Source organism: Dunckerocampus dactyliophorus, chromosome 2, assembly GCF_027744805.1.
Source record: "Dunckerocampus dactyliophorus isolate RoL2022-P2 chromosome 2, RoL_Ddac_1.1, whole genome shotgun sequence".
Classification (NCBI taxonomy): Eukaryota; Metazoa; Chordata; class Actinopteri; order Syngnathiformes; family Syngnathidae; genus Dunckerocampus; species Dunckerocampus dactyliophorus.
The window spans coordinates 28,905,492-29,187,500 of record NC_072820.1 but is presented as its reverse complement, the minus strand read 5'-3'; the positions used below and the strand labels follow the sequence as shown (position 1 = coordinate 29,187,500).

Here is a 282,009-nt window from a genome sequence, read left to right as displayed (position 1 = left end):
CCCAGCTGACTTCGGGCGACAGGCAGGGTACACCCTGGACTGGTCACTAGCCAATCACAGGGCACATATAGACAAACAACCATTCACACTCACATTCATACCTATGGCCAATTTAGAGTCTCCAATTAACCTCACATGCATGTTTTTGGAATGTGGGAGGAAGCCGGAGTACCCGGAGAAAACCCACGCGCACACGGGGAGAACATGCAAACTCCACACAGAAATGCCCAGGGGAGAATCGAACCCTGGTCTTCCCGATCTCCAGACTGTTACTATGTTGGCCAACGTGCTAACCACCAAAATGCAACACAAGGGTGCTAATTTGAAAACATCCATCAAGTGACGGGGAAATGATCCTTACAATAAAAGCCTAAGAATTTTTTGCGACCATGACGCTTAGATGCATTTTTTTCCTTGAATAGTGTTTTTTTTCTTTTTTTATAAAGGCAAAAGTGACCTGCAGATCTCATATTAGAAATGAAAAGAAGAAAAACACTTTTATGAAACAACCCTGGTCATTTTTGTGTACTTTCAGCTCCATTTCTCTGCCATTGCAATCGTTAGATGCTTCTCATCTGCACTTCATGGTCACAGAATTTTTGTATATTTTAATAATTTGCTGTGTGATGTGACTGCGTACACAAGAAGCACATCTTTTGCTACCTACAGTAGTTTCTTCTTCTGTGTGCAGGACTGGGGTCGGCCCGGCGATGTGTCAGCTTTGGGTCTGTGCTGGCACGTTCCGAGCCGAGAGGAGGAGAACTTTGTTTTCCAGCTGCTGTTCCGCCTCCTGCATCCCGAGCTGGAGCGAATCAAGGGCCACGTCTCTGGAGATCAGCCAATGAGCAGGTGTGCAGATATTTTTGCAACTATTATTGTGTTGTACAACTGCACTGGATGTGTAATGTCTAACCTCATTTGCAGGGAGGAGCTATGGCAGAGCCTTGCAATCGTACAGCACTGCCTTCTTGGGGCTGGCAGCATGTTGCCCCCTCTGGATGGGCCTCACGTTGCGGACCTGTGAGTCTTGCTGACACACACACACACACACACACCTATTAAAAAAAAAGCGCATACATATGTATTTTTCTTCAGAGTGCCCTCCATGGTGAACCTCGGGGAGGTCAAACTGTACAACGGCGTTGAGTATGGTAAGAAAGCACACCAAGAAGTGCAAGCGCCACCACTTATCACATTTGTCGCCACCACGCTCATTTGTCATCTTGTGCGCATACAGATGATTCACGGCAGAACTACAGAGAGTCCATCTGCCACACCATGAGGCTGCTGCTACGTGAGTAAACATTTCCACACTTAAACAACAGCCAGTGAAGCTGCATGCTAGTCTTACATGGTAATCTTCTCCGATCCAAACAGATCACATTCTGGAGCACACTGAGGATGACACCAAGTCACTGTTTGTCATCATTGAGGTGACCTTGCGATGTCTGTTAGTACCGCCACCGAGGCTGATATCTTATTATTGGCATGTGTTTGTTTCTCAATTAGTTAGTTAGGCACCTTCAAGTATATACTATTTAACTACAATTATAAATATTATTATTCCAAAAAAGATATCTAATGGGCTAACATTTAAATTTAAATAAATAAAGTTGCTTATTGTTGCTGCCCAGTTAGCCTGCCTGTCCTGGGATTTTTTTTTGTTCTCTGCAAAAATAAATCAACTTCAAAACTCACAATTGGGCAAAACGGTATCTCAATATCCGGTTTTGATCAAATAATACACACTCTAAATAAGTTATTATAACATCCAAATTATGTCCACTGGAATACATTGTAGTGGTCTACAACCATGCAGTTCTTTTCTTGCATTTTGTGCCATTGGATATGGATTCTGGATCAATCTTTTAGCTTCTTTTAGCCAGAATCTTATATTGTAACCGCTCTATTTATTCACTAGGTGTGCACGATAATTATCAGACCGATACAGATAAATCCAATAACATTAAAAATAGCTCAGATAACTCATAAGTTTAAAAAAAAACAAAAACAAAAAACTCTCCAATTAGGCAGTACAGTGTTGGTGAGCAAATCAAGCATCCTTTTTTTCTCCTGTCTGTGAAATTAACGACCTGTCCTAACTTCCCCTGAGCTCACTTGAAAACAAACATTCACTGTTCCAGAGACATTTCATGTGGTACTGGCACGAAATGCTCCACGATGAGGGGAAAAAAAACATTGAGCTTCAACACATCAAATCTTATCTGTCACCTGAAACGCTAGCATCTCTGCAATGCCCAGGGTCCGGGCTTGTTCCTACTATTGTGGCGTTTGAAAAGTGCAAAGGGTTTGCCTGTGACGACCCAAGGGTTAAAGTGATCTGTGGTTTCATCATGGATATTTTCCACCATTGAAGATACAGATTTTGTCTGCTAGTAAACCCCTTGGAGCCACGGTTTGTATTTCTGAGCCGCCACTATTTTTTGTTTTGTTAATAGTAGTGATGTCATGATATTTGATTAGGAAAAATCTACAGTCACAGTTTGTAAAATCCAACTTTTTTGAGTTGTTCTTAAAGGGATAGTTCGGATTTTTTGACATGAAATTGTACTACATCCCCATCAGCGGTGTAGTGCATCAACAATGACTTCTTCCCATGAGAAGAGTTCTGGTAGTTTTTTTGTGTTTAAGAAAGTAGTTCCGGATAGTTGGTGGAGTCACATAAGTAAAGCATTCTGTTTCTCAAAACAATATGCGTTCAAAAGAGTCTCTCTTGAAGTCCAGGTGTGCACAAACTACAGTTACATCCACATTTTTTAAAATAATAGATACAGTGTATTGTTAGTATTGTTAGTATTTACCTACTCAATGTTTAATGTGACATAAACCACAGCACACAACACTTTGCTTTTTGTGTGAACACCCGCACACATGGGCACACCCAATTTATTTTCTGCCACACGTGTAGACCATCAATTTGATTAGAGGTCACATGATCAGTGGTAGCCATGACTACATGAACACAAATTGTTGAGGCAAAATAAATAACCAAATGTGAGCACATCTCAACAGATATAAAAAGTTATCGATATCAGTATCGGTCTTGAGAAGCAGAGAGTTATTGGTAGTGTACCCTTGTTTATCGCGGGGGATAGGTTCCCAAAATAGCTCGCAATAAGTGAAATCCGCAAAGTAGCCAACTTAATTTTTTTTACAATTATTACCTATGTTTTAAGGCTGTAAAACCCCTTATACAGACTTTATACACTTTTCTCAGACGGGTATTAACATTTTCTCACATTTCTCTCTTGTTTAAACACTCTCAAAGTTCAAATTTGAATTTTAATGATCAACCTACAAGGTTGGACCCTAAATTTATTAAGTGACTCACATGTATTTCACTCATCTGACCGTCTGCCTTGTCGTCCTGGCGCCGCTCCACTGGAGCGTTTTTGTGGTGTCATATTTTCCTTGTTTTCCTCTTCGAACCGAAGAGTCATTTATTCCCTAATGGCGCCCTACAGCCGCGTAACTTCTACCTTTCTTCAGCAGATTCAGAAGTCCAACTTTTTTTGCGACTGTTGGCTTCCTCTGCGTTTTGGGTGCAGAATGTTTCGGGGAGAAACTTGCAAACAAAGACTGCAAGCTGTTTGCTAGCGATGAGGCAACCGGAGACACGGCAGAGCGGCACAAAGGAGATTGACAATGATCTACAGCCAATCAATCAGGACGCAAAAGACAATGGGCGGTGCAGACAGAAGAGAGAGATGCCGCCTGTGCTAGAGCACAGAACAACACTCCACTTCCCACAATGCAATTATTCTTAAAGGGCCAGGCTTGGCCTGAAACAGTGTTCCTACGCTGAAAAGTATATATATATATATATATATATATATATAATAAAAAATTGCACCAAAAAAAAATGCAAAAAGGTGAACCGCAATGGAGCAAGGGAACCCTATTGGTATTACTTGAAAAAAATAAATCATGCATCCCTATTATTCGCTTAAGGTTTTAAGCCTTGGTGGAGGTCTTCTGCTTCTGCTTTTCCTCTGCGGCAGCCCAGCAAAGTTCTGACCAAGGTTTTTTTTTTTTTTTTGCAGATCGTCAGCGACCTTATGTTTTTCCAAGGCATTCACAAGAAGGAGTTTGACTCGCGCTGGAAGAGCTTTACTCTTGTCAAGAAGTCCATGGAAAACCGGGTGAGCATGGTGGAACAATCATGTCACTTGACTTCAGTTTCAGATTAATGAAGACTTTGTCTCTAAAGCTTCACGGGAAGAAGCAGCACATCCGCGCGCTGCTCATTGACCGCGCCCTGCTGCAGCACGAGGTTGGTTTGTCACATAAAGATCAATAAATATTTCTAAAATGAACCCTTGTCGTTATTGAAAGATGAGGAAGCTAGTGGTCGAGGGCAGCGAATATAAAAAAGTCCACCAGGAGCTTCTGTGTGATCTACTGCTGCTGTCCACCAGCACCTACAGCCAGGTAGAATACACACATTAACATGATCAACCTGCTGAAATACACATTTACTGAGTGTGCGTGCATGTGTGTGTGTGCATGTGTTTTGAAGGTCCGGAGTAGGGCCCAGAATGTGCTGACCACCGCGCTGGTGACCTACAGCTTCTCTTGCAGAGATCTGATACCAAGAATTGTGAAACTGCTCTCACCGCAGCCCACAAATGGCACACAGCAACAGTTCAAGGTAGCCGCTATTAAGGAGATCATAAGGCATGTCACAATACTAGAATGTGGGTTACCCTCAGGGGGCCCTCTACTGCCTTCTGGCGGCACACAGTGTTTGTCTAGCAAGCGTAAGGGACTGGGACTGCGTTGGCATGGTGTGGCCCGCCCTTGTCCGCTGTGGACTCTCGCCTGCCATGACCCTGGAGGAGCACTCGGTTGGGCAGCTCCTGGACGACATCATCGACAGGGTCCATCGGCAGCACGACACCATCGGCATCTTTTTCACCGTGAGCAGCGACCCTCATCATATGATATGCGTCCTGATTTGAATTTAACCCCTAACCCTTTCCAGGTATCTGAGAGCTGCATAGAGGTAGCCACACAAATCGCACGGTTGCACAATCCTGCGCTTTCTTTGGAGCTGCCCACTGTAGAAGAGCTGAAGGAGGGGCTTCAACGCCAGCGAATCAGAAATATTGTCAATGCACGGTAGGAAGATAAACAATCCAGATCTAGAAATAGAAAACGCACTACTTACGTAAATGATTTGGCTTGTTTAGAAAGTATGAGAAGCTGGTGAATGACCTCTTGGACTGCCTTGAAGACAAAGAGCTGTAAGTATGCAATAGGGCATACTGTAAATGTTGTAATTATAGCCGATCATTTACAAGAAGTGCGGAGAGGTCATTGGATCATTGGAGAGAGGCTTTTGTTTTTCTAGTGTAAAAACTCATTGCATAACAAGTTCATTCTTTAACTTTAATAATGATTTGGATTGCATGTCTATTCACAACACGACAGCAACAGAACCAGTGTTGTAATTAGGTGTGTTCCAATACAACTTTTAAAATCCTGATCCAATACAGATATTGCAGCCTTGAATATCGGCCTATACCCATATCAAGTCGATATCAGCACGAATCATCCATACTTGTATTACTTATTTTGTCGTGTGGAATGTTAGAAAAGGCTTGATCAAGTGATATTACTCAAACAGAGAACAATAATCAACCACAGTAAATATGTGGAAAAACAGACCCATTTACTTCTTGAAGCATCTGGGGTATAGTTTTATCCACAGTGTAGTGGCGGCTAGGTATAATAAAGCGAGGTTTGAGGTGCTCAATTAAGTGTTTAAACTCGACTTCACCAACAGGGTCTGGTTATCTTTTCTCTTATAGCTAATGACTTCTTGTCGTCCCATGGGAGTTTCCTGTGTAACGCTCCTTCATTCTTGAAATGTCTTTTTCGGGCTTCTTTTTCACACAGCCGACATCACTCCTATTCCATGCTTAACATGTTAGCACACTCTGTTGTGGTCATCATGTGTGCTCTGGCTGGCCGCTACTGGATAAACGTGCCAGGGCGGAGTTTGGAACAGACTGCTTGTGTCGGAGTGTCAATATTGGGGATTTTAGGAGCAGGTCGATTTAATCCAATACTGTTTGTTTTGGTGGTATTGGCCCGATATACGATATCATTATCGGATCGGGACATTGCGGTAAGAAGCAAACTGCCCAACCAGCATTGATAGCGCTGATTAGATTGTTGAGGTAGATAAAGCTGCTGGTTACTGACCACCAACCAGCATACTGTATATTGTGTATTGTGTCTAAAATGAGTAACCAACTGCATTGTTCACATCCACAGAGCTAGCTGATGGGCAAAACTTTTAGAACACACAACTTAATCAATTGGGTGTTTAATAATTTTACTTTGACACCTTAGCCAGACAATTTGGACAGTTGCATGTTTCCAGTTTTATGGGAACACAATGGAAAAGGCCCCTTTTCTGTTCCCTGTATGCAAAGCAAGGTTCATAAAGGCCCAGTTAGAGGAGTTTGATATGCGGGGAAAAAAAAGCCATCAGAGCCAGAAGGCCCTCTCAGTTCACCTATGACCTCACAAATGCACATTTTCTTCCATTTGCACTTCCTGTCTTGCTTTTCAGGCCATGGAAGTTTGAGCACATGGCTACAGATTTGCTGTCTCTCCTGCTGAGGGATGATCACCCACTGCCGCCGGATGCTGTCCTCTACTTCACACAAGGCCTCATACATGACTCCATCAGCATACGCAAGGTTTGTGCTCATCTACATGTCATTTTCATGCCGCCGATTGTTGGGATAAGATGGGTGAGCCCCCATTTGTACTTATTTTCTCGCTTAGGTGGCAATATCTGCAATGGCTGGGATCCTGAAACAGCTCAAAAGGCCCAGAAAGAAAGTAGCAGTGAAGCCATCAGATATTAGTGAGTAGAAGCATACTCTCACTGGTCACCTCCACAACCTTCACAGAGATAATAACTTACTGTGTAATTAGTGTATACTGTAATAATGTGTGTTTCTTGTGTCTGCAGGCGGCGTGGCTGATCCAGAGGGCATGTGGGCCGGGGACCGCCAGGCCAATCGCTGGCTGCAGTACAATAGCAACAACCTGCCCCTCAGTGAAGAGCAGTGGGACTCTCAGCTGCACGTGGAGAAAACACACGTGGGCTACTACTCGTGGCCAAGGTGAGGAGGGAAATAGCCGCAAATGTGCCATCAAGTTAACCGTGCGTTGATTTGGGGCCTGTGTGTCTTGCGGGCACCTTTATGTCTTTTTAACTGCTGTGCGTAAACCCCATGTAGAAGTAACAGGGCGGAGCTGTTGCACGGGCTGGCCTAGATAAGCCTGTACCAGATGACTTACAGCCAGGCCCAGATTGGACAGGGGATGCATAAGTGGAGGGCAACACTTTGTGCCTCCATATCCTGGCAGCTTAATGGGCCCTTTTTTTTTAAGCCTTTCATTCATTTTCACTGCTTATTTGACGTCAGGATGCGTTGTCCGTGTCTGCTCTCTCTGTGCTCTGCAGTGGATATAAAAAGTCGACACCTTCCATTAAAACACCAGCTTTTTATGTAGAAATATAACAAGATGAGAAATAAAAAACGATTTTTTTTTTTTTTTTTTTTTTTTACAAAAAACCTGGAGAACTAGAATGGCATATTGATTGTACAAATAAATATTGTAGTACAATAATCCTTTGCTTTGCTATGCTTTGAATTTCTCTGCTTCATTCTGTCACAGTTTTTCAAATATATATTAATAAATGATCACAGTTTTGTGGTTGAATACAGCCTATTATAAGTCAAAAATATGCATTTTAAAGCAAATTGTACATATACACTAAGTCCCCAACTAACGAACACAATTGGTTCCAGACGACCGTTCTTAAGTCGAATTGTTCTTAAGTAGGGGAAAAGGTAATATTACCAATGATATAGGTACTACATGTACGCGTATACATATACAGTATACTGTATGTGTATGTATGTAAATATGACTTTGGATGCAGTAGTAATATTAAACGAGGATAATTAATGAAAAAAACAATAATAAAAGTGATATAATAATACGTAATGATAAATATTATTTACCTTTGAAGAGGAGTGGTCGAGCAAACGTCGTCGTGGAGGAGTAGGAGGAGTTATTGGAAAAAAGGACAAATTGTTGTCATCGTTAGACTCTTCTAAAAGAGGTAGTGTTCTGTGGGTTGTGTAGAATTAAGCAGGCCTATTAACTCTTCATAAACTTTAATCACACGCTCTGTCCGGGTTGTATTATACAGCCAACAATGTAGCTTTTTCTCTCCTCCCTTCCACCTCCTCTTGTTCTACCGCTGTTGGTCCCATTAGCAGTGTCACAGTGCCCTCAGCTGGTCAAGCATGTAGCAGTATAAATATGGACTTATAAGGCAAAACACATGAAAATATAGACTAGTTGGCTTTGTTCGTATCTCCGAAAGTTCGCATGTCAGATGTTCGTTAGTAGGGAACTTAGTGTACAAGTAATTCAGAAGACCCATTCAAAGACTTTTTCATACTATGTATTACTCTACACTGGTCACTGGGTGGCAGTAATGTTACATTGATGAGACGATAGCCATCTCAGGAAGTACTTTATACAAGTAGAATAGGAATTTAAAAAAAAAAGAACAAGGAACTCGCCCAATGCTAGTGTGGGAGTTTATATTATGTCTTATATATGTCTTATATGTTTTATTTTCTCATATGTGTACTATATTGGGTAATACATAAAGTAAGGGTGACTATAGGGTTGTTATTTCATGTATAGAGGGCTATTACGGAGGTTGTAAACAGGTTTTCTATGCTCTGCTATGAAAATATTCCATTGATATATCAGGAATCCTACTTTGCGGAAATGTACTTATCATGGTCTGGTCTGGAACCCGTTAACTGCGATAAACAAGAGAATACTGTATTTTCAGGACATTTTCTTTTATTTTTTAAAATTCTATTTATTAAAAACATATGCAGTGACCAAAAGAGGCAGAAATTTCACACATGGAGCCATTAAGTTAGAAAATGATTGCCACGTCTGTATAGTGATACACATTTATCCAAAAAAGGAAATTAAATGTGCTTAAAAATAAATTCAATTTCATTTTTAGGTTGCACTTTTTTGACTGAATTGGATCTTTTTTTTTTCTATTTTTAATTCAAATTCAGTGGGGGTTGTTTTTGTAATTACAGTTGTACCTCAGCGATTCGCAGTTTGAACATTGCACCCTCACCCTATCGCGTTTTTCAAAACTTAATAAATGATTGCTGTTTTGTGGTTGACTACGGCCTATTATTGGTTCAAAATTATGTATATTTAAGCAACTGACTGAATGAACTAAACTAAAACTGAGACTGAATGAACTAAAATACAAATATAGTTTAAGGCATTAAAAGACATTGATGAACTGTAACCTACACTGGCCACTAAGTGACACTAGTAACACACACACACCAGACTTGATCGTCGGAAAAACAGTCTTTTATTGCAGGTTTGAATTATCTCACCACAGACACAATAATAACATCATCATAATAACACGGGCTACTGTTGTGGCTGTACTCTAGCTAAAACTAGACTCTGAATGCCCGACGTCACTTCATGTCCACACATCTGGAAGACATTTATTCCAACACACAGGAGCATGAGTCTTATGTCTTAAATGTCTTATTTTCTCTGATTATATCTACTATATTGAGTAATTGAATATAAAGGTGGCTAAAGAGGTGTTATTTCATGTCTAGAAGGCTCTAATATTAAACACCATATGTAGAAGGTCGTAAACAGGTTTTCTATACTCTAACTACGAAAATATTTGATTTATAAATAGGGAATGTTACATAGCGGAAATTCACTTATCATGGTCAGGTCTGGAACCAGTTAATCGCGATAAACGAGGGATTACTCTATAGCTAATATTTATTTACATATTGAATGCCGTTTTAGCATCATCACAATCTTCATCACAATCACCCCTACTCTTTGTGTTCTTGCAGAGAAATGATGATCTATGCATCTTCGCAAAAGCTAAAAGATGACCTGCCATATGAGGAGATGAACGAAGTATGGCTATACACACACACATACACCTGTTATTCCAAAAGCAAAGCCTCACTGTTCCGTTTTTATTATTTAGGCAGAAAAGATCATCTCGGAATATTTCTCAGACCCAGAGTTCATTGAGCAGCTTATACAGTTTCTCTCTTTGGAGGACCGCAAAGGAAAAGACAGTTTCAACCCACGACGCTTTTTTCTCTTCAAGGTACTGTACGACGACTCTTAGCTCTTCATCATTTCATCATCAAGCCTGTCTTAACGCACTCATGCATTGATTGACAGGGGCTGTTTCGTAACTTTGGCAACGTCTTCCTGCCGCTACTGTGGCCTCACTTGGAGCAGCTCGCCACCGACCCTCACGAGAGCTCGCAGCGCTGTCTGTGCGAGATCACGGCCGGGCTCATCAGAGGCAGCAAACTGTGGAGTTTCAGCAAGGCACTGTACACACACACATGCACATTTGATAAGAAAAGTCTATATTAATAATAAAGTCTCCCTTATTATGTTTGGATTTTGGAGTGCAGGTCAATAGGTTATGGCATCTTTTGTGCCCGCTGATCAGGACGGCCTTGACCAATATCACCGTGGAAACCTACACTGACTGGGGCACCTGCATCGCCACTGCATGCGTGAGTCTGCTCACATACAGTACACTTGTATTCACAGGTCCCATATTACCTTATTTTCCAACAAGTCTCAGGGTCTCACAATAGTATTGGAAGGGAAGGGTGTTAGCCAAAACCTAGCCTGGTTGACACAATTTAGAGCGTTTCAAAGTGCTACTGGCAACAAGGCGTTTTGTCTGTCTGTAGCTGTAATGCTAATGAGCTGTGTTTGTGCATGGTCCCATGGATGGTGGCCCAATAGGAGGGTCGTGACCCCAGGAAGCTACACTGGCTCCTTGAGCTGCTCATGGAAAGCCCGCTCATTGGCGAGGGAAGCTCGTTCCGAGATGCCAGGTGTGTCGGTGTATCTGTTTATGCCATAGTAACCTGAGCCATTGCGTGTCTCGAAATGTAGCCCTAACACTACAACACCCACCCCACCACTCACCCACCCACCATCTCCCCATCTTTTGTCTTTCCTCTTGTCAGCCTGCTGTATGTTATTCAAGGGGGGCTGGCCCAGCATCAGTGGCGGGTGTCGGAACTGCTGCACAGGTTGCTGGCTTACCTGGAACCTAAACTCACGCAGGTGTACAAGAATGTGCGAGAGCGCATCGGCAGGTAAGATAAATTGCTGGTTGTTCTTAGCCCCGCCTCAAAGAGAGTAGGGGCAAACATGCGTATTTGTAACTGGAAGTCATGTAAAACTCATAGCAAAAATGCAGCATAGAGACGCCATTCTCCCATGTGGAAATCGTTCAAATACAGTGGTGTAAAAGTGGGGGAAAAAAAGTGAAAAACCCCTTTCTGATTTTTTATTGCATGCATGTTTGTCACACTTAAATGTTTCAGATCATCAAACAAATTTAAATATTAGTCATTAACAACACAACTGAACACAATACGCAGTTTTTAAATGAAACTTAATTATTAACTCATTCAGTCCCAGCCATTTTTTAAAAAGACAACCACTTCAGTACCAGCCATTTTAGACTATTCTGACTGATCTTCTGCACGCCATACTACTCCACGCTCTCTCACTTCTTCCCTACTGTCATGTGTGATTCTTCCATTAAAATGATCCCTGCTTAGCTCTTATCAAATGCACTTCTGGCACCTTGTGGCCATTTTCATGGCTTAAAAGTACTCTGAAATGTTCATGAATTAGTGCAGAGTTGCATCATCACCGCTTTGCCTGTCACGCAAAAAATCATAAAAGACATAAATCCGTTGTTGGGATCAGGTATTGAAAGAGTTAAGGGAGAGAAAAAAATCCAAACCTACCTGGACCTGTGTGAAAAAGTGATTGCCCTCTCTGTTAAAATATAACTGAGATTAATTGAGCTCTATCAGTCTGGAAAAGGTTATAAAGCCATTTCTAAATCTTTGGGACTCCAGCAAACCACAATGAGAGCCATGTTTCACAAATGGCCAAAACTTGGAACCAAAATTACCCCAAGAGCGCAGCAACAACTCATCCAAGAGGTCACAAAAGACCCCACAACAACATCCAAAGAACAGCAGGTCTCACGTGCCTCAGTTAAGGTCAGTGTTCATGACTCCACCATAAGAAAGACACTGGGCAAAAACGGCCTGCATGGTAGGGATGTCCCGATCCACATGTTTTGGCTTCCAAGCCGAGCCGAATTGTTTTATAGTCTTGCCGATCCAATCCAGTACCAATATTTTTTTGCAACCAAAGTATTGCTGAATTAACTTTTTTATTACGCAGCATGACCAACAATATTTTTTGGGTTTTGTAACAAACCTCTGTGAGTCAGGTCCCTAATCCAATAAAAGTCCATCCAATAAAAGATTACAATTGGGAAAAAAATGGGCGTGCAAAATGCTTTTAGGGCAGGACTAATCATTTGACATGGTTATAGATCAATTTGTGATGTGATTTAGAATATATGACTTTTTTTTTTAACACATCTCTATTAGGGCCCTATGAAATCATTTTTATTTTTTTCCAAACTCCTTTTTTTCCATTTTAATATTTTAGAATTAAATTTTTTACCTTTTCCACTTATTTTACCAGCATAGAGTGTGTTAGTGAATAAAATGCAAAAATCCTTACATTTATTGATGCAATACATCATTGGCCCATTGTGTCCAGTAAGTGAGAAATGGATGTAGCTTAGCTAACATTTCTAATGGGATGTCAGCCTCAGCACATATTGCTACTACATCTTCAACAAACTCTAATGCCCGTGCTTGTGATTAAGGAAGATGTAATCACACATGTAATTCCAATTGCGTTATTAATGTAGGATATTTTAATGACACCCTTATTTTGTTGACTCCAATGTGACCGAGCGCTCTTATTTTGAAGGCCGGAATGTGTTGTGTGTTTGGACCTGTTTAGTAGTGTTTGTGCGGTCTCTATTATAAGCGAGCAGTGGTTAGAGCAGCACTTCCTGTGCAAGCTCCCTACACCATCACGCAGCAGTCCGGGCACAGTGAGGGGGAACTACCGCTGTCGCTATGGAGCCGAATATCCAACGTCCAACATGAAGCTAACTTCACCACGGTACACCGTGGACATGTCTACATGGTGGTGTTGCGTTTTCTTCTTGTGGATGGCGTGAGTCGAGTGGCAACCAGCTTTGAGGCGCATAACTGCACCTAACATGTTGGAGTGTGGCTCAGAGTTACGAATGTGATACGGCAACTGGATTGGCCCGATCTCATGGCGGAAGCCGATATTATCCGATCTTTACAAATACAGCAAATCAGCGGGCGATCCCGATCCTGAAGATCAGGCCAGCTGTGAGACATAATCCCTCCGTGTCCTAGGTCTGCCCCGGGGCCTTCTCTCGGCTGGGCATACGGACTAGATGTCCGAGCCACCTCAACTGGCTCCTCTCGATGTGAAGGAGCAGCGGCTCTACTCCGAGCCCCTCCCAGTTGACTGAGCTCCTCACCCTATCTCTTAGGGTGAGTCCAGCTACCCTACGGAGGAAACTCATTTCAGTCGCTTGTATCCGCTATCTCTTCTTTCGGTCACAACCCAAAGCTCATGACCATAGGTGAGGGTGGGAACATAGATCGACCGGTAAATTGAGAGCTTTGCCTTCTGGCTCAGCTCTCTTTTCACCACGACGGTCCGGTACAGCGACCGCATTACTGCAGACACTGCGCCGATCCACCTATCGACCTCACGCTCCAACCTTCTCTAACTCATGAACAAGACCCCGAGATACTTGATGATTACTCTTATACACACAAAGTCATTTCAGTTTGCTTGAAAACATCAATGTTATGTGTGCCATTGCAAACATTAAATTATATCTCACAAGAGTTGTTCTTCAACTGTGCTTCTTTACTCGTCCTTCTCCACATGCAGTGTGTGTGTGTGTCCACTCACGTCGCTAAATAGTCCTAGTTTTCACTGGAACTCCTTCCAAGCATTGACAGACACAAGTGGCTTTCTTGCAAAAGGTTTATTTGAAGCTTGTTCTCCAAATCCAGCGTGAAAACTAAGTAGAATACATACAGTATGACAGTATTAGTCACCGTCCAGCCAAGAGACAAGCGACATTCATGCGTGTGAAAGTTTGTGCTTGTGTCGTTTGTTGCCTCCTGTGTGTGGCGCCCATAAGTCATCAAAGAGGCATGTTTAGCTTGTCACTGTCTCGTTTTCGTCAAGAAAAGCTTAGTCAATTAAATGATTCATAGGAGGCGACAAACGACCGCGATTGGCGTAATTCATCGCCACGAAACCATGCACACAGGAGACGACAAGCGATTGTGACCAGGTTCCATTGAAAATGAATGGAGTCAGGCGATGCGTGGCACCCATTAGTCATTGGCACCGTTGACAAAAAGAACACTATATCATAACGGGAAAAAAGTTCAGGAAACGCAGAGAAGCTACCTTTTTTGCCGTTTGCTAAACAGTTGTCGCTCTCGTCGATTGGAGCTAAGTGAACACACTCTAGTTTACAGTGAGCAACAAGAAGCACAATTTGTACTAAAATCAAACTTTAAATATTGTTGGAACTCAAATGTACTTATTACGTTATTATGCATTATTATTATTATGTATTGTTATTTATTAAGTATGTGTTATTGCACTACACATTTGATGTGATCTCTTCCGTGTATGTTTATTAATTCTTATTCTCTTTTCTTATTTTTCTTATCTCTCATGTCCTGCCTTGGTTGCTTTATTTTGTGATTAACTTAGTGACGATATTTTTGCAGAGCTGCTGGAAAGTGAATTTCTCTTGGAGATTAATAACGCATCTATCTATTTATTTATGTATGTGAAATGCAGCCACCTGGAAGAATGTCCAGCAATGCTCCGAGGAGGGCTTTGAAGTGAGGCTTGCTAACTAGCTTATAGCGGTCTCGAAATAGTGGATAAAATCCGTCTGAAAATTGATTATGGAGCTCAAACAGTGCAGTGAAAGAATGAAGGACATATACAAGAATGTTTTCATGCACATTGACTGGGTGTAAGAACAAGTATTATTTTCATTATGTGTGACACTGGGGTGAGCTTTCACTGCTTTCCGACTGTCTCGTTTTCAACTATTTTATCTTGGTCTTCATATATCACACCATGTACACTCACACAATTGGAGAAGATCATTTCAACGATATGCAATGTGTATTCGTTTTAATCTCCAAAAGTATGTATGTGGCTATGGTTTATGCTTGCCCCCTGTCTGCTCACCAGAACTGCCTCTAGGTCACGGGGTTGAAACCCAGCAATAGATGAGTTCTCTTCTACTGCACAAATTAATAAGTGTTACCTAGTATTATCATGTTATTGTCGGTCATTATCAGTATATTAGCATGATAATACTATTAATACAAATTAATTCTGTTGTATAATTATCAGCAAATACATATTTTGTAGGCAATAGTTAGTTTTGATTAAATATTTTATTAGATTTTCATTAGGATGCGTTAGCACTATCTATATTTCTTGAATGATTCATGATTAACCAATATGTATAATTGATAACTCAAATATTATTTGCAGTAGAGGATATTAGTTCATTATTCAGAAAATATTGGTACCGTATTTAATTATTCATGATTAACTGCTATTCATAATTGTGATTAAAGTATTAATATAATATAAAATATTGGAAAATATGTTTTATATGTATGAATAAATTGTTTTGAAATATAGTCGTAATGATTTTAACTTATAATTCAGGGTATCAGTGTGGTCTTAAAAGTCCTGAAATGTCTAAAATTCACTTAAAATATCATAAAATGTCTTAAATACAATTTTGGAAGGCCTTTAAACTGTATGAACGTTACTTTTGAAACAAATGCATAAACTTAAGTCTCACTTTTTAAATGTTTAGATTTTTAACTACCAAGCTAACTACAAAACGGTACCTTTCAGAATTGATCAAGCACAACCAGCAAGTGTACTTTGCTTCATGCATTTTGTTTTTTGACTGTATGGATGTGAAATGGATGTTAAATTGTATTCTTTATAGTGTCACACATGACTTGATGAAACCTGCAGAGACCCTGAAATAATAAGTAAAGGAGTTACTGTATATCATTATTTTTTCCATTTTTGCCAGTGCAGAGTGTAACATTAGAAAGAAAGGTTGCAGTTTATTTGTATGCACTGTCTATTTGCATCTGTCCCAAGTTTTGGATTTATTTATTTTTTCACGCTCTTTCCCGCCCCTCTTTCTATTATTTTTGTCTCTCCCTCTAGTGTGCTGACCTATATCTTCATGATCGACGTGGCCCTGCCCCACACGCAGCCCACCTCATCCCCCCACGTGGCAGAGTTTGTCACTCGGGTCCTGGAGCGGCTCAAGCCTCTCACATCCGAGGCGGAGATCCACAACCACGTGCATGAGGAGAACGCCCCGGAGACGGAGGACGAGTGTACCCAGGCTGTCAAGCTGCTCACAACCGGTCAGAATGCCGATGCAGTTCTTGCAAGCTGTGTAGCACAAATAATAATAGTAACAATGCAGTTTGCTTGAAAAAGAGTAGTCAGGTGTGCACCTCCCAGAAAGGAGTCATAGGCCATGTACATTTGGGAGAAAGTGGCTAATTTTAGCTGCTTCAAAATGCTGCAGTCTGCAGTAGACTTTATTAATCATGCTCACTATTAAAATAGGCCGCATTGCTTTGTATGCCTCCTTTTTGGACATTAACATTTAGCAGGGGTGTCAAGAGACACCTAACTCACAAGATGAGACGATGCACAAGACTGGGTCCACAAGGACTCAGCTGATGTCTTCATCTTTGTTGGTGGCTTGTGTTTAATTACCCAATAAATGCATGACGCAAGAATCACTTATATGCGCACCCTTACTCAGTAAACATAGCGAGGATTTCGCTAAATTGTCAACACAGATCTCTTCTATGTATAAGGTGTGTTATGGAATGGAACCGGTGATCGCCAGTACTTGAAAGCTGGCGCTGAGCCAAATGCAAAGAGTGTCAATAGAACCGATTGGTGATTAAGGGTGAAGCCAAGTCCGAACTTGACAAATTACTAGAATTAATACAGCTTCTGCTTGGACATCAACAAGTAGCAATCAGCTATTCAACACATATGGGGGGGAAAAAAGCCCCACGTCACTCGATGACTGAACACCAAGGTAGGTTGGATTGCATGTGCGCTTCCAATAATGCCTTACACACTGCCATCTACATATTACTGTATTATCATTCATAATAGCGATGCCCTCTTCTCACGATACAGCTTTTCTCCAAATGAGAAATCTCATCACATTTTAATCTCCCCCCTAACACTTAGAGTGGAGCATCTAGGATCCATGATTTACATTTAGGGTTCAATTCAAACTATTTGTTAAAATAATATTATGAAGACACGAGTAATAGTTACATACTAAGTAAAAACAAATACTTTTAATCATGTGCTGTTCAACCTGATCAGTTCGCAAATTCACCTCTCAGCAACTACTGTTTTTGCAGCAGAGAGCTGTCACACATGGAGGATCTTTGAATAGTGTTGTAGCTGGAGGTCCTTTAAAAAACAGCAGAGCGCTCCTGCCATGCAGAGGATCTTTGACGAAAAAGCGCTTTAAAGTACTTGAATTTGACCTTGAGAGAAAAGTGCATCGACCCTAATTATCTCAATTATGCCACAGTAAATGATGATAAATGTCATGCTGTTAGTGCCAAAGCTTCAGGTCACCATTGTCGTTTTTATATATTTGCGCAAACACAATAACTTTTAATTGGGTTGCCCTATTTATATGCACTTTTTTCTCCTTTTTTTTTTTTTTTTTTTTTGCAGTCTTAAAATGGTTGATGGCGAGCGCCGGGCGAACTTTTACCACTCCGGTTCAGCAGCAGCTTCAACTCCTGCCTCTGCTATTCAAAGTAACCACACATACACACAGTCCGAGTGCAGTATTATTAGCCTCTCCATCATACTCTGCCATTAAACTCCATTTCTCTCTTCATTTACTGAAAATGCTGCATAGCTGCTGTCATCCTACCTTTTCTTTCTTCACTTCTCTCTCGCTCTCCCTCTCCCTCTCCCTCTCCCTGCAGATTGCCCCGGTGGAGATTGATGAGAGTTATGATGAGATGAAGCAGGATGCTCGCACGTGCCTCTCTCTGATGTCCCAGGGCCTGCTCTATCCTCAGCACATCCCTCTTGTTTTGGCAGCTCTGGAAGAGGTCACACTTGCGCACACATTCTTTATTATTTTGTCTTTACACGCTGCTGCAGTAAATATTTTAAATAAAACGATCAAGATGAGATTGAAAGGCAGGCTGTCAGCTGTAATTGGAAGAGGTTTCGCAAAAATATGGCATTCTAATGGTTATAGTAATGGCATTTGAATACTGGCTATAGGTTGTATACATTCACAGTTGCTTAAACAAATTATAATCGCAACTTCTGTAGTTTATAAATGAAGGAGCTCAGTTTAGGAAGCAAAAAGTAGCACAGTTTGGTAGAAACGTACCTTCCTAAATTCAGACATTGATGTCTAACAATTGTTAGCTACGTATAAATACCGATACAAAGGAACGGTAATTTGGTCATTTGTTTTATTGGAAGGGAGAACATTGTTGTGGGTTTTAGTTTGCAAAGACAGCGATGGTAAATGATGCTATCTTGCTACTTTTGATACTTCAGTCAAAGTCAGAGGTAATGTACAGTATATCAACAGGAACACAATGGAAAGTAACTAAATGATCTTGCTTAAATGATTAAATGATATGCAGTTGGTGGGAACTACTTTTTCTTCCGCCTGGTTAAGTGCATAATGCGGCACACTGCTGTCAGTCTCAGTCTGTTTAACAGTGTGAATTACTTTTAATTGTTGTAGTAGTTATTAATAATTAATAATTGATATTGATGGTTTTATTTTTACATATTTTCTTTTTTATTGTTTAAATACCACATTCACATTTTATGATTTTTTTCCACAGTTTTTAGCTTGACTATATGGTAAATCATGCTGTTAGTCAATATACTTCATAGTTTAAAAGAAATGAATAAACTCTGATGTCTTGTATTATTCATGCTATGCTATGAGTATCAGTATCGCCTCCGTATGGCTGATACGAGCCTGAATTTCACTCGGTATTGGATTGAATAAGAAATCCATGATATCGCAATCACTACAGTGTACATGGATACACCCAAAAAAGCAATATCAGCTTTTCATCACCACCAAGACAATTATTGACCATATTATCAGTTTATTTCTCAAAAAGGTGTATTATGACCACTAGCTTTACCGTTGTTCCTGTGTTTTTGCATGAAACAATGCTTGCTTGCTACATATTTCGCATTTTCCTGTATGACAAAAATGAAACGATGACCAGATGTTTCCAAATGATAGTTTTATTTCTGAAAAAGTGTAGTTTATGACAGTGAGCTAGATGTTCTTGTATGTTTTTAAATTAAATAACACTACCTTGCCTCATGATTAACCACACAGATTGTGATATTTAGCATTCTCCTTTCATTCAAACAAGGGGATGATGACCGGATGTTTGCAAGAGGTAGTTTATTTCTCCTAGAAAGTATAGTTTGTTAAATTATTATATTATGTGTTTAGCCATTTTCTTACAATGTCACGCACATGGACATCTGTTCCTGCCTAGCAGATTATGTTTTTGATCATGTATGGTGTCAAACACATTGAAAATCAGTGTAGGTATTCCATCAGATAAGGCTGTGAATTATGCGTCATATAGCAGCTCTGGACAGCCCCATGTTTCATGCTAAAACATATTAACATGCCATGACCTTCAGAGGTGAACATACAGTATGAGCTCCATCAGATACTGTATATACAGTACATACAAACATGAATCAGGTATTTTTGATGTGTCATTACAGATGGCAGGCAGTAGGTCATGGCATGCACGCTACTCCGTGCTGACCTACCTGCAGATTATGGTCTTCTACAACTTATTTACGCTGCTCAGCGTGCCTGTGGAGGTGCAGCGCATTCATCAGTTGGTGATGCGTCTGCTGCTGGACGAGCAGCTCGAGGTAGTGCTTTTGTTTTTCCACTTTATGTTGTTCACCCTACCACCCGTCCTCGTCTTCTAATGTGGGTTTGTGTGTCCTTAAATGTTATTTTAAAAAATAAAAACCAAGCTACAGGCAGCAAAAGGGCCACGTGCCACACTTTGATTGTAAAGTGAACATCAGGAGAAAGTGTTAAGCTGTCACTCCACTTCATAATTTATGCAAAGTGATGCAGGAAGTGAGTGGATGTTCATCCCCCATGGCATGTCCCCAGCTTCCTCCTTGCGCTCTTTTTTTCAATAAATTGTTCATAGCTGGCCACTGCATCTTTTGCATCATTTGTAGCCTCTTTTTTTTTTTTTTTTTTTTGCCTCCCCATCTTAGGTGAGGGACATGGCAGGCACCACCCTGAGTGGTTTGCTGCAGTGCCAGTTCTTCCCTCTGGACTGCAGTCTGCAGACACAACTCCAGACGCTGAGTCAGACACGCCTCCCCAAGGCCAGAGGCGAGCTGGCTTCTACAGGTACACACAAATACATGCTAAGTGAGGACATCACATGACACATGCCCTACTTCACTGTATTTGAATCATTTACATCAGTGGTTCCCAAACTTTTTCCAGTGGTGTACCCCTTCAGACATTTCACCTGAAGCCACATACTGAACACTTAAAAAACACATCTTTTGATATTAATTAACTTGAAATATTGAACACAATTAATTGGTTTGGTTTGGTTTAATTTTATTTGAACATGCATGCAAGTTACAGTGGAATACATCTGATGAATCATTTCACAGTTCCACATGTCCAAAAGGAGTAGGAAGAAGCAAAGCTAATTTAATCCTACCCCCCATCCATTCCACATCTTCTACAGTATTATTCACTTCCTGCATTCAGTGTAATAATAAATAAATAAATAATAAAAAATAAAAACAAGCATGACAGAACAATCATTGTAATAATCAAGACTCTTCCTCCTTGTATTTAGCAAACATCAACTGCTTGTATTGTTTTTTTAATTTGCTCATCTCTGTACATTGTTTGAGTTCCTTACTCAATCCGTTCCATAATTTAATTGCACACACGGAAATGCTGAGGGTTTTCAGCGTTGTTCTCGCATATAAATGTTTTAGGTTTAATTTTCCTCAAGATCATATTTGCTTTGTTTAGGTTTATTTGAACAGGAAGATTACAATGGAATACATCTCATGAATCATTTCTCCTCTCTTATAGAGAAATACTGTATGACGTTTTTAGGTAACAAGTTATTGTTAACTTTATGCATTATTTTAGCTGTTTGAAAATTCACTAAATCAGCAAATTTTAGTATCTGTGATTTTAAAAATAAAGGGTTTGTATGTTCTCTAAATGCGGCATTATGAATTGGTATTAATTTTATAGTAATTTCAGGTCAAATTTGCGTATTTTGCATGGTTACATTTTGGATAACGTTTCACATGAGCACTAATAAATAAGTAATCATCCAACATATGTTTCACAAATATTCAACATAGTTCATTGGTTATTTAAATTTAAAGTAATTCTGGGTCAAAATGTGTATTGTGCATGGTTACATTTTGATAAAGTTGCACATGAGCACTGATAAATAGATAAGTAATCATCCTACAGTGCATATCTTTTATTCCAGTCTGATGTTGGCATTCTTCCGTTTGAATGACTTGAAATTGAGCATTGCTTTTTTTTTGTCCACTGATGATGGCTGTGGTTTAAATCTGCATAATAATTTATTATCAAATTGAGGGGAAAGTTTAACAATCACAATAAAGAAGTACAGTATCTGAAGTACAAAAATATATACAACCAATGATAAAGCCCCACTCACAGTGACAGTTTGTCACCTCTGCAATCCTCTGCGGGCATTGGAACACCAATATCAATAAAATCTTTGCGATTAAACACTATTAATGCACAAAATAATCATCAAATTTACCTATTTGTTCATATGATGCACACAGAGCAATGAACAACATTGTGTGCTCTCTCTCCTTCCTGCTTTCTGCTCCGTTATCCATTGCGCCGTGAGGCGTTCAGGCACACTTGAGTGTTAGGTGCTAATTGTTTTAAATTTTTATTCACACACTCCCTATTACAATTGGCGTACCCCACTTTGGGAAGCTAGGATTTACATTATCATTCCATTCCATTTTCTTCCACTTCTCCGGGGTCCAGGACACGGGGGAAGCAGTCTCAGTAGGGAAGTCCAGACTTTCCGTTCCCCAGCCACCTCTTCCACTTCCACCAGGAGGACACCAAGGCGTTCCCAGGCCAGCTTTGAGACATAATCCCTCCAGCATGTCCTTGGTCTGTCCTAGGCTCCCAAAGTGGACCCTCTCAACGCCTTGGCTGCGCCTAGAAAATCTGTCCATGAAAGTTATGAACAGAATCGGTGACATAGGGCAGCCTGAGCTGAGGCCAACGTTCACCGGAAACAGGCTCGACTTACTGCTGGCAATGCAAACAAGGCTCCTGCTTCGGTTGTACAAGGACCAAATGGCACGTAGTAGGGCGCCACCAATCCCAAAGGACTCCCCAAAGGACACCACGAGGGACACGGTCGATGGCCTTTTCCAAGTCTACAAAGCACATGGAGACCAGTTGGGGAAACTCCCATGTACCCTCGCAAGGGTGTGGAGCTGGTCCAGTGTTCCACAACCGGAATGAAAACCACATTGCATTTACATTACCAATTAAAACAAAAATAGTCAATTAAAAACTAAATTAAATGAAAAATAATCATCCATCCATCCATCCATCTTCTATGCTGCTTATCCTCACTAGGGTCGCTGATATGCTAGCACTTATCCCAGCTTACTTCAGGCGAGAGGCGGGGTACACCCTGGACTGGTCGTCAGCCAATGGCAGGGCACATATAGACAAACAACCATTCACACTCACATTCATACCTATGGACAATTTAGAGTCTCCAGTGAACCTAACATGCATGTTTTTGGAATGTGGGAGGAAACCGGAGTACCCGGAGAAAACCCACACACACACACGGGGAGAACATGCAAACTCCACACAGAAATGCCCAAGGGAGAATCGAACCCAATCTTCCCAATCTCCTGACTGTGTGGCCACCGTGGGGCCCATAATAATAATAATAAATAATTAAATAAAAATCAAGATTTTGTCACTTTACCATTCTACAAAAAATAATGTTCTAAATAAAAAAATATATATATTTGGTAGGTTATATATTTAGATTTTTATTTGTAGTGCATTAGCATTATTTTATAACTGATTTCACTAGTCTACACAATTTTTGCAACAAAAAAGAAACTATCTCCCCTTGGCGGCTTATTTTGGGTCACCAATTTTGAATCTGATGTCTGTTTTTTTCTTATCAGCCTTCATTTTTGGTAATGTTATGCTCAGTCCCCTAAAAATCTTAAAAATGGCATATATCATAAACTAAAAGCAAAGCAATTTCTGATCTGCCTTTTGTAGGCTAGATTTGCAGCTGTGGAAGCCAGATTCTTGCTGAAACTGCTCAGTTTGCATTGGTTCACTGGTTCATTTCACTAGAAGCAGGAGTGGTATTCTATCTTGTTGAGCTTCACTTCTCTTGGCAGCCTTAGTGCACTTGTCACTTGTCAAGGCAAGATTTCACCAAGACATAAAAGTGATAGAAAAAAGTATCAGGGAAGATGGATGACAGGATGATAGCAGACTACTGCTGGATGCTGAACACTCCCATCAATATAAAAGCAATGAAGCTGTTACCATAACATTATATTGTAAGTAACTTTATTTCTTCTTCTGTGCTTAAAGGGGACCTATTATACTAATTTTCCGGCCTTTGTATTGAGTTTTGGCAACGTTGGCATCGTTTAACACAAGAATACAACATTGTAGCAACATTTATAGATCAGAAAAGAGGAAAAGCATAATAGGTCCCCTTTAATTTATGCCATATGCATTACTTAGTACCTGCTTTTGTCTTCACAACTTCATATTAATTTATGCATTTCAGCATGCAACAGTTAAAAAAAAAAAAGATCAAATTTCCGAAAGAATTTGCCGCGTTACGACAAGGCCAAAGTCATTTTTTTTTTAATCAGTGCTAAAAGGCATGGTTTTCAATCTTGTTTCTGCAACTTTGTCAAATTTTGTAGACCTGTGTTATTTATGATGAAACAATATTTATAGTTGATAGAACACTAAAGTATTCATTATCATTTACAGTAGTGTATTATCAATATTTTATTATTCAGTACATAATGATATTTCATTGTTCATGATTAACTGATATTTCTATTTCTTAAGAATTATTAATAAAATATCAACTTTTGTGGCAGAGCTCCGGGGGTGGACGAGTTTCGCCCTGAATTTCTTAAGGCTCTGGATGTTGAGGGACTGTCTTGGCTGACATGTCTCTTCAACATTGCATGGAAGTTGGGAACAGTACCTCTGGATTGGCAGACTGGGGTGGTGGTCCCCCTTTTCAAGAAGGGTGACCGGAGGGTGCATTCCAACTACAGGGGGATCACACTCCTCAGCCTCCCTGGGAAAGTCTATTCCAGGGTGCTGGAGAGAAGGGTACGACCGTTAGTCGAACCTCGGCTACAGGAGGTGCAATGTGGTTTTTGTCCTGGTAGCGGAACACTGGACCAGCTCTACACCCTTGCAAGGGTACTGGAGGGTACTTGGGAGTTTGCCCAACCGGTCTACATGCTTTGTGGACCTGGAAAAGGCATTTGACCATGCCCCTCGCGGTGTCCTGTGGGGGATGCTCCGGGAGTATGGGATTGTTGGCGTGCTACTACGTGCCATTTGGTCCTTGTACAATCGGAGCAGGAGCCTGGTTTGCATTGCCAGCAGTAAGTCAAGCCTGTTTCTGGTGAACGTTGGCCTCCGCCAAGGCTGCCCTTTGTCACCGATTCTGTTCATAATTTTCATGGACAGAATTTCTAGGCGCAGCCAAGGTGTCGAGGGAGTCCAGTTCGGGGGCCTTAGGATCTTGTCTCTGCTATTTGCGGACGACGTGGTCCTGATGGCCTCATCGGACTGTGACCTGCAGCGTTTACTGGGACGGTTTGCATCTGAGTGTGAAGCTTCTGGGATGAGACTCAGCACCTCCAAATCTGAGGCCATGGTTCTCAGTCGGAAAAGGGTGGATTGCTCCCTCCGGGTTGGGAATGAGGTGCTGCCCCAGGTGGAGGAGTTAAAGTATCTCGGGGTCTTGTTCACGAGTGAAGGAAGGTTGGAGCGTGAGGTCGACAGGCGGATCGGCGCAGCGTCTGCAGTAATGCGGTCACTGTACCGGACCGTCGTGGTGAAGAGAGAGCTGAGCTGGAAGGCAAAGCTCTCAATTTACCGTTCGATCTATGTTCCCACCCTCACCTATGGTCATGAGCTTTGGGTCATGACCGAAAGAACGAATCGCGGATACAAGTGGCTGAAATGAGTTTTCTTCGTAGGGTAGCGGGACTCACCCTAAGAGATAGGGTGAGGAGCTCGGTCATCTGGGAGGAGCTCAGAGTAGAGCCGCTGCTCCTTCACATCAAGATGAGCCAGCTGAGGTGGCTTGGGCATCTAGTCCGGATGCCTCCCGGACGCCTCCCCAGTGAGGTGTTTCGGGCATGCCCAACCGGGAGAAGGCCCCAGGGATGACCTAGGACACGCTGGAGGGATTATGTCTCACAGCTGGCCTGGGAACGCCTTGGTGTCCTCCCGGTGAAGCTGGAGGAGGTAGTCGGGGACCGGGAAGTCTGGGCTTCCCTACTAAGACTGCTGCCCCCGCGACCCGGACCTGGATAAGCGGAAGAAAATAGAATGGAATGGAATCAACTTTTGATTAAGTTGTTTTTGTGGTTTGCTATTTGTATGTAAATAAAGAAAAAAACAATAATAATTTGAATTTATAATTGTTAAAGACATTTCATTATTCAAAATGATGAATCAATAAATGAAACTCAGTAGGTCTTCTACAGTTAGTCATTTAAACTAATAATTTTAATAAGTATTATTTTTCTCTGAAATTAAGTATTAATTTAAATCAAATATAACAATGTGTATGATTTACTGTTATTATTTACAGTATTAGTAAACAATACATATATTTACTGAACTGTCTCTTGGCAATATCCATCCAGCCATCTTCTATACCAGTGGTCCCCAACCCCTGGTGCGCGGCCCAATACCGGGCCGCACAGAAAGAAAAAATAATTGATTTCATTTTTTTATATTTTATTTTGAAAAGTGGCCGGATTCTCTCTGTTACATCCGTGTCACTTGATGCATGTCCATTGTGCGTGTGCTAACTTTATCTCATGCCGCACAGATAGACTACTACTGTATTTTTACCATTTTTCTTTCACCTCATATTTGGTGTCAAATGCTGATACTATGTAGGAATGCATAAAGGTAAGTTTTGATGACTTATTGAGTGCTAATGTGCACATTTGTCTCAAGTTAATTCATGCTAGCACACTGCCTTTTACTACACACGTCAAACAGCCATGTAATAATTTGAACTGGTGGTGGGTCGACATTCATTTTGTGCTTTTAATTTGATGTTATTCATGTCTTACTTTTACACAATACATAATAAATAAGATAAACTAGATCGCTATAATGTACGAATATTAAGGAGTTTGTGTGTTTTGTGCTGATGTAGATTTGGTGCGGCGTCATGCTGGAGTGCTGGGCCTGAGTGCGTGCATCTTATCCAGCCCTTACGACGTCCCGATCTGGATGCCACAGATACTCATGGACCTGAGCGACCACCTCAACGACCCACAGCCCATCGAGGTACTCGTCACAGCATAGCGCGAGAGACAGGGAGAGAATCATTTCATTGTGCGCTTGAGGAGAAAATAGTGCCTCAAGCAAACATACACAATGTGATCAATGAGTGTGAATAATAGATGAGCGCGGCGGGGAGCCAGAGGTGATCATTCACTGCTTGTTCAGCTGCAAAGTCAAAGATGAGAAAGGAAAACAAGACGATTGAGGAGATTTTAATTAACAAGTCCATTTAAAAAGGCGAGCTAATAAGAAAGCCTCCATGTTAAGCATCTGTCGTGAAGCTGCTCATTTAAAATGAATGTGGGCCATCCATAACTCATCACTACACCCTCTGTGATTGGGATCCTGCTTTTGTGTCCTCGGCTGCTTTCACGCCAGCCCCTTGCTCGCACTTTAAATAATTTGGGGGGGCTTGTATGTGGCCCTTTTTGTATCAATAAATTAGCAGTGTGCTTGTTAGGTTTTAATCAATGTGCACACGGACAGAAAGGCTTTGCTGAAAAGATTGCTCGAAAGACAACTGAGCTGTCAAAGTCATATTAACACTTTATATGGGAGAGAATACTTAGCTGTCAGTGCATCTGTACTCAACTGCAAATTACAACCACAACAATACACAGACGGCATGAGCATTATCTTTGTAGGCATAGTGCAGGTGTACCTAATGTTGAGGCTGGTGATTGTGTGTATAATGGATCCCCGCATATTCGTAGTACAGCAGTTGCGACTGCAAATTTGCAGATTTTTCGTCTAAAAATTAATACTTAGTTTGTTAATTATATCCATTTATAGATTGTATATATATATATTTTTTAATTTAAATGTAATGATAATATATTAATATATATCATGTAGGAAAATATGAATATACTTTTATATTTAAAAAAATGTAATAACAGTTTTTTAATTAAAAAAAAATCTGAAAATAGTCTCATTTACTGAAGTCGATAATAATTTGGTTGTAGCGCTAGTCTGATGACCAGACAAAAGGCTCGACTGTGCCTCTGATTCCATCTGTTCTAGCGATCATCTTACATTATCATTTATTAGTGGTGAGTACCTATACATTTTACAATTTCAAATGCATTTAAGACGTGTGTGAGGCCTATTTAGGGCTCAAGCCTGGATTGCGCTTTACACTGTAATTGGAATCTCAAGAGCTTTTAAATAAATTAAACAACATGTGTGTGTGTGTGTGTGTGTGTGTGTCTCCACTCACCAGTAGCCCCGCCTCCACATACTGGGACCAAGAGGCTGACAGGAGAGCTCACTCTTTCCATTCATTCCACTATAGAACCAAGGTGCACAGACACATGCAGAGTGAACCCTCGTGTTATCTAGCCTGTGTGGAACAGAGAGACGACGAAAACAAACACGCATCCATGCACGTCAATTTATCGAGGCCGGCAAAATAATCGACTTTGTTTTTGTTTTTTTTAATCGTTCAATTAATCGATTTGTGAATTATCGTGACAGGCCTATCACTTGGCATATTGTAAAATTAAATTAATTTATTGCTACTGAGATACAGTATATTATTATACTGCACTGATTGGCATATATTGACCCACATTGGATTGCTTTTAGCATTTTTAATGTACAAAATGTATCAAAGTGCCCCTCGAACATTCATTCTTTGTCTTAGCAAGAAATTTCCGACAATTTGTATGCGTTCCAACTTTGTGGAATCACTTTGGAGAAGGCAGGGGTGCTGCTTTTTCATGCCCCCCCAATTTGAAATACTATTGAGAACCTGATATTTATTTATGGATCTGTACTAACCGCGGTATGAGTTGCTGGCACTTGCATTGTACAAGCATGAATGACGACCCTGACAGACCTGTCAACCTCAACAAGAAATTTTATGTGTAGTCCCCTCTGCCTCTCGCGCCCCCCCAATATAAGAGAAGCATTGAGAAGCACTGCCTTAAAGGCATGCTTGGATGAATTTAGTGTGGAAGAGCACCATCAATAAAACACCTCTAGGACCGTCTGACCTCATAAATGGACACTTGTCAGAACATCACCCCTGGGGAGCTGCAAAAAGGGCGGAGGTGGACAACATTTTCTCCCATTCTGTCGCGGGAATGATGTCCCAAAACTTGTGTGTTTTGTCGTGCATGGATTCCTCCAATGTGAGAATGTGTGGTTTTGTTCTCCAAGATGACGGTGAAGAAGACCTTGTCGGAGTTCAGGCGCACTCACCATGACAACTGGCAGGAGCACCGCCAGCGCTTCACCGACGACCAGCTGCTAGTGCTCACAGACTTGCTGGTGTCGCCGTGCTACTACGCCTGAAGGGCCCAACTTACATTGGAACGCAGGGAACGGGCGGGTTTGTTTGCGCAATCTGCTGCAGTGAGATTTTGGTAACGTGACAGCGACCGGGAGCGTGGCTGTGAGAAGATGATGATTCAGCATTGGCCTTCTAGCCACGAGAAGAACAGCTTCCTGGGCAAACTGGTTTCACATGTGACGTACTTGGTTTAGATTGTCTTCATCAATAGAAAAAAACAAGTGTAGTTAATGTAGTTGTATCATATTTCTGACTGTGGTTGTAAATACAGTGTGTATACATAGAATATACAGGATGGTGCAATAGTATGAATAAACATGCATAGTTACTTTTGTTTTTATAAAAATGCATCATTATCTCTAACAATGTGATTTACATAGTTTGTGCTTTGGATCTTTTAATTACGTAATATGGATTATCTCATATATTATCCAATGTGTGACTGTATTGATGTGCAATCTATGTTTATCACATATTGGCTATTTATTATGATTATAAATGTTTTATAGTAAAAATGGCATACATGCTTTAGTGCAGGGGTCACCAACGTTTTTTCTTGTGAGAGCTACTTTTAGAAAATGAAAATGGCCACGAGCTACTCGTTTTTGTAGAAATGATTTTCATACCTTATTTCAACCCAAACAGATCAAATATGCTTGTTTTACTAAAACATTCATAAAATGTTGGTGTCCACAACTCACATTTTATATTTCAGAATACATTTTTTTCTAGTGTTCTCACATTATTAACTGAAAACATTAATGAAAAGCAGGCTTGCGGGCACCTCATGTGGTCGTGGGGGGCTACCTGGTGCCCGCGGGCACCACGTTGGTGACCCCTGCTTTAGTGCTACAGTGCTTTTTATCTTGTCATGTCATCCTTGACCCTAAAATGTAATAGCTCTTTTTTTGAGACCATCTGCATATTATGAACATAAAATTAATAGAGATGCAGTATTGATCATTTTCAAAGCTAAAATTGATGTTTTCGTGCGATAGCGTAGCATATATTGACATACATTGGATTGCTTTTGGGATTTTTAATGCACAAAATGAACTTTTTCCATATGCTGCCCTCTGTAGAAAAATGTTGGTCACACACAGAAAACGTTAATATTCTTTGCATTTAATTTTTATTAAACATGCTGAAACCAATCCAATGTGGGTGTGAATGGTTGTTTGTCTATATGTGCCCTGCCATTGGCTGGCCACCAGTCCAGGGTGCACCCCACCTGTCGCCCAAAGTCAGCTGGGATAGGCTCCAGCCTACCCCCGCGACCCTAATGAGGAGAAGCGGTATAGAAAATGGATGGATGGATAAGGTGAGAATGTGGAGATCATGTGTAATGTAAAGTTAAAGTATATAATATATAGTAAATATACACTGAAATATATACTGCATATATGTAAAGTTATCTAGTTCCTCTCAAGACACGGTTGTTTTGATTATGACATTCACCCTACGTTGTAATGCAACAATTACAAAACAAGCTCAGACTATAAGATGTAACGCACATTTTCCACAATGACTACATATGGCAATGTTCTAGACACTGTAATAAACACACAAAAAATACTTAAAGCATTCTACTTACGTACTTACAGATAGATAAATCCAGTCCAGTAAATCGAGGGGATGATGCTGTCTCAAAAATCTGGAGGTTGTGTGACTTCTTGACCTGAGGCGTGGGCCTTATATACAGATATATGACCCAATAGCATTCTGAGACTGAAAACGCGAAAGGGTCTTCCTGTTTTATTTTCCCCATATACTGTATGTGTGGATTTTCACCAGGTACTCCGGCTTCCTCCAACATCGCCAAAATATGCATGCTTGGTTCATTGGAAACTCTAAATTGTCCATAAATGTGAATGGTTGTTTATATGTGCCTTGTGATGTGTGACCGGTCCAGGGTGTACCCCACCCTCGCTGACACGTCAGCTGGCACCCAAATGAGAACATGCGGTCCTGTGTAGAAAATGGATGGAATTTAAGGCACTCCTAAAACTTTTGTTGCACTAAAATTTGTCTGACTAGGTTACAAGTAAAACGTTGTTGGACTATTTTATTTAAAAAGGTCGTTTTCACAGTTCTTTAACGCATGTGGTAGGGGAGGCACAGCAGCTTGAGAGATTTTCTTTTAATCTGTACTTTGTCACTTTAGATTTTTTATTTATTTGCAGTTTTGAGTCACAATGGAACCATTTGGAAAGTCTTACATCATCCACTGCGAACCAGGAAGTAGCCTGCTAGCTAAAAGTATCAAAAATGGCCTCTCTTGTGTTTTTAAATCAGGAAGTCAGTCTAGCTTTCTTGTTATATTTTCTGTAAACTTCTCTTCCTGTGTTAAGTCAGTTTACTTCCTGTGTCGGTTATGTTGTTCCATTTTTCAAAGGGGTACTTGTGTGTGTTAAGACACCATATTTCTTCCTTGTTGTCTTTTGCGCCTCGTTACCCTGTTTTATGTACAAAAGAGTTTGTGTTGCCTCCAATGTGAGCAAGGATGTGTTGTGTAGCACCATGCTGCTTCCTTCCAAAGAGAACAAGTGTCTATTGCTGTGTGGTTGAGAGACATTGAAAACCCTGAGATTGTGTATGACATCGTCACAATGGGGATTATTTTTCTTATTTAACGGTGCAACTGTCCTGCAGTCTCTTGCGTACAAGCTTCTCCAGAGCGAACAGATGCGCGTCTTTATCCTCGGGCAGGATGCTCCTCACGGCGTCGGCCAGCTGGAACAGATACTCCGTGTTCTGGCCGCTCGGCCCCGTGGAGCTGACGATCTGGTTGGCGATCTCCTCCAGAGGGGCGGGACCCAGGTAGTCGGGGTTGTCCCGCGAGCCAATGTAGAGCAGCGTCTGGCCTGGGGTGCGGTCGTCGTCTTGTCTGGGGTGAAAGGTCACGGCCATGACTCGGTAGCCACCCTTTTCCCGGTGGTCGAGGTGGCGCTTCACTTCCTGCTCGCGGCCCGTGGGGAGCTTGTAGGCCACGCCCCAAACACAGCCCTAAAAAAAAATATGAAAAAAGCCAGTGAAGACAGAAATATGAAAGCACGTGAACTGTAGTAGTGTTTATTCACTCAACTGCAGAGAATACTAGGCCTTGTACAAATGCTGGTTAATGGGTGGAGTGACACACGGCACTGTTGATTGGTTAACAGAGAATAGCTACTTATGCACAATGGCGTGTGCAACCTCACAGTAGCCATTTGTTTTTGTCTTTGGAGGGGGAATTAACCGTTTCCTCTTTTTTGTACAAGCCAGGGATGGGCAGAATAATTGATTTCATTGATTGTTAAGAACTTCGTCAATTGGGTGAAATTGTGTCTCAAGCAATGGTGTCTGGACTGCAGCCAGCAGAGGCGCTGTTGAGTCATTCCAGTTTGCTCGGACCTACGTACAGTATTGCTCTGTACAGTATGACACTGGCATGGAAACAGGAGTTCAGAACATTCAGAGATGGATTATCCCAAACCATTATAGATATTTTTGAAAAATTTGCACAAATCTCCCTTACAGTCACTACAGAAAATGTACATTCAGGTTAGCACTTGCTGCATGGCTGTGAGACCATGCTGATGTTTATTTGCAAATAGTTCTGTTTACCGTAGATAACATGTCCATCATATAAACCAAATCGTCATCTGATTCGAAGCCTTAATGGCTTTTAAGTAATTGTACCCTTCACGTCTTCCTTCCAGCAGTGCGCCGTAGTGTTAGCAGATATGCATCGCTTGCCTCTCAATGCATATTTCTTTATCACCTCTCTGACAACTGAGCGAAAAATTATCTGCCATCCAAGGTCGCCATATGAGGTGTCATCCTGGCTTTTGTTTCAGCTGAGGGAGATGCATATCTTTGTTTCGCGTGTGTTTGTGCACGCACGCTTTTGACCTTTGGATACAACTGTATATTCCTAGTTTCCTCTTGAGGCACTTTGAATTCCTTGGGATTGTCTTCCCTCCAAGCTTACTCTTAATTAGTACGGCCGACATGGTGACAGATGACAAGGTAGTAAAAACAATTATGATTGTCAGGCGGTAGTTTTATGGCTGCATAATGGGGCATTGTTTCAGTAATTTTTATGTTATTGCATTAAAGGTGAAGGGAAATAGGTGTCATAAAGGTCGCGCACACGCACATGTGGTTGTAAAGTCATTAGCTGTTAAAATATTGAGCCAAACGTGAGGATTCATGGCTTTTTTTTATTCTGCTTTTAGTACAATGTTGAATGTTAAATAGTTATTTCTCTACAGTAATCGAAGCGCTGCACAATGTGTCAAAACATTGCTACTGTGTTGCCAGATTGACTTCAGAGTGACTTGAAATTTCTCACACAACCCAATGCACTTTAGACACAAGCGCCAGACTTGATCGGCTGAACATGAATGATCTCACAACAGACACAATAATCCCTAACACTAGCTACTGCTGCGGCTGTAACCCACGGCAAGCTAAAACTCAACTCTGAACCCTCGACGTAACTTCCGGTCTGCCCCCCACTCAGCTCCCCTAGCACAGAACACATTTACTACATCTTTCATGAATGTACCTGTTACTACATGGTCACAGCATGTACATAAAACCATGTTGGAGGTGTTTTAATAGCGGACTTTGTAGGTGAAATAGGTGTGTCCCATTACATGGATGAATTAGCTGTCTCTTTTTAGCTGTTTTTTTATATTTAGAACGCGCAGAAAAGAGAAAGATACGTGTTCATGTTTCACATAAGGACTATGGATGATGGACAAAATTCCAAGAAAAGTGCAGTTTTCCTCTTGGGGTGAATATGGGGGTGATATTTCATAGCTATGGGACTCTAATAATGTTAAAAAACAAATTCAGAAGGTAAACGGGTATTCTATGCTCTAACTATGACAATCACCTACTATGGTCGAGTTAGTTTATTTGCCGACCTTTTCATCAATACTGAAAATAAGCGTCACATTAATTGATGGGGATTTCCAGAGCCAAATGAAGGTGGTGAGGGGCCCAGAGGCTCCCACCACCCTCAAAAATGTCCCTTCTCCATACAAATGGTGGCCTAGTGGTTAGCATGTCAGCCGTCACAGTCAGGAGAACCAGGTTTGTATCTAGTGAGGCCAAGCGGTATAGAAAATGGATGGATCTACTTTGATATCAGTGCACGGTAGTTTTTATTACCTCAGGATCCTCCACCAGTGTCACAACTCGGCCAGGCTGTAAAGAGAAAAAGTAAATTGTAAATTCTATATGGAACCACTTTGTAAACCTATATTGATAGAAAATACAATAAATGGTCCCAAAAAAGCCCTGTAATTTCCCAGCAACACTGAAGTATCTTCCATAACAACAACTGTACCACCATAAACATGGCTGATGACACAGAACAGAGTGTAGTTAGCCATGGAGCAGAAAGTCCGCCATGATGGTAAGCAAAAGAGGTGAGCGGGGCTAGGCAGACAATAGTGTGCAAGTATTCACTAGCTCTTAGCTGGTTATAAAATAGAGTAATATATATTAATGTGTAAAAATCCATTATACTGCAGAAATATGACCTACATGTCGATGCCAATAAAAACCTGAGCAGCGGTATGAAAGAAAATGTTTCCTTCATTTGACTTCCTTCCTTACAGTATTACCTGCGCTTACCAATCAACATACAAAATAATAATACTTATATGGATAATTAACCGGAAATATTGACACAATGCAACATTTATTTCAGTAATGGCATTGTTAATACATTTAATAGACTATAGCCTAAATCACCATCATCACTGACTTGTCATTAATTCAACTAATCACCCAGAGAAATAATTTGTTTAAACAAATTACCTTTTAACTATACTGACTTTGCGAGTCTTGTCCACTGTCCTGTTTATTTACAACAGTGTTATAAATCTACAACGTTTTTATGACACATACCTGCCTTTGTTTTTGGGTAACTTGAAAAATGACAATATGACAAATGTCTATTAGAGCAATTAATGGCTGAGCAGTGTGCCGAGTGTCATTATCAACATGTTTACAATGCTCACACACCATCATGGCGGCCAACCCCGCGCAGGGCATACTACGGAAGTGGATGTCGGGTTGACTTGCTTGTTTATTTAAGTGTAGTGTCCTTGACACGGACACGAACCGTGTCTGTTTGAACTGTGTGACGTTTACTGACCTGCACCCCCATACCAAAAGCACTCCCATTAGTTTAGTGGACTTACTTTTCCCGGTACTCCCCGGTGGTCGGTGCTTCCCTGCCAAAAACGACGACTGAAACCTTTAATGTAGCCAATTCTTTTTTCCTCATAAGAAAAATCCACCTTCCAAATGAGGGAGCCGTAACCGAAGACCCACATGGTGTTCACCTCGTTACCCGTCACAATAAATTTCAAGAGATTACCATTTTGATTTTGGTTACATTAGTAATAGACGGCATAAAAACACTAAGTAATAAAATGAATAATATCACGGTGGTTTAAGTACTGTCAAAGCGTAAATAAATTGTGACAGCGTAAATAAAGTGACAGTCGCGTTTCACAATAAAGCTGTAGTGGTCCAGTGTGAGCAGCGTGTTTATACTAAACATGTAGAACACAATGACAACGTTTACAAAAACATCAATAATTTGTCATTCATATTTCTAGACACATAACGTTCGTAGAATGTACATTTGAACGGTTTTAACGAAACCGTGTGGGCTTGTAGTTTGAAGGCAGCTCTGTCAGAACCGGATGTTTGTCCTTACGAGTGACTTGGCCGTAGCACCAATAACATGTTTCTTAACGCGTTAACCTTGTTTCCGTGTCTGTTTTCTCTAATTTATCATTTGGCCATGACGGGGTTTTGCGTCTTATTACACTAATTCGTGTTTACTCTGCGAGGGGCTATATTTGCTAACCGCGTCACAAGATAATGTTTGCCTTGTGACGCTCTCATGACGTCAGAGCTCTTGGCTTCCTGCTGCTGTTGTTTACTATTAAAATTGTTATATTTAAAATCAGTATTGTAACCTATGGATGTTAGAGTGGATTTTAGCATGGAAATCACTAGGTCTATTTCAGGGTGGCTTGAACACCCCCTAAAAAGTTGCTAAGCTCCCTGCCATTATCGATCGCCCTCCCATCTATCCATTTTCCTCCACTTATTTTGGTCCAGATGGTATTTTTTGTGTTAAAGACATTATTTCAGACATGCACTTAATGCAAACCAGCCATAGAATGAATCTATACTCCATAATATTTGATTGACCTCTTGTCTAGTTAAGTAGAATAAATTATGGAAACATTCACTTCCTTTTGAGTGCAAATTAAGGTTCCAAATAATAATAAATAAATAAATAATATCCGAAGAGCTTCGTCAGCGAACTGAAGCGAAACGTCCGACACCTTCTTCACAGAAGTACAGATGACGTCTCAAGAAGCCTTTCCCTCGTTGGACAACTCCTGTACGACTGAGAGCCTACACAGACGTGTTCCAAATAATAGGCATGGCAGTATGAACCTAGATTCTGCCACACAAGATGGAAACTATGTCATTGCTTCTCTTTTAAGCCATGGTAAATCTTCTGACGTCGTTAAGTGTTTTTTTTTTAATTAGATTTTGAAGACGAGGACTTCGTTAGGACCTTTTTTTTCCCCATATCAAATTGTAAGTCCATGTCGGTAACTGTTAATGTGGTGCTTACCGACATTTTATGTGTAATATGTGTAGAGCCAAATGTGACTGTGTATAACACACAGAGAGAAAACTATAAAATCACTGTGCATTAACAGTCATCATGAAGTCAGCACAAAGTGGCAGACAGAGAGAAAAACTGTGCCAAGTGTCAAGGTCAACGATACTCTGGTGCTTGGAGACGAGCAATATCTAACATAAAGTGAAACAGAATAGCTACTTCCAGCTATCCGAGTGCTACTGTCTCATCACAAAACGGATACCTGAGGAACTGGCAAAACACCAAGGGGTGAACCATCTGACTGTTCACGTGGGTGCAGTGGATGTCAGAAAGCAGCAGTCTGAAACCTTAAAAAAAGACTGTAAAGAACTATTTGAGAGTCTTGATAAAGTGGCAATACGATTGTTCATCAATGTTCATCTTCCAAGCATCGACAGGATGACCAAATTTAGCCGGCTGCTTCAGTTGAACACATAGCTGTCCAAAGTCTTTGAGTGCAGAGGACTGCACTTTATTGAGAATTTCAATCTCTTCTGGCAAAGAGAGGATCTGTTTAAAGGAAAGGGCCCGCTTCTGAACAGAGGTCGAGTGAGTCGACTGACGGATAACCTTCTCCACGCTTTGAGGCGTTACAATGGGCCTGGATCAGATCCTGTGCTGCCACCAGAGACGAGAAGAAGGGCGAGCGAACTCCTGCATCGCCACTCAAGGACCCAGCAAAGGATTTAGCCACAGCAGCCACAGCCGCACCTCCACCAAACAAAGCTCCCCCAGCTCGGCCCTCACCATCGGTGCCCGTAGCTGTTATTTCCAACAGCGTCAATGCTGTTGTCTAGGACCTAGGTTCCCAAAGTGCTGTACGCATACCCCCAGAGGTACACCAATTGTAATAGGAGGTACGTGAATAAAAATGAAAAACAATTGGCACCTAACACTCACGGTTATGAGTGCGACTGAGCGCTTCACGGCGCAAGGAGAACAGCAGAAAGGAGACGGAGCATGAAGTTGTTCATTGCTCTGTGTGCATCATATGAACAAATAAGTAAGTTTGATGATCATTATGTTCATTAAAAGTGTTTCATCTTGGAGATGTTGTTTATATTGGTGTTCCACTCACAGCACGGCACAGCGTTGAAAACCTGTCACTGTGAGTGGGGATTCCTCCCAAAAATTAGGCATTATTGTTGGTTGGTTGTATTTTTGTACTTGGGATGCTGCTTTTTCGTGATTGTTAAACTTTCCCCTTCAATTTGGTATTAAATTAATATGCAGACTTAAACCATAGCCATCATGAATGTTTATGCTGAAATTCTAGGCATTCAAACGCAAGAATGCGAACATCAGACTGGAATAAAATATATGTAGGATCATTACTTATCTATTTCACAAATCACAAATATTCAAATTATCTGATTTAGTACATTTTTAAACAGCTAAAATGATGCATAAAGCAAACAATAACCTGCTACCCAAAAATGTAAAATGGATGAGGGGTAGGATTAAATAAGCTTTGCTTCTTCCTACTCCTTTTGGACATGTGGAACTGTGAATTGTATTATGTGATGTATTCATTGTAACTTGTACGCATGTTCAAATAAAATTAAACCATTGCTATATTTATCAGTGCTCATGTAAAATTGTATCAAAATGTCACCATGCAAAATACACATTTTGGCTTGGAGTTACTGTAAAATTAACCAATTATTTCTGTTCAATATTTTAAGTGAATTAAGATTTTTTTTTTAATTGTTTTTTTAAGTGTGCAGGAGCAGGCGTTACATGGCTTCAGGTCAAATGTCTGAAGGGGTATGCCACGGTAAAAAGTTTGGGAACCACTGGTCCAGGACACTAAAGGCCTCTGCGTTGCTAAGCATCATATCAACCAGAGGCCCAGGGAGTGTTCTTGCCTAAAACAATAACTGCTGTCAAACCAAATACTGTACATTACGGTAGTTAAGAGACGGACACTGTCTAATCAAAGCAACCTAATCCACATCCCTTGCAAGAACACAGCGTCAAGTTCAACTCTTGCTAATCTTAAACATGCTGTACTCAATGCCAGATCTTTAAGAAACAAATCGTTTTTAATGAATCATTTTATTTCCTTTTACAATCGTGATTTTATGTTTTTAACTGAGACGTGGCTCAACAAAAACACAGCCAATACTGTCCTGATTGGGTCTAGTCCTCCTTTCAACTTTGTTTCTGAAACGCAACAAAACCAGAGAGGTTGTGGTGTTTGTGCCTTATTCAGGACAATATACTCACCCAAACATTTGACATTTGGGCTTTTTCCTTCTTTTGAGTATGTGTCATTCAAAATTATGTTAAAACAGACTTCCATACTTTATATTACCAATTACAAACCACCACAGATCTGTTTTATTGGTGATTTTACTGAATTATGAACGGAAATGGCGGAAGTCAAAGCTCCAGTTTCATTATGGGGTTTACAAAGAAAAGCTATGTGTTTTCAACCAAACCTCGCATAGAACAAGGGAGAGTTATTTTTTTATTTTTCACCACAGCACTGAGACAGCTCTGATCAAGGTGACAAATGATATCCGTCTGAACACAGATGCAGGCAAAGTCTCACATTTAGTTCTGCTATACCTGAGCGCTGCCTTTGACACAGTTGACCATGTGATCTTATTACAGAGGTTAGAAAACTGGGTTGGAAGCTCAGATACTGCTCTAAATTGGTTCAAGTCATCAGGTTTGAAATCTAGGGGTAATAATGGACTCAGATGTGAACTTTAACAGCCACATTAAATCAGTAACATCAGCAGCTTTTTAAAACCTAAAAAACATTGCCAAAATCAAGGGAATAGTGTCTAAGACAGATTTAGAGAGACTAATCCATGCCTTTGTCTCCACAAGCTAGACTACTGTAACGGCCTTCTCACTGGGCTCTCTAAACGAGCTGCAGTGCATCCAGAATGCTGCTGTTTGAGTGCTGACTAGAACCAGGAAATATGACCGTATTAGTCCAGTACTCAGGTCTCTGCACTGGCTTCCTGTCGCTCAGAGAATAGACTTTAAAACAGCTCTGCTTGTGTACAAGTCTTCATGGTCTTGCGCCAAAGTGCGCCATCTATGACATGTTCGAGCCACATAAACCATCTTGAGCTCTGAGAAGCTCAAGGGGTGGTCTCCTGCGGGTGCCCAGAGTCAGGACTAAACACGGTGAGGCTGCGGTTCAGTCTTACAAAAGACGTGCGATAATCTTCAACTTTTGTAATGTTTAAATCCAAGCTAAATACGCTTCTATTCAACTGTGCATATCACAACTGAAAGTATTTTATCTGCACTCTTCATTTTTTGTTTTGTTGTTTTATGGAATGATTTATGGAATTCTATATCATGATTTTGATTTTCCCCTTGTTTTCTGTAAAGCACTTTGACTTACCTTGTGTATGAATTGTGTTCTATAAATAAACTTGCCTTGTTTTGCCTAGTAAGGGAAGAAAAAACGATATTAAAGCTATCTACGTGTTTTGATAACTCATTTGTTGTTGTTTTCTTAAATAAAAAGAAGACTGTAATGGGAACGAAAAGAGAGTGACACAGTTAATAAGCCCTGATAAAGGCTGTTCAAGTAATCAGTTTATTTATGGCGCCTATGTTGTTGCCATGAAATACTGCTAGATGCACACCTTACGGGTGTCATTGAATCCTAGTGGTGTCCCTGCATTTCAGAGACCGTTTGAATGTGTGCCCGGTGGTCATTACATGATTCAGACACCAGGGGGCACAGGTTTTCTTTTCCCCGCGTGCTCTAGTTTGTGTGATTGAGGACCGGCATCCTCCATCCAGGTGTAGTTAGGAGTAGGAAAATGCTGAGTTTATTTACATTGTGTGCTTTTTTCCTGCTGTTTGGAGTTAATATTGTCAGTCAAAGCGAGTGAAAACGGCTATTATTAATGTGTACTATTGAGTCCAGCCTCATCATTTATTAAAGAGAGTGAGCGCTCACAGCCTTGGTAGAGGCCAAATGTAATCAAGAGAGCCCAACCGGCGTCCTACCAGCACAACAATCTACTGGATGAGTCATTATTTGCAAACCGGCGGTGCGTTATTCTCACATGCTTTCCTTCCCTTTCTGGCATTTCACTTCACATCATGCCTTCTGATGCTCCGTTTGAATCCTCCATGACTTTCCTGAGGCCAGACGGCGAAGTCTGCCGCCCTCGTTTTTGTCTTGTTTGTGTTTTGTGTCGCAGTCAGCAGCTCATCAATTCAGTGCTTGTTGTTGCTCACGGTGACAGAGCGCACCACCCTTTTCCCCCCCACTACTTTTTATTGAGCTTTTAAAAGAAACGGTTTTGCATCCTCACCTCCCGTATTTAATGGCAGTCCTGCAGCGATTGAAGTGAGGGGGAAAAGGCACGCAAAGGCCTCCTCCACATTGACCCCATCTCCTCCAAACACATCAAGAAAAAGCTCTTGATCCTGTGACTTTCCATCTTAGCAGCCATTGTGAGGGATTGGCCAAGCCCAGACATAAAAGTATACGTGGAGAGCCAAGTGGGGTCTCCATTTGATCCCTGAAAACGCTTGGGGATTTCTCTTTGGAATGCACTCACGTCCTTTTTCAGCTGCATTTTGTGATCCCGTAATGTTGTCGTGAAAGGAGCTGCATGATAAGAAAATCAATGCAGTCTGAGATAACTGCTAGCAAACTCATTTGGAATATTCTTGCGTTTGCTAATGCCGCCTTCCAGAAAACTGCTGGACGATTCTGACCTCCAACGAGGAAAAGTTCACTTCGTAAATGGGGAAAAAGTCAACTAAAGTGAAATAAAATATATGAAAACAAAGACTTAAAAGCCTAAGAGGGGCTGAAAGTATATTCACTCATGTGAGGTCAAAAAACGGTGGTCCTTGGGTTACGCTGTTCCCTGGTAGACGTTTCGTGGTTATGTACGTGCTCCCATAAATTCATGAAAAATTAATTTTTGTCCATAAACATGAGACATATATTATGCTGTCTCGTGATTGAATACGGCGTATTATTAGTAAAAAAAATATGCATATTGAAACAAATTGTATGTACTTTTTGGCAAAAGTAAGCATCTTCAAGCATAAACTTTGCTAAACGAATGAAGGCATTCAGAAGACGCATTCCAATTGTGAATGTAGTATTCTACATTGATCACTAGGTGTCAGTAATTGTTTGGTGAGACAAGCACAAGACTTGATCACCGGAACAACAACCTTTTATTGACGGTTTAAATGATCTCACAGCAGGCACAGTAAGAGTAATGAAAAATAATACCGGTAATAAAAATGATAATAACACAGGCTGCTGTTGCGTCTATAGCCCATGACGAGCTAAAACCTTTGAAAACTTGTGAAACTGAACCGCCGACATCACTTGTGTTCCGCCTCTCATTCTGCTCCTTGAGTAGCACCGATACACATTTACTTCAACACCACACGAGTGTAAGTCTTATGTCTTAAATGGCTTATTTTCTTTTATTATGTCTACTATATTGGGTAATACAAGTGTAAAGGTGCCTATATGGGTGTTGTTTCATGTCCAAAGGGCTCTAATAATGTTAAAAAACTGTATTCAGAAGGTCGAAAAACAGGTTTTCTATGTTCTAACTACAAAAATATTCAATTTATAAATAAGGAATCCTATTTGGCGGAAACTCACTAATCACGGTCAGGTCTGGAACCACTGAACCGCGATAAACAAGGGACGACTGTATAGTATAAGGCATTCAGAAGATGCATTCACAGACGCTGTGATGATACAGTATGTAGGATTCTACACTGGTCACTGGGTATCAGTCATGTTACTTTGATGACACAACAGCCGCCGCAGGAAGTACTGTACAGAAATTGCAAGTAAAAAAGGAAAAACAACAAGGAACTCTCCCAATGCTAACGTATGAGTCTAACTTATGTCTTATTTATGTCTTAGTTTCTCTTATTATGTCTACTATATTGGCTAATAAGGTGTAATCAGCTGTAAAGGTGACTATAGGAGTGTCTAGAAGGCATACAGGACAGGACTCAGTATCAAGGGCATACACAAAGATGCTAATGTCCAAAGCATGTAGTAGAAAATGTAGTCAAATATCCTTGCAATCAACTACAACATATCGCTAATGCTAAACAACACACTTATCGCAGCAGTCAGCCACGTTTGTTGGTTACTTTCCCAACAAGTGACATATTTCTTACCATTCCCAGCAGTCCGTCTTGAATGCGTCTGAATGTGTTTAGTAGTTTACGAGTGAGTACGTCTATTAAGAATGTGTTCATTTAGCAGAGACGCTGACAACAACAAATGGAAAGTATTTCTGAAATGGAGTTTTTTTCCCGCACCACTAAAAAGTAAGTGATGTCCACATTGAGGCATTTTTACAGCTAAATGAGATTACTGCTGATCTTAATTTGCTTGAGAATAATGAACCGCTGGCTAGACTCTCTCTTCACTGATATCAGATAGCAGAACCTCCGTCAGCAAGTTAGATGATTGATTTTTCTTCTTTGTCATTTCATTTTTAATGAGATACAACACAAAGCTAAATTGGGGTCATTGTAACCGTTAGGGATGCTTTTCTGATGTGTCTGATCACACAACGTTTTTTTTTTTTTAATAATTCTTGAGCTACAAACTTGCGTATTTCTCACTTGGAGATGACTTTGCTGGAGGGACAAATAAGGATAAATAAGTCCAAATGAATACTTTCAAGAGAAAGTCTAAAAGTTGGTTTCTTTTTCTGTAGCCCGTTAAATAGAGGTTTGCAGTCAAAAAATATGTATAAAGTAACAATAAACATGTGCAATATAGAGAATATTCAGTAATGCAAATGAGTATCAATTTAATATAACGTGTAATATATTTCATTCTAAGCTGCCCTGAATGGCAGGCCACGCTGATCTGTCTGTCGGCCTGCTACTGTACTCCTGTTGTTGTCCTTACTGTCATGGTGACTGGCTGCTGTTACTGTTGTGGTATGTGATGTGCTTTGTTGTCTTTGTAATGTTGTTACAGTCAGTGAAGACGACGTTCCCCTTGGGGACCAATAAATCTAATCTAATCTAATCTTATATTTTAATTACATGCAGTGAATATTATGTATTTTAACTATTTTAACATCAATTTTCAGTTCATATAATTTCTTAAAGTTCACAAATTTTTCAGCATTTTCTGTGCTGTTGTATAATCTGTTTACTCTCTAATTTACTATTTAAACTATATTTAGTAACATTTCAAGGTTTTTATTGGAAGTATTTTATGGTCCTCATTTATTGTCACTCATGATGCTTATGATCCATCCATCTATTTTCTATACCGCTTATCCTCATTCAGGTTGCGGGGGTATGATGGAGCCTATCCCAGCTGACTTCGGGCGAGAGGCGGGGTGCACCCTGGACTGGTGGCCAGCCAATGGCAGAGCACATATAGACAAACAAGCATTCACACTCACATTCATACCTATGGACAATTTAGAGTCTCCAATTAACCTAACATGCATGTTTTTGGAATGTGGGAGGAAACCACGCACGCACGGGGGGAACATGCAAATTCCACACAGAACTCCAAGCGGAGATTCGAACCCAGGTCTTCTCGATCTCCTGACTGTGTGGCGCATAACATTGTGTAATTTAACATTTTATTATTTTGAATACGATTCGTAAATGTCATTTTTAAATTAAAACTATAAAAAAATATTTTTAAATGTAATTGTAATGTTTAAATTTTTGTAATTAATTTTAATTTGATTAAATGTATTGCATTTTCTATTCCTTTCTGTATAATTCCATATAATCCATGATTCTCATTACATGCAGCATACGTATGACACTTAACTATAGCTTATGTTTTTACATTTAAAATGTTACCATATATTCTTATGTAATATTTCATGACTCATTGTCACGATCCACGAGTGAGCCTGCGTGACAGTTTGGTTTTATTTTCCCTTTTATGTCTTACTTCCTGTTTCATGCCTTTATTTTGCTATTACTTCCATTTCTGCTCCTTTTTGTGTTTCCCTGCTTTGCTTTTCTGTTCTCTCACACCTGCTGCTAACTGGTCAGAGCATTGTATGTGTTACTGCTCATCTTTTCGGACAGGACGGCGCCAACAGAGTTGGAGGCATCACAGGTCACGAGCGTGTGGCACTACAGATCAAGCGAGCACTGGGGAAGAGGTGAGTTGTGCCTTCAACTGGCGGACTGCAGCACAGTGTCCAGGTGTCCAGTTGCAGGGTGTATCCTGCTTGACAACAGCACGCAGCGGTGCGGTGGTCTCAGAGAAGCGGAGAAGGAATCGCAGGTTTAAGGCGGTCATCCCCAAGAGTGAGGAATGCTGTTCGGGGCAGGTGCGCTCAGGCAGGTGCAGGACAGCATCAACATTTGAGTGGAGCGGGCTCAGACCGGCTCAGATCGGCCAAACGGAACCCCACAAACTCGAAGACAGGCACAGCAAAGACTCACTTGTCACCATTCAAAGTAGGTTGTGGTGGACGAGGACTTCAAGCACCCTGGAACAGGTCATCGCTCAAGGCATGTGAAGCACTGTGACACAATGTTGTCCAGGTACACCACCACACCTGGGATGCCAGCAAGGATGGTGGACATCATTTTCTGGAAGCAGCTTGGGGCGGAGCTGAGTTCAAAGGGCATGTGGGTATATCGACAAAGGCAGTGAGGTTGCGGCTGTCTGGATTTAGGGGAACCTTCGGGTTGCCTTGGTGCAGGTCCAGCTTGGTGAAGACAGCAGAGCTGTGGAACTTATCAGACAGCTCCTCTGTGGTGATGTCATCACGCAAGGCGAGCGGCAGCCTGCGCAGAGGTTGAATGAAAGGGGACACAGCTGGGTCGATGAGCGGCGGGGGTTGAAGAGTGATGTGGCCCATCCCAGTGAAGAGCGACGGCCAGCGGTGTGGTCAGGGCATGGACACTCAATATGGTGAAGCCCGTGTTGTCCATAATGGAGAAGCCCAGCAGATTAGCACCGTGGCGAGACACTTGAAAGGTGAACCCTGGGAGGGCTCTGGAGCCATAGCGCACAGAGAAGGTGGCGGTGCCCACCATTCCAATTTGTATGTGTCCATAGCCATACAGCTCCTCAGCACCTGCTTTGATGGACTACCTCGGAAAGAGCTGCCTGACTGTGGACTCATTCAGCAGGGACCTGGGGGCAGCAGTGTTCAACAGCAGGGGGAAGCACACACCATCCAGCTCCACAGTGCACCAATTTAAAACAGCTTGGTGCAGGACCCCATCCCATGCAATCCACCACCACAGCTTCAAAAAATCCTCGGGGAAACGCTGGGGTTGGCTAACCACGATGCTAACTGAGCAGCAGACTCCAGCTGAAAGGCCATTTTTATCGCCATTGACAATGGCAGGTCGTCTGCCGACAAAAACAGCTTCTCCTGTAGCTTGGGAAGTGCTGTGTTCTCCGCCACTTATCGCGGTTCATTTCCTCCTTCAGACGACCGAACTTACAGAGACTCGCCAGGTGAGAGATGGGTGACGTAGTGCTGTCAGCGCTGGAGGAAGAGGATTTGGCGGACAATGACACTCTGTGGAGCAGCGAAATGTCCAGCCAGCATGGCAACACAGTCCGCGGATGTCTGTGCGGGTCCGAGGCTGTGGAAGATTCAAGATTCAAGATTCAAGAGTTTTATTGTCATGTGCATAGTAAAACAGGCAGTTATACTATGCAATGAAATTCTTATTCTGTTCATTCTCCCAAGAAAGAATAAGAACATCAGAAACACATATACCAATACATTAAGCAAGAACAACAGAAGAGACATTAATACAGATAAATAATACAAATAAATAAATAAAGTGCTATGAGTGTGTGCGTGTGTTGCGTGCAGCGTGTGTGAGTGCTTCGTTGAGAAGCCTGATGGCCTGTGGGTAAAAGCTGTTCGCCAGCCTTGTGGTCCTGGACTTCAAACTCCTGCATCGCTTGCATCAGTTAGTCCGATAGCAGCTGTAAAAGAATCAAATGAAGCATGCTAGTGGGACTAGGGGATCTCGCTAGGCAGAGCGAGGAATGATGGCAAAGGTGAGAAGGAAGCTCCATCCTCATCACCAATGTTATATTCAAGAAAGCACAAACTACAACCGTTTGCCAACACGACTTTATTATGCTCACGACTCCACAATCACATAGCATATGGCCATGCTACAATTAGCTCTCGCTAGCATTAGCATCACGCTAGCTGGTCACCGGGAAAGATTTTCCACACGCACATAACATACGTACATTATAGCAATCTGATTTATCTTATTTATTATGTATTGTGTAAAACTATGACAAATTAAAAACACTAAATGAATAGAGAGCCACCATCTTTTTAATACAACAATTTGCAAAATGAGTATCCCTTTACAAAAAAAGGATGTAGTTATTAACAAATGATTACATTTTAAATTTTGTTGTGTTTTTTTTTTATTTTAAGCATTGCACCTTTTTGAATCATATCTTAATTCATGTATCTTGATGCGTACGGAAGCGTTTCCCACAAAGAGATTTACATTACATCTGGAATTTCCCCTTGTGGGGCTAATAAAGGCATATCTTATCTTATCTTATCTTATCTTACATCCCTACTTATTTTAGATACAAGCTTCTTTCCATGTACAATTAATTGTGATTAATTATGAGTTAACTAAGGACAAAATGTGGTTAATCACGATGAAATATTTCAATCGATTGACAGCCCTAAAAATAATACAATATATAATATTTTAGTATATTGCATTAGTACATTTAATATTTTATTATATAAACAGTAAGTCATATTTTAAGCCGAAGTAATTTTTGTTATTTCCTGTATTTTTAAAATATGCTGTTTAATATTTTAATTATATTCATATTAGTAGTCATTTTTTTAACCTTTTACATTAATATGTAATATTATAATTTAATTGAATGAGTTTTACAATATTTTGTGTATTTTTAAAATATTTTTTAAGCTTTTCAAGTACTTTTTGTTCTTATCGTTTCCTTTGTTTTTAAAACATCCATCCATCCATCCATCTTCTACCACTTATCCGAGATCGGGTCGCGGGGGCAGCAGCCTAAGCAGGGAGGCCCAGATTTTTCTCTCCTCGGCCACTTCGTCCAGCTCCTCCCGGCAGGCCCCGAGGCGTTCCCAGGCCAGTTGGGAGACACAGTCTCTCCAACGTGTCCTGGGTCTTCCCCGAGGCCTTCTACCAGTCGGACTTGCCACATGCTGTTTAATATTTTACTTATGTTCATAATAGAGCCTGACCAATGTATGACATATCACCGATTAATCAATGTCGGCGAAAATACAGCTGATCTGCTTGCTCCCTGTACCTGGCCCCTCCCCCCCACACATAGAGCAGCGCTCTCCCTCTGTTGCTCTCTCTCACTCAGTCCGCTGTAGGAAGAGACACTTAAATGCAAAAAGAAACTGCATTTTTGTACAGCATGGTAATCTGGGACAATGTAACACCACTGTACACTTTAGTGCCATGCTGTCAGGGGCCGTCAAGGACAACATTCTAGTTTTCACGCAAGCTTTAGAGAGCGTATTACAGCACTTTAACATCATATAATTTGCCTTTAGTTCACATGTCCACCATTATCTAAGGCGGTACAGCAATTTAAAGTGAATTGCAGATATACACAGCGTCCCACTTCATACTTCCATGCAGGATTTCCAGGGGCTCATAAATTCCCAAGTTAATTTCGTCATTCGAATCATTTTGAAAATGTTCCAAGTGATGGATTTAGTTGTCATTTGACAGATTGCCTGTTTTGAAATCAGCTACGTTGTTACATCATTTTTTTTGTCCCTTGTATTTCTTATTTTGTTTGTAGTCAACTTTTTTCCCACTTTTTAATGTTGGCTTCAGCATTTGTTTTCAGCACCTGTTTACAAATACTCAGGTGCTGCAGATAGAACCTTTCAATATCTTTTGTGACTATCCATCCATCCATCCATTTTCTATGCGCTAAGCTTTTACAAACACATCATGTATTAGTTGAAAACCACCTCACATTAGCCTACGTATTATCACTTTCAGCCCAAAGCAGCCACTTGGTTTTTATTTTAAATGCTCAACTATAGTATCAAACTCTAGGCTAATTACCAAAATGTACTAAATGTATACATTTACAGTACATTTGACAGGCAGAAGGGAAGAATAAAGTGTGGAGGCGTTATAGTAGATGCAACACGTGCAGTGTACAAGTTAGCCAGGGCTCCAGCACCAGCAAAGCAAACAACACTACACATCTGTGGCAACTCCTAGAAGTAAATCACAACAACGCATGGCCTTACTTTGACAGTCTTACTAATTAAACGTCCTTATTTTAATTTGGTAGTCTTTGTGTTCAGTCATATTTTGGGTATTATAAGAATTTATGTTCATGGACAGTATATATCCTGTGTATAGCAATGCTCTTTTTTCATATATTAGCTGATATATCAGTTAGCCAATATATTGCATATCGGCTTTTTTTCAGCCCCCAATATTGGTATCGGCCCCAAAAATCCCAAATCGGTCGAGCTCTAGTTCATAATACTCGTATTGGTAGATATTTTTCTAAAATTTGATATTAATATATAACAAGTGAGTTGCATGTATTTTGTGTATTATTTAATTTAATATTTTATCTATTTGGGCCTCACGGTGGTCTAGTGGTTAGCACGTTGGCCAACACAGGAACAGTCTGGACCTTGGTTCGATTCTCCGTTGGGCATTTCTGTGTGGAGTTTGCATGTTCTCCCCGTGCGTGTGTGGGTTTTCTCCGGGTACTCCGGCTTCCTCCCACATTCCAAAAACATGCATGTTAGGTTAATTGGAGACTCTAAATTGTCCATAGGTATGAATGTGAGTGTGAATGGTTGTTTGTCTATATGTGCCCTGCCATTGGCTGGCCACCAGTCCAGGGTGTACCCTGCCTGTCGCCCGAAGTCAGCTGGGATAGGCTCCAGCATGCCCCCGCGACCCTAATGAGGAGAAGCGGTATAGGAAATGGATGGATGGATGGATGGATTTTATCTATTTTTTCTGACCCAGGAGGAGAAACAATATAGTTTATTTTTCATTGCGGAGCAAAGGCTGACAGCAGAAGGGTGTTTAAAGGGTGATCCAGTAGCCATTTGCAGCTCATGACTCATTTATTGTTGGTCCGTGGCACGTTGTAGAAATAACATAACCAGCAAAATGGGAAATATAGAGCAAATGAAATGAAAAAGGTTTTTTTTAGCCTTAATAAATCATTTTTAAAGATATCTAAAAATATCAAAGTGGCTCGCGGCATCGTTTTCTGTATGTGGCCCTCGGTGGAAAAAGTTTGGGCGCCCCTGTCCTACAGCATGATGCACTTTCTCCTATTATTTTCGTCTTTGCCCGTTGCGACACTGCATACGTGTAATCAGCTCGAATGGAGCAGAACCAGCTTGGCCCATGATGAGGTTGCCGTGTCCCCCGCCCCATGCGCCCCCCACATCCGCCTTGCTTTGTGTCACATTGCACATTTCGCCGGCCAATGCAGAAGGGAATTGCTTTCCCAGCACGGCGAAGGTTCCTAGCTGAAGGGAATGAGCAGCAAGCAAGAAGAGCCGTTAATGTTGTCCTTATCCAATAAAGCAGGATGCCGTCATTGGGGCTGCTACTCAACATCTTCACTGTTGTTTGGGTTTGTTTTCATGACAGTTATGGGATCTTGTCATTGGGCTCCTCCAGATCAATGGAGCCCAGTTGCCTAGCAACATGCTCATCAGGGGGAAGGAGGGGGGGATGCAGAGGATGCAAGATTAGCAGGCTGGAGAAGGCAGGAGAGGAAAGGATGCTGGCGATTGGACGACAGGAAGCTTAGCGTGTCAAATGTTTCCTCCACTCCCCCGTAAAGATGAGGCAATCATGTGCACTGTATGTCGCGTCGTTGTGCAGCTACAGTGCACTTTGGGCCATGTTGATGCTATCACACTGAAATAGCGCATCATCAAAAAGTGCTGCCATGGTGACGCCAGCAGCTCTTGTGCTCATTTAGCTGCTGATTTAATTATCTTTATCTTAAAGGGACAGCAAAGTGTTTAAACACGACTGCCATGCAGGGAGGCAGGGAGGGAGGAGGCGGTGGAGATAAACTGAGGGGGGAAAAGCGTCGAGAGGGATATGAATTTGGACGGGAAGGAAACGAGAAGAACGGAGGTCATATGCTGGAAGAAACAAGTGATGGAGGGAAGGGGAGAAGTAGGGGATGTTCATCCCAGAGGAAAGCTCTGTGACTGGGTTAGAATAACGTGCACAGCTTGGGTGGCTCTTAAACTTTATGGAGGGTTGAAAATGGGCAATTAGCATCGCGAACGACTGTCATCATGGTAACCCTGCAGCCACACCTGCACGCATGCACACACAATGCTGTGTGCAATCTATACACAGCCATGCGTTGCTGTGCTTGGTTTTTTCCCTGTTTGCGCCTCCTCAAAAATGAAGCTCACATTTGACCTAAGTGCGCTGTTAATTACCTCCCCCAAGGCCCCAATGTTGGCAAAAGTGAAACATTTTGTCATTTGTTGTTAGTAGGGTTTCGATATAGTCCAGCACTTCATTACAGGCAGCAAATATTATCGGTAGAAAAACTGATACCGATATGATCAGATATCTCATTCTTATGTCAGTGTCGGGCTGATAATATCAGCTGACCAATATCCCCAGTTGTTAGTGAGAAGTGGTACTTCCTGGTCATGGAAGGCGGCGTAAAACGTTCCAAACTGCTGCTACTAGTCCCATTTATGACACGCGCAAAATAGGAACTAAATGAAAACGTGGTGTGTCATTTTTGCAGAATCTCGCAAGCTAACTACGCAAAAACAAAATGCCAAACAACCAACATCATTTGGGAACCACAACCCCAAGTCTAAACAATAATGTCATGAACGAGGGGGCAAGTAAGTCGCTGCCCCATCGCATCCACCAGATGGTGCTGTGGTGGGAAAAGCTTCTTGCTATCTATCGTGTCGTATACTCAATACACAGTACTGATTTAACTGCAAAAATAGTATCGCAGTGCTGCTGCAGATTCTCTCCGTGTCCTTCCTGATCATTTTTTCTGTCGTTTCCATACGTGTTCTTAAGTTAAAATACAGTTTACTAAATCACTTGCAGAAATAATGTCTTACTTTCTGAATTTCTGAATTTGCCTATTCCTGCCTGCCTGCCAGAATCCCGCGTCACTTTGCACTTCGAATTTCACGGCTACACCCTATTACGGTTTTTCAAAAATATATGAATTAATTATTAATTAATATGGCAAGTTATTAGCCAACAAATATGCATATTCAAGTAAAGTTTACATATTTTTTTAAACATAAAGATGGCAAAATGAACTAAAATACAAATTTAAGGCATTCAGAGGACTCGTTCAAGGACAATTTCTGAAGTGACACAAGAGACGGCCGCCACTGCAAACATAGCAGTACTGTATAGCAAGCTAACTAGTTAGCCTCTAATTTATTTACCGGTATCTTAAATGTAAGCATGGTTTCGAAACTCAGTGAGGAAGAAGGACAAAATGAGCAGGCAAAAACGTACCACTTCCACACAGAGTAATAGGCCATGGTCAACCACAAAACAGCTATCATTTATTAATTAATTAATTTAGAAAAAATCGCGATAAAGTGAGGGAGCAATATTCAAACCGTGATGTAGCAAGGGACGACTGTAGTCAGTGTGACGGGTTCATGCCAATTTTCTTATTGGGTCTGGGGCACACACAGTTGTGCCCTGCAAATTCTGCCTAACAACAAGCAGCCAGTCATGCTATTCTGTTGATTTCAGTCATGTTGTCACAAGCAAAGCTTTTTCCATGGTTTGTATGGATATGAATATGCGTTTAGTAGCTAATACAGAGTAGTGATTCAATAGCAAACATAACGCATCTCAAAATCTGTAAACTTAGTATACGTCAGTTTGATTTTTGACCGTGTCCCTGCCGACTCTCCCTGTCCTTTCTCTGTTGTGTTGGTCAGACTTTTCTGGGACGTCGCCCTCTTATTTGCATTGCCTAAAAACAACTGTAAACACAAACAGTTCTGTTTTCTTCTTTATTTGACTGTTGAAGAACAGCGATGGTGTTCATTAGAGCCTATGAGCGGGACTGAGCGAGCGAGCACAAAGAAACAGAAGCATGCTAAGGTAATGTGGCCGTCATCATCATGAATCTTATCTGTATTTATATATGCCTATGACATTTTAACATGTAAAAGGCCCATCCTGTGTGCAGCGGTGTGATTTGTGCATGGCGTGCACAGCCGTATGTACATCTGCAGGCTGTGAGCGCTGTGCGGCACCGTTTTTGATGACGTGTCAGTAAAAGGTGGCAGGTCAAAGGTGACTGTGTGTTGCCTGTTACCGGCTTCACAGTTCATTATCTGCTCTCAAAGTTCGCAAAAAAAACTGCGACCCTTAACACCCCCCCCCCCCCTCCCCCCATCCCCCCATGACCAAGGAGGCTTGAGGCTGTAGCATTGCCATGACAACCTGCGGTGGCTGGTATAGGTGGACATTTAAGGTCGGCATTAAATATTGATCCTCAATTTGGTTTGGAGCAAGCTTACCTTCGTGGTCGCACGATCTACACACCTCAACTGCTTACACACACACACACACAATTAGTCAGGCTATGTTTGGTCCTTGTCGCTCATTCTCCATCTGCTGGTCAGTTGATCAATGCTAATGCCTGTCGAGATTTGTAATGACACACAGATCTATACACAGATGGACTATGTACATGCGTGTGTGTGTGTGTGTGTGTGTGTACCTGCACGTATGCAAGTTTGCAAACATGCGCTAATGCTATTTGTGCTCAACGTATTGCAATGCTTTGAGGAGGCCGAGTCAGAGCTATTGTTATAAATGAGTGACCTCTCTCACTTCACACACACACACACACACACACACGCACACACACGATGGCTGTTTGCACTATTGGCAAGTGGAATTAGTGAATATATGAGCTACACAGAAACTCATTATAACACGATTAGAGACAAACCTCCACATTTAATCTCATTTAGAAAATGGGTGGCTGACTGTCAAACACACTCACGCTCACACACTAACTCACTTATGCGCGCACACACACACACACACATCATCTTCAACAGCATGTGAGTCATAAAATGATGCCTTTGTATGTGTTTGTTTTTTGTAAGCAAGGGGTGTCCAAACTTTTTCCAGCAAGGGCCATATGTGTGTTAATTCAGTTAATTTAATTTCACCAATTATTCATTTGTCATTTCTGACGTATGTATTTGTTGTTATATGCACCTTTTTATGGGCAGTCTTTATTTTATTTGCATTCCTTTTTGTTGTGTGAAGTTTGACATCGCTGTGACGTCATTTCCTGCCATTCTGGCGCGCTCCTCTTCAGTCGCCTTCTGGACTGCTGAGTAGAGCTATGTTAGCCTGGTGGCAACAATGTCTGAATGTGTTCATATCAATATTAGAGACATTTCATGCCAGTGTGTGCGCCCTGTATTATACAGTACAGCATTTGAAGACAACTCACGAAAGTTATTGCTGTTAACTAAGCTAGTTTTGGGGAGTTCCTTTTTCATGTGGTTTTCTTTTTTTAGGAGACGTGTGCATGAAGCTTATTCAGGCTGCTGTACATTTTATATGTTGTGCACAGAGAATAAACGCCCCCTCTGGCTGCCAAGAGAACTGCAGCTGTCTCCTCGTCAGTCACAAACGTCAAAGAACACAACGCAGAATCAATTTTTAGCCAGTGTCAGCATGAACCGGCTACAGCGGTGCCGTGACGTGTGAGGCTCTGCAAGTGTACGTTGGTAAACCTCACTCCCTCTGCCTTGAGAGCTGCGCTGAACACGCGCTTGACAGTCCGGGCTTTTGGCCGTGTGGTCAGCGCTCACGGCATCAATGTAACCCGCCCTGCTTCACACTGTCCTCTCTGGGGCTCGAATACAGGACCTTCGCAATGGGAGACGAGAGCTGACCACACGGCCAAAAGCCCGGACTCTCAACCGCGTGTTCAGCGCAGCTCTCAAGGCAGGGGGAGTGAGGTTTGACCAACGTACACTTGCACAGCCTCACAGGCTGGCATCCGTTACACATGTTACACATATACTGAAGCATATACGGATGCAAGGGCCGCTTTGATATTTTGTTTAGCAACAGCTTTTCTGATATAGGTGAAAAGGCGTATTACTAGTATCAACTCTCTCAACTCTATGGTCTTTTTTTCCCCATTTTTTGCCCTTCTCCCCCCCCCCAAAATATTCTTCTTTAAAAAAATCCATAATACAATATTGACTTTATTCCCATAATATTTCCACTACTCCCATATTATTATAACTCTTTCCCAACCTAATTTTCCAAAAATTACAACTTTGTTTTGTTTTGATTGTATCTTGTAATATTAAGATTTTTTTAAATACAATTTTTTCTTTAATATTTCTTCTCTGTTCTACTAAAATGAAATCTTTCCTCATAGGGTGAACGAAAATACATTTCTGGGGATATAATAGATGAAAAGATGAGGTGGACATCTCACATTAAAAATATACAACATCTAGTGGAGAGAAATACATCAATATTGAATGAAGCAAAATTCGTCCTCAAAAATCACTCCATACTCACTACTGTTCTCGGGTATTACCATGTCTAACTTATTGTGTGGAGATATGGGGGAATAACTATAAAAGCAAACTCCACTTGCTGAATGAACTACAAAAAAGATCAGTTAGGATAATCCATAATGCCGCGTATAGGGAACATACAAATCCTCTATTTCTAAAATCACAAATATTAAAATTTGATAATCTAGTTGATTTTCAAGCAGCTATAATTATGCAGAAAGCAAACAGTAATCCGCTACCTAAAAATGCCATAGAATTCCTCTCAACAAGAGAGGAGAAATATTGAACCTCAGGGAAAAATTTAACTTAAAACACTTACACGGGAGAACAACGCTAAAAACCAAGCATTTCAGTATGTGGAATCAAATGATGGAATGGGTTTTAAGTGAGGAACTCAAACAACGCACTAAAATGAGTGATTTCTAGAAACAGTACAAGCAGTTGATGTTTACAAAGTACAAGGAAGAAGAGTCCTGAACCAGTGTGTGCATACAAGACCATGTCTAATCACTACAACACTCACTACTAACTCTTCATTCTTGTGAGTACATTGTCTGTACTCGACCCAACTATCCAACTATGTTCTGTTATGTCTATTTTATACTTATTATTTATTAGAATTGTCATATGATGTAGTTACGGTGACAATAACTATTTTACCACATTATTACATGACCTTACCATTTTTCTGTGTATTTTAAACCAGCAAAGAGTGCATTTTGTCATGCATGTTGTCGTGTTGATATGATCATTAGTATTTATCCAGATCCTTGATGTCTTTGACAACAAAAAATGTTGCAGTTGACACTCCAAGTACCTTGGATTCTTTCCTGCTTCCTTAGATTGTGTGCTTTCTTGGCAATTTCAGCAGTGCGTTTTGTCAGATATTCATTCATAAAGACGTTTGTACCTTTCAGCTTCTTTCCCAGTTTCAGCAGGGCGGTTTTGAATTTCCTGTTAGTGAACTTGACAACGATAACAGGTGTAGTGCTGTTCCTGCCATGCAGTGGGATGCAAGTGTCGATGATTTGGATGTTTACATCGTCCACCTAAGAAACTGCCAGCAGAGCGGTAAATTAAGATTACAACTTTTTTATTTTAATATTTTGTCTTTTTCTTGTAAAATTACTGCTGATTTTGTCATTTTTGCTGTAGCTGTTTTTTTTGTTTGTTTTATTGTTAAATTATATTTTTAGAATGTGACGCTGGCCAATAAAAAAGAGCCGTGGGCCAAAAATGGCCCCCAGGCCACACTTTGAACATGCCTGGTCTAAAGATTATAAAAGTTTGAGGATATCTGTGCTGCATGTATGCTAGCATTTCTTCCAAAGCATTTTGACCACAATCCATAGGGGGCATCACCAATGTCATTTACACTCATGTTAGCTTGCTAGGCAGCGAGTTTCCCTCCCTCCCTGCGTGTGTGTGCAAACTCGACAAACACGGTACCGCAAAGTGACACACCACACACGCACACGCACAAAAAAAGTGTGGCTTGCTCACACTCCGCCTTACATGCACAGGATGCTGACAGATGAGTTTTTATTTTTGGGCTGTAGATCCTCTCTGCTTGCAGTTCCCACACATATTAGCCCCTCCTCTTGCACTGCCACACACATACACACACACACACACATATATATTAAGAAGAACATCTACACTACTGTATACACACACACGTTTATATTTATATAGGGTATACTAGTATATATAGAGTGACCTTCTTCCTGCTGAGTAGGCAAAGAGTCAGGGGTCAGTGGCTGCTGTCAGCATGTCAAACAACAGGAGGAAAGGATGTGAGGAGGAAGGATGGATGATGGAGCTCCTCCTTGGCCCCATCATTCCATAAAGACTAATGTAATCACAGGCGCCACATATCCATCACAGCTAATGTCGCCTGATAGAGTCGCACGCTTTCAAACGATATGAAGCATCTCCCGGTGGCCGACCCCTCATACAAATCAGATAACCTGCTCTGACGCACGCCATTTTTTTTCTCTTTTTCTGTTGTCCTTCTTCATCGGCTACACACATACGCTGTAGCCCAGATTTCATCTTCTTTTGATGAGGCCACAAAGGATGTCCATTTGTTGGGTTTAACCATGGCTTCACGTGTATTTTTAGGATATCATCCCTGTGGACACCAGGAAGTCAGTGTTATCTCGCTAGAATCATCCCGCAAAAATGCTTTTTTTTTTAATGTATTTATCTTAATCCACTATAATCCCGTCTGCAGACCCGTTGAGTGTTCACACCGTTGCCATAATGCTGTCTGTTCTATTAATTTACTTATTTTGACGTGTATTATTTTGACTTTATTTATTATATTTAAACATGTATTTAATATATGTATTTATTTTATACATATTATGTATATGTATTTAATATATATATTTATTTTACATGTACATTTATTTACATTGTATGTTTGATGGGCCGCACGGTGGTCTAGTGGTTAGCATGTTGGCCAACACAGTAACAGCCTGGAGATCGGGAAGACCTGGGTTCGAATCTCCATTGGGCATTTCTGTGGGGAGTTTGCATGTTCTCCCCAAAAACATGCATGTTAGGTTAATTGGAGACTCTAAATTGTCCATAGGTATGAATGTGAGTGTGAATGGTTGTTTGTCTATATGTGCCCTGCCATTGGCTGGCCACCAGTCCAGGGTGTACCCCGCCTGTCGCCCGAAGTCAGCTGGGATAGGCTCCAGCATACCCCTGCGACCCTCAAGAGGAGAAGCGGTATAGAAAATAGATGGATGGATGTTTGATTATCACACTGATTGTGATTATCTGGGTTAAAAATTGACAGCGCAAAAAAAAAAAAATGTGATCACACATTTTTCCTTATTTTTAATGACAAAAATACTCAAAATTTTGAAATGTAAAAAACAAATTATACAACAAAACCCAAGACTTGTCTGTCAACTAAAATAACACTTTTAGCAACAAGGGAATTGCTTATTCCTTTTCCCCAGGCCACTGTTGCTAGGCAGAATGGGTTCCTGCTGCAGCTGGTTCATCTGCTTTGTACTTTTTTTTTTTTTACATGATTAATCACACTTTTTAAAATATAAAAAAATATAGCACAATCTTACTGACCGGTGGCCTTTTTTAATAGAGTAAATCACAATTTCAAAACCACACAGAAATAACAAAACCACTTGGTTGCTAGGCAGAAGCCACAGTGCACTAGAATAACTCTCTGATTGGCCGGTCTTTAATATAAACTGTACATTTCGGAAATAATCTAGTGTCATCTGCTGGAATGGGTGGGGCACTGCCGCTGCACAGCCGTTACCTTATAACGAAATATAATGTAGATGGAGGGGTAGGATGCCGGTGGTGCTAACAGGACAGTGCTGCTGAAGACATTTATCTAGCCATCTTTCTTATCCCACATTTGTGTACTATTACTGTCTACACTCTATTTAGTTGCAAACAAGTATTGGGAAATATTTGACTTGTGTGCCATTTTCCTTCCTTTTGCTTCTACTACAGTGTTTTTTGATGTTGCTCTTGGGAAAAGATGGAAGAACGTTATTATTTGATAATGCTTTTTTGCTCCAAAAGGTCAGCTGGGCCTGAAGATTGGGAAGGGCGAGAGAGTTGTAGTATAGCTATGGTGGTCAATCTAATGGATGCTGATGCTGAGATTGTTACCATAGTAACTCCTCCCGCCACCCCCTCCACACATAACATCACATTTGCACAGCGTCTTGCCTGTGCAGGCATTTTAATGGCTCCGCGGCACCGTTCTCTGTGGTCTTAAATATGGTTAATATCTGTTTCACGGCCCCGCTGTGTGGCCGCACAGACGCTGTTAATCAACCTCTAAAGCCTCACTGGAGTAAATATGTCCACATAAGCACATAGCAGATGTAAAGATGGCCGGATATGCATGTCTGATGTGTGTGTGTGTGTGTGTGTGAGCTTTTCACAGGAGACAAAGACAATTTTCATCCCAATTTTAGCTTTTAAGTATACTGTATCTTCTGTCATGACTCTGATGTGGAAATGAAAACAAGCTCACATACTCAAATTTGACACACGTGCTTGTCAGGCCCTGAAAGGTGCATACCAAATTTGTTACAGTGGGTGTTTTGTAGAGCTGTATGAGAAATTCCAAGTCAAACTTTGGGGTTTAATAACAGCGCCACCATGTGGTGTATTTGTCAGAAAATTAATAGCACAGGCAACACGGTTGGGGTGCATGTTTGCACAAAATATCACCGTTTTGTGTGCAGGGCTTCTGGAGCAGAAGAGTTGGCTTACATCAGAGGTGTTCAAACATTTTCCACTGAGGGCCACATACAGAAAAATTGAAGGATGCGAGTGGCCATTCTGATGCATTTTCTGCATTAAAGATGGTAAAAACCAATCCAATGTATGTCACTATATGATATCTGAGCAAAACATCCACATCTTAGCTTTGTGTTAGAGGTGACAAAACGTATGAGTGTAATATCTAATTACAGTATATATCGCTTTAATCATGAATTCACTTTGTTTCTACAATATGTCAGATATGTCTAAATACACCTTTGAAGACCCCTGTTACAGATGATAGAAATAGATAAAGTAGTATTGTGGAGTTATTCTGGGGTTGCGCTGGCCTTGCTCTCGCTTCCGTGCAGTCAGTTTGAAGGCCTCTCAGTGCAGGGGCGGGGGTGAGGCCAGTGGGGCAGACAAGTTGCCTGGCAACCTTATCACATTCTCTCCTTACACACTAGTTTACATCCATGCATCCTTGACTGACACAAGCTGGAACCAGTTAATTGTCTACACATAAATCACATACTGACCCACTCAGGAAGGAGTACACACCTCTGCGTAGGTGTGTCTCAAGCTTAGTAGCATTTATCCTAGGAACTTCCTCATTTTCATCACTGCCTGCTAAAATGAGCGGGAGTCCAGCATGCTGTACTTGTGTCATTTTTCACTAAAAGATTTAAAAGTGTGTCTGCCTGATCTCTTCTTGGGAAAACCAACCAGGATGTTTCACCCCAAAGGAGGGTTTTTTTTGACAAAGTGACATCGCCAACTGGTGGCCTGGCATGCAAATTACAGCATTTTATTTCTAGCTTGAAAATCACAAAGCTCCTCCCCTGTGCATTGAAATATGCATTTGTTGTGACTCATCTCGTTTAAGTTTGCCACTAAGAAGCAAATGGTTGTCATCATGATTTAAAAAGGCTGTGATGTTGTGACCCTTTGATCGCCATTACTGTTCTCGCCAAGCTAATTGGCGCCTCTATGCTGGTGAGCTGCAGCAGCGCCGCCCATCCCCGAACCTCTGGCTCTCTCGCTCTCCCTCTCACTCTATATTTCTCTAATGGGGATAGGCGATACTGCTAATTTGGATATTGGTCTATACGATACCAAGTAAATACACGGCCAGTATTGCCGATACCGATACTGACACTAATACCTTTACTTTAAAATTTGTCAAGATAATTGAATTTGCATTTTGTGATTTTGCATTTAATTTATGATTACAATTACAAGAAAACATGTGACAAAAATGTTAGGCGAACAGAAAATTATATTTTTTTATTAACAAACTTTTTTGTGAAGAATTAAACAAACATTAATACAGCAACATAACAATATAAACAAAGTAATTAAAGTATTTCCTTTTATTACATGCAGTTGTTTCAGGAAAATGAAGTCAAAAATACAAAATAACGTTTAAATCCGTTGGCCTCTCAAAATGACTAATTCCCTGAGTATGTAATGTCATATATAACAATTTATAAATATAATAATATAAAAACTGTAACATAAAAATACACAGATTTATAAAATTAAACATAGGCGCGAACTGAATAATATCGCACACTAGGATCAACTCGATACTGATTCAGCCCTGATTCAGTACTGTCGATATTTGAATCGATCCGCCTACACCGACTATAGTACCTCTCTCTCTCTTTCTCTCTCTCTCACGCGCTCGCTCACTTGCCGGTCACGTGACGAACCCTCTTGTCGAGTCTCGGGGAGGAGAACAGGCGACTGCACCTTTTTCCTCCTCTTCCCGGGAGAGAACACCTTGTAGGTGATCCTGGATCCTTCTTTTTGTGGACCGTGTTCTCTACCGAACTGTACCGACCCACTAGCAGGCTGCTCTCAGTCTTACCTCAGTCAGCTCTGAGGACTCACCTTCGGCGGGAAGGAAGGAGGAGGAGGGATCGATGAGTCTCGAGCCGCCGCGGCACCACAGGATGCTGGTGAGGTAGGTCCTATTTTTTCTGTAAATGTCGACAATTTGCGGACAAATGTCCTTTATTCATTCAACTGTTTATAATTGTTTTTGGTAGCACGGTGAAGCGAGAGTAATGAACGGTTAGATAGGTGACGAGTAAAGAAGAGAGGAGGATGAAAAAAATGGAGCGGAGGAATGGCTGCAAATCGACAATCAATATTTCAACCGCAGTCATTCACCCTGCCTTATCAATAACCAAGATGGCGCCTGCGCACCCCCCCCCCCCACGTCGCTCTCCAATGTGTACATACGTGAGCGTGTTCATGATAAAGAAAGGATGTGTTCGCTAGGGTTTGACTCATCCGCCGCATCGCTGCTACTGCTCATTGTGATGAAAACCATAGAATCCTTCACCGCAGGATGCCTGATGGATCAGATCGGCAGAACATGTTTTAAAAAAGTCATGTATTTAGAGTGTGGGCTTGTGGTGATGTTTGTGTGTCCAAAACAATATGAGGCATATTTTAGTCTTCAGTGTACTCTTGACTGTCCCATCTCTATTCTCTCTCTGTAGGTGGCTGGAGAGTGATGACAAGGCACAGAGACACACACACACACACCATACTTAAAATCTTGCCCCCGCTAAGTAAGACAGGGAGGAGGGGAAGGGAGAGAGTCCTGCAATGACGATGTCATTTCTCTCTATTAGCAGTGTGTGAGCCATACACACACTCACACACACTAAGCTCAGTGGGGAGCTTTCCTGCATGGGTGGAGAAGGCCCTATCTGGGCCACAAAGATGGAGTTCACGTCCGTTTGGGCACACATGTAACGCAAGGTAGATGCGCTCACCTGGCGTCTCATGTGGTAGGAATGAACAACTGAGAGGAGGAAAAGACGTCAGAGACAGAAGATGAAAAAAGGATCGTGCTGAAAGGGCGACAGGAGTTTAGAGCCTCACCTTGTTAGGGAAGCAGGGTGCACCTGAGACATCTTTCCTCCAAAGTGCCCTCACAATGAGCGCGAGGCTAGAGCAAGCTGCCCAGCTCTAGCCTCTACCCCCCCTTTTCCACCAGTGTGTGTGTGTGAGTGTGTGCGGCGAGCGTGTGCATGAGTGTGATGGCGATGTGTGTCTGGGCGGCGGCCCCACTGCTCTTCCTGGGCCTGTGCCTGTGCAGCGTGGGGGGCCAGGCCCAAGGTGAGGTCCTGGAGTTTGGAGGTGTGTCCAGCCAGTGGGGTCGCTTCCCAGTGTGGAACGCCTGCTGCGAGAGTGTGCTGAGCTTCAGCCTGCGGACTCACAGCCAGGAGGGCCTGCTGCTCTACCTGGACGACGAGGGCTTCTGCGACTTCCTGGAGCTGCTGCTCCTGCGCGGCCACCTGCGCCTGCGCTTTTCCATCTTCTGCGCAGAGCCCGCCGAGCTGCAGTCGGGCGTGGCGGTGAGTGACGGGCGCTGGCACGCCGTGCGTGTCAAGCGGGACTGGAAAAACACCTCGCTGGAGGTGGACGGGCGGCTCGAGGGATGGGCGGAGGTGAAGAGCAAGAGAAGAGACATGACGGTGTTCAGCCACACCTACATGGGCGGAGTGACGCCGGAGCTCCACTCGTCGCCCCTGCGCCTCACCTCACCGTCAGTGCGGGAACACCCCGCCTTCCGTGGCTGGATCACGGCGGTGAGCATCAATGGCTCGCTAGTGGCGCTGGACAGTTCCGAGGGCGTCACGGTAACAGCCGGCTGCGGACCGGACCACCAGTGCCAGAATGGAGGGGTGTGCAGCTTGGTCAACGACCGGGCCGTCTGCGACTGCTCTGACACCGGTTACCAAGGCAACGACTGCAGTGAAGGTAAGGCCCAAGAACCCTGCTGACCCCTTTACATGCATCTCATCTTTTACACCACACACACACACACACATTCACCCAGTTTCAAATCCAACCTTCACTGCTGTTTTGGCTTGGTGTCTATGGACCAGCGGCCTTCACAAACACGAGAAGACGTGCATTCTAATTGTGTCGTAAATTGATTTACTGTGCCTGCCAATTATTATGTATGTAGCACGTCGCACCCTCTAACAAGGGCAGCCAGGTGGAGGAGCTTGAAGAGGAAATTGGCAGATTCCAAAGCATCTTATCTGTGACTAAAGACAATGACCATATAGATCCACTATGGATGTGCTCGTTGGCTCGACTTTAATTGGAACTAGGTTAAGAGGCTGGGAATCAGTGGTGGTTACATGCTTGTCACCTGGCTGCCTGCACTAATGGATTTCTATTGATTGGCCTTCACCACCACCAAACATGGAGTTGAAAGCAAGCATGTGCAATCCATTGCCTGCCAATACTTTGAGCGGGTTGCTGTGTTTTAAGGCGCTCTGTGCGTGATTTGGCCTAATGCTAGATTAGACCAAGGACTTACATGTCATTGAATGCCATAAGAAGCCAGTAAAACTAGAAGTCTCTAGGGGCAAGGCCTTGAATTGTTAATAGACCAATCTGCACCTTCATCTGGATTTGCACCAGCATATAATGGCCTCCATCCCAATTGTTCACAAAGCACAAACTAGCAATTGTGAATACATAACCTCCTTTGCAGAGGTAAATCTTTTGTTGTTCATTGGATGTTTTATAGCGTTGCCTCATTTAATACTGTCCAATAAGCCTTAGGCTAATACAACTGCCATCACAAAGTGCATCCTATTTTATAGCTGCTCCTGCAAATAGTTTTCAGTAGTATGTATGTGTCATCGGATTTGATTTAGTCGACTCGCAAACAAAATCTGCATTCTTAATCAATATCCGCTCTCAATGACTGCATTTTGTAACACCAAAGACGCCTCCCAGCCTCAGCCTCGCCTTCAGCTATCGATTTCGTTATTGACACAAGCACGCTTGCCAAAAGATGTCAGCGTGGCCTTGCTGCATGGCTGCCGTTTTTCACCCAGATGACTTCACACCCCACCCAGCGCCGCCATTCCTTCAGGATCCCACCCCCTCCAGCTCCCATCTTACGCCAAGCATTTAGCACACACTGTGATGTCCAGTGTTACCAGGGAGACAGCACTAATAGGGAGACCACATGCCAGGAGCTTCTCTCCATCCATGTGTCTTCCTGTCCTCTGATGTAGCCCCCTACCTAATTTCTTCACTCTAACACACCCCACCCCACCCCACCCCTGTAGTCCTACTGCTGCCTGAAGCTTTTTTAGACCTTTTGTTATTTGTATTTTGTCATTAGATGATGATGCCTACTGATGCTAAAAAGCAAGTCAATTGACAGAAAAAAACAAGCGAAATACAGAATGACTTCATGTCATTTTTTTATGTTCCTTGTGAATTTGAATGATTTGCATTTTTTGCCCTGCTACACTGATGAATTACTGTTGTCAAAAATATAGATTGGTCAATACTAGGGATGCTCCGATCAGGGTTTTATGTTGCAGATTCCAATACCGATCATCCAGGACTGAAATTGTCTGATGCCGATCAAATGGATTAATTATACATTTTAAAATGTATTTATAATGAGTGCTGTTGGCCAGGGGTGCTGTATAAAGGGAAAAAGTCAGGACAATTCCAATGTCCCTTGACTGCGAAGGGACCCAAAAAATAGGTAATTACTAATAAAATTAGTAATTAATAAAGGGGAGGCAATGCGATGGTACTCGTGGTACCCAGAATTCATGGCTGCACCCCTGCTACTGGCTATATGATGTGAAAAAAGGAACCATACAAACACCTTAATTTAGACAAAAACATATTTGACTTACATTTTGAAGGGAACATATTTTCCTGCACGAGAATTTGGATGTTAGAGTACATTGGTGGAACTTCCAGGTATGTGAGAAAGCACTCAGCAAACTTGGTCTTCCACTGCTGAGAAAGGCTGGTCATCTCGCCGATGAATTCAATTATTTTTCAGGTTATTAGCTTAGCTTTCTGACTGTCACGCACATTCGTGCGAATTAGCCACATGGCTGCGTTAGCTGGCGTCTGAATGATGATCATTCCGTGAGCCTCAAAAACTCACCATACTCCGTCAAGTGTTGTTCTTCAAATGCCGTATTAAAGCTTTTCAACTTGCCACCCCCGCGAGATAGTTTCCGTGGCATGTGTTGGCAGTTAAGTTCCACACGCAGACATGATTGGCACTGTTTTGTGGGAGGGGAAAGTGAGAGGACGACTTGCCAAAGATGTTAGTTAGGTCAAGACACTCACTACACTGCACGAATGGATCGCTGCGGGTTGCAATAGTGCTAGCCGCATGTATTGGCTTTGAAAGGCATTCATGGGTATTTGCAGATCTCGTGATTTTTCACAGAATTCGGCCGATACTGATCGGTGGCCGATCGATCGGAGCACCACTAGTCAGTACATACTGATACTAAACACTGTAGGAATCTGTTTCACTACCTAGCATGGTTGCTGTTGAGGTAACATTTGTGTGTTATTTTTGGTTTATTTGCATTGACCTGAGTCAAGAAAACATGGCAGAAACTCCTGATTGTCAATGTCATAGACAGCATTAATGTTATCTATAACAAGGATTTTTAATGAATGTCCTCAATGTACTTTTTTTCTCATGATAATCAAGGTACTACCAAGATATTTTCTCATGTAGTGGCTAACTAAACTTTTGAATACTTTTTGTGATAAGATGTTTCTCAAAGGAGATGCCTTTATTTGTCTATATACATTTTAATACCGTAAATTCCAGTGTTTAAGCTGCTACTTTTTTCTTAAAATAGCCTGAGGGTTATACAGCAGTGCGGCTAATTTATGGCAAAATTATAATGTTATGATACCTCCTTTACTTCAGAACTGCAACTAATTGTTTGAATTGTGTGCTGCTTGCAAGTCAGTGAGACAATCAGGAGCTCGCAGTGCACTCACAACAAGCTTGTCAACCCACTGGAAGTCAGTGGCGGTCAGTATATATACCAGTATAACAACATAACAGTCTGACTCATGGTGTCATCTTTCAAAGAACAATTTACTGACAACACTACATTCATCACACCACAACTTAATACTTTAATACTGTTTATACAAATATACAAACATGTCAGAATATCAGTTTAAAGTAAAAAAAAACATTTGAAAGTTTTCCCATAAGGCATTGCATCTTAGCAATGCATTCATTGGGGCGATGCAATGACGTCAGCTTCCCTCTTTTTGCTTTGGGTGCTGGGGCCTCTGGCTCCCTCTGGTAGACAGAAGCAGCATTGCAGCATTACACACTTCTGCTTTTCATGATAGAGGGCATGGGCTTGATTCCCAGCCAGTGTTGTATCAGGAAGAGCATCTGGTGTAAAAATTAAGTCAAAACCATTAATGCAATTGACTCGTTGTGGCAACCCCTGACTGGGGAAAAGCTGAAAGTGGAAAAAAAATTATGTAGATTTTCTAATTTTCTTCCCACCAGTAAATAGTGCTAAATAAAATACGTTACAATGTAAATAGGTTTTCTATATTTATTTCACCCTACAAAAAATAATAAATATGGATTTTAGGTGTTTTTTCCATATGAAATAAATCCACTCTAATTCCTTGGAGATGTTTGGCAGCTTTTGCTCCAGATTGTTGATTTCCTTTTTAAACGCCAGCTTTACAGATGCCATGTGTGTTCTGGGGGTGATCTGAGTTGTGGTAAAGATTGTGGTGTCAGTCCCAGCCAATGTAATTAAAGCAGCGCTTCTCAAAGCACCTTGAGGGTGCAGAGAGGACTATACTACAAGTATATACCAGGGGTCGGCAACCCGTCGATTGTGAGCTACTAGTTGATCTTGGGGAGTTTGCCAGTCGATCGTGAGAACATTTGAAAAAAATATATTATCACATCAGTGCCCTCACCTCCCGGAGAGCGTCCAACAGGCACGCATTTTGTCCACTGAACACGCCCGTACGCCTCGCCACTATCCAGGCAGCAACCCGTAAGCCCCAACAAGGAGCCCAGTCCCCAAAACCCGGCCGGAGGTAGTACACCGTACATTCGCCTCAAACACCGACTCGCCCCCCCAGCCCGCACTAGCAAAAAGGTCAAGCAAGAGATGGAGGGAGTGACAGAGCGCCTGCAGCGATGTGCCTACAGACACAACAGTAATTATTGTAAGTTAATAGGGCTCAAACTCTGCCTTTGCTACCTCAAAGTTAAGTCGCAAATACAACTACATAGATGTGCACCTCCAAAAAAATCTTTGAGCCGTGACGACGACGCTCGATAAGGGCTGCCTGACCATTGCCTCTCTCCTCAATCAGCATCGCTTGCCCACCACACTGAGCCAAAAAGCCAAATAAGAGTTGTGGTTTGCTCATGAAGCTGATGCCGATATGTGTATATATATATATATATATTGCGCAGGTTCACGGCCGAGACCGGGGATCTTGGTCTCAAAAAGGTTGGGGACCACTACTACAGTATATACTGTACTACAGTTACATTTCTTTATGGTTGGCAGGCCTGTCTTTATTCATGCTTGAGTGATGCTGGTGCCAGCAACTCATGCAGCATTTTTGGGGGGCTGAAAAAAATGTCTGCTGTCACCAAGGTATGACAGCAGAAGGTAACTGTGTGTAACAGTGTTCTTAGGTGTGGCGTTTATGTATTCAAGCGATCTTGGCGATTCATTGAGGCCCGACATCTATTAATGCCACCACAGTACATGGTGGAATTTCAAGGCACTAAAGTAATAGTTAATTGTGTTCTTTGACAGATATAGCGAAATGAATGATTGATTAATATCTGAGTAACCAATAGCTGTCATGTATCTGCTGTGTGAATGCTGCTGTGTTGTTTGTGCGTTCGCTCAGCAAGAGAGAGGCGATGCTTTGATCAATGGCCCTGCAGAAGCTGGAGAATTACACGCGATCCAGAGCTCGGGAGGGGGTTTCGACACTCACACATGCACACACACACACACGCACACACACACACCCAGACGTGCGCATGCGCAGTCAAACGTACAAACACACAGGGAAACACATTAACACGTTCTGCAGGCTCCACCAGCTCCGCCATTAGTCACAGCACCTCCGATGTTCTCAGCTGCAGCTCAACACAACTAGACAGACGTTTTACCGCGAGGCTCGTATATAACATGCAACGGCTACTTTTAACGGCACCTTTTATTTGCATACAGATGGATTTGCTTTTCAATTGCCATTGATGTCAGTTGTGGCCGCAAGGAAATGATAGCCTCACAGCGGGAGTGGTTTCATAATAGTCGTCTTGTAAAACGATCCCGGTTTGTACGTCCTCTTGAGAGGGAAAAAAAACTATGAATTTCTTTGCTTGTCATGCTTTGTATTTTTGTTCAAGAAGGGCTTGATGAGCCGCATTATACCAATGTATTCATATCATAGTTTGCTGCATTGCATTGTACTGTACAGCACATTTAATATGCCACATAGATCCACTAAGGATGTTCTCTCAGTGCTTGTTACATTCTCGACACCTTGGCTCTCCAACTCATGTTTACAACAGCCTTCATGGAAATATTTTGTTTTTGCAACTTTCCCCTATTAAAGTCAGATCAGCGTGTTCCTGCCAGCATAGTTTTGGGAAACCTTAGCCAATCATGTCATCCTTTCCAGTGTAAAATGAAAAGCCATCTGTTTTTAAGCAAAGTGAAAATTCCCATTCTGTGTTGGAAAGCCTGATACAGAGTAATTCCTTCTGCAGGGAGGGAGTCAAACGGCTGAACCAACCTGTTTTACATGCGTGGGACTTTACTGGAGTGCTTTGTTTTCACCAAGTCCAAATATTTACACCATACAGGACTTGAAAATAAAGTTAAATCCCTGCAAGCGCAAGTGGATTTTCTTTATTAATTGTAAGTAATACCAATTTCTATAGCCGTGTTTCCCAACCTTTATTGAGCCACGGCATATATTTTATTTTATATTAGAACAATCTCAAGGCATGGCACCAAACAAAAATGTCACAAAAAGTATAAACTGTCAAACCACAGATTTCCTACTGTCCAGTTTTGTTGTATATTTACGCCAAAATTTTGCCTTGGTTTTCGTACACAGTATATATTTTTGTATAACATTGCACATTACAAACTAGTCCGTTTGCCCTGTACTTTATTGTTCCCCAAAGTGAAGTACCCAAACGAAGCACCCTTACTATCTGTGCATTTTGAATTGAGTGTGACTGCTAGTCTGATGAAAAAGGTGATAAAGAAGGTGAAAAATACTATTGAATTCAATCTCACCAGGATACAGGGGAAGTCCACATCAACAATAAGTTCCATCATCCTCGTCATTTATTAGAGATGTCCCAGTCCGATATTTATATATGATATCGGGCCGATATCAGAAAAAAAACCCAAACAACATTGATTATATTGGCCTACATCTCAAATCTCCGATATTAGCACTCCAATACAAGCAGTCGATTCCAGACTCCACCCCACCACGTTGCAAGGAGCAGAAATGATGTCAGCCGTGTGTCTGTAAAAAGATGTTTCAGCAGAGTGCGATACTTGACATGCACAAGTTTCCTATGGTGGCACAGAACTGGGGTCTATCATCGCGAATTTGAAGCAGCATCACACAGGAAACTCCCACGGGACAGCAAAAGCCATTGGCTTTAACAGAAAAGAACGAGCTCTGTCGGTGGTGAGTGCTGTCGGGTTTAAACATTTCATTGAGCACCCCAAACCTTGCTATATTATGGCTAGCTACCACTACATTGTGGATAAAACTATACCCCACATGTAGGCCTGTCACAATAATTGCTGGACGATAATTGGCCTACAAATTATTGTCGATAATCAATATTATTTTTTTAGACAATTTTTTTATTAATTATATGGCATAATAATGCGAGTACAATATCAAAAGCAAAAAACTTTAATTTCTCAAGAGTCTTTAACATTGAATTGGAATGTCAAGAACTTTTAAATAAAATATATTAAGCAAATAACATAAGAAATTAAACAACTAAAAAAGTTAAAAAAAAACAATTAAAACAAAATCTATTCTCGTTCTTTTTTAGCAAAAATTGCACTTAAGTATAATTGCACTTAAATATAAATAAATTCACAATCATAACCAAAAACAATAAAAAATAGACCTTGTCTCTGTTAAAAAAACATTCCAATAAAAAGCACACACAACATTAAATACAGTAAATAAAATGGAGTAAGTCTCTGTAAACAAAATTGCACTTGAATGTATAATAATTTAATTTGCCTTCCAAACTCCTCAGTAAGCCTTGACTGTCGGGATGCTCCGCTGCACCTCCATTGGTAGTTTTTTTCCCAGTTGGGAAAACTGTCAGTGTCAGATATCGGTGTTCATGCGCTCACCTTGTTCATTCCGTTTAAAACCGAAATATTCCCACACTGGGGCTGTGGCATTCGCCTTAGAAACTTTTGTGCCTTTGTTCATGTTAGTGTATGCTTGCTCACGGGGCTAACTTACTACTAGCACTCTGTGTAACCATGCTTTTCCAATATTCCACACTACAAAATGAAATAAATAAATCGATATCGGCATCGGATAGGAAGTTAAATAGTTGTAGCGGGAAACCGCTATCATTTAAAATTGTTTTGCGTTGTTTTTCTTCATGTACTTATTCTCTATAAAAAAAATTATTGAATATTTTACATTATTTACATTATTTCTTGCCTCAGTTTTCATACGTTTTGATTTTCCTCTAACCTTTTGAAACAAATAAATAACAAAATTGAGCTACTACTGTTTACTGAAATAATGCTGATCCATACATTCCGACATTTTTAATTGTTCTGCCTGTCACTATACGTTGCCTTCATAGATAAATGAACAAAGATACATTATTTGTAATACATAATACATTTCAGTGAAATAGTACAATTAAGTGAATTTTTCCCACAGCATTCCTGATGGTCTCTAATGAGATTCAGCACAGTGGTTAGGAATCACTGATCTACAGTATGGTGCTTTCTTGTGTAATGATTCGATGGTGTCGTGTTGTGTCTTCGCCAACTCTCATTCCCTCAATAGTCTCCTTTTTTTTCTCCCGTTTAATAGGAAAGGGCTGAATTATCAGCCTTCAACCCTCCATCCAGCCTCTCTGCTCTCAATTATTACTTCTACCGTACTTGCAGAGCAGCTCAAGTCAAGAACTTGCATATTGTTTTGAGATAAAGATCATTTTTTTTTAGGTCTCATTAGCTACCCGCAGGACAACGGCTGTCGTTCTGAAGTGTGAAGTGATTAAAGGGATAGTTCAGATTTTTTGACATGAAGTTGTATGACATCCCCATCAGCATTGTAGTCCAATAACTGCGACTTACCCCCCACTTGGTCTCCTAAGTCCAGTTCAGGTCGGGTTTCGGTGATGAAGAACGTAGTTCTGCTTAGTTGCTGGGGCCATTTAAGTAAAGAGCTTGGCAGCTAAAAACAATATGCGTTAAAAAGAGTAATGCATTTGAATCACTAAAATGCCTTCTCAAAAAAATCTGACCTCACAAAACGATTGGCGTCACATATGTCTCCCGCCGTATCCATGCGCACTGTCGCCTGTGCATTCATGTGTATGTGATGAACACACTCGCAGTAATGCCACCTTTCTTCCATGACGGAGCGCCGCGGCCATCTTGTTTACATATGTGTTTCACAGCGGAAGTAGATGAGAGCGTCTCCATCACATACACATGAACACACAGGCGACAGTGCGCAGGGATACAGAGGGAGACAGATATAAGACAGAGCGTTTTGTGTGGTCAGATTTTTTTGAGGAGGCATTTTTGTGATGCAAATGTATAACTCTTTTTTAACTCATATTGTTTTGAGAAGCCAAACCCTTTACTTGAATGGCCCCAGCAACTAAGCGTAACTACATTCTTTATCACCGAAATTCGACCAGAACTGGACTTAGGAGACCAAGTGGAGGGTAAGTCTCTGTTAATGTACTACACTGCTGATGGGGATGTCATACAACTTCATGTCAAAAAATGCACACTATCCCTTAAAGTCATTGACTGGGACTGAAATAAATGAAGAACAATGTCTGGCCATATTGACCCGAAAGGTTGAGGGTTCTTTATGGATAAATGGTTATTTTTGCAGCCACATTGCGTGGAACATTTTTATGAATTTTGAGTGTTCTTATATTGGCATTGTTATAATAAGGGAATTTTTTTTGCTTGATTTGTGTGGCTCATTTGATTACATTAGGGGTGTCCAAAGTGCGGCCCGGGGGCCATTTGCAGCTGTTTTTTTTATTCTAAAAATATAATTGAACAAGAAAACAAAAAAAAATGTTTTAAATCAGCAAAAATGGAAAAATTAGCTAGAATTTAACAAGAATAAAGTCAAAATATTAAGAGAAAAAATCCTAATGACATCCTATGACAATAACTTGATATTATAAGGAAAAATAGGAGCATAACATTTAAATATTAAAGAAAAATGATCTTTTTTTAAGTTGTGCTATTATGAAAAACAAACAAAACAACAAATAGAGTTGTAATTTTTGGAAAATTTGGTTGCGGAAAAAGCTATAAATGTTGAGAATGAAGTCAAAATATGGGAATAAAATCATAATTATGATATGAAAATGTACAAGAAGAAGTTGGAATAGTTGGAAAATAAAATAAAAACAGCAGAAAAAAATTGGGCAAAATGGGGAATGGGGAAAAAAGAGCAAATACCAAAGTTCATACTAATAATGTGTGTATAACTTCTTAGCTTATCTACATGTGTTGCATATCAATATTTTTCACTCTGTGGCCCTCAGTGGAAAAGGTTTGGACACCCCTGGATCACATAAACGATTCAATTTTAAATTGAACTGTAGGTTTTTGAGTCATAGGAGAATCTCTCTGAATGTTCTGAGCTCCTGTTTTGATGCCAATGTTGTATCAAGTAGAGTAAGTAGGTCTGCATGAATGCCATTTCCAAATCTCTCATCTCGGCTGGATGCAGCCAAGTAATGCACTCCTTGCATCGGTTGCTTCGAGGCGTGATTATTCCACATAATTCCACACGATCGACTGACTGATTAATCGATTAGCATTCATTGCACCCGTTGCGTTAGAACAGGAACAGGGTGGGTAAACCAACTTCTAGCTAAGCAACTGTCAAGCTCCTAGTTGACCTTCTTTGGTGTTCAGCACAGTTTTTTTCAGATTTCTGATGATGTCATATACAGTTGAGCATGTAGTCTGCGCAAGGCGCCGCGTCGCCCTGATTGCCAGCCGAGTCATTGTGCCCTCTAGTGAAGTCAGAGTGAACCCGGCTCATTAGGCCCGGCCTGGCTCGCCTTGTCCTTGAGGCCGAATCACAGTTAGCATGCTAATGGCTCCACCTGTTTCTGCTACACTACTAGCACAAGGGCACAGGCGAGGAAGTTCACAAACACTTAAAGACACACACACGATGTGCACACACACAAAATCACACGCTGTGTCAGTGTGAACCATGCATGCCCTCTTTCCTGCACTGCGACTCCATCCTTTCCTGCTATGTCACATCATTATTATTACATCATCATTTGTCAGTGTAAATGTGTGTGCGTGCGCCTGTGTTTGCGCGCGCCTGTGTGTGTGTGGGTGTGTGTGTGCGTGTGTGTGTGTGTTGCATGCTAACTCTTGGGGTGGGCTCAGGGGAGCGGAAGCGGCCTCAAGGTAAGTTTTGGGGGAAACTGGCTCCGAATCTTAACATGCAGGTAGGAATCTATATGACGGCCCACACCCCTTCAACTACTGCAAAGCAAGTATGTGTGTGTGTTTGCATACATTTTGGTAGAGAGACATTACGCTTTTAATGCAGCTGTGTGTGTTAGCCTGTATGGACAAAACTTTGACTACCTTTGCAAACACCGGTAGCCAGTGTGGTGTCTGTGTGGACCTTTGCATGCACGTTGCCGCGGTAACCCTGGACCGGTGTGCATGTACAGTAAGTAGCCATGGTAACTCAAAGGGTTTAGCATGCATGTTAATGAATGTCTGTCTCTTTCTTTCCTCGCCTGGCCGTGACACCCTCCCAGAGCACACCTACACACCAGGTAGGTGGCCCTGCACCCTCTAATTGCCTAGCTACCTGTTTACTAGCCTATTTCCTTAAACAGTGGCCTGGGTGCATCATCCACTTGAATAAATAAACCATACATTAATAGAATAACAGACTAGCTGGAGTTATTTACTGTGGAGGAGGATTGGGCGTTGTGGTAGATGTCCTTGCTGCAGAGCAGACCTGGCATCTGTATACTTGAAGCTGAAATTGGACAACTTTTAGGCTGCTTTTTTTTTCCATGCAGGACAAACACAATCAAGTGGTGTCCATAAAAATGCTAAGAAAATGCCACAAAACAAAGTGATGGAAATATACAGTCAAAAGTGTCTCTAAACTTTTGACTGGTACGATATATGCCAGTATTTCTTATTTTAAAAAAAATGTCATCATACAAATTAAAAGGCCTCCCCCAGTTGTAAACATTTATCTGTAATAGACGCCCCCAGTCACTATATGAGGAAATACAGTATCAATGCTTTATCTGTTTCTATCATGCTGCCACATATATTATATGTGGCACTTCTTCACTTCTTCACTTCTTTTCTGAGTTTTTCATTCCCTCTCTTCCATGATATTAGATTTAAATCATCCGCACTGATTTCCTAGCACTCTCTGCACTCTCGCAGCCATTTCTTTTACCACGTCATCCTTTTTTGGGGTCTGCTTCCCAGCTTCGGTAAATGTATTGTGTGGCAATGTAGGGTTGGCCGCAGACATGGCTGGTAAGTGTGACATCATCTACAACAAAGGCTCCTGCCTCCAGGTTACATAGAGACACATAAGAAGCACTGTACTGTTTACAAGTTGGCTCTCTCTGTGTCGCGCGCCTCCTTTGTGGCTGCCCAGGGATGAGTAAGTGTCTGCGACGCGGGTTTTTCTCCTCTTTTGAAGAGTAATTTTAGTCACAAACACACAAGACACATACTGTATTGCACATGGAAACAAAGACTTCACGCCCCATGATCCTTTGCTGTGCTGACTGTGCTCTTGTCTTCCTTTAAGGTCTGGCACACCTGATGATTGGCGACCAAGGTATGGCCTCCTCTTACCTCACTTCTGTTGTATTCTGCTATACCATCACCCCCTCACCTCCTCCCGCTGCACACACACACACACACACACACACGCCTACAAACATCTCCCCTCCTTGCCCCCCTACCCCCCTCATTTTCATCACCATGTGGCGCAGGAGGAAGTTGTCTCTCTAGGCACTGAACCAAGGTCAGTTCTTTCCTGTAATTGAGGTTTCATGGTTTAAACGGCCCCATGGAAATGATGGAGTTTTAATTTAACCTGAAATGGATGACTTCAGCATTTGCTGTGGAACTAATAAATGTGAAATGTGGCTTTTAAGATGATTCCGGAGGAATGAGAGATGAGCCTGAGAGCAACTTCTGCTTTATATTAACTCACCAGCCACTTAATTTGGTACTACTGTGACCCAACAAGGTTCACTTGTACAGGGTCATTGAAAAGTAACTCTCTCGTTAAATAATTACAAATTATTGATTATCAGTAATCATTTTTTCATGTATAAAGGTCTTGCACAAAGTCTAGATTGGACAGCTCTAGCCTGAAGGGGATGGGGATGCAAGATCCAAGCATTTATTCTCTAAGGTAGAATGGATGCGCCTGAAAGTCAAAAGTGGCTGTGTCGTGTTTATTTTTTAGAGGCAAAATGAATGAATCCTTTAAGAAGTGAAAGGACAGCATTGTATGTGGGAGATAGGTGGTGTCGCAGACCTCCCCCTCTTTTCAGACATGTCTTTGTAACCTTGACTCCTCTTTCAAACCATTTGTCTTCTCTGTCCAGAACATGTACATTTTTGTTTGCCAAATGACTGTTGTTGGCAGGCAGAGGCCTCACTCCACTGTAGCTTTATGACTGTTTGCACCACAAAAGGGTGAAACCATTCTTGGTTGGGGTGTGCCTCTGTCTTGGAGAATAAATGCTTGGGACTTACACCGTCCCTTCAGACTAGAGCTGTCCTATCCAGTCATTGAGCATGTTGATGAAGTCTGCTCGGATGAGAGGCGAAACGTCTTCTAAGACAACCTGAACCTGTTGCCCCGAGAATACGATAACCTGGATGGATGACAATATTCAAGACATTAAATTCTACAGAATAAACACAAACAAATATGCAGTTACTTTTCAATCACCCTGTATATTAAAAAAAATAGAAAGGAAAAAAAATAATGCTGAAAGTCTTCAAGACGTACCTAATTAAGTGACATGGGAATGGCATTTAGGCGCCTAAAGCTTTGCATTTCTTGGCTGGGTTAGATCGCTGAGGTCCATGGATGGTTTCATTTGACTTTTACTCTTACGCCATGTGCCACTGCATTCATCTGCAGCCTTGAATGGAGTCACCCATTGAATGTGCGCGCGTGCTTGCATATGTGGGTGCCTTCACATGATGAGGCTGAGGCTGTGGCAGCTCTCCCGGGATCCGCATTCATCCCCGCTTTTTTCCGGCAATTCATCGGCTTCCAGCTCGTCACCCTGCGCCGTCGCCGGTGCTCAGGCAAGCGCCCGCGGTGCTCATACACTGGCAGAGTGCATGTTTCTCCGAACAGATGTTCCTACAGTGTATGAAAGCAATTCCGAGATACCTCCAACCGCCTCGAGTAGTTTGCTCGGTGCTTTTTGAACACAGCCCAAAAATAAGTGCCACCACAATGCTTTTTAAAAAGTGTTGGACTCACAATGCCAGTTTCCTTTTTTATGCCCATCTTCCTTCTTTCTGCCCTCTTTTTCCCCCCTTTTGGACTCCACGCTCTGGAAAAGTAGGAAAGCTCAGAGGTACTACACTGATTTCCTTCTTTATGGCGCGCTAAATGGTTTTGACATCCTATGCATTGACAGATTGGCGTGTATGTACTGCATAGTCAATCATCACTTTGTGCCTTTTAAATTGAAATATTTCAATTTCTGTCAGGTAAGCTGCTGGTGCATGTGTGTGTGTGTGTGTGTGAGTGTGTGTGTGTGAAGCTGCTCATTCACGTGCCAGCATGCGTGTGAATGATTCGGAGCTCCAACCAAGGGTGCTATTGAAAAATCTGAAGGTAGGTTGGCCCTGCATGACGCTGATGAATACACTGATTGGCCCACATGAAGACCAGGTTCCACAACGACTCGGCTCACGCGTCGCTCCTTGATTGGACGAGAGAACATGATGACGGCTTGTCTCCCATTGTGACAGGTCCACCATGTGTCCAATGAACTGGCAATTAAGCGAAACAAGTCCTTCAAATGCCGGAGGATGGAAATATCTTGAATGCATCGCAAATGACGCCTTTAACCAGCAATCACAGTGAGGCATCACTATTTAGACGCCTGTTTCTCCCGAGGCTTTTTTTTTCCATTTTGATTGCTGAGTGCATTTGAGTGCAGGATATGTCTGCTGTGAATCCTACAGTGGAGAGCCTCAGTAGCTCAAGTCTACTGTGGGTCTGACGACCCTGAAAGTGTAATTCCTTCATCTTCCTCCCTCCACGTTTTGACTGAAGCTGGAAGGGACATGGATAAACATACGTTTTCAGCATAGTTACCCAACAATCCTTGTGTTTGTGTACGGAAGGGGTGTCCAAACTTTTTCCACCGAGGGCCACATACTGAAAAATCAAAGGATGGACAGGCCGCTTTGATATTTTATATTTTGTAAACCCACCCATGTGGATAAGCTAGAAGTTATATAATATATTTGAAGAAAAAACAGCCTGCATCTCAGCTTTGTGATATAGGTGAAAAAGCGTATTATTAGTCTGAACTTTTTCTCCTCAAATTAAAGTTTTTTTTTTTTGCTTTTTTTCCTTTTCTGTTTTTCCCCCCAAATATTTCAACATATACATTTTCCTTTTCTTGTAATGTTATGACTTTATTCTCATAATATTTTTGACTTTTTTGTGTAATATCATAACTTCTTCCCAAACTAAATTTCCAAAATTTGCAACTTCATTCTTGTTTTTCATAATACTACGACTTTAGAAAATAACGTCATTTTTTAAAAATATTTCAGCTTTATGATTTAAAAAATTATGACTTTATTTTATTATGACTTTATTCTTGTAAAATGACAACTTTTTCCCTATAAGATGACAACTTTTTTTCTCATAATATTTTGACCTTTTTCTAATAATATCATAACTTTTTCCAAAAAGTGCAATTTCATTTGTTTTCTTTGTTTTGTGTTGTTTCTCAAAATAGTATGACTTGAGAAAATCTTTTTTCTGTTATATTTAAACTTTATACTGCTAAAGATTATGACTTTAGTCTCATAAAATTATGACATTTTTCCCGTAAGATGAAAATATTTTCCTCATAATATTAGGACTTTCTTTACTTCTTACTTTCTTTGTTATGACTTTATTCTCATAAAATTACTGCTGTTAATTCCATTTTTGCTATTTTATGTTTAATTGTGTTTTTACAATGTGCCATGGGCAAATATAAAAAACAACTGTCAGCCTCAAATGGCCTCAGGACCGCAGAATATTAACAGACTTTATTCTCATAAAATGATGACTTTTTTTCCCGTAAGATGACAACTTACAACTTATTGATGACAACTTCTGATATTTCAACTTTATACTTAAAAGTGATGTTTTTTCTAATAATATTATGACCGTATTCTCAAAATTATTATTTTTTTTGTTTTCCCATAAGATGACAATTTTTTTCTCATAGTATAATGACTATATTCTAATATTTCAGCTTTATTCTCATAAAATTACTGCTGTTTTTTCAATTTTTGCTGTTTTCTTACATGATTGTATTTTTAGAATGTAGTGTGGGCCAATAAAACAGTATAGCATTTCGCAAACGGTTTGGCTACTGTGAGTGGGACTTAGGGTCTTCTGCATGGAAGTAATTTAGAGCCAGATTTAGTTGTAGGGATGGGGTGGGGATTGAGGATTGGGGATGGACATTCTTACGCACAAATGTGTTCTTAAAGCCTTCTTACAAAGATTTTTAGCATTCACGAAACGTGTTCTTAACTCACAGTTCTTAGATCTAAGAACAAATTCTACGAACACTCAGGAGGACTCTTACGCACAAGCAAAGCTTGCACTTTCAATGCGCAATCGCCCTCATGATGGATTTTGCAACCCGATCCCAAAAAATGTAGTGCAAATAAAATATCCCAACAATTATTTAGCATCAAAACAACTCAAATATACTCCATGGATAAATATATATTCAAATCCCAATTCATCAAAAAAAAAGGTAGCTGGCTGGACGTGCGCTGCGCAGAGAGAGAATGTAAAGGGACCATTAGATTTATTTGCTGAAAGCGACGAATATTTGATGTCCCGCTTCAGGCTTCAGGCTTCCCTCTCTGTTCTTGCAGGTGTGCAGGATCATCAGAATAACATCGCAATGAAACGTGGTGTGCCTATTGCGCACGTAGCACCCCCAGATAACGACATGCGCCCCCAGCCACGTCTTGAGCCAGAGCACGGGGCTGCTGTATTAATTAGGCAGCGTCTAATCAAATGTAACCACAGAAAAAATAAATTGTCACACACAAACTATGTATTTTGACTTTATTTTTCCATCATGATTGTGTAAATATTTTCTAGAGTTTCCGAAATGGTTTGGTTTCTGATTGATGGCCCGCCTCCCGTTTCCTCCAGATCCCTCCGGTGCAGTCTAATCTTTTTTTTTTAGTCTATTTTAAGTCAAAACACTTCTTTTTAACCTCTGCGGTGGTGCGTTTCTCTGTGGAAACGGCATTTATGTTTCCTGCGATGGTGCTCCATGCCGACTCTTTTTGGTTGGCCTGATGACCGGTGGATACACGTGAAAATAAGGTGGTCTTGTGTTCGGTCACTCCTTGTAAAAGCACCTCTATTTCAGTAGAATTGAAGTTTTTCTTTCGTTTGTTGTCCAGCTACTTCTCAGTCTTGCCCTTGCGTGTTGCGCACGGCACATTTTTTGCCTTATATAGGAAATAATAGGTGGTGACCTGTGCAACCTAGGCCTTACATGCACGGGCATCGCAGTTGGCATTCATCAACCTAAGAACACGGGTGTGAACGATTATCCCTATTTAAGAACGTGTCGTGAATGTGGCACAGTTTCCAACCCACGCCTTCTTAAGGACACTTCTTAAGAAGACTTTTAAGAAGATGTTCGTGAATGAGGCCCATTGACAATTACTATTTTAAACATTTTACAAGTGCAATTGGAAACAAACAGGAGAGATGCACATATACCAATCGGCTATTGGTGCCAATCTAAGTTCGGAAGCTAAATTAGTAATGAGGCCAATACTGGAGACCATATATTACACCTCAGCCTATACAAAAGCAGATAAATAATGTGGCGTTTGACATTTTAACACTTAGTAACCCACAAATTATAAAAGTTAGACATGCAGGAGGCTATCTGGGTAAATTGTATTTTAGGTTTATTATTTCTGATAATACAAATTTAGGATGGAATGCTGGATTGGTATCTGGATTGGTTTAGAAAAGTTGTGCAATTTCAGGCAGCAGAACAACAAACATCAGGCCAAAGCTCATACCTCCATTTACATGAAGAGCTTAATTTTCAACTGCTGTAGTTTGACGTTGAGCTTGTGTCCATCCATATTCATTAGAATATACAATATTCAATAGAATGCACCTTGTTTGTGTCTGTATTTTAGGTTGTCTGGGGAGCTAATCCCAATCCCAGTCCCAGATCCAAGGCATAGATAAGCCCAAAGAGCAAGACAAAAGCTTGGAAAGTTACTCAACACTCCCGACAATGAAAATGCACATAACAGTTGTCGCAACTTCATTTTCTGCATCCTTAAATAGCAGTCCGCTGAAAAACAGTAACAGACATGCAGAAAAAAATAAGATAAGCTTAAGAAAATGCTAGCTGGTGTAATATTTAATGTTTATGGAGCAGACCTGATTACAGTGGAACCTTGGTTAGTGTCATTAATTCCTTCCAGTAGGTATGACTAACCGAAACATTAACAGAATACATTTTTCCCATAAGAAGTTTTGTAAATCCAAATAATTTGTTCCAGACGGTCAAAAATGTTAACACAAAATACGTTTTTATAGTTTATAGTTTTACATGCAGAAAAAAATTGGAAATGCATATACTGTAAATACATATCAATGATGAATAAAAGGGATACATTTACATTTAAGGTTACTTTTACCTTCATTGAAGACGTGATAGATGTGACTGAAGGTGGTGGTAGTTGATCTCACTGCCACATTGTGTCTTTGGGAACAGTCATGTCTTCAATGAAGGTAAAAGTAACCTTAAATGTTCATTTATTCCTTTCATTCGTCATTTATATGCATTGACAATTGTTTTATGCATGTAAAATTACAAAAACGTGTTTTGGGTTAACATTTTTGAGAGTAAACCGCTGATGTATGGCGGACGTATTGTAGTTCGCTTCCGGTTCCAATTGCCATTTTGTTTAGCCAGCTGATAGGATGCTAACAAGGAAAGACGTTTTGTGATAAAAGTACATTAGGAACACAGTTGGGCAACAATGGATTAACAATACGACCTCTTCTATAATTTCAACTTTATTCTCGTAAAATCACTGCTTTTTTTTTTTTCCATTTTTGCTGTTTTCTTGTTTATTTGTATTTTTAGAATGTGGCATGGGCCAATAAAAAACAAACCGTGTTCTGCAAATGTCTCCCAGGCCGCACTTTGCACACCCATGGTGAATGGTCAAGGCCTTTTTACACGTTGAAATGGCATACATCCAGCATTTTGGCGTTCTTTCTTCTTGGCATCTAGCACTTTGTTTTTTGTCTTATTTGCAGTGTGTCTAGCTTTTGGGTGCCCTGAAATTATTGTTTGGCAGACACAATCAGGTTTAAACCGAACCGTGCACACTGTGAAGTGAAGGTCGTCAAATCGTACAGACGGAGCCTTGCTTAAGTTAGCTCGGGGTAAAGAGGCTTTTTTGAGGAGCCCGCAAAGCTGAAATGAGTTTCTTTTAGGGGTCGGGCTGAGTGTCTTTGAAAGATATACAGCACATGTGTCTGCTGGTGGGTGTGCGTGCAAGAGGAACTGAGAGGAAAAATGCTAGCGTGTGCCTGTGAGAAAGGCGCTAAAAGAATGAATGATGGAGCGGGTCGTCTCGGCTCCTGTGATGTGCAGCGACTGGCTGTATCTGCAAAGCGACAGTGGTGCACCCGTCTGCCCTCACGGGCTCGCTTCTTCTACCAGGGGACATCAGCCCTGATGGGTTGCCGCGGACCTTTCCCCTCCACCGCATAAAACACAACTATCTTTATCCCTGGGAACAATAGCCACAGATCACATAACAGGTTGAATGGGTGAAAAAAAAGGCAGGCAGAGAAATGTTCATAAGTATCACGCAGCCAAAGGAAGAGGATTAAAGTTTTGCTAAAACGTTTCTCTAAAAACCAAGAATCTGCTGCCAGTTCTGGGTGAAGGAGCTATTGGAAAGTCTAACTAGTGTGGTGGAGAGGTCTTGAATGTAATTGGCTCCTATGCTTGTTTACATTTACCGTAAATTCCAGTGTACAAGCCGCACCCACTAAATTTAGAGGAAAAAACAGATTTGTTCTTATATAAGCCGCAGGTGTGCACGTTATAAAATGGGATATTTAGTGTAGACTTTACACAGAAATATTTTTTCAACTTTTAATAAAATAAATTATTTTTTTCCAAACAGTGCATGCAAGACAGTGGTGCAACACTGATAATTAACAGGGCAGAACAGTACACAGCTAGTTAAAAACAGTTCCGAATAGTACATGTAGCATACAGTAGATAATCATAGCCTACCCTACGTGTCAGGATTGAAGGGCGTCATAATTCCTTCTTCACACATGGTTGTCAGCTCGCTCTCTTTTTTGGTGTGGGAAGGTGGAGAAGTTGGACTGAAGCGAGTGCGGTGAGGTGATGTGAAGGAGGAGGAGCACGTTTGGGAGAAATACAGTTGAGATGGAGGAAAATTCGAAAGCTGATGAGGAATGGAGACGAGGTGGGGTGTCTGTGAGCGTCGTGGTCATGTAGCAGCATGGTAATGGTCTTCAACTGAGTAGTCCTACGTGAAGCAGCCATGTTTTGTTGTCTTGACAGCCAAATCCATTGCCATCCATCTTCTATGCCGTTTATCCTCAAATCCATGGCCTTTAACTTGAAAGCAGCGTCAATTTAATTTCTTTGTGTAAGTTCTATGATGGAAGTTTGTCACTACCGGGTTGTTACTGCAAATGTGCAAAACGTGTCTACATTCCGCTACAGTAGGTGGCGGTATACACCTAAACGTTGGTTGCGACCCAATTTACGGTATTAATTTCGTGTCGTACCTCTGAGGCAGTTTGTTCAGCTTAATAGCGGCTGTCCCGAGGGTTCTCTATATCAATCCTGCAATCTGTGCGCCCGCTGCATCGTCAAGTGGTCAGTGGAGTGACCTTTAAACACACGAAGGAGGAGACAAAAAAAGACACACTCACACACAATAACCTTTAAAGAATGCCTGCTGAGTAGGTGAGAGTGTGTGTGTGTACGCGTGTGTGTGTGCGTGTGTGTGTGTTTTTGTGTGTGTGCTCACTCTAAATATGCATGAGTAAGGCTGCCCGCACATTTTCTTCACGGTCAGCGGACGAAGCGGGGACGATGTGTGTACGCGTTTGCATGTTTTGTGCCCGTGTGCGTGCCTGGTGTGAGCGCATGAGTGTGCGCTCAGGGGAGGTGGATTGTGAGTCATCACTTGTGACACATAAAGCGCTGGCAATCAGTGCGACTCCTTTTTAACACATTGTCTTGTGTGGCGAAAAGCGCACAGATGGATGTGTTCTCCATTGAGGCATGTTGGCTGTCGCATTTGTCTTTAAATTGCCTCTCTTGTGTTTTCATACCTCCTCCTCACTTGTGTCCAACACACGCACGCACACACACACACACACACACACATATACACATAAAGATTCCACCATATGTGGGGTTGAGGATGGTAACAGACGCCAAAGCGCCAGGCACCAGTCAGTACCAGAAAGGTACAGCATGTCCCTTACCTCTTACTCATCCTGATCCGGGAGTCCTAATAAAAGTCACACAGGGCTGGTTAATTTTTAATAAAATACAGTCCCACAGAGGCTAGGGGGACGAGGAGCGGCTTATTAATCATAACTTATCATGAATGGTGAGACAGAAATGCAGGAAGATATTGCCACCTGGCTGACTTCAGTGTCACAACGTTCACAACAGTAATTGTGATATAAGGCGCTGACCGTATCTGCATACGCAGTGGAGGTTGTTTATGTCGACGCTCCTCGGACCGGCTGACTGACGTCAACAAGCAATCACTTATTAATTAATTAATTTTCAAAAAACAGTGATAGAGTGAAGACGAAGTTCGAACTGTGATGTAGCAAGGGGCGACTGTTAATCTTTCTTCCCGTGTCTAACAAGCTAAAAGATAAATAAAAATTAGTGCATTTTGTTGGTTTCTGTGGTAGAATCCAGGTTAATCCTGCCATGCTTTCATTATGAAACAAATTTTGCGCTGAGCAGGAAGTCATTGCGTGCACATTTCAGTGCTGTGTAACCAGACAGTAGTTATGTCGCTGTTGTCTTTTCATGCTGCTTAACGATAATGATGTTGTTAACAGTATCACAACACAAAAAATCATTGTGCTTCAAAATAAAAAAAAGCACGCCAGTAACATAACACGGAACATGGGTGCACCACAGTTGGCAGTTGGGTCTCTTTACACTAACCGACTTAAGTAGGTTTCACTCTGGTATAATCATAGAGGAAAAAAAAGTTATTACTAACACGGCATAGCTAAAAATACACAGCGCGCTGCTGACATTCAGTCAGGACGATGCAAGCAAGTGATCAGCACAGCCATTGGAGGTGTGAGGACATGGTGGTGTTAAAAAGAGGCAAGCGACAGCTGACCGATTTTTGGCTGTGAAAATAAAACTGTGAAGACAGAGTGCTAGTCCCCCATGGTCGTCAGCAATGTTCATAATGGCTTCCTGTGAGTAGTTCATGTTCCTCTCAGCCCTCACCAAAGTAGAACAACGTGCTTCCTCAGAACTCAGAATGTCATCAAAGCATTGCAGTGTTGAAATCAGGAGAATTCCTACCCATCATCGCTATTTTCACCTGCTTGCGTCAGTCAGAGCAAAGATGTTCTTCAACTGTCTATCAGGGTAGTCGTTATCCAAGGTTGTCGGCACTCGCTCTGTTAAAGCAAAGTGATGGTTTTCTCCTTGTCATATTTGAGAATATTCTGTTTGCCTCTGAGGGACAGTTGGAGCACTTGTTCCAAACATATACCTATAAACAGCACAGCATTCCTGTCATGCAGACGATTTTTGCAGTCGGACCTTAAAAACAGCAGCGCACCCCTGTCTTATAGGGCAGGGGTCCCCAACCACCGGGCCATGGCCCAGTACTGGTCCGTGGGTGGGGCCAAACAGGGCGCTGTAAGAAGACCTCAGAAAGGAAGATCTAGAGAAGCAATGAGATGGACAAAGCTATGCAGCCATCGCAGGTTCAATCAGTGTGCCAAAAAGTACTGTTGCATCACTGGTCCAGAAGTGGAAGCGCCATGGTACCACTGTGAACCTCCGAAGAACAGGGCGTCCCTCCAAGATTACGGCAAAAGGCAAGAGCTCAGGGAAGCAAGCGCAAACCCCTCCGTAACTCTTGAAGACCTGAAGCAGACTATATCCCGCACTATATCCCGCACTTTACACAAGGAAGGTCTCTATGGGTGTGTTGCAAAGAAGAAGCCATACCGTGCTATGCTCTGCTACCACACATCTGAAAGACACTCCAGCGATGTGGGAAAGAGTGATCTGGTCAGATGAAACGAAAATTGAACTTTTTGGCCTGAACACCAGGAAGTATGTTTGGCACAAAGCCAACACAGCTGATGATCCGGCTCATACCATCCCTTCCGTGAAACATGCACCGTACTCCTGGAATATAGAGGATCTTTGACTACCGTTTTTGCAGTCACGCCTTAAAAACAGCAGAGTGCTCATTTCACATCAAGGATCTTTGACTAGTCAGCACTTCTGTCATACAGAGCAGTGTTTCCCAACTCTTATGGAGACAAGGCACATATTTTACATTGGAAAAATCATACAGGATCTTTGACTAGTGTTTTTTTTGTCGTCTGTCCTTTAAAAAGGTAGTGTGCTCCTTCGGTCACATAGAGGATCTTTGACTAGCATTTTTGCAATCAGTCCTTAAAAACGGCGCAGTGCTCCAGTGATCTTTGACTAGCATGTTTGCAATTGGTCCTTAAAAACAGAGGCATCCTTCTGTAATGTAGAGGATCTTGGACTAGTGTTTTTGCTTCACTCCTTAAAAACAGCAAAGGGCTCATGTCATACAGTCATATACAGCAGATCTTTGGCTCCTGTCATATACAGCAGTGTTTCCCAGCTCTTGCTAAGACAAGGCACATTTATTTAGTTATTTTTAGGCACTTTAGAAAAATCAGACGATCTTTGACAAGCGTTTTTGTCATCTGTCCTTTTAAAAGGTAGTGCGTTCCTCCTGTCATATAGAGGACCTTTGATTAGAATTTTTGCTGTCGATCCTTGAAAACAGCAGAGTGCAATGAGGATCTTTGACTAGCTTGTTTGCATTCAGACCTTTAAAATAGCAGAATTCTGCTGCTATATAGAGGATCTTTGACAAGGATCTTCATTAAGAGAGAAATGGGAGAAAATGTTATTGCCTGTCTGAGAAATGTGATAGTGTATGGTGAGGGGTTTTACAGCCTTAAAACCAATGTAATAATTGTAAAAAAAATGAAGTTGGCTCCTTCGCGGATTTCACTTATTGAGGGCTATTTTGGAAACCTATCCCCAGCGATAAACGAGGGAACACTGTATATACAAAATGAGAATAATAGTGAAGGAAAACGTGTGGTACGGTCCCTAGCTTTCTGGGAATTTTAAACAGCTCTTTCATAGAGCTCTTTACTCTAACCCTTATTATGTTTTGCATTCTACCTTTAAATTTACGCTAATGTCCACAAGCAAGCGTACACATTTACGGTTCAACACATTCACGTCATTGTGCCTTAGGAGACACCACAAGGCTGACATGCCCTCCGGTCGTTAGAAGTATAAAGACATCACACTGCCTTCCCATTGACAGCACATGAAGGCTGCAGATAGATGGGAGGCTTTGTAGAGGAGGGGGGTGGTGGCGGCGGTGTTTAGGATAAGGTAAAAAGAGCGCAGAGAAGTGATGCTAAGCAAAGATACAAGAGCGTTCAAAAAGCGGCGAAGAGAAGAGAAGGTCGGAGACACAAAGGGAGACAGGAAGTGAGATAAGACTGCAGAGATTCTCAGGGGCGCCGCATTTTCTCCTTGGGCTTGCTGCCTGGACGCGGTCGGGATTCATCAGCGATGCAGATACCTCACCCTAACCTGCTGACGCACACATGTACTCACGCACACACACACACGCCTATTGTCTTTCACTAGTTTGTTTTCTGTCTGCACTGCTTTTGACGGGAGCAGCCTCGTTGAAGGGTTTCCACTGTTGTTTCCACATCCAGTCAGTCACTTTTATTTTTATTTTTATCTTTATTTTTTTATATTAATGTTGCTCCACACACGCACACACATACACACACACACCCCTAACGATGCCGCACTTTAGCCGTCGTGTTGCAGGGAAAGCCTGCAATTGGCGATTCACTCCAGTGCCCCATCTGGCATTTGAAGTTCATTTCTTTGCTGTTTGCCAAAACGAGAACAAGCGTACTTGGGAGTCGCACAAAAACTCAATTATTTTTGTGTCTTGTCTGGCATTAACACAACAACTGAAATAGCCACAGCATCCATTAAAGACCCATTTCATTTCCTGCGGAGAATGAGGTCTTTATGTGCTTATTATTTGTGAACAACCTGCTGTACGAGGGAGGGCTTCATTAGGTGCGTGTTGATAGCTACGTATATTTACATGCAAATTTGTGAATGTTTTGTTGTACAAACGGGCGCTATAATATGGCGGCTACTGCTGTTTTTGTGCAGCTGCATGTGTGACTAAAAAGGATGAAAGTAGCTGTGATCTTATCCTGCTTAAGACAAATACATTGTTCTGCCTGCAGACATTGTCATGGAAACAAGCCAGTTTCCCTGGGTACCAGGGAAGAGGCCAAATTTGTGCTACAGACAGACGGGGAGGGAGGAAGGGAAGATGAACATAGATATAAAAAAATACAAAATGGGACAAGAAATAAAAGATTTAATACAGTTCTAAATGTGCTGGTTTCATTGCTTCTTGTATCAGAGAAGTCAACCTTGAGATGCAGAGAGGAGAACTACCTCCTCAAAACCATTTTCATGCATTTCTCTGCTCTTGTGTGTGCCAAATTCCCACTTTTTCGTTTTTCATTTGGTCACTTCGAGCTGCGACAATCACAACAATCATGAAGTGACTATTAAGCTGCTACTCAATAAAGCAACTCTTTGACGAGGGCCATTTTAATCAGCCATAATCAGTGTTACTCACTTTAATCGCCAACGCTTCTAACGCTGGACAAATTAAGTCACCTTGGGCTTGATAAAGTATGACGACAATTGGCGAATAAAAGCAGCAGTTAGTCAAGTAATCATTGGTTTGCGGCCTCTTTGGTGATGAATGGCAGCGTAATGCAGTGAACAATGTCAGTCACTGCAATACGAGTGCTTTGCTTCGGAACTGGAGTGGAACCTCTAAAGTCAAATGTCTCTGTGGTCATGCAAATCAGAATTTTACCACATTTTGCAGGAAAAATCTTGAGCGTATTGCAAGCTGGACTGTAATGAATACATGTATTAATATTCAGATCGAATCAGTACACAGGTGCACCGAACCGAAAACTCCGTACCGATTTCTCACTCGATACAGTATTTCAAGGAAGGATTAGGAAGTGTACATTCGGCTTTGCGATACACCTCTACAAGTCAAGGTAGTGTGACTAAAAGTGAACTACATTTTGGGCTATACCAGGGGTGTCCAATGTGTGGATCGCAGTTGTACTTTTATTGGCCCCACTGCACATTCTAAAAATATAATTCAACAAGAAAACTAAAAAACAGCAGCCAAAATGGAAAAAAAACAGTAGTTTTACAAGAATAAAGTCCAAATATTATGAGTAAAAAGTTCGTACTTTTTCGTACTTTTCGTATCGTACTTTTGTACTTTTATGATAATAATGTAATATGAGAGGAAAAAATTTCATTTTAGTAGCATACAGTTGAAATATTAAAGATAAGACATTCTTTTTTTTAAGTCGTAATATTATGACAACCAACCAAAACAGCAAATAAAGTTGTAATTTTTGGAAAATTAGGTTGCAAAATTAATGGAAATTATGGGAATAAATTCATAATTATCATAAGAAAATTGACATAGCTGAAATAGTCCAACAGAAATGGGGAAAAAACACTGTATTTTTATGAGAATAATGTCAAAATATTAAGAGAAAAAAGTTCTATTGTAATGAGAAAAAGTTGCAATTTTATGAGGATATGCTCATAATATAAGATAAAATGTAATTTTAGTAGCATAGAGTTGAAATGTGAAAGAAAAAAATATGTAATTTTTAAAAATGTGAAATATGAGAAACAAAAAATAAGTTGTAATTTTTGGAAAATGTACAATTGTTGACAATTATTTTATCGGTATAAAGTCATAATATTATGAAAAGAAAATTGACAAAGATTATTTAAGAAAGTTTCAATAGTTGGACAATTTTTAAAAAAAATACAGCAAAAATGGGGACGGAAGATCATACTAATAATGGGATTTTTCACCTTTATCACAAAGCTGAAATGTATATAACTTCTTAGCATGCTTCTACAAAATATCAAAGTGGCCTTTGCACCCTTTCATTTTTCACGATGTGGCCCTTGGTGGGAAAGGTTTGGACACCCCTGGACTATCTGTCATATTTCAGTTTTTGTATGCCCCAGTTTTCGTATGATTCAGTTTTTGTTGAAAATTTTTGCAAAAATGTTGCCTCAGCTTTTGTACACTGTTTGTTTTTCATACAATATCGCATGTAAAAAACAAGTCCGTTTTCCCTGTGTTGTGTCGTTCCGTGAAATCGACGCCCGTCATAACTACAGTTGCTGATTATTCTTATCTGTTGGAGAAATATGACTTGATCAAGCTCTTTCCGACATTCCACTCTACAAAATAAGTAATAAAAATGTGTATGACTCGTGCTGACATCGGATTTCTAGCGGCATCGACCGATATTCAAGGCTTTAATATCAATTTGGAGGTGAAAAAGTTGTATCGGGACACCCGTATTTTGCCACGTGCCATCAGTGTTTTGTTGTATTTGCCTTTTCCAGCGGTTCTTACTGGTCAACACGGAATGTTCCAGGGGAAAAATAGGGTAATTCTGATCTTCCACAAGAATTTCCACCGGGAGCCTCCCAAAATTACCCGACTGGCAACTGTTTTTAACTGGTGTGTTTATTTTGAAGGCTACAGGATGTGTTAGCCCAGTGTTGTTCTCGTGCTGCAGAGTGGACAGGAAGATGTGCTTTTTTTAAAAAAATGAAAGATACGGGAAACAGAAAAGGCAAAATATGAGAGGGTTGACGGCTATAAAGTGGTTGACTTATTTTTACACTTACTAAAAAGAGAAGGCCCCCTTTATTCATGATTGAAGTGATGACTGAATGTGGGGTTTTATGTTAAGATGTGTCAAAAACATTGCCTTTACAGTTGCTAAAGGTTTTATGGTGGTGATCGATTGGCCCAGGAACAGACTATTTGTATTTCCATTGGTTGAAATCTGAAAAAATCCAATATGTTGGACCTTAAAGCACTTAAATAACCAGAACATTGTTTTTTTATGTCCTTCACATCACATTTTGGCTGTGAAAGCCTTCAGTAGGAAAACAACTAACAAAGCAGAGGAAAGCAATAAGAGATGAACATTGCGACAGCCAATCTGTCACTGGTGTCCCGACAGTAATATCCTCCTGCACAGCGCGGCTTGTTTGCAACGTGATAGCCCAGTCCTTCTCCGCAGCAGATGCTCTATGTCAGCGCACGGGCGATGGCGGCGACACTTCTTGCCGTTAGTGAGTTTTGACAGCATTGATTTTAACAGTTTAACTGAATGGTCAGACTATGCATATGTTAGCATAAATTTACATGCATTCCACAGTGCTGGTCATATATCTTTTTGCACTAGTTGAGTGCGTAGTTAATCCACCTGCCGGTTATTAAAGAAGGGACATCTTTGTGTGTGTATGTGTGTGTTTGTGTGGAAATGCCGGGTGGTGGCTGATAGCAGAAATGCATCGTGGGCTAAAAAGGAGGTGCGGGGGAATTGCAGTGTGCTATCTCCAGAATGACAGGGCTGCCATGATTGAAGCTTGCAACTCTCGCATTTAGATGGAGCAGCATTTTTCAGCCATACATTCCTCTTCCTCTCCTCCCTGTGCCACTCCTCTCTATCCATCCATCCCTCCATCCATCCATCCATCCATCCACCTCTTCCTTCTTCTCTTCCATTTTGTTTACTCATCATGGCGAGTCTCGCTTGTTTCCCATTTTGCTAAACACACACACACACCTCCTTCCATCAGGTGCTGTATAATGTACGCTCCGCCTGATGGGGCCCAGCCTCCATCCGCCATTTTGATTCAGTACAGCTGTCCGTGCTAATGTGCGGTTCACTCAATCACCCTTTTTTCTCCCTCAAACCCACCTCCTGCTTCCTGTCGCCTCTCTCCCAGGAGCAACCGAAAGCAAACCCACGCGCACAAGCACCCACAATCACATTCGCCGCATACCCTGTAACGCCCAGTTTCCGTGGAAATCACAGAGATGACAACGTAGCACGTAACATTGCAAGCGGGGGAAAGGGTGAACATTTTTGACCCCGTACGTTGGACCGACTTGATATTTCTCACGTACCAAACACCCCTTGTGTTTCAATGAATTGCTGTGAAATTTCGTACACACTTAAAGGGGACTGCCAATCACACAGCTGTAAAATTTGAGCAAGATTGTTTGGAATAACTTGGCCACCATCAAGCAAGACGTCTTGCAGGGTCACGGGAGGGACTTGCTAACTAATTGTCCATTGACCATTTGTCTGATGATTATAGTATATTATATCATATATTTTGATCATATCTCTATTACATGTTTGCTAACCTTTTACAGTCACGTCTCTTTGGGCTACAGACCAATCCAAAAACCTCCAGACAGGGAAAATTGAACTTGTCAGTAGTCATGAGGCACTTTTAAATATGGAATAATCTGCAAACATTTCACATAAAAGCTTTGACTTTGACATAGTTGTCATTTCCTTTCTTGTCCTGGTGAGCCCACCGCAATGCACAGGAACACATCCAAACAAACAGGTAGATGCCCCGTCTTGAAAAACACAGGATCATTCGTCTAATTACAATTCCTCGCTTCGCAGTTCCTTTTAAGTTAATCTTCCTTCCTTCTTGGATGAGGGATGAAGTGTGTGACGTGTGTGTGTGTGCGTGTGTGTGTGTTTACACTGAGCTAATAGTGACTCACTGCATTAATCTGAGCTGATCCACTCCAAACATGTGGCTGGATGCTTCAGGTGTGCCAAGAGCATGCTGGTACAGTTGAACCCGCTTATCTCGATGCTGACGTATGTCGACACAACTGTAATTGAAACCAAAAAATAAGGAGAGTAATGAAGGATTTTTGACCCTGTGTTAGTTTGTATTTGATGCTCTTATCTAAAAGAGCTGCTGCTGTAATTTTGTTGTATGTCTTGACTACAATGACAATAACATAAAGCTGCAACAATTCATTATTAATTGATTATCCAACTAATTAATCGTGTTTTAATTTCAAAATGTAAATATCCTCTGATTTCAGTCTCTTGAATGTGATTTTAAATTTTTTATTTCAGTCATGCATGAAAGCAGACCTATTATTTTTATGTTTTAGCTGAAAGAAGATATTCATACACATCAGCTTTGACTTTGGAAAACAGCTATCGACATTTTTGCCTCTTTTCTAACTGCGTTTGCTTCATATTTGGTCCATCTAGGGCAGGGGCGTCCTAACCCTTTTTCCATTGAGGGCCGCATATTGAAAAATCTTTTCTTTAAAAAAAAAAAACAAAAACAAGCTGTGTAGCTATGCAAAGACATTTGCACAGGTGTCTATGTGGTAACATGGGATATATACAGAAAGATGTTACACAGAAATTTTTTAAACTTTTGATTAAACCAATGCTTTTTTCCAAACAGTAACTTGGCTAGTTAAACAGTAGCCTACCCCAACGGTAATGGTAATGGTAATGGTTTAATTTCATTTGAGCATGCACACAGGTTACAATGGAATACATCACATAGTACAGTTCACATGTCCAAAAGGTGTAGGAAGAAGAAAAGCTTATTTAATCCTATCCCCCACCCATTCCACATGTGTTGCAGTACATTTATTCACTTCCTGTATTTCATGTGTCTTTTTAATACATACAAAAGGGATAAGTAATGTATCAATGTGGTAATATTAATGTCGTTTTTTTCCACAATCATAATAAATAATAATCATATATAATAATTACCGGTAATATAATGATAAATAAATAATAATAAATACAAATAAACATAACGTAACAAATTCAAGAGTCTTGTATTTTGCAAACATCAACTGCTTGTATTGTTTAGTAAAATCGCTCACCTTAGTGCATTGTTTGAGTTCCTCCAGTGAGTGAGTCCATTTCACAGTTGGATTCCACATACTCAAATGCTGTGGGTTTTTATCGTTTTTCTCACGTATAAGTGTTTTAAGTTTAGTTTTTCCCTGAGATCATATTTCTCCTCTCTTGTGGAAAAGTATTGTATGACATTTTTGGGTAACAGGTTATTGTTTGCTTTAAGCATAATTTTAGCTGTTTGAAAATGTACTAAATCAGATAATTTTTTGAAATAAAAGATTTGTTTGTTCCCTATACGCAGCATTATGGACTATCCTAATGATCTTTTTTGCAGGACATTTAGCGAGTGAAGATTGCTTTTTAGTTATTACCACATATCTCTACAATAAGGTAGACATGGTAATACCAGAGAGCAGTAGAGAGTATGAAGTGATTTTTGGTCAAGGACCAATTTTGATTTATCAAATGTTATTGTTAGGTATTTCTCTCCACCTTATGTTGTATACTTTTAATGTGAGATTTTCAGCTCATTTTTCATCTGTTATGATCTCCAAAAATGTATTTTCGTTCACCCTTTCAATGTCCACACCGTCAGTTTGCATTTGCGCATGCTTGTCCTTTCTCCTATTACCAAATAGCATTATTTTAGTTTTACTTAGGTTCAAGAATGATCTATTTTTATCAAACCATCTTTTCAATATGGCCATTTCATCTGTGACTTTATTAATTAAATCTTGTGTGCTTTCCCCAGAACAAAAAGCAGTGGTATCATCTGCAAATAATACTAACTGTAAGTCTTTTGTCACTTTACAAATGTCATTTATATAAAAGTAAACAGTTTTGGTCCCTGGGGTACTCCACACAAAATATTTAAACTTGCAGATGTATATTCTTCACATAGCTTCACATATTGCTTACCGTTAGCTAGCTAACTTTAGACCCAATTCAAAACTAACCCTCTGATTTTGCACCTTTCTAATTTTGTAATTAGGATGTTGTGATTAATTGTATTGAAAGCTTTTGTCTCATACATAAATACTGCAGCTGCACACATTCTGTGGTCTATAGGGTTGGTAATTTCCTCGGTAATTTCAGTCAGTGCCGTGGAGGTTGAAATGTTAGCTCTGGATCCATATTGGCTATCCGCGAGTAATTCATTCTTATTAATACATTTGTCCAACCTGTTATGGAATAGCTTCTCGATTATTTTAAAAAATTGTGGTAATAAGGAAACAGGTCGGTAGCTTGTAAATTGATGTTTGTCTCAGTTTGGAAAATTCTAACAACTTTAGCTGTTTTCATTTTGTTTGGAAATCTACCATTCTCTACTGATTTTTCCTTTCTTTTTATTAATTTATTTTTTTATAAATATTTCAACTTTTGTCTCTTACCTTCTTTTCTTGTAATATTATGTTTTTGTTCTCTTACTGGGCAGTTTTCTCTGTGAGTGCAGTGACAAACGAGGTTTCTGATCAAGTCTGTCGTGTGTCCTATTTTTGTCAGACACTTCTTCCATACTGCAAAGTCAACGTTGTCTCGTCCAAGCTATAAAAGCCAAATGAGTCCATACTTTAGATTTTAACTATGCTACGAGATCTTTCCATTTAACTTCACCTGCCGAGTCTGCTATTACGTGCGGTGTATTTGCTTTTTCTTCTTCTTTCATTTCTTCTTCTTCTGTGGTTTCCGCCCATTTTGGCGATGAGCTCCTCCTCAATGAGATGTAAAATGGTGACTTGGCTCACTGAGAAGGAACGGCACTAGAAGTTTATAGCAACTATATTTTAATGATAATAAAAAAAAACTATACAAAGCGAGAGTGTACAGTATCAATAATGCATAGAAGGGTTTATTTTTGCGATAGTTTGAGATAAAGATCTTTTTTCACACCCCTAATTGGGAATGATGCCGGCTCCCAGCATGCATTGTGGTACTTGGTTTGTAAAAAGTTGCTGTTGCCCACATAAGCGGGTTTTACTCTGCATGATTCTCCAGTCAGTCAGCTTAGTGTAGCTTGGTGTGATGCAATAGGACGAGGAAGTGAGCCTTCACGGGTCAGAGCACTCCGGATGCTTTATGTGCTCTCGTCTGCTCTAACGACATGTGTGTAAATTAGTGGAAGAATGGAGGCGCGCCGCACGGAAACCCCTAACGACACCTGTGTAAATTACAGCTAGACTGCGGCTGTGAACAACTCATCTGCATTTGTGTGCACGTGTGCTGATGCTTTGTGCTTGTGGCTGCTCTTTCTCTTGTTGTTGTGTGCCGCTCTTAGTGAAGAGTAGCCTGAGGCTCTGGCTTGGTAATAGCTTTTCTGACAGCAATACACTAATATTTACAGAGACCGGGACCCCCCTACCCCTCTTGCATGTCACATGCTCATAAAATACCACGCCGCAAATACTTGTCCGCATGCCGTTTTGTGTCACACACACACACACACTCACACACAGTTCTTAATTAACATGCTGGAAGGAAAGAACAGCACACATGCTGGCAAGTGACGTGTTGCTTCTCTCCTATCTATCGGCATTCAGACTTTTTTCTTTGCCTTCTTGTGGAAGACAATTTGCCATAATTGCTCTTTGAATTGTGACATATTCTCACCCCCGCCCCCACTGACTCTCCCCACTACTGTAATAACCTATTACACTTCGCTTTATTCATTACGTGTCAATCCTCTTCCTCCCTCCCTCCTCACCCAGCGCGACCCATTGCCGTGTGTGTTGGTGTGCGCTCAGTCCCCCTCCGTTCTCTTCATTATTGCAAGCTACAAGATGGTGGCTGTGCCAGAGGCTCCTGAGCCGAGAAAAAGAGACCAACGAGTTACACGGGGAGGAAAATGTCGCCCTCGCTTGTGTATGCAAGCTCGATATTGCAATCACTTTTCACGCAGTTGTGTGTGTTTGTGTGTGTAGGAGTGCTTATTTGTTCCTCTGCTTGCATGTGTGCGCAAGTAGATAAGAGACTGAGAGCTTAAGGATGATGGATTGCGAAACCTTGGTCTAATGTTCTTGGGGGTCACTAATGTTCGTGCAAGGTAAGCAGCTATTGGCTGCCGGACTCCCGGTCTGAATCCTAAATGGTCGCTTCTGCTCCTCCATCTTCATCACAGCACGTCCAAGCGTTTGATGACCGTCCCGTAATGAGGCCTGTTGTCAAACAAGAACACATCACATCAGACGTCGTGCCAGCACAGCTGTTCTCTCCAAAGCAGGAGAATGGCAGATATCGTAACAAGTTTGGAACGCCGCAGACTCACGACTGTCTCCATTCTGTTTAATCTGCAACCCACATGAGTGATCAAAGCTTGTTTACACACGACTCCACGGTACAATTAGCGCTACAGCGCCAATTGTTTCATTCCTCTCACCGAGTGCTGGAGTCAGTGAGGATTTGCTTGACAATAACCACACTGTGCGCATCTTAAACAATATTGTGAACCGCGCATCCGCGTCACGCTCAACCGGGCCCAGCTGAGCTTTGTTTTTCTCGGCTGGTTTTGATCAACACCCACCATTTTGTCATCTTAGAGCATATTGTACGGAGCGGCGTGGGAGGAACACGATGCAGCCTAGAAATTGTACTAATCACTATGATTATGCTCAACATGAGTGGCCCCCACACTTACTTGCGCTTCCTCTTCTTTTTTCTTTTCCGCCTCAACTGTCAGCGCGCGAGGAGTACGTCGCCACCTTCAAGGGCTCCGAGTACTTCTGCTACGACCTGTCGCCCAACCCCATCCAGTCCAGCAGTGACGAGATCACGCTGTCCTTCAAGACACTGCAGCGCAATGGCCTGATGCTGCACACAGGCAAGTCGGCCGACTACGTCAACTTGGCGCTGAAGAACGGCGCCGTGTCACTCGTCATCAACCTCGGCTCCGGGGCCTTCGAGGCCCTGGTGGAGCCCGTCAATGGCAAGTTCAACGACAACGCCTGGCACGACGTCAAGGTCACCCGCAACCTGAGACAGGTAACCATAGCGCTGTTGCCAAGAACTGTTTAGTAACCGTATAACATTACTAACTAACATTTACAAAACAAACATAACATTCCTACTTGTAACATCTTTGCATTTGATACAATAGGCTTTAACATCTCACACCTGGTCATATTAATGGATTAGTCAAGTATTTAATGACTAAGAACTGAGGCATGTGAGGTAAATAGAGCACGAGCTGGCTGCAACCAGCAGAGACGCTGTCTAATTTTCCTGTTTGTTTTTTTTCTATGAACAATAACTTTAGTTTGATCCAATTATAAGAAAATGTACCCCAAAAAATATCTACCGTCGTCCCTCGTATATTGTAGTTAATTGCTGCCAGACTCAACCGCTCTAAGTGAATTTCCGAAGTAGGATTAAAAAATGTAATACTTTCGTAGTTATGGCATACCAAATCGGTTTCTGATCTTCTAAATACGTTTTTTAACATTATTACAACCCTCTGGACATGAAATGACACCCCTATAGGCACATTTGTATTATCCAATATAGGATATAAAATCTGAGAAAATAAGACATGTTGGACATAAATAAGATAACAGACACACGTTAGCAGTTCCTTGTGGGTTTTTTCTGGACAGCGTGCTTCCTGCGGTGGCTATTGTCTCATCATGACCTCGGAGATTCAGAGTTGATTTTTAGTTTGACATAGATTATGGGCCCAACAGTAGCCCGTGTTATTATTATGATTATTATGTAATTACTATTGTGCCTGTTAAATGCCTTTTCTGGCATCACATCTGGTCCTTGTCTCACCCATCACTGCCACCTAGTGGCCAATGTAGAATACTACATGCACAATTAGAATGCTGCTTCTGCCTTGTATTTCTAGTTCATTTAGTTAATTCATTTAGCCATTTTGATGCTAGAAAATGCTTAATTTAGGTTTTGGTTAAGTGTGCAAATTTTTTATACTAACAATAGGCCGTATTCAGCCACGAAACAGAAATAATTTATTAATTACTTCATGAAAAACTGTCATAGAGTGATTACATGACGTTTGAACCGTGATGTAGCTAGGGACAACTCTATATAGAAAACATTTCATTTAATATTTTAAAATCTATTTTAAAAATACATAATACAGGGTTCTAATAATAAATACATCGCTAATTAAAATTTACCCAGATTTGGAAACACCAAGCCATTGTTTTAAAAAAAAGATATTTTAAAAAGAGTACTAGGTTTCCAAACAGACAAATAACCTCACCTCCTTGGTGGAGGAAACAAGCAATTTATATTCTTTTCTTAGCTAACATATCATATATTTTGTCACCTTTAATTAGAGCAGGCATTTTGAATCGAAAATGACAAATATGTGTGCCTGCTAAGTCTAGCTTCGGTGTGCATCATGTGACTGGAGCACCACAGTGACTGCTGCAGGTGGCAAAGACCAAAAGGCCACAAGAACAGCAGCAAAAGACTAATAATTGGAGTAGAAGAAAGCTTGGCCAGGTGTCCGTCTGCAGCGTGGCTGTGTTAGTGCGACAATGAATGTCTTAGTTTACAGTGGCTTTTTAAGCACCAGTTTGGCGTGGCTTTCAGCTCTAGGTGAGTATTTCTTCTAATCGTGTGAATGAGTTGAGAGTGGCGTCTCACGTTGTTCTGCACGTGAGACGCCGGCGGTTGCTGTATGCCGTCTATCTTGCCTGTGTGTACTTACTAACGTGACTACTAACTTTTTACTAACCTGCCAGTGAAACTAACCACCATCCATGGAATGATTCATACTACTAACCTAACCTGTGCCCTTCTCCTAGCGAAAACCACTCCAACCAACCTCACCAGAGGCCTTCTAGCCTTCCTTTTTGTTTTCTTTTTAAATTCCTTCCTAAAGTTCACAGTTTTTATTTGCTTTCCTTTCTTCCCCCCTCTCCTACAAAGCACTCAGGCATTGGACACGCTATGGTAAACAAACTCCATTGTTCGGTAGATATCATTCTAATTGTTTCTTAGTTTGGCTTTTGCCCCCGTGTCTATTTATTTTTCAACCATAGGCATCAAAAAGTAAATCAATAAAAGGATAAGTGCGGTTGGTAATTTTTTTATACAACAAAAAGACCCAATCCCTCTCAGTCCTTTCCTTCCTTGCCAGCCACTTTTTACTTTAAAACCTTTCCCCCTTTTCTCTTCCCTTGTTCTTCTCTCACTCCATTACTCTGTGACTGACTTCTGACTGGCTCATCCCTCACCTGCACACCAGCGGCCCGTCTCCCTCTTTGCATGGCGTGACGCAGATAGCCCCTCTCCTCTTATATGGACTTCCTCTTGATTTTTTTGTTTGTTTTGTGGTCCTCCAAGCTGTCGCTGCATGTTGTCCATCGTGCCTGTGACTCGCATCGCTGTTGTTCTTCTCGCATCACCTCTTTGCATGCAGAATGAAACGGGCTGCATGCTCGTATGTTTACGTATATGTGTTTGCGTGTGTGTGTGTGTTTGTAGAATGAACCATCTAACACCTGTGTGTGTGTGTGTGTGTGTGTGTGCGCGCGCATAATAAGTGTGTATTCGTCATTTGGACCTGCTGAGCTAACCAACTCCCCCCCACTCAGATGGCAAACCCACTAACAACATCATCGCAACTAACAACACACTAACAACATCATGGCAGCTACTAACATCATCCACCCTAACCTTGCTAACCCAACACTACTACTAACAAGGAAATGGCACGAAGACGCCTGTGGAGATTTTACCCACACCTTAAGCCTGACTGGCGCTGATATGCTATCAGAATGCTAACTAGAGGCAGGATTGGATGCCAGTGCCAGCCAAGAGGCTTTCAGACGGGTGAATGGGCTGCTTCAGTGTTGGTATAGGCAGACCGTTAAAGCAAAAGTTGTATTAGGGAGTAAATCACATTCTGTCGCTGAGGACAAACAGCTTTAATGCAAAGGTCGAGTCAGCGCTTTGTGCAGCAGATGAGGCTAGCCCTTCACTGAAGTGCAACCTTGCACATCACGGCTTTTTATTTACTGTGTCTGTTTAGCAGGCATTGAACAACACAGTGCCCCAATGACACACCGAAACATTGCCGTGGACATGAACATTTGGATAACATTAAGTGGGTACTCGTTCCACACAAATTGTGCTTACATCAATAATCACACAGTTCATGCATGCTGAAGTGGGTGGAGATTTTAGTCCTACAGAATATTCCCTTGAGTGGTAAGGGAGGTTACTTTGAGATATTTAGTAATGTCATGGAAGAACATGGTAGCCAGATTGCTGCGTCTCACTTCCTCCTAGTGGGTGGGTCCAGGTCCCAGGCAGGTGCCCCATTCCAGTCCTCAATGTGCCTTACCCATCTCTGTGGTGAAATGCAGAGAGTTCACCGGTCTCGATGGGTCTTCCAACTAGCCTCATGACTAATCGTCCCAGTTCTGACACCATTTGGGACATCCCTGCTAACAATCCCACTTCTGACAAAAAAACAAATCTTAGATATAACAACCCCACTTCTGACAACAAATTGTCACAATAGAACCATGGAACCAGATTTGAACCCTGGTCTTTTGGGTGGAAAAAACTGTACATGATGGTAGCCAAGTTGCACACACAGACATAGTGACCGAACACGCCGACACAAAACTACATTGACCTACAACATCACACATACCAATACAGCAACACAAACTTCCACTTCCCCAAACCAATCAGGCCTTCTCATCGCTAGAGTGCATCACACACATTGGTTGCCAGAGTAATGGGGGCAAATTTGGCTGGTCTGCACCTAGCTAGTGCCTAGCGGCGCCTTTGGTGTGAGTATATAGCGTGTCCTTTCCCTGTGCTTTGTTGTGTAGGTGACCATCTCTGTGGACGGCATCCTGACCACCACGGGCTACACACAGGAGGACTACACCATGCTGGGCTCTGACGACTTCTTCTACGTGGGAGGGAGCCCCAGCACAGCTGACCTTCCGGGGTCCCCAGTCAGCAACAACTTCATGGGCTGTTTGAAAGAGGTGGGGTGGCCTTACTTTGGGAGACTGTCACAAAGATATCAGCAGACCAAATATGGAATTTGATGTTTTGCCTGTTCCTGTTTTCCTGTGACTGATTCAGTCATACACGCAAGATTCTGCATCCTTAGATGTGCGCATAGCTTGACAATTTTTGTTAACTTGCATCTCTCATGCAGGGCCACATCTTCTTCACGGCCATGAAATTGAAAAAATAACAACCAACTTTCATGTAAAAACATTCAGTGGATCGAGCAACAAGTGCTATCTGGGTGACTTTGTTGCTGACCAAAACAGCCGCACCTACCGAGGCAAATAGAGCTGCATAAAAAATTATTTTCTTAGTCGAGTAATTGGTTAGACCTTAGATGGACCAAATCAATAGGAGCCAAAAACAAAGAGTTAGTGGTTTGGTCCACAACATATCAGAAAAGAAGCAAAAATGTTGATCAAATATTAAAATATTCACAACTTAATGGCTGAAATCAGAGCATATTTACATTTTTCAATCAAAAAACGATTAATCGAACACCAAAATAGTTGTCGATTAATTATATAATTGTAGCACCTTCATTCTCAAATGTTGTAAAAGAGTTCCTTGTACAGTAGTAGTGATGATCTTACACCAATTCACCTTCCAGCTGCCTCTGTGTGCATCCATTTTTATTTTCCCAGGAGTTTGTCCGCACATTCAGATCAGTTCCGTCCACTCTGTCTGCATTGGTTCTTGCCATTTCTCTGCATTCTAGTGTATTGTAATACATTTTAAATTATAATTAATATAATGCTTTATTTTGTGAAAAATGTATATTTAAAGTATATGATTTTATATTATTATGGTAACAAGGTCTCTGCTTGTCTGGTCACTTTTGCAGCTAAGCAACTACATAAGGATGTACAATATTGTCTAAAGCACCCTGGAACAATTTTACCAAGGTTACCTTCATTTTTGTTTTGTTGTTTTAATTTCGCACACAAACAGAGATGCTTCCAATTGGCAGTTTCTCTGTAAGAGTCCCATACGCATGTGCCCTCGCCAGCATCAGAGAGAATCACTGATGAATGTCGTTGAGGGACTAGCTACAGCGCTAAGCACAACATGCTAATTTGCTACGCCACAGAGACGCTTCATCCGATGAACAACTCGTGTGATGCACGCCCATATAAACACTGACCTACATAAATACACACATAAACATACACTGACACGTGAAAACCTTCCATGTCAAATCAACGCACATGGTGTGTGTGTGTTTCCTTCATTCACGCAGTGTGTCATAAACAAACAAGTAGTCAGATGACAAAGAGAGGGCTATCTATCTGTAGCGTTGAATGCGCTCTGTGTTGCTCCATTAAGACTGATGGCGTTTAAACGAGGCAATCGCTGTCAAAGCACAGCCTCCAATGGCACATTTGCATATTTAATACGATGATATGATCATCCGTGTGAGCCAATGAAAACATGCCATGAATCAATTTCTAGAAATGAGACATAAATGTAAAAAAAGAGGGCAAAGGCCAGTGCAGAAGTGCCATTTTAGCGGCGGCGGGTCAGAGAAGAAGCCGTGGGTTAATAAAGCCAAGCCTGTGTTTGCTCCATGCTCTCCACATCAGAATGCTCAGCACAAGCTCCTTGTCGCTGTCGCTCAGTCAGAGAGCGTTCTGTGTTGGATGAAGAATAAAAAGGCATGTGGGACAAATAGGAGTTATCCAGAGATGAGGTCGATGCTGCTCACTTGTCTCAAAATAGTCTATTTTATGTATAAAAAAAATAATAATAATTCCCAGAATGCTTGAATTTAAGGAGGAAGGCTTTTTTCTGTTCAAATTCTAATAGGTGTCTTGTTCCTTCTTTCATTTGGGACTCATAAAAGCATTCTTGAATTGATGCCGTATCCCCTTTGCTTCTTCCCGCGCACTGTAGTGACACAGACAGATAATTAAAGAAAACTCCCCAATGTTCAATTATGTGACGCAGCATGAGCATTTTGAAAAGACTCCAAGAATTTCTTCAAAATGGAAGCCTTTCTCTTTTGTTATTTGAAGGTGACTTCATGTTTCATCCATTCCTCTCTTCCCCAAATCTCTCCCCCCGAAGGTGGTGTACAAGAATAATGATGTGCGGCTGGAGCTGTCGAGACTCGCTAAACAGGGAGACCCCAAGATGAAGGTAGGCAGCCATATTGTCTTTATCCTTTTACATAATTGCTGCAGACATATTTTTGTGAGAGTTGTACTACAAGGGCTTGAAAGAAGGCATCCACTCAGGAAATGAGATTACATTTTGAAAGTGGAGGAGAGCCTGGCATAATTTCAATCAATTGACGAATAAGGCTAATCTAACGAATTATTTCACACACACACACCCCCACCCCACCCACCTCCATCCCCAGGTTAGTGGCGTGGTGTCCTTTAAGTGCGAGAGTGTTGCCACGCTGGATCCTGTGACATTTGACACACCGGAGTCTTTCGTGGCGCTCAGCAAGTGGACAGCGAAGAAGGCCGGGTCCATCTCCTTTGACTTCAGGACCACCGAGCCCAACGGCTTGATGTTGTTCAGCCACGGGAAGCCCAGACAGATGCAGCGCAAGGATCCCCGTACACCGCCTACCGTCAAGGTAGAAACTGTTGACAGACATGAACCTTAAACGACGACAAACATAGTACAGTCGTCCCTCGCCACTTCATGCTTTGACTTTTGTGGCTTCACTGTGACACGGTCTTCAAAATATGTTAATTTTTGCTGTTTAATTATTGCTGTTGTGTGGTTGACTGCCAATTAGTAGCCAAAAAATATGCATTTTTAATTAAATTTGACATATTTTTGGCCTAAATTAAGCATTTTCAAGCATAAAATTGACAAAATTACCTCAAATGTAAATATAGACAATTCAGAAGCCACACTGTACTCACCCATTCAAAGACCAAGGCCTGGGTACGTGTATCTAATCATCATCATCGAACAAGTGGCAGTATTTTCACAGGTTAGTGATTGTGTGTAGTTATAATGCACAAGTACATACGTATTATTACTGTATAAGCATGTAGTAAGCGTATCAAATGAAACAAACTAGGCAAGGGGTATGTGTCAGTGTTGCCAGGTCTCGCGAAAGAAACAAGAGACTAGCTCTCTGAAAACAAGCTCAAAACAACAAGGAACTTGGGAATTTGCAAGCGACTTTACAAAAAACTATCCCAAAGTGGCTTAAAATAAGTCTGCGTCTATATTATGTCTTATCCTTTATCTCATATTTTCTTTATGGGGGTGTTATTTCATGTCTAGAGGGCTCTAATAATGTTTAAAACCATATTTAGAAGGTTGTAAAAAGGTTGTCTATGCTCTATGAAAATACATTCAATTTATAACTTAGGAATTCTACTTTGTGGAAATTCACTTATCCGTGATAAACAAGGGATGACTGCAATAATAATCCAAATGGCTACCAAAAACATTGCATGTTTTTTTTTATGGGATTTGAGAAAGCTCCCCAAATCTCCTATAAAAAACATATTTAAACCACCTCGGAAGAACAACATTGTTATTGTCGTATATAGCCAACAACAATGCATTGTTTTCTCATTTTTTCTCAATTTTTCTTGTTTGCAGGTGGACTTCTTTGCCATTGAGATGCTGGACGGCCACTTGTACCTGCTGCTGGACATGGGCTCAGGGACCACCAAGACCAAGGCCATAGACAAGAAGGTCAATGATGGAGAATGGTATCACGTGGACTTTCAGAGGGACGGACGCTCAGGTAGGTGTCAGAATAACATTGAGGAAAATTAGTTCTAGTCAATTATGTGGTTAATTTTTATTTATATCATCGTATACCGCCCTGGTGGCTGTAGTGACCATGCTGCTCATTTGGTTCAGATGGTGCAGGTTCGATTACCAGTCATTGGAGATGTCCAGTGCCAGTGGCCAAATGGGAGTGTTGTGAAGAAAAAACCTATTAGTAAAAAAGAAGGTTCAATAAGGGAAGGGTTGCAGAAAAGGTAGCACCCGCCTTCTGCTCCACGTCACTTTTGGGACAGGGTTGTTGGCACGGCGGTCCGGAGCTAAATTTGACTGCTTTGCTGCTCCCTGTAGAAAGGAAGTAATCCTGTTTGTCTGCCTGCTGCCTGTAGTAAGAAAACAAACAGTGGTTATTGAATCCAACTTTCAGTGTGGCGGTGATTAGAGAAATCAATAAACGCTGGCATTGTTTATTACATTGTTGATGTCTAAGGGCAATTACAATAACACAGTAACAGCCAGATGTAAGCAAGTACGTTTCTGTTTAGTCACCCTCCCTCATTACTGACTTCTTGGTTTTTGTTAACTGTAACTGCACTCATGGCTGAAAATAAACCCATGATTTATTGATGATGATGACGAAATGCTGCATAGCACTCTGGTGGCGGCGCGGACCGCCTCGCTAATGACTCACTGATGAGGCCGTCCCACATTCAAATTTGCATCACTTGTGATGTGGAGGAGGTACAAAGGGAGGTGGCAAGACAGTGAACATCTCAGTGGCGATGATGATGATGATGATGATGATGAAGGTCATTGTTGGTGTGTTCAGGGACCATCTCAGTGAACAGCGTGCGAACAGCATACACAGCGCCAGGTGACAGCGAGATTCTGGACCTGGACGAGACGCTTTACCTCGGTGGACTTCCTGAGGACCGTGCCGGACTCATCTTCCCTACAGAGGTGCGTGTTTGTGTAAAAAACAGCAAAGATGCATACTCATAAGTGGAAAAAAGTATTCGGACGCATGGCTATTCCACAGTGTCCACAGAAAAACAACAGAAATAATGGGACCAAAAAGCAAAAAAGTAAAAAAAAAAAAAATTAAATGTTGATACTAACACTAGTAATAATAAGACGTACACAGAGTCTGATGCTCTTTTTTTTTTTTTTTTTTTTACTTATTTCATACCTTAGCACTTCAGCAGCAGTTCCAACACAGTACTGTATATGTATCTCCAATGTGCAAACACATCTCTCTGTTCTTCCTCGGAACAATGCTTCCTCATTCTCTACCACACTAAAGTGAGGTGCATTCACACGCACTCCAATAAACATTAATATTGCACTCATTGTATCATGATAATAATAATCCGCTTTGTCACATTTAACGCAAAGCTGACATGCAGCCTCTTTTATATAGAACTTCTTTGCATATCTACATTAGAATAGCCTTTTTAGAAAAAAAATTAAATATCAAAATGGCCCCCACCTCCTTTGATTTTTCTGTTTGTGGCCCTGGGTGTAAATAGTTTGGACACCCCTGACTAGACCTGTCATAATAACAAATTTTGCTGGACGATAATTGCCCTACAAATTATTGTCAATCATCGATGTTATTGACAGCATTTTTGTTAATTATATGGCATAATAATACATAATAGTACATTGTATCAAAAGCAATAAACTTTAATTTCTCAAGAGTATTTAACTTTGTAATTGAAATGTCAAGAGCTTTCAAATAAATTAAACAAACAACATAATAAATTAAACAAACAAAAAAAAGACAAAAAAAACTCAATGAAAATAAAATGGACTAGCAAAAAAATTGCACTTAAATCAAAATCAAAATCCTAACCAAAAACAATAAAAAAATAGTCCCTGTATCTGTTAGGAAAAAAAAACTCCAAAACACTCCAATAAAATCTACACACACACACACACACACAGTTATCTAGTGTATTGTTAAACTAATGTAGGGTGTCATATTTGAGCTGGACAACATATCTGTGGTGGTAGAGTAAAATGAAATGTTTCTGATGACCTTGACGCCTTCTTTCACTCGGTTATACATTTAAGGAATTGCTGTTTGTGATATGTACGTGTACATTCTCCTATGAAATTCGTACTGTCTGTCAAACATTTCTAACATTTCCCGAAATGTTGGCTTTTCAGACGTATTGGAAGTTTGCATTTCTTTTGAAATGTAGCGAGCAACACTGTTTGTGAGCGCGTACCAGTTTGCGCTGTTTTGTTTATATTTACTTTCCTGACCAAACACCTCAGTAAGCGCAGACTGTAGGGACGAAGGCTCTCTGGCACCTTCACACCGGGGCTGTGGCATTCGGCTTAGAAACCATCGCATTTGTGCCTTCATTCATATTAGTGTTTGCTTGCTAACACTAATATGGTACTAGCACTCTGTCTGATTGTATTCACTCACTAGTAGCCCCGCCTCCACGTACTGGAACAAAGAGGCTGAATGGCTGACAGGAGGGTTCACTGTCTTTGTTCATTTCACTATAGAACCAGTGAACAGACACAAGCAGAGTGAACTCTCTTGTAATCCAGCCTGTGCGGTAAAGAGAGATGAAGAAAACAAACACACATACATGTACATGTCAATTTATTGAGGCCGACAAAATTATCAACGTTGTTTTTGTTATCGTTGCATTAATTGATTTATCGATTATCGTGACAGGCCTATCCCAGACACACAGGAAGTAAAAATGAAAGAAAATATGGAGTTGCAGCTACACCAGCTTCCATTGTTCATGTGCATGTAGCAGCTAATTAAACAGAATACAGTCGTTTATAACTGAGAGCTCCTCTCACCATTAGATTTTAAACAACTGCCAAATGTCAGAGTCATCGCTCAAGATGGTCAACACAGGTGACCTTTCTCCTCCTCAGGTGTGGACGGCACTGTTGAACTATGGCTACGTGGGCTGCATCCGGGACCTGTTCGTGGACGGCCAGAGCAAAGACATCCGGCGACTGGCCGAGGCCCAGAGGGCGGTGGGGGTGAAGCCATCATGCTCCAGGGAGCCCCCTAAGCAGTGCCTTTCCAACCCCTGCCAGCACAACGGCATCTGCAGGGAGGGCTGGAACCGCTACGTATGCGACTGCTCGGGAACTGGATACCTGGGACGTTCCTGCGAGAGAGGTGAGGACAATAGAGGAAATAACACCCCCCTCAATGTAAAGACCATCATTTATATTCAGCAATGTCTCTTATGGGTTCTCGTTAAGGCAGGGATGTCCAAACTGCACCTTTGTATTGGCCCTTGGCATAGTCTAAAAAAAATGTATCCATCCATCTTCTCCCGCTTATCCGAGGTCGGGTCGTGGGGGCAGCATCCTAAGCAGGGAAGCCCAGACTTCCCTCTCCCCGGCCACTTCGTCCAGCTCCTCCTGGTGGATCCCGAAGCGTTCCCTGGCCAGTTGGGATATATAGTCTCTCCAACATGTCCTGGATCTTCCCCGAGGTCTTTTATCGGTCGGACGTGCCCTGAACACCTCCCCAGGGAGGCGTCCGGGAGGCATCCTGATCAGATGCCCAAGCCACCTCATCTGGCTCATCTCAATGCGCAGGAGCAGCGGTTCTACTTCAAGTTTCTCCCGGATGACGGTGCTTCTCACCTTGTCTCTAAGGAAGACCCCAGCCACCTTATGGAGAAAACTTGTTTTGGCCGCTTGTACCCACGACCTTGTCCTTTTGGTCACTACCCAAAGCATAACCATAGGTGGGGGTAGGAACGTAGATCGACCAGTAAATTGAGAGCTTTGCCTTTCGGTTCAGCTCTCTCTTCACCACAGCGGACTGATGCAGAGTCTGCATCACTGCAGATACCACACTGTCGTTCTCGCATTCCATCCTTCCCTCACTTGTGAACAATAACCCATGGTACTTGAACTCCTCCACTTGGGGCAGGATCTCATCCCTGACCCGGAGATGGTACTCCACCCTTTTCCGGCGAGATTTTGATTCTCATCCCGGCCACTTCACACTCGGTTGCGAACTGATCCGGTGAGAGTTGAAGGTCACGGCTTGATGAAGCCAGCAGGACCACATCATCTGCAAAAAGCAGAGACCCAATCCTGCGGCCACCAAACCGAAACCCCTCAACACCCTGGCGGCGCCTAGAAATTCTGTACATAAAGGGTAGCCCTGGCGGAGTCAACCCTCATAGGAAACGGGTCAAACTTATTGCAGGCAATGCGAACCAAACACTGACATCGGTCGTATAGAGAGCGAACAGCCTGAATTAGCTGGTCTGATATCCCATACTCTCGGAGTACTCCCCACTGAATTTCTCGAGGAACACGGTCGAATGCCTTCTCCAAGTCTACAAAACATGTGTAGACTGGTTGGGCAAACTCCCATGCACCCTCAAGGACTCTGCCGAGAGTGTAGAGCCCTTCCACAGTTCTACAACCAGAACGAAAACCACACTGCTCCTCCTGAATCTGAGATTCAATTATCCAGCGGATCCTCCTCTACATAACCCCTTGAATAGACTTTACCAGGAGGGCTGAGGAGTGTGATTCCACGATAATTGGAAAACACTCTCCGGTCCCCCTTCTTAAAAAGGCGGACCGCTACCCCGGTCTGCCAATCCAGAGGTACTTCCCCCGATGTCCACGCGGTGCTGCAGAGTTGTGTCAACCAAGACACGCACACAGCATCCAAGGCCTTAAGGAACTCCGGGCGGATCTCATCCACCCCCGGGGCACTGTCTCCGAGGAGCTTTTTGACAACCTCAGCAACCTCAACCCCAGAGATGAAAGAGCCCACCGTGGAGTCATGGAGTCATTGGAACACGTGTCGGTGGGATTGAGGAGGTCTTCGAAGTATTCCTTCCACCGATTCACAACATTTCGAGTCGAGTTCAGCAGCACACCATCCCCACCATGCACAGTGTTGACTGTCCACTGCTTCCCCCTCCTGAGACAGCAGAAGGTGGTCGAGAAGTCGTTCTCCATGGCTTCTTCCAACTCTTCCTATGTCCGAGTTTTTGCCTCAGCGACTGCCAGATCCACAGACCGCTTGACCTGCCGGTACCTGTCAGCTACCAGGCACCTACACCTTACCACCACAACTCCGACCAGCCGCCTCGACAATGGAGACAAGCAATATGACCCATTCGGACTCAATGTTGGCCGCCTCCTTTGGAACATGGTCGAAGCTCACCCAGATGTAGGAGTTGAAACTCCATCTGACGGGGGACTCTGCTAGTCGTTCCCAGCAGACCCTCACAACACGTTTGGGCCTGCCAGTTCTGACCTGCATCCTCCCCCACCATCGGAGCCAACTCACGACCATGTGGTGATCGGTTGATGGCTCCGACCCTCTCTTCACCCGAGTGTCCAAAACATATGGCCGCAAGTCACATGACACAACCACAAAGTCAATCATCGAACTGCGGCCCAAGGTGTCCTGGTGCCAAGTGCACACGTGGACACCCTTATGCTTGAACATGGTGTTCATTATGGACAATCTGTGTCCAATAACCAATCACTGCTCGGGTTCACATCGGGGAGGCCGTTCCTCCCAGTCACGCCTTGACACTTAAGCACAAACAACAGTCAGGACCTGTCCCCCCACCCGAAGGCGGAGGGAAACTACCCTCTTGTTCACCAGGTTAAATTCCAACGTACAGGCCACGAGCCGGGGAGCAACAAGAATTGGCACCCTGCCAACCGCCTCTCACTGCTGGCACTGCCAGAGTAGAATAAAGTCCAGCCCCTCTCGAGAGGACTGGTTCCAGAGCCCTTGGTGTGCATTGAGGTGCGTCCGACTATATCTAGCCGGAACTTCTCAACCTCGCGTACCAGCTCAGGCTTCTGTAGCCGAGGATCGGACCGCCAAGGTCCCCCGCCTTCGGCTGCCACCCAGCTCACTCTGCACCCAACCGAGAAAAAAAAATTAACTAATTATTAATGTGAACTAGTGGAACTAATCAATGTGTTACAATAGTCACAAGTCCATTGGTGGTCGAAGGAGAAGGTGTTTGTGAAGTACACCCTCTGAACAAGCTGTGTGCAGTATATTCCCGCTTTTTGTGCCGCTTACGATCCTAGACCACCAGCGAATGGCGAAAAAACACGGGTAATTGATATGCCCATAGAATGTCTATTTTTGACACATGACTTGCTCACAGCACCCCTCCAAACCCTCCTGCTAGCTTGACATTATCCTCCGATTTCTGAACAGAATTTGCAATAATAGTGTAGTCTTATTTAGAGCTGCAACAATGAATTGATGGTTAATCGATTACCCAATTAATCAACAACAATTTTGGTAATCGATGAATCGTTTTTGATGTAAATATGTAAATATCCTCTGATTTCAGCCTCTTAAATGTAAATATTTTTTAATTTCCTTAGTCATCCATGAAACCAGACCTGTTATCTTTGTTTTTTAGCTAAAACAAGACACAGCAATATCAGCTTTGACTTTGGAAAACAATGATGGGCATTTTTGCCTCTTTTCTTATATATTGCGGACCCAACCACTAACTGTAGGTGTTTGCTTCGTATTAATTTGGTCCATCTTTGGCATAACCATTGACTCCATTAATTGAAACAACAAGCTTCATATTAATCAACTAAGAAAATGATCATGATTGTATTTTTGTGTACATTTATTGTTTCATTGAAGCTATTTGACAAACATTTAGATTTTGTATTATTTAACATTATTTTAACAGAATATTCACATGGCAACCTGGTGTTTGTGTACTTATTTGCTTTGTCAGTTCAAATCTTTTATTTCTGAATAAAGAGGTGGAAATTTAAAATATGTTTTTCTAAAAATCCGATTCAAATAATTGACCAATTAATCGGTCATTAAAATCATTAGTTGCTGCCCTAGTCTTATTAGATCAGCTCTCTCCCCTTGTCTCTTCAAATGCCATTGTTCACTCTCGACACGATCCAGGTTTAAGGCCTAAATATGCCTCTCGCACTAATTAAGCACATTAAAAGGATAAAATGTATAGCTACACACCACTAATGGATGATAATGTAAGATGATAGCTAGAACAGATGGAATCAGAGTTACGATGTGGCCAGTCACAGCACACAAATAAGTGACCACCAAACAAAGTGTGAAACCTCACTCTTGATGAGAAAACATTACAGTATTAGTGAAGTGTAAAGAATTTTTTTTTAACAACTCATTTTGAAAGAAACAAAAAAAAAGTTTTGACAAAAAATGTGCAAATTTGCAAGGCTGTGAATGCTGAATCGCGAATGTGTGGGTATCCACTGTGCATACAGGACATAAAGCTGGCCAATCACACTCCTTACAGTCCATGTTGCAGCAACGTGCATGTCACGCTAAGCAATAGGTTTTAGAAGAGGATGAGCAAGTTTTCTAGCGTACGCAAACGCCTCAACGCAGAAGCATAAAGCAGGCTTAAGATGCGGATGTTTTGTTCAGAAAATGGCCGCCCGGATCCTTCATGTTTTTTTGTGTTTGGACACCCCTGCTTTAAGGAGTCATTTCAGCTTGATTTTAATTTAGACCACATCCCTTTACTGCTCTGGTGTGCATTAAAAAATCCCACATGTAAAGATTTATGACAAATAAAAGTGTGTCTGTGGGTGATGGAAGACTCGTAACAATAGCAGAGCCTTGCTATTTTTGGTTCTTTGTTATTTTTATTGTCAACACAAATAATGTGTCTGGAAGCAAGCGTAAGATGGAGGCAGAGAACGCAGAGGGACCAGTGCAGGTGAAAAGTGAGGGCGGGCAGGAGGGAGAACCAATACGAGTATTGGCCTGCTGTAAGGCCGGCAGGAATCGATGTGCAAGTGAACGGCTGACATGTCAGAGCGCGATGGAACCGCTGGGTCGGAACCAACGTGTGACAGCAGGTGAGAAGATGAGGAGCGGTGGGAGACAGCCGCCAAGGATCTTGACAGAGCGAGGCGATACGGGTAAAAGCTATGAATTTTAGACTCCGGGGAACACGCTTACAGCGGCGAGGTGGAGTCAGACAAGAGGAAGGAATGTTGATAGTGCCTTCGTCTCAACTGAAAGAGAATAAAAATGTTTCATTTTGGAGAAAAGAGGCATCGTTTCTCAGCCCTGTGTGTGTGGTGGGGGGGGGGGGTGGGGGGGGTGTAGGTGTGTGTGTGTGTGTGTGCGTGTGCACTGAGGGGTCACTAACTGGTGCTTCAGTAGATTAAAGGAAGCACAGATGGAGAAGCAGATGGAGAGAGTGATTGGCCGTGTTTATGCCTTCTACCTGCAGTTTCTTCCTCCATCTCTCCCTCCCTCCTTTTTTTTTACACTCCTCCCTTCCCTTTCTCACCATCCTCATCATCATCATCCTCCTCTTCTCTTTGTTCTGTTGCCTCTCTCTTCTTAAATGAACAAACACCAGGCCGCCATGAATATTTATTCGGAAAAAAAGCAGACATATTTCCAGTTCATTTTTCCCACACGTCCTCGTTGACCATTTTTAGGAAGGTTGCATGTGTGTCCCTTTGGAACTGGTTACTGTAGGTCGATATATGGTTAAGCTATGTATCTAGTTATGGCTAATCTATATGCAGCATTTATTTATGAATTATAGAACATTTATGTCAGTTTTTTACTAGAGTATTTATTTCTACATTCCTTTTTCATCTCTTATTTTATTTTCCCTTATTATTTGTATTCTATTTTTTGTATTTTTCTTCTTTACTTATTATTTACTTTAATTTTTTTTTTACTTACTTTAGTTTCTTATTTTGTTTTCCATTTTTTCAACATTTTCCATTTCTTTCCTTCATCACTGCATCAGCTATCAATCATTGTTACACATTGCCTATTATTTTCTCTCCCAAATAGAAGATGAAGACACTTAAAACACTTTACATACTTTTAACGACAAAATACAAACAGATAAGTTATTGTAAGTGTGAATAAATTATCAGCAATAGACATGGACAAGGGGTAGGATTAAATAAGTGCTACTTCTTCCTACTCTTTTTCAGACATGCTGATAAATGTAATCATGTGGTGTTCCTGAACGTAATTTGTGAAGCATGGCCAAAACAAGTAAAAGCAAACTATATTAATTCATAATTTTAGTAAAAAACCCAACATTAAACAGTGTATTACTCCCAATGGGAACAAACAGGCTTGAAAAATGGACTGCGGTGCTTCCCCCCGCCCCACCCCTTCCTTGCGTTCCTTTTCGCCAGCCATTTTTCTCCCGCTGTTGAGCGAGGTGGTGCGGCTGGTAAGGAATATTTCGTCAGCTGTGGAAAAATGTGTGTTATCTCTTGATATAACAGCAGCCAACTATCCTCTCCTTCACGCACATTAATGAGGGTTCATTTGCATTTTAACCAAGAGCTTCCGCCACCTTCCGCCATCCAGCATCCACCCCTCCCATTCCTGGCTAAACCCTCCTCTGTTCACACATAAATTCACTCACTTATTCTGACATGGCACACACTATCTTTCTCTCTCTCCTTCCCTACTTTCCTCAGCTCATTAGTATGCATGAACCTCCCTCTCTTCCTGTTCTGTTGTTTTTCCCTTGGCTCTCGCCGTCTCCCACGGAAACAGGAAGAGCGAGGGGAGGGGGGAGCAAAGCAGGAGAGCGAAAAGGGAATGAAGGGAGAGCGCTACTCACACACACACACACACACACACACACACACAGAGCAACATCAAGAGCGTGTTTAGCTGCGTATGTAATTGTCCAATAAAGAATGACGTCCTTTGAGGTAAACAGTTTAGCGGCTGAGGACCGGCCCCAGCAGGTAGCGGAGGTGAAAACATTATGAATATGCAAATGATTATGCAAATTACATTACAGTTGGGATCACCTGAGCGTCTTGCATGGTGACTCCAGGGCTGGGAATGTCAGCTACGATACACACTTGTTCACAGCTATTTTTGAACTGTAAAGTCAATAAAGGAGTGCTGTGATTCCTTTGCTCATATGTAAGAAACTCCATCTCCAGCCGCCTTGTCTCTCACCTTCCTCGTCCTCTCCCGCAGACGCGACCATCTTATCGTATGACGGCAGCAAATTCATGAAGGTGCAGCTGCCCATGGCCATGCACACGGAGGCGGAGGACGTCTCGCTGCGCTTTCGCTCCCAGCGGGCCTATGGCGTTCTCATGGCAACCACATCCCGCAACTCAGCGGACACCCTCCGCCTGGAGCTGGACGGGGGCCGAGTTCGGCTCACAGTCAACCTAGGTGCCCCTCACGCACTCGCTCTGATTCAAAATTATCTTTCAGGGGAAATGCAGCTGATACTATAGAATGTCAGGACATGCTGATTAATGAGATATTTTTTCTTCCTGCTAAGTAAATGCACTTGCTATGAATGACAATCTCATGTTGCAACACAAAGGACTTCAAATAGTAATTGGAACTTCATTACAGTGGAACCTCTAACTACCAATACAATGCCCATTTGTATGAATTACAATACAATTTTTCCCCATTGGAAATAAATACAAACTCAAAATGATCTGTTCCAGGATCAAACTGGTAGCCAGTAGAAAACCTGTATTAACAGGACAGGCTGCCATGCGTGTTTAAAAAGACATTAACCACTGTTAATATTAACCTTAAAAACAATACAGTGCATTTTTACCGTTAACTTTGATGCTGAGTGACTGTGAGGCGAGTCTCTTCACATTAAGCAGCTAACTTTCCGTTGTACATTTCTCATTTCTTATTATCGTCGTCTCTGCGTTGCAGTAATTCCTGTTCTATGGTTGTCATCACATTTTTTTCTTCCCTGAAAGGTGAAAAATTATAGGATCCAGAGGCCACGCTCAAACCAACGCAATGCACAGTGCTAAGCAAATGTATTTGAACACCCATCATAAAAAGGAAAAAACATCTTTTAAATCCATATTTTAACATAGTTAACATAGTTTTATTTGACCTAAACAGCAAAATAGTCATTTTCCCCCATCCATTACATGACTTTTTTCTGCTTTTGTTTTTAGGTAAAACAGTAAATTTGAAAATGCATGGATAGCTGGGTGGTGTTCTAAAACATTTGCACTGCACTGTTGTTAAACATGCCGCACGGTGGTCTAGTGGTTGGCATGTTAACCACACGGTCATAGTCAGGAGATCGGGAAGAGCGCTTCGAATCTCCGTTGGGCATTTCTGTGTGGAGTTTGCATGGCACTCTGGTTTCCTCTCACATTCCAAAAACATGCATGTTAGGTTAATTGGAGACTCTAAATTGTCCATAGGTATGAATGTAAGTGTGAATGCTTGTTTGTCTATATGTGCCCTGCCATTGGCTGGCCGCCAGTCCAGGGTGTACCCCGCCTGTCGCCCGAAGTCAGCTGGGATAGGCTCCAGCATACCCCGTGACCCTAATGAGGAGAAGCGGGATAGAAAATGGATGGATGTTGTTAAACATATGCATGCTATGATATGCTATTTTACCTTCTTTGTAATGTTCTGATGTGGGCTTAACTTCTGTGTTCATATGTGACTATACCGCGGGACAGTTAAAAACACGATCTTGTTTAAAAAGATTCTCACCGAGTTGAAGTCACAAGTTACGACACCAAACTGTGCGTTGGACTTTGGAGGTTCCATTGTATTTTACTAAAGGATGTCGACACAAGTGAAGGTTAACATCGTTGCTTTTGTGTGGAACAGAGGGTCAAGCCTCAAGCTGCACTCTCTGCTCACTCCCAGTGGACCTGTGCATCCCCAAACCCCAGTCCTCTCACTGCCAAAAAAAAGAACACACACTTTTCTAGTTCAGAGCCTCACATCACAGCTCAGCTTGAGAAACACAACACAACACCGGCCTTTTGGCAGCCACACGTTTTGACACAACACAACACAGGCTCACAGAGGGGTGCATGTGTGGGTCTCTGGTTGTCTGCAGCCACGTCTTTCCTGCGGTTGACGCCACGCGACACACCCGGCATGTCGAGTTACAAGAGGAACCCGCACGCAGCGGGACTAAATCTTGCAAGATTTTTAGCAGCTCTGGCTGGGCGGCAGGAATTGGTGCGATGCGTTCGGTGTCACCCAGACCCTGAAACCCATCAACCAATTCGTGGTCCAGCCAGGCCCACAGCGTAAAAAAAGCACACTCCACATGCTAGAATACTCTCCTCAGTTGTCTTTTTTTTTTGTAAACTTTGGATTTGCTCCCCTCAGCGTGACCACGGAGAGAGAGTGCTTTCTCAGCGCTGTGTGTGTTGTCAATGCGTGCAGGGTGTGTCGATGTGAGCATCCCCAGGGCGTGGACGGTGTGTGTACGTGTGCAGCATTAACCCTCTGCTCTGCTCTTCCTCCAGACTGTATCAGGATAAACTGTACAGCCAGTAAGTGATCCTCCATCTCACCTAACCCCTTCTGTCCTTCCTTACCTCCTCCTCAGTATGTGTGCTTTTATTGATGTCTCCACTCTTTCTCACTCCCCTTCCCATCTTATCTCAGTCTCTGATTCAGCATATCTTTGTGCCAATTAGATGTGTGGTGTTTTTCATCATTGATTTCCTGGTCGACTATTTTAGCAAAGGTGGAAGCGAGGACTGGTGGAAGGGAAACAAATGTAGGGCTGTGTCTCAATTCGCATACTTCTCAGTGTGAACTCACTTATGCACTCCAAATTGTATTGTATTGTACTTTATTAATCCCACAGCAGGGAAATTCACTTGTTACAGCAGCAAGCAAGATACGCAAGTAAAGAATACATAGTGACACAGGTGGTGCAGGTGGTGCAGGTGTTGTAGAGCCTGACAGCGGTCGGTATGAAGGACCTGCGGAACCTCTCCTTCTTACACCGTGGGTGTAACAGTCTGCTGCTGAAGGAGCTGCTAAGGGAAACCACAGTGTCATGTAGCGGGTGAGATGTGTTGTCCATGATGGATGTCAGCTTAGCCAACATCCTTCTCTTCCCCACTTCCTCCACGGAGTCCAGAGGACCGTCCAGGACAGAAAATGCCAAGTGGAAGTGCACTAATTGAGACACATGCTGTGTTTCAATTCGCACACTTTCACACTTACGTATGCATTATGAGTCAGTATCCAAATGTTGCACTCAAAATGCCCAAAATGGTGAGTGTGCAGCGATGAACCCACACCAAACTCAACAGTTGCCATCTTGGCGATATAGCAAAAGGGGAGGAGCTATGCCTAGTGGTTGCAATTCGCAAATAAAAAGGAGAGAAGAAGAAGAACCATCACTTCAATGACAGTGATTGATTTGGGAGAGCACTATACTGTCAAAATTGGCACCCTCAGAAAATACATATGGGACGCAGTCCACTTATTGAACCACACTGACAGAAGTATTCCATTTGAGAGACAGCCGAGGTTAAAATTAGATGTGAGCTAGCATTGGAAGCCAGTTCATTACAAAAAATGTCTGCTTCACCTGCTGAACATGCCGACGCCTGCCTGTGGAGGCTTTATTCGTTTGACTCTTAAAGGCAGATGTGGGCTTTTTGCGAATACTGCCATTCTTTGTGTGTGTGTGTTTGTGTTTTGTGTGTCATGCTGCTGCGAATCACAGATGAAACTTCATTCCCTTGCGTGGCGTTTCTGCCTGCCTGTCTGTCACGACCACGGAGAAAGAGAGAGAGAAGGAGGAAGACAAATGCTCTGTGACGGCAAGGAGGTGGTGAAATGGGCGACTGCAGTTGCCATAGAAACGCTCCTAGCTGCACGGCACAGAATCTATCGCGCGAATGTCCGCCGGCCAATTTTAGACTCGCTTGTCTTGAATGAACATTTCAGCAGGCTGCCACTTCACCTCCACCACCTCCCACCCCTATGCACACTGCGTGCATAACAATAAATTATACATCTGATATTCAACGGGGATGAAAAATGTATTTAACAGCGAGGTGCCAGTGAAATAGCCCACTCAGCAGTCAAATAAAATGCCTCAGTATGGTAAGTGAGTCGAAGCTTATGCAGCAGAAAGGAAAAATACATTTTGCCTTTTATCTTCTGAAGTCTAAGGTGTAATAGGTCCACAGTGAGTTAATTTTATTCTTGTAAAATTTTTGCAGTTTTTTTCCTCCTAATATTGCGACTTTATTCTAAAAAATGTGTTTTTACGTTAAAATTACAACTTAATTTTCATTAAATTAAACATTTTTTTGTAGTATTGCGACTTTATTTTTAAAAAATTTTGCATGTAAGTAGACTGCTTTTTTTATTCTAAAATTGTGACTTCATTCTCATAAAATTACACATTGTCTTTCTTGTAATTTTACAACTTAAAATAAATCTTGCTATATTGGAACTTTATTCTTGTAAAATTGAGATTTATTTTTCTTCATAATATTGCAACTTTATTCTTAAGTAAAATAACTTTTTTCCCATTTAGGAAGAAAATTGCTGAAAATTCATAAAATTGCAACTTAATTCTCATAAAATTACACATTGTTTTTCTTGTAATTTTACAACTTTATTGTAAAAAAAAAAACAAACTTATTTTCCATGTAGAAAGTCAACGTTTTTTTAATCCTAAAATTGCGAGGTAATTCTCAAAAAATATTTTTAAAAATCGTGTAATATTGGAGCTTTATTCTTGTAAAATTAAGATATATTTTTCTTCATATTATTGCAACTTTATTTTTAAGTAAAATAACTTTTTTCCCATGTAGGAAGACAACTTTTTTTAAATCCTAAAATTGCTACTTAATTCTCACAAAATGAAAAAAATCTTGTTATATCGTAACTTTATTCTTGTAAAATTTGTTTTTTCCCTTCATAACATTGCAGCTTTATTTTTATAAAATTATTATTCCATGTAGTAAGACAACATTTATCCTAAAATTCTCATAAAATATTTTTTTGAATATTGCAACATTATTTCCATAAAAATATTTTACAAAATATGTTTTAAGATTTTTCCAAATTTATTGTCATAATGTTCTTTTTTTTCTTTTCAGTGTGGCCCTAAACCGTCTTTGCACGTTGGATTTGAATACTATTTCGTCTTAAACTAACAACCCTCCCCGTCCTGCTTTTGCAGCACTGAGCATCGATTGCACATATAGCCCAGCATCAGTCCTGCTCATCATGATGCAGAGCGCGCTGACCCAAAAAAATACCTTGTGTGTGTATGTGTTTGTGCTTCTCCCTGTTCCCAGGTTGACACAGACCACTGCATCAGTCTCACATCAGCCTGTCCCATTCTTTGTAGCATTCCTATGAAAAACGATGAGGGGTAAAAAAAAAAAAAAAAGTGCACACACACACACACATGCCTGCACATATTCCTCCTTCCCCCAGTGCAGGGCAGTGATCCATGGTAACAGGATGAGATGCTCATGCCCAGAGCACAGCTGAGTCTCCTCAGGGGAACCCAGCGTCCTTCCTAAACAAACACACACTCACTGCGGCGGATGCAAACATACGCGCTTTGCATGGCTGTGCGTCCATTTGCGATCCGCCGAGCGTTGTCGGCTAATTGTGTTTCCGTGTCAGCCCGCCTGTTTGCCTTGCGCCTTCACTCGCCACCTGTGTGTCTGCGTGCGTGTGTGTGTGTGTGCGTGCGTCAACGCCCAAGAGTGATGCTTGACATTTTCTGCAGCAGAATCTGTTCGGGTCAGTGTACTTCTCGCCTGCCCCGTCATTACCTTCAATAGGTCACTGTTAGCAGACTCACTCAAACCAACAAGACTTGGAGGGAAACACGAAGGGAACGTGGGAGGGGGGTGTATGGCGCATATGCATTTTGTGAGACTGGTGTGCACCGAGTTTGGCGGGTGGGGACGCCGTGGCTTCTGGCTCTCAAATGTGCAGCGGACTATGTGGAAAATGTGAGCCGGTGGTATGCAGGCAGAGGAAGACATCAGGACGTTGGAGAGCTCTCTTTCACTTGCTGTGTGTGTATAGTGCCACCATGAGGTTTTAGTGCAGTACTGCACTAGTGGCATAGTCATGTAAACATGAAGGTGGGTGATGAGGTACAGTATGTATAGGTATATAGGAGGTACATTGACTTCATCCATTTGTATTCATCTACCTGCAAAGACATCTGTCTATCTGAGAAGCGTTGACATGGAGATGGTTGCCTCCCCCAGGTTATGTATGGTTCCTTCCTTCTTCTACCCTACCCAACCTCCTGCCCTAAACAGACATTTGCAAACTTTCATCAACTAAACCTACCTGGCTTCTTTTTCTTCTTCCTCTTTGTCTTCTTTTTCTTCATCTGCTGCTGTTGCACTTTTTCTTTTGTCTCTCTGCATCTCTTGTCTGTGTCTGTGCATATGTTAATGGTGCTCTGGGCTATGTGTAGGTAAAGGCCCAGAGACTATCTTTGCGGGGGCGGGTCTCAATGATAATGAGTGGCACACAGTGAGGGTAGTCCGGCGTGGCAAGAGCCTCAAGCTCACCGTGGACGACCTGCAGCCTGTTGAAGGTAACCACAAATTGTTTTTTCCCCTTACTATAACATGCTATGTATTGTTAAGGGGCATGTTACTTTCAGTAGTCATTTGGCTATGAACTTTGTGTTTCTGTCGTTCACTCGCTCCTCTGGTGCAAAAGCTGTCTAATAATTTGTCGTGTTTTAAATACTAGCTTTCTGTGAAACACATTTTCTTATTCCTGATGAAAAAAACTACAGTGTAGTTTCAAATGCATTTAAGGCCAACGTTTTCAATACCATTATACAATTTGATACAATTTCAAATAAAGTGAATTTTTATTTGGTTAACAGTTTATTTGAATCTTTCCTTGCTTCCTCAAGCACGAGACCTGAGGAAGCAAGGAAAGATTCAAAACACTTGGAGCACTAACGGGAAAATCTACATCAAACTAAACGGAAGTCCAGGAGTCGCAAGAGTGCTTGTTGTCCAAGATATCAGTGATCTGGATGCATATTAAACATTATATTACTATGATAATAAGCATAATGGAGGAAACACCCTACAAGACAGAGAAGGACTACATTCCACAGACACAATTAATAAAAGGAACTCTTATATACAAACCCAGCGTCACTAGCAGTGCAACACTAAAGACGATGTGGATATCAACAGGAGAGAAAGGACAGGATAAATAGAAAGGGAAAAGGAAAGGAGAAGGAGGAAAAATGGAGAAAGGGAAAAAATCATTTGTGTACCTGTATACTGTATATGTAAAAATGTGCATACTTGTGTAGGTGCAGATGTAGGTGTATATGTATGTATGCAAGTGTTTGTATGTACACACATGTATTAGCAATTGATGTGCTACGAAGAGGGGGTAGGATTAAATTATCTCTGCTTCTTCCTACTCCTTTTCGGACATATGCGTGTTCGAAATAAATTAAACCAACCAACCAACCAACCAACCAACAGTAAGCATGTGAATCTCTCTGTGATGGATGATTCCATTCGAATCTAGATATACAGGTGATGATACGATTCAAAAACTACAGTGTATATTTTAAAAACAGAACGATTCGATAAGATTCGATGTAGTGTACGAAAGATGCAATTCAATTCCACGGTCAATGTAGACATTAATCTTACGTTATATAATAAAGATGCCGACTATATGAAAGTGGCATCCTTACAGTATTTCTAAATGTGTAAAAGAGCACATCATACACCCAAGCATTCTGTAAGGCACTGCTAAAAATTTAACCTTCAGTCCAATCAATAATACAAAATAAATAAATAGTGCAAAGCCCCTTAAATAACCACAAAAGTTCAAAGTGTCCAAGCACGGACAAGCAAATGGAAGTATTTGTCACATGGGTGCAATGACAATAAACATCGATCTTTCTATCTCCTGTATAACAATGAAAAAACAGAAGTCTTAACCTTCAGTCCAATCAATAATACAAAATAAATAAATAGTGTAAAGCCCCTTAAATAACGACAAAAGTTCAAAGTGTCCAAGCACGGACAAGCAAATGGAAGTATTTGTCACATGGGTGCAATGAAAATGTTGTGTTAACTTGTAAAAGTAAACAATCCCATTCTCAAAATGTCATAACAATAGTAAGGGTGCAGCATTTTAGACTGAGCATAGTATTTTCAACACTCCAGGTTGGTAACAAATGTGCAACATTTCAAAGTAAACAAGTTACAAAGCAAAACCGTTACCATACTTGCCTCTGTTGGTCTGGCTAGTCAAGTTTTGCACCCTTCTTCTCGACTCCAAAGACGTTCCAAAAGTTTGTTGTTTTTTTTTCTTCTATTGTGGTGACTAGTAGCTAGCTAGCGCGCATGCTACTATTTATAGCCATTCCAGTCTTCAGTCATGACAAGCTATGGACCATGCACGACAATCCTGTCGCCAGCAGCCCAGGCTCTCGCGTTGTTTAAAAGACACTCTGTCAACCGATTGCTTCTCTCGTGATACCTGTTGTATATCTCCACAATTAATTCATTCGATTAATCTAAAGATTTATGGCTGATTCGTATTGATACAGGAGGCTGCTACTGACGCAGCCAAATCATGCGCTTGTCAAACCGGATATCCGGTCGCATTGGTTTATCGTTCACAACCCTAGTTAAGAGGTTATTTTTAACTTGAAATGACACAAGAAAGTGGCAAAAGACTGTAAAATCTTGTGTTGAGAGCTATTTATCTACTAAAATACTGGGTATTTTTATTGTTTTTGCATTTTTTAGAGAAGAATGCTCTTGATCACCCCCAACCTTATATCTTTCCTATTATTAATCCTGGAATTTTCAACACTCGCATATTTCTGCATATTGAAAGTATTCAAAACCTTACAACCTTCTTGGCCTTTTAACGAACATAATTGTTGAACGAAGCACACTCATATGCATCATCATTGCACACACACAGATGCTCCTTTGAAGTTGCCAACATGACAGGACATGCCCCAATAATCCAGGCTGAAAACATAGTATGTGCTCAGAATGTCTCATTAGCACTGACGAATAGATAAGTAAGCAGCCTATAAACTCTTTATCCCAGTTCCCCATGCGTGCAGTGCCTGGATTGGTTGTGGTTGCGTTTTCATGTTGGGACAAAAAGCACATGACAGCTGGTGAATGTGTTTTTATGTAGACATAGTTTTTTTTTTTTTACTTCACTTCTGTGGATGGACATGTTGTTTTACATTGGAGTGGGGGAAATGTGCATTTTTTAATGTCCGTTCCTTCCTGCTTGAAATTTCTATTTTCGGATACTATGCGGATATACATCTATGGTTGTTTTGGCATAGTTGATTGTGAATGATTGTGAATTTCGTGCTACACACAATATAGTTTCCACTACTTAAATTAAAATGCCACTGAATTTGTTTATACTGGAGGAGTTGCTTAATTACGCAGATCGCTGTAAGCACTTTGTTTGATAAGGTCTGTGAGGTGGGCCAACTCAATACTATTTTCCAAATGGTTCCGCGGGCCGGATTTGTGATATAGAGGATCTTTGACTAGTTTTTTCTGTTGTATGTTATTAAAAAACAGGACAGCACTCGTAAAGAAACAATCTTTGACCAGCGCAAGCATATTGTTTAAGTATGATTATATAGCCATTTGGTGACTTTAAAATGTTTAGGTGTAGCAGAGCCTATACAAAATAACAGTAACATTGACGGGTCAAGTCCTTAGCTTTGAATAGCTCTGCTGTAGGTTATGCCAGAAGTTACCAGGATGCTTTATAATGGTGGTCTTTTTCCACTGTCGTGTGTCATTTCCAGCTTGAAGATAGCCATTCAACAAATAAAAATTGACCATAAGACAAGGGTATGGGGGCTCAGATTAACATGTTTATCAAAATCCCTCATTTTCGTAAATTCACTTCCACCACCAGGTCAAATGGCGGGCGACCACACGCAGCTGGAGTTCCACAATGTGGAGACGGGCATCGTGACGGAGAAGCGCTTCATGCCGGCCGTGCCCTCCAACTTCATCGGGCACTTGCAGGGCCTGGGGCTGAACGGCATGCCCTACATTGACCTGTGCAAAAACGGCGACATCGACTACTGCGAGCTCAATGCCGTCATCGGCTACAAGAGCATCGTGGCCGACCCCGTCACCTTCCGCTCGCGCTCCAGCTTTGTCACCCTGCCCACGCTGCAGGCGTACTACTCCATGCACCTCTTCATGCAGTTCAAGACCACCTCTCCAGATGGTCTCATCCTCTTCAACAGAGGGGACGGCAATGACTTCATCGTGGTTGAGCTGGTGAAAGGGTGAGCTCGGCTATCCTGCGTCATCTTTACTTCTTGTTGATGGCCCACATTGATCTTCTACTTCCATGTCTCCAGCTACCTTCACTACATCTCTGATCTGGGGAATGGAGCCCACCTGATCAAGGGCAACTCCAACAGTCCCTTAAATGACAATCATTGGCACAACGTGCACATTTCCAGAGACACCAACAACCTTCATACGGTCAAGATCGACACCAAAGTCACCACACAGACAACCTTGGGTGCAAAGAATCTTGACTTGAAGGGTAAGCAGCATGTTATTGTACTCGTAATTGTCAGCCCCCGTCCACGATCGGGACTTTTTTGCTGAAAGAACACAGGTGGCGGTTTTGTTTGGACTTGATTCAATTTATGCATGTTTTGTAAAAAGTACATACAATCAAGCGACGTCATCATCTAATTTGCCAAATTGACCGTGATATATGATTTGAGGCTATGTCCGCATGAATGTGGATATTTAAAGTTTTTGTTTTTGTCTTTGGGATAACAACAGTCAGAGTGGAGAGTTTCAAAAATTCTGGCTCAGTGTATGTGTGTGAATGGATAAAACTGAGCTTTTTGGTTTGTGCCATAAGAAATGTACTGCATTATTTCATGTTTTTAAAACCTATTTAACCACAAAACATAAAGTTATTCTTGATGCTTCCTGGGCTCCATGTAATTGTGCACTGATTTTAAAGATAATGTACACTTCATCTCACATTATTGATGAACAGATGCATTGTAATGCGTGGCCAAGCAAGTGTGGTCTCTTTAGGCTTCTCTTTAGGCCAAAATGCACATGAATGTGTTTTTATGTAGTGCGAAAGATTTGTAACACAAGCTACACAGACGTACAGACCATCCCATTATGTGTTTATGAGCGACGGCAAACAGGTAGCTATGGAGCCCACTAGTGGACATGGGGGGAAAAAATGTAGATGTGTTAAAAAAAAAAGAAGACTTTGCAAGATAAGTAATAACTTTTGTGAGATAACGCAAAACTTTTACGACTTATTTTGACCCACACATTTGGTCTTACTTATAGGACAAGTACTGCACACAAGTGAAAAAATCTACTGTATGACTAATCAATGTATTTCTTTTCGAGTACCTGTAATTAAAGAGATGTGTTTCTAGCAACACAAGCTAGGATCGGATGTTTAGAATTTTATTTCCAAAAGACAAGCCGAACCATCATGGACCATTGAAAACTTGTCTCTACAGTTATAATATCATTTTAAACCACCACAGTTGGGCAGTAAGGGATGCACAAATGCTGAGGATGGAAATGAAACGATACATTTCCAGCCAGTTTTTGCTATATTGAGGCAAGCTATTAACGGAAACCTGTAGTGTATCTTCACAATAAGAGCCATCCAATCATCACAATACATTGCAAGAAATGGCATAATGTTGTTTTACAGCTTAGCCATTTTACAGGAAAAGTTAATTAGTACTGAATTAGAGTCACAATGTAAAAGTTACTGCATTATCTCACAAAAATTCATCCTTTTTTTTTACCCATTAGAATTATTTTTCCTCATGTCCCTGAGAGCGCTCCGTCGGTAGCACCAAATCTTAAAAAAAACAAACAAACAAACAAAAGTAGCGGCAAATTTATTTTGTGGCAGTCCAACTTAATTAGTGGCAGGCCACCACAAAATAAATGAGTGTATAGGAAGCATATAATACTATCAAATATAAGGGATGTTTGATAATATCGGCCCACCGATATTATCGTCTCGATATTGGGCGATAATGTGATATCGGAAGATCTCAGTATCTGTTTTTTTCCCGATAATGAAAACAGATTTTTTTTAAAAATGCTGTATAGATGGTTAATGTTTACATGGCCAGGATGACACCGCAGTTTGTTCACATACAGTGCAAACCCACCTCCTTTGCACTTTCCACAGGCTCTTGTGTTCCTGTCCACTCTGACTGCTCTGAAGTTGGCTCGATCCACGTTAGCATCTGGGATGCTAGCTGTTAGCCATTCAGTGAAGCACAATTAAGCTGCGCTCCCTGAATGTCTTGACGTTCTTGCCAGCTCGTCAATCGCACACCAATGCGGGATGTCGCTCTCATGGCGCGTAAAGTTGTGCTTGAATAAACAAACAGAGCTGCTTGAAAGGCAGCCACTCGTGATGGCGATGGCGTGATGGAGAAATGTGATGTTACACATATTGGTAATTGAGAGAAGGACAACATTGGGAAAAAAAAGTAGATTGATTGATTGATTGATTGATTGATTGATGTCATAATTTTCCAATGTCATAATGAACTTATTCAGAAAATAATCACAAAATATCACAAAATAAAACAACCAAGGCAAGACATGAGAGATAAGAAAATAGAATAAGAATAAATAAATATCGGTGGTCCCTATATCCCTATAAAATATCATATGAAAACAATGTCAATAAGCTGCCTTAGGTTCTGAAATATTTTATTATCACTTACTCTCCTTTACTAAGTCACAGGTAAATATGCAAGCAATGTCTAGTTTCGGTTTCTATTTGCCGACAACCACTTATGTTGACATCAGTCAGTCAGTCCGAGGGGCATGGACATAAACAGGCTCCACTGTAGTAGTATACAGTATATGTGGGCATATTGAGAGTTAGATAGATCCATTTGACAGTTATTTGAATCGCTTCAACATCAATCAGTAGCTTAAGGCAGTAATTCCAGTAGAGAATGACAGCGATTGGTCCACAAAGATGTCACTCATTGTGTTGATGTGCAACAGGTGACCTGTACATTGGGGGCGTGTCCAAAGAGATGTACAGAGACCTTCCGAAGCTGGTCCACTCCCGGGAGGGATTCCAGGGTTGCTTAGCAACAGTGGATCTCAACGGCCGGCTCCCAGACCTTTTGGCGGATGCTTTGGCAACCATGGGACAAGTGGAGCGAGGATGCGAAGGTAGGGCGACAACATGCTCTCGGATCCGAAGCGTTGCCTTTCTGTCCCTGTTTTTTTCCCCCGCCCATTCGAGTCATTCTCTGTTAGCAAAAGTGAACCCACTAACCCAGCTTCTGCTCTGTCAGATGTAACGTTCTCTCATCTTTCTGCACTTTGTGTTCTCAGCAGTTCACAGGCATCCGTGTGCATCGACTAACCATCTAACTTGATTTGCTTGTTTGCTTTTTTGTTTGGCTCACAAAAGTTACATTGATGAAAGCTGACTTGCAAGGTATATCGCTTTGAATGCACGACGTGAGCGTGTGTTTGTGTGTGTGAGCGCGTGTGTGTGTGTGTGTGTGTGTGTGTATATATGTATATACTGTTTATACTGTATATGTATATATATAGATATATAGAGAGAGAGAGCGAGTGAGAGAGAGAGAGAGAGAGAGAGAGAGATACATATACAGTATGCTAGCGTGGAAACTACCCAGTGGTGTCCAGTCTTGTGTGGATCCCAGTGATCCAAAGTCAAAGGTCAGAAGTGACCTGTCCTCTCGTGAGACCATCACAATTGTGGCATCAGCACCACAGTTTGTCCAGAGACCACAGCTCCACCATCAAGCAGCATGTCTTCTAACCCCCCTCCTGCTGACTCCCAGTCTCACCATTTCACACCCTCCGTGCCTCGCGATGGGACGGGAAGCTGTAGCATGAGGCAGGAAGAGAGCAGCAGCGGAGAAGTAGTGTTGCGATGTGGGCCTTTAAACATATAACACTTATGTTTAACTCCTCCTGCTGAACCTCATCGAGCATCACCACCTGCATGCATTCCATATTTGACTCTTACAGACATTTCAGTTTTCTTCACTTTGTTTTTACCCTCCATTTTGTAGTCTAACAACTAGGGATGGCTCGATATTGGCATAAAAATGTGATATCAGTAGATATCAGTAATGAAAACCAATTTTTTTTTAATACTGTATAGATGTACATTTTAATATACACATGGCCAGGATGACATCGCAGTTTGTCCACATGCAGTGCAAGCCCACCTCCTTTGCACTTTTCACAAGCTCTTGTGTTCCTGTCCACTCTGACTGCCCTGAAGTCTGGCAGCGCCACGTTAGCATCTGGGACGCTAGCTGTTAGCCATTCAGTGAAGCACAAATAAGTTGCACTCCCTGAAGGTCTTGACGTTCTTGCCAGCTCGTCGATCTTGCTTGGTAGTGAATTTACATTTCCTATGATGATAGAAGGTACCTAAGCCTTGAATCTCCTCTTCCTTGTTAGCAGCTTGACTTTTATCTTTGCCCCGGGTCTGCTGCCTCAGTATCAATGGGTAGACATTGAATCACACCGATGCGGTGTTGGATAGATAGATAGATAGATAGATAGATAGATAGATAGATAGATAGATAGATAGATAGATAGATATGTAGATATGTAGATATGTGATGTTACATATATCGGTATCGGTTGATATCGGAATCCGAAATTGAGAGTTGGACAATATCGGCATATCGGTTATGGGCAAAAAAGCCAATATCGGACATCCCTACTAACAACAATTTATGACCTCTGCAGCAGCTTCGTTTCTAACTTTTAACAACACCCCACGTTCACTAAATAGTCACATTTTTGTACTCACCTTGTGCTCAATGCAGGTCCCAGCACCACCTGTCAAGAGGACTCCTGCTCCAATCAGGGGGTTTGCTTGCAGCAGTGGGAGGGCTTCACTTGCGACTGCAGCATGACATCGTACGCAGGGCCGCTATGCAACGATGGTGAGTGGACCTTTTCTATTGCTGTTTTTAGTTCCTCCGTTTGTTGGTTTGTGGATAGGTTGGACGAGTGCATGTTAAGGACCCATTAGTGCAAATGAGAGACAGAATGTGGATACAGAAAATGATTGTCCTTTTTGGGTCCTGAATGAGGTTTGTGGTTTGTGGTTTCATGCACTTACAGTAGCTGTTAGACGGTGCATTTCCTCCAAGCTGCCATTTGAGGGCGCTGTCGAAACCTCCACCTGAAGTGGTCATTATTTTCCTCCAAGCTTAGATGCTCTCTTGAACAGTGACTCACTGAATCTCTGCATTGGGTACCTTAGTTATCTTTGCAAGGCAAGTAAAACTGTGAATTCTCAATATAGCCCACTTTCAGTAGATCAGAGGCTGTTTATAATACAGTTTACCCCGTTTATGTCAAATATTCCTCTAAGTCAGGAATGTCCAAACAGCGAGGGCCACAAAGTGAAAAATGAAAGGATGCAAAGGCCACTTTGATATTTTATAAAGCAAAATGTGTAGATATACTAAGAGGTTCTGCATCTCAGCTTTGTGATGTAGGTGAAAAAGCCTATTATTAATAGGAACTTTGCTCTTTTTTTCCCATTTTTTCCAATTTTACAAGTATTTAAACTTATAAACTCATAAAATAAATTCATAAATTTTCTTTTTCTAATATTATGACTTTATGACCTTATTACCATAATATTTTGACTTTATTCCCATAATATTATAACTTTTCCTAATCAAAAAAATTACATAATTTAAAAAAATTATTTCTTCTTTAATATTTCAACTCTATGCTACTAAAAGTACATACTTTTTTTCTCAAAATATTATGAATATATTCTCGTAAATTGCGATTTTTTTCTGTTAATATTTTGACTTTATTCTCGTAAAATTATAGCTTTTTTTTTTCATTTTTTCATTTTTTTGTTGTTGTTGGGTTTTTGGTTTTTTCATCAATGTTTTTATTAATTTCCCAAAAATAACCAACAGTGCCATAAACAAAGAAATATCCCCCTTGACAGAGACCTTACGCATAGAAATACAATGCTCCACTTAAACAATGGCTTCGTTCAATCTCTTTATTATCTCTATTAACATAATACAAAAAGAAAAAAAAAAAGATCAGAGATATGTATGTTATTCGTTCCAGTGGTAACATTGACAGTATTTGATGTGTCCATGGATTTGCTGTAGGTCTGTAGTTAGACGTCCACATCATCCAATTCATTATTGGTCTTATTGCAAAAAGTATCTGCTTAAGGTCGACTGCTTTTGTTGACATAACACTTGAGACCCAAGAGGCTCTTTCTAAGGCTTTTATTAGAAATTATTATATATTATTATAAGCTATATATAATTATATATTATTATATTATTATAAGCTCTATAGGCTATTTCTATGAAGAGTGGGTCTGGTTTTGTTGACATGTGTAGTAGTTGAGGTTATTGAAGTTAACTACGGTTAACTTCATCATTGTCGCTCATCAGCGTGACATAACTACTGTCTAGCTACACTGCATTAAAAGATATACACGGTCACTTTCTGTTCAGTGCAAAGTAAGTTTCAAAATAAACGTGGTGAATGCTATTACCAGTTATGTTGAGGTGAGTCAGCCAGTCCGAGAGCTGTCGACTTAAACGGGTTTCACTGTACAAATGTGATTTTCTTTATTTCCTCACGGCAGCTGGTACAACGTATATCTTCGGGCGCGACGGTGGCATGGTGACTTACACCTGGCCCCCGAATGAGCGCCCAAGCACCAGGGCGGACCGGCTCGCCCTGGGCTTCAGCACGCAACAGAAGCACGCCATTCTCTTGCGCGTGGACAGCGCATCCGGCCTTGGAGACTACCTTCAGCTGCAGATAGTAAGTGTGCAACTTGCACAGCTAGAACCTAGAGGCCCATCAAGGGGAAATGTCCCTGTAATGTATATGTTCACACGTGCGCTCCTCAGGACAAAGGCAACATCAGAGTAGTGTTCAATGTGGGCACGGATGACATCAACATCGAGGAAAGCTCCAAGTTTGTCAATGACGGGAAGTACCACATTATCCGCTTCACCCGCAGCGGGGGCAATGCCACCCTCCAGCTGGATGACCTGCCCGTCATCGAGCGCTACCCCTTAGGTAGGCCCCCGCCCAAATCCTGCCAACAGCACACACTACCACTTGACAGGGGCGTAGCTAACCACACCTTAGTGTCAGAAATGAGAAATACAATTGCAGCTTTGTTTCATGTGATTGTCTATGAAATGTTGTGGTCTGATATGAAACTTTTTTAAACCATAAAATGAGACAGCTTGTGTGCTAGACAGACATGTTATGCTTAAGCCTGTTAAATAGTGTTAAAAGGTAATATTTAATTCAGTGTTTTTTCTCATCATAAAAGAAAATAATAAGTTGGTGCATTTTTTGGAGGAAAAAAAACAATAGTTTAAAAATGTCATATGTTTAACTAGTGAGGGAAAAATAAGAAAAAAAGTTTGTATGTTGTAGATTTTGTTTTCCTTTTGTTCTTTTCTATTCCATTTAAAGTGGTAATCTAAGGTTAGTCGTCTTTAACACAGAGAGGCAGCTGCTAGGTAAAATGCTAAATGCTAGTTGTTATGAGTTGTGTGTGAGGCTTCTTCCTGTATGTAACAATAAACCCATATGTGGCAGCTGTAACATTATTTCCCTGTGCTCTTGCAGATGTTAACCCCTGAAATGTCTCTTTAAATTAAACCCAATGAACAGAGAGTAAGAGTCCGCTCACTGGAAAACACCTTCATCAGTGAATTACTCCTCTTCTCCCAGCACATCAAGCTTTATGCTATACAATGAGCAGACCATTACTTTCTTTTCATTGTTGTTCTTTTTGTATCCAGCTCCTGTACCACTTTTGGATGATGCGTAATTACTACTGTGTTTTCATCTCTAAATTAAAGGCAACATTGATAACGAGCGCCTGGCCATCGCCAGACAGCGAATCCCCTATCGGCTCGGTCGAGTAGTTGATGATTGGCTACTCGACAAAGGTAAAAACCCTGATTAAAATTCCTTAAAAGTTTCAGCTTAAAAAGATTCAATATGAAGTCAGTGGAATATATTATCTTGTGCACCATCAACTAACATCTAAAACTCTAAATCCATAACTAAGTATTTAAAAGTTTGGTCAGCTGTAGTGTGTAATACTGTGTAAACTGTAGTGCCTGTGAACTTGTTAGTGTGTATCTGATAATGTCAGGTTAAAGGGACGATGGAGAGATTTAAATGTGAATAAATCAGAAAATAGCAAAGCAGTACTGATAAAAGATGCTTGATTAATGCTGGTAAATAATGTTTTTATGTTATCAAATTGTAAAATTTGTGTAATCAAATTAAAGTAGAGCTATGCTTTTTGAACCAATGTAAAAAAGAAAAAAGTCCTAAACGTAAGCAGAGCTCCTTAAATGAAATTAGCCTCTAGTCCCTTTAACAGTGCTAGCTTACGACCTGTGCATGCTTCTCAGGGCTGTTAGCAGACTACTTCTCCACATCTCTGTCTGCCTGTCTGTCGCTCCTTCAGATTACTATGTTGTGCTGCACCGCCATCACCATAGCAACCATCTGTCAGCCCCGTCTACTCGGCGGCCCCTCTATGACTCCTTTCATCTGCTGCATCTTCCACCCCCTCAGTCTCTTCACCCACTTCCACACCTCTCCTCTTCTTCTCTGCTCCTCTTCCTCCTCATCACCCTCATTTCTCTGAGTCTTAGCCCTCTCCACGGTTCTCCACAGCTTCTATTTGCTCTGCCATAATCTATCCCATCCTCTCACAATGGCTTGGGGGTGCTGGATTGTGTAACACTCAAACACTCTTTTCTGTGTGTGACTGTGTTTGCGTGTGTGTCCACCTTCCTTCCTGGTATGTGTGTGTATGTGTGTTGGGTGTGTGTTTGGCGTACATGCCCGCGTAGGTCGCCAGCTGACCATATTCAACAGTCAGACCACAGTACGCGTAGGCGGGCGCGACCTGGGCGCCGCCATGTTCCAAGGCCAGCTCTCGGGCCTCTACTATAATGGCCTACGCATCCTCAACATGGCCGCCGAGGGCCACCCGCATATCAGGGTGCACGGCAGCGCTCGGCTGGTGGGCGACATGCCGTCCTCCTCCATCACGCCGCAGTCCAGCGCCGCTGCCGGGGGCAACCGCTCTGACTCCGCCCCCTCCATTAGCGACATCACAACCACCACAGCCACCAACAGGAAACAAGGTGCCACCCAGCAGGTCAGTTAGATTTATTTCTCCGTATTTATGCATACTCTCATAAAACCTGTGAGGTCCTAGAACATTTTTCACCAATTTTAAATCCGCACAGTGGTCCCGCAATAGTGTATTGGAGGTGTAGCCTTGATGCTGGAATTAAAATAGTTTAAAAGTACTTTTAGTAAGTCTGTAGCTTTAATGCTAATGAACTTTGTTTTTCCACACTTTTCTCCCTCAAGGCTATTGTACCCTTTGTTCACTTTTTATATATACAGACCCGACCACGATAAGTGAATTTAGGTGAAGTAGGATTCAATATTAATAAATAGAATATTGTTGTAGGTAGAGCATAGGAAACTTGTTTATGAATAAATACGTTTTTTAAGAGAGCTCTTATAATTAGAGCCCTGTAGACATGAAATAACACCCCTATAGCCCCCTTTATACTCCTATTATTCTCTGTTTATACCACATTGCGCAACTCTTATGTGGAAGATAAGGAATCACTGCAGGGACACAAGAGACGGCCACTGTTTTAAGCGTAGCATGCTACCGAGCTAAATAGTTAGCCTCCTTCTAAACTTAAGGCAATGCCAGTTTATTTATAGAGCCAACGGAAGCACATTGATGGACTCAGACTGCAAATCTCTTTGAACTTTGTCATGAAAGAATTTTGCAAACTCATTGCACTTAGGTGTAGAAATGAGTGGTATGGGCAGTGAAACTGGAGGGTTTGTTAATCTGTTGACTGTAGCAAACAATACACGAGAGTTGTTACTACAGTTGATGATTTCAGAAGAATAACTCTCCCTTGTTCTACGCAAGGTTCGGTTGAAAACACGTAGCTTTTCTTTTTCTAACCTTGATAGGAGCAATGGTATCCAAAACATTTACAACACTTTATGTATAAGAGCTCAACAAATCAACGTTAGAACAGGGGGTTTTGTCAAACCTAATCCTTGCCATAAACGGTGTCCCTTTGCTGTCATTAATGAGTTCCCTGAACTGTAGAACCAACTGCTGGTTTGGCTGTAACAGACAGGTCAAAGAAAACACAGAAGTGATCAGATAAAGCAACATCCACAACATTTACATTTGAAACACCCTTAGTAATGATCAAATCAAGCTTTCGCTATGTCATGTGATATGTATGCCAGACATGCCATGGCTGGCTCCATCCAGTGTAAGTTAAGGTCATATATTGTAAGGTAATGTCTCATCAGTGTCACATTACTGACACCTAGTGACATGAATGCAACATAAGACTTGTCTTTCGATATTTTGTAATAATACTGTTACGTGCAGTCAGGTGGAGATCCCAATATGCAGAGCCAGACACAATCCAGGTCAAAAAATAATTTCTTTAATTTAGTTGAGCAGGAACCAAGTCACAAAGGAAAAGTTCTGAGTCCAAACTGAGGTAGAACGGTGCAGCTAAGGTAGTAAAACAAAAAGGCACCGTGGAAAAAGGCAACAACTCACTGATGAGCAGATGGCGTCACAGGAGGCAAGGAGCACATGGAACAGACTTTGAAATAACACAGCAATCTTAACGCAAACAGCACAGGCGGCATGCAAACCAGTAGTACAATCCCACATCCTCCTCCTGCAGCCATGTGGCTTAAGAGCCCTTGATGACCAAGTGGCTACAGGTGTGCCTCGTGGCGCCGCCCACTCAGGGAGTGAAGGGATCTACAAAGAAGCACACAGGTCAAAAGGTGACAACACCAACATGAAACAGAAACCTAACAAATACAAAATAAAAAATGTAACTTTTCAATAACAATCGGCCATAGTCAACCATGAAACAGTGATCATTTATTAATTATTATTTATTTTTTGAAAAATTTTGATAGAGTGAGAGAGCAATGTTCAAATTGCAAAGTGGTGAGGGACACTGTAAATCTGCACTTATCCAATGCGAGAGGTGTCATATATCACATACAACAAGGTAGCATTAAGGACTGGGACAGGAGGACATAAACATTAGCAACACTACCATAGCTACTGGTGATCTACAGCGTTAACATTACACTCACATTTTAACAGCAACATCATGCTAGGTTAGCCTATTCACTGAGGAAAACCAAAATGATCAAACTTACTGCGACCCCAGCTTTATTTTAAAATGTGTAGCAAAGCCTGTACATTTGTAAAGTGTTGGGAGTACACGCGAGACAAGCTCATCTGGCTTGGGGCAGGGTCACAGGCGGTATCGTGTCCATGAGGACTGAGGTTTTTCCGTCATGACGTCATGAAAAGCCGCTACTTCAAAAGCGAGCGTTTGGTGCTCATAAAGAGGCTCTAGGGACATACATTACTGTATAAACATCATTCAAATGTTGCTCGCTAACCCAGTGGAAAGCTGCATGACAGTTGGGCTTAGTTGTACACTATTTAGCTCTGGGCTATTACGGTTATATATCATATTGCATAAAATAATAGTTTGCATCTTAAATACATGCATCTTTCTCCAGATCTGCATAATCAGCAGCTGCACAAACATGCTCTGTTGCCCGGCTGATGCTGTCAAGCTCTTTGAGTGTCAGTGTGGAGTGCAGCTCTGTGGAATAATGTGTTACTTGCTGCATTGAAAAATATGTATTTTCCCTCACTCGTGCAAGTTGCCATGGTGATAACGATCTCTGCTGCTGCTGCTGCTCGTCTCCCTCTCTCACTCAATGTCTACTCAATGTAGACTCCTGCTGGAGAATCTCTCCTCAGTGTACCAACCGCTAGCTTTTTCGGCTATAAATAATAGAGTACACAATGCTGTAAGCTTGGCCTCAGGCATTAATAATGGATAGCAGATCTGGATGGATGACAGCGCTGTCACCCATCTATCTCACCCCACCCACTCCACCTCTGCATCTGAGTTTTAAGCAAACTCTTCCTGTCACTGCGATTTGCTGACGTCAGCGCTAAATATGGGCTGCAAGTCGATATCGGTGCTTTTGAGAAGTAGGTCAGGCCTGCTACATTCTGTCTGCTGCAGTGCAGTGTGCATTGTATCAACTCCAAACTCTTGTGTTTGTCTAGTTTAGGATCAGAATACAGCTCCTCCATCCGAGGGCTGATGGTTGTTGCCTGGTAACCCACGCAGAACGCAAGCACACAGGTGGACTGAGAAGAGTGCAATTGCGGCACCCTTGCATCACAGGAGAGCTGTCTGGGTTGAAAGCGTTGACGCACAACCTTGTGAGAGTGTGTGCGTGTGTGTGTGTGTGTGTGTGTGCGTCTTGTGCTCCTGCAAGTATATGGCTAGCTACTTTTTTTTCTTATCTTTGCTTGATGAGAGGCAAAAAGAGGATTAATAATGCATGACAGCTGAGGAGAGAGAGGGCGCTTGTTTTAGTGTTGATGCTGGAGGCTGTAAGTCACACGCTTTGGTCCTGATGATGTCCGTTTGTCTCTCTCTATATATATGTGTGTGCATGTGTGTGTGCATGTGTGTGTGTGACTGACTGACAGAACAAAGCTCAGGCACACAATGGCATCTGATTGGCTGTTGGGAGTTAGCTGATCTCCATAAGTGCTCCTTTTCTGGAGATACTTTCTGCCTTGCTTACTTTTCACGTTTGCATGTTTTTTTGTTGGTTTTTTTACATCCATCACCCCCTCCTCTACCTCTTCCTCCTCCGCCCTAGCTCCCGCCTCCCCCTCCTTCTCCATGATAGGCTGTTAATGCAGGCGCCTGTATGATCTATCTCACCATCTGCAGTAGTAGAGCATCGCTTCTTTCCTCTCCATCTCGTGGCGTCACTTCGCTCCATCAACGCACGCTTCTCACGCCTGCTGTTCCCTGCTGGACCGATGGAGCCCGTTTGGCCGCTGTAGAACCGCTCGTGTGTTTTTGTGTGTTTGACTTCCACTGACGAGCGAGCTCCCGCGTAAGAGAAAGTGTGTGAGGACCATGTGTGAACTAGGCACTCAGGGCGGCTTGGATGGTCGTTGGCACTGTTCGGCGGCTCAGGTAGAGATCTTTTGGCATGCATCCTCTTCCTTTTTCTTTCCTCTTCCCTAACTTTGAGCATCAGGCAGCAAAAGAGAGGCGGAGCTTTGTTTACATCACCTCAGTAAATTATTGTTGTTGATGTGCTGTAGTAGTGCTTCACTCATTTTATTCAAACGGTGATCAATACAGCAGAACCCGTTTATGTCCATGCCCCTTTGGCTGACTGACATCAACATAAGCGGTCCAAGTCTTTGCTTACACATTTACGTGTAGAGACAGAGACAAAGGCAGCAATAAAAGATTTTCCTCAATTTCTGCATATTTTTTCATTATGATGTTTTATACTCTTATCTAACAGAGCTGCTGCAGTAATTTCGTTGTATGCCTTGCCTACAATGAAAACAACACTTTCGTACATTCGCAAATCTTCCTTCCAATGTAAAAAGCAAAAATGAAATGAGTGCACTTTGTTAGTAGCTGTAGTAGAAACCAGGTTAATACTGCCATGCTTTTATTTTGAAGCTTGCTTTGCACTGAAGAGGAAGTCACTGCATAGTATGGTATGGTTTATTTATTTCAGACATGCTTAACAAGTAACTTTAAGGAACATCACAGCATTGCAGTTTAAAACTGACACTATATAGCAGGGGTCACCAACGTGGTGCCCGCGGGCACCAGGTAGCCCCCCACGACCACATGAGGTGCCCGCAAGCCTGCTTTTCATTCAGGTTTTCAGTTAATAATGAAAGAACAGTAGAAAGAAATGCATTCTGAAATACAAAATGTGAGTTGTGAACACCAGCATTTTGTTCATGTTCTGGTAAAACAAGCATATTTGCTTTGTTTGGGTTTAAAATAAGCTCTGAAAATAAATGTTACAAAAATGAGTAGCTCTTGGCCATTTTCATTTTGTAAAAGTAGCTCTCACAAGGAAAAACATTGGTGACCCCTGTTATATAGTATGTGCAGTGTGAAGGAAAAGCAAGAAATAAAATGTTAAAAATAGGAATAAAAATAAGATTAAAATGTAATGAAAGAAATAAAATAGGAATAAATGAAAAAAATTCAAAATAAATAAGTTAGAATAAATGGGTACATAAAATAAAAGTTTCGACTGAATCGCACAATTTAAAAAACTGTCAGTGGACATACTGTAAACTGATCTATTTTTCATAGAAGTGCAGTCGACCATGTATTTTAGTAATGGTACTAAAGTAATTAGGAATTAGGAATGGTACTTGATGAGTTGGTCGTAACATAAGCAGGTTCCACGATAGCTGCAGCTGGCACCCTCCCAGTTCAGGTCACCTGACAGGGTGACATAACAAATCAGAGGGGGCCCATTTAGCTTGTGTGTGTGCATGTTTCCTTATTAAGCATAAATTGGCATTGATTCGCAACTGGCTCAGGTGCGTCCAAATCGATGGAAGCTGGCTGGCTCAGCTGGTTGTTGGATGCTTTTTGTAGGCAGCAGCGCTGTATCGACTGGGTTGGAATCCAGAGGCTAAAGTCCTCCACGTAGCATTTGTCAGCTCAACAGGCACTACTGATTGGGAACGAGTGGAGCGTCAAGAAGCTCATGCCTCACGTATTAAGGAGAAGACATGAATAAAGATGCCCCTTGTGTACACGCCACAAGACACGCCTTAACGCATCTGTCGTATGGAGTACGACCACTTCGGTGTTCGTGCAAAGAAGCTCTTCCGATGAACAGCCCTGCCTCTCTGCCTTATCCTGGCCAGCATCTACTGCAATGCATCACAATCCAATTTTAATTTAGGCACAGAGCGCCTGCTGTGTATACACACACACACACACACCACACACACATACACACATCTCTCACGCCAAAGCATTTAACAGTAGGTTATGAATATTCCCAGCATGTTTAGCGCTATAAAAATCCCCCCCCACCCCCCCACCCCGCCCATGAGAGAATTCCCTTTTTTTTTCCCCCTGTCATTTTCAGCAGCCTGGACTTAGCGTTACCATAGCAACAGGAGCAGGGATGCGCATGTGGAAAAAGCAGCACGTTTCCCACGCGGGGAGTGAGAGCGTTTGGAAACACGCTCGCCAGGTCAATGTAGGTTAGAGGTTGAGTGCTAAATGGGTTACGGGGCACGGTGCCCATGGGGTACTGTTAAAACGACCCAAACAAACAAGCAAGAGCCGCGTTGTGTAATGAACATTTGGAGGTGTTTTTGCTGGTGTCATGATCACTCGCCAGCATTAAATGGCGGGATGATGATGAGAGAAATGAGAAAGTAGGAGATAATAACCATCTTCCTCCCACCTGAAGGCTTTTAACCAGTGATTGTCTTGTCTTGCACATTCGCACTCCTAATTTTGTGTCCTCTCATTGCAGTCGGCCGACGACATCCTGGTGGCGTCGGCAGAGTGTCCGAGTGACGATGAAGACATCGACCCCTGCGACCCCAGCTCAGGTGAGCCCACCCTGTTTAAAATGTTCTCATGTGTCTGCAAGCTGTTTCACATGTGTCCTTCACTCTCGCTCCATTTATTTTTTATTTTTTGGCGCTTTTGTAACTCGCCATAATGAATCATTCATTGCCTACTTTTCTGCCTTCAGGCGTTACCTAACACCCCCACATCCACGCTCACGTCCCCTCATGTTTCCTCGTCGTTTATCCTTTTTTTCTTCACCTTCTTCTTCCTTCATTGACGCTCGGATTCAAATGCAATTCAAATGCAAATCCTGTCTTTGTGGAAATAGTCGCTTCAACAGTGCATCTCTGACAAATCTTTGAATCTCGAACAGACACAAAAAAACATTACCTTTACTGTGCTAGCACACGGTGGCATCTGGAAAGCTGCTTTAAAGAAAAAGTGCTGCTGTAGTGTCGTAAGGAACTGGACAGAAAGTGAGTCCTGTGTAGGTAGTATTAATATTATAAAGTAATAGTTCATACTTACATTTTTATTATTTTGGGCAAAATTATAGAAATGGTTAATATTAATGGAAACATACATTTGTTCAAACCAAGTCCAGAAAAACGAAAGAAGCCCTAACGATACATCATGTCCTAATAAAAAAATCTTACAATACATTGTGCCTTAAATATGTCACACTATGCATAATGTTAAAAAGTTATAATATACATCATGTTACCATATATTATTTCAGAAATAATGTTAGAGCTTTTAGGGCTGACAAAGTTAGTGTGTTAACAACGAGTTCATGGCAATTGCCTGTTATTTTTTTTAATGCGAGATTAACGTGCGTAGATCCAGTTTGACCCTCAGCCCACATCGTAGTTTGAGGAAACGCAGCGGTGTTGAGGTGGAGCCACAAGCGGGAAAAATATTGAGCGGAAATGGACAAAGAAAAGGGTATTTTGAATTGTTCGTAAATACACAGGACATGATGGAAACTGTCCTGCCAATAGATGGTAATCACATGAGCCGTGGGTGTTGAGAGTGGCGTGGGAACTTTATCTCAGCCATGGGAAGGGCGTACATTTTGGGCCACATCATCAGTAGTGTACCTTTGAATCAGTGGGTGTTTCGGCCTTTCAACACTAGACACCCTCAATCAAAGGCGGCCAACTACAGGGTGATCAAGCCTGAGCCTCTGTCCCATGCCCAATCATGAGTAGAGTAGTGCCTGGAAGGTGGGAGGAGAGGTGGGGGTTGGGGGCCATGAGCTAGGCAGTGAGATCCCGAGGCTCTCCAAAAATTATATAAAGCAAACATATTATGTAGTGTCATGTTGATAAGTGTATTAAAAACATATCCTTCAGCACCTTTCGAATCTGAGGTCCGACGAAGATGCCCTCCTTGAGCTTAGCAGAACTCGGAGCTGGGAACAAAATGCACAAGTGTTGGAAGGCAGCGCCATTTTTGTCCATGGCCTTCACGAAATTCTTCAATAAACCGAGCTTGATATGAAGAGGAGGAAGAAGCGCCTTGTTCATGTCTACCAGAGGATTTTCTTTGACAATGTGTTCATCAGCCACCAGCATTGCACATCAGGGTTGCCAGATGCTTTTACTAAAAATAGGACACGTAACATCTCTAAAAAGACCATAAGTCCTAAAATTTCTACTTAAAAAAAACACACAGTGTCTTATATGGGACACGTGGCAGCCATGAATGCATGTAGCTTACACATTCATGTACATGTATACAAAATTAGGCTATAACAACTATTTTTATGCGTGCCTCAATTTATCTGTAAACCAGTGTAATCCTCCTGATTAGAGCAGCCTTTTGAAAGGACGTGCAACTAGCAAGAATACACTAACAGAAGTTTTGTAGTGCACATATGTTAGGAATGTTACAAACATTTTGAAATATCTTTATCAACATCGCAGGGACAATTCTAGTGGTCCTCAATCAGCAGTACATCTACACCTTAAAGCAACCAATCACTCTTTTCAGGACAGCGAGGTAAAGATTTTGGCCAAGAAAACAGATGGTTTGAAAGAGGAGTAAAGGAAGCTATTTTTGTCAAACAACAGAACCCATCATTAAATCGGAATGGTGGTTTGAGGTTTAATTTGGACCCTGTGTTCAGCAGGTTACTGAGACCAAATCCCACAGCTCTTAGTCTTGCAAATGAGGTGAAGCCAGGGCCGAGCCAGAACAATAGATGCTAACGAGCCAGTATCAGAGTCGTTCATACCCAACGACAGGGAGCTAAACTTCCCTTTGATCACAGGTGCTAATGTAAGGAGAGGATTAGACCACAACTCCTCCCAGTCGTAGTGTAAGGAACCAATAGGAGGAGGGCGTTGGCACACCAATTCCGCCCACTCTAAGTGTATTTAAGGCCGAGGCTACCAGCACTTGTTAGTTCGCTGACGAAGCTCTTCGGATGAGGAGCGAAACGTCCGACACCTTCTTCACAGAAGTACAGATGACGTCTCAAGAAGCCTTTCCCTCGTTGGACAACTCCTCTACGACTGAGAGCCTACACAGACACATTTTGAAATATGTAAAATCCGGTCTGTGATTAATCCTGTCTTATAAAACGTGACTTGAACTTTAATTTGATACCTCTTCTCTACCCCAAGTAAAGAAGTTAAAACAAATTTCATCCTGGAAAATAGTGCCTTTGCTTCCCATTGCTTTAACATTGAGTCAAGACAAAAACTGTGATCGACCCACGGACCTTGGCAAGTACAACCGTACTACAAGATATATAATAACTTAGGCTGTGACATTTGTTTTAAAAGTCAACAGAGTAGCCATTTACATTTTTTTGATCATCAAAAAGTCAAAGGTGTGAGGATTGGCAAGTTACTTGTCTGGATCCTAAAAATGCAGAGGCGTACTCCAGTGGTGTGAGAGTACCAGTCTTTAATAGCTTTGGCACACAGCTCAGGAACAAAAAAACTACGATGCCCGGAAAACAAAAGGGCATCGCGGAAAACGGGTATCAAATAGAATAGAAACAAATACCAAGGCTGGTCAGGCGGAGCTACACAAGTCAGTGGAGAAAAATCAACCAGGCAGGACTGGATGGCTGACGGCTGCAGGAAACGACACGTGGCATGGAGGTTTCAACCAGAAGGAATCACCGAGTGCCATCCAGTCGCCACAGGTGAGCTAAAAAGGAGTGACACACAATGAGGCACAGCTGTGCCTGAGCTGTAGCTCCGCCCAACTAGAGATCCCTTGGGTCTGTGAGATAACACAAAGGCAGATAATAAACAAGGGAAAGGAAATATGACACAAATAGTAACCTGAACCCAAAATGTATAGCTGGTGTCAACGCCAGGCGTGACAGTATTCCCCCCCCTCATTCAATGGACGCCCCCTGGTGGACCACCTGGTTTGTCTGGGAACCTACAGTAGAAATCAGAAACAAGGTTATTGTCGAGAATAAGTGACCGGGATATCCAGGAATGGTCCTCGGGACCATAACCCTCCCAGTCCACCAGAAACTGCACACCCCTGCCTCGTTTCCTGACGTCCAGGATCTCCTTGATGGTGTAAGCGAGATGACCCTCCACAAGTCGGGGGGGGGTGGGGGGGTCGCCAAGGGGGGGCTCAGAGCACTGGAGACAACTGGCTTCAGACGGGAAACATGGTGGACAGGATAAATCTTAAAGGAAGGGGGAAGTTTTAGGCGAGCCTCTACCTCATAGGGACCAATTAATCTGGGCGTCAGCTTTTTAGTTTCTCCTGCCAGGGAAATGTCTCGAGATGACAGCCATACCTTCTGGCCTGGCTTGTAGACGGGGGCTGGCTTGCAGTGGCGGTTGGCGAGCCTCTGATTACACTTGGCCGTACGGGATAGAGCAGCCCTGGTAATGCGCCAGACGCGATGGGCACGGCAAAGGAAGGTGGCCAGCGAGGGTACAGTGCAACCCGCTTCTTGGGAGGGAAAAATGGGGGGGCTGAAAGCCGTGGACCACATGAAAGGGGGAAAGGCCTGTCGCAGAACAAACAAGGGTGTTGTGGGCGTACTCTACCCATGGGAGATAGGTGGACCACGAAGAAGGACGCTGCTGGCACACACACCTCAGTGCTGCCCCCAAGTCCTGGTTGGCGCGTTATGATTGTCTGTTTGATTGGGGATGGTAGCCAGATGATAAACTTGCAGATGCACCCAGGGACCTGCAGAAGGCTTTCCATGTGGCAGAGGAAAATTGAGGGCCTCTGTCCGACACCACGTCCTGAGGAATACCGTGAAGGCGAACCACATGCTGAATGAGCAACTTGGCCGTCTCTATAGAGGAGGGGAGCTTGCGGCGGGATATGAAGTGTGTGAACTTGGAAAATCTATCCACAATGGTGAGTATAACAGTGAATCCTCTTGAGGCGGGCAGGCAGGTGACAAAATCCAAAGAGATGTGAGACCAAGGGCGAGATGGAATAGGGAGGGGGTGAAGCAATCCAGCTGGCGCCTGATGGGACGACTTGCCTCGTGCACAGTTGTTGCAAGCCGCCACAAAGCTCTTGGTGTCTGCATGGAGGGTTGGCCACCAAAAACGTTGAGCAACAAGGAAGGCCGTACGTTGGGCCCCTGGGTGACAAGCGATCTTGGAGCAATGAGCCCAGACCAGGACCTCTGAGCGAAGGGATCTTGGGACAAAGAGGCGGCCAGGTGGACAACCACTTTGAGGAGGAGAATCCTTGGAGGCCTCCGCCACCCTCCTCTCGATCTCCCACCGCAGGGCCCCCAGAATCCGAGACTGGGGGATGATGGTCTCTGACATAGGCTCCTCCACTGCCGGGGAATATATCCTGGATAATGCATCTGGTTTTCCATTGAGGGAACCAGGGCGGAACGTGATGCAAAAATCAAACCTAGTGAGGAAGAGGGCCCACCGCGCTTGGCGAGGATTAAGGCGCTGGGCGGAACGGATGTAGGAGAGGTTACGATGGTCCGTGTAAATTACAAAGGGGTGTGCAGCCCCCTCCAGCCAATGTCTCCACTCTTGGAGGGCGAATATGACTGCCAGTAGTTCTCGGTTGCCAATGTCATAATTCCTCTGGGCTGGTGAAAGGCGACGAGAGAAAAAGGCGCAGGGGTGCAGTTTCTGATCCGCTGTGGACCGCTGGGAGAGCACAGCCCCGATTCCGGTGTCAGATGCGTCTACCTCAACAAAAAGGGAGAATAGTGTTAGGATGAACAAGCACCGGAGCGGAAGTAAAAAAAATGTTTAAGGCGCCGAAAGGCTCTGTCTGCCTCCGGAGACCAACAAAAGGGAACCTTAGATGATGTGAGCTTATTCAGAGGTTCCGCCACCTTGCTGAAATCCCGTATAAAACGCTGGTAAAAATTGGCGAAGCCAGGAACCTCTGCAACAGCTTCCTTGATGTAGGAATAGGCCAGTTGGCCACAGCCTGGATCTTGGCTGGGTCAGGTCTAAGTTGCCCTTTTTCCACAATAAAACCCAAAAACGACATGGAAGACATGTGGAAAGTACACTTCTGGGGTTTAACGTACAGCTTATTCTCTAACAGTCTTTGAAGGACTAGACTGACATGCTGCCTGTGTTGTTGCGTGGAACGGGAAAAAATAAGGATGTCGTCTAAATAAACAAACACGAACCGGCCGATCATATCACAAAGAATGTCATTTATAAGACACTGAAAAACCGCCGGCGCATTAGTGAGACCGAAGGGCATGACGCAATACTCAAAATGCCCTAACGGGGTGTTGAAGGCAGTCTTCCATTCATCCCCTCTCCGTACCCGCACCAGATGATAAGCGTTGCGTAGGTCGAGCTTAGAAAATATGATCGCGTCATGAAGCGGAGTAAAGGCGGAATCGATGAGGGGCAGAGGATATTTATTACTGACAGTAATTTTATTGAGAGCACGAAAGTCTATACACGGACATAGTGTACCGTCTTTCTTCTTAACAAAAAAGAACCCCGCAGCAAGAGGAGAGGAAGAAGGACGGATATGATCCGCAGCCAGGGAGGATGAGATATATTCCTCTAATGCATGTTGTTCAGGTTGCGAAATATTGTACAGCCGGGAGGAGGGGAGAGGAGATCCCGGCAGCAAATCAATGACGCAGTCGTATGGACGATGAGGGGGAAGAGACAATGCTTTGATTTTGCAAAAAACTTCACTAATGTGATGGTATTCCTTGGGTACAGACGACAGATCAGGAGGAGTGCAGGTGGGGGGTTTAACTGCACCAACCGGAGGAGAGGCGGCACGGAGACAATGACTATGACAAAAGGTGGACCAATTAGAAATTTTGAGAATAGACCAATCTATAGTAGGACTATGTCGCTGCAGCCAGGGCAGCCCAAGCACCACCGGGGCTGAACGAGACGGAATAACAAAAAACTTGATTACCTCGTGATGGTTGCCCGCAAGCTGCAATGAGACCGCGTGTGTCTGGTGAGAAATACGCGCAAGGTAGCGTCCATCCAGAGAGCGGACATTCTTAAACTCATCCATCTTTGAAACAGGAAATATTCATAGATTTAATTAATCCACAATAAATTTAATTTTCATCAGCCCCCGAGTCAATGAGTGCCCGTACAGGACACGTTCCCCCCGGCCAAGAAAGAGTACCCTCAATTTGGAGACGTCCCACCATGGATGATGACGCCGCGGCCTGAGTGAGAGGGAGGGGCCCTCCTCCCCGAGGCGTGTCCTCAGTGGACGATGAACGACGTCTTGTGGGACGAGCCGGGCAGGTCGCGATGTTATGGTCCGCCTCCCCGCAGTACAGGCACACGTGCAACCTTCGACGACGGCTCCTCTCCGCCGGCGACAGGCGGCTGCCTCCGAGTTGCATAGGCACCACCACCTCGGTGTCGACTGGTGGCGTTCCGACGCTGGAAGATGGGAGCAGCGGGTCCAAACGTAGACCAAGAGATGGAGCTGAATCTAGCCGGGGTGGTGGAAGAGGCTCCGCCTTTCGCTGTGCGCTGCGCTCCCGCAGGTGGTTGTCGAGGCGGATGGAGAGTGAGATGAGGTCCTCCAAGGAGCGGGTCTCATCCCGAGCAGCCAATTCGTCCTGCAAGCGAGCGTTGAGGCTTGCCAAGTAGACACATCGCAGCGCTTTCTCATTCCAACCGCTCTCTGCTGCCAAGATCCGGAAGGAGATCGAGTGGTCTGCCACAGACGAGGCGCCTTGGCGCATGGTGAGGAGGCGGCCGCCAGCCTCGCGTTCCCTTACAGGGTGATTGAACACGCTCCGGAACTCCGCCGTGAATAGCGACAAGCTGGAGCACAATTCGGGTTTGCTGTCGCACATCACCATTGCCCAACTGGCGGAGCGACCGGAGAGCAAGCCAGCATATATGCCACTTTAGAGGAGTCCGTGGCGTATGTATGGGGCTGCTGGGCGAAGATCAAGGAGCATTGATGTATGAAGAGCTGACAATGGCCAAAGTCGCCGCCATACCTTGCTGGGTGTGGAATGCTGGGCTCCCGGAAGGGGTAATTGGCGGGTATAGTGAGTGCCTTGCTTGCTGTTGTGGGCTGCGTGGGTTCAGCAGCCGCTGTCTGCGGGGGTCCAGTGATGCGCGCGTGCAGCTCGCGCACCAGCGTGGTCAAGTCACTCAATGTCTGCTCGTGGGCACTAATGCGCTGGCCATGAGCTCGAAGGGCCTGCTGAACCTGACTCTCCTATGCAGGATCCAAAATCACTGACTCGGTGATTCTGTGAGGATTGGCAAGTTACTTGTCTGGATCACAAAAATGCAGAGGCGTATTCCAGTGGTGTGAGAGTAACAGTCTTTAATAGCTTTGGCACACAGCTCAGGAACAAAAAACTACGATGCCCGGAAAACAAAAGGGCATCGCGGAAAACGAGTATCAAATAGAACAGAAACAAATACTAAGGCCGGTCAGGCGGAGCTACACAAGTCAGCGGAGAAAAATCAACCAGGCCGGACTGGATGGCTGACGGCTGCAGGAAACGACACGTGGCATGGAGGTTTCAACCAAAAGGAATCACAGAGTGCCATCCAGTCGCCACAGGTGAGCTAAAAAGGAGTGACCCACAATGAGGCACAGCTGTGCCTGATCTGTAGCTCCGCCCAACTAGAGATCCCCAGGGTCTGTGTGATAACACAAAGGCAGATAATAAACAAGGGAAAGGAAAGATGACACAAATAGTGACCTGAACCCAAAATGTATAACTGGTGTCAACGCCAGGCGTGACAAAAGGAAGTGTCATTTCATGTAGGCCTCACTACACACGCCACACTCCAAGTTGCATGTACACAGTAATCCATCCATCCATTTTTGATGCCCCTTCTCCGCTTTAGGGTGGCGGGGGTATGCCGGAGCCTATCCCAGCTGACAGACGGGGTACACCCTGGACTGGTGGCCAGCCAATGGCAGGGCACATATAGACAAACAAGCATTCACACTCACATTCATACCTATGGACAATTTAGAGTCTCCAATTAACCTAACATGCATGTTTTTGGAATGTGGGAGGAAACCGGAGTACCCGGAGAAAACCCACACACACACGGGGAGAACATGCAAACTCCACATAGAGATGCCCTAACCATTTCTTCCCATTCTCCTGACTGTGACTGTGTGGCCAACATGTTAACCACTAGACCACCGTGTACAGAGTAATTCGGGGGTAAAATTAACATATTTTGCACCATCAGATTTGAATGAAACTTCATCTGCAGATAGATATTAAAGTGGTATCCTACATACAGTATGTATATCCTACATGCTTTATCGTGTCCTGAAGCTCCGATCCATGAGCTTGAAAGGCTTTAATGTGGACTTAACTTTTCTGTATACGAATGAAAATACACCCGATATCATGTGAGAAAATTGCGTTTTTAAGGACGTCCCCACGGACTCTCCTAACCGAGCGCACCTGCACAGTGTTAGATTTTTGCATTGCTAAAATATGGGGATTGTATTTGTAAATTCCTACATATGTGTTTTGACCTGGACATGCCGCGCTGGATGATGACATCACTTAGCGTCACTGCTACTGGACCGTAAACTAACGTCCGTACTTTGCATATTGTCCCCATAAATGTCACTTAAAATGAGTTTCGAATAAGGCCAAATGAGTTAAATATGAATACTGAATAAAGTGAATGAACTAATCAAAAGAAAAAGAAGCGAATCAACTGTATTTCACAGGTCAACTACAACTCCCATGACCACCACATACCCGGAAGACAATGCCGTCACCGACAGGCACATGATAAAGACGTTTAACGTCTGTATCATTAAAAGTGCTACAAAAATTAAAAAGCACATCCATATGAAGCCGACCGTGCTTAAATCCAATGTTTCATTTCCTAGTATCGATTCATTACTTTTCAAACAATGTTAGATCGATATATATGTCCTGATGGGAAACTTGAGAACACAGATCGATGTAGTCGAATCGTACGAATCCAAATCGATGCATCGATGTAGTGAATGAATAGTTACACTCCTACATACTATACATCATGTCCTAAAAAACCTTATACTATAGTCTACAACATAACAAAATATGATATACACATTACACCAGGGGTGTCCAAACTATTTACACTAAGGGCCGCATACGAAAAAATCAAAAGATGTGGGGGACACTTTAAAAAAATTTTAACCAACCCAAACAAAATATTTAATATAATGTGTGTGTGTGTGTATATTTATTTATTTATTTATTTATTTATTTACACATATAAAATATATTTAATCATTTTATCAGTGACAAAGCGTATTACTATTATTTCTCTTTCTTACATTACTTTTTGGCTGGTTTTTTTTGTGTTTTTTTTTACAAATACTTATGTTCTACTTGTACATTTTTTTCTCATACTAATATGACTTATTCTCATAATATTTTGACTTTATTATCATAACATTATAGCATTTACCCAACCTAATTTTCCTAAAATTTCTAATTAATTCTTTGTTGTTTTTTTCTTATATTACAACCTTTTTTAAATTACTGCTTTTTCCCCATTTTTGCTGTTGTTTTTTAAATTTTATTGTTTAATCGTAGTTTTAGAATGTGTCGGGGGCTAGTAAAAAAGCAGTCGCGGGCCATAAATGGCCCCCGGGCCGCACTTTGGACACCCCTGCATTACATTGTAATGTTTAATATTTTAATTATTTTTGTTCAATTTTAGTTAATATTATTCAAATATTTATTAATTTGCAGGAATTGATGTCTCCCCACTAGTAAGTGCCTTACCACTAATAGATGCTGGGTATTCCCTGCAGTTGAGTGCATGAGGAAATTCAGTCATTTGTTTGTATAGTGTGCCATGAGCATGTGTCCTCATTCATCATGTATCATGTTGACATATAGGTATGTATGATAAAATGTGACACCAGCTCCAATGGTTCCCCTTCCCCCAGCGCGCCCTCCCCTGCCAGAGGTGAAGGTGTTCCCCGGCCCATCGGAGGTAGTGCGCGAGAGCAGCAGCACCACGGGCATGGTGGTGGGCATCGTGGCGGCGGCGGCGCTCTGCATCCTCATCCTGCTCTACGCCATGTACAAGTATCGCAACCGCGACGAGGGCTCATACCACGTGGACGAGAGCCGCAACTACATCAGCAACTCGGCCACGCAGCCCAACGGCAGCGCCAAGGACAAGCCGCTGGGCATCACCAAGATCTCCAAGAACAAGAAGAACAAGGACAAGGAGTACTATGTCTGAAGGAGCGCAGCAGCACATCGGATGCATATACCTTTATATATTTAAAAAAGGCTCTATGTACATAAATAGGTATATTCCAAAAAGAGCATACACACATGCACAGGGACATGAACATGCTGACGTTAATGTGTTTCTCTACAGCTATCACAAACATGTTCAAGCACAAACACACACACACACACACACACACACACACACACAGACTGGCCTAAAAGGGCATAAGGGACCCTTATTGTATAAATTTACCAATGAACAGAGCCTCGAGAAAGAGGCTCCTTTTATGAACCATGAAGACCATTCCAAACGAGCGCAAGTGACGAGTGAAGAGCGGCCCCACACACTTGTAGCTTCACACACTTGAGGAAACATGCCAGCGTTCCATTGCATGAGTTTACTCTTTGAATTCAAAATGAGAGTAATATTAAAGTTTCACTGTATTGGGGTGGTGCAGCCGCTCAACTCAAACACATCCATCGGTGAGATCTGAGATCTTTTTTGGCTTTTCAATGCAGTGGTTTTACATTACTATGTTGATGATGAAGACAAATACATTCAAAGAGCAAATGCATCAAGTCGATCGCTGACGATGAAAGCACTGCTGATATTTACATAAAGCGCACACATCAAAAACCAGAGTGCGTGTGTGTGTGTAGCTGGAGAGCAGAGCACCAAAAAAAAATGTTGAAGCAACACGATGAGCAGCCCTAAAGTGTCTTCTTCTCACTGAGCTTTTATTGGCCTTCCTGTTTGCAGACGGGACTCTTGAGGACAATGGGAAGAACGATTGAAAACAACAAAGAAAATAAACAAGCACAGCGCAGGAAGGGGACAGGAAATCAGGGTGCAGCCACATAGCCACTGGGGGACCATGGAGTGGGCAGGGCCTCGATGATGATGGGTCTTTTCCTTCCTCCCTTGTCATGACTGCAGGATGTTTTCCTGTAAGGGATACCTGAGACTTGAGATGCTACCTATAGACACCCATGGTCTCCCGTGAAACACACAACAAGCATATGGTAAGCAAGACATGCCAGGACATGCTTGATGTCTTCACAAGAAGAAGACATTGATGATGGCAGAGACTGTATTGACGGACAGGGGGGCAGGGCTTGGGGTTGTTTCTCATTGCACGTGAATTATCTTATTCTGCGTGATTTATACCCACGACCAGAAATCTCCAGAGGTGACGCCCTCGTAGGTTAATCGGATTATTTTAAATTGGCACCTGTCGGAAGTGAGTGTGTGTCGCATGCCTGTGGCGTAGGGGCGGAGTTAACGGTTTAAGAGCGGTGCTAATTCCGAGGAGGACTTTTTACGACAACTTGTGTTGACTCACTTGGGACAGGCGTGTGTTTTGTTTTTTTTGTTTTTTACACATATATGATGTAAGGGTGCCATAAGATCAGCCAGCCCCGCTCCAGTTCTTCCACGCAACGTACGTCAGATGCATGCTGGCAGGACAAAAAAAAATGGTGTGAGATGATAGCGTCCAAATGATCCTCTCCATCCTGACCTCTCCTTTATGATGTTTCTCTGGCATCTTTTTCCTTTTCTCTCCCTCCTCCTCTCTATTTCTCTTTCTCACTCTGTTTGTGTTGCCATCCGACCGTGGAGGCGCTTCTCCGCCCCGAGCGGGCCTCCATGTATACTAGGTGTTCATTGACCATGTTATTATTTTCTATATGTACAATTTTTCTACAGTATTTACTTTTATTTTTATTGTTACGGTTCTTTGATGAACATAAAGTGGAAATTTATTATGAAAAATAGTTTTGAAGATTAATGAGTAAATAAAATATTACCCAAGTCATCCTAGGGTGTGTGTGTGTGAGGTGGAGAAGTGCTTTTTCTTTTACATCTTCTGCTTCTGACTTTGTGTCTTTGGCTGTCATCTCCACTTGTGGCGTCCTTGAACAAACGCAGCTGGGACGCAGATAAAAACCCAAGACTACTGTGGTAAATAACAAACAACACCATTGCTCACCAGTAGGGGGCAGAAAGTTCCATTAAAGAAATTAAATACCAAAAATGTTTCTATGCTTTAACTTCGAAAATATTCCATTTATAAATAAATTCACTTATCATTGTCAGGTCTGGAACCAATTAACCAGGATAAACACCAGGATTACTGTATATATATGACCATTGCTATGTATACTGCAGAGGTATAAAATGTTATACTTACGGTGAAGTGATGTAGTCGGCACCTTGTCCTCTGCGTAAACAGAGAGACAACTAGGAGGACATTAGGTATTCATGACAGAACATCCTGAATCAAATGTTGTTTTCCATGCCTCCTCTCAAATTATCCTGCGCTACACAGGCGTGCAAGAGTCAGCAACATTTTCATCATTGCGCTCATGTCACACACACACACAGCAGGTCCTTTTTTGAAATAATATCCTCCTTGGTACATCTGCTGTTGTCGGGAGGCCACCATTCTAGTGTTCTACTTTGCTACCTTTGTGTGTGCCTCAAGGCTGTGTGTTTCTCTAAATCACAAAGAGGTTTCATTCCTCTCATCCACAAAAAAACACACACAAGGAGATGAAGATGCAGGAATGTTTTTTCAAAGACTGTCAGACGTTTGTGTGTGTGTGTGTCGGGGTGGATTGGCCATTGGGAGTACTGTGAGTTATCCCTGTGGGCTGACCAAAATGGGCTGATGGACGGCCGTTTATTTGTTTATTGCTGCGTCTTACAGTTATGCTATATCATGTCAGGCACTCGGACCAAGTGGAAAACAGCCACTCAAGCTGACACAAAGTTGACCAATTTGAAGCCGTCAGCCCTTGACTCCATGGGTGCTAGGACTTCACAGGTGTTTTGCTAGTTGGCCAGGAGTGATCATCTGCATCAGTAAGTGTTCCCATAAAGGGAAACTGCACTTTTTTTTTATTTTGCTCATCATCAACAGTCCTTTTGTGAAACATAAACATATGAAACATGAACATGTTTCCCTTTTCTGTGCGTTCTAAAGAGACAAAAACAGCTAGCATGAGGCAGCTAACAATGCAATTAATGGGACACACCTATTCTGCCCTTAAAGCCGTAAAAAAAACTTTTTTTAAAACGACAACAATGTTCCAGTTACATAACGTGACCTGCTTATTAATCAAGCTACAAGTAGCATTCGTTGCTATGGGCCCTATGAAATCAATGTGCCTACAAAGGAAGCTCCGGTATGCTTAAAATTACCAAAATACTGTAAGTATTACATGTCATCATGAATGTACCTGCTACTACGTGGTCACAGAATGGATATAAAACAATAAAATGTTGTTTGGGGGGGGGTAATAGAGGGCTCTATAGGCAGACTAGGTGAATTCATTGATTCATTGGTGATTTGCTTTTATGAAGCACTTAAGTAGTACTTTCATCATTGCACCTGCCAAGCAAGTCACATGTTGCAATGTGATGTGTTTTAAGCATCTGCTTTTTTTCCACTCTGTAATCATTTCTACCTATAATGACACCCCCCAATCATGTCACCCGCAGAGTTCAAGTGGTTAAAGTATTGCATCATGAGCTACATTGATGTAACAATTTAAACTATATACTCCACATATTTTTTCAGTCAGATAAATTATTTCAAATTCATTTATTTATTCAAGGCTCCAAAATATAGAGGGGTATTGTTTAGTGTTGTGGTGTTATTAAGGGCTTGTGTAATGGGGCAAGTTGGCACAGTATATGCATGTGGATTGTAGCGGGCCAGTCTGGATGAAAAAATCCATGTGTCTCCTTGTGGGCTTGTAGAACAGAATATTTTATCAGTCACAATCTCTCAAATACAAAGCGAGAGATTTGACAGACCAGAGCTAAAAGTTCTGACAGTAACTGCTGGCATGGTGTTACTTTTCCGTCTTTGCACATTGTAAATACGTTCACTTGATTAGACACCCTTGTTGGTTGTTTACATTAAAATGAAACAAATCCAGGCTAGCTCTCAGAGGGCAGACCTCCCCTAAGGCCAACAACTGTCATCAATACGCACCTCCTGTAGCTGCGGAATTAAGAGTCATGCGTACATCACGGCGAAGTCAATGCAAAATTGACAAAAATTCAACAAAAATATACCTTAACCCATGCCACACCCCTCTACATAGTTTTTGCATGATCTTGCTAATTAACAAACAACATGGGGCAGCATTATCCCTTTAGGATGATCCAAATTGTATCCTATTTTTTATCAATTTTGAAAACATTTAAAAGTGACTTTTAGAAAGCCCTACTGGGAACATGTTGTTTTGTTTGTCTGTAGCTTTAAGGCTAATGAGCTGTGTTTGTCCACGCCTGTCTCTATCAGAGTGTGTGTCTCCAAGAAGAGAGTACTTTATCGTGGCAAAGTAAGCGATGAACCAACGTCTCAAGCTACACATGAAAATGCAAGTATTCCAATTACGGATAAACTAACTCAGCGTCAAAACTTGCAGGTGGAGAAACCTCAGGTCATTTGCTCAGGACATACATGGCAAGAGTTCCGTTGAAGATACTACAATTTTGAACTATTTTGGTGCTTTCATGACTACACTTCACGGACACAAGATCAGAACAGCTTGCTGACACCCTCAACTTTAACTCGGATAGGTGAGAGGTACAGATTCCTTGAAATAAACCAGTTACAAGTGCTGACAGCTGCTAGCAAGCCAAGTTAACTGACTAACTGGTGAAGTGCACAGCAGTTGCCTAGCAACACTGCCAAACACAAAGCAAAATGATGTCGGCCCTGGAAATCCGGATTCAAAATCAGAAATAGGGTCAGTCTGGCTGTCGGATGAGGAGGACGACGCCTCAAATGCAAAAACAGCTCCAGAACTCGAAAATATTCTTAAGAGCAAAAATTATTACACGCCTTGAAGAAGGAGATGAAAGTGATACATGAGCAAACTGCAGCACAAACAACGCGAGAGTTTGGGTGTCTGCAATCACAAATACAGCAACATTTATTAAAAGTCTGAATACAGTCAAACTTGTCTACAGCGGCCACTAGAGGAAGTCTGCAAAAGTGGCCGCTATAGGCAGGTGGCCTCTATAGACAGGTTGGCGTCCAGGTTGAATGTTGACCAGTAGAGGAAAAAAAAGAAAAAAAAGGGAAAAAAATAATAATAATGTTGACCAGTAGAGGGCACTGCGGACTGCGGATAAAAGTTGTACAGCACTACTAGGCTTGTTATTATCATGGTTTATGGTTTTAATCCTGAACATGCATATGAGTCAAACAGTAGCACATCACATAGTACAATTCACAATTTTGCATGTCCAAAAAGGAGTAGGAAGAAGCAAAGCTTATTTAATCCTACCCTTCATCAGTTTCACATCAGTTGCAATACATTTATTCACCTCTTGTTCTTCCAAGTGTACTTTGTAGGTCTACATGACAATGTAGTGCAATCATAGCCAAGGTTTTTACTTACTAAAAGGAAACTAGAGGCTTAATAATAACTGATAGAATATATCCACCACCCACAGAACAAAGCTGTGCTAGTAATGTCTTACGCTTGTTTTTAATATTTTACTTTTTATACGGCAGAGTGTCATTACAGCTTTAGTTCATCAGGAAGTGACGGGAAGTGACGGTGGGCGTCCCGAGCAGGAGAGCTAGGCTCAGTGCTAGCTGTGAGTTTGGAGAGAGTTGGGAAGTGTGTTTATGTTGGCGTGGATGTAAAGTCCTGCAGTGTTCTCCGCTGTTAATAAAGCCATTAAAGTGCATCGGCGACGTGAGTCTCTCCTTCCCCACAGCAAGCGGCATTACAGTATTGACCAGTGCACACCAGGAAATAAACGCTGTCATTTCTTACAGGCATTGGCTGGACAGCTATGTAGTGGGGCTTGTTTAACCTTTGCCTTGTGGGCAAGCAGGAAGGAGAGACGATGCTGAGAGATGTGTGTGTGTTCTGAGCTGCTGTCTGGTGGCCGCGTTCAATAAATAAAGTTGGCAGAAGCAACAGGAGAAGTTTCCTTCTTTGCTTCGGAGCTGAATAACACTGACAAGTTAACAGACTAGTCGCGAACGGAAAAGAAGACGGCTTTGTTTGTGTCGAATACAGAAGATGAGGACTTTGATGGATTTGTGGATGAGGATTGATGAAAAATAACGTAAGTACATTCTAAAATACTTCAATTAAGTACAACCCAACTCAGTTTTGCTCCCGCTGCCGCATGCATGCTAGCGTATGTTTTTTTTTTAATTGTAGCGTCGCTGGGAGCACGTCCTGTTCCCAGCCTAATTTGCGGTAATGTTTTGGTGCAAATGCTCTTAAAGTTACATGTTTGACCAGGAAATAGCAAGCTCAAAAGAAGACGACTTTTTTATGTGGAACAACTGACAGTTTGTGTGGATCTTGTGAATGATTGTGACTGAGCTAGGACTCAGTAATTAAAGTATACACACGACGGCTTCATTGATTGAAAAACAAAACTTTTTTGTGCATGAAGCTTCTACTTGAGTTGGTAATTTGGCCGCTATATGCAGTCAGATATTGACCAAGGGAGACAAAATGGGTGGCCGCTGGCCGCGTTGGACAGGTGACTGCTATACACAGGGTCTATAGCATGTAAATTTGCTGCGGGGGATTTTTCAGTGGCTGCTATAGGCAGGTGGCTGTTCTATAAAGGTGGCCGCTAAGACAGGTTTGACTGTATGTACATGCACAGAACGACACACTCTACAGAATGCTCATGGGGACCCACGATGAAGTCATAAATTAAGGAGGAAAATAGAGCGCTAAGCAAGGATACCAAAGCACTAAGAGAAGATATCAAGGTATTGCAAGATAATAAAGCTGCCTTGCGCGCTGTTCTTAAGAAAATAGAGCATTATGCAATGATATCAAGGTTCTACAGGATGATATCAAGGCACTGTCAAAATATAATGCTGTCCTGCACACCACTCTTGAGAAAAAGAAAGAAGCAATGGAAAATATCACTGAGCAAATGAAAAAATACCATAATTGATGAGATGGATCAGGGAATTCAAAACTGCACTGCTGAAACAGGGAAAGAAGCTGAAAGGTACAAACGTTTACTACATGAATGAGCATTTCACAAAACACAACACTGACGTCGGCAAGAAAGCACAAGACTTTAGGAAGCAGGGAAAGATATAAACCACAACCGTCAAAATCGACATCAAGCTAAAAGGAGGACCAGTAGACAAGAGTGTTTGTTGTCAAAGATAACAATGATCTGGATACATACTAAAGAACATATCACCATGACAACAAGGAAAAGGAGGATACAAGCCACAAAGACACAACCATGCAGTTAGAAGGATTACATTCACTAACATTTGGCTTTTAATATCATCGTTGCAAGGGCCTGCTCAACGAGGTACTGGAATTGGGAACCCATGTACCTACATTCAATGACACTCAATACAACACCAAGACGGCAGAAAGTGGTGAATAGTGTATGTTGAATACAGGAAGTGAACAAATGTATTAGTAACTGATGTGATACGGAGAGGGGGTAGGATTAAATAAACTCTGCTTCTTCCGACTCCGTTTTGGACATGTGGAATTGTGAATTGTTACATGAAGCATTCAATGCAACTTGTATGCATGTTCGAAATTAATTATACCATAACCTTTCACTTTTTACATATACTGTACGTCATACACTGTTCGTCTGTACTACCCAGCTTCAATTCACGTAAAATCAAAAGGTACCATGTATTGGTACCAGACCAGCAGTCTCCGTGCAGCGTCATGGCGCTGATCCTCACACCACTGAACGAATAAGAGATGAGGACGAAGCCAGAGGGAGGCAGCAATTTTTACATCAACAAGGAGACAAATTAAAGCTGCGGAAGCTAGAGTATGTCATATTTTGAAGTTTACAGATACAATAAAGCCTATTTGTTTAATAAATATCAATGTTCTGGAAGAAAACACTTTTAACACAAGACACGACGCCTGGACGCATCCCGGAGTGTAGAAACAGCCAAACAGACATATTTTAAACAAACCACACACCAAATCTTCACAAATGAATTAAAATACAATGAAAATCATATGTATGTATTTCATTAGCCAGTGATAAGTATACAACAACAATAACAGGCCGGTATATACACTCCTGATCCAAATCTTAAGACCAGTTGAAAAATTGCTAGAATTTTCATTTTGCACATTTGGATCTTAATGAGGTTTTAAGTAGAGCTACAATATGCAAAAACATGAAGGGGGAGTGAGACAAAAAACATTTTGAAAAGGTAATTGATTGAAAACAACAATTAAACTGAAATAGGCTGTTTATCAGCTGATCAAAAGTTTAAGACCATCGCTCAAAAATAACAAAAAACTCTCCAAACCAGAACAAAAATGTTCTCAGTAGGACTCAGTAATGAGTAGCTCCACCGTTCTTGTTCATCACTTCAAAAATGGGTTTGGGCATGCTTGATGCGAGTGTTTCCAGGAGGCTAGTGGGAACATTGCTCCAAGTGGTGAAGATGGCTTCACCAAGGGCATCAACTGTCTGGAACTGATGGCCATTTTTATAAACTTCCCTTGTTATCCATCCCCAAATGTTCTCTATGGGATTTAAATGAGGGGAACATGCAGGATGGTCCAAAAGAGTGATGTTATTCTCCCTGAAGAAGTCCTTGGTCAAGCGAGCATTGTGAACTGCAGCGTTGTCCTGTTGAAAATCCCAGCTGTTACCACACAGACGAGGGCCCTCAGTCATGAGGGATGCCCCTGCAACATCTGCACGTAAACAGCCACCGTTTGACGACCCTGCACCACCTGAAGCTCCAGTGTTCCACTGAATGAAAAAGCACCCCAGATCATGATGGACCCCCCTCCAGTGTGCCGGGTAGAAAACATCTCAGGTGGGATCTCCTTGTCATGCCAGTAACATTGGAAGCCATCTGGACCACCAAGGTTACATTTTTTGTCATCAGAGAATAAAACTTTTTTCTACCTTTCAATGTCCCATGTTTGATGCTCCCTGGCAAAGTCTAAACGGGCAGTTTTGTGGCGTTGAAGGAGACGAGGTCTTTGAATTGTTTTTTTAACCTCTTTTCCCGCAGATGCCGTCTGATGGTTATTGCGCTGCAGTCAGCACCAGCAAGGGCCTTAATTTGGATGGAAGACCGCCCTGTGTCTTGATGGACAGCCAATCAGATCCTCCGGCTCAGCTTTTCTTGGGTCCACCACTTGACTTTTGTGTTCCATAATGCTCAGGATCTTTCAAAAAATGTAGAATGACTGATTTACTGCTCCCAACCTTAGCAGCAATGGCACGCTGCGAGAGGCCTTGCTTATGCAGCTCCACAATCCAACCATGTTGAAAAAGAGAAAGCTTCTTAGCTTTACCATCAGGAGGGCATGACAGTGGGAATGCCTGACAGAAAATGAACATTTTGAGCAGATTTTGGCTTTCATAGTCTGTGGTCTTAAACTTTTGATCAGCTGATAACGACCCTCAAGAGGAGAAGCGGTATAGGAAATGGATGGATGGATAAACAGCCTATTTCAGTTTAATTGTTGTTTTCAATAAATTACTTTTTCAAAGTGTTTTTTGTCTCACTCCCCCTTCTTGTTTTTGCATATTGTAGCTCTACTTAAAACCTCATTAAGATCCAAATGTGAAAAATGGTAATTCTAGCAATTTATCAACTGGTCTGAAGATTTTGATCAGGAGTGTGTGTGTGTATTTGCTGGAGTATCTGTTATGTGTGTGCATTACAAATAAGTACATTTTATAGTACATTAGTAGAATAGGAATATTTTGCCAGTTGCTGTGTGTGTTGTTGAAACATTTTTCCCAAATATTTCGCTCTATGTTGAAGCTGCTAATGTTAAATGTTAATGTTAATGCTAATGTAAAATGTGTGTAAGTCAGTTCTCAGTCATTACAGACGTGGTCTGAGGAAAGGTCGTGTCTGATTGTCCTGATTCAATAATTCTCCTTTTCAGGTGGTCTACACACACACACACACACACACACACACAATGTAGCAGAGACCTCAGTCATACACACACACACACACACACACACACACACACACGCCCCCTAAAGCTTACACACACAACAAAACTTCACTGGGCTTCATTGTGAGCTAGTGCATGATGCGTACACCACGTTAGAGTGAGAAGAAGCATGGCAAGTGGACCAACGGTGATGTTCAGAATGAAGATGATGATGATAGTAATTGCAGCAGCTGTGGTGGGCAAGATGGACGGGATGTCTGCAAGACTGTCCAAACGAGCCCTATGCTTGTGTTACTACTTCCCTGTGGGAGTGAACGAGATTCCCAGGAACATTTCCTCCAACGCGCAATATGTGTGAGTAACACACGCACACGCTGATGTAGTAATGTAGTGCAAATGTTGTGTTGTGTAATAGAAAAGGTAGTTTAGTTAGCATGTTAGTTAGTTACAGTATACTATGAAAGAATACTTTTATACAAAATTTGACCCATGCATTGTGAATGAGACCATTTAAAAAAAAATGTTGAAAGGATATATGCATATGCATATTTATGCATATGCATATATATGTATTTTGCCATCCCCATATACTGTAAGTGCGACAACACATGTGATGACTTTTCTTGTTTAGTCTTTGCTGTGGAACATGAAGAACTCTTGAGGTGTGCTCGAGTGCTCGAGTCTAAACACGTCTTGTAGACATTTATTTCAATATTTGTATGTATCTTATTGGTGTTGTTATCAGTTTCACTATATGTTTCAAATTGCAGCTATCTATTTCAATGCTTTTAGGTTATGGTTATTGTTATGTATATGTTTTCAATTATATTTTAAAATTAGACATTTATTTCAATATTTTTGTTGTGATTATTGTCCAAACGAGCCCTTTGCTTATGTTACTACTTCCCTGTGGGACATTCCCAGGAACATTTCCTCAAACGTGCAATATGTGTGAGTAACACACACACACAAACACACACACACACACATTGACGTAGTAATGCACTGCAAATGTGTTGTGTGTAATAGAACAGGTATTTTAGTCAGCGGTATATGAAAGAATACTTTTATACAAAATTTGACCCATGCAATGTGAATTAGGCCATTTTTAAACATTTTTAAAAAGTATATATGCATATGCATATATCTGCGTTTTATGCATTTTGCCATCCCCGCCTCCACACACACATTTAAACTGCATTTGAAGTTATTTCAAAAACTTGTACGAGTAGTTTCATGTCAAATGTTAACATCAATTTTATCCTTTTCCAAAAACGTATTCTTTTTAAAGTTGTATTTCATTAGTAATCAAAAAACATATACATATGACTTATTCATTTTAAAATGTTGTTTTATTTGATTGATTTTGATGATTCATTTGAGTGTGATATTCAGCTGTATGTGCACTACCCTTGTCAGTCCTCATACCATAGGATTTGCTTTTCCACCATAATTGCTGTCTTGGTGCCTTTTCCGGAAATGACTTTCTTCAAATTGGCTAAAATAATCTTGTGTTTAGGGGTCATAGCGCCACTTGCTGATTTAGTGCGTGCGTATGATATTTGTTGCAGACATTCTTCGATTAGGGAGCATCACGTGGTTACATTTGCACAATTCCACAGGTCCGAAATGGAGAAGGAACAAGCAGAGTTGAGTTAATCCTGCCCCTTCTCGATATCTTTCACTGATCATTTATTGTCTTTATATTTAATATTTCATATGTGTACGTTTTGACCTGTTGTAAATGTTGTCCACATCCTGTCTTATAAGGTGCTGAAGGAAGGCAGTTGACAATTTCAACAATTTGGCAATTTCAATGTCCAATGGCATTTTTATAAAAGTTTTATTTGAATTTTTTTACTTTTACTTAAATATGTTTATCATTTTTAAAATGTTTTTTAAATGATTTTAAAATGCCAATTTGCACAATTTACTTGTACAAACAAAATGTCTGTTTTTTGACCTTTCAGCCATTTTCTTTGTAACATTTGCAGAGCAGATGTTAGAAGAATGTCTAACCCTTAGATAAGGGCTTGTTAGCATCGGCTGTTGTGAGCTAAGACGCCATCTTGCTACAAGTTTTGGAGGAAAGGTGCTGCTGGGTACTTCTGACAGCCAACCAGGAGGCGGATGCCACGTGCAAACACTTGTTAGATGTAAAGAAGATCCTTATGCATGAGCAGCCTCACACGCAAGGATGAGGACACACTTAATGGCAGGAGAACTCCCAGCTGGCGATGTGTGTGTTCCCTCCAAGGTCAAGGCTCCATGCAGGTGTGATCCAGCCCCCCCACCTCATGCAATGTGAAGGACAAACCTCCCTGACTGCATGCAAAACGCACACACACACACACACACACACAAAATTAGACAGGAGTGTTGACACAAGTGTGTGTGTGTGTCACCAGGGAGATGAAGCAGACCAAAATCCGAGTCATCCCTCACGGTGCCTTCACTGACCTGCACCAGCTTAGGAAACTGTGAGTGTGACTCTCATCAACATCTATAATATGAGCACTACTTGTCCACAATGTTTTGTCTGTCCCCTCACACCCAAACTCTAGGACAATCCTAAACAACGACAACCTGAGGACCATCGCTTCCTTCGCTTTCGCCGGCATCCCTCTGGTGGCTGACATGTAAGTGCAGCAACACACGTGGTGCCTTTTTCTTTCTTGTTTAGTCTTTGTTGTGGAACATGAAGAACTCTTGAGGTGAGAAGCAGTGCTCGAGTCTAAACACGTCTTGTAGACATTTATTTCAATATTTGTATGTTGTTATTGGTGTTGTTATCAGTTTCATGAAATGTTTCAAATTCTAGACATTTATTTCAATATTTTTGAACATACATTTTCTCATATTTTTACAACTACCTAGATTTTAATATTTTTATGTTGTATGTTGATTTTATGTTATATTATTTTTTCATATTTTTAAAATATAAACATTTATTTAAATATGTTTGTTATTATATTTTTCGTTACATTTTAAAGATTATTGTCATTTATTTCAGTATTATTGTATTATTATAATATTAACTTTTAAATTATATTTTAAAAACTATAGACATTTATCATGTTTATTTTATATTGTAGTATTTTTTCATATTTTGAAAATTACACATTTATTTAACTATTTTTATATTATATTTTTTCATAATATGTTTAAAATTACTGCCATTTATTTCAGTATTATTATTATTATTATTATATTATTTTTTTCATTCTATTTTAAAAACTACAGACATTTTAATATTGTTAATTTAATATAATTTTATTAATAAAAAAATGAAATGTTGAAACTGTTGAAAATACATATTGAATTTGAAAAAATACATAATTATTATAAGTATTAAAAAAATATATATATAAACAAATATGAACCAAAATAAAAATAAAAATAGACTTTATTAGCTTCGGCCACATGAGAAATATACTGTACAGTATGATATCCAATACATCAAAAATTCAGTTTTCACATCCGTAGACTATAATTCTGACTTTTGATGATTTAGCATCATGACAAGTGCAAAATGTGATATAAACACTACACATAGTCTTTGTTGTGGAACATGAAGAACTCTTGAAGCGAGAGACAGCGCTCGAGTCTAAACACAGCATACAGGAAGCAGACAACCACAATGTAGCCCTGAGGACATACTTGTGCATTCCAATACACACTCGCTTCCTCGTGGGGAAATTGGAGAACTGCAATCCTACAACAACAAATCTCATCTTTTGTGTGCTTTCTCATAGCTTCATCTCAGGAAACGTCGCACTGGAGACAATCGGAGCGTTTGCGTTCTCCGACCTCCCTGAACTCGGCGAGATGTGAGTGGAGCTGAACGGAAACTTTGATTTTGTTCCCAAGTGACACTGCTGGACTTTTTTGCCGTGTCTTTCAGAACCATCACAAAGTCCAAACACCTGAGGCACATTGACAGGGATGCGTTCAAGGACATTGTCAACCTGCAGCGCCTGTGAGTTCTTGCCTCAGGAAGAAGAACCGTGTTGTTATTATTATGTTATCATGTTTCTCTTATGGTTCCGAGGGTGTGAGCCTATTTGAAAATTGTAGTCGTTAAAAATGCAGGGCCAGGAATTCAGTCAGCAGTTTTTGAATTGAGTAATTATTCATCACTTGGAGTTATATTTAGAGCTCAGCTCTTATATCACATATGCAGCTTGGTATGGAAGCTCCTTGCAAGGAAAGGTGCATTATCTCTGAGACCCACAGGCCACTTGATTAGGTACACCTGTACTTCTCAGTCTCACTGTCAGAGTGGTATTCATTTAACAACATTTAGTTGATTGTTGTTACATATACTGTATGTACGTACATTGAAGCTTCAAAAAGGTAGCTAAAATATTAGAAACAAACGTAAGGATGTAGTGCACTTGTACACAAACCGCTCTGTGTGTGTGTGTGTGGTATTATTTGATACACACACACACACACACACACACACACACACACACACACACACACACACACACTGAGAACCTGCCGCTTGGTGTTGTGACTGCACACGACGTTTGGTGCTTTGTGTCCACTTTGCAGGATCATCTCCAACACGGGACTCGCCACGTTCCCAGACTTCTCTAAGATCCACTCGGCCGCCGACTGCATGCTGTTGTAGGCCCCACGACACATGTACACACACGCGCACACACCATGACAAGCGTGTGTAAAATGCATATGCATGCATGGAAATGCTTCAGGGGTCCTGATGGTGATGCAGTATATCTTGTATTGTACCTGATATGTGTTGCCTAGCGACCTGCACGACAACAAGCACATACAGGAAGTGCCCACCAACGCCTTCAACGGCCTCTGCAGGCGTACCATCAGAGACATGTAAGCACAATTTCTATGCCGCTTATCCTCATTAGGCTCGAGGGGGTAAGAACAATTTATTGTACATTATTTATTTTTTCATTATATATGTTTTAAATTATAGATTTATTTCAATATTTTTATGGTATTATCATTATTATATTCACTTTTTCATTATATTTTTAAAAATTTTGACTTTAGAATTTCAATATTTTGTTATTATTATATTATTGGTTTCATTATATTTTTAAAACTACAGCTATTTTAGTATTTTTCCTTACAATAATTAACCTAACATGCATGTTTTTGGAATGTGGGAGGAAGCCGGAGTACCCGGAGAAAACCCACACACACACGGGGAGAACATGCAAACTCCACACAGAGATGCCCAGATGGAGATTCGAACTAAGATCTTCCTGACCTCCTGACTGTGTGGCCGACATGCTAACCACTCGGCCACCGTGCAGCCCTATTTCACTTTTGTTATTCTTTTTAATTATTAGTCTGGACTGATTATGTTTTTGAATCATAGATGTATATGTCAGTCTTTTTTATTTTTATTATTATATTAATTTTCTGAGATTTTTAAAGCTATTGTCATTTATTTCAATATGTTGTTTTATTATTGTTATATAAACTTTTCATATTTTTACAAGTAGACATTTATTTTAAGATTTCTAATGTTATTATCATAATCATTATTATATTCACTCTTTCATTATATTTTTAAAAGGATAGACATTTATTTCTATATTTTTGTTAAATTATATTTTTATATATTTAAAATATTTATATATATTTATATTTATATTTTAAATTATATAGATTTCAGTATTTTTTTGCTATTATATTAATTTTGTCATTATACTATACAAATGATAGATATTTAATTACCTTTTTGTTTTTACTTTTATATTAATTTGTAAGATTTTTTAAACTATTGGCATTTATTTTATAATATTTGTATTATTATTTATATTATTTGTTATTATTATTATATACATGTTTTCAGATTTTTTTCAATTATAGACATTTATTTCAATATTTTGATGTCAATTGAACATACTATCAATACAGAATAATGAAAAAATACATAAGAAAATACAAATAATAAATAAACACTAATAAAATACATCATAGTATTATTGTTAATACACAAAATATAAATATATAAAAAATACTTAATATAATGTATGTAGTATGTATACTACAATACATAACAAAATAACAATTCAATACACTTTTTTTGTTACGTTTAGGCCATTAGGCATATGATATGCTATCTAATACGAGAGCTTCTTTTTTAGTAAGAGAGTAATGCTCACTTTTGATGATTTAACATCATGACAGGGTCAAAATATTAAATAAATAATCCACATAAAGAATAAGCATATTAAAAGTGCACATGTCTGTATGCAGCATGTATTGGTATTAGATTTTGTAGGTCCAGACCCTCAGTTAATATCATCAAGTTTATGGATTCACAAGCAGAAAAATGATCTCTAATCATTCAAAGACTGTTGGGAAACAGGGGTGGAACTAGCTTTTTTGAAAAGGGGGGGTGTGGCCGAGGCCGTAGGCCCACATCATTCCGATTTAATAACAATATACATTATCTTGCATTAATATGTACACCCCCACACCCGCCTCTAAATCCGCGCCTGGGAATTTTTTACACTTTGGCCTTAAAAGTAAATCATTTGGCTGCTCTCTGTGATGACAGACGGCTCACCAGAAATGGCATCAAGGAGGTGGCGAGAGACGCCTTCAACGGCACCAAGATGCACAGATTGTGAGTCACAGCAGAAGTATGATACATTTGCAGGAGTATTGGACCAATCATATTTCTCTCTCTGAAGGTCTCTGAAAGGCAACAGACAACTTGCTCACATCCATCCAAACGCCTTTACGGGTTCCAGTGAGTTGGTTGTACTGTAAGCATGGCATGCAGCAGTGAATCATCCTTCTTAGGCACACTTTGCCACAAATAACCACTTCTTAGCACCCATTATTCCTCCCACACGTCCATCATTGAACACTTTTTGTTGCCTTTTAGGGACGTCTCCCACACAGCGCTCAGCTCCCTGCCCGATGCCATCCTGGTTGGACTCCAATGGCTCATTGCTGAGTCGGTGGTTCACCTGAAGAAGCTTCCCCCACGGCAGGCCTTTGCCAAGCTAAGCCTTGCCCAGGTCACGTACCCGTCACACTGCTGCGTCTTCCTCAACCTATACAGTAACAGGTGCGCTTGTAGAGGTGTTCCTAATGTTTGTAATGTAAAGGCAGAATTTTATATTTTTACCATTATTGTGTGCATTAGGGGTGGTGAAAATAATCGATTCTTTGATGCATCGTGATGCGGACATTGACGATTATTAATCAATTCATAAATGTCAATAATCGATGCTGACGGAACAAAAAAAAACTGAACAAAAACACGGAAAGCGGAAGTGCCGCCTGGACAGTTTATGGTGATGCACCTAACTGTAAGACGCTACCAGAATGGCTGAGCGTGTCACTGCGCAATACCTACCCGGAACGCAATCGGTGTCGCGCATGCCTGAGCACTACACCACTTCCCCCTTCAGCTAATTTTTACCACAGCGCTACCACGTGCTGTGGTAGTTATTATTTTTTAAATGTATGAACATAAATGGTCAATAACCATACTTCATACATGTAATTTGTTGAGAGCCTATTTTATAAGTGACTCTAAAGTACATGGTTAGCATTGGGGATGTTTCTATCATCGTATGACATCCCCCAAGAGTGAGCGATGTAAAAACTTACGCAAAGCATGTAGCGCAGACGTTAACGTCATATCCGGTTACGTATAAATACGTAAATAAATACAATAAAACACATATTGATATTTCAATGTAAACAACCGTAAACAGTGCAATGATGGATTAATCTAGAGGATTCAGCTAGAGGTTTTTTTCTAAACGGAAAAATACCATCCATCCAAACATATCTTCCTAGCAAATGCTTTTGTGTGTATTTTTTTCAGTGGCGAAAAAAAACGTAAAATTTATGGAACAAAGAAAAGATGGCTTATAAATTGTCCACTTGCACTATGGATATGGTATGAGAAAAAAATTGGTGCTTTTGTTGTACTTTCTCCAATTTCTATCTATTTTAATAACGTTTTTGGGAGAAGGGAGGGGGCGTATATTGCTTGCTACCGTAAAATAGATCGACGGATGGCGTAGATTACACATGCCTAACATGTGACTGCCGAAAAATAGGCCGACCGGATGTAGACGCATTCTGCACATGCGTTGAACCCAGTTGAACCCACTGCGTTCCGGGTACGTATTGTGTAGCGACGCTGCACCCGCTGGATTTAAAGTGAGCGTCTGGAAGCACTTTGGCTTTCATATAGTTGAAGGTAAAAATGAGCTGGACAAGAATCAGACAATATGCTAACTTTGTCATACAAGCTTAAATATTTTAGGAACATGACAAATATGAGAAACCACACAGCACGTTTCCACCCGAACTAGAGAACTAGAGAACCATCGCGCAGGCGATAACTAATTTTCCACCCAACTCGGAAAAGCTGAAGCAAATCACAAATTCAATCGCAACTTATATTGCAAAGCATTTTTGGCTGTATTCGATTGTTCCGCCCTTTGGAACCCAGATACAACGTCCCATTGCAACGTTATTTCACTGACACTCCAATTGTGAATAAGTGCAGCCTAGATTTTTTGGTTGTTCATAATATACTGTTGTCTGCAAGCATTATTCTTGTGTGAGAGCCGCTGGTACAGAAATCTATATTTCGTATGAAAGCTGTTTTTGACTTTGCTATACAGCAAAAATAATATTTTGTCAGAGATTCTATGCTCGGGACTTTAGTTTGAATTCAGAAGTTTATTAATTACTTGTGAATTAATGGCAGATTTTTTTTATGTTGGTTACTCAGAATATGCTGAAGTTTGTTAGTTTTATACATGCTGCTACTGGTGCACTTTATCATCACATCGCAGGCCTCTGAATCGTAATCGCATCAAATTGTGAGGTAGCCAGGGATTCCAGCCCCTAGTGTGCATACAGAAAAATTGAAGGACATGCATTAAAGATGCTAAGAGCAATGTAGGCCAATATATGCTAAGCTAACTGATGTTAGGTGACAAAGCAAGTTAGTTTAATATCTAATAATATAAGTCATTAATAATGACTTAATTTCCTTTTTAGACTATTCCGAGGGCCAATGAAAGACAAGCTGCGGACACGTACGCAGCAAAAGCAGGTTGTTAGCGTAGCATAGCTTAGTGTAGCTTCAAGTCAAGCTAGGCTACATTCTTGTATTTTTTTATCTGTTTTGTTTTTTTTCATCCAGTACATGAAGTATTTTTATCATAAAACAATGACACAGTAAATGTTCTATTGTGGTTACTCTCCTTAAATTGTGCTCCAATATCATTTCATATTCATGACAATTCCCTGTTGTTTCTTCAAAGCAAAGATGGTGGCTTTTATCTTCTGTAACAAAGCGGCTATTTATTGCCACCATTAAAGCTCAAATGGGACACTTTTTTTTTTTTTAGTCATTCATAGCAGAAGCGTGTTTAATACATTTCTGTGTTTTTGTCAGTTCCAGGTGGAACCCCCTGTGCTCCCTCCCCAAAGCCCGAGATGATGGCCCCTTCTTCAGGGACCACTGCTCCAGCTTCAACTCCACCTGCAGCCCCATGCCGGATGCCTTCAACCCCTGCGAGGACATCATGGCCGCCGTCCCCCTGAGGGCCCTCATCTGGATCGTCTCTGTCCTCACGCTGCTGGGGAACATGGCCGTGCTCCTCGTATTGTTAGGTACCATCTACATATCTATTTAAAAACTACCGACTCCATTTCAACCAATCAGATCACTGATCCTGCCCACCAGCTCCCAATGGGTGACTTTTAATGACAAATAAATTATTAATTAATTAGATTAATTAATATTTTTATCATTATATTATATATGATTATAATATTGTTATTATGATTTGATTTTATAATTTTTTTATATTATATTATTTTTTGTTTTTATTTATATAATTTACTGTATTTAATAATCAATTACGTAATTTTGTTAATCTCACGCCACCTTTCACTGCTCATTAAATGCATGAAAAGCTAATTAAATATAATTTGGATATAGAATAAATATATAGAAAAAGATATAGATATAGAAAAATCTTAGAATGCGAGGAATTCTAAGGTTTGTCTAAAAGTGACGTCACTAAGAGCTACTTTTAGCCTTAAGATGCTTTTTGAATACGGGCCCAGGTATTCAGGTTAGCGACCTAAAATGGAAAAAGCATCATTCTTGAATGGGATCTCATTGTGCAAGTGTGCCTAATGAAGTGGCAGGAAAGAGTGTTTTTTTTTTTTTTTTCTCCTCTCTTGTTGGCAGGCAGTCGCTCCAAACTGACGGTGCCGCGCTTCCTCATGTGCCACCTGGCGTTTGCTGACCTCTGCATGGGCGTCTACCTGGTGGTCATAGCAACGGTGGACACGTTGACACGGGGCCACTACTACAACCACGCCATCGACTGGCAGACGGGCCTGGGCTGCGGCGCCGCCGGCTTCTTCACGGTGCGTACGCGCCCACATGTGATGTATGGTGGCGGGTCAAAGGTCAACAGCATGTGTTGTGTGCGTCAGGTATTTGCCAGCGAGCTGTCTGTATTCACGCTGACAGCCATCACGTTGGAGCGTTGGCACACCATCACACACGCCCTGCGGCTGGACCGCAAGTTTCGTCTGAGGCACGCCTGCATGGTCATGGCGGCCGGGTGGATCTTTTCCTGCCTGGCAGCGCTGCTTCCCATGCTGGGGGTTAGCAGCTACAGCAAGGTGAGTACACCCCACTTTATTAGGTACATCTGTACACATCTAATAACACACAACACAAGATCATTTTTTATTTATAGCAAGAGCTGTAGCCAATGCTTTTGCCCCGTATTTAACTCCAAAATATTACAAGACGCTGACGAGGCTGTTTATCAGCTGATCAAAAGTTTAAGACCACAGGCTATAAAAGCCAAAATCTGTATATATTTTTATATTTATATATATATATATATACATATATATGTATGTGTGTTTGTTATATAATTATTAGTCAATGACAACACAACTGAACAAAAAATGCAGTTTTTAAATGAAGTTAAATAGGACGTGCCTTACGAAGATGGAACGGTGATGAACCTTCCCAGGAGTCGATTCGCCAGGCCAACCAAAATTACCCCAAGAGTGTAGCGACGACTCATCCAAGAGGTCAAAAAGACCCCACAACAACATCTAAAGAACTGCAGGCCTCACTTGCCTCAGTTAAGGTCAGAGTTCATGACTCCACCATAAGAAAGACACTGGGTAAAAATGGGTTCCAAGATGAAAACCACTGCTGAACAAAAAGAACATTAAGGCTCGTCTCAATTTTGCCAGAAAACATCTTGATGACCGCCAAAACCTTTGGGGAAATACTCTGTGGTCTCACAAGACAAAAGTTTAACTTTTTGGAAGGTGTGTGTCCCATTACATCTGATGTAAAAGTAACGCCACATTTCAGAAAAATAACATCATACCAGCAGTAAAATATGGTGGTGGTAGTGTGATGGTGTGGGGCTGTTTTGCTGCTTCAGGACTTGGAAGACCTGCTGTGATAAATGGAACCATGAATTCTGCTGTCTACCAAAAAATCCTGAAGGAGAATGTCTGGCCATATTTTTGTGACCTCAAGCTGAAACCAACTTGGGTTCTGCAGCAGGACAATGATCCAAAACACACCAGCAAGTCCACCTCTGAATGGATGAAGAAAAACTAAATGAAGACTTTGGAGTGGCCTAGTCAAAGTCCTGACCTGAATCCTATTGAGATGCTGTGGCATGACCTTAAAAATGTGGTTCATGCTGGAAAACCCTCCAATGTGGCTGAATTACAACAATTCTGCAAAGATGAGTGGGCCAAAATTCCTCCCCAGCGCTGTAAGAGACTCATTGCAAGTTATCACAAACACTTGATTGCAGTTGTTGCTGCTAAGGGGGGCCCAACCAGTTATTAGGTTTAGGGGGCAATCACTTTTTCACACAGGGCCATGTAGGTTTGGATTTTTTTTCTCCCTTAATAATAAAAAACTTTAATTTAAAAACTGCATTTAGTGTTCAGTTGTGTTGTCATTATATATATCATATTCAAATTTGTTTGATGATGTGAAACATTTACTGTAAGCGTAAGCGTGACAAACATGCAAAAATATAAGAATTCAGGAAGGAGACAAACACTTTTTTACACCACTATACACCTCCTATTTTTATGGTTCCGCATTCGGCCCTGGGCTTGAAACAACGAATGAGAGATGAGAACGCGAGCCATCAAGCTAAAAGCCCAGACTGTCAACTTCACATCCAGCTTGACTCTTATGGGCGCCACACACGGGAGGCGACATCACCTCTACTCCATTCATTTTCAATGGAACCTGTGCGTGTCACCGTCCAGCCAAGCGACAAGCAAAATTTGTGCGCGTGAAAGTTGGCGTTCGTGCGTGTCATTATGTACACGCTGGCTTGTGACGCGATCCCAGAAAGTTGAAAAATGTTCAACTTTTCATCGCTGTTGCCCAGACGAGGACCAATCAGCAGGAGTTTCATTGATCGACCAATTTCCCGGAGCTATTTGACATTTCTAAAAAAGAATATAGAGATATAAAGAAAAAAATGGCATAGGAACTCGTCGATGCCAGAGTAAACATATCGGGTATGTGTACATTCATTTTACACGGAAATTTCTGTAAGTTTATCTTCAATGCCAGCAAGATCCAGTTCTAGCAAGAGTACTCGATCAACACCGGCACTTTTCCTCCTCTGAACTACTTTGATACCCCCAAATTCCCTCCACCTCTGCCAGCCAATCAAAACCATGGGAGACTCGTACAATTCGCTCTGGATGTGAACAAGTTGTTCACGGGTGTCGCTGGTCACAGCCGCTCGTGCATGGTTTGTTACGCGATGGCGATGAGTTTCGTCAATCGCAGTCGTTTGTCGCCTCCCGTGTGTGGCGCCCCTTCAGGTGTCAATTAGTGAGGTTTACCAACGTCCGCACAGCCGCACTGGCTGGCACCCGTTAAAGGTGTCGTTAGGTGTAGCTAATGAAGTGTCTGTGTCACAGGTGAGCATCTGTCTTCCGATGGACGTGGAGTCTGTGGCGTCTCAGGTATACGTGGTGTCGCTACTCCTCCTCAACATCCTGGCCTTTGTGTGCGTGTGCGGCTGCTACCTTAGCATCTACCTGACCGTGCGCAACCCGTCTGCGGCGCCGGCCCGCGCCGACACCCACGTGGCCCAGCGCATGGCCGTGCTCATCTTCACCGACTTCCTCTGCATGGCGCCCATCTCCTTCTTCGCTGTGTCGGCGGCGCTCAAGCTGCCGCTCATCACCGTGTCAGACGCCAAGCTGCTGCTGGTGCTCTTCTACCCCATCAACTCCTGCTCCAACCCCTTCCTCTATGCCTTCTTCACACGCACTTTCCGCCGCGACTTCTTCCTGCTTGCCGCTCGCTTCGGCCTCTTCAAGACGCGCGCGCAGATCTACCGCACGGAGAGCTCGTCCTGCCAGCAGCCGGCGTGGACGTGCCCCAAGAGCAGCCCCGTCATCACGTATGCGCTGGTCAACAACGCCACCTGCGTGAGCGGGAAACAGGAGCGATGACACACGGACCCGCCTGCCTTTGCAATGATAGCTTTATCCTCAAGCAGCCTGTTAGCTCATTTCCCATCATCCTGTCTGACCTCTGATCTGATCGCAAAAAGTATCCAGGAGTCACAAATCACATGACCCACGGGTGTGCTCCTGTGCAGGCTTACATGAACACACCAAGGGATGCTACACGTTGATCAGAGCACCCCCAGATCTTTTTTTTTTTTGGTGTATTTAAGATGGAATGCATCAATGGAATTGCTCTTACAGGCCTTTAATAAGGTAACAATCACAGAAGTATTTATGTTTATTAAGAATGTATTGACAGTTTGTGTATTTGTAGCATGTCAACAGGGTTGCTGATTCTCTAATTCACCACTAATACCTACAACCACGTACACGCTAACCTTGCTGTCATCCACTTGTATTGAAATACTCATTATTGCAACTTTGTTACATAGATAAAACAACGGGAGTGTGTCCAGGGGGATATGTTGTGCTTGTCTGCAGCCATCTGTTTGTAATTGTGGTTATACTAATTATTCAATGTTGCCTTTGTTCTTTTATTGTTGCATTTATAAAGATGTCTTTTTTTTATAACCAATGTTTGCATAGGGAGTGTGTATGTGAGTCATAACAAAATCAAATCCCGTACTCTCATGCATAAACACACACACTGAGCTGAGCTGTCGTTATCTTGAAGCAAAGCTATCCTTCACAGCCTTACAGGAGGCGTTCAAGGACAAAGTACCCTACCAGCCCTCACTCAGCCTCATGTGTCTCATGCTGGAACACAGCTGCCTACAGGAGAATTTATTTGATACCCCCCACACACACACACCTACACACAGATAGTCAAGGCTGCAGCTGCAAGAAGGAAGTGCCCCCAGTTTTGGGATTTATGATATTTTTGGTACATTAACAGTATATTGGTATATGTATTTTGTTCTACAATGTAACATGGGAGGGACAGAGCCTTCTCTGTTGCCGCTCCCTCCCTTTGGAACACACATCCGTGACACTGCTGACCTTACCGCCTTCAAGACTAACTGAAAAACACACGTTTGAACTGATAATGCTTTAAAACTTACATATTCAGTAGTACATCACATTACAATCTTTTAAGATTGTCTTTTGTATGCAGTTTTAACTGCATTTGTTCTGAACTCCATACTTTATGGTTCTTGTGCTCCGCTGTTATTTTGTACACTCATATTTGTTATTTGTTTCGTTTTACCTTGTAAAGCATCGTTGAGTTTTTGAAAAGCGCTCTAACCCTTGTCCTAACCCTACCTCCATCCCTAACCGTAACCCCAACCCATAACCTTAATACCCATACATACAGTATATACAGATTTACTCTACATTGTAATGTTGTACGTTAGTGTCATCTGGTGGCCATTTGACGGCACTAGCACAGAAATACATTATGTCTAATACCACTTCCTGTTTTGAATGGCATCATCGTCACCATTCTCATCTTGACACATCAGAAATGCAGCATTTACAAGGATAATAACGCTCAAGTTAGATTACTATTGTGAATGACATATTTTAATTGAACTTGATGCGTTTTATTGTGCTTGTAGTGTACTGAGAGCTGTTCCTATTATTTTGGTTTCCTCGTTACACTGCATGCCTGCAAAGTAATCCGATAGGCACCCTCAATTGGACAAGTAGTGCATTACATGTGCGGATTACGTCGTATATTTGACGGAAACGTCACAGTCTGCAATTGTACTCAATCGTACTCACCGAATTAAGATTAGATTACATCACAAGATTTAATGTGTTTGTCTCTTATGTTTTCACTCATAAAGCTAATTAAAACAATGACAGTTTAAATGACAACTGGAAATGCAGTCGACAAAAACTATGAAATATGTGGGCATGTATTTAGACAAATAGGTTGTAAACATAATGTATGATGGTAAAAAAAATATATTTTTTTGGCGTTGTTTATGCACCGGCTAGTAAAGATGAGACGTTCGCGAACGAGTCGAGTCATTTGAATGTCACTTTTAAGTGAACGACTATTACTAGAGATGTGAACGGATCGAGTCTGTTGAACGCACGTTTAATTGTATGATGAGAACCAATTCGCAATTGCGAGCGGTTCTTATACGCAATTAGCCCACGCTGCCTTCGCAAACGACTCGAACATTTTGAATATCTATTTTAAGTGAACGATGGGATGAGAAGTTTTTTAGGTGAGGGAAATTTTCAAATAGTGATGTCACTGTCAAGCATGGCAATATGTCACCAGTTTATGGAATGTTTACAATGAAAACAAAAGCCAAATAAAATTTGAATCAATATAGCAGACTCATTCCCACCAATAGAGCATACAGTGGTGCTTCGGTTAACGTCCATCCTGGTTAATGGATTTTTCGGTTAACAACCAAAAATGTTGCTAAAATTTTGCCTTGGCTTGCGTTTGCCTGCTTGTTTAGCATCCAAAATACCACCGAGTTTGTTTACGCCTACATGTGGGCAAGATGAAATCTTACAATACTTGTACATGATCGCGCAATGCGTTGTGGGCCGCGGGTGCCATTTTAGGTTGTTTATATCAGAGTTGTAGAGAGATACATGATGTAACAAACACATGGACCCCACAAAAGAGAAAGGCGATGAACCGTGCCGAGACAAGGGTGCAAGACCTCTGAATTTTATGGCTTAAAGAGAAGACCATTGTCATTTCAGAGGTATGTAAATGTGACGGAGGTGACTCTGTCATCAACTGCAGTGCATAATATTCCGGTTCCCGCCATTACAGTCTATCAACCCTGGCGGGACAGGGTTAGAGTCCGTTTTGGTTTGAGTCTGACCTTCTGGAACAGATTAATGACGTTAACCAAGGCACCACTGTATATTGGAATTATTTTGATCCAAATTTTGTCTTTGAACTGCCACCAGTGATTGTTTCCTTAATAAAAAAAAAACGAATTATTTCTAAAAAAAAATATTTAAATACAACAACGAGCTGGTCTTTTGAACGGCTCTTGAACGGCTCTTTGAAAGGAACGGCTCCCTTCAAAGAGCCAGAAAATCCCATCTCTAATCTATACCGGCCACCAACAGAGGTCGACGAAGCCTCTTTGTTAGGCGCCTTCTGATTGGCTATTCACACTAACCATCTAAAAGGCCGACTGTGGTTGGCGGAAAGGACACGGCTCTTTTTTTTCTCGCGATTGTTTCCCGTGTGAGTTAATGGCTCCTCCTGCTACCGACGGAGACGGAGCTGGCACCGATCGGCTATACTGGGGGGAAAGCTGGAACACGGCGGAGAAAAGCGGCCATTTACACCCCAAATACCAGCGGGTTGTCTGTCGCAATTGTGTAGGCGTAACCGGAGAGAGGCTGCCTGGGCGGGTCGTGCGGGCTGAGGGTTAAATTTAGCAGCGACTTGGCAGAGGGATAACGCTCTTTTTCCACCGAACAACTCCCCAGATGAACTCCGTCAGAGCCACCAACCGGAGACCCAGGCGAGTGTCGAGGCCGCGCCCGGTGCAGCCCGAACGGAATAACGGTGATAGAGGTAAGCAAGGCTACGGTCTGCTGGTCGTTAGAGGCGAGGCCGTGTCGAGTTACAGCGAGCCCTCTCCCGGTTGTTCCTCCTTAGACCGCCGGTGGCTACTACTCGAGATCCGCCTAATGGAGTAGGAAAACCCAAGGCTTCTGTGTGTGTAGCCTAGGCCAGGCCGCGCTTTGTTTGGCTTGACTGATCGGGGCTAGCTAGCCAGCTAATGGAGGTTGGGGGTTGTCTCCGTTTAATGCGTATATAGCCAGACAAGCGACGTTTCAACACGGATACTGCTGCTCATATCTAAGCTTCAGTATACATTTGTCTCGCCTTTTAGGAACATAATTTTGGATTTTTGGCCTTGCTTGGCCGCCGCATTCCCAGCTGTCACTAACGAGTCGGAGGGTGTAAATCTGCACTGCCATTTTTGGGGTGTAACAAAAACATTAGCAAGGCAGCAGGGCGACAATGCTGTGCTCGCACTGCACCAAAAACGCCAAACAGAAGAGAAGATATAGTCCACTTAGCTGATTTGACTGTCTATTTTGTGAGGCTGCAGTTTAAACCCCCTTCCCTGTTGTACCTGCCTGCTAGCTGCTAGCTCCATTTGTTTACACCGCGGATTTGCCTGCTACGCACTTCGCTTTTTAGCAATTAGCCTTCCGTCTCGTCGCCCCCCCCGCGGTCTGCGGCCCCTATTAACGTGACAGCACTGTGGTTATGTTGCTCATGTAGGACCTTCAGAAGACAATATAGACGCTATGGATGCTGAGGACTGCAGGGGTGCATCTGCCATGATCAATCACTAACCTTGTCTGCCTTACATTAGGCTGTGTCAGCCTGTGCTTTCTGCATGCACATCAAGAGATAAAAAGGGTGCCATCTTTTTGTCATTACTTAAGGGTACAATTGCACTAAACACATTTTAGCATTGGTCATGTCATGTACTGCACCTATTGTTCCGCTGAAGGCATGCCCCCATAAATATAGTGATGGAATGTGTGCAGATGAGGAGGCTCCTGCAGCAGCCGCAGCAGAGATGGCCATCGAGGAGTCCGGTCCAGGAGCTCAGAACAGTCCCTACCAGCTTAGACGCAAGACCCTGCTCCCCAAGAGGAGCGCTGCTGCTGCCGCTGCCGCCGCCTCCTCCACGACCACCGCCGCCGGAGCCTGCCCCAGCAAAAACCTGATGGAGGTTAGTCTTTATGACTCACGCCACCGTTCAGATCCTTTTTTTCACTTGCTTGAGCTGATAGCATCCTTCTTTGTAGGGAGCATCCACGTCCTCAGCAGAAGCCTTTGGCCACCGAGCCAAGCGAGCGCGTGTGTCTGGTAAGAGCCACGACTTGCCAGGTTTGTGGGTTTTGTTACATTGCATATTGTATTTTTTAATACAGCAACATAGGATGTCATTCAACGCCTGCTTGTGTCTCTGCAGCAGCCCCGGCAGAACAATATCTGCAGCAGAAACTGCCGGATGAAGTCGTCTTGAAGATCTTCTCCTACCTACTGGAGCAGGACCTCTGCCGGGCGGCGTGCGTCTGCAAGAGGTTCAGCCAGCTCGCCAACGACCCCATACTATGGTGAGTGGATCCCTCGCCTTTTAGTTGTTTTATGCAGAAAACTGACACTTTTTTTAATCTCAGGAAGCGCCTATACATGGAAGTGTTTGAGTACACGCGTCCCATGATGCACCCGGAGCCTGGCCGGTTCTACCAGGTCAGCCCAGAGGAGCATGAACACCCCAACCCCTGGAAGGAAAGTTTTCAACAGCTGGTGAGTTGGTATAATTGTGTCATGATACACTAGAATGTCAGAAGTAGTAGTGAGTAGTTTTTGCAAGGTTGGTGCAGGAACTTGAAAGTGTTTGCTCTAATGGGTTTGTGTGACAGAAACCTGAGGTGTTGCGCATAAACATAAGTTGCTCACACTGTGGTTTCTGTCACTATTTTCTGCAAGCTGCCATGAGATGCTACTTCTGTGTATACTTCTGTTTATATGCACATTGAAGTGACAGGAGTGTGGTGTTGTGTTGCAGTACAAAGGTGCACACGTGAAGCCAGGCTTTGCAGAGCATTTCTACAGTAACCCAGGCAGGTACAAGGGCAGAGAGAACATGCTGGTAAGTCCACGGTGGGCTTTGTACTGCTGTCCAAATTATTTTATCTGTAAAAAAAAAAAAAAAAAAGGGTGTTAGCGCCTCCTCTTGCTGCTCTTCCAGTATTACGACACCATTGAAGATGCACTTGGCGGCGTCCAAGAGGCTCACTTTGAAGGTCTGATCTTTGTCCACTCCGGCATCTACACGGATGAGTGGATCTATATTGAGTCTCCCATCACCATGATTGGTGCAGGTGGGCACTGTTTCCTACATAGACATGACCCTCTTCGTTTCCGGTAGTTTTTAAATTAGTAGTTCTGTGTCTTCAGCACCAGGTAAAGTGGCAGACAAAGTGGTGATAGAGAACACAAGGGATTCAACGTTTGTCTTCATGGAGGGTTCAGAGGATGCTTATGTGGGGTACATGACCATCAAGGTAAGTACTAAAAGTATGACAGTGTGTCAGTGCAGGGTCTAGTCTGTTATGTAGAGGTGTGTGTGTGTGTGTGTGTGTGTGTGTGTATATATATATATATATATATATATATATATATATATATATATATATATATATATATATATATATATATACACACACACATATATATACATATATATATATATATATATACATATACATATACATATATATATATATATATATATATATATATATATATATATATATATATATATATACACACACACACAAAATCACATTTGGTCATAATTAACTCATAATTAATTGCAGATAAAACAAGTTTTTATCTGTAAGTAGGGATATATGTAAATCTTTGTGGTGAACTATTTGATACACAACGATAACTATCAAATTTTATGTAAAGGGATATCAATTTTGGAAATATGGGCCATTATTGTATTTTAAAAATTATATACATTTAGAAATCCTACAGTTTTTGAATGTTTAATGCGAGCGGCGTTTTGTCCCCCTTTGTTTGACAGTCATTGAATGTACCTTCTCATGTTCTCCCACCCTGCACAGATAAGACTACTGTAATGTAACTTTTTTCACCTCATAATGCTGATACTATGTGGGAATGAATAAAGGTAAGATCTGATGACCTTATTGAGTGCTAATGTGCATATTTGTGGTGCACAACCTCTCTGAAAAATGGAAGTCCAGGTTCGTACTGGTGAATGGTGGGTCTGTATTCATTTAGTGCTTTTAATTTGTTGTCCTTGTCATAGTTTTACACAATAAATAATAAATTAGATATAATATACGTTTGAAAATCTTTTCCGGTGACTAGCTAGTGTGCTGCTAATCCATTCTGAACTTCAGCAATGGTCTCACTGACACTAGCCTCCAAATAGCTGGCCTCTGCTATGCCTGCCATCAAATAGCAGCTTGTAACCCAAATTTTAGCTTTCACTTCAGAGCAAAAAATTAGCAGAGAGACGGCTCACATCTAAACACTCGTTGGTTGGGACACTCGTATGCCAAGATACTACTGCATCCATCCATCCATCCATCAATCCATCCATCTTCTATGCTGCTCATCCTCACTAGGGTTGCGGGTACTGGAGCCTATCCCAGCTGACTTTGGGCGAGAGGCGGGGTACACCCTGGGTACAACCATTCACTCTCACATTCGTACCTATGGACAATTTAGAGTCGCCAGTTAACCTTTTTGGAATGTGGGAGGAAACCAGAGTACCGGGGGAGAACATGCAAACTCCACACAGAGATGCCCAATGGAGAGTCGAACCCAGATCTTCCCGAAGTCCCGACTGTGTGGCAGCGGGGGCCGCATGGTGGCCCCCACTGCATGAATGAAAATATAAAAAAATACCGGCAGTGCTCAAGTAACTTCTCGCTTCTCTCGCAGGCGATGTAATCCATGATAACGCAAATCACAGCGACAGTAGATCCAAATAACTTTGGTCTTATTTTGTGAGAGCCATCTGCCAGGGCTTTGAAGCTAAATTTACCAATGAAAATATCCTTTTCTTTGTCCGTTTTTGCTTAGTACACTAAGTCCCCAACTAATGAACACAATTGGTTTCAGAAGACCGTTCTTAAGTCGAATTGTTCTTAAGTCGAAAAAAATGAATATTACCCATTATATAGGTACTGCATGTACGTGTATACATATACAGTATATGTGTATGTATGTAAATATGAGTTTGGATGCAGTAGTAATATTAAACAAGGATAATTAATGAAAAAAATAATAAAGATGATATAATAATACGTAATGATAAATGTTATTTACCTTTGAAGAGGAGTGGTCGAGCATACGTGGTTGTGGAGGAGGAGGAGGAGGAGATATTGAAAAAAAGGACAAATCGTCGTCGTTAGACTCTTCTAAAAGAGGTAGTGTTCTGTGGGTGGTGTAGAATTAAGCAGGCTTATTAACTCGTCATAAACTTTAATCACACGCTCTGTCCGGGTTGTATCATACAACTCTTAGCCTTCCTGTCTCCTCTTCCTCGTCTTCCTTGTATCTGTTGGTCCCATTAGCAGTGTCACAGTGCCCTCTGCTGGTCAAGCATGTACCAGTATAAATATGGACTTATAAGGCAAAACACATGAAAATATAGACCAGTCGGCTTGTGTTCGTATCTCCCAATGTTCGCACGTCGGATGTTTGTTAGTAGGGGACTTAGTGTATTTGTTCCTGCTTGTAGCTCCACAGTCGCCGCTGCTTCTTCAAACTACGGCATTGGCCGAGAGTCAAACAAGACAAGTGCACGTTAATCACGTGCAGAAAAATAGTGCTGTTAAAGGACAGTTCCTTTAACATGTTAACTTTGACAGACCTAATATAAACACATCATACAATATATAAATACACCATCCAATATATAATCACATCATTCAGTCGTGACCCATGCTGCTGTTCTTCTCTCCTCAGTTCAATCCCGACGACAAGTCAGCGCAGCACCACAATGCCCACCACTGTCTGGAGATCACTGTTAACTGCAGCCCAAACATCGATCACTGCATCATACGCTCCACATGCACAGGTAACGTAGCATGCACACTACCGCTGACGACCACCATGCTCCACATGGAATTTTACTACCACCCCGCTCCGCACTGCGTGTGCGCACTCGCATGCTTGCTCTGCAGTATGTCACAGTTCAACAACAGTATGTCACAAATGCATTGAGAATACGTAACGGTCTTTCTGACGCATATAACAGTTCAGTAACACTACAGTATGTTATAATATCATGACCGTAGGTAACAGTCTCCCGCCAGTACCTTACAATGTCATAGTGATATGTAACAGTTAGATAACAGTATGTTACAGTCTTGCTGCCGTATCTAACAGTCTGTTACAATCTTAAGCCGATACGTAACTGCCTTACTGACTCGTGTAACAGTTGAATAACCATGTTATGGTCTCATGAAAGTCGGAAACAGTCTCAACAGTATGCTACAATCTCATGGCAATATGTAACAGTTTAATAACGGTATGTTACATCCTCAGGACAATACATAACCATCTTACTGGTGTAGGTAACAGTTTGATAACAAAATGTTCCAGTTTTACGCAATACGCAACTGTCTTACTAGTGTATGTAACTGCGTGTTATGGTCTCATGACAGTAGGTAACAGCCTCCCGACATTATATTACAATCTGATGGCAATATGTAACACGTCTTACTGGTGTATGCAACAGTTTGATAACAGTATGCTACAATCTCATGATAATGTGTAACAGTCTTACTTACGTATGTAACAGTTCGATAACTCTGTTACAATCTTAAGACAATACGTGATTGTCTTAGTGAAGCATGTAACAGTTTAATAACGATATGTTACTGTCTCATGACAGTCGGAAACAGTCTTGATGGCATGCTACAATCTCATGGCAATATGTAGCAGTTTAACTGGTGTAAGAGTTAATAACGGTATGTTATAATCTCAGGACAATATGTAACAGCCTTTTGCATGGATGACGGTTTGGTGACGGTATGTTAGTCTCATGATAATACGTAACAGTCTTACTGGTGTAGGTAACAGTTCAGTAACAGCGTGTTAGTTTCATGACAGTAGGTAACGGCCTCCCGACTGTATGTTACAATCTCACAATGCATAACAGTCTTACTGCAACATGTAACAACAGTTCAGTAACAACGTTACAATCTCATGGCAATATGTGACAGTCTCATGGCGACGTGTAACTGTTCAAAAATAAGTATGCTACTGGCTTACTGTCATAGTTCAATAACAGTATGTTACATACTGGTGAGAAACTTGTGTATTGTCATGAAGTTGTAACACTTCATGGTATGGCCAGCAGTTCAGTTACGGTATGGACGTCAGTTCTGCAGTGTTGAATAATGGATGTAACAATTCAGTAACAGGGTACAGAAGTCCAGTAATGGTACACAGTGCATTATAGCATGTAAAAAGTGCAGATTACTATGAGTTAACGTTGGTTTGAGTCCACCTTTTGTTTGCCTGCTGTTATTTGAGTAAAGCTTGCTTTGTTTGACTCTGTGTGTTTTAGTGGGTTCGGCTGTGTGTGTGAGTGGCCAAGGAGCGTGCCCCACCATCAAGCACTGCAACATCAGCGACTGCGAGAACGTGGGGCTGTACATCACGGACCATGCGCAGGTGAGAGTTCGTCGCTTTCCTCCGCAGACAACTGAACATGCATGCGGAAGGTCACAAACACGTTTTCCTTTCAGGGCATTTATGAAGACAATGAAATCAGCAACAACGCGTTGGCAGGGATTTGGGTGAAGAACCATGGGAACCCCATCATCAGACGGAACCACATCCACCATGGGAGAGATGTGGGTGTGTTCACGTTTGACCACGGCATGGTAACTACACCTTTAAACACGCATCATCATGCTGTACATTCCCCGATAGGGACAGTTGGTACTTGGTCTGTGTTTCAGGGCTACTTTGAGAACTGCAACATCCACAGAAACCGCATTGCCGGCTTTGAGGTGAAGGCGTATGCCAACCCCACGGTGGTGCGCTGCGAGATCCACCACGGCCAAACGGGCGGCATCTACGTACACGAGAAGGGGCGGGGCCAGTTTATAGAGAACAAGATCTACGCCAATAACTTCGCTGGTGTGTGGATCACTTCCAACAGTGATCCCACGATACGGTGAGCAAACTTGAAGGGGGTGTCGGACGACCACGAAGACGCCATCGACGTTGACGTTTGTGTCGCACATGCAGGGGAAACGCCATCTTCAACGGGAACCAAGGGGGTGTGTACATCTTTGGAGACGGGCGGGGTTTAATAGAGAGCAACGACATCTACGGGAATGCCCTGGCGGGAATACAGATCCGAACCAACAGCTGCCCCATCGTACGGCACAACAAGATTCACGACGGGCAGCACGGCGGCATCTATGTGGTAAATGTTCTCCACTTCTTCCCATGACTATGTTGCAAGCTTTTTTTGGTTTTAACGGCAAACGGCGCTGTGACTCGCAGCACGAAAAAGGTCAAGGGGTGATCGAGGAGAACGAAGTGTACAGCAACACACTGGCCGGTGTTTGGGTGACCACGGGAAGTACCCCTGTTCTACGCAAGAACCGTATCCACAGCGGCAAGCAGGTCCAAAAAACACCACTGTTACTCTTTTACTTTTTTTCATGTAGTGTTTACTACTTGTTGAAAATGGCCACGTGTGTATGTAGGTGGGCGTGTATTTCTACGACAACGGCCATGGCGTCCTGGAAGATAACGACATATACAATCACATGTACTCGGGTGTACAAATAAGGTCATTTTTTGTCTTTCCTGGAATACCTTTGATGAAAGTGTGTTTGTAAACCTAAGAAAGTAAGTTTGAAAACATCTTTGTCGACAGGACGGGCAGCAACCCAAAGATCCGGCGTAACAAGATATGGGGAGGACAAAATGGCGGCATTCTGGTCTACAACTCGGGTCTGCTATCTTTCTTGCTTCCCGGTTGTGTTCTGTGCGAGAAGCCTTCTGATCTCCCATGTGTGACGCCGCAGGTCTGGGCTTCATCGAGGACAACGAGATCTTTGACAACGCCATGGCGGGTGTGTGGATCAAGACCGACAGCAACCCCACACTGAGGCGCAACAAGATCCACGACGGGCGCGACGGCGGCATCTGTATCTTTAACGGAGGCCGAGGTGTGTTTGCTTTATTATACCCTTTGGAGTCCAGTGTAGGATTTTGCGGTTTCATGTACTTTTGTGTTTACATTTTTTTATATCTCACCCTTAAAAAGTGCTAATCTTGCCTCGGTTGGTTCCAGTACAAGCTACATCATGTATTTACCCTTTAGGCGCCAGAGTTGTTTTCAGTTTGGACATTACTGTTTCAAAAGGTTGTAGCTTGAAAATGGTAAAGAGATAAAGGCATACTGTAAACTAGAAAAATCATAAGTATGACCCAAAGCAAACCCAGCCATTTACAGCAGGCTCTTGAACACCACTGCTCCCTCAATGGCTATTAGTACTGCTATTATTACATACATAGAAGCAAGTAAGCGGACGCATTGTCGCACCACGAGGCTTCAAAGTTTGTAAACTTCTCATAGAAACGCCTACAAATGTTGCTCAGATTGATGTTACAGATGTCCGCCATCTCTTGGTGTAAAGTATTAACTACATGAGGCACCATATTTGCAGAAATGGCTTGTTAAATTCAGCAATATTGCTTGTTGCAATTGTGTGACTTTGACGTGTAAAAGGTTAATACTTAAAAGTTTAATCTGTAGAATGAACCTCTGATAATGTTTTTGTCCATGCGAAGAAAGCTGAATATGACATCACAGAATTTCAAAGCTATGATGTTCTCTTCAGTTAGCCACTTGGTGGCAGTGTTGGCTTCCCCCCACCCCACAACCAACCCGCCTTTGGTTGATTGGTGACAAGCTTTTCCCCCACAGATAGGAAAGTGGTGCCTGTTTACTTTCGCTTGAAAAGCGAATGCTGATGTTGAGATACCACTCTGTCATTCTGTTCTTTGAGCTTTCTTCTTTTGAGTTTTCTTTCCTCCCTCGCCAAAATGCTCCCTCATATGCAAAAGATACGTCTTGTGAATTGCCACAATAGAAACAAACTTCACTCACGTTTTTTTTTTCCTCCTGTGGTTTGTCAGGCCTGCTGGAGGAGAATGACATCTTCAGGAATGCTCAGGCAGGCGTCCTGATCAGCACCAACAGCCACCCCATCCTCCGCAAGAACCGCATCTTTGATGGCTTTGCTGCGGGTAAACATCACTTGATGGTCCTTTTTAGTTGTTGAATGTGCGTTGCTATGTTAACGGACTCGACCTTCACTTCTCTCTGTCTCCCTCTCCAGGTATCGAAATCACCAACCACGCCACGGCCACCCTGGAGGGCAACCAGATCTTCAACAACCGCTTTGGAGGTCTTTTTCTGGCGTCAGGCGTCAATGTCACCATGAAAGGTAGAAGCAACGAACTTTTGCTTCTTTAAAAGTTGCCCAAAAGACCACTTCATTGGGATCTATGAATTTCTTTCTTCTTTCCTCTCCTTTTTCTTTACTTACGTCTTCTCCTCCTCCTCCTGCATTTTATCCTTTTTTCTTCTTCTACTTTTTTCTCATTTTTGTCTCCTCCTCCTTCTCCCCCTCCTTTTTTGTCTTCACCTTTCCCCCTCATTTTCTTCCTTTTCCTCTACTTCTCCTGATGTTTTTTCTTCTCCTTCTTTTACTTCTGCTCATTCCGTGTCCTTCTTTTCTCCATCATCTCCTCCTCCACCTTTCTATTTATTCTTCTTCTTTTGCCCCTCATTCTCTCTTATTACTCCTTCACCCCATCAAGACAATAAGATCTCCAACAACCAGGATGCCATCGAGAAGGCGGTGAATCGAGGACAGTGCCTGTACAAGATCTCCAGCTACACCAGCTACCCCATGCACGACTTCTACCGGTGAGGAGCCGCCACTTGTGCGGTGCGTGTGATAAATCTGCTCCCTTTTTGTTGCATTCTTGATACGCCTTGTTGTGCAGGTGTCACACCTGCAACACAACAGATAGGAACGCCATCTGTGTCAACTGCATCAAGAAATGCCACCAAGGACACGATGTGGAGTTTATACGGCACGATCGGTGAGAAGCTTTTTTTTGCTTTTTTTTTATCAATATAATCTGACGGAAATTCCAATTTGTAATAATAAAGTTTTTGAAGAAATAAAATTTGATATGGTTTTATCACTTCAGATGAAGAATTTTGTTCATTGTTGTATCTTACTTAAAAAAAAAACTGTGTAAAAAAAGAAAAAGTTGTGTAGTTACCTGCACAAAGCGCCTTTAACTTTTGTGTATCGACATAATCTGACGTAAATTCTCATTTCTGTGACTTTTCTAAGTTCGTAAGTCACATTTGTTAAAAATTAAAACATTTTCTTAATTTTGCTCAGATTTTTCACTTTAAACCAACTGTGGGCACCAGTAACTCAAAATGACAAACTAGTTTGACAAGAATTACTGGCGCCCTCTGCTGGCCACTACAGCAACTACACAGCATCTTTTTTTAAAGTGAAAGTTAAAGGTATAGTTTGGATTTTTTTACATGAAGTTGTATGACATCCCCATCAGCAGTGTAGTCCATCAACGGCGATTTATCATCCCCCACTTTGTTCCGTGAGCGGAGTTCTGGTCGGATTTTGGACAAGTGAGAGCGCATAGTGATGATACAAACGGAGAGGAAATAACGCAGAGCGACTGAGAGGTCTGACTTTTTAGTTAGCAATGGTTTTGTGATGCAAATGTATTACTCTTTTGAATGCATATTGTTTTGAGAAGCCAAACTCTTAAGTGACCCCAGCAACTAACCAGAACTACGTTCCTCCACCAAAATCCGACCAGAAGTCCGCTCACGGAACAAAGTGGGGGGGGGGATGTTATACAATTTCATGTCACAAACCCCGTCCAAACTATCTCTTAAGTTTAAGAGGTCAAATTCCTAATCAAAAAGTGATCAATTGTAAATCCATTTTGATAAAAAACAGTTCACATTAGAAAATTGCAACAAAAAGAAACTGGAAGTAAAATCACATGTTAACTTTAAACGTATACTAAAAAGTTGTTACTATGGTAGTCGTTACAGTTTTAGTAATCAAGGACTTGTGTTAGCGTCTAATCAGTCTTCTTCTTGTCCTCCAGTTTTTTCTGTGACTGCGGCGCGGGGACGTTGTCCAATCCGTGCACACTGGCCGGGGAGCCCACCCACGACACGGACACTCTGTACGACTCTGCGCCGCCCATAGAGTCCAACACGCTGCAGCATAACTGAAGCCCACCCCACCTCCAACCCCCTCCTTCCTCAGCAGGCGTCACGTCGTCTCACACGAACGCAGTGCGCGCACACACACACACACACACACACACACACACATATACATAAGGCCACGCCACCTATAATCTCCCCCCCCACACACACACACACACACACGAAAGAGACGCTCTTGAAGACAGCGCTCTGGCATAAGATGAAAGCTGCAGTACAGTTAAGACTCAGACTTGACAGAGCAGAGATTTGGAGGGTAGAAGCAGTCAAACCTCTACTCCTCCTTTACTTCCTGCTTCCTTCCCTTTGTGAAAAACGTGTGTGTGAGACGGAGCACTTCGGCTTTTTTTTTTTTTTTTTAAAGGAAAAAAAACATTCTGATCAATGGATTTTATTTCAATGCTTTATCATGTAGTTTTGTATTTTCAAGCAAAAAGCTGACTGTATTTGAATGTTGTTTATTTTTATTATATAATTATTTCTTTGTTAGCGTCCCTGACCCCCACCCCGCTTCCCAAAAAAGGCTGCAGACGCTCTTGTGAGCCAGTGGTGAAGTTCTTTCCGTGAAAGAGAATCTCGTTTAAACACAATGAACCCTCTCTGCTTTTTTTCGACTTGATTGGCAGGTGGAGTGACTCCGCCCACACTTGTAAAAATATGTGTGTGTGTGTGTGTGTGTGTGTGTGTGTGTGTGTGTGTGTACAGTTTTATGCAGTCAGCGTTTAGCGGAGAGGGTTCCAATAGGACCCATCAGAGCTCCTTTTCGAACTGGAGCACAAGAGTTATCTGCAAACTCCCACCCCTCCCCACATCACACGCACCCTCATCCTAACCTACACGCTCACACCCCCACCCCTCCCCCTGCCACCCCCAGTGTATCGTGGTGACTGTGGCTCCTCATGCAGCCTGAATTGTATGCATGTACCATAACATCTAGACTTAATATATTGTGAAGTATTCAATAACCATTATGTAGATGCTAGTTGGAATTCAAAAAAAAAAAGAGGGGGTATACTTTTTTTTTCTTTGGAGGACAAAAAACAGGAAACTGGCCATTTCTAAGAAAATAAAACTTTATTAGAGCTGAGGTGTCTTTTCATCAATTTCATGGCTTACTTGTTTTATTAGCGTTTATTACGGTCTAATGGCTTTAAATCAGTGGTCACCAACCCGTCAATCGTGAGAATATTAGGAAAAAAGTGCTGGCCGGGGGCTATCTGTGGACCTTGGTTAATTTGTCATTGCATCGCTGCAGAAACAAAATGTAAAAACAAAAATGGTAAAAAAAAAAAAAATAGGGCAAAAGGCACGATGGAAAAAAGCTGAAATGTTGACAATACAACTTTTTTAATTTGCTTTAAAAACCAATCGTTTTTCTATGCCGCTTATCCTCAGGGTCACAGGTATGCTGGAGCCTATCCCAGCTGCGTTTGGACGAGAGGCAGTGTACAACTCTGGACTGGTGGCCAGCCAATGGCAGGGCACATATAGACAAACAAGCATTCACACTCACATTCATACCTATGGACAATTTAGAGTCTCCAATTAACCTAACATGCATGTTTTTGGAATGTGGGAGGAAACCGGAGTGCCCGGAGAAAACCCACACACACACGGGGAGAACATGCAAACTCCACACAGAGATGCCCAACGGCGATTCAAACCCAGACCTTCCCAATTTTTCTCAGGACTTTGTGGCCCGCTTTAAAAAACCTTTCTACAAAATAAACCAATACAACATTATATAGTATGTGGGGGTGTAGATCTTGTGCAGGTTCACGGACGAGAACAGAGATCTTGGGCTTCAAAATTCCAAAAGGTTGACCACTGCTTTAAATCATGACTTCATTATAGTAATTACGCTTCACGGTCGCAGGGGGTCACCCTAGAGCAAAAATAAATTCATATCCGCCTGACATTTTTCTGTATTCTCTCTACTAGCCAGCAGGTCGCGACAAACGTACTAAAACAAGCCGCACCAGTACCACACTGCACAACTCCGAACCAAACACAACGGCATATTTCTAAATAATGCTTTATTGAAAATCTGTACAACTTCACTGACTAGTAAAAGACAAACTAGTGAGTACAACAACAACAAAAAGAGATTAGGTTTTGACAGGAAGAGAGCGCGCTAGCAACTCTGTGATGTATGTGTTCTTTTCGGCGAGAAGCGCCTCCTTCATCTTCCTCAGCTCACCCTTCACCTCTTCCTCAGTCATGGCAGCGGCAGGAAGAGACTTAGCTTTGTCCAGGAAGTCCTGGATCAAGTTTTCTCCCACCTGCCAAAGAGAGAGGCGGAGACAGGAAGTTGAAGCGCAACAGTGCTCAAACAGCAAGTGTTGGAACTCGTCGAACTCAAATCTGCCCACTTTATGAAAAAAAAAAAGTGTTCTTACTTGTTTGTCGCTGCAGTGTCTCTTGGCATCGGGCTCCCCCCCCGCCTGCTCACACATTTCCTGAAACTCCTCCAGCTCCTCCGCCTTCTCCTTGGCCATGGCGACCACCGACGGCGGGAAGCACGCCAACTCAGCCACGTGGATCCCAAAACTCTGGTCGCACACACCTGAGAGGACAAATAAAAGGAACGTCATTAGATATGACAGGAAATTTCTTTGTCAGCGATAACACAAAGTGTTTGGTTGTTTTTCTGTAAGCATCCCTCACTGGAAAAAGTTCGGGCATGCCTGATTTCGAAGAATACTGACGTATATACTTTGCACAGTCCTTGTGATGTCGCGATGGCAACTCACCATCACATTAACGGTGTAAATACCAATCTATACCCTCAAGCACGCCTTTATTTTTGAAATGCTGCGCCCTCATGGCTTAAGGTCAATGGTATCAGAGGCAGGGCTTGGTGATATCCATCACTGCATCATCAGCACCCTTGACTAAAGGCAGGTCACGGCTGAGGCTCGGGTCTTTCGAGGCTTTACCCTCTCACATGAACCTGAAGCGGCGCCTGCGACCGTGACACGCCGGGTGAAGCGTGCAATCTTGTGTCACCAGTGTGCTGCGTGTTGAACATTCATTACCTCGCTTGCTGACACAAACAAAGCCACTCGTGATGAGGCGATTGGTCGCGCTGGATCACGCACAACAAATTCAAGTGCGCCTGCTGCAACATGCTCACGCTGCCTCAACCACCCGTCTTTGCCCGTTTACCTATTTCACCACAAACAGTGGACTTTATCCGTGGAAGAGGGTTTTCAAGCACTGGCTTCTCCTTGGCACTATCACTAGCCCAAGGAAAACATGCTAAAAGTCAAGTAGCATTCACCCCAATAGCGCTACTATGCAGTTAGTAGTGGCTACATTCAGATTACAGTCAATGAAGTACTGACCTGGCTTGACTCGGTACAGCATGGTGAGCGTGTCGTGGGACGTCAGCGCCGTCACATGCAGGTTGCGCACGGCAACCTGCTGCGCCGCCAGCGCCGTCAGCTCGTGGAAGTGCGTTGCAAACAGGCAGAAGCAGCCAATCTTGGCAGCGATATGCTCGCTGATGGCCCATGCCAGGCCAAAGCCGTCGTACGTCGACGTGCCGCGGCCCAGCTCATCAATGACGACCAGCGACTTCTCCGTGGCCGAACTGTGTGGGGAAGGAGGGGGAAAAAAAGCACATGTTCTGACCGGGGGAGGGGTTCGTCGGAGCGGGCGTTTGGCTTACCGCAAGATGGCGGCAGTCTCCAGCATCTCGGACATGAAGGTGGACACGCCCTTCACCTGGCTGTCCCCTGCCCCCACCCTGGCCAGGATGCTGTCAATCACGCTGAGCTCCGCCTCCTCGCACGGCACGAAGCAGCCGACTTGAGCCATCAGAGCGATCACGCCCACCTGGCGGATGAACGTCGACTTCCCGCCCATATTTGGTCCTGAGGGCAAAAAGATGGACTCTTGATTAACTGTTTTTATTATTACCATATTATTTGATTTCATTTCTATCTGTATATGTACACATTTGTGTGTGTTTCACTTAGCTTTTGCTGTTACTGTCTTGCATGCTGCAATGGCATTGCTGCTACCGAAGTGTCGTTTCCCAAGAGATCAGTAAAGCTGTTTATGAAGCCCACCTGTGATGATGAAGAAGCTCTTCTCTCCCTGCATGAAGGAGACGTTGTTGGGAATGAAGCAGGTGTCAGCGTCCGCCTCCATGCAGGGATGCCGCGCCTGGCGCAGCTCCAGGCGGCGGGGGCCGTCATCCGTCAGCAGGCGGGGTCGCACGTAGGGCACGGGGGCTGAGACTGACACTAAGGCGAAGCTGACCACGGCGTCCAGCAGCGCCACCACATCACCCAGCGAGTGCAGAGGGTCCACGTAGCCTTGTTGGACAAAATTAGAAACAATCTGGTGCTTTGTGCAGAGAAGAGGAATGGCATGAAAGACTGAAGGTCGCATCGGGCAAATTCAGGAGAACAGACAATTACTTCCTGTCCAATCAATGACACGCCACCGTGACATTGCGGCAAGCATGTGATGAGTTTCCACACCTGAGGCGATGTTGATGATCTCTTTGACGATGGCGTTCTGGGCCTCCTCGTACTCCTCCCTGCTGCGGGTGTAGTCCTCGTTGAGCGAGCTCAGCTTGCTGCAGGGACACACCCACACACACACCAAACTGGTGGTCAGCGCACGCCACCAGTCACCTGAGGGGGTGCGGGCTGACCTGTTTGTGAAGCGCACGCCGTTCTTCTGCACGTCCAGTGTAGTGAACTTCTTGTTGTTCCTCAGGCTCTTCTCCTCCTTGCAGGTGACACGCAGGTAGAAGCCCAGCATGGCGTTCGACTCCAACTTCACAGTCTTGCCTGCGTCCAAACCTGCGACACCGTCACCGTTCAGTCGAGGCGACAACACTCAGACAGCCTCTTACATGCGCTTCAGCACTCAAGAAGGGGAAATGTTGGCTTTGCATAATATTTGTTACCACTAATACTGTAGATGCCTAATAATCGTGCACACTAATACGTTGGCCGTTTAGTGACGAGACATTTAGTTAGCATCCAAATGACAGGCTTGAGGGTGCGCTGGGGTCAAGCGGGCCAGCTTTAGAGGGTGTCACACTTTTCAACGTGAGGATTGTGATTTCTCTCCGCACTTTCTTTTGTGTGTGTGTGTGTGTGTGTGTGTGTGTGTGTGTGTGTGTGTGTGTGTGTGTGTGAGAGAGGCACCTAGCTCTCTGGCGGCGCTGTTCAGCACAGCCTGCATGTTCTTCTCCAGGACGTCCATCTTTTCTCGCAACTCGCTCAAGACGGGATCGAACGACGCCTTCACCAAGAACTCATGGTGTTCAATCTGAAGGAAAAAAAACGCACAAAATAAACATGTTATTAAAGTATTTAATTTAATTATTGCAGTTATTTTAGTCATTTTAAAAGCTGACACCATGGGTGTCCAAAGGGAGGCCCACGGCACATTCGAAAAATATAATTAACCAAGAAAACAACACACACAAAAAAGCAGTAATTTTATGAGGTTAAAGTCAAAATATTAGAATAAAATCATAATGTTACGAGAAATAATTCTCACCTTACAGATAAAATCTTAAATCATAAAAATGTTTAAATATTTGGAAAAAACCCAAATGGAAAAACAAGCAAAAAAACGTGTAACTTTAGAAACATTTCAAATAATAATATGCTTCTTCACGTACATCACAAAGTTGAGATACAGGCTGTTTTTTGTTTTTTTTTTAAATATACACTCCTGATCAAAATCTTAAAACCAGGTGAAAAGAATTTCATTTTGCACATTTGGATCTTAATGAGGTTTTAAGTAGAGCTACAATATGCAAAAACAAGACGACATGAAAAAGTAATTGATTGAAAACAACAATTAAACTGAAACAGGCTGTTTATCAGCTGATCAAAAGTTTAAGACCATCACTCAAAAACAACAAAAAACTCTCCAAACCAGAACAAAAATGTTCTCAGTAGGACTCAGTAATGAGTAGCTCCACCGTTCTTGTTCATCACTTCAAAAATGGGTTTGGGCATGCTTGATGCGAGTGTTTCCAGGAGGCTAGTGGGAACATTGCTCCAAGTGGTGAAGATGGCTTCACCAAGGGCATCAACTGTCTGGAACTGATGGCCATTTTTATAAACTTCCCTTGTTATCCATCCCCAAATGTTCTCTATGGGATTTAAATGAGGGGAACATGCAGGATGGTCCAAAAGAGTGATGTTATTCTCCCTGAAGAAGTCCTTGGTCAAGCGAGCATTGTGAACTGCAGCGTTGTCCTGTTGAAAAACCCAGCTGTTACCACACAGACGAGGGCCCTCAGTCATGACGGATGCCCGCTGCCACGTCTGCACATAAGCGGCCGCCATTAGACGACTCCGCACCACCTGAAGCTCCAGTGTTCCACTGAATGAAAAAGCACCCCAGATCATGATGGACCCCCCTCCACTGTGCCGGGTAGAAAACATCTCAGGTGGGATCTCCTTGTCATGCCAGTAACGTTGGAAGCCATCTGGACCGCCAAGGTTACATTTTTTCTCATCAGAGAACAAAACTTGTTTCCACCTTTCAATGTCCCATGTTTGATGCTACCTGGCAAAGTCTAAACGAGCAGTTTTGTGGCGTTGAAGGAGACGAGGTCTTTGAATTTGTTTTTTGTTTTTAAACCCTTTTCCCGCAGATGCCATCTGATGGTTATTGTGCTGCAGTCGGCACCAGTAAGGGCCTTAATTTGGGTGGAAGACCGCCCTGTGTCTTGATGGACAGCCAATCGGATCCTCTGGCTCAGCACAGGTGTGATTTTTTTTTGGGGTCCACCACTTGACTTTTGTGTTCCATAATGCTCAGGACCTTTCAAAAAATGTAGAATGACTGATTTACTGCACCCAACCTCAGCAGCAATGGCACGCTGCGAGAGGCCTTGCTTATGCAGCTCCACAATCCCACCACGTTGAAAAAGAGAAAGCTTCTTAGCTTTACCATCAGGAGGGCATGACAGTGTGAATGCCTGACAGAAAATGAACATTTTGAGCAGATTTAGGCTTTTATAGCCTGTGGTCTTAAACTTTTGATCAGCTGATAAACAACCTATTTCAGTTTAATTGTTGTTTTCAATAAATTACTTTTTCAAAATGCTTTTTGTCTCACTCCCCCTTCTTGCTTTTGCATATTGTAGCTCTACTTAAAACCTCATTAAGATCCAAATGTGCAAAATGAAAATTCTAGCAATTTTTCAACTGGTCTTAAGATTTGGATCAGGAGTGTATGTCACTTCTCAGCATATCTGCATGGGATGGTTTACCAAATGCAAAATACCTATCAAAGTGGCCCGTTCAGTCTTTGAGTTTTCAGTATGCGGCATGCGATGGAAAAAGTTTTGGCACCCTTGGCTTATGCAATGTTTTTTTAATCTCCTAATAAAAAGAAAAATATATGTTTTATGCACACATACTACTGCAATGTGCCAGTTTATTATAGTTATTCACATAGTTATATAGTAAAGATTAGAAATCATGACACATATTCTGATCCATAGACATCTATAATAGAAATAAATGAAAATGGAAAAAAAATATGGTCAATAAACAATCACTTCATCAATGTTAATTTCACAGCAGTGAGCACACCTGGTTCATGTCCAGCGTGGTCTCGATCATCTCCTGGTACTTTGTGAAGTCGCCCTGCAGATCTCTGAGGGGAGAGATGAAGGCGGCCTCCAACAGGACCTGGTAGCTGCCTGGGAGGAAACATGCACACAAGTGCACACAATTACAGGATGCTAAGCGCTGCGAGGCAACCTGCGATTTAGAATACTTATATTTCTACGTCTGATGACAAGCATGTATACATGAAGGCCTTTTTCTGGTAAACTGTTTCACAACTAGCTTTATTGCACAGATACTGACTATCAGCCATTACTGTGTATTGTACATTTACAGCATGTTAAATGCTTGACATTCGTACATTATAGTGATCTAATTTATTGTATTTATTATTTATTGTGTAAAACTAAGACATGAATAACATCAAATTAAAAGCCCAAGATGAATGTCGACCCACCATCCACCAGTTCAAATTATTACATGGCTGTTTGACGTGTGTGGTAAAAGGCAGTGTGCTAGCATGAATTAACTTGAGACAAATGTGCACATTAGTACTCAATAAGTCATCAAAACTTACCTTTATGCATTCCCACATAGTATCAGCATTTGACACCAAATATGAGGTGAAAGAAAAATGGTAAAAATACAGTAGTAGTCTATCTGTGCAGCATGAGATAAAGTTAGCACACCCACAATGGATATGCGTCCAGTGAGACAGATGTAACAGAGAATCCGGCCACTTTTCAAAATAAAACCCAAAAAAAAAATTAAATAATTTTTTTCTTTCTGTGCAACCTGGTACCAAATGACCCACAGCCCCGTAACCGGGCCGCGGCCCGGGGTTTGGGGACCACTGCTGTAAAGAGTGACTCTACTGTAGATGCCTTACACCTCGGACGCTATACTCAATTCAGTCTGCCTGTGATGTCATATGGCCACGCGTTATACTGGACTTATACTTATGTACTTTGTATAGTGTTGGACCACATCGAGTCATATCAAAAGTTAAGTCCAACTTTAAGCACTATTTCCCACTATGACATTTGCTCTAACTTCCTCTTCTAATTACTTTGGGTTAGAGAAGTTAATGAGGTATCAAATTAAAGTTCAAGTCATGTTCAATCAGATAGAATCAATCATAGACCAGATTTAATTCAACCTCTTAATTTATTCATTGTTAATTCAACCTGAAGTGTTGGTTGCACTTTATTCAAATAGAATGTGAATGCGTTTGCCATTAGTTGTTGTTTACTTCTTTGTTTATACTGTATCTGTAATTAAATTACACCCGATTCCATTACAAAAAACAACAGGAATCTGGGAAACTTCACCTGCACTGTCCAGTATGCAGGTATTTATTTCACAGTCACACTGGTGGAATGTTTGGCTAAAAAGTTACTGAATTGATTTAAAGTTACTGCATCATTCTAAATGAACCAATATCGTCCTCGAATCGTATCTGCAACCACGAATCGTGATACAAATTGAATCGTTATTAAAACAAATTGTTACACCCCTATTTAATACAGTAGAAAGTTCAACACAATCATTTGTATTGCAGTCAGTTGCATTTGTGGATTTACAGTTATCACCACACCACTGAATTTCAGTGGTTGTCAAGGTCTTTTGGACATACGCCAGTCTGCACTTGCTTGTAAGGTTAGGTCGATAACCAGTGGTCTCTCCGGTCTTCTCTCGTGAGGGTTAGTATCATTAATGCATGTCACAGTTCTGTCACATAGGTATCAAACAAGTCAATTTTATTTCAGAGGCTACGTTCACACTGCAGGGTACGATGCCGATCCGATTCTATGTGCAAATTCACCTAATGTGTCTGATCAATTTTAAAAAGTAGGGTACAGTATTTCAAACCGTAGCATAAAGAATACAAGACGTCATAGTGATCTATTTTAAAGGATTTTGTGCAACGGGAGTTAATATTTTCTCAACCAAATGATTCCGTGTAGGAGGTTAAGAAGAAAGAGGACAAGAATATTGGCTGTTCACTAACACCTTTTCAAAATCATTTTCAAATGACAAGAACTTTTGCCTACATAAGTGAGTACTTTTATCCAAGTCGTGTGATGTACGCCGCACGCACACACTGATAGCACTTTATTTATTTATTTATTTATATTATTTATCTGTATTAATGTCTCTTCTGTTGTTGTTGCTTAATTTATTGGTATTTATGTTTCTTATGTTCTTATTCTTTTTCTTGTGTTTTCTTTCTTTTCTTGGGAGAATGAACAGAATAAGAATTTCATTGCTTGGTATAACTGCTGTTTTACTATGCATATGACAATAAAAGTCTTGAATCTTGAATAAACCACGCCTTTCGATGATTGCCTAAATCTAGTAAGCACGGCAATACACGTCTCTCGATGACGTATAGGTTGGATATGTGTGACCTGACTGTTCGTATTGCAGTCGCACCGCATACATATCGGATTTATATCCACATACGAATGAGGCCTGGGTCGCATTTGAGGAAGAAAAAAAAAAACAAAACAAAACACGCTTGTGCTGTTCACACTGACATGAAAAAAAATCAGATACATGTCACATGAGCAAAAAAAATGGAATTGACCTGCAGTGTGAACATAGCCAGAGATTTGAAAGACATGCACTATTAGCAGTAAGAGGTCATACTCTTGGATGAACACACACACATTCAGGTAGTCATGTAATACTTACTTTTAAAAATAATATATTCTCAAATAAGCCACTTGTGAAGTTGCTCACTGAGCTGAAATGTCACGAGATTTGCTGACATCAAGCGTGACAATGGTTTGAAGTTATGTTTGACATTTGAGGAGTATTTTTTCCCCCTGAAAATTATGGTTCAAATCCAAATTGTAGCACAATTGGAGGTTATATGGTAATGCTTTCCTAGGAAGAAGGGTTATTTTTATGTTGTGAGCATGAGTATCAAGTTAAAATAAAAAGGAAATGAGCGTAATTCATAATCTTAAAAAGTTCAAAAAGTGGTTGTTCATTAGACAATATTCATATTTGGTACCTGAATATCTTTCCAGTGCAGCGACGAGGGCGGGGATGTGGCTGACCGCCTGGTGCACGCGATAACAATCCTGCAAGTTGGCACTGTGCCGGTGGAACTTCTTGGCTAGGCGCTGGAGATCAGGGAAGCGGCGCAGCAGGTCCTCCTGACACGTCTGCCTCAGCTCCGAGTCGCACACAAAACTCTCCACCAGGTCTAGCCTGCACACACACATAAATGAACACAGACAGTGTTTGACAAACATGAGTACACCCTTCACATGCAAGTGTTTAATGGCATCCTCTCAAGGGGCAATACCTTGGAAAGTAACTTGGATGCAGCTTGTATAGCAGTATAGATTTACGATCAACACAAAGCAAGAAGCAAGATAACTGTGTTTACAGCCAAGCATGGGGGTGGTAGCGTTATGGTCCAGAGCTGCACGAGTGCTGCCAGCACTGGGGAACTGCGGTTCTTTGAGGGGAAAGAGGAGTTCCTATATGTACTGTGACATTGTCAAGCAGAAACAGGATGGCATTGGCAGTTTTCCAACATGATAAGAAGTCCAAACACACCAAGATGATTAAGTGCCTTACTGAGGAAGCAACCTGTGCAGCTCTACTCAATTCCATGCCCAAGAGGATTAGGGCAGTGCTAGATAACGATTCCCACACTAAATATTCACACAGAGGACATAATTTGGATATGTTCACTGTGCACAGCTATTTAGACAATAATGGCTCATTTTCAGTGAATAGTAAATCTATGCTACCATACAAGCTGTACACCGACTACTCTAAAGTATTGTTTATCAGGTTACTTTCTATAGTATTGTCCTTTGACAATATCTACCCAAAGTGACCCCATCCCCATTACCTCTCCTCTATTTTGAGTCTGTCCAAGAGCGGCTGTTTAATCCACTGGTTGACCAGTCGCTGGCCTTGAGGTGTGCGACACCTGTTAAGCAGAGCGGCCAATGAGTGAGCCCCACTGGTGTCGTCGGGCGCACCCTAGAGGACAGCAAACATGTCATCAACTGGTTCCTAAGTAATACTCCTGTGTCGTGGCACCTACCTGGAAAAGATTGAGCGCCCTCACGGCGGCGTTGTCCAGCCTCATGTACTGACCCAGGTCCAGCGACGCCAGGCTGAAGGAGTTGAAGTTTGACTCATCGGACAGCAGCTCCAGGTAACGCACCACAGCAGCCAAGCAGGACATGGCCACCTGTGGAGGAACCCTTTATAATGGAGGCAGCGTCGTGCTGACATTTCATGTCAAACTGATCAGCAAGCACGCATGGAGACTATGAGAGACTTTATGTACAGTGGAACCCGTTTAAGTTGACTTGTCGACATAACCAAAACTCCCCATTGCATGCACATTGACTTGTGACTTTGGCCAGAGACATAAGAAGAATGGGTGATAAAACCTTTTTGGACCTACAACAGTTTGTTGACATTGTTTTCCTCCATTTGTGTCAATGGGGATGAAAGACATTTACCACAAAAGAAGAAAGGACCTTTGGTCTACTGTATTCCAAATGCAATTTTGACATAATCGCATACCTGCAAAAACCCACAAGAGGTACTGATGACTTCCACAATACTACAATGTCAACATAAATGCACCAATTTTCATAGAAATTACACCTTGGGGCCTCCAATTTGAATGACCATGTATGCCAATGTCGGCTTAAGTGAGTGCTTACGGTAAGTACTGTATGTATCGTGCTGCCCTTACTTGCTTATCCAGCTCTGGGAGGGTGTTGCTGGCTATTATCTCTCCTCTTTTGGCTCTCAGGAGTCGGTTCATGTCTTGGACCACGTCCTTGCTGCTGAACTCGGCTCGCTTCCTGTCTGAAACCAGCACACCACCACGTTGTACGACCTGCATAAACAGTGAGGGGCAGTGGATCATTACTGACACTAAATCAGGGGTGTCCAAAGTGCGTCCGGGGGCGCAAGTGCGGCCCGCAGCTCACTTTCTCTTGGCCCGTGACATATTGTCAAAATAAAATTAATTCTTTATTCATAAGCTATATTAAGATATCACACAAGATTTGGTTGAAAAAGTCAAAGCAACACATGATCACCTGTTCAGAAATTATGAGATGAAGACGAGGTACACGTAATTAAGACACGCTGGAAGCCTTGAACGGCTTAAACATTCAACGTTTTCAAAAAAGGGACTGAAATTTCTCAATATAGGACACAGAAAAGTCACTTAAAGATCAACAAACCTCCCGTAGCTTGCTTCCTTCCGCGTTTCCGTCCCCCTGAGCAAGGAGACACTCTTTGGGGCTGATCTGGACCAGCAGGGATTCCAGGTTGGAGAAAATATCGTTGTCTGGCAGCTCGCACACCCCCATGGTCCTCTGAGCAACGTCCACATAGCCCACGCCCACCACACGCTGCCCATCCGCGCCAGTGGCAACACGGGCGGCCACGACGCCCGCGCAGCCTTCTGCTCCATTTCCAACACCAAAGAGAATCTCCTCAAATTGGGTCAGGTTTCCCGGAGAGGCCTAGGTGGTCCAGTAAGATAAATAAGGATTTATTGCATTGAGCACCTGAACTGAGACTAAGGAGTTCAGTGGCATCTCGACAGTAGTCAGGAAAGGTGCTAGCAACAACACCTACGTAGTTGCAATTTCTTTATGTCCGCTTACCAATTAAGACTTGTAGCGAAAACTACAAAAATCTACAAAGAGAATAAGACCATTTTACATATGGTTTATTATTGTGATTGTTGTTTGCAGCAATGCCTCAAACCGAGAGTTAATTCTATTATTATGCTAAATAAAGTAACCAAAAACATTAGACACTGCAAAATGAGGTCTATCACTGTATTTGTATTGATTAACAAACACATTCACAGACGTACACATTCACTTTATTAAAAAGGGCATGTATAAAGAGCAATACATAAAGTTAGGCTCACCTTGTACTCAAGCTTCCAGTCGTGCTCCTTGCTGCTCTTGCTGTGGTTCCTGTACACCTCCACCCGGTATTGCCTCACCAGCAGCAGGTCTCTCACAAACGCCTCGAAGTTCAGCTTGCTGAGGACCACACTCTCCAACTTACGATTCCCTGGTGACGAACACATTGAAATCGCGACAAACACACTTACAACTATGAGGCTACACCAATCGTACGCTAATATGAACGTGTGGCTAGCTAAACTACACAAGCTAGCTTACCGGAGCCCAAGTGCTTGATAACACCGTTCGTCTTGAAAACCTCCTTCGCGGCGAAGACGGCGTCATTTCCGTGGACCGTGTAGTAGTCGTTGCGGTCGAATATTCTGAAAGTGGTGTCCGGCTTCTCTGGCATGGAGAAAAAGAAGTTGAGGAAGCCGTGTTCGGCCGCGCTGTCCATCGACAGATTCTTCTTCGGCTGCACCGCCATGCTGGAATCTCCCGCCACGAAAAACTCCAAACAGGAAGTGACGGAGGGCGCCTTGTTTCCATGGAAACAGGCAGTCGCTTTGTCAAAAAACATTTCTGGGTTTTAGCAGCAAAAGTGGAAAAAAAAATTAAATGTTCTCCCGTTACTATTTTTATATTTAAAAGTCATTTTTACTTGAACCTGCACTTTTATTTATGCATGTCTTTAAAACATGCTAAAAAAAATCAAAGGATGCTGGAGGCCACTTTGATATTTATATATGTATATTTTTTATATATATTTTTTGTTTTAATTTAGAAAAAGGCTAAAAAAATTATATAAAAAATACATTATTTATGTAATTTTATAAATAATTTTGGTTTAGGTTTGAAATATTATCCATTAAGTCTAGAAAATATAAATAAATAAGTTAAAATAATGCATTCATGGAAACAGGGTATGGTTCAACCACCTCGTGGTAAATTCAACAGGAGGATGACTTCTTGTATATGTTCACTTTAATTCATGAGGATGTTGCTTTATTAAAGAACACTATGAAATCCACTTTTTCCTGTTTTTGCATTACACCAGCTTTTTTTTCTTCCTCTGAGTACTTTTAAAATCTGTTACCTTTTTGCTTTTACTTTGTATAGCTCTGTACTTTTACTTGTACTTCAGTACAATTCCAGCAAAGTAGACGTATTTACTTGAGTACAATATTTTAATACTCTTTCCACCTCTGTTAAGCGAGTTTAGCCATAATTAATTATCCCTCTTTACGCTATCACCATCTGACAACTTTCTACTTTATCTATCTCAATAAATACACTTTTATTTACATTTGGCAGCATTTACAATGTTATTCATCAAAAACAGCTGTATAGCTGTGCAATCCATATGGACAAAATGACTTTTTGTCAAATGTCATATATTAACCTCCTAAGACCCGAACTCTTGCAAGGCATGCATTTTTATTTTCCCTTTGATATTTAGGCTAATTGGGACCTGATGAGTGTAAAAACAAAGAATTATCTTTTTACATGATGTAGTTTCTGAGAAAAATGATGTCCGCATATGAGGACATTCGTTTTAAATTTGGGTGAACACAGTAACGTCACAATTGAGTAATGATGTGCAAAACTTTATTTGTTGCCTGAACACAGCAGCATTTTTTCCGAGTGCAAAAACAAAATTCAAAGCAACAACTTGTGCCCCTTTACGCAAGTCATATGAAGTGCTGCTATCAGTTGCAGGAGGACAGATATAAAACAAGTAAACCTTCAAAAATATTTTTCATTGCTACTGTTGAACTATTCATTTCAATTTCTGAACATGGTGTGAAATGTGAAACTTGCACACCAAAAGTGCTCCAACATTTTTTCCCCTTGGGAAAATGTTCATGCCTATGTATGAAAGGCAGCATAACAGTTGCGATCTGCCTGTAAGCAGAGGAACACCTTGCATGTAACACACTGCACTTGAGTTTTGCCTGAGCATCCTTTTGCTCTGCATCGTGATGCGTTCTTTGAGTGTACCACTTCTGGCAGATGTGAATTAGCCTTCCTGCGGAATGAGATTTGGGGCACTGCCTGCACTGGACGCTGTTTCCCTTGGACTGAAACTTCTGTGTCATCTTCCGGCTCCGAAAAGTCAGAGTTGTCATTGTCTTTCTGAGATAAGGTCATGGCCACTTCCAATGCGGAACTGAAGGAACTGCATGATGTTCTTCTTTGGTGTGCCATTAAGAGTGAGGTCTTTGCGGTTCAGTAGCCAGCTGTTGGCTAAAGCCAGATCGGTAAAGTGCATCAGCATCCGCAGTGTCCATTTTTTTGTCCGGACACTCATTCGATAGTAGCTGATCATTCTATCCACAAGGTCAACTCCACCCATCTTGGAGTTGTATTCACGGATAACACATGGTCGAGAGATGGTCACATACCGCTTCAGTTTCTTGTCCCATCTCTGGCACGTGTCTTCTGGCTCTTGAGCATGTACAGTAGACATCAACACTGGTTTATTGTCAAACCACTTGGTACCCTTTGTTGGACTGTTCTTCATGGCTGGGTCCTGGTGTTGTATCTTCAGAGACATTGCCTGAGACATCAGCCTCTTCCTGCGGTGTCTGAGAGCGAAGCCTGGGGGTGCGTGATGTGGCAATGTCACGATCTGACCGATATCCCTTGTAATTCCTTGCGCAAACGTTTGCGTCCCCTGATAGGCTGACAGGGCTGTGGTCCTCACACCCACTACTGTCTTCCTCACTGCTGGTGGGAGGAGGTTGATATCCAGCATCTCCCACAGGATCATCGATGACTGATAAATCCTCCACCTCGGAGTTGTCTCCACCAATTAACCCCAGCATTTCCATTACTTGTTGCAGAGAATAACGCTCTTGGAAAAAACCCATTTTGTTTCAAACCAAAAACAAATCTACATAGATTTATTTTTAAAACATGCCATATTTGTTTGTACTGTATAAAATGACGTTTTCTAACAAAATCATCCCAAAATACAAATTCTAAACCAACTCCCTCTGTCCACATTTGTGGACATGTTCAACAAAATCAACAAAACTAAGTCCCTCTGTCCACATATGTGTACATCAAGTTTAGCAGCATGGTAAATTGTCAAATTTTCTTACTTTTGCAAAATTCAACTTCCACAACACACATTGAACACTTCTAGACATATCTGAGCAAGAATCAGCCATGAAATTTGTTTGAATTTTTTATCTGGTCAACTTTTGGATTGGGAGGAGCCATCTGAATGTTAGGGTGGGTTGTCAGCCATCTTGAATTTTACATGTGCTTTGTTACACTCTTCTTTCACCACCAGGTGGCAGTTTAACGTCCTCATAAGTGGATGCCAGGCCCTTGTAGTCCAAAATTTAACATTGTAGTCTTGACAACCAAAAATGTGATGTCCACACATGTGGACGCCAGGTCGTAGGAGGTTAAATGTTGTCTGTTGATCTAGTTGCGGCGCTAAACGTGTGGCTAATGTATGCTCTGGCTATAATTAATAAGCACGCATAAAATTCCTTGGATGACAGCATGATGTCACACCTCAGTTGTAGTGGCTCCAGTTGTCATGCCTAATTACGGCTGCCTTAGCTGGAACATCAATTGGGCTCACGTTAGTTATAGCGGCCACCCATCTGTACAGTATGTGTTCCTTCGATGTCAGCCCGTTTTTCTTGCGTCACATCTGGTCTTTTGTTTAATACGCAACCTGAAGTTTGTGATGCAGTGAGACTGTAAATAAATAAGCTGTTATGAACGGCCAAGGCCGTGAGACAGGAATCCAAAAATGCAGAGTCGGATAAGTGAAACAGAAAAAGTCTTTAATACAAAAATGGACAACAAAAGGGTACCAAAAACAACACAAGAAACAAAGTACAACAAAAATACATCCGGACCTAGTCGCGGGAAATAGTAACAAAAAACACTGCTTGCAAGGTGAGCTGAGCAGGGAAAAATACGAACAAGTAACGAAAAGAGCTGCTAACAAAAAACTAGCAGAAAGTACCAAAAATACAGCTACTGCTGAAGACGTCAAGCAGGCAGGTAGGTACTTACAGGGAAGCCGAGCGAGGGTCAGAAAGCCAAAACACAATGCACAAGGACAAGCTGGAAGGAGCTGAACAGGGTGTAGCAAAGGGACAATCTGGCACTGGATGTGAGTAAGCACACAGCTTAAATAGAACAACTAATCAGGCACAGGTGAAGATGATCAGCAATCAGGGTGCTCAGGAGTGTGCTGCAACAGAGAAGCAGTAGAAGGCAGTACCGCAGCACACAATCCTGACATAAGCTGTGTGTGTTTTTTTTTGTTTGCTTAGGAAAAAGGTTGCATAAATATGAAACTACTAGATGGATATTTGTAATTTATTAGAAGTGATTTGTCTGCATGGATATGTCACAACAACTTGGGGCATTAACTTTTAGGAGTCTTTGAACTTGCGGGCGCAGCATGATAGGTGGCGTAGCATGATGATGCTCCCTTTCAGCTCAAGTCGAAAGTGCAGACTTCAAACTGCCTGCAAGTCTTCAAATGGTGAAAATGGTGAAAATCAGTCAAGTAAAACCAGACTTATGATTCACCATGGTTTTGTCATTGTGTTGTCACATTTCTCATTTGCAAGGGCTTTTAGCGCAAACAGGCCGTGAAACATGACCCCACCTTCCATGAACAGCTGTTTGGTTGCACGGGGGAGGGGGGAAAGGTGATCCATTACTCAAGCGTCCAAATGCTATATCCAAAGTTGTATTTTATCTCCAGGAGTGATGTTGAGATGCAACAAAAGAGTACGAGCATGACGCCGCCATCCAGAAAATATCAAATAAAATGTGGAAAAAAATTATCTGCAAAGCGTGACAAAATCAAATTCTTCAAGGTCAAAGTCATCATTGAAACTGTGGGAAAACTTGTTGTGTAAACGCACTCATTAGGACGACTGCATGTGAGAATATGTGTCACCACTCCTCTTTCCAGTACCCAGTATTTCCGGCAGGAGTACAGCCATTTGCCTTTCCAGGTGGTGGCGTGCTAAAAATGTCAAATGATGCGGCCCGTCAATCAAACATGTCCTCTGATTCACATTGGGAAATGTGATTTTTGGCCACTGATTATGTGTAAAGCAGCATGTGATTGGTGGTATAAAAAAACAAATCCTACTAGTAGAAACACTTCTGCATTTTTCTAACAATTTTTAACTGCATGTCTGGAAATGAAGAAAATACAGTATGAGTACATTTTAAGCGAGGAAATTTTTCTCACAGGAAATTATGTAAACCCAATGAGTCTGTTCCAGACACTCAAAAATATTACATAAAAGGATTTTATAGAGACTGTAGTTTTACATGCAGAGAACAATGTGAAATAATTATGACAAATGGATGGAACTTATTGTTGATGCGGACTTCCTGTACATCCCAGCGTGATCGAATTCAGTAGTGTTTCTCATCTCTTTATCAAACTGCTGGCACCCGTAACTACCTTTGCTCCCATGGGAGGTTATTTAGCAGTCATGCTCGATGAAAAAAATGCATGGACGGTGACTCAGCAACTCATGGTTGCTTTGTTTGGGCTCTCGATTTTGTGGACTGATACGGTACAGGGCCAACAGACCATTTATGTACTATATTGTACAACAACTGAAGCAAATTTTTGGTCGAATCACGCAAAAACTGGGATGTGTGAAAATAAAAGTTTGACCGTAATCTACAGACGCATTAAAAAACACAGCATTACTTTTAGGTGCTTCCATGGTACTTGCAATTCTGTAGGATTTCATCCAAAACAAGTCCAATGTGTAGAATGTTGACATATTTTCAAGGTTACTTAATTTTGTCAAGTTCGGCGTACTTTCTAGTCCTAACCTCTGTGGGATAAAAGTGGCAAAATTTTGGCAAAAAGTGGACAGTAATTAGTAGAATGTTATTTCCCTCTAACCTTAATACACTGAAGTACTGCAAAATAATGACAAACTTGATCACTTTGGTGGCAAAATGTAGTATTGTATTTTCAAAGCCATATTCCGTTTACATGTATGGCTTCATCGTGTTCATACAGCAAGTACAGTAGAAGATATGGTTTCACGTCAAGAAAGATTTATCATTACTTTTAAGGAAAAAACCTCACAGTCGCCCATCAATCAAACATTGTCATGTAAGAAAAGACTGTTATTATGGACTGAAATGACAGACAACCTTTATGGTTCGTCTTGTTCCCAGAGTGCTTTTGAGAAAAGCAGATGATCACGATTAAGCTTTGTAATGACGACACAAATAACGTCCACAATGTGTACTACAAAGGCCTTCTGTGGTCACTTTCACGCAAAGGCTGTGATCAATGTTCTTTTTGCTTCTCATTTGATTGGCTCATCTGTGCATGTGAGCACACTTTAACGCTTGGAAAGTCAACATTTTTGGACATTGGCCTGTAAACAAACACACACACACACACACACATATACAAATGACACACTATAATGGATTCGGGAGGCTCAACAAGGAAATCAGTCGTGATCTGAGCTAAAGTTGCAACCCCAAAAAGCCCCCACAGGAAGATAGAAATCGTGAGCTGAGTCACAGCGATTATGAGCGCGTAATTGGCAGCTAATGTTAATCCTCCTGACTCCTCATGTGATGGCGCAATTATTATTCCGTTATTATCAATTAAGAGAGATTACCTTAAACCAGTAACATCACTTTGCCCCCTTATTTAAAGACGTACACCCAATTGCCTTCACAGCAACCGGACACTTCATTAGGTACTCTTGTATTAATCAACTGCCGGTACAAATATAATAATTGTCAGGCTGGGGGTCGTAGTTACAAGGTCGAATCCCAGGATGCAGTAACAAGGCCAGCTCAGTTAAGAAAAAGTCTCTTTATGATGTGCAATCACAGGGCAAGTAAGAGGAACAAAAAACTACGGTGCACAAACAATGAGAAAACAGAAGCATCGTGACTAAGAGTAAAACAAGAGTACAAAAGGGAGCTAAAAACTGCCTGAGAGTCAGATGGGCTACAGGTCTAGCAGCATAGTGCTAAACAGGTAAACTAGAAGTCTTGCAGACAAAGAGGTCATGGAGTGGCGTCCATGAGGGAAAATAATCCAGCACCCTCCTGCGGCCGCTGAGGTCAAAAAGAAGGTATGGCTGATAGGGAACAGCTGCGCCCGCCAAGTACAGTAGCTCTGCCTGACTCAGGGCGGGTCCATGTCTGAAAAGGCAAACAAAACAAAAAGGACATAATACCAAACAATAAAGATCAAGGCCCAAAAACCAACGCGTGTCACAGCAGAGTGTGACAATAATACTCAATTTGGCGGTATTCATGTATTTTCAGAGGTGTGGACTCAAGTCACGCGACTTGGAATCCAGTCAGACTCAGCTCACAATTTTGATGACTTTGGACTCCTGACGTTGCAACCCGACTTGGACTTTGACATCCTATTGACGCTGTAATGGCTTGGACTTTAGTCTGATGACTTGAAAATACTTGAGATTTTGAGCAAGTGAATAAAATGCGCCCCCATTCAAAGTATTCAGCTTACATGACCACTGTTATGTCATTTCCAGCAAGATAACTAATTTTCCACAGAATCTGCCTCATTGAATGCAACTATTAACATCCGACCAGGTTAAACAACAAATGAACAAGGGTGTGGCTTACATGTATGTGAGCGCCAGACTGCTGGAAAGTGGTAGAAAGTTATTCCCTCACTACTGTATGGCTCCATCACTATATTGCGTTTTTTCAAATATTAATAAATGATTGCTATTTTGTGGTTGACTATGGCCTGTTATTAGTCAAAAAATATTGAAAGACGAGTTACATGTATTATTGTGATCACTAGGCATCAGTCATGTTGTGAGACATTATGTTGGATTACATTACGTACCTTTCACACTGCACAGAGACTGGCTACTGAGCCAGCAGAGCTCAGCTGACATGCCATGGCTGAGATGGAGTGAAAAAAATGTGTGGAAGTGGTAAGTTTTGGCTTCTTTGTCCTTCTTCCCAACTTCATTTGAAGCACTTTAAGTTTAGAATAAGTAAATTGGAGAAGCTAACTCAGGGGTCGGCAACCCGCAGCTCCGGAGCCATACATGCGGCTTTTCAGCCTCCTTGTTGTGGCTCCCTTTGCTTTTTTAACACCGAAGTAGGGGAAATGTGCATTTTCAAAAACAATGTGAAATATGCGACTCGCCACAAGTTCGTGAATGCATCTAGACTGCTTTCTGACTGCTGATTGGATGATCAAGGGAAGGGAGGTAGGCTAGTGTATGTAGTCTCACCGGAGAGAAAAAAGGTGAGGAAGTTTGGAGTTGAGTCTGAAGCGAGTTACTGCACAGTAAAATAAAACTATATAATTAACGAGAGCATAGCGATGTTTTATAACGAGAAGCACACTGTAGCTATGTGCTAATTAACCCGTGACATGCTAATTGCTGACGTGGTGACTCCAGGAGAGGCAGATAGTGTGCCCCGGGAGCTGAGGGTGACACTGCTTGTGACTGCTGTGAGGCGGCGCAGAACAATACGTGCTTTCACTTTTATGTCTCCAAATACCAGTCCCTACATTTGTCGCCAGTCGCTTTTGAAGTCACCAGATTTAGACAGAAAATGGCCAAGTTGGCAACACTGGGCTGCACATGAGATGGGAAGGAGCGGGAAGTCCTTCACAGATTGCGAATACATGAAATAATCTGTTTACAGAGTTTCTTCTTGCTCAACATTTAACGTGACAAACCACAGCACACAGCACTTTGCTTTTTGTGTGAACACCTGAACGGGCACACATTTTTTATTTTCTGCCACACGTGTAGACCATCAATTGGATTAGAGGCCACATCATTAGTGGTTGCCATGACAACATGAACACAAATTGTTGGGGCAAAATAAATAACCGAATGAGACCTCATCTAAACACCTCCACTTGCTCACATTTAAAAAAAACTTCATATTTTACAAAACTTGGCTAACACACTGTCAGTACATTGTTTATTCACCATAAACATTAACATTTCAAAGTTTGTAAGTTTTAGTTGAGTTGCAGGCTTTGTTAGGACATCCGCACCCATCCACGAAGTGGTATTTAATGTCCACATGCTCGCATCGCAGGGTTTTTGTACAGGGTTTTTAGCTAATGCTACAGCGCCCTGGTTGTCCTCGAATATAATGCACCTAAAGTTGTCCATTGCTCATTGGTTGGCTGAAATACCGAGACAGTTTGCTGACTACAAATCTTAGATCTGGCCTTGTCCCGATTACCGGGTAGATTAAGCTACCAACTGCCTCTCCGTATTTCTGTACATCATCCATTACTTCAGCATCATCACTGTAGTCGAGGTTTTGTTCACGAGGGTTAGCCGTAGGTTGACAGTTTATCAGGTCAAATCTCTCCAGTGTTTTGTGCACATATTTGGATTGTGACATCATAACACCATCAGCAGTTTGCTCACAGTCAATACTAAGAAAATGTATCGGTTTACCTAGGTCTCTCTTTCTAAACTTGGACTTCAGCATTGTCTTAACACGCGTCAAAACATCGTCATCACTGGCAGCTAATAGTCCAATCATCCACCCATATGATGATGTGAACTTTTTCTTTGTCAGTGACTTTGCTAAATACACATTGTACAAACGTACAAACTGTATTTCACAGAACTAATCATGCAACATTTTGTTCCAGGTGCGCCCTGACTGTTTTAATCCATAAAGAGATTTTTCAAGTTTGCAAACAAGTTTGTCACCTACTTTACATCTAACTTCATAACCCTCAGGCTGTTCACTATAGATCTCAAACTCAATTGGCGCATGTAAATAGGCAGTTTTTACATCCATTTTCTGCACAATCAGATTGTCCTGTGCCACTTTCTGCGCCAACATCCTGATGCTTGCCATACTGGCTGGAGGGGGAAAAGTCTCATCATAGTTCATGCCTCTCTTTTGGCTGAACCCTTTGGCGACATATCGCGCCTTGTATTTGTCTGATCCGTCACAGTTTTTTCAAAGTTTTTTTCATCTCTTCCCTCAAGTAGGGTGGTCAGGGTAAACGTCACATTGTCTTTCCACAAATGCATCCCCTCATCCCTAGCATTGGACCTTAGTTGGCATTCACTGAGGTTACTGCTTCTTCTTATGTGTGAGGCACATTACACTGAAGTCTGAAACAATAGTCAATGTCTTTTATGTCTTCTTCAAAACCACACATAGAATTACCATAATAATCTGGCTTTTTCCTCTCAGGATAGTGTCTTTCTGCAGGTTTGTCATCTTTATTTTCAACTTTCACAGTTTGGGCATAGTCCTCTTCAGTCTCATTTTCTGAGTGCACTTCATCAGTTGCATGTGAGCTAACTGATGGGGCTTTCAGGTTGTCTTTTGTTTTGGATAACATCATCGTCCTCTGCATCCGGTATGTCAAGTCTGTGCTTTTACCATATTGGCTGGACTATTTGTGTCATATCCAACTAAATACCTTTCTCACACCTGGAGTCCAACTTTCCTTTTTGTTGTTTGTAAGCATAACACACTTGTCCGAAGGTCTGCATTCTGGCAATATTTGGCTGTCTGCCTGTTAACATGTAGTCAAGAGTCTGTTTAGTGGGATTGTTGAAGCACCTATTCCTCACCACAGCAGATGTTTGGACAGCATATGTCCACAACATCTTTGGAAGCTCACTCTGTATGAGCATGCGTTCAGCAGTACCACTTTGGTGTGGACGGCTTCGTCGGACACTCTCCGTGCGCTATCCCGCTGCTTCTTCAGTCTACAGCTTGCACTGCTGTGCGTGTTACTTCTACTTTTATTGCACCGTTTGTGTGGACATACTCTTGCTATGTGGCCTCTGGTGCCGCATTTATAACAAACGTCAGTATGGGCACTGTCCTTTTGCGCACTCTGGCGGGCGCTTTGTGCCAACTGCTCTCTTGCCTTCATCACATTGTCCTCTACGCACATATTCTCAACATCTTCAAAGCTGTATTCACGTGTATTGCAAGCGGCTTAAATGTCTCTGGCAGCCCTTTCGAAACTATTGAAATCCAGCGGCTGCTTGGAACCACGTCTCTGTTCTTTTTAACTCATGCTGCTGGTGGATCGCTTCACTCAGCTCTCAGGTGCACGCAGTGAACGTCTCGACTTTCACCTGGTAGGCTGACCAAACTGTAGATTATGACTCTGGGCCCATAACCTGTTAACAGAGTTTCTTCTTGCTCAACGTTTACCGTGGCATAAACCACAGCACACAGCACTTGTTGTGCGAACACCCGCACCCACAGGCACACCGTATTTATTTTCTACTACACGTGTAGACCATCAATTTGATTAGAGGTCACATGATCAGTGGTTGCCATGACAACATGAACACAAATTGTTGAGGCAAAATAACCAAATGAGACCGCAAATCAAAGCAAAAAATATCAGCGCATCCTACAAAATAGGTTGACAACCTTGAATCACAGAGGAACAGCGTTAAATTAATCCTTAAGACTAGTACTTTCCATTGTCTACAAAATTTACCAATTAATTTCTTTGTTCAACCTCATATTCAAGATAATTTTCCAACAGTTTAGATCTGATGTGTTTTTGAAGTGTTCCTTTCATTTTTTTGAGCAGTGTATAGTGCACGTCATACTTATGTCACATAGACATCAAACAAGTCAATTTGCCATCATAATTTGTTTCAGGTATTTGAAAGACAAGCACTTTTAGCATCATAATCGTCATAAGAATTGTCAGACTCTTTGATGAACACACGTTCAGTCTTGTACAGTCACGTGATGCTTATTTTTAACAATATAAGACAAATTCGAGCGAACACCCCCCACTTGACCAGCTGGTTCTTGAACCCAAGGAGGTCACACCAGCTTTTTACGAGTTTTCCAACCTTCAAATTGGAAAAGGCCTGGCTTTCTCCTGGCTTGCCCAGAAGAAGTGCGTTGGCACTGACGTGTACACGCTCTTCTTGGCTTGGTATCCTTGCATCAGTGGGTTTCTCATGTGCAAAGTTGGTCGCCATAAGAAGAAATTGGATTTCTTCACAAATCAAAACTCCATTTCCTTCAGGATTGGTGGAGGCTTGGTTCCCTGTATGGACTCGGGTCACCTTGGTTGTGCCAATCCAGAGGAGTGAAAATGTGCGGTTGATCCTCCCAAGATCCGTCTGATTTCTGTTTGAATGAATGTGTTCCATTCCTGGTATCTTCTTTGCCATTGGATATGCTGAGCATTTTTTGAAACTTGTAAAGTTTTTCAAGAGCAAGTACTTCAAAAAACCTTGCGAAGTACTTCTTGAGAGATTGTCAGAATGGTCTTGTCAAGTCTTTCTTGAACTTTTTTCACAATATCAGCTACTTGAAGAACCTTGTGTTCTTGAACTACTTCTTGAGAGGTCGTCAGCCTAGTAGCCACATGGTTGTCTTCTTGAAGAACCTTGTGTTCTCGAACAACTTGAAGAACCTCATGTTCTTGGATTTCTTAAGAGGTTCTCAGAATGGTCTTCCACATGATTGTCTTGTGTTTTTGAAGTTGTCCTTGAACTTCATCTTGAAGTAGTTCCTCTTTCATGTGAGAAATGTTTACTGTTGCGGTTTCTTGTATAGCTGCCTGAGCAATGCAAGCAGTCAGTCTGTCTTCAGTGTTGACTGTCGTGCTAGCATTTTCACCAATCTTTCATGCATTATCATGCTCGATGACAGTGCCTGATTTTTTTGTGAAAGCCTTCTTGGTTTCTTTGGCAAACTGATAATGAATGATAAGAGCTTTCTGGCCTCCACGATCCCTTCGGGCGACAAGCTTGACAAGACTTCCATCTGTTCACTGGTGAGAGTGCTAGTTCTCTTTTGTCCTCTCACTATCCCTTTCCTTTCTTGGGCAGAGAAAGTGGTATGGTCCCTTCTGCACTTCATGTTGTTGCAGAGATATGCTTCGTCACAGTGCTCTTCCTCATCGTGATATCTTAGACATAAGTCGCAGGCTCCTAATTTAGCCACAGCAAGCCTTTTGTCGTGCAGGCCAAGATCTTTGAATCGCCAGCTGAAGAAGATTTTATTATGATGTCGATCATACACAATGCATGTGCTTCGTGTATGGGTAATTTCTTATAAAATTAGTAAGTAATTAATAAAGGGGTGATTTTTTTTCTTCCATGGGACCCAGAATTCCTGGCTGCACCCCTTCTACTGGCTACATGATATGAAAGAAGGAACCATAAAATCACCTTAATTTAGACAAATACATATTTTACTTACTTTTTGAAGACAACATATCGTCTCCGCCCTCCATCGCCTTGAAGATCTGCTGGGTCCATAGAATGTACTCCACGAGGTCATCTTGTGGTCGGATCATTCAGCCATGGCGTAGTGTGGTGCTTTGTTGGCTATGACCCCAAGATGCAGAGACGGGACCCAAGTGCATATACAAGGCTTTAATTCTTGTCAGCAGATGAGCGGAACAAGGAAACTAGCTGAAGGCATATGTTACAGTCATGCACAAAACAAACTCGGAAGGCAGGAGAAAAGCAATCATATGCAACTCACCTGAAACAAGCATAATGGTCCGACAACAGAAAGAAGGTCACAGCTGAACTAGGTGCTGGGTGATACGGACCAAAACTCATATCCTGATATATTTGAGTTGAATATCGACATACGATATATACACCATGTTTTTTCTGCAAAGTGAGTTTATACCAAATCAAAGCCAAATATGCACGTCAAGTTGTTTTATTAAAATAATTACTTAACATGAGGATGTTTTTTGAAGTTTTAAAGCTTCAGACAAGATGCACATTAAAAAAATCTTATCTAAAGATAGCCGCTCAAACATTTGTGGGAGAGCTTGTTGTGCTAAATAATTGTGACTGCAAAGCTCGCTGGACATCATGAGTCCATCGTTTTCAGCAGGATTTTAAATGCGTTTTTTCCACTGTTGCAACAGGGACCATATCTCTAGCAATGTGATAGGACACTTTGTGTTGTGGCAGGAGTCGTGCAGCCAGAGCGCAGCTTCACACTTCCCTCGTATTGGAGTTTGTGTCAAGTTTTAGGTGGTGAAAAAGATTTTTTAATGCTCTGAATTCGAAGTACCCCCAAGTACCTCAGTCCGCCCAGGGCGTCATTCAAGCCAGAACCACCACTGGACACGAGGACAGCAGCACCGCTACTGTCAGTCTCAGCCGAAGAGAATGTCGTAGATAAGGCTCAGAGCAACACTTTCATCACAAAGATGTGAGTACCGTAAATCACCGTGTATAAACCGCACCCGTGTATTAACCACACCCCCATTTTCAGGCTCATGGCGGGGGAAAAAAATGTTTAGTTCATAAATGCTTGCCAACTCTTTCATGTCAAATCAACATGCGTAAAGGTACTATTTGAAAAAGAAGAAGAAAGGAGAAATCTGAACTTCGGCATCTAGATCTTTAATATTATGGCTAAGCACAGATTAATAATAATAATAATAATAAATCAAAATAAAGAAATTTGCAATTTTCAGAGATGTTTTGCTACCTTTCACTGCTTCTCTTTTTCTCTATTATTTTATTGCATTGCTTTAGTGTGAATTTGAATAAACTCCAACGTTGTATTGTATTTTCCAACTGAGCGGAACTAGCTGAAGGCATATGTTACAGTCATGCACAAAACAAACTCGGAAGGCAGGAGAAAAGCAATCATATGCAACTCACCTGAAACAAGCATAATGGTCCGACAAAAGAAAGAAGGTCACAGCTGAACTAGGTGCTGGGTGATACGGACCAAAACTCATATCCTGATATATTTGAGTTGAATATCGACATACGATATATACACCATGTTTTTTCTGCAAAGTGAGTTTATACCAAATCAAAGCCAAATATGCACGTCAAGTTGTTTTATTAAAATAATTACTTAACATGAGGATGTTTTTCGAAGTTTTAAAGCTTCAGGCAAGATGCACATTAAAAAAATTGTATCTAAAAATAGGCACTAAAATGAAGTAGGCCACTCTGTTTTTGAAATAGAGAAAAAATGTAATCTAATCTTTTTTATAACAAAACTAAGCTAATAAATACATTTTAAAATGTCAGCAAGTCAAAAATACTTGTGGCAGGAGTTGCGCCACCGAAGCGCAGCTTCACACTTCCCTCATATTGGAGTTTGATGCAAAGTTTTAAGGTGGTGAAATTTTTTTTTAATGCTCTGAATTGAAAGTACCTCCAAGTACCTCTGCCTGCCCAGGTCGTCATTCAAGCCAGAAGCACCACTGGACACGAGGACAGCAGCACCGCTACTGTCAGTGTCAGCCGAGGAAAATGTCGTAGATGAAGCTGAGAGTGACACTGTTTTTTTTATGCATAATTTTAGCTGTTTGAAAATCAACTAGATCATCAAATTTTAGTAATTGTGATTTTAGAAATAGAGGATTTGTATGTTCCCTATACACGGCATTGTGGATTATCCTAACTGATCTTTTTTGGAGTTCATTGAGTGAGTGAAGAGTACTTCTATAGTTAATCCCCCATATCTCCACACAACAAGTTAGACATGGTAATACCAGACAGCAATAGAGAGTATGGAGGGATTTTTGACCGAGGACAAATTTAGCTTTATTCAATATTGATGAATTTCTCGCCACTTCATGTTGTATATTTTTTATGTGAGATTTCCAGCTCATCTTTACATCTGTAAGGACCCCCAGAAATTTGTTTTTGTTCACCCTTTCGATGTCCACTCCATCAACTTGTATTTGCGTATAAGTATCCTTTCTGCGATTACCAATAGCATTATCTTAGTTTTACTTAGATTCAGGCATAGTCTGTTATTTATCAGTTATTATTTAGTATAGTCATTTCATCTGACTTTTTTTATTAGCTCTTGTGTGCTTTCTCCAGAACTGAAGGCAGTAGTATCGTCTGCAAATAATACTAACTTCAGGTCTTTCATGGGTCTGCAAATGTCATTTATATATTAGTTGAACAGTTTTGGTCCCAGTATTGACCCTTGGGGTACGCTGCAAGAAATATTGAAGCATGCTGAAGTATATTCTCCTAGCTTCACATATTGCTTCCTGTTGGCTAGATAGCTTTGAACCCAATGCAACAAAAACCCTCTTATTCCATAGCTTTCTTATTTTGTAATTACAATGTTGTGGTTAATTGTATCGAAAGCTTTTGTCAGATCCGTAAACACTGCAGCTGCACACTTCCTGTGGTCTGTGGTAATTTCCTCTGTAATTTCAATCAGTCCCAAAGAAGTTGAAACGTTAGCTCTGTATCCATATTGGCTGTCCACAAGTAATTCATTGTTATGAATAAATTTGTTCAACCTGTTGTAGAATAGCTTTTCAATGACTTTGGAAAATTGTGATAATAAGGAGACTGGGCGATAATTTGTAAATTCATGTTTATCTCCATTTTTTAAAATTGGAACTACAGTACATTAGCTGTTTTCATTTTGTCTGGAAATGTACCGGTCTGAAATGATAAGGTACTAATGTATGTCAGCAGTTCTGCGATGTGGTTGATTACTATTTTTATTGTTTCCATGTCGATTATATCGACCAGAGTTGTGGCATATTTTCCTCCCATTTTGGTCCAATAATTACACATTAGTTATTAAACTTTCCAGCTACCTCATTCATATCATCAAAGTTGGCATTTCCCACCGTGAAAACATGAGGATAGTCTGCTTTCTAGTGCCATTCCTAATAGTAATGTTTAGAATGCCCCAACTTGTTCTTATTTTTGTCTAATAACTGACTATAGTATTCTTTCTTACACACTTTCAAGATGTTTGTTAGCTTATTTTTATATGTCTTATACTTCTTTTGAGCTTCTTTAGTTTCTCCTGTATAATCTGGTTTTCTTCTGACAGGCATTTTGCAAACCTTTATTCATCCATGGCTGATTATTGTTCTTTGGCTTATTGGACATTTCTTTCAAGGGACAGTTCCTATCATAGAGCTTCATATAAGCATTTATAAGGTGTTCATATGTTTCATCCACATCATTTCCCTCGTACACCCTCTCCCATCTTTGTTCTTCCAGATGTTTCTGAAAAGCATCAGTGCTGTTCTGTGTGTGTAATCTTTGGTAAATCCTTTTGTCTTTCATTTCCCCTCTTTTTATAGTTTTCATTGTCAATTGTAAGCACTGGGAGATGGTCGCTGATGTCATTAATTAGCAGACCACTAGTTGTGTTGCTATCAAAGTCATTAGTGAATATATTGTCAATTAGAGTAGCACAGTGGTCTGTTATTCTGCTTGGTCTGGTGATTTTAGGATATAGACTCAAGGTATACATTTTGTCTATAAAGTCATCTATTATCTTGTTCTTGTTTGGATTCAGAAGGTAAATATGGAAGTCTACACACACAAATATTTGTTGCCTGATATCTGTGAAGGTTGCTTTGATCCAACATTTCGATGTTTGACTTCGGGGTTCTATATAAGCAATTAATACATTTTTGCTTTTTTCTTTGCAGATTTCAATTGATAACATTCAAGAATGTTAGCAATAGCACATGACATGCTCTTTACCATTTTGCAGTTCAGATGTTTGTCCACGTACACAGCCACTCCTCCACATTTGTCGTTCCTATTGATGCATATCATTTCATAACCTTCCATCTCGAGGTCCATACCTTTGTCGACCTTAAGCCAAGTTTCTGAGATTGCAATTACTTTGAATCGTTCCTTTAATTGATTCAAATATTGCCTAATGTTGTTATAATTTGCATACATGCTTCTGCGGTTTATGTGGATAATAGACAACTTTTTGCCGATATTAAGATTGTTATTGTATTGGTCTTCCGAGTAGCAACAGCAATTGTTTCTGATATGGGGAAAAAAGGTTTGTATCCGGATCTATGTCATTTTCCAAATCCAGTTGTTTGCGTCCTGGAAGGCAAGTTGTAGAACTTCATGTCCTAAATCCAGTGCTACTTGTTGATCAGTCCCTGGTGGCATACTGATGTTGGCAAATGATGATGAATGTGATTCTACCCTCTGTGTTGTTCTTGTCTGTGAGTTGTGTTCCTTTTTCATGTTGTCTTGTTGATGTGGTCTTTAGTGTTGGTCCAGATCCTTGACGTCTGACAGCTAGCACACTGGCCTCTGGTCCTCCATTTAACTTGATGTAAACTCAGCAGTTGGAACACCAAGTGCCTTGAATCTTTCCCTGCTTCTTCAAGTCACGTGCTTTCTTTGCAATTCCAGCGTTGCGTTGCGAAGGGACGCTCTGTGGCAGCTTTTTCCATAGACTTTCGTGTACTGGCAGCGAAGAGCGGATATGATGAGGTGCCGCTACGAGGCATCTCCCACATGGCACTCCACGTCCATGTAAAGGACGAACTGGTGGTGCGGGATGATACCAAGACCCCGGATGAGCTGACTGACTTGGCCATTCATTTGGTTAACCAGCTGAGGGAACGTGATCAAGAACACACCGAGGAGGAAGGATCCGTCGCCTCCCCATCGATTCCGAGACCGATCCCGATACCACACGGCCCAGAGGATGGCATCATGGAGACGTTGACAACGGATCCATCAATGGAGACGCCAATGCAACTGGGGGTAGTCGACGTTTGACTTCAGCGGAGAAATCCCACCGTCGCCGCCTACGCCTCTGCCTTTGTGGGACCTTACATCATCGACTCCATCATCAGCACCTCCTCTGTCAAGCTCAAGTGGCCGCCTTCACTCAAGGTTCATCCCGTACTCCACGTCTCACGCCTGAAGCCTGTGTCATCCAGCTCGCTGTGCCTGGCCCGGCCTCCGCCGCTTCATCTCATGGCACTCCTGACAGGACTCGACCTTCTGTTTAATTTCAAATGAGACACCGGGCCACCATACGAACATATTGGCCCGCTCTCTGCACTTTGACAGACCTTGATGTCCGTCGTGTATCTGATTCAGGATGTCTGCCCCTAGAACGTGTGGTATTACCATGCGGGTTCCTCTGGTGACAAACCCGTTGTGTTCTGACAGTTCGTTTTTTATGGGGAAGTACTCTCTGACTGCTGCTGGGACATTGCTTATACATTCCGGCCACCCTGACCTGATGTACTGCAGCACCACTTGTAGGTCACCATCAGCTGCTGTGGCTGCTCATATAGCCTCCAGTCTACGTGGAGTGGCTGGCGTGCACTCGACGACGGCAGCTACATAACACTGCACCTCTGAGTGAGTGTCAGTCTCCTTTTCCAGGCACGGTAGTGGACTCCGTGAGAGGGTGTCGGCCACTGTCAGAGTTCTTCCCGGGGCGTATTCAGCTGTTGGCTTGAACCTCATCAGTCTCATAAGGAGCCTCTGACATCGTATTGGAACATTGTCAAGGTCCTTCTTGTTCATGAACGGCACGAGTGGTTTGTGGTCGGTGACCAACTTGAAGTCATCAAGGCCACACAGATACTTCCCAAATCGCTCACAGGCCCAGACGCTTGCCAGACATTCTTTTTCAATCTGGGCATATCTAGTCTCAGCCTCAGGCAGTCGTCGTGAACAGTACGCCACCGGCTGCCAACACCCGTCATGCAGCTGCAGCAGCACTCCGCCAATGCCATAGCTGCTGGCATCAGCAGAGACGGCAGTGGGTCGGTTCATGTCGTAAAACTTCAGGACTGGAGAGGTTGACAGGATATCTTTCATGCGCTGGAATGCTTCCTGCTGAGCGTGGTCCCACGTCCAGGCTGTCTTGGATTTCAACAGTTCATATAGTGGCTGGGCCACTGTCGACAGGTTGGGAATGTATTTTCCAAGGTAGTTGAACATCCCTAAGACACGCTGTAACTCCTGCACGTTCTGTGGCTGTGGAAGCTCACGGATTGCCGTGACTTTATCCGGATCAGGCTTGACACCAAACTTGTTGATCACATGACCCAGGAAGCGGATCTGGTTCTGTCGGAACACACACTTATCTCTGTTCAACTTCAAGCCGGCTGACTCTATCCTCTCCAACACCTTATTGAGGCGCTGGTCGTGCTGCTCCGGGGTGTCCCCATGGACCAGTATATCATCCATGTAGATGGCCACGCCTTCGAGGCCATTCAGGGTCTCAGCCATTTTCCTTTGGAAAATCTCTGGGGCGCTAGTGATTGTTTGAAGGCGTACCTCCCAAATGGTGTTATAAATGTGGTTAGCTTGCTTCTTTCTGGACTTAGAGGAATCTGCCAAAAGCCTGAGGCCGCATCTAATGATGTGAATACGGTGGCGCCGTGATTTCCTCTGCTGTAGGAAGGACGTACCTCTCTCTCCTCACAGCTTCATTTAGCCGCTTTAAGTCCACGCATATGCGCACTTTTCCATTTTCCCTCGGAACGGGCACCATTGGCGCACACCAGTCCGTAGGCTCTGTCACTGGTTCTATTATGCCGTTCTCCTCCATGCGCTGGATTTCCTCCTTCACTTTTTCATGAGGGGCAGGGGTACCCTCCGTGCCGTATGCACTGCGTACGGTTGAGCATTCTCTTTCAATAGGATCTTAACTGGTTCTGTTTTCAGAGTTCCATGCTCCCCGAACGCGTCGCGAACTTCTTCAATGCGCTTCACCAAGCCCATTGTTGTAGCTGTGTCTCTGCTCAGCAGATTGTTCGCATTCTGGCCACGGATGACGTACACTGGGAAGGAGTAGAGGTTATCTTTGTACTTTGTGGTGGCTCGGAACTTCCCCAGACAGTCCAACTGACCACAAGGGCTGCACAGAGTGACATTAGGATGCTCTAATTTCTTCTTGGGGGTCAAACTAGTAAACGTCTCTTCACACATTATGTATGTATCAGCACCTGTGTCGATTTTGAATCTGACCAGTGTTTCCCCTATCACTAACTGTACAGTCCACTGTTCATCATTTTTGCTAGATTTTGTGACTGCCCCCAGGAAATATGGTACCTCCGAAACATTATCTGAAACGTTTTCTGTCACTTCTCTGACTGATTTAGTGTGACATCTAGACTCCCAGATTTGTTGCATGTCGATTTCAAGGCTGGGCATTTTTCCTGTTCCTTGTGTTTAGGTTTGCCACACCTTCCACATTTTGGTTCTCCTTGCTCTCCACTTGCGCTCATTCTTGGCTTCCACTTGGGTTTTCCTCTGCCTGCTGTTTTTTCCCCCCCCTCGCGCTATCTCCTGCACTGCAGCGTATGTCTCCCCCTGCTGGTGGACTGGAGTGCAACCTCCTCGGACTGACGTACGGTCTGAACAGTTTGAGCTAAAGTAAGATCAGCCATCAGCTGCAACTTGCGTGATAAATCCTTATCTGAAATGCCCACAACTATGCGGTCACGGATGTGTTCATCTCTGTTTACACCGAAGTCACAGTGTTCTGACAGTCCATATAGGGCTCTGATGAACATTTCCGCCTTTTCACCGGACCGCTGCGCTCTTTGGTGAAAGCAGCCGCGCTCGTGTATCACATTCCTCTTAGGATAGAAGTACTTGTCGTATTTTCCTAACACAACATCAAACGTCTTCTTATCGTCCTCGGATATCGTGAAAGATCTAAAAATGTTCTCCGCTTCAGGCCCCATGGCGTAAATAAGTGAACTGTCCTGGACCTCGCCATCCTCTTTCTTGAGTTTGGTCGCGACGCGGAAGCGCAGGAAGCGCTGCCGCCAATCTGCCCATTCATTCGGTCGGTCAAAGAGAAAAAACTGCGGCGGATGAAACTTGGCCATTTTTTCAGAAGGAATGCATCCGTCCGGAACTTCTGACACCATGTAATGATGGTCAGCAGACAAGCTTCACGTTATATGCAACTTTTTATAACAATGTGGCAGCGCCATAAAACATGCAGTGTGCTCACTCTAACAGTCACTTCCTGGAACTCCCCCTTATAGGCGGGACCTGTCAATCAACTAGAGTATGACGTATCACAGTACAAACTGTCATAAAGCACTACTCATATAATAATAGCCTATTATATGACATGTACTAGTAACGCGATGTTTATGAATGGCTGCTAATTAATGGCTGCGGAAGTAAATACGTGCAAACAGGATGTTGTCATTGGCTGGACAGCGCTCATCATTGTGTTATGTTACCGCTTGTTGTTGTTCCCTGTCACTCTCTGCATTGCAAAATCGTACACAATAAATTATGTGTTTGTTTCATTTACAGTTCAGGTTGGATTGTATTTTGTGCGCAGCATGGTTTTGCGGTGCGATGCACGCGCGCAGTTTAGAGGGAACATTGCCCCCAATGACTGCCTTCGGCCCCCAAATGACTAAATACGCCCTTGTGTGTGTGTGTGTGTGTGTGTGTGTGTGCTCCTGTGAAGGAATAGAGCAATATAATCAACACTAATCAATGCATGGAGAGCAATCAGGATACACTCAGTATCAAGTGATACGGGTTGGGGGTTTGTGGTGATAGGAATGCGGACATATTTGGGTGGCGTGACGGATGTGGCTCGTGTGGGTGTGTCCCTGCGTTGCTACACCTTGGCAAATCAGCTTGCCTTTAAAAAGTGGCCGCCGGAGACAGGCAGAAGAGGCGCACCCAGCAGCTCAAGGCCGTGTCGTCTGTTCTTCTCCTCGTCCTCCAGCAGCTCTCCATCCCATCATGAACGGCCACTGCAATGGGAAGGTCAACGACGTCGTGGAAGAGTTCCATTGCAACAACGGCTTCTCCGAGCTCATTATCGACGCCAAGAAGTCCGCTGTGCACCGCCAGCACGAGACCTCCCGCAAGGACGCCGAGGACAAGAGCCGGCTGCCCGCCCTGGAAGCCGCCTACACCAGCATCCTGCGGGAGCTGGGTGAGGACGCGGACCGCCAGGGCCTGCTGCGTACGCCCCTGAGGGCCGCCAAGGCCATGCAGTTCTTCACCAAGGGCTACCATGAGACCGTGGACGGTAAGTCGTCACCTCCAGTGACACTTAGCAGCAGTCTTGTACTTTGCCACGGTTTGACATTAAACAAAGTTCAAATGTACAGTATTACTACAAACAAATTTTAAGATTTTATGTCATCAACTTTGTAAAATGTTTTATTATTCGGTTATTCGCATCCATCAAAATTGAAATAACTTGAACCACAAACTGAAGCAGGATTTTAAAAAATCTTTATATTTCCATTGTAATTCATTTTATTGTGAATTGTAGGCCTGTTTTAAAGTGTTAGAACAGCTTTACATTGGCTTCATTGAAGGGTTATTCTACAAGAAACCCATTTTATTATTGTAGTAACATCTAACAGGTTATTTATTTTATCCTCACCTGTAGGGCAGATTAATCACACAGTGCGGATGTCGCTCTGCATTCATTTTCCCAGAACATGTTTGACAAGCACAAGTGCTAATTTAAAAAAATGCCACGTGTGATATGCTTGATTCTCTCCAGACATCCTGAACGACGCCATATTCGACGAGGACCACAACGAGATGGTGATCGTGAAGGGCATTGACATGTTCTCCCTGTGCGAGCACCATTTGGTGCCCTTCTTTGGCAAAGTGAGCGCCTTCTTTAAATTGGCAGACAAGTTAACAAGTTACGGGTTTTTGTTTTTGCTAAAGCAACGTCGTCATCTCTTCTTTCCAGGTCCACATCGGATACATTCCCAATAAAAAAGTGGTGGGACTGAGCAAGCTGGCGAGGTAATTAAACACACACACAGTGGTTGTATAGGTGTACTGTAAGTTTTGGCCCGCTGCGTTCCTCCGTTATTTCGCCACATTGAGTCCATATTGAGCTGGCTGCATGGAGCACTCTATCCGCTCCCATGAGAAAATCCCATGGGAAACCACTGCTTATCAGATTCTGAGTAGGAAAAATGTTTAAAAATCTTCTTTCATGTGCAGGATTGTGGAGATCTTCAGTCGGAGGCTTCAAGGTGAGTTTCCCCCTGTCATTTTCCCAGGGGGGTCCATCCTGTTCAGGTGTGTTCAGTATTCCTTTGTCCTCCCCGCAGTTCAAGAGCGTCTCACCAAGCAGATCGCCATTGGAATATCAGAGGCCCTGCAGCCAAAAGGCGTTGCTGTGGTTATCGAGGCAGCGTAAGTACACACACACACACACACACACACACACACACACACACAAACATACACCACAGCTTTAACGGCTGAATGACCCATTCTAATATACAGTATGCGTCTGCAGGCATATGTGCATGGTGATGCGCGGTGTGCAGAAGATGAACAGCTGCACGGTGACCAGCTCCATGCTGGGCATCTACCTGGAAGACCCCAAAACCCGAGAGGAGTTCCTAACCCTTTCTAAGCACTGAGTCGGGATGGTCTTTATACATAAAAAAAGAAGCAAATACACCAAAGCTTGAAAGATGTCAGGCCTGCAGCTGAGAAATTCACTGTGAACACTATAGAATTTCTTTTGACTTTTACCACCCTGATGGGAACACCACTGATGCTTTTGCAAAGGTACTATTTAAACCTTTCATCACGTCATTAATAGTATTATTATTAGTAGTAGTACTTCTCTATTTAGACTTGTATGACATGTAATGATCCACATCTTTGTAATATAGGACGTAATATAGGACATTTGTAATATACACGTTATTTCTGTCTGTCCAAGAGTAGAATGAGGAAATAAGATGGCTGTATTGACAGGTTTTGCTTTTAAAAGTCTGTAGCATGTATTTTGAACTGTGTTTACCGAAATAAAAAGCATACAAATGAAAGTGGTGACGTTTCCTTTGTGGATGTCAAAATAATCAAATTTCGTGCCTCTCCCACTTAACAAAGAACCACCTCACCTCAAATAGAATAACAAAACAGGTAATGCACTGTAACTATCTCTTATGTGGCGTGGCAGTGTCGTGCACACTATGGGATCCCACATACAAAATACAAATACAAAATATGCCAAAAACGGTGCCCCATCAAAGCATCCATGCGTTGGTGACTCAGTCTCTGTGAAGAACACATAGTGGTTTGTAGGGATGGAGTACACCACTATCTGTATCTGTTCACCCATCTGCTGGAACAGGCGGGACATAAACAGAAAATGGGCATGTCTTAAATCGGTACATTATTTTAAGCCTGAAATCGACATGGATTGATCAGAAGTTGCTATACACTAAGCCCCCAACTCACGAACATCCGACTAGCGAACATTCGCGGATACGAACACAAGCCGACTGGTGTATATTTTCATGTATTTTGCCTGATAACTCCATATTTATACTGCTACATACTTGACCAGTAGAGGGCACTGTGACACTGCTAATGGGACCAACAGAGAGAGGAAGGCTAAGTTGTAGTTATATAATACAACCCAGACAGAGCGTGTGATTAAAGTTTATGAAGAGTTAATAGGCCTGCTTAATTCTACACCACCCACAGAACACTACCTCTTTTAGAAAAGTCTAACGACGACGACCATTTGTCCTTTTTTCAATAACTCCTCCTCCTCCTCCACCACGACGTATGCTCGACCACTCATAACATTCATCATTACGTATTATATCACTTTTATTGTTTTTTTCATTAATTATCCTCGTTTAATATTACTACTGCATCCAAACTCATATTTACATACATACTCATATACTGTATATGTATACACGTACATGTAGTACCTATATCATTGGAAATATTACCTTTTGTTGGACTTACGAACAAATCGACTTGCGAATGGTCGTCTGGAACCAATTGTGTTCGTTAGTTGGGGACTTAGTGTATTTATTGTTTATTATTCAGCTATATGTGTACTGTGTATGTGTGTAAGTGATCTGTAAGACTTTAGTTTTTAGTATCAACTCTTCTACAACTTTCAGTGTTTTCTTAGTTACTTTATGCTTTTTTATTTTTCCAGTTTTATTTAAATTTTGTTTCTACAATGTGCCGTTCACAGGCCCATAAAAATGTGGTCCACGAATGGCCCGCGGGCCGCACTTTGGTTATCCCTGGTTTACATATTTCACAGTGAGTGGGGAGTGTTAACAAATTAGAGTGTCCATGCTGTTTTTTCGTAGCACTATACTAAATGACCCCCGCTATAAGCAAAGGCTGGATACAGGCACACACACCAGGTTGAGGAGGTAGCTCCAGCGGCAAGCCTCTCGTGAAGATTACACACTAAATGCATGACAAAAACACTTCATCGCATCTTTTAATGCATACCGCACGGGAATTCAGAGCAGAGTTACGATGCATATAAACAAAAAAAAAGAAGTATTTTTAGCGCATGAGTGGCACAGCACTCAGTCATCTTTCCTGTATCGCTCCAGTATCCAGCTGAGACCATAGCTAGTTAGCTACACGAGCATCTTGTGCGGCTGGGACGTCATCATGCGTCAATGCGAGAGTTACCGATGTGAACAAAGAAAAGCTGTAGGAGACTTGTACATTTATATATAGATGAGTGAAAATTTGACTCCAGTTTAATTCACTTTGTATGGACTTTTTTCAGGAGCAAAATGCGAATGAAAGGGTTGAAAAACACACACGAGTGCTCCCTTATGCTAGTGACATGCTCCACTGTGTAGCCCTGACACACAGACACAATACAGACAGGCGCTGGACCACTACTAGAGGAAATACGGTACTCATAATATTCAACTGCAGTCTACTTTGGTGCTTTATGATGTAACACAGTTGCCATACTGCATGTATTGCTCAAAGGGGCGTCAGACTTTGCAGATTTTCACTCGGGCATTCAACAGGGTTTCTGTCATGAATGAAATAAGGCTTCCATTTTTAGACTGACTATTTCAGTTTACTCAAAAAATAGAACCACTTGATATACACATTAAATCAGAAAGAATAAAAATAACAGGACAGGCTCAACTAAAGAAACATGAGGTGTAGTTAGTTTCATCCTAATAGATCCATTCAATAATGTAATGAGACCACGAGACTACAATCCTGCTTTCTCTCGCTCTCAGTCACAAAAAGCAAAGTATCAAAGGGTTGTATCACATGACATTGGGAAAACAGGTGACAAACATACGCCTGTCACAGCGTGTTCGTCACACTGATGTCTGCTTGTAGTTTGTGGTATCCAGAACTTTCTTGCCACACATTGCGCAGATTCCTGGGGGAGAGGATTACAAAAAAAAGTATTAACATCTCAGTAGTGAATAAATACCATTGCACTTTTGTTTTTTGTAAATAAATGTATTACTATCAGTTGGTATCTTTGGAGACAGTTTGGACAATGTGGGTTTTGTTGAGCATACACTCAAGCTAGCATTTATGTTGGCCACAAACAATCACTTGTGCCATTGGTGTTACTAGTGAGCGTGACCACGGAATGAGTTGACAATTCCCCCTCTTCCTTTGCAAGAAGGAAAAAAAATATATGCAAGAAAGTAAGACAAGGTTAGTACTCGAAATGAATATCAAACATGACTTTGTTATGTTGAGTTTCTTAGAGACGAAAAAGACAGCAAAGACCGTCATTTATAATAACATTATCATCTGTACAAATGTGCAGCTTTTTCATAAACTCTTCTGGGCAACTTGTTGAAGTCTTTCAGTTTTAGTCTTTGAAATCCACAATATTACAGCACACTTCTCCAATAGTCAGCATTAGGGATGTTCAGATCAGGGTTTTATGCTGGTGATTCTGATACCAATCATACATGAGTGAAATTGGCCGATACAGATATCAATCACATGGATTAACTGTACATTTCTGAATTTATTTATGCTGCGTGCTACTGGCCAGGGCTCCCATTTGACAATTCCATGGGCCCTGGCAAATAGATATTTATTTAAAAAATTTTGGCGTAGTATTTTACACAAACCTGAATTTAATTTGATGCATGTTTTGGAATAATCCGAATACATGGGAAATAAATAGTTCAATCATTGCTTTTTTACTTCAACATAACAAAATGATCAGAATAAAATAAAACAAACACATATCTTTATTAATAATAAAATCTGTCCTGTTTAAGTTAAAACACAATAAACTCATTGTCCAGGTTGCAGGGGTGTCCAACTTCCATCACTATTAGAGCTGTCAACTATTTGTGTTTAATTTATGACTGGCAACATTTAAATTGTTCACTACTTTATTTACCAAGCACATCTCCATTCAAACAGTCTAGTCGTCGTCTTATTGCTATTTTGTGCTCATCTGTCATTATATAAAAAGGCATAAAGTCTGAATTCAACAGTTATAATAAAAAAATTACTAAGCATTGAAGCAAATATTCTTTGATTCTTTTGATAAGCTAGTCAATATCAGCTGGACAAGACATAATTTGTATAATGACAAGAGAGCAAAACTGTTCAGTGACACTTGAAAAAAGTAGGTACACCATGAATGTGATATCAACTTCCCCGTGGGGCAAAAATAAGCTCCCAACTAATCGCATTGCTTGTTTTTTTAAAAAACAAAATGTCACTGTGGTACAAAGTCCACCAGAGTCCGAAGACCAGAAGCTATGGTGGGGGTGAGGGTGGCTGAACCTGGGGAGCACACAGGACTCACCTCTCATGGTGACATCAGCTGATGTGCGCAGGGTTCTAAACAAAACAAACCCACGAAAAGCAGCAGGGCCAGACAACATCTCAGGACGTGCACTTCGGGTTTGCTCATCAGAGCTAGCTGATGTGCTTGCTGACATATTTAACCTGTCGCTTGCACAAGCATCTGTACCGACCTGCTTTAAGTCCACCACCATAGTGCCCGTACCCAAGAAGAGCAACGTGACCTGCTTGAATGACTATCGCCCTATAGCACTCACTCCTATTGTTATGAAGTGCTTTGAAAGATTAGTCATGACCCACATCAAAAAGAGCATCCCGGCGGCAACCATGGACCCTCTACAGTTTGCATATCGCCAGAACCGGTCCACGGATGATGCAGTCAACACTGCCATCCACACATACCTTTCTCACCTACAGGGCCAGGACACATACGTCAGAATGCTATTTATAGACTATAGCTCTGCTTTTAATACAGTCTGCCCCCACAAACTCACAGATAAGCTCCTCACACTTGGCCTGTCTCCCTCCCTCTGTAACTGGGTGTTTAACTTTCTCACAGGCAGGCCCCAGTCAGTCAGAGTCCACAACCGCACATCCAGCTCAAGAATTGTGAGCACTGGGACCCCACAGGGGTGTGTGCTGAGTCCACTCCTCTACACGCTCTTCACCTACGATTGCGTGGCCTCCCAGAACAACACCAGCATCATTAAATTTGCAGATGACACTACAGTCATCGGACTGATCACTGGTGGTGTTGAAACATCATACAGAAGAGAGGTGGCGGACCTCATAGCTTGGTGTCGTGATAACAATCTCCTTCTCAATACAGATAAGACTAAAGAGATGATCATCGACCCAAGAACAAGGGAAAAGGAGCCGCATAGACCCCTGTTTATTGATGAGACTGAGGTGGAGAGGGTGAAAACCTTCAAGTTCCTTGGCACACACATCAGCGAGGACCTCACCTGGTCTCACAACACCCAACAAATTCTGAAGAAGTCCCAAAGGAGACTGTACTTCCTGAGAAGACTGAGGAAATTTGGCATGTCCACCACAATCCTGAGTTGCTTCTACAGATGCACTATCGAAAGTGTCCTTACCGCCTCCATCACTGTTTGGTACGGTAACTGTACAACACGTGATAGGAAGGCACTCCAGCGGGTGATCAAGACCTCACAGAACATTGTTGGGGCAGCCCTCCCCTCACTGCAAGACATTTATAAATCTAGAGTCCTACGCAGAACACACAACCTCATCAAGGACAGCACACATCCACAACACTCATTATTCACACTCCTACCGTCAGGCAGACGCTACAGGAGTTTGAAGTCCAGGACCACAAGGCTGGCAAACAGCTTTTACCCACAGGCCATCAGGCTCCTCAACGAAGCACTCGCACACGCCGCACGCAACACACGCACACACTCATAGCACTTTATTTATTTATTTATTTGTATTATTTACTTGTATTAATGTCTCGTCTGTTGTTGTTGCTTAATTTATTGGTATTTATGTTTGTGTGTTTATGTTTCTTATGTTCTTATTCTTTCATTTGTTTTCTTTCTTTTCTTGGGAGAATGAACAGAATAAGATTTTCATTGCATGGTATAACTGCTGTTGTACTATGCACATGACAATAAAACTCTCTTGAATCTTGAATCTTGAATCTTGAATCTATGAGGATAACTCAAGCTCGCTGGCTGCCCCCAGTGACAGCTCGGCGTGTAAACAAAGATGCAAGCAATGTTGGGAAGACAATAGGTTTGATAAGGGAGTGATCAAACACGCTGGCAGACTGGCGTAGCCGACATGGCAAGCTGTCAAACCGAAGCCATTGAGGTTTTACAGACTAGTTTTGAGTCTAACGGCAATACGGGCCAAAGTGTGTCCCTTGTCGGCTCAATACGAGTCTTGGCAACCCTACGTGACACAGTAGACATGGAGGGTTTAGCGCCGCACGCCGGTCGTTTTTGTCATCGGCTTTGAAAGGCATTTATCTGCATATGCTGACCACGTGATTTTTAAGGAAATCGGCCGATATGAATCAGTGGCTGATCAATCGGAGCGTCCCCAGTCAGCATTATTATACACATAACGACAAAAGGCAGCATTTATGCTTTATAAAAAATAGAAAGAGGGAAAAATGATACAGTGGTTTTAAATGTAATGTTCTAGTTAAATGCAAGTTTCTAGTTAATCAAATTTCCACAAGTGGGCAAACATGCACGTAATGCATTATAACTAAAGCTACGCTTCCAGAGGCGAAAAAAAGAACCCACAAGAAATGAAAAGCTTGTGCCATGCGGCCTCTATTAAAAAATACTTGCAACTCGGGCAACACTGAGCTCACGGGACCAACCTTTCTTGTAGGCGCAGCCTTGGCAATAATGAGATCCAGACTGATGAACAGAGCTCTTACAGATCCTGCATGTAGCAAAGCCCGTCTTGCTGTAAGGGTCAAACCTGAAAGTGAGACGGATTACAACTCTTAACTCATCCAGGATGGAACAGGGTGGAATGTGTTTGATGGAGCAGAAATTGACATTTGTAACCATAGCGATGTTTCAGATAAAAGAAACGTTTCAGTGTGCCTGATTCCCATGTAGATGAAAAGAGACAATTATTAAAGAGACAGATTCGTGGAAGTGCGGCCCATGAAGCCTGGGCAAGCTGAACTCTCAGTGAGTCTGTCACACAATGAAATGGACTGGGGAATTCACTAGACATAAATACAAACTACATTCACTGTGCCACCACAAAAATGACAGCACAACAGATAACAGGTAAACACACATAGGGAAACTGCTACTACGGTGGGGAATAATAATGAACTAATTCAATCCAAGCCATTTTTCAAAAAACAACCCCTTCAGTACCAGCCATTTTAGACTATTTTGACAGATCTTTCAAGGCACACAATAGTTTTCTCTGGCTATATAAACATGGAACCTACCAAAAGAAAGATTAGACTCTCGTCTCTCATCAGAAAATAAAAGTTTGTTTCTACCTTTTTCCGTTCTTTAGTAAATCAGCAGTAGCAGTAAGTTTCATGAAAATTTCAGTTCCCAACAAGAAAAGGGGAACAAACAGCTTTTAGTGAAAATAACTTTCACTTTGACATATTTTTTTGCTTTTGTGACAGCTCAAAAATCTAAACAACTGTTGTGGTAACAAAACAAAAAAGGGTTGTTTTTACTCAAAATAACAACTTATTTCCAAATATAACACCATGAACTATTTACAATTTTCACATAAACTGTGTGTGCATGCGTTAAAATTTCCCTACAATGCGTAACCTTCTGCACTCCTCTATGCTTCCACTTCCACCTTGCTAGTGGGTTTTTACACCAAAAGATCCCTGCCGAGCTGTTATCAAATACACTTGTGCCATCTTGTGGCTGTTTTTATTGCTTAACTGCAGTGACAGTGACTTCGATTAGTGTGCAGTTGCGTCATCACCTCTTTTTGCCTCTCGCGCAAAAAAAAAAACATAAAAAAGACGTATTAACACGACTTTTGGTTCGGGCGTACGGGTTTATAAAAACGTATAAATAGATCTTTGGCATTGAATGAGTTAACAATGAGTTAACAACTGTGTTAACTTTGAACTTTAGCAACTTTTTACAAAAGTACCGCAGTGCATGCTCACATAGGGCCCCATGATTTCTGTGTTAACGGAATCGCGGAATTGGCCAATAAAAACAGAATTTACTGTTAAATGTGCAATCTTGCAGAAATTGAAATGGGTAGAAGGAACGTTCATGTGGGGAAGTATTTTCGTGGTGAACCACTCAATCGTGGTGAAATCTCATCCAACACAAACCCACCCACTCCCAAACTAAACATGTCGAAATGGCGACCTGAAACACAGACGAAAGTTGGTGGAAAAACTCCTCTTACAGTGCGTGAATGGAAGCTAGCTGGGTTAGCTTAGTTTAGCAGAGTATGCTAGTCCGGCTGTATGTGCGTGTGTGTGTGTGAGTGAGTGAGAGAGACTCGAGCTGGATGAGTTTATTTTCACCATGTTTTACCGCTTTAACGTAAGCGAGAGTTTCATAATGCCCGCTGGCATTGTGCGAGTTCTGAGTGAAATAAGAACGAAAGGCACATTTATTCTTGAACCCAGATTGTCTTAACCGTCAACATTCTCAACACAAACAACACACTTCCGGCATGTGTACCCAAAAAGTACACATGCCGAGAGCGCAGACCTCCGCCAAGTGCCACAGTTTCCCCCATATTGTGATTCACACCAAAATATAAATCTTACATTTTTTGGATCAGTCTTTGATATTGTGTAGAACCTGTACCTTATCCTGTATTTTTGTTTTCCCAAGTGCTCTGACAATTTTTGTGTAGTTATATGCACAAATGCCGAAAAAATGGTCCTATCATGTTAAAGAATTCCTGGATCCAGATGGTGATTCGGATCACCCCCAAATTTTAATCACTTCTTCCATATCCCATTTCAGACAATTCCTGAAAAAAATAATTTGAATCCATTAACAACTTTTCAAGTTATTTTGAACACAAACAGACAAACAGATAAACGCTGGCAAAAACATAACCTCCGCGCTTGCGCTTTGGGCTTTGCGGATGTAATAAAGAACCTAATTTAAGCAAACTGAAGCACCTGTGACCATCTCTTGACAAACTCAGAATACCACAATAGGGGCTGGTATGAGATTCTGAAGGTTGGGCAAACCTTGGGCAAAAATATCATAGTTTGACGGTTTCACAATATTGTAATTACAGCTCTAAAATGTGTTATTTTGAAATATCTTTATTTAATAGAGAAAAAAGTAAAATCAAAACAGTCATTTTTAAATCATATAACACAATAAAAGTGGAACATATGTATTTAAAATAAATAACAAAAAAAACTCAATTCTTTCTTTCTAAATAAATAAAATACAGTTCTCAATGCAGTTGACTGTGGCTAATCCTGCAACTCACGTCACAACGCAATAAACATTTTCTTAGTTAAAAAAAAAAAACGAAGCAAAATGCAAGTAAATGCAATGAAGTGGCTCAAGAAGGTTACAACAAAGAATTTTTTAACACTTGTAATGTTAAGTTATTATTTCATAGTGGCAGGTCACTTTTCCCCAAACTTCCGTTTCCTGGTCATGTGATTATTGTTGGCAACTGAGACGTTACGCGGTTGTTGCTTGTTGTACAGTGGAGAGTAAAAGGTTTGTACCACTTATCCTCCATTCTTGTCTCCTTCCCAATCACACCTCCACATTTGGTGACCCTCCATGTGAGTAATATGTCGGCCGACAACAGCGTGGCTGTCCCGATGCTGCTCAATGTTAATGAGGCAGGAAAACATCGAAGCCCAGTTCTGACTGCTAGGAATAACACAGGACGTGTCAAACTATTTCCACGTAGTGGCCATGCTGGACGTCCACTTTCTCTCATATCGCAGAAAGTGGTTTTGAAACCATGACTTTTTCCATACCATGGTATACATTGAACCCGGTAAATGGGCCACATTATTCTATTTTTATTAGGGCTGTCAAAAATAATGCATTAACGGTAGTAACCAATTTATTTAATTAATTACTGCCATTTATCTTTCTGTTAATTAAATACAGTAAAAAATGGCATATTTCAGACATAGTTACTATCATGATTAATTTGAAAACTTTGATTAATCTGATTCAAATATTTAACCATTTGACAACCCTAATTTTTATACTTCAGTTTTAGTGCTTACGGGCTACCAAGTTAGTCATCTGGTTGAAACGGCTGGATCGGAGTGAGTACGTGATGTGGCCCAGCCTCACACCGACTCTCCCTTCAGCGGCCTCCAGTTAAATGGAGTTTGAGACCCGTGGAATATGCCCTTCTTAGGATAAGACATTAATGTGAGACCCACCTGGCTTTCTTGGAAGTAAGCAACTTGTTTTCATTCCGCTTGCGACCGCCACTCTCTGGAACAAAGAACGAAAGACTGAAGTCAGTGACTGACAGTAACACTGCATTACAGCCGTCCCTTGCTACATTGCGGTTCAAATATCGTGCCCTCACTGTATTGCCACCGTCTCCTGCAACAGCCTTCTCACCAGGCTCTCTAAACAGGCAGTAAAACAACTGCAGTAAATCCAGAATGCTGCTGCTCGAGTGCTGACTAGAACCAGGAAATATGACCACATTAGTCCAGTACTCGGGTCTCGACACTGGCTTCCTGTTGCTCAGAGAATAGACTTTAAAACAGCTCTGCTTGTGTATAAGTCTTTTCATGGTCTCGCGCCAAAGTACATCTCTGACATGTTAGAGCCACATAAACCATCTGGAGCTCTGAGAAGCTCAAGTAGGTGGTCCCCTATGGGTGCCCAGAGTCAGGACTAAACACGGTGAGGCTGCGTTTCAGCTTTATGCTGCCAAAATCTGGAACAATCTTCGAGAAGATGTGCGACTATCTTCAATGTTGGCAATGTTCAAATCCAAGCTGAAAACACTTCTATTCCACTGTGCATATCACAACTGAAAGTATTTTATCTGCACTCTTCATCTTTTTTTGTATTATAGAATAATTTCTGGAACTTTATGTCATGATTTTAGAATGATTTCATGTTTTTAAGGAATGATTGTATGAAGTGATTTTACCCTTCTTTTCTGTAAAGCACTTTGAATTACCTTGTGTATGAATTGTGCCTTGCCTATTGCAGTTTTCAAAAACAAATTAATTAATAAATGATGGCTGTTCCATGGTTGACTACAGCCCATTATCCGTCAAAAAATATTGAAATACAAGTTATATGTAGTATTCTGGCCACTAGGTGTCAGTAACGACACATAACATTAATGAGACATGAAATTACATCACATCATAGTCACACTGCATGTAGTCAGTCATGGCATGCCCGACATGGTAGAGTGGAAAAAAAGTTCTATAATTCTGTGTGGAAGTGGTAAGTTTTTGGCTTCTTATTTTGTCTTTCTTGCCCACTCCATACGAAACCCTTTCGTAAGTTTAGAATAAATAAATTGGAAGATAACTAGTTAGCCTGCTAGCATTCTATGCATCCGTGGCCATCCCGTGTCCCTGCAGTGATTGCATAGCCTGCGCATTAGCAATGTGGTGTATACAAAGAATTGTAGGAGTGTAAATGTGACTATAGGGTTGTTATTTAATGTCTACACGGCTCTAATAATAGTAAACAACATTTTGAAAGTCAAACATGATTTCCATGCTCTAACTACAAAAACATTCCTTTTATTAACACTGAATCCTACTTCTCGGAAATTCAATTACCACAGTCAGGTCTGGAACCAATTAACTGCGATAAACGAGGGAAGATATCTCTGTGATCCAGATAACAGAAGTTTCTGTCTGGAAAATAATGTGACGTGTATGTCCGAAAAGGCACATGATGGAAGTGGAAAATGACACACTGCCATTCTTGATAGGCATTCTTGATATCAACAGAAGAAAATGACACACTGCCATTCTTGATAGGCATTCTTGATATCAACAGAACACTTGCATTGTTGTGCCGTAACTCTAAATAACAGCATAGGAACGGCACATGTGATTTTACAACACTTTGATGATGTTATAAGTTCCTCTTAGTCACACATTAGTTATTTAATTAGGTAAAGTTGTGCAAAATTGGAAATTCATTATATATAAATACTGTAGATTTAACTAAAATACATTGCATAAAGACATCAAGGTTGCCAGAGATTTGCTGCAAAAAGTGCCGTTTCTGATGACTTCAGTGACCTGTAATAGGCCGCACGACCGCTTTGTTGAAAAGATCCAGGTATGTTTACCTAACAGTCTTTCGCCCCTTTGCTGATTTCATATTATTTTGCATGTTTGTCATACTTAAATGTTTCAGGCCATCAAACAAATTTACCGTAAATCACGGTGTATAAACCGCACTTCCATTTGGGGGGGGGGAAATTCGGCCCCCTATTCCTACCGTTCAAGGGACGCTACAGCAAAGTTTGCGCGGTGTGACCGGGCTTGTAGTACGAGTGATCTTCCGCTGAAGCGTTGTCTGATATTATTTTTCAGTCCGAGTCTGGTCACAGACCTGTCATCGTGTATAAACCGCACCCCGATTTTTTGCTTCCTACCGGTGGAAAAAAGGTGCGGTTTATACACCGTGATTTACAGTAAATAGTCAAAATTAAACTTGTTATTATTAAGGAAGAAAAAAAATCCAAACCTACATGGCCCTGTGTGAAAAACTTATTGCCCCCCCCACAAGACACCACAACAACATCCAAAGAGCTGCAGTTCTCACTTGCCTCAGTTAAGGTCAGTGTTCATGACTGCACCATAAGAAAGACACTGGGCAAAAACTGCATGGCAGAGTTCCAAGACGAAAACCACTCCTGAACAAAAAGAGCATTAAGGCTCGTCTCAATTTTGCCAGAAAACATCTTGATGATCCCCAAGACCTTTGGGAAAATACTCTGTGGTCTGATGAGACAAAAGTTTAACTTTTTGGAAAGTGTGTGTACATTTCAGTAAAATAATATCATAACAGTAAAATACTGCATGGTGGTGCTGGTGTGATGGTCTGGGGCTGTTTTGCTGTTTCAGGACCTGGAAGATTTGCTGTGATAAATGGAACTGTGAATTCTGCTGGGTACAAAAACTCCTGAAGAAGAATGTCTGGCCATCTTTTTGTGACCTCAAGCTGAAACCAACTTGGGTTCTGCAGCAGGACAATGATCCAAAACACACCAGCAAGTCCACCTCTGAATGGCTGAAGAAAAACAAAATGAAGACTTTGGAGTGGCCTAGTCAAAGTCCTGACCTGAATCCTACTGAGATGCTGTGGAATGACCTTAAAAAGGCGGTTCATGCTGAAAAACCCGCCAATGCGACTTAATTACAACAATTCTGCAAAGATGAGTGGGCCAAAATTCCTCCACAGAGCTGTAAGAGACTCATGGCAAGTTATCGCAAACACTTGATTGCAGTTGTTGCTGCTAAGGGTGGCCCAACCAGTTATTAGGCTTAGGGGGCAATCCTTTTTCACTCAGGGCCATGTAGGTTTGGATTTTGTTTTCTCCCTTAATAATAAAAAAGTTTAGTTTAAAAACTGCATTTTGTGTTCAGTTGTATTGTCATTGACTAATATTTAAATTTGTTTGAAATGAAACATGTATTTGTGACAAACATGCAAAAAAAAAAAAAAAAATCAGGAATGGGGGCAAACACTTTTTCACACCACGGCAATGCATTTTATGTTTTGATGATTTTCACTCAGCTTTCTCTTAGTAAAATCATATTCAGTGTTTTGGTTGGTTAATACGGCTGGCTTTCACACTTGCAAACAGACCAGGACCCATTTCTCAGGCAGTCTTGGGCCGGTCCTTTTGGTCCTTGACTGCGTTCAGCACTAGCAGAGCAAATGAACCAAAAATGTCAAGTGTAAATGCACCTTTGAATATACGAGAGCGCTTCAAGAGTAATGAGAAAAATGTCTTTTAGTAGCAATGTTACAAAATTTTTGAATATGTAAAATCAAGTCTGTGATTAATCATTTCTGATGAAACATGACTTGAACTTTAATTTGATACCTCATTCACTTCTCTCCCCCAAATCTTAAAGAAGTTAGAGCAAAATTTATACAGGAAATAGTGCCTTTGGTCCCCATTGATTTAACATTGAGTCAAGACAAAAGCTGTTATTGACCCACGGACCTTGGCAAGTAACCGTACCACAAAATATATCATAACTTAGGCTGTGAAAATCTGTTTTAAAAGTCAAAAGAGTAGCCATTCACATTTTTTGATTATCAAAAAAGCCCACAAAATCAAGTGTCATATTTTTCATGTATATGCCTCACACTGCAGTGCAGCAGCATGTTGTGTATTCCTTTTCACCCCACACTAACCACAAGAAATACCTCGCTATCATCAATGACAGGAATGTATAAAATGCACCATCCACTCCATATTTGAGAAAAACTATGTTTTTTAGCATGATTTTGTTATAATGATATAAAAAATATTCATATTTTATATGCTTTTATATTTACAATCAAGACATCCCTATTGAAAATACGACATGTACTATTTCCAGGTTAAAAAAAAACACATTTTCATGAAATTTCATCTGCAGATAGATATTCAAGTGAATTAATAGCCTATCCTTTTACCTTGTCCTGAAGTTCCGATTCATTAGTTTGAAAGGCTTAAAGTTAGACTTAACATTCAAAGCATTTGTTTGGGTGGATGTGACCCAACACTCAATATAAATGCGATACAAAATTGAAGAGGAAGACGTAATGTAACTAACAACAATATATACGAATGAAATTACACCCGATATCCTATGAAAAAATTGCATTTTTAAGGTCCGTGGGCCGATCACAACTTTTGTCTTGGCTCATTGTTAAAGCATTGGGAAACAAAGGCACGTTTACGGTATAAACTTTGCTCGAAATTCTTTAATATTTGGGGTAGAGAGGTGAATGAGGTATCAAATTCAAGTCATGCTTTATCAGATAGAATTAATAACAGACTTGATTTTACAAATTTCAAAATTTTGCAATACTGCTATGTTTTGTAACATTGCTACTTTTAGTGAATTTTAGCCACTGATTACCAATCGTGTTCCGTGCTCCATCTTTCCAAGTGTCAGGAGTGATGACTCTACCAAGCTTCTTCTCACCTATAATACAGCACAAGAGAAACAGTTGCTCTACGATAAACACACAATGTAATTTTTTTAGCCTATTAGGTGAAATCAGTTCATCACGGATAGGGTGAAGCTAGCAGACAGCATAGCATTAGCATACGAAGATGATACGTCGTTCGCTAACACGAACAAGGTTTGACTACAGATAGCAGTTTATCTGTGTCGTAAACTTACACTTCTCGCAGACCATCTTTCCTTCTTATTTTCGGTGGTATTTGCCTAAAATTGTGCGAATTATATCACCAACTGGCGAAGGGCTTCTCTTTTCGCTAGCTTGAGTGCTTTGGTTTGTAAACTTCCGGTTCCCTGATGACGTCTACTCATCGGATTGTGTCATTAGTTGTGTCCCAATTCGGGTCTGCATCCTTCAAAGGACCCAGCCTATGCGGTCGACGAAAGCTGGGGTTTTATGAGAGTCCTCCAGGCTCGGCGAGAGCTATGTGAGATGTGACGGTCTTGCCTTCGGAACACTTCCGATATGCCGTAAAGTCCGGAAAGTAGAGAAAACAAGATCGACAGACATAACACGATATTAAATAACGGGGCCAAAGTTGTTGTTTTACATTTATTTTGGGATTATGCGTTGCTGGAAAGAAAATAGCAGCAGTTCAGAGAGAAACCTTGCATTTTTAACCATAATATTGTTAGTTTATTGCTTCGAGCTAGTCATCCCATTTGTACAGCACTTTGGTCAACGTGTTTTTTAAAAAATTGCCTTGATATATAGATTTTTAGCGTTGCTTGTTTGGTTATCTACAAGTTTTTTGTTTTTTTATCGTTATTAATCATTTATATCTTAACTGGAGGGTTCACGATTCTCTTCATTAGCCAAGTCAAACCATTTTCTATAGTCTTATTTTAATAGTTATGCATTCGTTTATAGAGGATCTCGTTTGTACATAGACGTTTGCCATGTGTATAGCCACGTGTATATAAAAACAAAAGTATTAGTAGAATATTGACAGTCAGTCATCTTTGCAAACTTACTTGATGGATGATGTGCTGGACATAAACCTTCACAAACACGCTGGTTACAATCCAGATGATGTCCCAGAAAAACACAAGTCATTATGGTCCTTGTTGTTGGTAAAGCAACACCACACACCCCTACTCAACTAATGCATATATATTTTTAAATATATTGTAATCTGTTAATTTTTTTTCTACATATGCCCAGACTGAATTTCTAATAATAAATAATCCTTTGTCCCTACAATATAGCACTTATTATTATTATGTTATAAACGGTAGTGATTTAATTGTGCAGGTATGTGTAAATATTAAGTGGAATAGATTAATAGGAGTAGCATAATATACTCTTGAATCTTTGCAATTAAGGCAGCTGAAATTCATGACACCAACAGTACTTTCAGCACATTATTAATAAGCATGGGTAAAAAAAACAATGATCCTCCAACTCTGTAGTGTATATATACATTTACAGTTTACATTTATTATTACATTACATCATTATATATTACATTTATCCATTTCTTTGTGCATGGTCTGTTGTTCTTCAATTTGTCTTGTGAATCCGTTTACTCCCAGAATGTTCTGAACAGAAAACACAAGATCACATTAACAACAGTGATGTAAACATTCACAAAAGTTCACGTTTGTCAATAAAATAAAATGTATCAATACTACGCAACTCCATCCTGTCAATTTACGTACATACGTACGCCCCTCAGGGTACGGTGCTCTCCCCTTTCCTCTTCACCCTCTACACCTCGGACTTCACACACAACTCCACACAGTGTCACATCCAGAAGTTCTCAGATGACACAGCCATCGTTGGTTGTGTTTCAGAGGGGAATGATCTGGAATACAGGACGGTCATCAGGGACTTTGTCAGCTGGAGTGCTTAACCAGCTGCAACTCAACACCAGCAAGACAAAGGAGATGATCATTAACTTCCAGAGGAAAACATCTCACTTCACACCGGTGAACATCCAGGGAGCAGACATAGAGTTGGTAGACAGCTACAAATTCCTGGGTGTTCACCTTACCAACAAACTGGGCTGGTCCGTCAACACCCACGCCCTCTACAAGAAGGGCCAGAGTCGCCTCCACCTGCTGAGGAGACTGAGGTCCTTTGGTGTGTGCAGGACTCTTTTACGGACCTTTTATGACTCTGTGGTGGCCTCAGCCATCTTCTATGCTGTGGGCTGCTGGAGAGGGGGCAGCACGGACAGGGACAGGAGCAGGATCAATAGACTGATCAGGAGAGCGAGCTCTGTCCTGGACGGTCCTCTGGACTCCGTGGAGGAAGTGGGGGAGAGAAGGATGTTGGCTAAGCTGACATCCATCATGGACAACACCTCTCACCCGCTACATGACACTGTGGGTTCCCTTAGCAGCTCCTTCAGCAGCAGACTGTTACACCCACGGTGTAAGAAGGAGAGGTTCCGCAGGTCCTTCATACCAACCGCTGTCAGGCTCTACAACACCTGCACCACCTGAACCATGTTGTAGTCACTATGCATTCTTTACACTGTATTCTTTACTTGCGTATCTTGCTTGTTGCTGTAACAAGTGAATTTCCCCGCTGTCGGATAAATAAAGTACAAATACAAATACAAATAATAATTTATAGTAGGCAACATAAGTAGTTTAGCTACAAATGATAAACTATTACAGTTACAGATATGAGTTAGACATAAGTCAAATTCACAAAGTTTAGCAATTGAAGAAAACGTGTTATGGCTTTACTTCCAAAAAAAAAGCTCCATGCATGAAGCTGTCTGCCCACTTACACAGCCCCGGTATGAGGCTCTCTCTCTGGATAAAGAGCAGTAAACACCACGGTGGTCGGTCATAATTGCTGTAGTCGAGGTCTCGTATTTTACCACGATTTTAATTTTCAGATGTCACACTATGCTTTACATATACAGCGTTACATCTTCTGATGCGTAAATAAAGCAAGAAACACTTTATCGGGCAAACCTTTACATTCGTGGTGAACTTATTTTATTAATTCGGATTGGACACAAATTTCGACTTAAGATGCCTGCAGCTATTAACTGCACAAATCGCCAGTTCAAAGGCTGTGGACGAACATTTCACCTGTAAGTATGATTGAAATGTAGATTTATGATTGATAATTTAAGGGTTTTGCACTGTCGAGCTCTCAGATATTTTCGATCGTGTAAAATTGCTCTGATTAAATGTATGTACAGAATTGATATGTTTATATAGCTCTATAATAGCTAAGAGGAAATTTACGTACTTTTTTGTTATATCATGATATATGTATTTTTTAAGGGACGAAGGTCGCGTTACTTGAAGGATGGGAGAATCTTATGGAATCACAGGAGTGCCAAAATTAAAAGGGAATCCGTGTGGAAATACAAAGAGAATCAATAATACAAAAATAAACAAATGTGGAAATACAAAGAGAATCAATAATAAAAAATATATACAAATGTAGTCTTTTTTTTTTTACCATTTTCTCTTAATTTTTTCTGTATTGTCTTTGTTTTTTCAAATTTGCTGTTGTTTTCCTGTTTTGCTGGCAGAATGACCCGCTCACAGCGTTCGCCCACAGCGTCTCATTCTGACAATACAAAAAAATTAAGATAAAATGGTAAAAAAAAATGACTACATTTGTATATATAGTTTTTTTTATTATTGAATCTCTTTGCATTTCCACATTTGTATATAGTTGTATTATTGATTCTCTTTGTATTTCCACACGTATTCCCTTTTAATTTTGGCACTTCTGTGATTCCATAGAATGTCAGTGTTTCCATGATGCCTACCAGGCATTGTATACAGTGCAGTTAGCAAGCCAGTTTGCATACAATTGAGCCGGCATGACCCTTCATTTGGATAAACAACTTTTTTTTTTTTGCTGCTGAATGACTGACGTAAAAGGATTCATTCATATGATATGTTCTGGAAAATAATATTACTGAACATGCATACCGGTATGTTTGAGATTGCAAACAACGTATTGTCTTACCCGAAGCATATAGTTTTGTTTCAGTGTTGTTGTTTTTTTTTCTGTGTGTGTGTGTGGGTGTATGTGTTTATGGTTATTACACATAATGGTTATCACATATTATTCCTGTGGTTTTTGTTCAAATATATTTCTATAGCAGAAAAGAGGTTATTTCTATTTCATAACACAAAAAAATAGATAAAAATCAGCAAAATGTTAAATGATTTTAAAACTTGTCCAAAGTCACTCTCTTTGATGATTCATATTTTGTACTGACGAGAGCATAGTGAATTGCATGAAAGTAAGAAAAAAAAGCAAAGGATCATGACCATGGATTTTAGTGGAAAAAAGGGATGGGATATGCAGTTCAAATGAAAATCTCTTTCTACAGGAGTAAAACTATGCATTGCTATAGGGGAGTGCTGAGCCAGGGTGCACAGTAGAATTTTGTCCCAAAGGCAATGAGAATTGGAAGGGGGAAAAGTACATTTAATATAGCCAAAAGATAGAGAATAACGTATCAAATCGTTTTTAAGGGACGAAGGTTGCGTTACTTGAAGGAATGGGAGAATCTCCCCGCTTTTTAATTTAATATAGATGTTCTGCGAGCCTCTTCATCTGCTTTGTACACTATGTACGCTGTGCGAATGTAGTCGCGATGTGAGTAGTAAGATGGCGTCCCTTTGGCTTCAGCGGCTTGCACGCCAGCGTGCGACGTATGAGCTATCCAGATATTTTATACAGATCAGTGTTTTTTCCTCCGCGCAGCGCCGCCATGTTGAATTTTGTTCAGAGCTGTGCGCGCAAAGGATCTTGGCATATGGAAAGCCAGTAAGGATGGTCGAGATGAACACAATTGTCGGCCGCATTTGAGCTTTTTCGAATTGGGACAGCCTTCGCGCACCGCTATGGCGTCATGCGCGCTGCAAATGCGTACTTGAAGGATGCAGACCCCGAAATGGGACACAGCTAATGTGACGAGATTTTATTGGCTGACAAGTAGGTCGCTCAACCCTAGGCAATAAAAGCACACGCTTTCGGTTTCAGTTCGACTTTTAAAATCATCGTTGACACGTGTTATTAATCCAATTATTTTGTTATGTTCTTGTAATAAATAATTTAGTTTTGTTTAGTTATATATTGATTTCTGTATTTGCTTTGCAGTGTTCTTTCACCGTTAAATTTGTGTGTGTGTAATTGTGAAATTCAAACGGAAGTATGCCCAACTCCATTTTTACGGAAGTCCGGTCGACCCCTTGATGGACGTTGTAACTCTGTGCATTCGTTGCTTGTTTTGTCATTTTAAAGGCTTCATGTAACATTTTTGTACTTTGTGTTGTTGCCTTACAATCGACACGCACGCAAACCGCCATGTGGGACCATGAGATCCGGGCCATGGCGAGCGCCCACGCCATCATCGCCGCCTCGGTGTTTGTGGCGACCGTGGTGCCCGTTGCTCTCATTCCGGGTTTCTCGGTGTATGGAACCCACCTTTTGTGGCTCTACTCAGTGTCCGGAGCTGTCACCTCGGTCAGTGTCGTCATCTTCTGGCTTATCGGCATCTCCCCGCCGACCAAGAAGCACACACTGGGATACAAGGTCAGGATCCAGGGAGAGGTGGAGCTTAAATGTTGTTGTTATTGTTGTTTTAAGCGTCCCTTTTTCGTTTGTGCAGCTGTCCAGGTTGTTCCGTTCCTGCTTGTACCTCTTCCTGTCCTGCTTGTTCTTCCACACTGTGGTGGTACTCTACGGTGCTCCACTGATGGAGTGAGTGGCTCAATGTTGTGCAGGAATGGACGCACATCCAGCACGGATAACGTCACTCTAACAGTTTATTTCTTTACATTTGTTTGCTGGATTGACGAAAAGTTTGTCTTATTTCTCAGATCCGCCTTGGAGACCTTCTCTCTGGCTGTGCTACTGTCCTCCCTCACTACCCTGAGGTGTCTCTGTGTCCTTGGCCCAAACATTCAGGCTTGGATTCGAGTTTTCAGTCGCCACGGGTGAGCCTCAAAAGTATCCCTTCCATTGAATTTGTAGGTTCAAACCTGTCCTGTGTTGCATCCAGAGCCATGTCTGTGTGGGACACCTGTCTCCAGATCACGGTGGCCTTTACGGTGGTGGGAGCCTGGGTGGGAGCCTTCCCTATTCCTCTAGACTGGGACAGGCCTTGGCAGGTCAGTCCGTTGCAGACGCAAGACAATGCTACCTATTATGTTAGCTGACTATTTTTAATTGTTTTGTACAGGTTTGGCCTGTTTCCTGCAGCCTGGGCGCCATGTTGGGCTACCTGTCGGGTCTAGCGGTGGCGCCTGCGTGGATCCACTACCATCGCAAGCAGCTCACCTACAAGTGTAAATAGATAGGCAAAGTTGTTTTCTTGTACCGATCCATTCCTGTTATTTATTTGGAACATTTAATGCCGATTGAACATAAGGGCGACACTGTCATGCAGGGGTGTCCAAATGTTTTCCACAGAGGGCCGCATATAGAAAAATAGGATGCGGATCCAATGTAGGCCAATATATGCTAAGCCATCTCATGTTAGCTTTGCATAGTAGGCGACAAAGCATTTGAGTGTACTATCTAATACTATACTGTATCTCAATAATGAATTCATGATTTTTTGAAATATGTAGAGGGCAAATATAAAAACAAGCTGAAGGCTGAAAAGGGCCCCCAGTCTGCACTTTGGACACCCCTGCTGTCAACAATATGAGCAATATTAATATTTTGTACAGTACATATGAGGACTGGCCGCACGGTGGCTGAGTGGGTTAGCATGTTGGCCACACAGTCAGGAGATAGAGTTTGAACCTCTGTGTGGAGTTTGCGTGTCTCCCCGTGTTTGCGTGGGTTTTCTCCGGGTACTGCGGTTTTCCCCCCACATTCCAAAAACATGCATGTTAGGTTAATTGGAGACTCTAAATTGTCCATAGGTATGAATGTGAGTGGGAATGCTTGTTTGTCTATATGTGCCCTGCCATTGGCTGGCCACCAGTCCAGGGTTTACCCCGCCTCTCGCCTGAAGTCGCCAGCATACCCCCACTACCCCAGTGAGGATAAGCGGCATAGAAAATGGATGGATGGACGAACGAACATATGATGACTGATAATTTTTTACTGGAATAAAACATGACTTTGAGTTGTATCTGCTTAATCCCGTAAGGGGGCGTTGTTGCATCACCTGTACACTCACACTAGAAAACAAAAACTGAAAAAAATGTAATTTACAAAGCAACACCCAATCAGTGTTCTGATTTGGTGCTTATTTACTCCGGTACTGAACCGGCGACACATAATCAATGTGAGATACACTGTATATGTGACTTGCCTGCACCTGCAGCATGACTCCTGATGAATAGGGTTCCTCTTTAAACTAACAATCTTTCCCCCAACCACATCCACATCCCCAGGCCACCATATATATTTGCTTTCATTTTTAACATGATTAATGCCCATCTCCTTTTCACGCCGCCTGAAACCTCGTTTGTGGGTGAATTTTGTGCTTAGATGGGTGCGCAAAAGGAGCAAGTCCCTTTTGACCTCTGTTTGAACTCCTCCATGAGGTTGTTGCCGGATGAAAGATTGATCCAAAATGGACCCGCAGGCAGGGAAGGATTCAAAATGTCCCCAGCAAATCAGCGCACCCCAGCCTCGTGTGTCAGACAAAATCCAATCTGACCTCATGCTGCTACCGCCATTAGCCTCGCTCTCCATCCGCTTGCTATTTTCCACCTCTGAGTCATCATTATCACAAAGGCCAGAGCCCATCATCTCACCTTTTAGCCTCCTGCATTGGGTGTATTTTTAGGAGAGCTATCTGAGATGATTCATAGCACCAGAAGGGGGGTAGGTGTTGCAGGTGATGGATTTGTGGACAGGTGGCTCCAACGCCTCAAACCACTCGCACTAGAGTGCTCGCACGCAAGTTTCCCTCATTCAATCTGGAGAGAACTATTTATTATTTGTTCCCGGGCTGCTCTGGCTGAGGCGAGCAGAGGTGATTCGTCTCTGCTTGCCTCGCTTCCTGCCTGCAAAAGGGGCGGCCGTGGGTTTGATTTATGCAGGAAATATGAAGACGGTGATCTCTTTGTTGAGATCAGGGGTGTCCTAAGTCATTCGCACTGTACACAGAACACATGAAGGACCTAAAATACACTAATAAAATACTACATACAATAATTAAAGTGCCAATGCACTAGCAACATTTCTATCTCAATGATAGTGGCAAGAGTCCTGACTGTGTGTGCGGCTGCGTGCAGAGAGGACCGTTGAGTTTGCTGATGATGTCTTGGCGCGGTTTGCCCGACAGTAGCCTATTATATTTTTCTAATAAAAAGATTGTTGATCGACCACGTCCTCGCCATCCTTACAACATCCGGGCAGACGTTACAATACCATCTTTATCCTGAACGACGGTCGTGAGTGTCAAGCAATTGAGGCACGTGCGGCCAATATTGATCACATCGTGTATTCTGTGTACAGTAATCCCTCGTTTATAGCTGTTGGTTGGTTCCAGATCGGACTGTGATAATTGAAGTTCCGCAAAGCAGGATTGCTTATTTATACATGGAATATTTTCGTAGTTACAGCATAGAAAACCAGGCTATGGCCTTCTAAATACGTTTTACATTATTAGAACATTATTAGAGCCCTGTAGACATGAAATAACATCCCTATAATCACCTTTACACTCCTATTACCCAATATAGTAGACATAATCAGAGAAAATAAGCCTAAAACCTGTTTGCAAGCGTCTAAATGTTTTTTAACATTAGAGTCCTCTAGACATAAAATGACACCCTAGTCACCTTTACACCCAGTATAGTAGGCAAAATAAGAGAAAATAAGCAATTTAAGACATAAATAAATAAACTTGTGTGTGTTGCTGTAAATGTATTCCTTAGGAGAGCAACAAGAAGTAAGTATGTTGGGGTTTCAGGGTTGAATTTCATCTCGGCATGTACAGTATTGTCCGGGATTATTGTGCCTGTTGTGAGATCATTCAAACCTGCAATAAAAGCCCATTCGGGCAATCGAGTCTGCTTGTGCGTCTCACCGAACCTTACAGAAACATTAGTGACACCTAGTGACCAGTGTAGAACGCTACATATTATCACAACATCGTTGAATGTGTCTTCTGAATGCTTTATATTTGAGTTTTACTTCATTTAGCCATTTTTAAGCTTGAAAATGCTTCATTTAGGCATAAAAAATATGTAAAATTTGTCTTAAATAAGCATATTTTTGACTAATCATAGTTCAGACTCAACCACAAAACAGCGTGATTTACGACTTAATATATTTTTGAAAAACCATGATGGAGTGGAGCTGCAAAAAGACAAGGGATTACTGTACTAGTTCTCAAGCGAGTCTCGTGTTTACGGAACAAAATTAAGTTTTTGATTAATTTATAGGAGTGAGTACAAAACCATGAAACGACATAACACGGAACGCCGTTTAACGAACGGCCACCTGCATTCAACAGTACATGTTGGAATTAATGTTTCCCCTCCAGGAACTGCAGCACTTGTGCAGTCTTAGATCACGCCGCTACCACCACCATGCTTGCTACCCACTTGACAATGATGTTATTTTCAGGGTACACTAGGTCCCCAACTTACGAACACAATTGGTTCCAGATGACGGTTCTTAAGTCGAATTGTTCTTAAGTCGGGGAAAAGGTAATATTACAAATTATACAGGTACTACATGTTTGTGTATACATATACAGTATATGTGTATGTATGTAAATACTGTATGAGTTTGGATGCAGTAGTAATATTAAACCAGGATAATTAATGACAAAAACAATAATAAAAATGATATAATAATTCGGAAGAAGAGTGGTCGAGCATACGTCGTTGTGGTGGAGGAGGAGCAGGAGTTATTGAAAAAAAGGACAAATGGTCGTCGTCGTTAGACTCTTCTAAAAGAGGTAGTGTTCTGTGGGTGGTGTAGAATTAAGCAGGCCTATTAACTCTTCATAAACTTTAATCACACGCTCTGTCCGGGTTGTATCATACAGCTACGATGTAGCTTTTCTTCAATTCTCCTCCCCCGTCTTCCTGTATCTGTTGGTCCCATTAGCAGTGTCACAGTGCCCTCTACTGGTCAAGCATGTACCAGTATAAATATGGACTTACAAGGCAAAATACATGAAAATATAGACTAGTCGGCTTGTGTTCGTATCCGCGAATGTTCGCTAGTCGGATGTTCGTAAGTTGGGGAACTAGCGTATAGTAAATCTATACTGCTATAGAAGCTGTACACTGACAAGTTTACTTCCTACTGCAGAGTACTACCCTTGACAAAATATACTTCTTTGATCTCCCGGGGACAAAATTGTCATCTTCCTTAATGGAATAGTCGAGACCCTCCATCATCATCATCATCATCATCCGTCTTGCATCACGACAGGACACGTGAGTGCTCCCCCGTCTCCCCTTTCACTAACAATGGCCCCCTTTGTAGTCACTCACCAGGAGAGCTGTAGGACAACATGTTTACCACTCAGTGCCGCAACACTCCAACTGTTAGGAGGAGACACCCCCTCAAAGGGAGGATGGGTGAGACTCAACAGAAGACAAATGGAAAGTGCGACCCCTCCCCCCTCCTCCACCCTCGCTTGGCATCTTCCTGAGCAGCAAGTCAGGTTCCTTCCTCTCTGTACAAGGCGTTATTTGAAGCGAGGCCTCATTTGTCACGCTGCTGTCTTTTGATTGGTCGACAGGAAACTGTCGCTGCCAAGCTACAGAATGTTTAACGCCTTACGGTTCTATTCCTGTGTCCTTTTATTTGTTACCGTGCGCTTGCTGCACGGCTGTAAGACCATGCCGCAGTGTTTGTGATATGGTTTATGTGCCGTGAGAGAGGACTCAAAGACCTTTGCATTTAAGTCCTCGGTGTTAAAAAGGCGACATTTTGAATACAGCGGATGTCATTTGATGCGTCGGCGGCTGTGCTTTATTCCATTGACGAACGCAGGGATACAAAGATGGAGAGCGCTGATGAAACTGATTTTTCATTACCATTGATATATGTTGTTTATCTTCACTATAAAGCCACCTTTATGCTCCGGCTTATCTTATTTTCATCTCGGCGCCAGCTACAGGCTGTATTCATCTGCTTGGCAATGAGCAATGTTAATATTAAAATCCTATTTAAAAAGAGTCATATTAGCAGCTCCCTGCCCTAGACTCGTTTTATTGGACTGCCACTTTAACTGATGGGCCTTGGGTTTTTTAATTTGGTCGTCATTCATTTAGGTTTTGGTTTCATGCAACTAATAAAGCATGAGAGCATTACCAATGACAGTGATTTGATTACACACCTAACTCTCCCGATTACTCCTGTAGTATAATAAAGCCTCTTAAATACAACAAACTATGAGGGCTGAGTTGAGATTTGTTAGAAAATACCATTAGTAATAATATGAGGTGACATTTGTGATGCAGTGTTAACTGAGGAGACTGTATTAATTCAACAGAGACCACATGTTGTTTCAGAGCTGCATCATGTGACCTTGTGACAACACCGCGCGATCAATACAACACCAAGGCCGAGGGCACGTTTTTGCTGGTGTGTGTGTGTGTGTGTGTGAGTGACAGAGAGAGAGAGAGAGAGAGAGAAGAGAGGACATAAACAACCTACTGCCAGCATCATTTCATCAACCAACATGCTTAAATAGTGCATGAGGATGCTCTTATGCTGCATAAGGTGCACAGCCCTTTAGTCACACGCCACATACTTAACCACTCAATTATATGCGAAGATGCACGTATGATGTGTTAGGAACAACAAGAATGGACAATTTGTGCCCGTTTTCCCATAAAATTTATTCAATCCATTACATTTTGTATAGAAAAGGCGACATTGTTGTGTTGTTAGGGCGTGACAGTGATCATTTCTTATTGTTGAGAATCCCAAGAGGTTTCACAGAGGGCGGGGCAAAATGCTGGGTGTCAGCACATCAAATTTAACCATTTCCACCAAGCAGTACAGTTTGGCTCACGTTGGTACGGTAAAACATGAATTAGCTGTGGCTGTAGGCAACCTCTGGCAGTAGCTGCTTTGAAGTGTCATGAGTGGTCAGCATCCAGCAGCTTTGTCTAACTCTGCTTTAAAATGCTGCAAAAATCATGCGCTATTACAACATTGGTTGTGTTGCTGCTGTGTTGTGCAATATACGTGTGAATAAATCATTGTGGGCAACCGTGATTCAGATCCATACCACCAGAAGCTGACTTGGAGCATACTGGACCGCTTGGTGGGAACATGGCTGCTGATAAAAGTGTCAAGTGAGGAGAGGTTGGTCCTGCTTTGGCACAGGTCATTTGTTTTTGGGCTGGGCCGCCATATAAAGTGCCACCAGGCAGTAGAGAACGCCTCCGACTGTCAGAGCCATGGTGGTACGGTACAGCAGCTTGTCAGGAACGCCACGCTTCATGTGAACGGGGATGCCATCTGATGTCTGGAAGGGGAGGAGGAAGAAAAGCTTTTGCAGATGTTCTTTTTGCAACATAAATCCACATAAAATGTGTGAATTTTCAAGTTGACTTGATAACAAAAGAAAGTTGTTGAAATTAGAAGGCCAAAAGAAAACAGAGGCATCGATAGTGTAATTACTATTTGTGTTATTGATCGCTGTGCACAACGTGAGCCCCGTATGCGGCGCTTTTGATCGATTCATAGAAGGGAAAATAAATTTTAAAAAAAGAGTGGAAAAAATAGAAAACCGGGCTCAATATGAACTGACCTGGAATATCCGCTGGAAGTCAGGCACCTTGTTAGACCCCATGTACTCCGCCATGGCCCCGGTCTCTGATACCACCTTAGTGGGTGTGGCAAAGATCATGGAAGGGGATTCTGTTGGTACACTTGGCCTCAGGCCCTGCAAAAAAAGAGAAAGATAAAAACAAAAACAAAACAAAAAAACTTGACCTTCCACAGTGCAATAAGAAAACCATTAAAAACTCCCTCTACTTCCCGATTGGGGAATGTCGCTTGGGAGGTGACCTTGTTAAGAGTGTGTGGAAGCAGATGGTGTACAAGCGTGGAGGATTAAATGTGACATATGAACACAAAAGAGGGGATGGAAGATGATTAATAATTGGTATGGGTGTCGAGAGATCTCAAAATGTAACAAGATTTCTTGTTTGGAGAAAAGCTGTATCGTGAGAACAGGGCAGCCAGATGCCAATCACACTGTGAACTATGGCATCTCTACTGTGAATGATAATGAATAATGAAATGAAAGAATGATACAGTAATATGGAAGTGGCAGGTGTGAGGCATTATTGGAAGCACATATTAAGTGCTTGAGGGACATCGAGTGTTTTTTTCCACCCGAGTTAAACTGCTGCTTGCTACTTGTTGAGGTCCAAGCAGAAGCTGTAGTAAATCGAAAATTGATCAACTTTACTTAAACAAGATTTGTAAAGACCAACCTGTGTACATAAATCGGCGACTCTAAGTACATAGGTATGAATGTGAGTGCAAATGGTTTGTCTATATGTGCCCTGTACTGACTGTTTTATGGCATAATAATACAAGTATGTTGTATCAAAAGCAATAAACTTTAATTTCTCAAGAACATTTAACATTGTAATTGGAATGTCAAGAGCTTTTAAAGAAAATACATTGAACAACATGATACATTAAACAAAACAAAACAAATAAAATGGGACTCAAGTCTCTTTTAGCAGAAATTACACTTGAATAAAACTCACAATCATAACCAAAAACAATAAAATAGATCCTGTCACTGAAGAAAAACTCTCACTCCAAAGGCCTAGTATAACGTAACTCTCAGTGTTCGGCGCTAAAGTAGTCTAGCTGTTTTTAATTTTATTTACATACTCCCATGGAAATCTGTGTACCCGTGGTACGCATACTCCACAGGTTCGTAACCCAGGCTCTATGGCAAGATGCATTACAGTATCATCTTGAAAAATGATTTCATCAGCCCCAAACATCCTTTCAATTGATGGGATAAGAAAAGTGTCCAAAATGTCAATGTAAACTTGTGCATTTATTTAAGATGCAATAACAGCCATCTCCCCAGTGCCTTTACCTGACATGCAGCCCCATGTCATCAATGACTGTGGACATTTGCATGTTTTCTTCAAGTAGTCGTTTTTATAAATCTCATTGGAACAGCACCACACAAAAGTTCCAGCATCATCACCTTGCCCAATGCAGATTCATGATTTCTCACTGAATATGTTTTTCATCCATTCATCCACAGTCCACGATTGCTATTCCACCCCATTGTAACCTTGGTTTTTCTGTTTAGGTGTTAATGATGGCTGTCGTTTAGCTTTCCTGTATGTAAATCCCATTTCCTTCAGGTAGTTTCTTACAGTTCAGTCACAGACGTTGACTCAAGTTTCCTCCCATTTCTTCCTCATTTGTTTTGCTGTGCATTTTCTGTTTTCAAAACATATTGTTCTACGTTTTCTGTCGTGATGCTTTGATGTCTTCCTTGGTCTACCAGTGTGCTTGCCTTTAACAACCTTCCCATGTTGTTTGTACTTGGTCTAGATTTTACTAGAGACTAACGAGCAGATTTTATCCGATGCAGGTGTTAGTTTTAGAAATTAAAATTTACAGGGTGATTGCATAATTTTTTCCCCCCTCTGCTTGGTCTGTCACTGACGACCACTATCTTTTTTTCTTAATTTCTTTTAGCGTTTCTTAAATCCAGAAAGTTGCCATTTGAAATGACTTTTGTTTTGTGTCATGTCTGTGATTTGCTTTTTTTCTACAAAATTAAACAACTGAATGAACATCCAACGAGACTGGTGATTCCATATTTCTGCCAGGGGTTGTAAATGTAAGGATTTTTGCATTTATTTAATAGTCATTTTATTCACTGACACACATACACACACAAAAAGCCCACACAACCTATGGTGATAAAATAAGTGTAAAAAGTAAAAAAAAAAAAAAGCTAAAAATAAATAAAACGGAATTTAGGAAAAAATTACAACGGAATTTGGAAAAAAATAGGTATTTTGGTTTACTTTTTATGCTGGATGTGCTTTGCTATGCATGCAGGGCAATAACAACATAGGTCGCACTGTACAGGGCTGCTGTCATCAGTCTATGACATGCCTCTTGTCACCTCCGAGCTGAGCGTGTGCTGCGTTCTGGAAATAATCTCAAAGTCACATGAGCTGTCTGCAAAGGTGATAAGTACCGTGCAAGGGAAAAAAATGAAGGTGCTAAGATATGGCACATTCACAGCTGTGATGCGTGCAGGAACAGCGCCAATGAGTCTCCGGGCAGACATGGGGGTAAGACCGCTTGCCACTGAACAAACGTATTACGTAAGACTCAACTGACATTGGCAGATTTAGTGAAATGCTGTGCGTATCTCTCTTGTTGTTATGGTTCTGCCACGCCATTTCTCAACAGACTTGAACACAAAGGGTAGACCATACAGCTCATTTTGGACCGCAAACACTTTTTGTGTTATCCAACAATCTCCTTGTGCACAGTAGCCAAAGACTGCAAAGATAAGCCATGATGTATCAACCAGCATCACAGTCCTGGATTCTTTCGTCATCATTGACAAAAGCACTGTTTGATTTCCAATTCGTTCCTAATACAATGGCTTCAGTACGACTGCTTTCACTGCTATAGCTGACAGCACTTAAAGTGAGAGTTTAAAACATTGAGCCTTTTACCACCTGACCTATTTAGTCCAATAATACCACGTGACTATAAGCACAAAAGTACATAGTTCATCAGTTACAATTTTTTAGCAGTACAATGCTATAGCTATTCATGTGAGAATGTAAGTGATTTAGGCTATTATCAAGAAAGCCATGGAAGTTGCTAGATATCAGCTATTACATTAAACTCTCATGAGCTATATTTGTTATCATCATTATATTTGTCCAAACAAATGCACCTTTAGTTGTACCAGGCTTTAAAATGGATCAAGAAACTGAAGAAACAAGGATGGTCTAATCATTTTTTCCATGACTGTACATTCATATAATATATTAACATTGTTTTCAAGTTACACTGCCACTGGCGGCAGCTTGCTAGCTAGAGTGATCCGCCTAGCTTCTGGTCTTCGGTCTCCAAATGTGACTTTTTACCACAGTGACACAAGCAATGCGATTAGGTTGGAGCACGCTTTTGTCCCACGGGGCAGTGGATATCACGTTCATGAGGTACGTTCCAAGTATTTCTCAAGAGTCAATCAACAGTGTTGCTCTTTATACTAATTATGTCGTGGTCTCAAAACACGATTTGTGTGTTTGTTTACTCGATGTAATGGATTGTGACGCCACGGCTCAATAAAAGCCGCCACACCTTGGAAATTAGTTTTTTTTTTGTTTTTTTTTTACGTCAAAACAATGTTATGTATGAAAGGACACTGCATGACCTTGTCCGCCTCACAGCACTGGAAAAAATATACGAGGGTTGTTGGACTATTTAGACTAAACTTGGGAGGAGAAAAGATGATTAAAATATTAATTTTGCTATTACAGTAGCAGGAGGGATCAGTGTTACAAATTTAGCAAGTATTCTTCAGATATTCTTTTTCAAAAACATATCTAGCGCCTTTTTTTCCTGGGCTTTTTTGGAGACTGACATAAAAGCACATTATTGCTCTTCTCAACGTGCAGCGGGGTCCTGCTGCGGGCCCCTCCCCACTCTAAAAGCACTCACAGGCGGCTCCGTCATGTGACATAAAAAAAAGACAAGAAGCGACAGAAGAAAGCTAATATATACTGTATTTCCAAGCACATTGATTTAGCTTTTTAGGTTTTTGTCCCACTTTTCATTTCTCCCACAGCATCCATAAAAATGGCATGCACATGGGTCATGGCCAATTATGCAAATTACACAATTGTCAAGCTACCGCCCACCACCACCAACACAAATAGATTGCAGTCCTGTAGGAAGCACTGCAGGACTACAGTTGTGTGAAAAAGTGTTTGACCCCTTCCAGATTTTTTTTTTGCATGTTTGTCACACTTAAATGTTTCAGATCAAACAAATTTAAATGTTAGTAAATTACAAAACAACTGAACACAAAATTCAGTTTTTAAATGCCTTTTTTTTTTTTTATTTGGGGAGAAAAAAATTACATGGCCCTGTGTGGAAAAAGTAGTTCAAATAGTAGCCAAAATTCCTCCACAGCGCTGTGATAAACTCATTGCAAGTTATCACAAATGCTTGATTGCAGTTGTTGCTGCTAAGGGTGGCCCAACCAGTTATTAGGTTTCGGCGGCAATCACTTTTTCACACAGGACCATGTAGGTTTGGATTTTTTTTCTCCGTTAATAATAAAATGTTTCATTTAAAAACTGCATTTTGTGCTCAGTTGTGTTGTTAAGGACTAATATTTAAATTTGTTTGATGATCTGAAGGGCCGCACGGTGGCCTAGTTACCATGTTGGCCACACAGTCAGGAGATGTTGGGCATCTCTATGTGGAGTTTGCATGTTCTCCCCGTGTGTGTGTGGGTTTTCTCCGGGTACTCCGGTTTCCTCCCACATTCCAAAAACATGCATGTTAGGTTAATTGGAGACTCTAAATTGTCCATAGGTATGAATGTGAGTGGGAATGCTTGTTTGTCTATATGTGCCCTGCCATTGGCTAGCCACCAGTCCAGGGTGTACCCCGCCTCTCGACCAAAGGCAGCTGGGATAGGCTCCAGCATATCCGTGACCCTAGTCAGGATAAGTGACATAGAAGATGGATGATGATCTGAAACATTTAAGGGTAACAAACATGCAAAAAAAAAACAGAAATCACACACTTTTTCATACCACAATATTTATAGAGTGAAAGGCATTTGAGTCCACAACCTCGTATCTGTTGTCTACGCATGCCAGCAAAAGTGTGCCATAGCATGATTATGCAGCCACACAGATGCGCCCTTTCAACTCAAAGCAAAAGTGCAGATTTCAAACTGCGTACAAATCTTTAGATTGTGGAAATTGGCCAAGTAAAACCAGAGTTATGATCAATAATGTTCAACATGATTTTGTAATTGTGTCGTCACATTTACCCGTATGTGCTATTGGTGCTGGAAGGCACCTCTTTGAAAGCAAACGTAAACAGGCAATGAAACATGACACCACCTTCTATTGGTGGAAAAATTCAAAGTTAGAAGAAGGGTTCATTACACATTTGTCACATTACATTGACAGTTTTTCTGTAAAAAATAAAATCTAAATAATTCCCTACTCTGGTTTTACTTTTTTGGATGATTTTAGGCCCAATTAGTCAATACTGTTCGGTCAAATTTGTCTTATATTGTCATAGATAAGCATCACCTTACTGTACTTGTATTCATCAAAGAGTATGAGAACTCTTATGCCAATTATGATGCTAAAAATGCACGTCTTTCAAATTCCGGATATGATTATGATGCAAAATTGACTTATTTGATACCTATGTGACATACCTATGACTTGCATTATATGACGCTAGGTGGTTGTTCAAAGAGTAAACAGTGGTTTACAGTGGTTAGTGGACAACAAAAAGACGCCACTACCAAAATGACTTTAATGAGAGAAGACCAGAGAGACCACTGGTACGTTAACAACTATTGGTGCTTCCAAGATACAACTGTGTTTCGTCTGAGTAGTAATTTGATGCTATTCCTCTTTGATTCAAAGGTTAACCTAACACGACAAACTCCTGTAAATAGTTGAAGTGTGAAAGAAAACACAAGAAAATCTACTGGAGTTGAGTTGAAAGGCCGTCCTCTATGAGCTTCTCAGCCTTTTCAAGTGCAGGGTGGCTTAAGTCCAAAAGAATTTTACAAATACACTATGTATCTTATAACTGTACAGAGAGGTTGTGCTGAAAAAAAACGAGGATGCAAACCAAGGCAAGGTAAACAGTATGGTGAAATATTAAAGGTAAACACTTAAGTACACTCAACAAAAATATAAACGCAATACTTTTGTTTTTGCTCCCATTTTTTATGAGATGAACTCAAACTAAAACTTTTTCCACATCCACAATATCACCATTTCGCTCAAATATTGTTGACAAATCTGTCTAAATCTGTCATAGTGAGCACTTCTCCTTTGCTAAGATAATCAAGATGCTGATTAGACTCCATGATTAGTGCACAGGTGTGCCATATCAAGATGCTGATTAGTGCACAGGTGTGCCTTAGACTGCCCACAATAAAAGGCCAATCTGAAATGTGCAGTTTTGTTTTATTGGGGTGGGGTCTAGGGACTCAGAAAACCAGTCGGTATCTGGTGTGACCACCATTTGCCTCATGCAGTGCTACACGTCTCCTTGGCATAGAGTTGATCAGGTTGTGGATCGTGGCCTGTGGAATGTTGGTCCACTCCTCTTCAATGGCCGTTGAAGTTGCTGGATATTGGTGGGAACTGGTACACGCTGTCGTATACGCCGATCCAGAGCATCCCAAACATGCTCAATGGGTGACATGTCCGGTGAGTATGCTGGCCATGCAAGAACTGGGACAGCTTCCAAGAATTGTGTACAGATCCTTGCAACATGGGGCCGTGCATTATCCTGCTGCAGCATGAGGTGATGTTCTTGGATGTATGGCGCAACAATGGGCACATGACGCACGACACATGCTGTCTGCCATCTGCCCTGAACAGTGTAAACCGAGATTCATCCGTGAAGAAAACACCTTCAACTTGTTGTCTCCAACATGCCAGACGCCATCGAATGTGAGCATTTGCCCACTCAAATCGGTTACGACGACGAACTGGAGTCAGGTCGAGACCCCGGTGAGGACGACGAGCATGCAGATGAGCTTCCCTCAGACGGTTTCTGACAGTTTGTGCAGAAATTCTTTGGTTATGCAAAGCGATTGTTTCAGCAGCTGTCGGAGTGGCTGGTCTCAGACGATCTTGGAGGTGAACACGCTGGGTGTGGAGGTCCTGGGCTGGCGTGGTTACACGTGGTCTGCGGTTGTGAGGCTGGTTGGATGTACTGCCAAATTCTCTGCAACGCCTTTGGAGACAGCTTATGGTAGAGAAATGAACATTCAATACACGAGCAACAGCTCTGGGTGACATTCCTGCTGTCAGCATGCCAATTGCACGCTCCCTCAAATCTTGCCACATCTGTGGCATTGTGCTGTGTGATAAAACTGCACATTTCAGAGTGGCCTTTTATTGTGAGCAAAAACAAAAGTGTTGAGTTAATATTTTTGTTGAATGTACATAAATCATACCCTGAACTCCTAAGCAGGGGTGGACTTACCATTAGTTCATTGCCCGTGTTTACCTAATGTTAGCCTCCAGCACCCCATCCCACCCCAACATCTCATAAAAACTTTTTTTTTCCTTCCACTTAAATTACTGTACATCAAAATGCATAATCTATCATGATTGTTTCGACCACTCCCCCATCCCTTCTCAGTGTGTAGATTGATTTGGGAAGACGGTAGGAAAACAAAGTTGTTGGTGTGGTTTGGAAAAGAATGAAGCGGAGTGGAGCGGAGAAGAGAACGCAAGAGGAAAACAGTTCAACCTCTTTCACAGTCACAAAAAACGTAGAGACACAGCCGCTGATGCTCTTGACAGTTGCACCGCTACTGTCAGTGTCAGCTGCGGAGAATTGTGTAGTTCTAGAGATGAAGCTGAGAATGATGCTTTTTATCACAAAAGATGTGAGCATTAAAGCATTAAACTACAGTATATTAAATTATGCTTAATGTTCTTATCAATTGCAGTAAATGCGTTGAGATGATTCACTTGTTAGGTAATAATTATCCCCCAGGAGAATTTTTGGGACTTTATCTAGCTCAAAAATTTGAGCATTTTCTCATATTCACACTTGTTAGTAGATGATAAACATGAATATTTAAATTCGCTTTGGGGTACTGGATGTAAATATGGCTAAGTAACTAGCAAATTTAGTTGACAGATTTCAAAAGCAGGAAAAAAGTGGCCCAAATTACATACAGTACAGTCGTCCCTCGTTTATAGTGGTTAATTGATTCTATACCCGACAGCAGTAAATGAATTTCAGCGATTTTTTTTTTCAGTGTTAATAAATTTAATATTTTTGCAAAGAAAGCCTGTGTATTACTTTCCAAATATGTTTTTTAACATTATTAGAGCCATGCAGACATAAAATACCACCCCATAGTCACTTCATTGTTCACACGGGTTTTCCCAACTCTTATGCTCCAGGGACTCCAGACGGACGCTACCTAGCAAGCTAGAATCTCGGAGTAGAACCACTGCTCCTCCACATGGAGAGGAGCCAGATGAGATAGCTTGGGCATCTGGTCAGGATGCCCCCCGGATGCCTCCCAGGGGAGGTGTTCAGGGCATGTCCAACCAGTAGGAGGCCTCGGGGAAGACCCAGGATATGTTGGAGAGACACGTTGGGAACGCCTCGGGATCCGTCGGGAGGAACTGGACGAAGCAGCTGGGGAGAGGGAAGTCTGGGCTTCCCCGCTTAGGCTGCTGTCCCCGCGACCCGACCTCGGATAAGCGGAAGATGGATGGATGGATACTACCTTATTTTCGTATGTATTTAAAAGTAAAAGAGTACATTCAGAATTTAGGACGTGAACAAATGCATTGGAACTGATGTTAAACGGATGGGGGATAGGATTAAAATAAGATTTGCTTCTTTCTAGTCCTTTTGGACATGTACAACTGTGAATGTTCCAATGTAACTTATATGCATGTTCAAAAGAAATTAAACCATGTCTGAAATATGCCCATTTTTACTGCATTTTATTGAAAGAAAGGTAAATGACAGGGCAGGATTATATACATTTGTATGTATATAAATATATTTGTATGTATCAAGTTAAGAGTCTGAACTGTTATTATGAGCAATGAGGAGTTGCGTTCAAAGATATCACATCATTTAAGTTGAATTGGGATCTCCGAGCATATATAAATGCAGCAAATTGTTCTTCCGCATTAAGAGTTACAAAGTGATAAGAATATCCACTTAACTGGTTTTCTTTGCATTTCTGTTTATTTAGACCGCCATACACGCATAATACAGACGTTGTTGTGATGTTCGTAGTGTCCGTGAACGCATCTCACTGTCTCGTGACAATGACGACGTGTCGTTGCAATGAAGAATGGACTAGAGACATGTTTGTTTGAAGTTGGAGATACATATATGGTGTTGGAATTGCACTGCTGTTGATGTGTTCAGGTCAGAATGAAGTTATAAAGGAGCGTCAGACACTGTATGACTCTGTGGGGAGCTACACTGTGCCGTCGTCATAACAGAGCCATGGCTTGCCATGATGCGTATGCGTTAATTACGCATAGGAAATATGGTATTTACCGCCGTTAACGTGCTATTTTTAACAGCCCTAGTTTTGACTAATTATAGATCGTAGTCTACCACAAAACAGTGATCATTTACTGATTTCGGAAAAAATGCGATATAGCGAAGGAGCAATAATGGAAGCGCAACATTGCGAGAGACGACTGCACTCACCTTTTGTAAACATTTTAATAAAAAAAAAAAAAACTTTTGTCAAGTGCAGTACAAGGATGTGGAGGGCCTCAATGACTGGGCTCCCCTTATGCCCCCAAATGACTAACTATGCTCTGCTCCTTAGGGTCAATAAAGGTCACCTCTGACAAGGACACATCTGGGAAATACTGATATCTGAAAACAGGTTGCAGAATCACACAAAGGACAAAATCGCAGCTTTTGTTATTATGGAAAGACTGAAAATTAAGAAAGACAACAGCTCACATTGTGTTAATGGTGTAATTGCATGCTGTATACAGTATGACCACATCTGGCTTCTTTACAACGTGTGATAGATGGGATAGCTTGAATATCACAAAAGTACAATAAAGCTTATGCAAGTTAGGCTACTTCATATTGCCATATAAACTCAATGCAAATAAGCATTAAAAAGAAAAACAGAGCTCAGCAGGCTCTTAAAACGCATTGATTGTTTGTGGAAGCTGCATTTTAACAACGCAGGGTCGTAAAGCTGCACGGCGACATGAAGGTCATCGTCGACCGTGACCATCTTTAAGCCACCCGGCGTCTTTAAAACTCACCTGAGGCGTGTAGGCAGTCGCCGGAGAAGAACCAGTCAGCTTCTGTGTGATACCGCTAAATTTGTAATACATTTTTTGTTTTTTGGCGAAAGGGCGAGCGGCCGTGCGTCGTAATCCAACCGGAAAAAGGTCTCCTCGTTTCGAGCGTCGAGGGAAAGTGACGTCTGAGCAGCACCTCCTTCTTCTTCTTCGTCTTCGTTTATTGGCGGACTACAACCATATCTTAGAGGTGTATGCCGCCACCTACTGTATTATGAGTCTCTCCCCAGCCTAAAACACCTCCCAAACTCCATTCCTGACATGCTTCCACAATCCTCGCCTTTAGTCTCAATCTCTCTAACCTGTATTGCTGACATTGGAATATTGCATGTTCGACCGACTCTTTCACATCACATATCTCACACGTAGCAGTTTCTGACTTGTTTATTTTGAAAAGTGTGTTATTTAGTCCTGTGTGTCCTAATCTTAGCCAGGTAAAAATGGTTTGTCATGGTCATCTGACACCGCCGTGCCTTTTCATTGGTGGTCCGAGAGACCATTGAATCAATGCAGTAATAACAAGCCTGAACGTGTTTTAAAAAACTCAGATTAACTGTATTTATATTGAAACGCAAGGAAATTGATCATCATTAGCTTTCCAAGCCGTTAGTTGTCCCTCACATACATTAAACATATAATCAAAAGTATTGAACTACGAAAGCCTGTACGGTCGACTGTACATTTCATTGTTGGTGACCTAACACTATTTAGAGAAAAAGTATATTTTTAGATCTAACCACCATGTCAGGAGTATCATTTAGCACAATATGGCTGCAGTTAATTACATTCATCAAATCACACACAACAACACTTTTTTTGCCTGTGTGTTATTATTCGTCTGGTTATCACCATGCAACATCAATCACGTAGAGGTTAATCTTCGCCAAGGACAGCAGTCATTGGCAACTTTCAAAGCACATACTTCCAAATTTGCTTAGAAAATGGCTGCAAAAATGTAATAACCATCAGGTGGGCAACCTTGCCAAAAGACTCAGGTGTTCCTGGCCTCCAAGTGCTGTGTTTGATTGCTTGGAGTAGGCCTTGAAGTGTAAACACGTCATTATCACATCATGACATGTGCTTGGGCAATCTCAGTTTCACCTGAAACGTCTGCGTCAGTACTGTGATATGTTAGGTGAGCCAACCTGAATTATGTGGCGTGGAAAACAGATGGCTATTTATTCTTGTCGCAAGCATTGATTCGTCAACTGACATCAAATGACTCACATGTCGGATTTGTAACTGAACAATCAGCAATTGCTTTATTATAAAACCCTATATACACTTGATACATAATCACTTACGAGGCTACAGATTAAAGAGGCTTCATTGTGATGCTCTAGGACAGGGGTCACCAACATTTTTTCTTGCGAGAGCTACTTTTAGAAAATGAAAATGGCCACGAGCTACTCATTTTTGTAGAAATGATTTTCATACCTTATTTCAACCCAAACAAATCAAATATGCTTGTTTTACCAAAACATTCACAAAATGCTGGTATTCACAACTTGCATTTTATGTTTCAGAATACATTTCTTTGTAGTGTTCTGACATTATTAACTGAAAACCTGAATGAAAAGCAGGCCTGAGGGCGCCTCGTTGTCGTGGGGGGCTACCTGGTGTCCGCGGGAACTGTGTTGGTGACCCCTGCTCTAGGAGCTATTAGCGGTGACAAAATACTGATTATATTCCACTTGTGTGGCGTTTATGCTACTTAAAAAGCACACTGAAGGCACACTAAGGATATCGACGTGGCAACGCTACAAGTCTTACATTCATCTGCTTGATGAAAAATTTACATAACAAATGGAAACACACGCACACACACAGATATATACATGTACATATATATATATACATATACAGTATATATACACATATATACATGCACACACAAATATATATATACATATATATATATATATATATATATATATATATATATATATATACACACACTGCTCACAAAAATTAAAGGAACACTTTTTTTATTGGGCCTGGCATGAATTGAATTAAACCTGTCTGATAATTTTCTCGTTGGTTAAGCAGCTGAGGGCCTCGTTGATAAATTTCAGCTGTATTGGTGTTCATGGAATTAACAACAGGTGCACTTCAGTGGCAACAATTAGAAAACACTCAAAACAGGACTGGTTACAACCGAACTGAGTTTTGCTCCCGCTGCCGCATGCATGCTAGCGTATGTTTTTTTTATTGTAGCGTCGGTGGGAGCACGTCCTGTTCCCAGTCTACTTTGCGGTAATGTTTTGGTGCAAATGCTCTTAAAGTTACATGTTTGACCAGGAAATAGCAAGCTCAAAAGAAGACGGCTTTTTTATGTGGAACAACTGACAGTTTGTGTGGATCTTGTGAATGATTGTGACTGAGCTAGGAATCAGTAATTAAAGTCTACACACGACGGCTTCATTGATTGAAAAACAAAACTTTTTCGTGCATGAAGCTTCTACTTGAGTTGGTAATATATATATGCATATATGCAGTCAGATATTGACCAAGGGAGACAAAATGGGTGGCCGCTGGCCGCGTTGGACAGGTGACTGCTATACACAGGGTCTATAACATGTAAATTTGCTACGGGGGATTTTTCAGTGGCTGCTATAGGCAGGTGGCTGTTCTATAAAGGTGGCCGCTAAGACAGGTTTGACTGTATATATATACTGTATATGCGCAGTGGTGTGAAAAAGTGTTTGCCCCCTTCCTGATTTCTGTCACATTTCAATGTTTCAGAAAATCAAACAATGAGTCAATGGCAACACAACTGAACACAAAATGCAGTTTTTAAATGAAACTATTTTTTTATTAAGGGAGAAAAAAAATCCAAACCTACATTGCCCTGTGTGAAAAAGTGATTGCCCCCAAAATCTAACAACTGGTTGGGCCACCCTTAGCAGCAACAACTGCAATCAAGTGTTTGTGATAACTTGCAATGAGTCTCTTACAGCGCTGCGGAGGAATTTTGGCCCACTCATCTTCGCAGAATTGTTGTAATTCAGCCACATTGGAAGGCTTTTGAGCATGAACCGCCTTTTTAAGGTCATGCCACAGCATCTCAATAGGATTCAGGTCAGGACTTTGACTAGGCCACTCCAAAGTCTTCATTTTGTTTTTCTTCAGCCATTCAGAGGTGGACTTGCTGGTGTGTTTTGGATCATTGTCCTGCTGCAGAACCCAATTTGGTTTCAGCTTGAGGTCACGAACAAATGGCTGGACATTCTCCTTCAGGATTTTTTGGTAGACAGCAGAATTCAAGGTTCCATTTATCATAGCAAGTCTTCCAAGTTCTGAAGCAGCAAAACATCCCTGATCATCACGCTACCACCACCATATTTTACTGTTAGTATGATGGCGTTACTTTTACACCAGATGTAATAGGACACACACCTTCCAAAAAAAGCTCAGCTTTTGTCTCATCAGACCAAAGTGTATTTTCCCAAAGGTCTTGGGGATCATCAAGATGTTCTCTGGCAAAATTGAGGTGAGCCTTAATGTTCTTTTTGTTCAGCAGTGGTTTTCATCTTGGAACTCTGCTATGCAAGCCGTTTTTGCCCACTGTCTTTCTTATGGTGGAGTCATTAACACTGACCTTAACTGAGGTCAGTGAGGCCTGCAGTTCTCTGGATGTTGTTGTGGGGTCTTTTGTGACCTCTTGGATGAGTCGTCGCTGCGCTATTAGGGTAATTTTGGTTGGCCGGCCATTTGTGGATAGTGCATAGTGGCTCTCACTGTGGTTCAATGGAGTCCCAAAGCTTTAGAAATGGCGTTATAACCTTTTCCAGACTGATAGATTTCAATCTCAGTTATGTTTTAACAGGGTAGCAGTTACTTTTTCCACACATGGCCATGTAGGTTTGGGTATTCCTTTATAATAAAAACATTCACTGAAAAACTGCATTTTGTGTTGAGTTGTGTTGTTATTGACTAATGTTAAAATGTGTTTGATCTGAAACACTGAAGTGTGACAAACATGCAAAAAAATAAGAAATCAAGAAGAGGGCAAACACTTTTTCACACCACTGTATGTACACATAAATATGTCTGATCAAGAGGAGGGCAGAAGGTGGAAGAAGAAGAAGAGAGACTGTTGTGTGGGAGAGGTGTCAACTTGTTTGTTTGGATCATGTCTCTCTTCCACCGATCACTTCATCTTCATTAAGCCGCAAACGTGATTCATGGAATGTCATAACCTTTGCCGTTGACAGCCTCCACTGTTCATTTGTGTGCTCTTTTTTGCCATGTTTAAGTGGTGCAGCCATGTCCTATTCTCCCCCCCAATAACAGGATAATAAAGTGTGTATGTGTGTGTGTGTGTGTGTGTGTGCGTGTTCATGTGTGGCCGTGGCCTATTTGTGATTGGCATACCATTGAATGAGGTTGCCTTGGAGATGCTTAAATACAAAATGGAGAGTGAACACACACATTCCTATTTATTCTTTGTGCTCATTCGACATCCATTTAATCCTTCAACTTTGCACTCCCTCTGCTTGTTGTTTATGTCCGCCACCTTGAAGCTCTACCTCGGTATTTAATTATCCCGACTTTTTTTGACTGATTTTTTTACATGAAGTTGTATGACATCCTCATCAGCAGTGTAGTCCATCAACAGCGACTCACCCCCCACTTGGTCTCCTAAGTCCAGTTCTGGTCGGAGTTTGGTGATGAAGAACGTAGTTCCAGGTAGTGGCTGGGGTTTCACAAATAAGGAGTTTGGCTTCTCAAAACAATATGCGTTCAAAAGAGTAATACATTTGCATCACAAAAATGTCTACTAAAATGAGACCTCACAAATCGCTCTGCGTTATATTGGTCTCCCGCCGTATCCCTGCGCACTGTCGCCTCTGCATTCTTGTGTATGTTCCCCTGTGGAACACTCACAGAAGATGGCCGCGGCACTCCGTCATGGAAGTCGATGAGAGCGTCTTCGTCACATACACAAGAATGGAGTCTACAGTGCACAGGGATACGGCAGGAGACGATTTGTGATGTCTGATTTTTTCGAGGAGGCATTTTTGTTTTGAACGCACAGAAAAGAGAAAGACATATTTGTTCATGTCTCTAGCATTATGGATGATGAGCAAAATAAAAGAAAGTGCAGTTTTCCTTTAAGCCTTCTCTCTACACACATACACACACAGCGACCTCCTCTGTCATTGCACTTGTGCACCTCGTTCACATGTACGGAGCACATCTAGGTCACGCTCAGCCTGGAAAAAACTGAGAAGCTGAAGGCCGGGCAAACACAGGGAGATGCAGTGCAAACAAAGTCCACAGGGGAAACGAGACTGACACCGCCTGTGTGTTTCTCATTTCTCTGTTCAAATGGTGTTAAAAATGCCAGATGAGAAAGGAGGAAAAGAGCATGGCCATTGTCCCAAAAGTGAATAAAATGCTCACTGAAGGATTTCCATCGAGATGCTGCGAGCGCATCTGGCCGAGCGGAGTCTGAGTTCATGGTAGCACTGTACAAAACTGTGGTAGATGAACGTAATGGGCAGGGCAAGCAGGACGATGCCGCTCACCACGCACATCCCCCCGAGAACCCGCCCTCCGACGGTCACAGGGTAGACGTCCCCATAACCCACAGTTGTCATGGAGATGATGACCCACCAGGCGGCGGCCGGGATGCTGGCGTAATCTTGGTTCTGCGAGCCCAAATCCAAGCCGTGCTCAAGGAGCTGTGCCAGGGCGCTGTATATTGCCATGGCAACGCAGACAAACACCATCAGCATCACCATCTCCCGGTAGCAGCGCCGCAGCGTCAGCCCCAGCGTCTGCAGGCCCAGGAAGTGGCGGGCCAGCTTCATGAGCCAAAAGACTCGCATCATCCGAAGCACGCGCAGGATGACGCCCGCCACCCCGAGCCCGGCGCCCGGCATCCCCGCCCGGGCCAGCGCCATGGTGACGTAGTAAGGGGTGATGGCGATCACGTCAATGATGTTGAGCGGTCGGCAGAGGAAGTCCCACTTGTCCCTTGCCACCAGGAAGCGCATCGTGCACTCGGCCGTGAACCAGCCAATGCAAACTGCCTCGACTATCCTACAGAGGAGACACAAGCAGGCTGTAAACAGGAAATGAGCCATGACCCATAATATGCAATAAGTGTTGGACAATGCATTTTGCTAATTATGCGAAACAAGGAAGGAAGATAGGCATCCAACGTGGATGACGGACATGAGAATTGCACAGTGGTATTTGTGGTGAAAGGGCGGAGAGAGTGATGACTCTATTGATTAGCACGACGAAAGGCAATCAAAAGTGACTTAGAGGGAGGCGGTGCCTGCGTTGCATAAGCAGCCTGACAAAAAAAAAACACACAATCAACAGAATCAAAATCCTTCCCGAGCAAAGTATAAACTCCGAGTTGTGACGTTGACCTGTTCACATGCAAACAATAACGATAGCCAGCCTGAGCATCACCATATAAGGAAGAAAGCAGCATGGGGACACCAGGAAATCGACAAATACAAAATGTGATCTTTTTCCCCCCCAGCACGTTCCTCAAGTGATGTCACTGCACACATGTACAATCACAATCAGGAGGAGAGGCCATCTGCGCCTTTATTAAACCGTCTGATAATGCAGTATGGATTTCCTATTGATTGACTTGATTGTCTAAGATGTGAATCAAAATGAATCAGCTGGCCTTGTCACGTTATCATTGCGTTTATTGACCTGAGAGGTATTGTCTTTATTCATGTATTTATATTGCAATTTTGGAATGAATGCCACGTTTACCCAGGCTTGTGACTGTGCACCGCAAAACAAGACATGTAGGGGTATATTAAATAAGCTCTGCTTCCTCCTGCTCCTTTTCGGATATGTCAAATTGCACAAGTGTGAGCACGTGATGTTTAATGCAGCTAAACCTTATGATGATGTCACAACATTAGGTACACTTGCACAATCTATGAAATCCTCTCTTTACAGTGTACTACAAGCAATCATTCAGGTAGAGTAGTGCCCCCTTGAATAAATTACTCACCCCTTGAGTGATGTGCGTTATTCAACAAGGGCAAACAATTGGAAACAGCTGTCAGTATAATGCAAAACAGATGCAAAATCCAACTACAATAATGAACAAGTTACTTTGGTCAAAAGTATTGTCTAAAATTATTGTCTTTGCAAAGGCTGATTTTTTTGTGTAGTGCAGAGTCTCATTGGATGTGTGCAATTGGACTTAGGGTATATAGCAAATATAATAGCCTGAACAATACAACCACACTGATACGTTGTTAATTTCATCAAAAATAACATTATCTTTACAAAGGCTGATTTTATGTATTGGATCTCATTTGATGTGTGCAGGTGGACTTCCAATTTGTGCAAATATAATGAGCATTTGCACTTACCTGTGCTCCTCCACGGTGTTCCTTTTGGCAGTGTCCCAGTCCGGGAGAGTACTGGCACACAGCATGACCATGGACACGATGACAAAGATGACGGACACCGAAGCCAGCAGCTGCGCCCCGATGGAAGAGTTGGGTTCCTCGAAAGCCCTTCGCGTCCTCTCCAACCACCTGGCTCGCCGGGTGAGCGGCTGCCCTGGATCGACCGCACTTTGGGTTTCCTCCTCAGACCCCCCTCCTGCATCCTCTTCGGAGAGCCCGTCCAGCCCGATCTCGGAGAGCCGGTCGTCCAGGCGCTTTTGGCAGCAGGAGTCCAAGTGCGCGCTCTCCAGCCCCCAATAGAGCATCTCGGAGTAGAAGGAGATCTCGCACACGCCGGGTAGCAAGCGGAGTTTTCCGGAGCGCACGTAGAGCATGATGAAGACGAACGCCTGAGCGTGGCGGTCGAAGAAGAACTCGTTACGGTCCCGGTCGTAGTCGTCGCAAAGCTCCAGGACTTCCTTCTCCGTGGCGCACGCATGGAGGCGGCTGACGCGCCGGAGTGGGAAATTACGGATCACGTCGCGGGTGAAGGCGTAGCGGGTCCCCCCGACGTTGAGAACGCAGACACTCTTCCCGGACTTCATCGCTGCACGGAAACTGCAAAAAAACCCTCCTCCTTCACTCACTCTTTCCTGCTTCCATGGCGGAAGTTTGGACACCTGGCGGCCACCCCGCTTCTCCCCTCCCCTGGGGCGTGGTTCGCTGGTAGTGGAGTTGAAGTCGTGAAATCTCCCTCCTGGCTCCCTCAGTAGTCTGCTGTGCTCTGCCCTACTTGTGCACTCACAAGCCCAGGGAGGACTCTCCACCCCTGTCCGGGAGAGCCAATGGCGTCACTGGTATCACGCACGGAGCAACGCGCGAAAAGTGTATTAGCTCAATGTTGCCTTTAGTGGCACAAATGCCTTTTTCTGTATTATCTACACCTGCACATAAGTCTGTCTTATAAGCTAGATAATACGAATACTTATTTTTGATTGATATTGTCACGTGATCACGGTCACCAATGGAAACTCATCACTGCAAACCACAATATTCTAATAATCATATTGTGAAAAAAGTTACTTTTCTTTCTATTAGTTAGCTGTGGTAGGCTCCAGCTCACCCATGACCCAACTGGGGACAAGTGATATAAAAAATACATGGATTCCATGATCCCCTCTATTGCAGTTTTATAGAATATACATTTTGCATCTATGCTTACACTCTTTAACCTGGGGACCGATTTGGTCCCGCTGACTCAAGGCTCTAATCTCATCTTTAATATTCCACTTTTTGTTTGAAAGGGTTGAATTTGACTTCACTTTTTTGTCCATTCACGATGGCTATGGTTTAAGTCTGCATATTAATTTAATACCAAACTGAAGTGTAAAGTTTTAACAATCACGATAAAGCAGTGTCCAAAGTACAAAAACTCAAAGATTAAGCCTCTTTACCCTTTTTGGGTAATTCCAACTCACAGTGAGAGGTTTTCACCGCTATGCCGTGCGGGGATTGAAATCGTCAAGATTAAGCACTCTTAATGCACAAAATAATCATCAAACGTATTTGTTCATATGTTGCACACAAAGCAATGAACAACTTCATGCTCTGTTACTTTTCTGCACATTCTCCTTGCGCCGTGAGGCGTTCAGGCTCACTCATAATTGTAAGTGGTAAGTGGCTAATTGTCATTTTTATTCACGTACCCTCATGACAATTGCTGTACCCTGGGGGTTCGCGTACCCCACTTCGGGATCCTAGATTGTACAGCATGAAAAACAAAAGTATACAAATATTTTCCCAAAATTAGCAACAAAGTGGAAAATCTGGAGTGAGGTTGTTAGTCTTGAGTCAACAGGACCAAATTGGTCCCAAAGAGTGTAGTCATATTCAAATAGCAAATTTCCAAGTCTATACCACCTTGCACTTCACTGCCTGGAGATCCGATTTTGAATCTCCGTTGGGGCATCTCTGTGTGGAGTTTGCATGTTTCCAAGGACTTGACTGGTTTTCCTACACGATCCCAAAATAAGCTTGTTAGGCTAATTGGAGACTCTAAATTGTTCATAGGCATCATAGGCATGAATGTTTGTTTCTCCTTTTGTGTGGATATGTGTCCTATGATTGGCTGGTGACCAGTCCAGGGTGTACTCCGCCTCTTACCCTAAAAGTCGCTGGGATAGGCTCCAGCTCACCTGTGACCCTAATAAGGACAAGTGGTATAAAATATGAATGGATAATAAAACACACGTTTCATGCAAACAGGCTTAAAACTGACCAAAACAGTCAAATACGCAGAATGTACACCTTGGTGTCCCAAGGGGCCTTGAAGGTATTGGACCTTTGGTGCAGCTGTACCTATTTGGAATGAACTTGTTACAGGGACCAAATCGATCCCAAAGGGTAAAGAGTGCAGACATTTATGCAAATCTCCTATTCTTGAGGCAGTGTAGAGGTGGGGTATGTGCTTTGTGATTGACGGATGACCAATCCAGGGTGCATCTTGTTCTAAAATTTAGCTGGGACAAGCTCCAGCTCACCTGCAAGCCTAATGACAAGCAGTGTAGACAGTGAATGGATAGATGGAGGCACAAAGTGGAATATAGGATAAACATTTCATACAATTAAGCTTAAAAGTGACCAAAACTGTGAAATAAGCAGAATGTACATGATTTGTTCCATAATGTGACTTGAGGGTGTTGGACCAAATCAGTTCCGAGGGTAAAGCATGTAGGCATACATGCAAATTGCACTCAATTATACTTTTGGGGCCCTCCACATCCTTTTTTTTTTTTTTTACATTTTTACAAAATGTGAGTATGTAATTTAGGACACTTTTTTTCCTGCTTTTGAAATTTGTTATCGTTATCCGTCAGCTTAAGTTGCTAGTTACAAAGCATTGTTTATACAGTATATGCTCCCAAAACGATGTGAAATATCAATGTCTTCTAACAAGTGTGAACCTGAGAAAATATGAGAAAAAAATATTTCCTGAACTAGATAAAGTCCTTAAAATCATCTCAAGCTTTTACTGTAATTGATAAGAACATGTAACAGTTTACCGCTTTAATACTCCCATCTTTGTGATGACAAGCTCTCAGCTTCATCTCTATGCATTCTCCTAGGTTGACACAAGTGGTGCTGCTGTACTCGCGTCAACATTTGCTGTGACAGTGACACTTTTGGTAGTTGTGATTAAAAAAAAAAAATTTCCACTCGCCTTCACCTCTTCTTCGCTCGACTGGGGTTGTCGCTACGCAATACGTACCCGGAACGCAATCGGGTCAACTGGGTTCTACGCATGTGCAGAACGCGTCTATCTCCAGTCTGCCTATTTTTCGGCAGTCACATGTTAGCATGTGTAATCTACGCCATCCTTTGATCTATTTTACAGCATCAAGCAATATACGTCCTCCCCCTCCACTCACAAAAACGTTAAGATTGGAGAAATAACATGATCAATATTTTTTTCTTATACCATATCCATGGTGCAAGTGGACAATTTATAAGCCCTCTTTTCTTTGTTCCATAAATTATTTTACTTTTTTTTTCATCACTGGAAAAATACACACAAAAGCATTTGCTAGGAAGATATGTTTGGATCGATGGTATTTTTCCACTTAGAAAAAAAACCTGTAGCTGAATCCTCTAGACCAGGGGTCACCAACGTGGTGCCCGCGGGCACCAGGTAGCCCCCCACGACCCCATGAGGTGCCCGCAAGCCTGCTTTTCATTCAGGTTTTCTGTTAATGAACAGTAGAAAGAAATGCATTCTGAAAAACAAAATGTGAGTTGTGGACACCAGCATTTTGTTCATGTTCTGGTAAAACTGTCACAAGGGGTGGAGCCACGGATGACGTGGCGGATCCCAACGCAGAGACAGGAGTCCAAAATAAGATACAAAAGGTTTAACAGAAGGTGACCCGAGAAAGGGGAAAAACACAACCAAGGCAAAAAGTACAAAACCAAAAGTATCAACAGAAAACGCTGTCAGCAAAAGGCTGACAGGAAATAACTATGAGTTAACAAAGAACAACTACAGGCAAACCTGAGCCGGGACAACGGTAGGTATACAAGTCCAAAAGCACGACACAGAGCGGTAATGAAGGGGAGCCAGAAAGCAGGGAAGCAGGTAAGGAGCCGGACCAAGCGGAACAGGTAACAAGGGGTAGCAAGGAGTACAATCTGGCACTGGCTTCTAGTGGCCGCTGGGTATATGAAGGGTGCTTGATGAGATTGTCAGCAGGTGTGTGCTGGGAACTCCACCCACACCGGCTGAAGCTGCACAGAGAGCAAACAGACAGAAGGCGGCAGCAGAGCGACAAACACCATTGTAACAGTATTCCCCCCTCTTATAAGGCGTCTTCTGACGGCCTACCTGGTTTATTAGGGTGAAGACTGTGGAAGTCGCCAATGAGTGAGGGGTCGAGGATACAGGAGCGGGAGACCCAGGAACGTTCCTCCGGACCGTATCCCTCCCAGTCGACCAAATATTGGAACCCTCTACCCCTCTTACGGGAGTCCAAAAGAGCCTTCACAGTGTATGCTGGCTGACCATCAATCATGCGTGGCAGGGGCGGCGCCTCAGCTGGCAGGCACAGCTGGCTTGAAGAAACTGGTTTGATGCAGGAGACGTGAAACACCGGATGTACCTTGAGTGATGTTGGGAGCTTGAGCCTGACGGAGGAGGAGCTGATGATGGCCTCGATGGGGAAGGGTCCCACAAACTTAGGAGCTAGCTTCCTGCTGGTTCCTGCTAGCGGCAAATCCCTAGCCGACAACCACACCTCCTGGCCCACCTGATAGTCCGGTGCCGGAACACTATGGCGATCTGCCAGGCGTTGATTATGTGCCGCTGTCCTCTTAAGTGCCGCAATAGTCTCCCGCCAGACTCTTCGGGCGTGGCGCAGGTGGGCCTGAACGGATGGGACTGCAACATCCGATTCCTGTGAAGGGAATAGTGGAGGCTGGTAACCGTAGGCAACCTTGAACGGTGACATACCTGTGGCCGAGCTTATAAGGGTGTTGTGGGCATATTCTACCCAGGGGAGGTGGGAGGACCATGTTGCCGGATGCTGGTGGCAAACACATCGTAAAGCCGCCCCCAGGTCCTGGTTGGCCCGCTCTGTCTGGCCGTTGGTCTGAGGGTGATGTCCCGAGGATAAGCTGACAGACGCTCCCAAAGTCCTGCAAAAAGCCCTCCATACTCGGGATGTGAATTGAGGGCCCCTGTCGGAGACAATGTCCAGTGGTATGCCATGAATACGGAACACGTGTCTTACCAATAGCTGTGCTGTTTCCAGGGAAGAAGGCAGGCTTGGCAGGGCGATGAAGTGGACCATCTTGGAGAAGCGGTCCACTATGCTCAAAACAACAGTCTTGCCTCGAGAGGCGGGTAGTCCGGTAACAAAGTCCAGGCCGATGTGGGACCACGGGCGGGATGGGATAGGTAGTGGCTGAAGCAGTCCGGCAGGAGCACGGTGAGGAGTCTTGCTTCTGGCACAGACAGAGCAGGCCGCGACGAATCCTCTTATGTCCGTCGTCATGGATGGCCACCAGAACCTCTGCGCCACCGCGGCTTGTGTGCGACTGACGCCAGGATGACAAGCCACCTTGGACGAGTGCCCCCACTGTATGACCTCAGACCTGAGATCCTGGGGAACGAATAATCTTCCTTGTGGGCAGCCTTGAGGTGGTTCCATTCCGTTGGTGGACTCGGAAACCCTTTTCTCCACCTCCCACTGGACTGCCCCCAACACCCGAGCCACAGGTATTATGGTTTCCGGTGCAGCCTCCTCCTCCGTGGTACCAAAGGTCCTGGACAGCGCATCAGGTTTGATATTGCGTGAACCGGGTCTGTAGGTAATGGAGAAGTTGAATCTGGTGAGAAAAAGAGACCACCGGGCTTGACGGGCATTGAGTCTTTGGGCAGTCCTGATGTAAGCAAGGTTCTTGTGATCGGTGATGACCATAAATGGAAGAGCTGCACCCTCCAACCAATGACGCCACTCCCGCAGCGCGAGAACGATGGCCAGCAGCTCTCTATTGCCCACATCATAGTTACCCTCTGCTCTTGTGAGGCGACGCGAGAAGAATGCACACGGGTGGACCTTTTGGTCGACTGTGGACCGCTGCGACAGGACGGCTCCCACTCCCGTATCCGATGCGTCGACCTCCACAAGAAACTGTAAAGCAGAATTGGGATGAATTAATATGGGTGCGATAGTGAATAAACTCTTAAGATGCTTAAACGCCTCCTCCGCCTTGGGGTTCCATACAAAAGGAATCTTTGAAGATGTTAGCATGGTCAGAGGTTTGACCTTGCTGCTAAAGTTACAAATAAATCGTCTATAGAAGTTAGCAAAGCCCAAAAACCTCTGCAAATGCTTCCTTGTTGTAGGAGTCGGCCATTCGACCACCACCTGGATCTTAGCGGGATCAGCACGTATCTGGCCCTTCTCCACTATATACCCCAGGAAAGACACGGAGGTGGTGTGAAACTCGCATTTCTCTGCTTTGACATATAGCCGATTCTCGAGAAGTCGCTGGAGGACAAGCCGGACGTGACGGATATGTTCTTGCATGCTCCTAGAAAAGATGAGAATGTCGTCAAGGTAAACAAAGCAAACGTGATTGATCATATCTCGTAACACATCGTTTATCAGATTTTGAAAAACCGCCGGGGCATTAGTAAGTCCGAATGGCATGACCAAATATTCGAAGTGCCCCATAGGTGTATTGAAGGCTGTCTTCCACTCGTCCCCCTTCCTTATGCGTACCAGGTGATAGGCGTTCCGAAGATCTAACTTAGAAAATACCTGTGCTGAGTGTAATGCAGAGAAGGCAGAGTCCATCTAGGGAAGAGAGTACCGGTTACGGAGAGTGATACTGTTAAGTCCTCTCTAGTCGATACAAGGCCTAAGAGACTTATCTTTCTTGGTGACGAAGAAGAATCCCGCCCCTAAAGGAGAAGAGGACGGTCGGATAAATCCCGAAGCGAGAGATGAGGAAATATAATCCTTTAGGACTTGTTGCTCAGGAACCGACACGTTGTATAATTTTGCCTTAGGTAAGGAAGCGTCGGGTAGCAGGTCAATAGCACAGTCGTACGGACGATGCGGGGGCAGAGTTTGGGCACGATCCTCACTAAAAACCTGCTTAAGGTCATGATAAATCTCGGGTACGCCGAATAGTTCGATCCTCTCTTCGACAACAGGGATAACCGGAGTGTCTGTGACGGCAGAGAGCAAACAATTTGCGTGACAAAAGGGGCTCCAGTTAATGATACGCATCTGGTTCCAATCAATAGTGGGATTATGTAATTTCAGCCAATTGATTCCAAGGACTACTGGAGCGGAGCGAGACGGCATTAGATAAAACCGGACCTTCTCAAAATGATTACCCGATAACCTGAGTGACAAAGGTTCGGTTTGGTGAGAAACAGCCGCCAAGAGACGCCCATCCAAGGACTGAACCTCTTTAGGGGAAGCTAGCTCTAATGTCTTGAGATTACAAGCTTTAGCAAAGTGAGGGTCTAGAAAACAGTCATCTGAGCAGAGTCGATTAGCACCGACACCTGGATATTCTCCCCCCCTCCCATGATAGTTCCATGGATCTGCAGTCTATGTGGGGGTGCATCAGTCTGGCAATGAGCCGTATTGGTCGTATACACAGTTACTGAGCGCCGGGAGATCCCCGACCTGAGATTGATCGATCCCAGATGCCGATGTGCGGCTCTTGGTTGATCCCGAGGTCGATCCCTGTCTCCGTCGAGGCCTGGCAGGACACTGTTGTAGCCGGTGATCCGAATCACCGCAGTACAGACATAGATCCGTCTTGCGGCGTCGGGTCCTCTCTGCTTGTGTCAGGCGACGAGCTCCCAGCTGCACCAGGGTGTCCATTGGTGCCGAGTCGGTCTCCATAGGTGAGCACTGTGTGGAACTCCTCTCCATCGGCGAGGTCGATACAGGACGTGGTGGGGACGGACGGGTCTCGATCCTTCTCTCCTCCGTGTGTTCCCTTGCTCGATCCTGGATGCGATTATCCAGTCTAACGGCTAAATTTATAAGTTCATCAAGTGACATGGTATCGTCTTTCGACACTAGCTCGTCCTTAATGCGGGGATTAAGTGCCTTACGAAAAATATCCCGGAGGATGGCGGTATCAGTGTAACCGCTCTCCACAGCTAAGACATGGAAGTCAATGGCGAAATCCGCCACCGTGCGTCCCCCCTGTTTAAGCTCTAATAGCCTATCCCCGGCTTCTCTACCATGAACCGGGTGGTGAAAAACTCTTCTCATTTCTGCCAAAAAAGTTTGCAAAGAGGTAAGCATGGCTGGTATCAACTTGCCTATAGCCATAGCCCAAGTGGCTGCTCTGCCGGTAAGTAAGCTCATAATGAATGCTATTCTTGCTTGGTCCGAGCCATAAGTGGTAGGCTGTTGGTTGAACACCAGCGAACATTGATGCAAAAATTGTTCACAGGACTGTGACTCACCCGAAAAACAAGGGTGAGGGATATTAGGTTCCTGTCCAGGGCTAGGAACCAACGCCGCTAACGAGCCAGGGTTGGGAGTAATCAGTGCAGCTGTGGC

The 282,009-nt window shown here is 42.1% G+C and overlaps 11 protein-coding genes across 34 annotated transcripts in view; 6 read left to right on the top strand and 5 right to left on the bottom strand.

Annotated features, from left to right (window-relative positions):
• Positions 1–30,768, top strand: part of psme4b (proteasome activator subunit 4b) — a 47,408-nt gene extending 16,640 nt beyond the window's left edge. Inside the window, exons 20-47 of one of the 2 annotated variants that reach the window (XM_054758195.1) lie at positions 692–849; positions 925–1,020; positions 1,096–1,151; positions 1,238–1,294; positions 1,378–1,433; positions 4,065–4,163; positions 4,232–4,294; positions 4,357–4,452; positions 4,541–4,672; positions 4,734–4,940; positions 5,006–5,142; positions 5,214–5,267; positions 6,605–6,734; positions 6,823–6,904; positions 7,013–7,166; positions 9,996–10,062; positions 10,136–10,261; positions 10,339–10,491; positions 10,581–10,685; positions 10,924–11,015; positions 11,151–11,282; positions 16,360–16,565; positions 17,923–18,008; positions 18,183–18,311; positions 19,990–20,145; positions 20,509–20,647; positions 26,769–26,902; positions 29,063–30,768. In XM_054758195.1, coding sequence (XP_054614170.1) covers positions 692–849; positions 925–1,020; positions 1,096–1,151; positions 1,238–1,294; positions 1,378–1,433; positions 4,065–4,163; positions 4,232–4,294; positions 4,357–4,452; positions 4,541–4,672; positions 4,734–4,940; positions 5,006–5,142; positions 5,214–5,267; positions 6,605–6,734; positions 6,823–6,904; positions 7,013–7,166; positions 9,996–10,062; positions 10,136–10,261; positions 10,339–10,491; positions 10,581–10,685; positions 10,924–11,015; positions 11,151–11,282; positions 16,360–16,565; positions 17,923–18,008; positions 18,183–18,311; positions 19,990–20,145; positions 20,509–20,647; positions 26,769–26,902; positions 29,063–29,197 — 3,237 coding nt within the window. In that variant the 3' untranslated portion in view covers positions 29,198–30,768. Of the gene's footprint in view, positions 1–691; positions 850–924; positions 1,021–1,095; positions 1,152–1,237; positions 1,295–1,377; positions 1,434–4,064; positions 4,164–4,231; positions 4,295–4,356; positions 4,453–4,540; positions 4,673–4,733; positions 4,941–5,005; positions 5,143–5,213; positions 5,268–6,604; positions 6,735–6,822; positions 6,905–7,012; positions 7,167–9,995; positions 10,063–10,135; positions 10,262–10,338; positions 10,492–10,580; positions 10,686–10,923; positions 11,016–11,150; positions 11,283–16,359; positions 16,566–17,922; positions 18,009–18,182; positions 18,312–19,989; positions 20,146–20,508; positions 20,648–26,768; positions 26,903–29,062 lie in introns of those variants that run through there. The other variant, XR_008566614.1, reaches the window with a different exon arrangement.
• On the bottom strand, positions 30,262–35,689 carry chac2 (ChaC, cation transport regulator homolog 2 (E. coli)). 2 transcript variants are annotated; one of them, XR_008566629.1, is made up of 4 exons: positions 35,399–35,689; positions 34,359–34,394; positions 30,790–32,201; positions 30,264–30,474 (listed from the first exon to the last, which is right to left on the bottom strand). XR_008566629.1 is itself a non-coding variant. In XM_054758279.1 (3 exons), exons 1-3 carry the CDS (start codon positions 35,531–35,533, stop codon positions 31,821–31,823), a joined length of 552 nt encoding a protein of 183 aa, XP_054614254.1. In that variant the 5' UTR covers positions 35,534–35,596; the 3' UTR covers positions 30,262–31,820. The 2 variants fall into 2 exon arrangements, 1 of the variants encoding a protein (XP_054614254.1); XM_054758279.1 differs by having other exon boundaries at positions 30,262–32,201; positions 35,399–35,596.
• A 25,743-nt stretch (positions 35,690–61,432) lies between these two features.
• On the top strand, positions 61,433–154,198 carry nrxn1a (neurexin 1a). Of its 18 annotated transcripts, none has more exons than XM_054767757.1 (26): positions 61,433–61,711; positions 62,261–63,530; positions 74,668–74,685; positions 75,696–75,725; positions 98,026–98,327; positions 100,242–100,265; positions 102,161–102,322; positions 104,418–104,489; positions 104,713–104,937; positions 105,927–106,074; positions 106,888–107,018; positions 108,969–109,221; positions 116,065–116,268; positions 118,359–118,385; positions 122,321–122,443; positions 125,806–126,187; positions 126,263–126,453; positions 128,943–129,116; positions 129,361–129,387; positions 130,766–130,885; positions 132,580–132,761; positions 132,851–133,022; positions 133,823–133,912; positions 134,834–135,144; positions 141,444–141,522; positions 151,868–154,198. In XM_054767757.1, exons 2-26 carry the CDS (start codon positions 62,798–62,800, stop codon positions 152,167–152,169), a joined length of 4,482 nt encoding a protein of 1,493 aa, XP_054623732.1. In that variant the 5' UTR covers positions 61,433–61,711; positions 62,261–62,797; the 3' UTR covers positions 152,170–154,198. The 18 variants fall into 18 exon arrangements, with proteins under 18 accessions (XP_054623732.1, XP_054623729.1, XP_054623733.1 ...); XM_054767754.1 differs by having other exon boundaries at positions 61,433–61,716; XM_054767758.1 differs by lacking the exon at positions 74,668–74,685 and having other exon boundaries at positions 61,433–61,716.
• Positions 154,199–162,211: 8,013 nt separating this feature from the next.
• fshr (follicle stimulating hormone receptor) lies at positions 162,212–177,433 on the top strand. 4 transcript variants are annotated; one of them, XM_054767778.1, is made up of 15 exons: positions 162,334–162,461; positions 164,107–164,381; positions 164,516–164,587; positions 164,672–164,746; positions 165,863–165,937; positions 166,012–166,086; positions 166,668–166,742; positions 166,884–166,964; positions 168,667–168,735; positions 168,803–168,877; positions 169,000–169,185; positions 171,547–171,764; positions 172,351–172,532; positions 172,602–172,793; positions 175,104–177,432. In XM_054767778.1, the coding sequence occupies exons 2-15, from the start codon at positions 164,305–164,307 to the stop codon at positions 175,641–175,643; spliced, it is 1,992 nt and encodes a 663-aa protein (XP_054623753.1). In that variant the 5' UTR covers positions 162,334–162,461; positions 164,107–164,304; the 3' UTR covers positions 175,644–177,432. The 4 variants fall into 4 exon arrangements, with proteins under 4 accessions (XP_054623751.1, XP_054623750.1, XP_054623753.1 ...); XM_054767777.1 differs by having other exon boundaries at positions 162,354–162,461; positions 164,102–164,381; XM_054767776.1 differs by lacking the exon at positions 164,107–164,381 and having other exon boundaries at positions 162,212–162,461; positions 171,553–171,764; positions 175,104–177,433.
• Positions 177,434–178,827: 1,394 nt separating this feature from the next.
• On the top strand, positions 178,828–192,701 carry fbxo11b (F-box protein 11b). 2 transcript variants are annotated; one of them, XM_054767230.1, is made up of 22 exons: positions 178,828–179,172; positions 180,165–180,352; positions 180,429–180,510; positions 180,599–180,740; positions 180,804–180,933; positions 181,196–181,279; positions 181,379–181,511; positions 181,588–181,694; positions 184,138–184,249; positions 185,747–185,853; positions 185,928–186,065; positions 186,144–186,361; positions 186,436–186,616; positions 186,697–186,819; positions 186,903–186,988; positions 187,076–187,152; positions 187,227–187,370; positions 188,344–188,454; positions 188,547–188,654; positions 189,031–189,139; positions 189,220–189,318; positions 190,375–192,701. In XM_054767230.1, exons 1-22 carry the CDS (start codon positions 179,085–179,087, stop codon positions 190,502–190,504), a joined length of 2,697 nt encoding a protein of 898 aa, XP_054623205.1. In that variant the 5' UTR covers positions 178,828–179,084; the 3' UTR covers positions 190,505–192,701. The 2 variants fall into 2 exon arrangements, with proteins under 2 accessions (XP_054623205.1, XP_054623204.1); XM_054767229.1 differs by having other exon boundaries at positions 180,596–180,740.
• On the bottom strand, positions 191,554–204,487 carry msh2 (mutS homolog 2 (E. coli)). Its single transcript, XM_054767228.1, has 16 exons — positions 204,261–204,487; positions 204,002–204,150; positions 203,301–203,585; positions 202,802–202,948; positions 202,136–202,285; positions 201,938–202,071; positions 201,083–201,282; positions 198,085–198,194; positions 195,670–195,793; positions 195,168–195,318; positions 194,992–195,089; positions 194,575–194,823; positions 194,172–194,376; positions 193,846–194,093; positions 192,898–193,064; positions 191,554–192,780 (listed from the first exon to the last, which is right to left on the bottom strand). The coding sequence occupies exons 1-16, from the start codon at positions 204,466–204,468 to the stop codon at positions 192,607–192,609; spliced, it is 2,799 nt and encodes a 932-aa protein (XP_054623203.1). The 5' UTR covers positions 204,469–204,487; the 3' UTR covers positions 191,554–192,606.
• A 21,707-nt stretch (positions 204,488–226,194) lies between these two features.
• Positions 226,195–228,572, top strand: gch2 (GTP cyclohydrolase 2). Its single transcript, XM_054768729.1, has 6 exons — positions 226,195–226,793; positions 227,280–227,389; positions 227,478–227,533; positions 227,738–227,769; positions 227,848–227,932; positions 228,039–228,572. Exons 1-6 carry the CDS (start codon positions 226,343–226,345, stop codon positions 228,163–228,165), a joined length of 861 nt encoding a protein of 286 aa, XP_054624704.1. The 5' UTR covers positions 226,195–226,342; the 3' UTR covers positions 228,166–228,572.
• A 1,427-nt stretch (positions 228,573–229,999) lies between these two features.
• cript (cysteine-rich PDZ-binding protein) lies at positions 230,000–243,484 on the bottom strand. The gene is made up of 5 exons (XM_054768730.1): positions 243,192–243,484; positions 242,925–242,990; positions 238,227–238,281; positions 234,702–234,805; positions 230,000–230,936 (listed from the first exon to the last, which is right to left on the bottom strand). The coding sequence occupies exons 1-5, from the start codon at positions 243,205–243,207 to the stop codon at positions 230,872–230,874; spliced, it is 306 nt and encodes a 101-aa protein (XP_054624705.1). The 5' UTR covers positions 243,208–243,484; the 3' UTR covers positions 230,000–230,871.
• A 3,279-nt stretch (positions 243,485–246,763) lies between these two features.
• On the top strand, positions 246,764–250,105 carry pigf (phosphatidylinositol glycan anchor biosynthesis, class F). Its single transcript, XM_054766787.1, has 5 exons — positions 246,764–248,559; positions 248,636–248,727; positions 248,847–248,963; positions 249,029–249,137; positions 249,209–250,105. The coding sequence occupies exons 1-5, from the start codon at positions 248,332–248,334 to the stop codon at positions 249,320–249,322; spliced, it is 660 nt and encodes a 219-aa protein (XP_054622762.1). The 5' UTR covers positions 246,764–248,331; the 3' UTR covers positions 249,323–250,105.
• Positions 250,106–254,776: 4,671 nt separating this feature from the next.
• On the bottom strand, positions 254,777–266,162 carry LOC129176594 (cytochrome c oxidase subunit 7A-related protein, mitochondrial). Its single transcript, XM_054766788.1, has 3 exons — positions 265,995–266,162; positions 255,722–255,856; positions 254,777–255,436 (listed from the first exon to the last, which is right to left on the bottom strand). Exons 1-3 carry the CDS (start codon positions 266,064–266,066, stop codon positions 255,296–255,298), a joined length of 348 nt encoding a protein of 115 aa, XP_054622763.1. The 5' UTR covers positions 266,067–266,162; the 3' UTR covers positions 254,777–255,295.
• A 140-nt stretch (positions 266,163–266,302) lies between these two features.
• On the bottom strand, positions 266,303–274,199 carry kcng3 (potassium voltage-gated channel, subfamily G, member 3). The gene is made up of 2 exons (XM_054766786.1): positions 273,398–274,199; positions 266,303–272,084 (listed from the first exon to the last, which is right to left on the bottom strand). The coding sequence occupies exons 1-2, from the start codon at positions 274,018–274,020 to the stop codon at positions 271,439–271,441; spliced, it is 1,269 nt and encodes a 422-aa protein (XP_054622761.1). The 5' UTR covers positions 274,021–274,199; the 3' UTR covers positions 266,303–271,438.
• Between the last annotated feature and the right edge of the window lie 7,810 nt (positions 274,200–282,009).

Coding starts and splice junctions, on each gene's coding strand:
- chac2 (XM_054758279.1), bottom strand. CDS start 35,533: ATGTGGGTCTTCGGTTACGGCTCCCTCATTTGGAAGGTGGATTTTTCT. Junction 34,395..35,398: donor ACCGGGGAGTACCGGGAAAA/GTAAGTCCACTA, acceptor TTCTCTTTACAG/CCTGGCCGAGTTGTGACACT. Junction 32,202..34,358: donor CACTGGTGGAGGATCCTGAG/GTAATAAAAACT, acceptor ATTTTTTTTTAG/GGCTGTGTTTGGGGCGTGGC.
- nrxn1a (XM_054767757.1), top strand. CDS start 62,798: ATGAGTGTGATGGCGATGTGTGTCTGGGCGGCGGCCCCACTGCTCTTC. Junction 102,323..104,417: donor TCATGGGCTGTTTGAAAGAG/GTGGGGTGGCCT, acceptor CTCCCCCCGAAG/GTGGTGTACAAGAATAATGA. Junction 122,444..125,805: donor CGACCTGCAGCCTGTTGAAG/GTAACCACAAAT, acceptor TTCCACCACCAG/GTCAAATGGCGGGCGACCAC.
- fshr (XM_054767775.1), top strand. CDS start 162,277: ATGGCAAGTGGACCAACGGTGATGTTCAGAATGAAGATGATGATGATA. Junction 166,087..166,667: donor ATTGTCAACCTGCAGCGCCT/GTGAGTTCTTGC, acceptor TCCACTTTGCAG/GATCATCTCCAACACGGGAC. Junction 172,533..172,601: donor GCGCCGCCGGCTTCTTCACG/GTGCGTACGCGC, acceptor TGTGTGCGTCAG/GTATTTGCCAGCGAGCTGTC.
- fbxo11b (XM_054767229.1), top strand. CDS start 179,085: ATGAACTCCGTCAGAGCCACCAACCGGAGACCCAGGCGAGTGTCGAGG. Junction 184,250..185,746: donor CATACGCTCCACATGCACAG/GTAACGTAGCAT, acceptor TGTGTGTTTTAG/TGGGTTCGGCTGTGTGTGTG. Junction 186,362..186,435: donor AACAGTGATCCCACGATACG/GTGAGCAAACTT, acceptor TCGCACATGCAG/GGGAAACGCCATCTTCAACG.
- msh2 (XM_054767228.1), bottom strand. CDS start 204,468: ATGGCGGTGCAGCCGAAGAAGAATCTGTCGATGGACAGCGCGGCCGAA. Junction 198,195..201,082: donor TGCACTGGAAAGATATTCAG/GTACCAAATATG, acceptor GTTTCCTCCCAG/GCAGCTACCAGGTCCTGTTG. Junction 194,094..194,171: donor GAGACTGCCGCCATCTTGCG/GTAAGCCAAACG, acceptor TTCCCCACACAG/TTCGGCCACGGAGAAGTCGC.
- gch2 (XM_054768729.1), top strand. CDS start 226,343: ATGTGGCTCGTGTGGGTGTGTCCCTGCGTTGCTACACCTTGGCAAATC. Junction 227,390..227,477: donor TGGTGCCCTTCTTTGGCAAA/GTGAGCGCCTTC, acceptor TCTTCTTTCCAG/GTCCACATCGGATACATTCC. Junction 227,770..227,847: donor CTTCAGTCGGAGGCTTCAAG/GTGAGTTTCCCC, acceptor TCCTCCCCGCAG/TTCAAGAGCGTCTCACCAAG.
- cript (XM_054768730.1), bottom strand. Junction 238,282..242,924: donor TGGAGCACGGAACACGATTG/GTAATCAGTGGC, acceptor TCTTTGTTCCAG/AGAGTGGCGGTCGCAAGCGG. Junction 230,937..234,701: donor AGGCTGCGCCTACAAGAAAG/GTTGGTCCCGTG, acceptor CCTCTCCCCCAG/GAATCTGCGCAATGTGTGGC.
- pigf (XM_054766787.1), top strand. CDS start 248,332: ATGTGGGACCATGAGATCCGGGCCATGGCGAGCGCCCACGCCATCATC. Junction 248,728..248,846: donor TACGGTGCTCCACTGATGGA/GTGAGTGGCTCA, acceptor CTTATTTCTCAG/ATCCGCCTTGGAGACCTTCT. Junction 249,138..249,208: donor ACTGGGACAGGCCTTGGCAG/GTCAGTCCGTTG, acceptor TGTTTTGTACAG/GTTTGGCCTGTTTCCTGCAG.
- LOC129176594 (XM_054766788.1), bottom strand. CDS start 266,066: ATGTATTACAAATTTAGCGGTATCACACAGAAGCTGACTGGTTCTTCT. Junction 255,857..265,994: donor CGACTGCCTACACGCCTCAG/GTGAGTTTTAAA, acceptor CTTTTTTTGCAG/GGCCTGAGGCCAAGTGTACC. Junction 255,437..255,721: donor ACTTCCAGCGGATATTCCAG/GTCAGTTCATAT, acceptor CTCCCCTTCCAG/ACATCAGATGGCATCCCCGT.
- kcng3 (XM_054766786.1), bottom strand. CDS start 274,020: ATGAAGTCCGGGAAGAGTGTCTGCGTTCTCAACGTCGGGGGGACCCGC. Junction 272,085..273,397: donor AACACCGTGGAGGAGCACAG/GTAAGTGCAAAT, acceptor TCTCCTCTGTAG/GATAGTCGAGGCAGTTTGCA.